The 288,358-nt window shown below is 43.4% G+C and overlaps 1 protein-coding gene and 2 long non-coding RNA genes across 12 annotated transcripts; 2 read left to right on the plus strand and 1 right to left on the minus strand.

Moving 5' to 3' along the window:
• Positions 1 to 22,806: 22,806 nt before the first annotated feature.
• ANKRD28 (ankyrin repeat domain 28) lies at positions 22,807 to 207,988 on the minus strand. 10 transcript variants are annotated; one of them, XM_008266039.4, is made up of 29 exons: positions 207,745 to 207,883; positions 152,076 to 152,148; positions 133,095 to 133,178; positions 104,391 to 104,469; positions 91,054 to 91,124; positions 84,946 to 85,146; positions 83,564 to 83,651; positions 78,992 to 79,134; positions 75,032 to 75,244; positions 69,861 to 69,939; positions 68,865 to 68,979; positions 67,184 to 67,266; positions 65,509 to 65,572; positions 63,328 to 63,396; positions 61,283 to 61,423; positions 53,463 to 53,574; positions 52,247 to 52,273; positions 51,807 to 51,881; positions 48,263 to 48,464; positions 44,727 to 44,814; positions 43,884 to 44,001; positions 43,137 to 43,356; positions 36,722 to 36,809; positions 36,550 to 36,633; positions 35,485 to 35,630; positions 34,826 to 34,908; positions 34,307 to 34,389; positions 32,064 to 32,155; positions 22,807 to 26,094 (listed from the first exon to the last, which is right to left on the minus strand). In XM_008266039.4, exons 2-29 carry the CDS (start codon positions 152,091 to 152,093, stop codon positions 25,808 to 25,810), a joined length of 3,153 nt encoding a protein of 1,050 aa, XP_008264261.2. In that variant the 5' UTR covers positions 152,094 to 152,148; positions 207,745 to 207,883; the 3' UTR covers positions 22,807 to 25,807. The 10 variants fall into 10 exon arrangements, 9 of the variants coding, with proteins under 9 accessions (XP_008264261.2, XP_008264260.2, XP_069928935.1 ...); XM_008266038.4 differs by lacking the exon at positions 152,076 to 152,148 and having other exon boundaries at positions 207,745 to 207,988; XM_070072834.1 differs by lacking the exons at positions 152,076 to 152,148; positions 207,745 to 207,883 and adding an exon at positions 135,784 to 135,975.
• On the plus strand, positions 57,315 to 62,158 carry LOC138849397 (uncharacterized). Its single transcript, XR_011388220.1, has 2 exons — positions 57,315 to 57,523; positions 61,770 to 62,158. It is a non-coding gene; the product is annotated as an uncharacterized lncRNA (long non-coding RNA).
• Positions 207,752 to 230,518, plus strand: LOC138849396 (uncharacterized). Its single transcript, XR_011388219.1, has 3 exons — positions 207,752 to 207,890; positions 227,062 to 227,163; positions 230,156 to 230,518. It is a non-coding gene; the product is annotated as an uncharacterized lncRNA (long non-coding RNA).
• Positions 230,519 to 288,358: the final 57,840 nt, after the last annotated feature.

The raw sequence follows: 288,358 nt of genomic DNA on the forward strand, positions 1-288,358 counted from the left end.
CGGGTAAAGCCGCCGTCTGCAGTGCGGACGCCGGTTCGCGTCCTGGCTGCTCCACTTCCCATCCAGCTCCCTGCTAATGCTTCTGGGAAAGCAGTGGAGGATGGTTCAAGTGCCTGAGCCCCTGCACCTGCGTGGGAGGCCCAGAGGAAGCTCCTGGCCCACCATTGAGGCCATCTGGGGAGGGAACCAGTAGATGGAATATCTTTCTGTCTCTTTTTCCTCTCTTCCTGTAACTCTTTCAAATAAGTTTTTTTTTTTTTTTTTAAATAATATATTCATTGCCCACATCAGGCCTGGCCAGAGGCGCTCTGATAGTGAGTGGCGGGGGGTAGCAGCCCCTGGGAAGCTGTCAGCCAAGCAAGTTCTTGGCTCCACCGGTACGGGCTCCACCAGCCTCTCTGGGGTCTGGGGACCCCAGTCCAGCGAGCAGCCAGCAAGGCCTCCTGAGGAGCACGAGCCCCTGCTGCAGTGCTGAGCGCCTCCCGGAGCAGACACACAGGCCTCGGCCCGCAGCTCCCACGCCAGAGCCTGAAGCAGCCAGGTGCTTCCACGCGGAGCAGGGGGCTGAGGCTGGGGAAGGCCGGCCCTCATCTGAGACCCAGCCGCATCTCGGCCACAGAGCTGGGGCCTGGGAGTCCCAGGCCAGACGCAGTGCCCAGCTAGAGCTTCCCCATCGCCAGCCGGAAGAACTGGCTTGTGCCCGTTACCCGTTCTGGGTGGCTTTCCCAGCTGCCAGGATTGCTCTGTTTCGTTGGCTCGAGGCAGATACTGGGAAAATGCCACGTGGAGCTGGAGAATTGCCGCCATCAGGTTTTGTGTGAACTTGAAAGTTCTTGGGAATACGCAACTTTTGCTGACTCAGCCAGTTTATTTGCTGTCACTTTAAGAATAATCCGTGTATGTAGTTCCAGTGTAAGAAACACGGGCAGCAGGATTCTCAGGAAATCTGGATAAAACACACAGGGTGGTATTTATGGTCAGGGGACCTGTCCACATCGAACCTCCCGTGGACTGGCCCTTCCACACCAGTCCAGTGACCAGCTTTATTATACCGCAAGTGTTTAAAATTTCAGGAAATGTCACCTGATTTGGGGAGACTGAAATCCCAGATGTTGTACCCTTCAAGCTCAAGACTTGGGGTGTAGTCTTGCCACATGAACCCCGAGTCTGTTGCCACAGGCTCCCGGTGGGTTGTTGGAAAGCACGCCAGCCCTCGGGGCAGAGACACCAGTCTGTGCTTTTCCACCCTAGGACTAGGTGCACCTGCACAGTGTGTGCATGGTCAGACATTTCCATTTTGTTCCAGGTGTTAGAATGTGATGGTTGAAATGCATGCCCTAATCTAGAAACACCAGTGCTCTAAAGTGATTCCTGAATAATCAAAGAAAGATAAAATTATGCCCAGTGTTTTTTTTTTTAAAAGATTTATTTATTTACTTGAAAGTCAGGGTTAGGCAGAGAGAGAGAGAGAGAGGTTGTCCATCCGCTGGTTCACTCCCCAGTTGGCCACAACGGCCAGAGCTGTGCCAATCCGAAGCCAGGAGCTTCTTCCAGGTCTCCCACGCCGGTGCAGGGGCTCAGGGACTTGAGCCATCTGCTGCTGCTTCCCAGCGAATTAGCGGGGAGCTGGATTGGAAGTAGAGAAGCTAGAACTTGAGCCAGTGCTTGGATCTGGATGCCAGAGTTGCAAGTGGTAGGATAACCTGCTGAGTAACAATCCTGTCTCTTAATTCTTTAAAAGTTTTGTATTCAAATATGGATAGCTTGCATCTTGCAAAAGACCAGGAGTAACAATTAAGCATTAGCTCTGTGAAAAATACTGTGCTTAGAACCGGCGTTGTGCTGTAGCCTGCAACACCGGCATCCCATATGGGCACCAGCTGCTCCACTTCCAATCCAGTTCCCTGCTAATGGCCTGGGAAAAGCAGTGGAGATGGCTCCAGGTGCTTGGGCCTGTGATACCCAGGTGAAGCTCCTGGCTTCAGTCTGGCCCAGCGCTGGCTGTTGCAGCCATCTGAGGAGTGAACTAGCAGATGGAAGACTCTCTCTCTCTCTCTTTGTGTGTGTAACTCCACCTTTCAAATAAATACATCTTTTTTAAAGATTTATGTGCTAGCAACTATAGAATGTGGAGGGCAAAGTCACCAAGGGAAGATAAGTACTGGGGCGGGCATTTGGTGCCGTGGTTAAGATGTGGCTTGCGGTATTGGAGTTCCTGGCTCAAGGCCCGGCTCTGCTTCTGATCTGGCTTCCTGCTAATATTGCACCCTGGGAGGTAGCAGATGATGGCTCAAGTACTTGGGTCCCTGCTACCTGTTACCAGAGAATGGCAGGGTACTTGTCTTCGCGCAAGAAAGAATTCAGGCGTGAGACAGAATAGTGGGAGGTAAAATAGCAGGTTTATTAGGGCAGGGACATCCGTAAGGACGGATGGGCACCTCTCCAGACAGGACCTGAGAGAGAGTGCGCAGTCGCTCGGACTGGGTGGGGAGGAGCAAGGTTACATGGTTGAGTAGAGGGGTTACATACACTGAGGCAGGCGGGCGACTCAGCAAAGAGGCAGAGGGCTGAGCGCGCAGTGCAGTTGAGGCCGGGGGTTTTTAAGGAGATGGGTCTCTGTCTTCACACATCTCCTCCTATCTGAGTTTTCCCCTGAAGGTATCAGGAGGAAGCCTGGCTGGCGCTGTCCTAACCCAGGGTCCGGAGCAGGTCCAGGAGCAGGGTATTTGAAATGCAGATACTGGGCTGCATCTGGGAGACTGTGGAAGATTGTCAGGAAGAAGGGGCAGGGACCCCCACCTGGCAGGTTATCGGGTAGAAGGGGGCAGGGCAGGATACGAATACCGGGCTGCCCCTGAAACATTGTCGGGATGACTTTGAGATGCAGCATATGCTGGCCATAGATGTCTTTTCTTTAGGCCTTTGTCACACACACATAAGCTCATATCTGGCTTCCTAGCTAACACTACCCACGTGGGAGACCTTGTTTGAGTTCCTGGCTTCTGGCTTGGGTCTGGCACAGCTCTGGCTGTTAGGGTCATTGGTGAGCCAGTGCAGCGAGACCGCCCACGCTGCAGACTTAGCGCGCTCAGCGACCGCAGCGGGTCAGAGCCGCTAAATGTCAGGCTGTGTTGGAGTGCTGTCCTCCAAACGGTCTTGGCATAGCTGTGGAACTAAAACATGTAGAAAAATAGAAGGCAGTGAGGCTGCACTCTGGCAGTGAGGGGGAAGGGAGGAGCGGGTGTGTGTGTGGGGGTGGGGGTGGGGTGCACCGCACAGCGGGCAGACCAGGCGTGCTCCCAGAGCTGTGAGTCAGGCACACCGCGTGGCCAGCGCTGAGGGCTCAGCCCACGCCCCCCGAGAAGAGAGCGCTTGTCAAGGGGAGAATCACATTTTTACAACCTGCAACAAATAGTCATTTAAGACAAAAAAGAAAAAAGACGAAGGTTCTTGGGAGTTATTTTGAGCTGGGCACGTTCTAATACATCTGCTTTGAAAAGGGGAAAAGTCCTGACTGCACAGGGGCCAGGAGGGAGCGGGCTTGGCACCGATGCCGTCCGAGGCTTTCAGAGGACAAAGGCGGCTCTGAGGCTTCTGAATGGTAGCGGGCATTTCAGCGGAGCTGCCGGGACGGGAGCCTGGGGCACCAAGTCCGAGTACTGGGCTGATTGAGTAGAAGGACAAAGATATGCCTAGGGTAAGGGGCAGCATTTGGGCATGCTGAAGGAATCTGAACATGATGACGCGTCTGAATCTCACTGTTCTGCAACGCAGACACCACAGTGGGGCCCTTGTACTCGATCGCTCCCTGATTCTGCTTCAGAGCTGTCCCAGGAGGGGCAGTGTATGTGGAGTGGGTAAAATAGGCCCACGCACAAAACAGATTTATTCTTGCAATGTTACATAACGCAGAAATAAACATGCCATCAAATAGTGAGGGCAGAGTGTGAAAGGGCTGAGCTGGGAGTCCGGACACCAAGCCCAGCTCCCTCCTATGGCTGTGTGGCCTCAGGCACCTGTGTCCCCTTACCTCTCCGGGCCTCAGGTCCTGTCCTCACGAAAGGGGCGGAGCTAGATGCTGTGGGTCCAGACACCCTGGGAGACTCATCCCTTCCCGGCTGCCTGCTCCGACAGTAAATGAGGAGGCGAGCGGTAGCCACGCGTGGCCGAGCAGCTCTGACAGAATGGTTTGTACAGCAAACAGAAACAGGCTCGGTTTGCAAGATGAGTCATCTCACTCCCGGCCCATTCATCTGCTTCATGTGTTTAGATTCTGATAATCAGTGTTGTGATGATCTGTTGCTAAGCGAAGGGAATACTCTGAAACCTGATGGCTAGTGACAGCCGTTTCATTTGTTCATGAACTTGGGGAGGGCTCAGCTGTGCAGCCTGCCTCTTCCCAGCCCGAGCGGCTGGAGCTGGAGACCCCACTTCCGGGCTGTTTCTCCACTCACGTCCCTGGCACGCTGCTGGGGCAGCTGGGGCTCCTCGGGGCCCGCCCAGTGGCCCGCCAGGGTGTGGGCTCCAGCACAGCTGAGGGTTCCCAGGGACATCTTTCGAGGAGATGCCAATTTCTTAAGGACTGGGGCCAGAGACCAGCTCAGCGGGCATTTCCGCTGTGTTCTTCGGGAGGGAAGTTGCTGCAATGGAGCCTCCCTACATTCAAGGGGAGGACACACACCCCACTTCCTGGGGGGGACAGGGTCTGAGTTTGCGGCGGTTTTAAATTTCCCTCCGTGTACGCTGCTACACTGATAGTGGTTTTTATTGAGCTCTTACTGTTCCGGGCACTGTAACTCATTTCATCTTTCCAGCCACCCTGAATCTTTCTCGTTCCTACTTTCAGTTGAGGAAATCGACACATTGAGGGGCTGAGCAGATGGCCTGAGGCCACTAGCTGTATGTGAGTCTTCTGGAAGTTGCACCCCTTTAATCCAGGGTCCCAAACACCGCAGACAGGCCACTGCACACGGCTCAGGCCCCCGTCATGGCTGGTAAGGCTCCTGCTCCCCTCTGCTCTCCCAGCCCTGTGGGGAAGCGACCTGGTGTCCCGTCCACAGCCAGAGCGCCCTGGGGACAGCTTCCTGAGCCCTCACCGCCGGGCGCCCACTCACCGCCGCCTCACCGGGACCCCGTGGTGCCTCCTTCCACGTTGGACAGCGGTGATGAGGCTTGGAGAGGCTGTGAGACTTGCCCAAACCCAGTTTGTTCCAGCTGCCTCCTAAGCCCCTGAGTCTGGTAACACAGCCCTGCTGCCACCCCCTACTGCATCTCCTCCACTCACACTCGGCCTGTGAGGTCCTATCCTGACACCTGCTTCTGGGAGAACTCGGACTAACAGAACAGATAGTTCACGCTGATTGCTTCTGTCCCCTCTGAGCAGCCTGCACGAGGGAACAGTGCTGTGGGCGCATCAGCTCCCCCAGCCTGGAACACAGTAGGGTGGCTCTCACTCGCTGATGGACCATCTCGGGTTCCGGCAGGGTCGGTTACTTGTCCACGTGTCACACACAGCCGGCAAGCGGCAGAGTTCAGATGCTACACTGCTCATTACCTCATTAAATCTTTCCCATAAAGCAAGAACCAGCCCCGCATGCCTCCATGCACTCGGCAGCTTCTCCTTCATCTCCTGCCTTGGCCCCATTTAGCAGGCGGAACACTGGGGCAGCTCAGAGTTTGCCTCCGGCCGTGGCTGTACCTCACTCCCGCGGGCCTGCCCCGGCCCCTGGGAGAACTCGCTTTCCCTCGCCCGATTCCGTGGCTGCAGATGGTTCTAGTCTTGCTCTCAGCGCTGCACCTCTGCTTCCCCCTGCCTCAGTCTGAATTCCCATAAAACATAAAAGCTGGTGCTTCCAGGGCCTGACACGGGAACACTAGGAAGCCACTCAGCACCATGTGTGTTTATTGCATTTATATCTGTGCACAGTGTGCTAGCACAGGAATTTAGAGTACAGCAAGAGAAAAAAAAATGTGTGCACATGATACATAACATCAGCCCATGAAATATGACTCAATAATTACAGTGGAGGGAAATACAAAAGCAGTTTTAGTGTGCGGCAGGCAGTGCCCCTCCCAGTCAGGGTACTCTGCTGCCCCGGAAATCCCTGTGCTCCGTCCGCGTCCTGCCCGCCAAGCCTCACAAGCACTGTGTTTCCGCTGTCTCTGGTTTTGCCCCTTAAAAAAGTTATTTATTTGAAAGGCACACACACACACAGAGAGAGAGAGAGAGAGAGAGAGGGAAATATCTTCCATTTGCTGGTTCTCTCCCCAAATGGCCCTAACAGCCCGGACTGGGCCAGGCTGAAGTCGGGAGCCCGGAACTCCACCTGGGTCTTACATGTGGGTGGCAGGGGCCCAAATACTTGGGCCACCTTCCAGAGCTTTCCCGGGTGCATCAGCAGGGAGCTGGATGGGAGGTGGAGCAGCCAGGACTTGGACTGGCACTCATATGGGATGCTGGTGTCTCACTACTAACCTGGCTTAACCTGAAGTGCCGGGCCCTGGTTTCTTTTTTTTTCTTTTCTTTTTTTTCTTTTTTTTTTTTTTTTGACAGGCAGAGTGGACAGTGAGAGAGAGAGACAGAGAGAAAGGTCTTCCTTTTACCGTTGGTTCACCTTCCAATGGCCACTGCGCTGATCCGATGGCAGGAGCCAGGAGCCAGGAGCTTCTCCTGGTCTCCCATGGGGTGCAGGGCCCAAACACCTGGGCCATCCTCCACTGCACTCCCTGGCCACAGCAGAGAGCTGGCCTGGAAGAGGGGCAACCGGGACAGAATCCGGCGCCCCGACTGGGACTAGAACCCGGTGTGCCGGCGCCGCTAGGCGGAGGATTAGCCTAGTGAGCCGCGGCGCCGGCCAGGCCCTGGTTTCTTAACACATACTTGTAGTCCGGATGCAGCACGGGTCATCCAATCGCCTCTGAAGGACATCTTGTTCCCTCTATGTCTTGGCAGTTACGAATGAAGTGACTATAAACATCCATGCACAGGTGTTTGTGTGGGCGTCAGTTCTCCATTCCTTTGGGTAAATACCAAGTGGTGCGATCGCAAGAGGGGGTTTGCGTTTGTTTTTGTATTCCCGCAGGCAGTGGACGGGTTCCCCTTCCCCCCTCCACCCCGGCGTCTGCTGTCGTCAGCCTTCTGGGTTCTCAGCATTCTCACAGGGGTGGGTGTCCTAGCACTCCTCCCTTTCCCTGACGGTGCAGGACAGGGAGCAGCTTCCTGGCTCATCCGCCATCTGCATGGTGGCAGTACCCCCTCATCTCCCCTACTGGGTGCCTGAAACCGTGGGGAGTACTGAGTTGTAGGTATAGTTTTAGTTATTTTTTCTATACATCTATGCCCCTGATGGTTTATAAGTTAGGTGCGGGCTCGTCCTGAGAGGCCCGCGCACTGTCGGGATGGTGGGGTGACGGCGTTGTTCAGTAAGAAGCACCGGGGACAAGTTTTGGTGAACATGTCCGTTTAGTCACAGTCAATCTCAAGCTTTTAAAGGGCAGGCAGAGGGGCCGAGGCTAGCTCAGGGCAGCACTAACTCCATAGGATAAAGCCGATATTGGCGCCGCTGTGCCTCTCCAGTCGACTTGAAGGTCACCTTGCCTAGTAGCCTTCCAGGTGGGCCTGATGGGCCTGGGCCACACCCAGGAGCTGTTTGCCTGATTGGCAATGACAGGGCCCTTCAACAGGGAGTGGGCGGGGAAATGTGCCTGGGGCTCCTGCGCCAGCCAGCAGCCAGGCCAGCCGCCAGGCCAGCCCACGATTCTCAAGTGAGCGCTTTCCCCTTCTCATTAAAGGAAGAGCCCCTTCTGGCTTCTCTGGCAAATCCCAGTGGCCAGGGTCACTGCTCCAGCGCTGAGGGGCCACTGAGTAAATAAGTGTCACTTGAACCAAGCACTGCTGTCGCTCCCCGTCTTCATGGGGGAACGACACAGGACCCTGCGCTGTTCTTTCGTCTGCTCGGCCCTCCCCGGGTTTGCTGCTGGTTCTTCCCGGGTTGGCTACTATCCCTTCCACCTCCGTGGAAGGGCAGTTCCCCCTGGCCGCATTCCCCACTTCCGCAGGGGAGCGGCACACCGCCGGCCGGCTTTCTCGGGGGCTGCACGGGTTCCCTCAGATGTTCCCCATAGATGTTCCTGGTGCATGCCGTTTCTCTCCTCCTATATAGTCCTCTTCCGCCAATCCCAACTCGGCTGAGTACGCTGCTCTCCAATCAGGAGCAAGTCCTACAGTTAATTGGTTGAACTGGAGGCAGCTGTGCGGAAGCTGTTTACTTCTCTCCCAGCGCCATATTGTGGGAGAGCAGATGCATAGAATAAGTCTTAATTCGAGTAACTTAGTCTAGTCCGGATTGCTCCCCACAGATCCCCCTTTCTTTTTATTTTTTAGCGTTGATACGCGCCTGTCTTCGGTGTCCCGCGGCACACTCTGCTCTACTTGCTAGAGTTGCCACAGGCTCTTACAAGTCCTATCAGGCAAACCGAATCCGGGTCCTCTCTTCGCCATGTTGTGAGGAGGTTTTTAGGCGCTGATGCGTGCCTGTGTTCGGTGCCCTGCAGCGCATGCTCTGCTCTGCTAGAACTGCCTGCAGGTGTTTACAAAACCTATCAGGCAAACCGAATCCAAGCCTTCTCATTGCCTTTTTGTGGGGAGGCCTTACTGATGTTAATTCGTGCCTGTCTTCGGTGACCTGCGGCTAGCCGCCCAGGTGCTCATCGCCTCACTAATCGGGCAGACCAAATCCAAGCCTTCTAATTGGCATGTTGAGGGGAGGCCTTATTTTTCTCTATTTCTCTATCTCCGGGCATTCCTACCTCTCCCATTTCACTTCTATCTTCCAGCATTCCCATTTCTCTTTTACTTCACTTCCAAACTTCTGTTTCTCTTATCCCTGCGGCTTTCCGGCACCTCGCCCCGCCGGCGGGTTCCCGGCTCTGCGCCGCTTCAGCCCGCGCGCCTCTCTGCGCGGCTTCCCGGCTTTGCGCGGTCCGCGGTCTCCACGCTTAACCCTTTCGCGTCTGAACCACGGCCTACGCCAGCATTCCCTATCTATTCACGCCCCGTGCTCTCTCTGCACGCGGCGGCTTCCGCGAGTAACACAGCGTAGCTTGCGTCTCCGCCACTAGGATTCAATCTAAGTTCCCCGGGCTAGCCTGGCGAATTCAACCCAGCGTACGTCTCCGCCCCACGATCTGGCTTCCCGTCCTTTGCTCCCCGGGCTAATCAGACGGATCCCAATCTGGCTTACGTCTCAGCTTCTGGTTTCAACTTTTCGCCCCCTATTCCCGGGCTAACTTGAGAACCCCAAAGTGGCTTTCGTTTCCGCCTCGGCCTGCCCCCCGCGGCTTCAATTTCCCTAACATTTTTCTCTACCCGGTATATTTCCCAAGCTTTCTTCCAACGATATTCCTCCCTCATTTCTCCTGGCCTCTCCCCACAGTCCGCGTCCGAGTCTGTTTGTTCTAGCTTTCACTTTCGACCTTAAAGATTTCTCCCAGCTTCCCCCCGTAGTCCGTATCTGAGTCTATGCCTAGGCTTAATAGCTTCTTCCGGCACCTTTTTCGTCCGGCTTTTCCCTAGGCTGTTTGCTAGTCTCTCTCTCCGGTATTTTCCACTTCTTCCCGTTTCTTCCCTCTTAGGTTTCCTATCCGTTCCAGGTATCCTATCCGAGCTAGGTTTCCTATCCGAGTCACGGCACCATTATGTCGCTCCCCCTCTTCGTGGAGGAGCAACACAGGACCCTGCGCTGTTCTTTCGTCTGCTCGGCCCTCCCCGGGTTTGCTGCTGGTTCTTCCCGGGTTGGCTACTATCCCTTCCACCTCCGTGGAAGGGCAGTTCCCCCTGGCCGCATTCCCCACTTCCGCAGGGGAGCGGCACACCGCCGGCCGGCTTTCTCGGGGGCTGCACGGGTTCCCTCAGATGTTCCCCATAGATGTTCCTGGTGCATGCCGTTTCTCTCCTCCTATATAGTCCTCTTCCGCCAATCCCAACTCGGCTGAGTACGCTGCTCTCCAATCAGGAGCAAGTCCTACAGTTAATTGGTTGAACTGGAGGCAGCTGTGCGGAAGCTGTTTACTTCTCTCCCAGCGCCATATTGTGGGAGAGCAGATGCATAGAATAAGTCTTAATTCGAGTAACTTAGTCTAGTCCGGATTGCTCCCCACACACTGCGTCCTGTAGTGACTGATGTAGGGACCTGGAGGGCCACCACGCGACTGACGGGTGGGCAGTGTGCACAGCATGGGCACGCTGGACGCAGGGCGGGTGCAGGGTGTGCGACGCCATCACACTGCTCAGGGCGCTGATGCGTGCTGGCTGGAACAGCTTTCATATTTTCAGCCCTCAGTTGGTAACGGAAACCACATGAAGCAAAACTGAGAAAACGGGGGAACTATTGTGTATCTTCTCCGGTGAGGCGTCTCTTAAGGTCTTGACTGGTCCATTTCTTAAAGCAGATTTGTGGGGGCCAGCGCTGTGTTGTAGCAGTAAAGCTGCAGTCTGCAGTGCTGGCATCCCATATGGGCACTGGTTCAAGACCGGGCTGCTCCCCTTGCCACCAAGCTCTCTGCTATGGCCTGAGAAAGCAGTGGAAGATGGCCCAAGCGCTTGGGCCCCTGCACTGGCAGCTTCAGATCGGCCCTTCTCTGGCCATTGCAGCCATCTGGGGAGTGAACCAGTGAATGGAAGGTCTTTCTGTGCCTTTGCCTTTCAAATAATTAATTAATTTTAAAAAACCAGATTTGTGTTCTGGAGTTTTAAAAGCACTTTGTGTATCTTGAATAGTATTGGATCACACCTTCAGTATGGGTTTGCTAAACCCCAGGCCGTCTAGATTTCCTCCTAAGAGTTTGATAGTTTTGCATTTTACGTTCAGGTTTCTGATCTACTTGGAGTTACCTTTGGAAGTTTCGTGTTTAACATTGCTGTGCAAGCAGATGTCATTTCCAGTATCATTTGTGTCAATGACTATTTGGCTCCTTTGTCAAAGACCAGTTGACTGCACTGTTGGTATTTTCTTGGCTCTCTGCTCTATCCACTGACCTATTTGTCATCTTTTTTTGGGGGAGGGGGTCAATAACACTATTACAGTAGCTTTACATTGTCTATTTTTAAAAAGGTTTATTTTATTTATTTGAAAGAGAGAAGGAGAGACAGAGAGGATCTTCCATCTGCTGGTTTGTCGCTCCCCCATTCCCGGAGGAACGACACTGGACCCTGCGCTGTTCTCTTTGCCTGGCCCTTCCCGGGTTTGCTGCCGGCCCCCCGGGTTTGCTGCCGGCCCCCTGCCTCCGCAGAGGGGCGGCACCCCCGCCGCTTTCCCTGCTTCCGCAGAGGAGCGGCACACCGCTGGCCGGCTCTCAGAGGTTCCTCAGATGTTCCTGGTGCATGTTGTCTCTCTCCTCCTTTATAGTCCTCTTCCACCAATCCGTGCTCTGCTACCCACACGCCAAGCACGCTGCTCTCCTCCAATCAGGAGCAGGATCAGCTCCTGCAGCTTGTTAGTTGAATTGGTGAGGCAGCTGCGTGGAAGTTGTTTGCTCTCTCTCAGCGCCATATTGTGGGAGATCAGATGCATAGAATTAGTCCTAGCAGTTCCAGTAATTTAGTCTAGTCTCAGTTGCTCCCCACACTGGTTCAGTCCCCAGATGGTCGAAACTGCTGGAGCTAAGAAATCTGAAGCCAGGAGCCAAAGACTTCTCCTGGGTTCCCCATGTGGGTGCAGGGGCTCAAGCACTTGGGCCATCATCCACTGCTTTCCCAGGCACAATAGCAGGGAGCTGGATTGGAAGCAGAGCAGCCAGGACTCAACTGGTGCCCATATGGGATGCCAGCACTGTAGGCTGGGACTTTAACCCACTGGACCACAGCACTGGCCCCTACGTTAAGCCTTGACATCAGGTGATTTCTATCCTCCATCTTGGTTCCCTCCCTTTAGTATTCTATTTTAACATTAGTATTCTATTTTAACATTTAAACATTTTAAACATGTATCTTTTTTTTTTTTTTTTTGTGATAGGCAGAGTGGACAGTGAGAGAGAGAGAGAGAGAGAGAAAGGTCTTCCTTTTCCATTGGTTCACCCCCCCCCCCCCCCAGTGGCCACTGCAGCCGGTGTGCTGCGCGGCCGGCTAATCTGAAGCCAGGAGCCAGGTGCTTCTCCTGGTTTCCCATGTGGGTGCAGGGCCCAAGGACCTGGGCCATCCTCCACTGCACTCCTGGGCCACAGCGAGAGCTGGCCTGGAAGAGGAGCAACCAGGACAGAATCCGGCACCCCGACCGGGACTAGAACCGGGTGTGCTGGCGCTGCAGGTTGAGGATTAGCCCGAAGGCTCCCCAAATGGTTGAAACAGCCAGGGAGGGCCAGGCCAAAGGAAGGAGCTGGAACTCCTCCTGGGCCTCCTGTGTGGTGCAGGGGCCCAAGTACTCAAACCATCCTCTGCTGCTTTCCCAGGCACGTTAGCAGAGAGCTGGAGCAGATGTAGCATGGACCAGAACCTGCTGCACCACAGTGCTGACCCCAGCTGCAGGATTTCTCCATGCCTTCTTCACTAAGCTGAGGGAGTACCTCTAAAGTTCCAGTTAACTGACTGTTTACCATACATTAGTGTTGGGTTTTGTCAAATGCTTTTTCTCCATTTAGATGTGATTATGTGACTGCTGTAGCATAGTACATTAAACAAATACTGAGCCATTTCTGCACATGGTGTATAACTCTGCATATATTGTTGGATTTGGTTTGCTTTTGTTGTACTGAGGATTACAGCATCTTTGTTCAAGAGAGATTGGTTTGTAGTTTTCTCGTAGTATCTTTGGTTTTAGTAGGGTAATGCCAGCCTCGTAAAATGAGTTAGGAACCCATCGTACGAGCTATCGCTGGAAGAGCTTGTCTAGAAGCTTCCATTTCTGGAAGATTATAGAGGACTGGTATAATTTCTTCTGTGTATGGTAGAATGGACCAGTGAATCCACATGGACTTGGTGCTGTTTTAGAAGGTTATTATTGATTCAGTTGTTATGTGTGCACGGATTTCAGATTTTTTTGTCAATTGTATCATTTTCTATATTTTAAGTTTTTAAAAAAATGCTTATTTTCTTCTACTTGAAGGGCAGAATGGTAGAGAATTCTATTCACTGGTTCACTCCTCAAATGCCTGCAGCAACGAGGGCTGGGCCAGGCTGAAGCCAGGAATCAAACTCCATTCAAGTCTCCCATGTGGGTGGAAGGGTCCTGGGCACTTGAGTCATTATCTTTGCCTCCCAGGATCCTTTAGCAGGAAGGTGGATTGGAAGCAGAGCAGCTGCTGTGGGATGCAGGTGTCCCGAGCAGTGGCTTAACCTGCTATGCTTCAGCACCTGCCCCTCCACGACCCGTGAAGGCCCATACACAGGGCTGTTCGGATACGGATGGCTCGTGTTTCGGCAGACCGTGCCATTCAGGGACCGGGCTCGTGTCCGTTTCCTGTTGATGGACTATGCGGAAAGCCCTCGCTTCTGACATTGCTTGGTTTTGTCCTTTGACTTTCTTAGTCTGGCTAACAGTTCATTGATTTTTATCCATCTTTTCAAAGGACCAGCTTGGATTTTGTTGCCTTTCTCTACAGAAATTATTTTCCGTTTCACTGGTTTATGTCTTTGATGATTTGTTTGCGACTCGCTTTGGCCTACATTTGCTCTTCTTTTTCTGATTCTCCTAATGCGGCAGTTTAGGTGCTTATGTTAGACTTCCTTCTTCTCTAACACATGCGTTCAGTGCCGTGGATTTCCCTCCAAGCTCTGCTTTGGGTGGCATCCCACACATCTTTTCATTTAGTTCAAAATGTTTTAAAAATTTCTCTTCACGTTTCTTCTCTGGCCTGTGTTGTGTTTGAAGTGCGGTAAGAGTCTTACTCGTTTCTGATTTAATCCCACACAGATACTGTTCGCTTCTCGTTAAAGCATTGTAAGGCCCGGAACATGGATGACCCGGGTGATTGGCCCAGGTGTGTTCTCCTGGAGTCGGTAGCTGTCCGTCATTCACGGGTGGCTCACGGCGCCGAGCTCAGCCACGTCCTCCCTGGTTTCCTGCCTTGCTAGTTTTCTCTACTTCGTGGTGTGTGTTGGGGGGTGGGGGTGGGGGTGGGGGGTGCTGAATTCTCCAAGTTCTGTCAGTTTTTGCCTCATGTATTGGGTGCTGCTGTTCAGCGCATTGGTAACATCGTCTTTGGGAGCCCTAGCCTTGTTTTCCTCCGGCTGGCTGCTCGGCTGCACCAGGCACGCAGACTCCATTCTCAAGGCTGCTGCGGAGCCGGAGAGTGAGTGAGGGCGCGACCAGGGGCCAAGGCGGCTGTCCCGCAGAGGTGCGGCGGCTTCTCTCCGACGCCGTCTCTTTCACTTCCGTGAAAGCGGACTCACTGCTTTTGTGCAGAAGCAAAGCTGGGGAGGCCCTTAGCCATCAGCTTCCTGACTGTAGTGTCCTGGGTCCCACTTCTCTTAGTCACGGAACTGCAGGCCTCACGGGCTCGCCGCTGCTCCCTGCTCAGCCTCGGGCAGACAGCGCTCGCCTGCGCCCGCCCCTATTCCTTGAGTTCTTGGCACTCAGGTCCTGTCGGATTTCGGCGTTCCTTCTGCTGCGAGGCTTACCCGTCAGAACCAGCGTGCTGGTGCTGCACCTTTGCCGTGGGAACAGGGCCAGCTGGCTGACAAGAAGCAGGGTTGAAGCAAAGACAGGACCGGCACCAGCTGAGCCTTCTGGTGGTTCCCACGAGATCTGGGCCAGGAGGACTCTCAGTGCCTGCTGCTGCTTTGGGCACCAGAAATAAATCAACTCACTGTTTCTAGCCACTGGGTGACACACATGCTTTAGGGCTCTGTGCCACTCCAACCCCAAGGCGGAAGCCATGGAGCCAGCAGGTATTCTAAAAGGGCTCCTTTCAGCAAGCCCGGCCCCCACCCCTATGCAAACGATCCTTGGGTTAGCTTACGGCATGTTTTGGGGTCTATGAGTATCCGCAGGTTTGCATTTGTGCGTTGCATGTGCCCTTTCTGGCCTCTACTAGTTTGTTAATTCCTCCTCCTCAGCACCTCAGGTCAGAAGTGCATTTGTCCCTCAGTGCGTGATATAGGTAAGGACTCTTATCCTCCAGGACCTGCCCCAAACACACAACTCAGCGACGATGCCGTTGCACTCACAAGTCCTTCTTTGCAGAGTATTTTTCTTGCTGGCCTCCCTGGCTAACATGTAAGTTTCTTAAGGGCAGGGAACTTTATTTGGTTCATTTTGCAACCCTAGTGCTCTCTGGTGTTGAAGACAATGCCTGCCACAAAGTGTGTACTCAGGAAGTGTTTGCGGAATGGCTAAACAGGCTTTAAAGGTGGAAATTTAATTCAGTTTAGAGAAGGGTGAAGAGAAGAAAAATGTTAAATTATATTTTTGAAATTAAAGGAAGTACTAATCTGTATTTCAATTCTAACTGAAACAGCAGACAGAGAATCCCAGGGTTGGGGTAGGCATTCAGTCCGGCAGTTACGATGCTCACGTCCCACACTGGAGACCTGAGTTCAACATTCAGCACTGGCTCCTGGCTCCCGCACCCTGCTCATGCGGACCCTGGGTGGCACTGGTGCTGGCTCAGGGATCTGGGTTCCTGCTACCTGTATGGCAGTGAAAAGGCAGATGGGATGACTGTCTCAGGTAAAAAAAAAAAAAAAAAAAGAGGAAAAAGAATCATAAGGGCACAGGAGTGAGAAAAACACAAGGAAATGAGAAATAACAAAAATAGAAGTTAAGCAGTGCAGGACGGGAGAGATGGAGAGCAGACATGGTCCGGGTGGAGAGCTTTAGACAAGGCTATATTGAATAGCAGTGGTGAGAGTGGGCATCCTTGTGTGGTTCTGGATCTCAGTAGGAATGCTTCCCTGTTCAATAGGATGCTGGCTGTGGGTTTGTCATAAATGTGTTGGTTGTTCTGAGGAATGTTCTTTCTATACCCAATTTGCTTAGAGTTTTCATCATGAAAGGGTGTTGTATTTTATCAAATGCTTTCTTTGCATCTATTGAGATAATCATATGGTTTTTGATCTTCAGTTTGTTAAAGTGATGTATCCTATTGATTGATTTGCGAAATCTGAACCATCCCTGCATACCAGGGATAAGTCCCACTTGGTCTGAGTGAATTACCTTTCTGATGTGTTAGATTTGATTGGCTAGTATTTTATTGAGTATTTTTTTTGTCTATGTTCATCAAGGAAATTGGTCTGTCCTCTTTCTCTGTTTGCATCTTTTTCAGGTTTAGGAATTAAGGTGTGCCCAGCTCTGTGGCACAGTGGGTTTATCCTCCACCTGTGGTGCCAGCATCCCATATGGGTGCTGGTTCTAGTTCCAGCTGCTCCTCTTCCGATCCAGCGCTCTGCTGTGGCCTGGGAAAGCAGTACAAGATGGCTCAAGCAGTTGGGCCCCTGCACCCATGTGGGAGACCCAGAAGTAGCTCCTGTCTCCTGGCTTTGGATCAGCCCAGCTCTGGCCTTTGTGGCTAATTGGGCAGTGAACCAGTAGATGGAAGACCTTTCTCTCTCTCTCTCTCTCTCTCTCTCTCTCACACACACACACTCTCTCTCTCTCACACTCTCTCACAGTCCTCAACTCTACCTCTCAAATAAATGAAATCTTTTAAGATGATGCTGGCTCCATAGAAGGAGTTTTGGGAGGACTCCCTCCCTTTCAGATGTTTTGAACAGCTTGAGAAGAAATGTAGTTAGTTCTTCTTTAAAAGTCTGGTAGGATTCAGCAGTGAAGCCTGTCACTCCCCCTCTTCATGGAGGAACGACACAGGACCCTGTGCTGTTCTTTCGTCTGCTCGGCCCTCCCCGGGTTTGCTGCTGGTTCTTCCCGGGTTGGCTACTATCCCTTCCACCTCCGTGGAAGGGCAGTTCCCCCTGGCCACATTCCCCACTTCCGCAGGGGAGCGGCACACCGCCGGCCGGCTTTCTCGGGGGCTGCACGGGTTCCCTTAGATGTTCCCCATAGATGTTCCCGGTGCATGCCGTCTCTCTCCTCCTTTATAGTCCTCCTCCGCCAATCCCAACTCGGCTGCCCACACGCCGAGTACGCTGCTCTCCAATCAGGAGCAAGTCCTACAGTTAATTGGTTGAACTGGAGGCAGCTGCGCGGAAGCTGTTTACTTCTGTCCCAGCACCATATTGTGGGAGAGCAGATGCATAGAATAAGTCTTAATTCCAGTAACTCAGTCCAGTCCGGATTGCTCCCCACAAAGCCATCCGGTCCTGGGCTTTTCTTTACTGGGAGGGTCTTTATTACTGATTTAATTTCCATCTTGGTTATTAGTCTGTTTAGATTTTCTGTGTCTTCATGGCTCAATGTAGGTAGGTTGTTTGTGATCCAGGAATCTGTCCATTTCTTCTAGGTTTCCCCGGTTGTTGGCATATTGCTCTTTGTAGTAATTTCTGATGTTTTGTTTTATTTCTGTGGTGTCTATAGTTACATTTCCGTTTTCATGTCTAATTTTATTGATCTGGGTCTTCTCTCTTTTTTTTTTTTTTTTTTTTTTTTTGGTTGGGCAAATCTTGTCAATTTTATTTTTTCAAAAAGCCAACTATTTGCTTTGCTGATCTTTTGTATAGTTTTTGGTTCAATTTTTAAAATTTCTTCTCTAATTTTAATTATTTATTTTCTTGTAGCCTATTAGTTGTGGGTTCAGTTTGCTGTTTTTCTGGATCCTTGAGATGCATTGATAGCTCATTTATTTGTTGTCTTTTAAAATTTCTTGATGTAGGTACCAATTGCTATAAACTTCCCTCTTAACACTGCTTTTGTTGTATCCCGTAAGTTTTGATATACTGTATTTTCTTCATTTGTTTCCAGAAAATTTTTTTTTCTTTTTTGATTTCTTCAGTGAGTCACTGTTCATTCAGGAGCATGTTGTTCAGACTTCAGATGTTTGCTTATGTTCTAGATTCCTGAGTTGTTGATTTCCAGCTTCATTCCATCGTAGTCAGAGAAGATGCATTGTATAATTTCATTTTTTTTTTTGAATTTGCTGAGACTTGCTTTATGGCCTAGCATGTAGTCAATCCTAGAGAAACTTCCATGTACTTGTGAGAAGAATGTGTATTCTTCAACTGTAGGATACAATGTTTTGTAGATATATTAGGTCCATTTAGTCTATAGTTTTGATTAACTCTTTTTTTTTTTTTTTTTGGACAGGTAGAGTGGACAGTGAGAGAGAGAGACAGACAGAGAGAAAGGTCTTCCTTTTGCCATTGGTTCACCCCTCGATGGCCGCTGCGGCCGGCACACCGCGCTGATCCGAAGCCAGGAGCCAGGTGCTTCTCCTGGTCTCCCATGCAGGTGCAGGGCCCAAGGACTTGGGCCATCCTCCACTGCACTCCCTGGCCACAGCAGAGGGCTGGCCTGGAAGAGGGGCAACCGGGACAGAATCCGGCGCCCCGACCGGGACTAGAACCCGGTGTGCCGGCGCCACAGGTGGAGGATTAGCCTATTGAGCTGCGGTGCCGGCCTTGATGAACTCTTTTGTTTCCTTGCTGAGTTTCTTTCTGGTTGATCTGTCCATTGCTGAAAGTGGGGTATTGAAGTCCCCTATTACCATTGTATTGGAGTCTATGTCTCCCTTTAGATCCATTAGCGTTGTGTTAAATATCCAGGTGCCCTGTAATTAGGTGCATATATGTTTATAATAGTCACATCTTCCTGTTGAACTGACCCCTAATCATTACATAGTGCTATTTTGTCTGATATTAGGATGGCTATACTGGCTCCTTTTTGGTTTCTGCTAGCATGGAATATATTTTTCCATCCTTTCACTTTCAGTCTGTGTGCAGCTTTTTTGGTGAGATGTTTCTTGTAGGCAGCAAATAGACAGGTTTTATTTTTTTAATCCATTCAGCCAGTCTCTTTTAACTGGAGAGTTGAGGCTATTTACATTCAAGGTGACTTGATAAATAATGACTTTGCCCTGTCATTTTCCCATAAATATTCCTATTTTTTTTACTTTGGATTTCCTTTGTACTTTTACTGGGAGATTTTCTGCCTTCACCTTTTGTAGTGAAGACTGTGTTTCTGTGTGCAGCACATCCTTAAGCATCTTTTGTAAGGTTGGACAAGTGGTGACAAATTCAATTTCTGTTATGGAAGGTCTTTATTTCACCTTCATTCATAAATTAGAGCTTTGCAGGGTACAGTTTTCTGGGTTGACAGTTTCTTTTCTCTTAAGACTTGGAATATATCTTGCCATTCTCTCCTAGCCTGTAGGGTTTCTGATCAGAAGTCTGCTGAGTCTAACTGGAGATCTCTGAACGTACTCTGGCATTTCTCTTGTGCACATTTTAGAATCCTTGTTTTATTGTAGAGTTTGACTAGAATGTATCGTGGTGAAGATCTTTTCTGGTCTTGTCTGCTAGGGGTTCTTTGTGCTTCCCGTACTTGGATGTCTTTCTCCAAATTAGGTAAGTTTTCTGTAATTATTTCACCAAAAAGGCCTTCTAATACATTCTCTCTTTCCATGCCTTCAGGAATTCCTAAGACTAGTATGTTGGGTTGTTTGATAGTATCCTATAGATCTCCAACAGTATTTTAGTTTTGTAACGTCTTGTTTTTGGTCTGACTGTAAAATTTCCAGAGATTTATCTTCTAACTTGGAAGGCTTTCCACTGCGTTCTTTATTTGTTCTATTGAACTCTTCATTTCCATGATTTCTTTTTAAGATCTCAATTTCATGGGAGAAATTTTCTTTCATGTCATATACAGATTTCATTAGTTTGTGGATTTGCTTCTGATTACTTCTAAGTAATCCTACAATCAATTTTTTGAATTCTATTTCTGGCATTTCTTCACTCGTCACCTTTACATTCTAGTATTGAGATGTTGTGTTCTTTTGGGGTGTCATGTTGTCTTCCTTATTTTTTCTTGAATTGCTGCATTTATTATTCAGCAGTTATAGAGAAACTTGTTTGTTTCTTTTTTGTTTTCTTGTGATGGCTTTTATCTTTGGATTATTCCTCTGTGGCTTAGTGGAATGTCTGCTTTTTCAGTGAATACCCAGAGGTGTGTGGTGGGTGTGGCCAGCGAGCTCTGTTCAGTGATCCAGGGTGAAGGGAGAGTCCAAGGTGACACACCCAGGTTAGACATGATAAATCCTTTTTTTTTTTTTTTTTTTTTAAATCAGAGGGGAGGTTATTTCTGCTCTTTTGGCATTGTCTCATGCTCACCTCTCCTTAAATGAAACCAGTGCCTCAGTGCTAGCCCCAGGGGGTACAGTATTCATCCACACAGCAGCAATGACCCTTACCAGGGAATCAGGGAGCCCCAAGCTTGTGGAGCCGGAAACAGTGACTGCCCAAAGTCCCAGCCACACCCTGTGCCCTCCCATGCAGCCAGTGTTTTCACAGTCCCAGTACACAAGCCTCCCACAGTCATAAGCACCCAGCCCCCTTTCAGTTACCCCAGCTACTCAGGTATCTCTGCTCAGATGGTTGCTGGGCACACGGACACAACCTGGTACAGCTCTATGCATGTCCAAAATGGTGCTCACCCTCTCTTGGCTTGTTACAGGATGCTGGAGCAAGGTGGTCAGGGAGAGAATAGTGCCCCCCTTTTTCCTCTAGTTTGGCAGGTACACTGTCCCCCACAAGGCTCCAATCTGGGCCCACGCCAGGCTCTTCCCGAAGCTTTCCAGTCAGTGGCTGGGGCTGTTGTAGACCCGTCTCACCTCTCTCCAAGGCTGGTGCTGAGGCTCTGGGCTGCTGGGGTCCTGAGTTGCGCGTGTCCACAGCCTCCATGTGGGTCCACAGTGTCCTTCTAATTTATGTGAAGTTCTTCTGCTGTTTTCTCCCTAACTATTCCCTGAGACTGCACCCTCTCCGCTTTTTTAAAAACTGTCTTCCCTTAGACTAGAGCAGTAAGTTCCCTCCTTATTCCACCACCTTGGATCTCTGCTACCTATTTTTACATTTGGACCACCCACACCCCACATCAGAAGGGTACCACAAAAAGGGAAGGAACAGGCAAAAAGGAAAGCCTCGGAAGCATTGCCCATGTTAACCGTAACAGGGACATTAGTTGGCATCATTTTAGGGGTAAGTAGAATTGTAGAAACTGAACCCAAGCTGTCCTCCCTGGCATGGCAAAGAAATACTGTCCCATCACACTGAGGTAGGGGATGCGGCCTGACTGCTATGGACAGGGAGGGCTGACAGACGTGACGCACCCGAACAGCGGATGGGCTTGCCTTCTGGGAGGAATTCTTTGTAACTTTAATTCTCCAACCCAGGTCCTAGGACAAACACAAGGGACAGCTGCAAGTCCAACTCATAACAGAGCCCCAGTTTGGAGAAGAGTCACCGACAAACCTGCAAAGTCACAAGACAGGATGATTGTTTGAAGTCCCTGAGGTGGGCGGTCAGACGAGAATAGCAGCTGAAGCCTGAGAAGCGTCATTCATTCAGGATCCATTTGTTACCTCTTCTTTACCACTCGAGGCCTAGAGTGAGGCAGCTCCTGGCACCCAGATTTTCAATAATCAGCCCTGTACTTTTTTTCCAAAAACAGTGACCTAGGAGAAGAAAACTGAAGGGAACTGGTGTGATTTAGTAGTGTCCACTTCAAAGCCACCCATGTTAGCCAGCACCAGAAACACATGACAGTAGGTCATGCTGAGCCGCCCGGTTTTGAATCTAGGGAACTGAATTACCAGCCAGGAGACCGTGGGCAAAGCCTACTGTCTCACTTGCTCTCTTTCCTCACCTGTTATGTGGTGCTATGAATAGTCCTAACCTCCTAAGACAGCTGTATGAGTAAAGAGAGGATATATTTCAAGCACTCACAACCCTGTGCAGTGTGTGAGAAACTGCTGTCGAGGCATCTGCTGTAGCTGTCTTGCAGAGAGACAGTTCTGACAAAGGCTACCAAAGCCCCTTTCACCTGCCTGTCCAATCACCTGTGGACATCTCTCGGTTCTCACTTCTGTTACGGAGTTCTCCGGACGTATTAAAATCAGCTGTGTGGTGTGTTTTCATGATCTTTTTATGCCAGGTGCTGATGTCCATTTCCTCTCCAACTGCTGGTTTTGTCTTTTTCACAGAAGATAACATTTGCTCAAGTCGTATTTGTCCCGCAGGGTCCAATCTGAGTGCCACCTTCTCCATGAAGTGTCCTGCCCCACCCTCACCACGCTCTTCTTGTTCTCTGTCTTAGCAACTCATCTTCACCTCATTACCCCCACTTAGACCTTTTCTTTCTTTCTTTTTTTTTTTTGACAGGCAGAGTGGACAGTGAGAGAGAGACACAGAGAGAAAGGTCTTCCTTTTGCCGTTGGTTCACCCTCCAATGGCCACCGCGGCCGGCGCACCACGCTGATCCGAAGCCAGGAGCCAGGTGCTTTTCCTGGTCTCCCATGGGGTGCAAGGCCCAAGCACCTGGGCCATCCTCCACTGCACTCCCTGGCTACAGCAGAGGGCTGGCCTGGAAGAGGGGCAACCGGGACAGAATCTGGCGCCCCGACCGGGACTAGAACCCGGTGTGCTGGCGCCGCAAGGCGGAGGATTAGCCTAGTGAGCAGCGGCGCCGGCCACTTAGACCTTTTCATAATGAAACCATAAGCGTCTTTTAATTTCTAGGCTTTCTACTCATTCCCATCCCCAAGTCTACAGCAGACAAGCAAAAAATAGTTACTGAGTGGCTGTATTTAGATACGTTCATTCAAAGTCTAAAAGAGCTTTATCAAAAAAGATACTTGTTTTAACTGAACACTAACCAGACATTTTAAGGGAAAAGTAGTTTGCATGTAAAGAAGAGAAACACTTAATTTCTTGCATTAAAAAACTTTATTTCATTTAAAAGATCCAATATAAGCCAAATTAAACCCCGAATTTACAGCTACATGTAGTGATCTCCTGAACTAAATGGCACTGTTTGAGCTGACGTCTTGTTAAGGAGGTCATCTGCTTGTCCCACCATTTCCCCCAAAGTAGTTTTAGAGCAGAAGCTGGTATTGTTATAATACACACCAGAAATTTCAGATGTCATCTTTCATGCAGAAGTTAAAGAAAGCAAACAGGCTCTTCTGTTCTGTGCGAGGAGGATAAAACACACTAGGGAGCAGGGCCTGACTGCTTCTGACATACAAGGTGTAACGATAAAGAGCTCACTGTGGCGCTGCAGCGGTTCAAGTACTCTGTGTACTCATTCCAGCAGTACTGCTTGGTGGTCAGCTACTACTCAGGAAGTACATTGCGACTTCCCCTCCTCAGGCGCAGACCAAAGGAAGTGGCCCATCGGGCTGGGGACAGACTGTCAGAGATGCAGGCACAGAGCACCGAGATCATTTTCCCAGTGGGCTGGCGACTGCAAGAACCACTTCACGCATCTCAGTAGCCGCATCGTTTACATAAAGTGATGCAGGATCTAAGTTCTGGGCTGGGTGAGGCTAAATTAAAAACAGCCTTGTTACTTTATAGCTACACCTTGGGTGTGATTAGATGTGGTTTATCTCAAAGTGTGTCCAAGGAGTCCTGGAAATCACTTCAGCAGAGGAGTCCAACAGCCTGTAAGAGAGAAGACACGGCAGAGGCACGAGATTCATCCTCGCGACATTGTCTCTGAGGACAGACCAGGGCCCGAGACAGGAGTCGGCGGGAGGGAGGCTTCCATGCCAGCCAAGGAAGACCTTTCTAACAGCTGCCCAGCAACTGAATGGACTGCGTGTTGAGGTAGTCGCTGCAGGTGTTCAAGGTGGAAAGGGCACCTTTGTAGGAGGGACTCCTGCATTTGTTAAGAGGTTACACTGGATGAACCTCAGGTCTCTTTCAATTCTGAGATTCTAGAAAATTCCCTCAGGGAATTCAGAGGAGAATTCCTAAAAGGAAAGAGAAAGCACACATACGTATACTTTTAGAATCCTCTTGAGTTTTTTTTTTTTTTTCAAAAGGTACAATAGAAAACGCAGTCCACTGTGTTTAAAATGCATATTTACCTTCCCACTACTCAGTTAGGAAGGTTCATTATGATTTCTTTATATTATAAAGAAAAGATGGAAGATTACATTTATAATTTTTGTAAATACTTTAGAAAAACTCCTTAAAATCTAGTAGTCTCAATGCCCTAGAAACTTTATAGATTTTTAGATAATATGCACAGATACAAATACATTATTCATTAAATACAACTCACATCTGTGTTTTATTATACTCTAAAATATACAGGAATCTTGATGTACTGAAAGAGTGCAAGTAAATACAGTATTCAAGCAGTCACTATTTCTATGTACATGCTCATTAATTCTTCAAAAACCCACAAAATTATCAAATAGATCAAAATACTGTTCTGTGTTTTCACACTTTATATTCAGAAAAACCAGCTGATAATTTACAATGTCATAAAGTTTCCAGTTTCACAATACAAAAAGGATAAAATGAAATTGGATATTTTTTGCTGCAATCTATGGAACTTTTACCCAGACCTGTTCAAGCCCCCCGACGTATGCAAAATCATTTTCGCTGGGAAAGTGAGTTTATAGTAACAGCAGAATCACATAAACTGTTATTTAAAAGCCTAAACACTGGCCTTTTCTCTTTGTTATTTGAAAGGTAGTCTTCCATTTGGCAGGCAGTTTCTTCTGTCTCCCAGTAGTGACAGGTTACTAGAACATGCTGCTTTAGAGCCGTGTAGGACCTGAACGCTTTAGTGTTTTAAATCTTGTCCAATACAGAAATGCCTTCCAAGAGACCCAGTGATGCTTACTTTATGAGTATAATGGATTTGGTTCCCTTCTGATTCTTTACTTTTTCAAAACTCAAAGATCAAAATAAATGACAGCAACAAAAATCCCCCAACCCACGGTGGAGGCACAGAAGTGACGCTGAGTGACAGAGGTGTATGCAAGGGTAAGGCTGACGCTTCCGTTCCCCAGGCCCATTTCGCTGCAACAGGGCGGAACAATCTTCTGACTTCATGGATTTTTTTCCCTAGGAAATTCTTTACATTTTTAAACAAAAATAGTTCAATTTTAAATGCAAACCATTCAAAACTGGGCGATAGCTCCTACCCCACCACATGTCTATGTCATGTGTATTTCCACCCTTACTACACCCAGTCAGCTGGTTTTCAATTCTAACATTATAAAAATTGGAATTTTAAAATTTTTATGTAAAAGAAAAACATGTAAAAATACATCTGCTTTCTTTCATGGTTTAATACAGTATTGGAAAGCTTTCTTTCAGATGTTTTATTTAAAAAAATCAACACTTAAAATCAAATCTCAGCTTCATTTTCTGAAATATTAAAGTTTAGATAATGTCTCATGTTTCCCCTACCCCAGTTTCCACAAAATGGCATTCTACTGAACCTTTGAATTATTTGGTCCTTTGGCAATTTGCTGTGCACACAATGCCCACTGTACCAAACTTTTATTGCCTTTAAATGTAGCTGTAATTTTATTGGTAAAATTTGAATCTAGTGTCTTTATCCCTCTTTTTCAACAGCGTTGGCTTGTGTGAGCAGGTTAGGGTACACAGTGTCCCAAATTACTCCGGGCACTGCAAAACCAAATTAAACACTTCCACAGAGCAATCTGACATCAACATGTTTTCCTCTGGTCAAGTCTATTTCAAGATTCTAGGAGTTCCTTTTGCAAAACTTGCCTTTAAAATTATTCTTCCTAATGTCATGCCATCTCTTACATTCACTCACTGTGCGATCGTTGTTCTCGCGTGGATTTGTATGTGAATGAGAAGGTGCCTTTTTCCTGAAAAAGCACAGTTTGAAGCGTTAGTGTCAGAACTTCCTCCCTGGACCTCAGGCTCAGCCTCTCAGTAGGTCTCGGAGTCAGAGTCATTGAGCTCGTCCACGTCAGTGTAGAGGTACTCCTGCTCCCCGCCGATGTTGTTGAAACTGCAGTAGGAGCTGGGTTCATTCCTCATGATGGGCAGAGCTTCAAAGCTGACAGTTTTTGAGGTGTTGGTGTAACGGTTAATGGCATTGAATGTCAGGGATGTTAAAGGGCTACTTGATGAGACAGGCATCATTGTGGCCAAAATGAGAGCCAGGCAATCGGCCACATCCTTATTGGGAGCACAGGCCAAGGCTGGGGTGTAACCTAGAATGAAAGATAAAATCAGAAATTAATGTCTTGCCATGTATTTTACTAAATATAAGGAAATAAGCCCCCAAGGCTCCAACTTCACACATTTTAAATTACTTGGCGTATAAACTGTCTGAACCAGGGTGCTTCGCAGTTTTGCAGGAAGGAGAAAACATCACAGAAATCTAGAGTGGACAGAGCCCTTGTGGCCTGGAATAACACAAGAGGAAACCAAAGCCCAGAGATGTGCAGTCTGTGCGAGATCCCTCCCAACACAGCCACAGCCGTCGGAATTCACACAAGATGCCGGGCTAGAATACAAAGAAAGAAATTAAAACGTCTTCCCTCAGCACGGGGAGCAGAGATTTACTGTCCATTCGCAGTCGTGCAGCCCTTGCACGCTGAGAAACCTGGATGTGCATGGATTCATGATGTATGCACTGAGTGGGTCCTCCAAGCTATGTTTTCAGTGAACGGCACGAGGGCTGGCAACTCAGTGTTTCTCTTGCAGTCAGTCCACTGAAGACAAACAGCAGAGAGACCAAGACAAATGCTGCTTCTCCGACTGTTCCTTTTAAAGCAGCAGAGGAATGACCTTAGGCACAGGGCCGCACAAAGCATCAACACAGCCAACTGAGGAGGAGACACTGAGCGCTCAGTTGGAAAGACGCAGCCGGAGTGGGAGAGGAGAGGGAAGACGCGCTGTGCGGGCTCAGGCCTGCCACTCCACACGGGCTTCAACTGTTCACATTTGCTATTTTCAAAATATTTACATGAAAGAAAGAGGGAGGAGGAGGAAGGATCTATCTGCTAGTTTGCTCCCCAAATGCCCTGTCTGTACCAGCTGGGGTCAAGAAAGGTCAAGGCCATTATTTTTTAAATATTTACTTATTTAGAAAGTAGAGTTAGAAGCAGAGGCAGCGATAGATCTTCTAACTGCTGGTTCACTCCCCAAATGGTCACACCAGCCAGAGTTGTGCCAATCTGAAGCCAGGAGCCAGGAGCTTCCTCCTGGTCTCCCACGCAGGTGCAGGGGCCCAAGGACTTGGGCCATCTTCTGCTGCTTTCCCGGGCCATAGCAGAGAGCTGGATCTGAGGCCTGTATGGGATGCCGGCACTGCAAGCGGAGACTTTACCCACTATGGCACAGAGCTGGCCCCAAAGCCATTATTTTTTTATTTTAAGCCACATGGAGCTAGTAAGTATTTAGCAACAAACTTTTTTTTTTTTTTAAACAGGCAGAGTGGACAGTGAGAGAGAGCAACAAACATCTTGAAAGTCTTAGTTTACAGCTACATTCAGACACTGCTTCCTCTATTACATTTCCTCGTTTTTTAACCGTCGCAGATATGAATATAAATTTTATTTGTTTGAAAGGCAGAGAAACAGAGATCCTCCATTTGCTGCTTTGCTCCCCAAATGCTCACAACCATCAGGGCAGGGCCAGGCCAAAGCCAGGAACCTGAAACTCAACCCAGGTCTCGTATGGGGTGGCAGGGACCCAGGTACTGGAGCCCTCACCTGCTGCCTTCTGGGGTGTGCATTAGCAGGAAGCTGGAATTGGAAGCCAAGCTGGGACACCTGGACAAAGCAAGCACATGCCCCAAGTGGTATCTTAACCAGTGCACCAAATGCCTGTCCTATATATATTTACAAAGCCGTGTTATGTAAACTGCTGTATGACTTACTTGCTAACCATCATGCAGGGTAAGAGAGAACATTCCTAGCCTAACAGATTCCACATGTCCCCACCCATCACTAGCCCTCTCCCTCGTGCACAGTGGCAGCCACTATCCTGCCTGGCCAAGAGCCGCCAGTTCCTTTTCTTTCTTTTTTTTTTTTTTTTGACAGAGTGGACAGTGAGAGAGAGACAGAGAGAAAGGTCTTCCTTTTGCCGTTGGTTCACCCTCCAATGGCCGCCGCTGCAGCCGGCGCACCGCGCTGATCAGATGGCAGGAGCCAGGATCCAGGTGCTTTTTCCTGGTCTCCCATGGGGTGCAGGGCCCAAGCACCTGGGCCATCCTCCACTGCACTCCCTGGCCACAGCAGAGAGCTGGCCTGGAAGAGGGGCAACCGGGACAGAATCCGGCGCCCCGACCGGGACTAGAACCCGGTGTGCCGGCGCCACAAGGTGGAGGATTAGCCTATTGAGCCACGGCGCCGGCCATGCCAGTTCCTTTTCATTGCTGTGTAGTATTCTCCTTCATGCTCAGAGCATGGCGTAGTTACATACTTCAACGAGTGGGCACGTGGCTGTCCCCAGCCTCCTGTATGTTTCCATCCGTGCTATATGAGCGCTCGTCAATGAAACAACACTTTTCTCCCCTTTATAAAGTTTTGTCAGTGGTCAAAAGGACCAGCTGGCATCCCTGGAAAAGGAGGCAGGAGTGACCAATGGATGTGCCTATTTTCAACCAAACTGGATTTACTCCGTGGCCCACACTTCCAGCTGGGGCCCTGCTGCTGGCAACAGACCACTCATCAGATGGCCACCAATGCCTCGGACGAGAATGGGGCTGAAGAGAGTCTTGGCAAAGTTTTCTGGTCAGAATAGGACCCCAAACAGGCTCCTCTCCTCTGCAGAGGGTTGGTGTGGTCAGTTGAGAGAGACTAGAGAAGTTACTCTCAAGGTCAAGGGTCTCCTACATCCCAGGCAAATGCAATGTCTTGTCTCCTCCAGAAAAATCAAAATATAACCAACTCCATTCTCAGAGGGATCACAGGCACACTATATACTACCAGCCGCTCTGTCTCGTCTAGTAAGACTGCAGAGTACAATTAATAACCAACACTGCTGTTCTGTCAGCAGAAGCAGGAACTGAGATCAGGATGGGCCGTAACTTGTCCACTGTGGGCCACAGTTACTATCAGAGACCTTACTTAGGTTTCATTATCCTTTCTATCCCTTGTAAGACACAATCAGATGTGTAAAGTCTTGAAAATGACCCACTGAGTTACACAGCAGCAGATTTAGTGCTACTGATTCCTCAATCTATGTCCAACCTGGTGTTTATTTTGGGGCTTCAGGCCTATATGCCCAGTTGCTGACTTGGAGTTTCCACTGGACTTTTCCTGGCTGAACCCAGCACCTTCTTCATACATTCTTATTTCAATCAGTGGCACTTTGGTCCCCAGAGCTTTCCTCTTTCACCTGCCACACCTCACCACTTCTTCACCCAGTCCCTGAGTCAGCCACCTTCAGATCTCTAAATACCATCCATGTCTTTTCCTCCCCAAGGCCTCCTGCTTAATCCTGGCTTCTACCTTCATCTGTGACTCTTGTATGTACGCATTTGAAAGCCAGTGAGAAACAGAATGAATGAACGAATGAATATGACCAATCAGTCTTCCATCTGTTGGTCTACTACCCAAATGGCTACAATGACCAGGGCTGGACTAAGCCGAAGCCAAGAGCTAAGAACTCCATCTGGGCTTCCTGCATGGGTGGAACAGAGCAGCTGGGATTCAAACAGGTGCTCCTGATATGGGATGGTGGCATCACAGGTGGTTGCTTAACTCACCATGCCACAATACAGCCTCCATCTTTATTTTTTTTAAAAGGTTTATTTAAAGACAGAGTTACAGAGAGAGAGGTCTTCCATCTGCTGGTTCACTCCCCAGATAGCTGCAATGGCCAGTGCTGCACCCATCTGAAGCCAGGAGCCAGGAGCTTCTTCTGGGTCTCCCATGTGGGTGCAGGGGTCCAAGGACTTGGGCCATCTTCCACTGCTTTCCCAGGCCACAGCAGAGAGCTGGATCGGAAGAGGGGCAGCCGGGACCAGAACCGATGCCCACATGGAATGCCGGCACTTCAAGCCAGGGCTTTAACCTGATGCACCACAGCGCTGGCTGCCTACTTCCAACTTCAATGTAAATTTTTTTATTCTAGTCTTGGATTCTTTCAGATAAACTGTTGTCTTACAGTGTGCAGACCCCTGTCACTGGATCTAATGGATTAGGGCCTATTCTGTGTTACTTGCACCCTCACCTCTGCCGGCCATGTTAAATCTCTTAACAGTCTATCGTGTTTGCTTAGAACGTCCCCTCCCCACTTTGGATGGAACATGCTAGGTGTACTCCAGTCAGGCTGTTTCCAGTGCATCGCAACAGCTTCCCGCACTGTTCCGCACTGCATCCTCAGGGCGTGGCACGGTGCTTGGCACAGTCACTCCTACAGCACACATGAAGAAACTAAGAAAGTTCATGGAAACACAGAATTAACAGAGGGGCTTAATTTGGTGCAAAAAATTTTGAAATCCATTCAGTTTTCCCAGGGTATGCATCTTCCATGGACTTTAGCCACTGAAACCCCACTGTGTCCAGGCAGCGGCTCAGCGCTTTGAATACATCCCAGAAGGCAACTGACAAGCATTCTCTGCTCTTGTAGGGCTCACATTCTAGTGGGGGAAACCCACAACATAAAAAGAAAAAAGGTTAAATTATACACAGTATGTGAGGAAACAAGCCCAATAGAAAATAAAAGAGGAAAACAGAGTAGGGCAGGTTAGCAAGGACTGAACACACGGTGGTAGGGCTATGTAGCAGACCACCACACAAAGACAGTGGTCGTCAGGATAGACTTCATTGAGAAGATGAAACTTGAGCTGATCTACAATAGCTGATGGATTTCGTCAAAGAATGCTTGGAAGGCAGAGTGTTCCAGGTGGAGGAAACAGCCAGAACAGATCAGAAGGCATGTACAATGCTGCTATCGAGGGGTGGCGTGGCAGAATGGAATGATGGGAGAGAAAAATTTGGAAATGCAAGCAGGAGGGTAATGAGTGGGTCTTACGACTGAGAAACCTGAGATTCAGAGGAATAAAACGTTCCCATGTGCTTTAAAAGGATCTACCAGGGTGGTAGCCATAGATAAAAAAGTCCACTGAGTGTCAAAGAGAAGGTGTCAAGGGCAACTCCTAAGCGTCTGCTGTGTGCAACAAGGATGGGGCTGTTCTTAACTGAGACCAAGACGGGCGCCAAGAACAAGACTGTGGAAGAGGGGTCAAAAGTTCAGTTTCTGGACATGTTAGCTTTGAACTGTTTATTAGATTACCATGTGGTATTGATGATTAGGCAGGTGGATATATGAAAACAGAGATGGAGAGAAATAAATCTGGGAATTCTTAGCGTAAACGCATCCATGCTATTTAAAACAAGGTTGCAATTACCTAGGGAATCAGTTCTGCCAAAAGTTGATCTGTCCAGTACAAGAGAACTAAGAATTGACTCTCGTTTTGTTCCTCTGAATCTGTTCTCTCAGTCGTTCTAAGACCCACTTCATTACCCTCCTGCTTGCATTTCCAAATTTTTCTCTTCCATCATCCCATCTGCCATGCCGCCCCTCGACAGCGGCGTTGTACATGCATGCGCATCGTGAGAACAGCGCTGCGGTGTGTTGGGAGCAAAGACCTGACTGCAGGAGACTGAGGAGAATGAGCGAATGAGAAGGGAGTCCTCAGGAGCAGGAAAACCCGTCCTGACTAGTAGTTGTACTGCAAGAGAGAACACAGAAATACGGCAGCAGTAGAGGGATTAATAAGATATATTTTAAGATGAGAGAACTAATGTTTATATGCCAAGGGAAACAATCCAGAAAGAAAATTAAAAAATGTCACTGCACAACACTAAAGAGAAGAATTATTAAAGTGATATTCTCAAGTTGGCAAAGGGAACAGAATTTATGCATGCATGGAAGAACTGGCATCACAGAGTACACACGTCAGGGCCTCGGTGAGTTTCTTTAAACACAATCTGTGGCTACGGAGATGAACAGACATGTGAGTGCAGAGTCCATCTGTTACATGCGCTCTTCCTGCGTCCTTGCCCTTGCTCCTTTGCCAGTAAGTACTATTCACTATTAACAGTCTCTCCCTACTTTGCCAAATAAAAACTAGACCAATTTTTTTTAACTTCTAATATGGATCTAAAGATAAAAGCGTCTAGTAAGATATAGGTTAAGGGAAAAGAACGTGGAGGCTACTTACCATTTTCATCTACTGCAAGCACACTTGCTCCTTTCCCCAAAAGTTCCTGAACCACCATCGTTAGCCCGTTTCGGGCAGCAACATGCAGAGGTCTGGGGGAAAAGTAATTACACATGTATGCGTATGTACAGACACACACCTCTGGCTGTCAAACAGCATGTTGCCAAGCTGTGAGTACCCACAGATACAAACCCAAGGCAGCCAGTCCCACAGCAGGGCCTCTGTGGGGCACAACCGCCACACGTCATTCATATGTACAAGCTTAGCCCTGGGTCCCATCACAGGCTCCCACTGTCATCAATCCTGCTGTTACTTCCCATAAAGACTCATTGTTTATAAAGATTTTTCCCAGTGAATTTTTTTTAAAGTTTACTTTTTTTTCCTTTTCTTTCTTTCTTTTTTTTTTTTTTTTGACAGGCAGAGTGGACAGCGAGAGAGAGAGAGACAGAGAGAAAGGTCTTCCTTTGCCGTTGGTTCACCCTCCAATGGCCACCACGGCCGGCGCACTGTGGCTGGCCCACCGCACTGATCCGATGGCAGGAGCCAGGTACTTATCCTGGTCTCCCATGGGGTGCAGGGCCCAAGGACTTGGGCCATCCTCCACTGCACTCCCTGGCCACAGCAGAGAGCTGGCCTGGTAAAGTTTACTTTTACGTGAAAGGCAGAGTTAAAGAGGGAGAGAGAGTGCTATTGGTCCGGTTCACTCCCCAAAATGCCCGCAACAGCCAGGGCTAAGCCAGGCTGAAGTCGGGAGCCAAGAACTCCATCCAAGTCTCCCACATGGGTGGCAGGGACCCAAGTACTGGGTTATCATCTGCCATCTTCCATGGTGTGCATTAGCAAGGTTGGAAGCAGAGGCAGGACTTGAATCTGGCTACTCTGATATGGAATGTGGGTGTCCCACGTAGCAGCTTAACCTGTTGTACTATAACCTCCCTGAAACTGCATTCTCAAATTGTTTTAAGAAATGGGGTCACCCAAAAAATATGGGAGAATACAGAATAAAAACTGTACACAGCACTAGTACAGATTTTAACAGGTTTTGAAAATAGCTTACAGGTGCCATGACTAATCTTTGGACCCTCAAAGAATGTGAGTGACCCTAGGCTGTGAATCAGTATTCTTAAGATTTTTCTCTTTCCCAAGTATGAAAGCAGAATAGCAAATGGAAACCGAGAGAGGACCATTGGAAACGCTGATCTAAGATCTGTCAACTTGGAGGCTGGCTGCTCTCATGACCCAGAGTCTTTCTGGAACCTACTTAGATTATAGGCACACATGAAGCTCCTGCCTCATCTATTGCCACTGTCAAATCATATTTTTATAGCCGACACAGAACAGTACTGTTTTCCTTTAGAAAATTATATGGGTGAAGGATTGAAAGAAAATGTAGTATTGTTAATGTTCTAATAGAGTTTCAGTTCAAAAGGTTTTTTTAGTAATAAGTCTTTTGAAAAACTTTTACTTATTTATTTTCATTTTATTTGAAAACCAGAGAGGCAGAGAGAGATACAGACAGAAGGAGATCTTCTATCTGCTGGTTTACTCCCCCAATGCCTGCAACAGCCAGGGCTGGGCCAGGCTGAGGTCAGAAGCCAGGACCTCTATATCAGTCTCTCATGTTGATGGCAAGGACTCAAATAGAGTCATCACCTGCTGCCTCACAGGGTACACACAGGCAGTAAGCTAGACGCAGAAGCAGAGCCAGGACTAGAACCCAGGCACTTTAAGATGAGACGTGAGCATCCCAAGTACATCTTAACGGCTTGCCAAATGCCCGTCCTGAGTAATAGGCCTTTTAGTTGTGATGACATTAGAAATTAGTTTTGTCAACTGTAAAAACTACTTGTGGCTGATGCTATGGCATAGTGCTGGCATCCTGTATGGGTGCCAGTTAAAAGTCCCGGCTGCTGTGCCTGGGAAGGCAGCGAAGACGGCCTAAGTGCCTGGGCCCCTGCACCCATGTGGGAGGCCTGAAGGAAGATCCAGGCTCCTAACTTTGGATTGGCCCAGCTCTGGCTGTTGTGGCCATCTGGGGAGTGAACAGCTGATGGGAGACCTCTCCCTCTCTCTTTTTCTCTGTAACTCTGCCTTTCAAATAAATCTTTTTAAAAAACCCAAAACCGTTCTTTATTTTTAACTGTTTTTGTAACTAATGGAGCCTAATCTAATGGTCACATGTCAAAAAAAAAAAAAATCCAGTCTTTTTTTTTGGAATTACAGGTCAACAAAGAAGTACTCACGTTTGCAAGGCTGCATTGGTTGCATTGATGAGGTTTCTATCTGTTATCTTTTCCAATATTAACAAGGCACTAGTTTCATGACCCTAAAATTGTGGCAAAATAACTCTTTAAGAAACTTGAGCACTATTAAAAATAAATTTATATACACCCAATAATTCCCAGCTGTAATTCAATATAATATGTACAAGACCATACATGCACAAATTTTCCTGGCTAATGCCTTAAAAATTTGCCTAACTATGTGTTAGGAGTAGGGGTAGGGAGAGAGGATGAGAAGAATTTAAGAGTGAAGCAAAGATGGTAAGTATGTTCAGGCTTGTAGTCTACAACTTACTTGGCTTACTGGAGAGTTTCATGTACCATGGTGCCTAATAAGTCAGTGTTCCTATACAAGAAACCTGATGCCAATTATCATGAGAGATTTGGTCCCTGGCTCTGTCTATAGTAGTGAAGAATAAAAACTTGTAACATCACTGCTGAGCTCCACAATGAACACATGTCCCTACGGTGCGTACATACCTTGCTGCAAGCCAAATGCAGGGCGGTGTTTTTACTGTTATCTTGTAAAGTCAGATCTGCACTAGCACTGCTGACCAGCATCTCTGGGAGGAAAAAGTACATCAATTCTAAGTTTATGGACATGTTTCTTAGATTACCAATAATCACTGCAGAGAAATGAAGATATAAAGCAAGAAAAATCCCTTTCACAAAAACTTAAGTGCAAGAAAAATATAGAACACTGTATTGTCTCATAGAGTACACAGAATAACTATATTGCTGTATAAGTCATGGATAACAACAGCAGTTAACATTTATTTTGAGTCTTTCCTCAATTTTAAATGCTACTTTGCATGCTCTGTATTTACAGTCATTGATTTTGCCCCAACACCAGCTCTACAGAGGAGGCACTGCTATTTTTCTCACTTTGTGAAAGCACAGAGGCGCACAGTTGCGCATCTGGAAGTGCTGTGACTTCCATCCAGGCGGTCAGGCTCCGGGCGTGTTCTTGACCACCACGCTACACTGCCTTGCTAACCTCTTCTGTCAGTAAGGGAAATGAAAACGTTGTGCTCCTAGATGAAAAGGAGGGGTGCGAGCAGACTGAAGTGATAAAACTAGCAGAAGTCCTGGGCCTGGACTCTAAGTCACACACAAGCAGTATGCATTGTTGTCTTTACCAACGGTATTTGTTTGTCCGTTTTCTGCAGCCATCATGAGAGGCGTTTTCCCAGAAGAGTCCACAGAGTTGACTTGAGCATTGTGGCTGAGCAGCAGCTGTAAACACTCAACATGGTCTGTGAAGGCGGCCGCATGCAGAGGAGTTCTAGGACACAGAGAAATCGAAACAGAACGATGTAATCCAAAAGTTGCATATGCTGAAAAAGATCTTAATTTACGACGTGCAATTTTCCATAGTTTACATATTATTCTACCAAGAAATTGCCTAGATACAAAAAGGCTTCATAGAGCTTACTCATTTCTGCCACAGAAATGTGTACTTTTGATAATATAGAAGGCTTTAAACTAGAACTAGTATTAAAGTAACATTACATCATTAAATTCTTTGATAATTAAATTCTAACCCCAAAACCTTTTACAACTGCTGCGGCCTCTTCCAGCCATTATTCCTATTTAGAAAAGTGCTAATTTTTTAACAGGGACTTCTGAGTAACAAACATACGTCTTAAAAATGCAGGGCTGGGGGGTCAGAATCTTTGCATTAAAAAATGTTTAATAAGACTGCCATAGGTAGATAGCAAAGTCCTTTATAATGCAAAAAGATTTTACAACAGCTTATGCTTGCAAATATAAAAACTGACTTTCAATTAATAATAGATTCTCAGGGCTGGCACTGTGGCTAAGCTTCTGCCTATCTCATATGGCCGGGGTTAATGTCCCGGCTACTCCTCTTCCGATTCAGCTTTCTGCTTATGGATGGGAAAGCAATGGAATGTGGGCCCTAGCACTTGGGCCCCTGTAGCCCTCCTTGGGAAACCTGGAAGAAGATCCTGGTTCCTGGGTTTTGATTGGCCATTGCAGCCATTTGGGGAGTGAACCAGTGGATGGAAGACCTTTCTCTCTGTCTCTCCCTCTTTGTCTATAACTTTGCCTCATAAATATATAAAATCTTTTTTTTAAAGAAAAACAAATAATGGATTCTCCATAAATTCTTACATCAAGTTAGAAGCTGAACATTTTTCCTATGGAAAGTACATCTGTTTCCTGCACAGCTGAATTCTCACCTTCCTCTGGAATCTGTAGCGTTCACAATGCTGGCGCCTAACGCATCAATCAACATCTCAGCAGCACCTTCGTTGTCGTTGATTCTGTGTAAGGCAACAGGGTGATCACTCACAGCAGTGGTCTGCTTCTTGAAACATTCAACCCAAACCTGACTCACTCGGCTTTACTTACACAGCACAGTGCAACGGACTGAAAGCATTTCCTTCTGTTTTCTGGAAAACTTCCTGTTCTAAGAGAAGTTCTACACATGTCTCATGACCTGGATAGGTAAAGAAGAACCAGGTATTAAAATCTAGAAAAGGTAGTGGCAAAAGTCTCAAATGCTCAGTAGTATTCAAAGGAAGATGGTTCAGGTCCCTCCCATCCCAATTCCTGTGATCAGGTCCACTCTCCAGGGTACACCGCTGTGGTTCCACTGCTGCAGGAACTTTCTAGGCAAATGCACCCACATACATAGAAACACACTCCCTTTTTTAAAAATGCAAACGAAATACTTGGTTCTGCCACTAGCTTTTTACTAAATTGTAGAATACCCTCCTCCGGAGAGCACACATAGAAATCTTACTCTGCCACAAAGTGTGAATGCTCATCACCAATGATTTAATTTATGAATGTCTGAGGTGGCTGTTAGTTTTAAAAAGGTCTCCATGGTACTATCAGTGGGAATGGAATGGAACAGAACATACTGGCACTTTATAGAAACAAAGATTTTTGTCAGACAGGTTCCTAGAAATCATATTACTGTGGTAAAGGGCAAGCATCCTGACAAAGCCACCAGGTCCACAGTCCCTGCTTTAAATGGCAAAACCCTCTTGTTCATTTGATTCAATAAAAACAGGCTGCACAGGAACAATTTTTTAATTTAATTTTATTTTTTTTGACAGGCAGAGTGGACAGTGAGAGAAAGGTCTTCCTTTTTCTGTTGGTTTACCTCCCAAGGGCTGCTGCGGCTGGCGCACTGCACTGATCCGAAGCCAGGAGCCAGGTGCTTCCTCCTGGTCTCCCATGGGGTGCAGGGCCCAAGCACTTGGGCCATCCTCCACTGCACTCCCGGGCCACAGCAGAGAGCTGGCCTTTGGAAGAGGGGCAACCGGGACAGAATCCGGTGCCCCGACAGGGACTAGAACCTGGTGTGCTGGCGCTGCAGGCGGAGGATTAGCCTAGTGAGCTGCGGCGCCGGCCAGGAACAATTTTCCTTTTTCTTTTTTTGACAGGCAGAGTGGACAGTGAGAGAGACAGAGAGAAAGGTCCTCCTTTGCTGTTGGTTCACCCTCCAATGGCCACCATGGCCAGCGCACCGCGCTGATCCGATGGCAGGAGCCAGGTACTTCTCCTGGTCTCCCATGGGGTGCAGGGCCCAGGGCCCAAGTCCCAAGTACTTGGGCCATCCTCCACTGCACTCCCTGGCCACAGCAGAGAGCTGGCCTGGAAGAGGGGCAACTGGGACAGAATCCGGCGCCCCGACCAGGACTAGAACCCGGTGTGCCGGCGCTGCAAGGCAGAGGATTAGCCTAGTGAGCCGCAGCGCCGGCCCTGGAACAATTTTCAAGTCCAGGGAGACAGCAGCAGTGACAGCTGCGGTAGCTGACACAGCATCTCCTTGCGGCCCCACACAGCCTTCTCTGAGGGCCTCAGCGATGCACTCAGAAGCCTGTAAGAGACACAGGACTTCCTGAACACCTTCCCACGGTCTGCTCCTGCTCATTCATTGCCCGTTATGCGTGTGGCCTACAACAGTAACCATCACAATGCAAAACGCAAAACTGAAATCCAAAAGAGGAAAAAAAAAAGCAACAAAAAGCCAACACCAAACAAAAACTTTTGCCTGAAGCTTTGGGGTAGAATAACTTCCCCACCCATCAACCAATGCGATGGGACCAGCAGCACCATGGCAATGCCCACTGAAACAGCAGGCCCACAGTTCTGAACAGCAATTTGGAAAACAAGAAACTCAAACCCGATTTTTTAACTCAATTTTCAAAGCCAGGGTTTTGGCAAAAATTCCCTTATTGCTGCAAGTGAAATACTGCTTCTTTTATTCCACTAGACATTTGGAATCTGCTTTGAGAATAAATTCAGTTCCTACACAGCCTCTTTATTTTCATGGCTTAAAATCTAACAAAGTGATATTAAGTTTTCTTTGCTAATTATTCCAACATGCTCCAACAACAGCTCAACTTAAACATTATAATTGTTTCACCAAGGAAAGAGAAGTAATTTTTAGGAAGCATCTCTCTTTTTTAAAAGGTTTTATTTATTTGAGAGGTAGCGTGACAGAGACAGAGACAGAAAGGTCTTCTATCCGCTGGTTCACTCCCCAAATGGCCGAAAGGGCAGGGCTGATCTGATCCAAAGTCAGGAGCAGGAAGCTTCTTCCAGGTCTCCCACACGGGTGCAGGGGCCCAAGCACTTGGGCCATCCTCCACTGCTTTCCCAGGTCAAAGTAGAGAGCTGGATCAAAAGCGGAGCAGCCAGGACACGAACCAGCGCCCATGTGGGATGCCGGTGCCACAAGAGGAGGCTTAGCCTAGCACACCACAGTTCTGGTCCCTTTAGGAAGCCTCTTAACTGTCAGTTTTTCTTCTAATCCAGTGGTTCTCCAGTGTAGCTATTACGCCCGTCAGAAGAAACCTGTCGACGTCTAGACATTTCTGCTGTCGCGGAAGGGGATGGAGGAATGCTACTGGCACCTGGTAGGCAGAAACCAGGGTTGCTGCTAAACGTCCTGCAGTGTACAGGACAGTGCCTCCTAAGACACACTCACGGGTCCAACAGGCCAGTTCTCTCTCTGAGTATTAACTCATTACACTGCTTTAATCCCATCTCTCTAAATGTTAACTCGTCACTGAGAGAGAAACAGCAATGGAAAGCTGATCAGTATTGATTTAAGAGCCTTTCCACTGAACATGAATTAGTGTTACCTAGGAAATCCTGGGTTATACTGAGAAGGTGTATTCCAGATGGAGCAGGCATCCCATATGTGCACCAGCTTGTGTCCTGACTGATCTGCTTCCAATCCAGCTCCCTGCTAATGGCATGCAAAAAGCAGCAGCAGATGATCCAAGTGTTTGGGCCCCTGCCACTCTCGTGGGAGACCTGGAGAGGCTCCTGGCTTCTACCTGGCCCAGTGCAGCCATCTGGGGAGTGAACCAGCAGATGAAGATTCTCTCTCTATCCCTCTAACTCTGAATTTCAAAATAAATAAATCATTTTTAAACTAGTCATTCAAGAGAATTACCATTTGTCAATAAAAAGTATTGTTTTAAAAAGTTTTCACAAAATTATTTGTACTAATATGCAACATTATTTAATAAATCAATAAATATTTTAACATTTCTCAGTTTCAGTTTCTATCACTATCAATATCAGTTTCTATCAATATCAATAGACAGATTCTGAGGCTACACAATATGAGAGCGACCACTTGAGTAGAAGTAGACTGAGTAAAAGGATTTCTTGGTTACCTACAGAAATCATTAGTGGCTGAAATCAAGCCAACAATCTCACCACACTGCATCACAGTTGATAATGGACAGAAAAGTAAGCCCTGTTCATGTTTTAGTGGGTGATTCCAAGGAAGCTTACAGAATCATAAAAATTTATCAGTTTTTAAAAGGAACAAATGAGATAGTAAGGACTCAATTTCTTGATTAAATGACTACATAAACTGAAATTTTTGAACTTTTAAGTTCAGCCTGTACAGCCCGTTCTTTTCTGAAATTTGGCCACCACTTCAAGAGAAAGGTTGTTTTCTGTTCTGTTGGAGTGCTTCCAAATTCTCTTCTCCAGCCATACTAGTAATTACTAATAACCAGTCACATTGAAACCATTTTACATATTCTACTTCAAGAACACCAAGTTACAAACAGACTTTTGGCTGTAAATATGGTATTAATTTTAGACTGCCTGTACAGTCTCTTACTGCATACGGACAACACATACTTAGCTCCTTCTAGCTCAATTCAGAAACACCACAATCTTGCTACACTCTGAACATCAGACACATCTGTTAGGATCTTTCAGTGGCAACCAGGCATGTTATTCCTGCAAAATGCTGCGTCCTGAACAAAAACATGCTTGAAGAGTCTACACTGGGCGATGACAGAGCAGGGAACCTGGTGAGAAATGTGAGAGCAACTCCAAGGAGCAGTGACCACGCATTTACAACTAAATGCTCCACCTGAGGAAGAATACCCTGCTGTGTGACTTCCACTGGGGTGTGTGTCGGGGTGTTTGTGTGTGTCTAGCCGTCAGAATTTGCTTCAGAACAATTTTATAGCAATGCCCATTTTAAACAAAATTCACATTTGTGGATGTTGTCCCACTATATTAGGTATTAGGAGTTTTCCTTACACTTGTAAATATCCAGTGACATTATAAACGCAAATCAAACTCCCAAGGCAAGAATACAGTATCTTCTAGGGCTTGGGGACTACTGTTTGGTCACTTCACTATACTCATTAAAGACCAGCATTACTGAGTTGAAAAAGGAAAAAAAAAGTCAATCCCGAATGTTTTAGAGTTTTCAAAACTGCTGGTTAAGGATCTGAGGCAATGAAAAGGAAACAGATTAACCTTCAGTTTTTTGACTGAGCAATATATTTAATTATTTGTATTGTGTATACTGTGAGCACTCAGAACTGCAGGATGACCAAGAGTAACCAAAAAACAATTTTGGGGGATAGCCCAGTACTTTCTCACCATATAAGAATGGATCTCTCAACTCTGGTATAGGATTAGCATAAACATTTAAATTTATCTATGAAACATTTATTAAAATAATTTAACTGTAATTTCCCAAGATTCACATTTCTCCTCTTTGATCATAATTCCACATTCTCTGTCCTAATGGTTTCCAGCAGAAGAACCGGGAAGTAGCTGATTACAGAAAGATGGCAGACCTCCACTTTCTGGTGAGGGAGGCAGCTGATCTTAGAACAGACAGACCTGGAACCAGCACTGTGGCCTACTGGGCTAAGCCTCCGCCTGTGGAGCCGGCATCCCATATGGGTGCAGGTTCTAGTTTCTGCTGCTCCACTTCTCAACCAGCTCTCTGCTATGGCCTGGGAAAGCAGAAGATGCCAAAATGCTTGGGCCCCAGCCCCCGTGTGGGAGACCTGGAAGAAGCTCTTGGCTTCATATCGGCCCAGTTCCAGCTGCTGTGGACATTCGGAGAGTGAACCAGCAGATGGAAGACCCTTCTCTGTCTCTCCCTCTCTCTCCAATTCTACCTCTCAAATAAATAAATAAAATCTTAAAAAAAAAACCACATTTTTTAAGCAAATAGTTATATAAAGAGGTAATTCATATTTCCTTCACACTTTTAGAGAAAGTTGTTAGAAATGCAAACTATGCTTTGTAGGTATGTTGCTACAACTAAAACTTATCTCAGTGCTGTACTAAGATAAAAAAAAGAAACAAAAGCACCTCTTTTCTCTGCTAAAGCCTTAAGTCCAAACAAACTTCAACAAGACTGATGCTTACAATGTATGTAATATATGAATGTTTTCTATGATGATCAAACCTAGGGTCCTGCAAGAAGGGAAAAACTAATATATTGCTTTATTCAATAAATTATTTTAATAGTGATATTTCATGTGCCAAACTCAATTTTATCATTTACACCTTAAAAATAGCTTTCTGTCCACTCTGCCTGTCAAAACAAAAACAAAAACAAAAAAAACAAAAAAACACTTCCTGCTTCCCTGAATGACCTGCTGAGAGCCTGTGACAGGTACAGGGTAACTGCGAGCCTCTGGCCAGGCAGCAAAGCTCACCATCCAAGTGTCCAAGATCTGCTTCAAAACACTGAGCATGCGTGTCAGTGGTGAGACTGCGATGTGCTCAGAACGCACACACTGACCGCAGTTCTGACGTGATGCAGTTCATTATTTCCTCTATTCTGATCACCTTTTTCTAATGGAACAGCATTCAGGGGCCAGCACCTGCAGTGCCAGCATCCCATATGAGCGCCAGTTTGAATCCTGGCTGCTCCACTTCCGATCCAGCTCTCTGCTATGGCCTGGGAAAGCAGCAGAGGATGGCTCAAGTCCTTGGACCCCTGTACCCACATGAGAGACTCAGAGCAAGCTCCTGGCTTCAGATTGGTGTCGCTCTGGCCGTTGCGGCCATCTGGGGAGTAAATCAGCAGATGGAAGACCTCCCCCCCACCCCCACCCCCACGCCTCTCTGTAACACTGCCTTTCAAATAAATAAAATCTTAAATTTTTTTTTTAAAAGAGCAGAAGACAAAAGAACATCGTCAATACAAGCATATTATACAAAAGGTATGAAAGTATTTTAAAAATCTCTTAGGAATGCATATCTTGGTTGAACTAAAAGGTCTGAGAAAACACTTCAAAAAATTTCATGGATTATCATGAAATATCTTTGACAACTAAAGCCTTGGTTTCAGCATGGCAAAGGACAGAAGTGAGTTACAGCTACAAGGGGGGCTTGTTCCTAGGCTTTCTACTCTTAAAGTTTCCCTTATTAACATATCATTTTCCCTAGTAGCAGAATGCATGACAGCTGTCTGCTCAGCACATTTACAGGAACCTGAGGCAGTTTCTGTGGTGTACTTAACCATTGTAGCAAGCCCAGTGAAGCGCGGTGTAGCCATGATTGTCTGCGAGGGCTGGGTTTGCGTCCATTGATGCTGCTGACTGCAGCAGGGCGCCAAGGACACCAATGTGTCCACAGGCCGCTGACAAGTGTATGGGAGTTCGACCTCTGCTATCCCGGAGCAAGCACTTAGCACCATGCTGAAGCAACGCATCTACACATTCTTCATGACCCGTAACCGCCTGAAAGAAAAATAACTTGTAAATAGCTGAATCCTTGCCAACTTCAGCTAATTTAAACATTTTAAAGTCTATATTACTCACATCTTTTCACCAATTAGGGTTGTTTATAATTTTCTCAGTAATCTAGTATTTTTATTGAAAGTGGCTTAACAATCCAGTTAAGCAGAACCACAAAAGTAGTATGAAAAATAGGGAGATATAATCCAGTAAAAATAATGAAGTTGAAAAGTTAAAATAAAGATATGTAAGGAAATAGCTGAGATAATGGGAAAAACTCAAATTGCTATTAATTCTACTCAAGGTTTTTAGGCTTTTATAATTTTCTTCCAGCATTACTGTTCTCTGGATTAAGTTATGCTTTGTAATTACTTAGACTCATATAAAACAAAGTTACTGGGGGAACAGATAATCCCTAAGATCCTGTAAGTAAAAAGCCAGTAAACATGACTTGGTAACAGTTTAATGAAGAAAAGTCCACAGCCTAGTTTTATATACTAAGAGGCTGGGAGACGAGGCATTCTGCTTACCCCTCTGTGCAGGGCCGTCCTTCCCCACTTGTCTTTGGCATCCACGTTGGCTCCCTTGTTCAGCAGTGAGTAGACACAGTCCGTGTGCCCGTTGAGAACAGACAGCATCAGAGGCGTCCTGGGCAAGAACAGCGACACGTTCAGCGCCACCACTTAGGACTGCACTCTGAACACAGTCAAACCACACGATGGCCTGGTTTCCCAGCACGCCGCTCTCCGGTGCAGCTTTGAATTACGCTTACATTTAAACACTGCATTTGGGGGCAGCACACATGCTCCCTTGCCCATTCAAGCTGACTCCCACAGATTTTATCCCTCCGGAGGACAAAAACCCAATGCCAAAAGACCCAAGAATCAGGGATATGGAGTGCTGTTCTTTCCCTGTCTGAAACCTGCCTCTGTATCTTGCAGATGAGTGCTCTGTGAAGGTGTCTGAGGGGACACTCAGGACTGAGGTGGTGAGGACCGATGGGCAGGTGCTGGGCGCAGCACCTAAGTTGCCACACGGGACCTTCCACATCCCACACTAGAATGCCTGGTTTGAGTACTAACTACTCCACTTCCATTCCAGCTTCCTGTTACACCTTGGGAGTTAGCAAATGATGTGGCTCAAGCACTTGGGTCCTTGCCACCCATATCAGAAACCAGTGAAAAAGACCCAGGCTTTGGTTTGTAGTAGTGGACATTAGAGGAATCAATCAAACAAAAAAGAATTCAGTTCTCTTAAAATGAAGATACTATGTTTGATGCTGCTCAGTAACATATATGACAGATTTACTCAAACAGGAGCATATGAAAACTAACAGTTATCCCAAAAGTAACTTAAAAGTTACTGAAACTTACTGTCCATTTCCATCTTGAATATCTACCGCATTCTGTGGTTCTGCATTTCCTATTAACAGCCGTAAGCATTCCGAATGACCATTTGTTGCTATAAAGTGAAATTTTGAAATTTTATTATACAATGATAAAAATAAAAAATGTACACCTACAGCACATTTTCTAGTATTTAATCTGGGGACTGAATTTAATATGAAATAATAAAAGCTACAGGTACAAAGGAAGTTCTACTGCCTCAGGACAGTCAGCACAGCTCTCTTCCACTGAAACTCCCACCCTCAGCATCTGTGAGCTAATGGAATGCTCATTTTATATAACTTTCTGGTGCTGTGATCAGGGCAAGCAGCCTGCTTGCAGTCAATGGGTGAAATCACGTTAGACCAACAACCCCGTTCTCTTTGCCTGTGATCAGTTAAGGTGAGCACATGGTCCAGACTTGACCACTGGGATTTTGAAGTCCACAAGGCTTCTGGGAAATACCTTTATGTTTGATAATGGAAACACCCCTCTTTCTTGATTTTGGATGGGACCCTGTAAAGAAGCAGTGACTATCCTGCAACACCAACACAAAAGGCAGGCATCTGAAGAGTGAACTAGCAGATGAGAGCTTGTTCTGTCTCTCAAATAAGTAAGTTAAACCCTTGCACGCCCACTTTTTTTTTTTTTTTTTTTAATAAAATAAAAAGAGTAAGAGAATTTGGCCCAGGAGGAATAAACCAAACCTGGAAATGCTTCTAACTCTGGCCATTTTTTAAAATTAAGATTTATTTATTTACTTGAAAGGCAGAGTTACAGAGAGAGAGGATGAGACAGAGAAAGAGAGAGAGAGATCTTCCATCTGCTGGTTCACTCCCCACATGGCTGCAAAGGCCAGGGCTGGGCCAGGCCAAAGCCAGGAAGTTTTTCCAGGTCTCCCATGTGGGTGCAAAGACCTGAAGTAATTGGGCCATCCTTTGCTTCTTTCCCAAGCATATTAGCTGGGAGCAGGATTAGAAGTGAAGCACCCAGGACATGAACCGGTTGCCCATGTGGGTACTGTCTACACCACAACACCAGCTGTTTTCATGTCCAACGCCTTAACCACTTGGCCATCACTGTCACACTCTCTGGCTGATTTATGTGAAAGACTAAACACCTATCACTGAAACCACTTTCAGTTACGTATTCTGTTACCGATAGCTCAAAGAATTTCATCTATGAAATCATGCTTATGTATTTCCAAATAACACAAAATGGGGAAGGATACAAGCAAAGTCATATCCCAAAGAAAACAGAAAGCTTTTAAAGTCAGTTAAATCTTTTGCTTAAGTGTGGTCTTACTCATATATACAATCAAGTTTGAAGTTTAAAAGCATATATAAGCCATATAATGAAACAGAGGTGAACACTGTACCAATATTCTTCTTAATCAGATGACAAAACTAGTGAAAGCAAGCTAGCTACCACAATTCGGAAGTATGTTCTGATACCTATTTTAAATTCTAATAGTAAGATTTGTAGCTCAAAACCATCACCCCTTTCCGACTCCATCTAATCTGAATGCTGTACTCTGCTCAGTAATAAACAGACCATAGCCGGCACCACAGCTCACTAGGCTAATCCTCTGCCTGCGGTGCCGGTACCCCGAGTTCTAGTCCCGGTTGGGGCGCCGTATTCTCTACCAGTTGCCCCTCTTCCAGTCCAGCTCTCTGCTGTGGCCTGGGAGTGCAGTGGAGGATGGCCCAAGTGCTTGGACCCTGCACCCGCATGGGAGACCAGGAGGAAGCACCTGGCTCCTGGCTTCAGATCGGCGCAGCGTGCCAGCCACGGCGGCCATTGGGGGGTGAACCAACAGAAAAGGAAGACCTTTCTCTCTGTCTTTAACTCTGCCTGTCTAATTTAAAAAAGAGAGAGAGAGAGAGAGAGACTATAACACCTGGGGATAGTTCAAGGAGATCTTATTTGGCCCATCATTTTTGAAAAGATTCATGTATACTCATTGCACAACAGCTACTGAAGAGTGTTTTTGTGTCAGAACACCAAGCATAGCATCACTCTGGGAGATAACTGGCTCACCTCCAGAAAAAAAAATCTGAGTTTTTTCATGACTTACGCTCTCTGGCCTCCAAATTTGAAAGAGATCTACAGAATGGAGGCTTGCATTCATTGAATAGGTAGGTGCTAACATTAACCTGTAAGTTTTTTTTTTTTTAGGTAGAACTTATGCTGGATTATATGGCATTGTTGAGCTATTTGTGAGGGACTGGTAAGTTTCTTAGTTCAACACTGAAATATTAATGCAAAACTCCATGAAAGCTTTAATTAGTTCTACAAATGACCTGTGGTTACAATATAATTTTTCTATTTGTTGGCTGACAGAACTTTACGCTTTTACAGAATAAGCTAACTACAAAGTGATAACATTTGACCTCTTAAATATAAATTTATTTGGGGTCTTAATCCATTATTAAAATATTTGCCTCTGATCCCTGTTTGAGTATTTGATAGTTCTGAAAGACTGCTCTGGGAGCCAGAGTGGGTGCTACCTATGGTCTTCAATGCAAACTTTACAAATAAAATAAACATGTATAGAAATAAAATCCAACCTTCAAATGATCTCAAGGATCATTCTGTAAAAGCAGACTAAGTGAAATCAATCTAATCATATAAAGATAGCCTACTGAAGATAAGAAAAACACTCAGCTAACTTTTCTTCAGTTGTACCTGTCGTGGTTATTTAAAATGGGGTGAGCATTTGGTGAAGGGGTTAAATCTGGTTGCATCCATACTGGAGTGCCTGGTTCGAGTCTTGGCTACTCTGCTTCCGATCCAGTTTCTTGCTAATGTGCACCCTGCGAAGTAGCAGATGATGGCTCAAGTACTTGGGTCCCCGACACTCCCATGGGACACCCAGATAGAGTTCTGGACTGTTGGCTTTGGCCTGGTCCAGCCTTGGCTGTTATAGACATTTGGGGAGAGAACCAGCAGATTCAAGATCTGTCTGCCTTTCAAATAAAATGCAAATAAATTTAAAAGATAAAAATGTAATTCCTGTAGAGAACTGTGCCTCTGCACTTTCTAGTGATAAACACCTGGTATCAAGTTGCTTTAATGACTTGGTTACAGATTTCTGTAGTCTTTACATTACCAGTAACGTCACAAAATTACAATATGAAGTAATTCTTACATAAAGCAGATGACCTACATATTTTGTCTGAAAAAATGGTTAATGCAGAACACTGGTACAAAGAGTCAGAATGTTTATCAATTGTTGAATAAAAGCCATGTTCCAATCCAAAATAACTTCCATCAAAAAAGAAGTAAAAAAATTACTGCTTTGATAAAGAATTTAAAGAATTGATATAAATACATCTTCTAAGACAGAAAATGACTTCTTAAAGTTGGTATATCTTGCTGGCTTTCCTCTAAAAATACAATCATTTTACCATTTGAAGTAAAAAACTTAAAGACAATTTACCAGGAGTATTGTATACTAGAAACTGAAAGAGAAAATATTAGATGGAAAGCAGTAAATAAATCCAGGCTAACATCTGGCATACCTGCTGCATGGATAGGTGTTCTCTTCAAAATGTAATCCTTCACTAAGATTGAGGCTCCCTGGTTAATGAGCACATCCACACATTCCACATGGCCCTTAAATGCTGCCAGATCTAAGGGTGTTCTTCCACTACTATTTCTCACATCAAGATCTAACAAAGATTGCACTAGCACCTCCAGTGCTTGATGGTGACCGTGATAGGCCTAGAAATAAATAAAAATATCAATTAAAAATACATACTTAGATTGACTTCCTATTATCTTTATATTTGACATAATACAAAACTTCTATTTTAAGAATTAAGAAAGTTAACTATACTTTTTCTAGTTATTAGTATAGTAGGCTACAGTTCTAGGGAGCAGGTATTCTGAAAAAAATGAAGTTCAAATGACAGATGATCTTTTCGTGAGTATACAATGCCTGCTTCATGGCAGATATTCAATGGATGTGTGACATGGGTTCATTTAAAACTCCGATGCAAAGTCTACTGATTCCAAAGCCCATATTCTTTAATCAGAGTTTGGTACTACACATTACCACTGATAAAATTTTTACTATTATTAAAAATCACAAGATAGCCAGACCAACTTGAGTCAGTGGATAAAGCGATGACCCCCACCTCATAATGTGCCGTAACTTCTTTTAACATAGAAACACTAAACTGAGCCTTGTTTGAACACCTGCCACACACCAAGCATTATCCTAGCTGTATAGGAGGGCAAGAAGATTTGAAAGTCTGTTAGACTGAATCCTCCCCCTTTCTTTTACAAAGTCAGATCAGGGTGTTTCCCCGGTAATTTATTTCAATTAAACAACATGTCACCTGAACATATGTTATTTACACTGGGCAGGATGCTGAGCAAGACATAAAACAATAATAAGGAACATAAAGCAATTTCTTGTGGAAAATGTCAAAAAATACATGAGCAAACGATGCTGCTTGAGGCCTTACTGGTTTTGTATGATGCTTTTGTGTAGGAAGTCTGAAAACCAACAACCTTGACTGCCCCAGAGATAAAACTGTCTGTAGGTCACAGAACTCTACTGCTGGAGGATCGCATCTAGTTTTGTTCCTTAATTTCAGGTCAATGAAATTATGCTCTGAAAGAATGAACTCTGAGGTTCCCACAGTGTATGCAGAAGACAGTATAAAAATGAGGATGACCAGGAAACATGATGATTTGTCACAGGGTTCTTCCTCCCAAGATTTTCTTATTCAGAACTGGGCAAAGGTGCTCATCCACCTACTATGAGCAAAATTAGGAATTAAGACTAGTTTGCTTGAGTCTGAGGTGTTTTCAATATGCCAAGTTGTCTTGATCTCGATAATTCTGAAAGAATCTGGAATGAAAAACTACTTTGAGGAACTTGGAATAGATACCAATTGCAAAAGTGTTACTATTATTGCATTTCACTGAATGTATTAAATTATAGAAGTACTTCCATTCAGTCTAAGAACAGTATTTGGCATTATTAGCAGTCACAGCAGCACCTATTCACAACAGCCCAAAGAGGGAAGCAACTCAAAGTGCTGTCCTTCAGTAGACTAATGCACATAGAAAATGTGCTGTCTGTGAGTGGATATAAAACAGCCTTAAACATGAAAGAGATCCTGACACATGCTACAACATGGATGGACTCTTCAGGACGTCACGCTAAGACTGTCACAAAAAGAGAAGCATGGCACGATTCACTTACATGAGATCTCTAGATTAATCAAATTAGAAGAACAGTGGTTGCCAGGGACTAGAAGGGGAAAGTGAGGAGTTGTTCACTGGGTACAGACTGAGTTTTGCAAGATGAAAAAGATACATAAATTGGTGGCACAATAATGTGAATGTACTTAACACTGAACTGTACAACTAGGAGTGGTTATAAAGGTGTATTTTACACTTTTTCTTTTTAATTTTACCTCCACCAAAAAAAAAAAAAATCACCTTTGGAAAAACATAAAAAGTAATGGAGAGGGGCCGGTGCTGTGGTGTAGCGGGTAAAGCCGCCATCTGCAGTCCAGCATCCCATATGGGTGCCGGTTTGAGTCCTGGCTGCTCCCCTTCAGATCCAGCTCTCTGTCTGCTGTGGCCTGGGAAAGCAGTGGAAGATGGCCCAAGTCCTTGGGCCCCTGCACCTGCGTGGGAGACCCAAAAGAAGCTCTTGGCTCCTGGATTTTGATCGGCACAGGTCTGGCCACTGCGGTCATATGGGATATGGGGAGTGAACCAGCAGATGGAAGACCTCCCCTCTCCTCCCTCTGCTGCTCTGTAACTCTTTCAAATAAATCTTAAAAAAAAAAAAAAAAAAAAAGCAATGGAGAGAATGGAGAGAAAAAAAGCCACTATTCACTCTGTTAATCTGTAAGCTCCAAATGTGAAAATTCCTATAGATGGCAGAACTTTTGGAGTTTTACCATGCTGCTATTTGCGGAATCTACCCAAGGGGGAAATACCCAACTGGGCAAGTGCTCAAGGAACGACAGTGCTATCACTACGGTGGCGAACGAGCAATGATGCAAGAGCAGCCTAGTCATTTGCTCACACTTCGTTTCTTGTTACTAATAGTAAAGTGGGTATTTTCTCCACAGCTGGCTTTGCCTTGTTCACACTCATTTCCCACTCAAATCTGTGAGAGATGGCAGTGCTCCAAGGAGTGAAAGGGTAAGGAAGCAGGAAGCCTCACCCTGACAGGACGTCCTAGTGGGGAGAAAGGGCGGGAAGAGCAGAAGATGCAATGTGCATGCATCAGTGTTAGCGCATTTGCAAGAATAGAACATGTGAAAAGAAACAATTAAATCGACCACTGAACTTATAATGATCCACATTAAATTAAGAATACACCTTTAGAGGCATTTTATTAAACTTACAACCAGAGGTCTTCGAGCAGTGTCAGTACCCTTATCTCCTAACTCTCAAATCTGTCTCCTACCCTGAAGTGCAACATGCTTTACTTAAATAAACAATAAGTTATTTCAATACAGAAAGAGCTAGACTGGGCTCTACCTGAGGGTTCCTCACGAATTCATTTCTGTATTAAATTTATACAACTGTCACTCTCTCCCCTAACCTTCTCTTGGTAGTTTACACTGAGGAAAAATTTAGAGATCTGAAAGTAGAAGGAACATTACAGAGCATGTGGGCAAGTCCTGAATGAGCAACTCAAGAACTAGTGAATATACAGCAGTTAGCACCTCATGATCATGAGGTAAGCAAGAAGCTGCAGAAACACTACAGAATGTGTGTGTATGCCATCTGCCTAGCCAGTCAGAGATCACCCACCAGGGTAAGGTATTTTATCATCATCACAGCATATTCTCTTCCTTAGGGGTCTAGGGAGGTGTGGGGAGAGGCGGTGGAAAAAGACATAGCAAAAAACAAAACACCATACAGAATTAATTCTCTATTCAGAGAAATGTTCTCGAAGTGTTCACAGCATGGTAACTACTATAAGGATCAACAGTTCAGGGTACTAGTTTGGGAGTTAACACAAATAGATATATTAGATAGTTTTAGTACAGCAATCATGAAGGTGGCTATGAAGGCAGTACTCACAGCCAAATGTAATGGGCTTATTGTTGCTCGGTTATCTGAATCATTTAGCATATCCGTCCCAGAGGTTTCCATTAACTGAAAAAGAAGAGGTATTTGAAATGTTAAAAATGACGCTTTTAAATATAATAAAGCAGTATTGCCTCCCCTCTCCCCAAATACTTTTTCAAGTGTAAACTGGTAGCTCTGTAAGCCCACTGATCAGGATCAAGAAAGTGTAGTAAGGACCAAAAACTAATGGCCTTCAGGAATGGCTATAAAAACCAGGAGTTTGGAGGAAATGCTGTGAAACCATCACCAAGTAAACACCTCCCCTCTCTCTGTATACGTGGTTTCTGTCACTATCTTTGCTCCCATGACTATGTAAGAATAGCTTAAGCGCTATTAACTCAAAGAAATAAATATAATATTCTGAAAGAGAGGAAGAATCAATGAATACTTACAACATCTAAAGGAGTTTCACTTGCAATCTGAAATAAAAGTTAAAAGAAAACATTCAGGTTAACAAGTATTCACACATAATGAAGTCTACTCACAGAGAGCTTTGTTAACTTCTAAATTTGTGTTTTTGTCTCCAAAAAACAAAACAAAACAAAAAAACACAAAAACCCAAGTCTTTTATTAAAATCAACAACTGCTATTTTTGTAGAGGATTCTAAATGGTGTATTAAATATGTTAACCTCCTTTTTCTATCTTCCACATCTATTCTTTAATTTTATTTCCCCTTGAAGGGATGCAGAATTTAACAGTGAATAACTTAGGTCTAAATAAAGGAACCTTTAACTTGAAGCATTTGTTACATACTTGAGCATCTTTTAACTTATCCCTTACTTTCCTTTTGGTCTGGCAAAGTGGGGTGAGGAGTAATACACATTTCAGAATGAAGCCATGCTTGAAATACAAACTTCCTTGCAAAAGTAGTTTTGTGACAGGCAGCTGGTAGAGCAGTGAAGTCACCACTGGGAGTGCCTGTAGCCCGCACTGGAGTGCCTGATTAGTGCCCTGGCTACTCTGCTTCAGATTCAGGTTTCTGCTAAAAGCGCATGCTTGGAGGTAGCAAGTAATGGCCCAAGTAATTGGGTCCCTGCCACCCACAAGGGAGATCCGAATGGAGTTCTGGGCTCTGGATTCGGCCTGGCCCAGCCCTGACTGTTGCAGGCATCTGGTAAGTGAACCAGTGGAAGGAAGACCTCTTTCCTGTCTCTCTGCCTTTCAAATAAAATGAAGCAAACAAACAAATGAGTTTTTAATTAGTGGGGGATTCGGAAATGAATGGGCCTCTCAGAATTCCCTAAATACATGCGGTGAAATCATCCTCTGACAGGGACTTTCATTTCTCACATGAGACATGGTTATCCATTAGAAATTCATAGAAAACATTCATTTACAGGAACAGAGATGCTACAAAGACATGGGGCAATATAAGGGAAGTGAGATCTAAGTAGCCCTTCCAGAGACTAGGTTTTTTCCTTTCTTTCTGAAAAGGAAAAGGGAATGAGGTATGCTATTGAGGCAGGTACGAATTTAGGAGACATATGAATTCTGAAAATGTCAGAAAGCAAAAACAGAATTTGTCCCTTGCTGCATTTATTCTTATTTTCATTACACTTAGACTATAAACTCATATGGTCTCTTCCACAGGAATTCAGGAATCTTACCAGCTGAAGACACAGACGGTGACCATAAGCAGCTGAGTAATGAACTGCATTGTATCCTTGCTTGTCCCGGATCCCTGGATTTGCATCATTTCTTAATAAATATTCCAGGCACCTATACACAGTAACAATACAATGAAAAATTCTGAAATCTGAACTATAACTAATGACAAAAAGAGACTGAATTAAAAACTGAACTTTTCTTATATCTGAATAATTTAAAAGCCATAAATTTAGCTATGCTACAAAAATCTATCATTTAGATGACAGTGACTGAAGCACAAGAAGGAGCCACGTGAATTGTTCCTAACAGCACCCCTTCATTCAAGGTGGGAACCTTCACGTTTCTCCAAAGGCTCAGGATTGCTGATTAAACTCACAGGGGTGGTGAGCAGGCACTGCTGGCAATATTACTGCTTCTCTATGAAGAACACACAGTAAATATAATTTCTCATCAGGGAGCTCAAGAAAATATGTTTAAAAAAAGTTCCCGACCGGCACTGTGGCTCACTAGGCTAACCCTCCGCCTGCGGCACCAGTACTCCGGGTTCTAGTCCCATTTGGGGCACTGGTTCTGTCCTGGTTGCTCCTCTTCCAGTCCAGCTCTCCGCTGTGGCCCGGAAGTGCAGTGGAGGATGGCCCAAGTGCTTAGGCCCTACACCCGCATGGGAGACCAGGAGGAAGCACCTGGCTCCTGGCTTCGGATCGGCACAGTGTGCCGGCCGTAGCAGCCATTTGGAGAGTGAACCAACAGAAGGAAGACCTTTCTCTCTATCTCTCTGTCTCTAACTTTGCCTATTAAAAAAAAAAAAAAAAAGTTCCCAAGAATCCAAGGTGAGAAGTCAGCAATCTTGAGGGACAGGACCAAGAGGTGTAGAAACATACACAGTGCAAGTGGTACAGATGGGGGCAAAGATCGTCTGTTAGAGAGACTTCACTCCTTTGAAAAAATATTTGTTTTTATGTATTTCAAAGGTAGACAGACTTAGACACAATGAATGACCACTTGTTTCATTTCTACGCTACTGAAATGTGAAGAAAGTAATTTTAAATGCTACCACAAGGATCACAGTTTGTTATAATAAATTTTATTATGGTGGTCAAAAAAAGGTACTACATTAGAAATAGAAAGATTTTCCTCTTTAGTTAGTTTGTTATCAATGGCCTTGTTTTTAGGTTTATGGTGAAATGGCCTCTGTTCACCTGGTAGATAAAAAGTGGGAGTTCACTAAATAATCTAAAGTCCATTCATGTTCAAATTCTTAGTCTGTAATTATGCAGTGATTTGTCTTATATTCTAATATGTCTACCTTAATATTAATGAAAGAATTCTACAACTAAATACTCCTTGCTAAAAATTTAAGTTTCCAGGACACGTTGCTTGGCTTAGTAGGTAAGCAGCAGTTGGGACACCTCCACATCAGAGTGCCTGGGTTCAAGTCCAGGCTCTGCTCCAGATTCCAACTTCTTGTTATTGTACATGCTGGGAGGCAGCAGGTAATGGCTCAATAATTGTGTCCTTGTCACCATGAGGGAGATCTGGACTGAGTTACCAGCTACTGGATTCAGCCTGGCCCAGCTCCAGCTACTGCAGGATTTGGGGAGTGAACCACTGAATAGGAACTCTGTTTCTCAAATAAAATAACAAAGATTCAAGTTTCTACAATTGCACTTAAGCTATATGAAATGAAATGAAAAGAATCTAAAGCAATGTTTTCTGTAACTCTAGCATATAAATTAAGGCCCATCTTTTAATATCTAGTCTTTAATGCTAAATTGCTAAAACTCTTTACATCTCTCAGGATTCACTTTCAGAATCTTTATTTAGTACAGCCTCAATGGCAGCAAATGGTCATCCTTCTAAATACAATTTTGGTATTTATGCATGCTAAAATTATTTGGAGTCAACATGGTAAATAAGGAAGGCCATTAAATTAGTATCTCGGGGATGGGAGCTGTGGCGTAGTGCGTAAAGCCTCTGCCTGTGGCGCCGGCATCCCCTGTGAGCACTGGTTCAAGTCCTGGCTGCTCTACTTCCAACCCAGCTCTCTGCTATGGCCTGGGAAAACAGTAGAAGATGGCCCAATTCCTTGGGCCCCTGCACCCACATGAGAGACCCAGATGAGGCTCTGGGCTCCTGGCTTCCGATCTGTCCAGCTCCAGCCACTGCAGCCATTTGGGGAGTGAATCAGTGTATGGAAGACCTTTCTCTCAGTCTCTCCCTTTCTCTGTCTGTAATTCTACCTCTCAAATAAAAAAACTTAAAAAAAAAAAAAAAGAATAAGTTGAATAACACTGGGGAAAAAACAAACAAACTCAGATCTAGCTCTAAAGTAACAAGACAGGCTTTTTCTGGGGGTTTCATAACCGAGTTATAAGTGTACTTCCAGAACAAGAAGTGTTTCAAGCACAGTGTAACTGTCCACACTTTCCTCGGTATCCACACCAGAGGACAGACCTCACTGGTTGTAGGAAAGGCCTGCAGGCCTGTTTGCAGGGCAGCCTCACTACTTCACAGGCATGGCATTTCATCCACAGGTATAAACGTCCTTCTAGAAAATCAAGTTCCCTAATGTGAATAACTAAAGCAGAAAGAGCTTCCCCTTATTGACACTTGAGTGCGGGCATATTCTACCAGTGGAACAAACTATTTTAAGATAACCCACTGATACATGAGTACTGAGGAAACAATTTATTTAAGGAAAGCAAAACAAGTAGGTTTAAGTTCCTGTTTACTTTCTAAAGTAGGAGAGGGTGTTCTACACATTATTTACAGTGGATACTGTCAAGCTGACAGCATTACATGGTTTGAAATTTAAATGTTCTAAGTGCAGTACTTCTTACATAATACTTAATTTTTACATTAACAAACAAAAATTAGGCGGACTTATATGAATAAAATTCCCTTTTGTGGCATGCTTTTTATATCTGGCTAGGCAATATGTATTTTAGTAATTACTTTGTGAGGTAAACTTGGTAAATAATATCTTTAACAAATGAAAAAAATTATTGATGCTCAATAAGTTTAAATGATTTGTCCCAAATCTTTTGGCTAGAATAATAGCCTGGGCAGGCTACTTTCCATCTATTATTCTTTTCATGATCCCACAAAGGTTCCCCACAGTGTTAATGAATAATAGTAATAAATTAATCTGAGTAATTGTAAAATAATGAGCTATAAAATTACCAGATGTTGAAAATCTGGACATAAATTTTAATTTGCAAATAACGAAGTAGGCTGATGAGACTGTATTTTCAGGTTTTCTGATTATAAATTAACACATGCTCATTTTGTAAAATCTAGGTAATTAAGAAATTAATCTTGTAATCTCTTTTCTCCCCTGAAATAAGTATGCAAAATATGGAATAACATTTATGGCTAAATTGTAAGTTATTATTATTTTTTTTTGACAGGCAGTTAGACAGTGAGAGAGAGAAAGAGAGAAAGGTCTTCCTTCTGTTGGTTCACCCCCAAATGGCCGCTACGGCTGGCGCACTGTGTTGATCTGAGGCCAGGAGCCAGGTTGCTTCCTCCTGGTCTCCCATGTGGGTGCAGAGCCCAAGGACTTGGGCCATCTTCCACTGCCTTTCTGGGCCACAGCAGAGAGCTGGACTGGAAGAGGAGCAACCGGGACAGAATCCGGTGCCACAACTGCGACTAGAACCGGGGTGCTGGCGCCGCAGGCGGAGGATTAGCCTAGTGAGCCATGGCGCTGGCTGTAAGTTATTCTTACTCATAGTTTTCTTCATTCAGTATATTAGACAAATTAAGTATCTTTATCCCAATTAAGCACATAAGTCAAAGTACATTTCAGACTATTTAAATTTCTCCTAACTCTTCTCCCCCACCCACAGGTCCCTACAACTGTAAGTTTCACTGCAGATTCGGACTGATTCAAATCCCTGTCCAAGAGGGACACTCAGCCCAGGAGAAGGAACGTGGCACTGTTGCTCCCAGGAGTCCTCCCTTCCTGTTAGAATTTACTACAGTGCTTTTACAAAAAAAGAAAAAGGATGTTAAGCACAATGCAGCTAACTCTTAAAAGATGACCATAATGTATCAGGTACTGTTCCAAGCAATTCATATATACTAAAGCCATTTAAACTGCACATGGCCATGGGAAACCCAGAAGAAGCTCCTGGCTTCGGATCAGTGCAGCTCAGGTCATTGTGGCCATCTGGGGAGTGAACCAGTGGATGGAAGACCTCTCTCTCTCTCTCTGCCTCTCTGTAGCTCTGCCTTGCAAATAAATAAATAACTCTTAAAAATTAGGTTTTTAAAAAAAGAATCTTTAAGAAATAAGCAAACATACATTATTAATTCTTGTCTAAAGTATTTCAGTCTTGCCTGGCAGAGGTAAACGGTGCCTTTTCACAGAACCTCTAGGGAGGCAGGTAATGGGAGTGGGTGCTTGCCTGGCAGTCAAGGCACCCATGTCCCACAGTGGAAGTCTAGGTACAATTCCTGGCTCCAGCTTCCCATTACTGCAGCTCTGAGCACCAGTGGTAAAGCCCCACATCGTTGGGTTCCTGACATTAAATGTGTGAGACTAGGGTTGAGGTCCTTGTCCAGGGCGTAGGCACCCCCTCATGAGGCCTCAGTGGGCACGAGAAGTGAATCAGTGGACATAAACCATCTGTCTCTCTCAAAAACAAAAACAAAATAAAAAGAAACAGAGGGCCAAGTTTTTTTTATGTTCACAATTCCATTTAGTTTTCTACACAACCTCTGATCGATAATCACTTGCCTGGGGGCAGGCATTTGGCACAGCAGTTAAGCTGCTGTTTGTGATGCCCACGTCCCATATAGGAATGTCTAAGTCTGAGTTCCAGTTCACTTTTTTTTTTTTTTTTTTTTAATTTTTTGACAGGCAGAGTGGACAGTGAGAGAGAGAGACAGAGAGAGAGGTCTTCCTTTGCCGTTGGTTCACCCTCCGATGGCCGCCGCGGCCGGCACACTGCGCTGATCCAATGGCAGGAGCCAGGTGCTTCTCCTGGTCTCCCATGGGGTGCAGGGCCCAAGCACTTGGGCCATCCTCCACTGCCTTCCCTGGCCACAGCAGAGAGCTGGCCTGGAAGAGGGGCAACCGGGACAGAATCCGGAGCCCCAACCGGGACTAGAACCCGGTGTGCCGGCACCACTAGGCAGAGGATTAGCCTAGTGAGCCGCAGCGCCGGCCTCCAGTTCACTTCTGAATCAGCTTCCTGCGAAGTTGAGCCACAGGAGGCAGCAAGTGATGGCTGAGAACCTGGGCCCCTGCAGTCCATGTGGGAGACCCAGATGGACTTCTAGGATCTTGTTTCAGCTAAGCTCAGCCCTGGCTATTGCAGACATTTGAAGAAATGAACCAGATGAAGGAAGACCTCTGTGTATCTCTCTTTTGTTTGTCTTTTCTCTAACTTTCTTGTCTTTCAAAAAAAAAAAAAAAAAAAAAAAAGAGGAGGAGGGCCAGCATTGCACCATAGCAGGTTAAGCACCTGCCTACATTGCTGGCATCCCATACAGGTGTCCCGGCTGTTCCACTTCTAATCCAGCTCCCTGCTAATGGCCTGGGAAGGCAGTGGAAAGATGGCCCAAGTGCTTGGGTCCCTGCCCAACGTGGGACACCCCAAAAGAACCTCCTGGTTCCAGATCGGCACAGCTCCTGCTGTTGCAGCCATTTGGAGAATGAATCAGTAGATGGAAGACCTCTCTGTGTCTCTCCCTTTTTCTGTCTATAACTCTTCCTCTCAAGTAAAATAAACAATTCTTGAAAAAAAAAAAAAAGAGGGAAAAAAAAAAGAAAATCCTTTAAGAAATGACTTGCTTTGGCTTAAACAGGTACAAAATGGAGGCCCCAAGATTTAAATTGGGTCTGAGTCCCAAAAATCATCTCCTTCCAGCACAACAGGCTGCCTAATGTAAATACCAAGACTTCAATGCTTAAGGAGTAAAAGTCTGTAGCCTGCTTGCTAAAAACAGTTTACACTGGGTGAGGACACTAATAATCTAATTCACTTTAGTACTAGCAGAAAGTAGAAAATGTAAATTGGCTTAAAAAGAAACCACAAATCCCCAGCACAATAGGCTGAACACTGTATTATTCCTTTCTTTTTTCTTTTTCCATTAGAATTCAGGTTTAATGTAAATGTCTAAGGGTAGGAGGACCCCAGAATAGCTGGGAGAATGGCTGGGGGTGACCTCTCATTAGATTCAGATCATGAATTGCACCTGGTTACCAGGCTGTGGGGGCAATGGTGAAGGGTCACAGATGGTGATGAAAATCACTTCAGGTATAACCTATTTTAAGAAAATTTATATATTAAATCCAGAAATTATAAAAGTAAAAAGTTAGAGAATAATATGCATATACTTAATCCAAGTTTATCAAAGTATTTTCTGATTTAAAGTCTTTATTACAAAAAAAATTTTTTTTTGACAGGCAGAGTGGACAGTGAGAGAGACAGAGAGAAAGGTCTTCCTTTACCGTTGGTTCACCCTCCAATGGTGAACCTCCAATGGCCGCCGCGGCCGGCGCACTGCGCTGATCCGATGGCAGGAGCCAGGTACTTATCCTGGTCTCCCATGGGGTAGGGCCCAAGGACTTGGGCCATCCTCCACTGCACTCCCGGGCTACAGCAGAGAGCTGGCCTGGAAGAGGGGCAACCGGGACAGAATCCGGCGCCCCGACCGGGACTAGAACCCGGTGTGCTGGCGCCACAAGGCGGAGGATTAGCCTCGTGAGCCTCGGTGCCGGCCTATTACAAAAATTTTAAAAGCTATTTGCTACTATCCAAAACATACTTTGAATAATTTAATTTCCACCCAAATATCTATATGTAACTTCTCTGGTACAAACAAAACCATATATAATGTGGTATACATGAAATTGTACAAAGTATTATAGTCCTGCAAATAGAAAGTATACTTTATAAGTACTTTCAAGATTAGATTTTTAGCCGCAAGTATGACATAACAAAAGGTCACTGAGAAAAGTGGCTTTGAAATCAAGTTAACTGGTTACAGAATTTATACTAAACATTAATATCATTGAAGTATGCCTTCTGAGGATAAAAGTATGTCATAAAAGCCAAAGAAACAATTCTATGTTAAATGCAACCTCCTTGAAGCATATTTTATATAATACCTTTCCCTAGAAGCCATTATTTTTCTCAATGACATTTTTATTTTTCACTGTCCTACACACATGAAAATATATGTACTGACGATTGCTTTTCTTTCTTCAATGAGTTTAATTTTTTACAAGAAAAAATATATATTAAAGTTATATATATAAATATATATATAAAGTTAAATATATATAAATATATATTATAATAGATCTGGTAACTGGGTGGATATTACAAAATAGTTTATGTATCACTCATTCTTTTATTCTCACTCATTCATTAGTAGCACTTACTTATTATTGAACTACCTTTCTAGATGCCAGTTTTCAAGGATTCCTAGCATTCTGCACACTGAAGGATACCTGAATCCCAGTCTCTCCCCAATCTTCCAATGACACTGTCCCTCCCTCTGCTCTCTCCCTTCTCACACGCTACACTCAAGGCTTCAGCCTCTGAGAGGACAGATGGGAAAACACTGAAGTGATATTAAGCTGTTCTTCTCAGAGGAAGCATAAGAATGGACCTTTATGCTTCTTCCACCAGATCAGTCAGTAAGGCAGGCTGCTCAGCAGAATGTAACAACTATGATTTAGGAATAATTAAGAAACCAGTTTATTTCTCAAACTGGAGATTCAGGGAAAAATAATAAACAACAATTGGAGAAGTGACTATACACTAGAAACAGTGTCCTTCCCTCTCACCACAGTACTTACTTGCCGTCCGTGTCTGACGTGGCTGCGTAGTGCAGGGGTGTGCAGCCTCTCTCATCAAGGTCATTCACACTCGCTCCTGATCCCACAAGAGCAAACAGGCACTGGTAATTGCAATTGGCAGCAGCGTAATGCAGTGGAGATCTTTTATGCCCAAATTAATAAAAGAAAGATAAAAGCCAGGGACATGCACTAGTAAACAAGAGCATAGACGACTCTACTCCACCCAGTTTCCAGTACACATGACCATAAGCCTCAGGCTGCCTCTATCAGACACTAAGTCTTTTGAAGGGCTGAACATAGAGCTAGAAAGACATAGCAAGATGGCAGAGGCTTTTAAAACAGGAAATAAGACTAACACAATACAACTATTTCACGGCTCCTAGACAAGACCAATCCCATCCCCTTAAACTGATTATAAATAACATTCATATTCTGCTCAAAAACTTGAAAATGTTCATTTTAACAAAGCTTCCCCATATTAATAAAGATGTTCCAGAGTACAGCAGTACTGTCATGTGTCCGAAGAGGAATAAAGGTAACAGGAAAAAAGAGAAGCATTAAAAATTTATCAATGGCATGACATGGCTGGAGTGTAGAATCCAATTTCTCAAGCAACAAATGCAGTTGTGAAGACTTCACTATCAAAAGAGCTGCTTTAATTTCTAAGTGTGAATGTTTGTAACTCATGTCTTCCTGGTTACTGACGTGAAACAGACTGTTACTAACTTTAGGAGAACTTGAGTTTGGATTACAAAACTATGATGATTCCATGACTTCATTAAGAAAAAATTACACTGAAAAATGAACAGCAAATTTAGTCCTAAGTCTTCATGGTATGTTTCCTAAAACATTTATACAGTAAAATGGTAACAAAACATTACTTTGTCTTACTGGGTAATACTAGCACTAAAGTGACCGTTTAAAACAAAAATGCACTGAGCTCTGAATTCTTTGAGGACTCCAAACTCAGAATCTGCTTTAGAAACCTTCACTGCTACTTGCAATATAGGAAGTTAGAAGTGGAACACAGTATCCAACACGAATGGGATTAAATTCTAAAAGTAAATTAGCTTTAAAAATACTGAATTCCAAAGGCAAACAAAGTGATTTTTGATTTTGTGGGCCATTAGTTCCATTAGTACGCTTATGAGAATGAAGATTTTGTTGCTGTTGTTGTTTTATTGATTTCTGACTTCCTATCATACATAATTCTTTCTGCTTCTCTTCTGCACTGGTCTCAGCACATGCAAGAAACACATTTACACACTTCCTTTCTGACATACACTCTTTCTTCCCTGTCACAAACTTTCATGTGTAGAATTAAACTGTCAACAAACACAGTTTTGTTTATATTGCCATATTTGTCTTTCAAATCAATTCAAACTGCCTTCAATTCTTTCCCGTATAGTTCTAATGTACTCTGTGAGTCAATTCTTATTTTAACTAACTTAATGAATGGTGGGAGTCAGCATTGGCTGACTACAAGGAAACTGTCATGGCACCAGCAGTGGTGTATGTGCATATATTTGAGTGTGAAATTTATATAGAAGAGAAAGGAAAATTATATTTATATAAAAGACAAAGGAAAAGGTTATGTTTGTAACCTCTTTCCTCCCTCTTATTAGTACTTTGTAACCAGATATGGGAGCAGACTCTCTCACAAAGGAATGACTCATAGATAGGAGGACTGTGCTACTACTGTATCCTATGCCCTGTGAGTTTCTTGAAGAACACAGGACCCATGGGGTTTATACTTCTGTGGTTGTAACTACAGGAAAAGATGTGATACCAAGAAGTACAGGACTATATAAGGGGGGCAAAGGCTGTGGCTGGGAGCCGGGGGCTGTGGAGAAGACCCACGTGAAGAAGACAGGGGATGAGAATGACTAGAAGTTGCTGACATTTGTTGGGACTCTCATTAAATCACAGCCACAGTGTAAAAGATGCTAACTCATTCAGTGCATTCTCAGAAGTCAGAAGATCAAACAAGTCATTAAGTAAATAAAATTAATTAAGCTCAACAGAGGAACTGTGTAATATCCTACCTCCCAAATTTGTCCTTTTTGTTGAAGTCTGCACCAGTGTTCAGCAGAAGGTTTAGGCACTCCAAATTCCTATTCAAGGAGAATATAATTTGAAAACTAGTCAGTGATTTTATAACGAAATTGGTAAGTTTAAATAAGTATAAAAGCATGTTATACTAAATGAGTGAATGTGAATGAAATGGTATCATTTATATTTTATGAAGAATGAAACATTAAAACTCATCTAGAATTTTAAAAGTTATGTAAAAGTATATGGAAGAATGAAATTAAGAAGCCAGCACTGTAGCGCAGCAGGTTGAGCTGCAGCTTTCCATATCATAGTGCCAGTTTGAGTCCAGGCTGTGCCACTTCCAATCCAGCTCCCCGCAATGGACCTGGGGAGGCAGCAGAAAGTGGCTCAACTACTTGGGGCCCTGTCACCCATGTGAAACATGATGGAATTCCTGGCTCCTGGCTGCAGTCTGGCTCACCCCTGGCTACTGTGGCTATTTGGGGAGGGAACCAGAGGATGGAAGATCTCTTTTTTTCTGTTGCTCTGCCTTTCAAATAAATAAATCTTAAGGGAAAAAATGACAATGTGCATTTTCCCTGAACTTCTTGAAGCGCCCATGTACATATTGGCACACTGATAAAATATAATCAATGAATCATGTTGTCATGTTTAAAAGGAAGATTATGCTTGTAAAAGAGATTCTAAGGAGGTTTAGGGAACAATGTACTTAAAGTGGTTGAAATGGAAGTTTTTAAAAAATATTAACTTAACTGGGTTTAAAAAAGCAAATCTGAAAACATGATAATGTCCCAAGTCAGCTTTTCCTTATCTTCTTCCAAACTATGATCGTTTACTCAGATGTTACCTTAGTTAAAACTGTAGGAGAGTACATTACACATATGGGTTCTCTTGTAATTTAATCTTTATAAACCTGAACATGAACTTTTTATATTACAATACAAACTTTAACTGCCCTGAGGTCAGACATTCAAGCCTGTTGTCCCTCTCTCTGTAGGCAAGTTATAGAAACTTTGGTTTAACTGGAGGGTAGGTCTTCTAGTGACTCTGGAAGAACATGGGAGCCAGAAACATGCTCACAATCCCTCCTTACAATTTGGATTGGTTTGTTGGTATTCTTAGTTTAGCAAAGTTGTCCTCTGAAATCACTGGCAATTTTTATTATTATTTTTTTTTTATAGGCAGAGTGGACAGTGAGAGAGAGACAGAGAGAAAGGTCTTCCTTTGCCGTTGGTTCACCCTCCAATGGCCGCCGCGGCCGGCGCACTGCGCTGATCCGATGGCAGGAGCCAGGTGCTTCTCCTGGTCTCCCATGGGGTGCAGGGCCCAAGCACTTACTTGGGCCATCCTCCACTGCACTCCCGGGCCACAGCAGAGAGCTGGCCTGGAAGAGGGGCAACCGGGACAGAATCCGGCGCCCCATCCAGGACTAGAACCCGGTGTGCTGGCGCCACAGGCGGTGGATTAGCCTAGTGAGCTGCGATGCCGGCCGACAATACGATTTTAAAAATACAGAGCACTATTACCACTGAGAATATTCCTAATATTTTCTCATTATACACACACACACACACACAAGTATATATGGAAAAATATGTCTGTGTGTGTATGTATACATGGAAATAATTTTTAAATTTTGAGAGACAAAAGACAGCTCCAGTCCTCTGGTTCACTCCCCCAAATGCCTGCAGTGGCTGAGACTGGAGGAGCCTGGAATTCAATCCAGGTCTCCATGTGGATGGCATCTCTGCTGCCTCGCTGGGTCTGCAATGGTAGAAAGTGCGAATCAGGAGCTGGAGCCAGGATCAGAACCCCAGTACTCCAATGTGGGATGTGGGTATCTTAATCACCAAGCTATAAACACTTGCTCCCTAAGATGTATTATATATTCTAATGTGAGAAATCAGTTTATAATTATTTTCATTTATCCAGCAATTACTTCTCTCATGGAAGGCAATACTTCCTTTGTAGTTTTATTCTCTCTCCTATTCATAACCTATGACATAGCTGGAAGATGCAAATAGCAATTTTTCTATCTTATACTTTCTTTTCTGAAACTATTCCTGTTAGAGTTTTCTACTTTGTGAACAGAAACTAATAAACAATAAAGAGGAAAACTGTCATGAACAGACACTTTATTCTTAAAGAAACAAAGAATGGTTAACACATACCCTCCAGCTGCAGCTGCATGCAGACAGGTCCTGCCAAAATCATCTGGAGTATCTATATCAAATCCTACAAAAATGAATATACCTCATCTGTATTACAGAACTATTACAGATGTATTGTTTTAAAGTATTATGCTAAGACTCACATCTTCTCCTCCAATACCAAACAAGACTATGAGTTCTAGATAGGAACAAAATGACTGATGAGAAAAATATATGAATAATGTGTAGTATTACAAAAATATTAGCAATAATGGATTGGGGTTTTGGGCCCAAACTAGAATGCTTGTTTAAAAGTCCAGAGAATACAATGAAATATTATTTGGCAATAAAAGTGAAGTACTGACACAGATACATGGGTGCCCCTTGGGAACACTATGCTACTTGAAAGAAACCAGTCAAAGACTACATTTTGGGTGATTCCATTTATATCAGGGATGGGGAATGCGTAAGGCCCACAAAATCATCTGGATGGCTCTGCCAAGCAACACAGGCAGGACTTGACATTCAATCAATCTGTACAGCAGGCTAATATTTAAGTTGCTAATTTTGTATGGCCTGTCTATGATGTTATAAATATCCAAATGGCCCTTGGCTGAAAAAAGGTTCCCCACTCCTGATTTATATGAACTGTTGAGTACAGGCAAATTTAGAAACAAAAAGTGGATTAACATTGTGTAGGGCTGGGGAAGGGGGGTAATAAAACCTAACTGCTAAAGGTGCTTCTTTGACAGGGAGTGGCAATGTTTTAAAACAGATTATAATGATGGTTATGTGCTCCCATAAATATATTAGAAATACTGACTTGTACACTTCAAATGGATGGTTGGTAGAGTATATGAATTATATTTTAATAGAAATGATAAAAAGTTATAGATATTCTGTTTTCTGTGATTCTTAAACTAAGAAGAGATTCTAATATTCCCTTTCATGGAAAATGAGCATGTGAATACTTGTGGACACACATACACTTGAAAAAATTAAAACAGAATTAACTCACTTAAAAAATATCATTAAGAAAAACTCAGATGTATCTGTCTCACTCCATAATGTGAATTTTCACTGAAATGTTCTAATTCTTCCAGTACATACGTGAGTGTAAACATACAATTTTTTCAACTTTCTTAACACTATGAGAAATAGAAAACCATTTAAAATCAATTAAGTCTTATTTTATCTTTAGTAATTCTATGCACTTAACAAGGATCATAATTTAGAATATGTAAAGATATTGATCCTATTCTTTTCAAATCAATTATGATTTTAAGCTACTAAGTAGACACTGCATCATTTCACAAACCACAAAGTTATGGTTAAATGGCTTTTAAATAGAAACCAAGACTAGTATGACATTCAAATCAAGATATTTTGCTTCCAGACATATCCAAGACAACTACCATCAATTAACAGGAGCTGTTCTTGAAGTATTCCACATTCCACTTCCCAATAGAGAAGATCACTAGAAAAAATAAAACATTTCCCAGAACCAAAGAGGAAACTGACTTTCAGGAGAACATAATGTTGTCTGAAACGTTAATGAGTGATCTATACCTGGACCCATCTTGTATATGTAATTCCAGGAAAGCAGGATAAAGAGAGTGTCTTAAAATTTTGAACGTTTTAGGGAGATGATTTAAAAAAAGAAAAAGAAAAAAAAATCTATAAAGGTTCAACTCACCTGAAGAAAGAAGTTTCCTGCAGCAATCTGAAAAACCACTTAAGGCTGCCAAATGGAGGGGGAACATTCCATGTATGCCGCGCCTGAAGTTGACATGACAGTACCTTCATTACTACACACACACACACACACGCGCGCGCGCGCACACACACACACATATGCAATTAAATAAATTACAGACTACGTAGTGAAAGGTAACTGAATCAAATCTCTAATACTTTGGAGAGCAATTTGGCCAAGCCCGGAACTGAAGGTGGGCATAACTTATTACGTAGCTATTTTTAACAAGCAGGTTTTAAACCTTAGCACTCCTGTCATTACGGACTTCATTGAAGGAGGCTCTCCTGTGCATACAGGACATTCCGCAGCATTACTCGGCTCTACACACAGGATATCAACAATGCCCTCCTTTATAAATTATGACAATCAAAAAAATGTCTGTACATTTGCTGATGGAACAAAACTCACTCCCATGAAACAACTCCCAACTGAAAAGCACTGCAATATGGCAACATATTCCAGAATGTTCACTGAAGTAATTCTGTAATAGTGAAAAATCAGAAGCAACTCCTGTTTGTAAATGGGAATTTATAGTGAAATCTTTATTCCATGAAATGAATGAGCCAGAGCTTGGAGAGGTGAGAAAAAAGTCCCAAATTTATACTTCCCTGGCTAAACCATTAAGTTAACATAAAAATATTTTTAGGGGCTGGTATTGTGGCATAGTGGGTAAAGCTGCCGCCTGTGACACTGGCATGCCGTAAAGACACCAGTTCATGTCCTGGCTGCTCCACTTCCCATTCAGCTTGCTCCTTGCTAATGGCTTGGGAAAAGCAGCAGAAGATGGTCTGAGTGCTTGGGCCCCTGCCACCTACCTGGGGAACCCAGCTGAAGCTCTTGGCTCCTAGCTTTAGCCATTTGTGGAGGGAACCAGGGGCTGGAAAACCTATTTCTGTGTGTTACTCTCTCATTCTGAATTTCAAATAAATAAATAAATCTTTTAAAAGAAAGCTTTCTGAAGTTGTAAAGATATGCACAGTAGCATATCATTTATTGAAAGTATGAAAGGTTTAAAATTTGTTAATGAATACATATAAACGTGATGTAAGTATAAAAATACACACAGGTATGACCAACACTGGTTTCAGTGGGCATTTACTTTGGACAGTATATACAGGAGGATCTATCTTTCAAACATTTACATGGAAAGTAAAACATGTAAAATAAATAAAATGGATTTGTTCTGGTCAAATTGGGGGGAAAGGATTCTTTGTAGTAGTAATCATGGCATCCCTGAGCTCCACATAGTATGGTTTGAAAACTATTATTTACAAATAGTATTTAGATGATGAGGAAAAGTGTGTGCTATGTACAACACTTTTTGTCTTTCAAGTACTCCTGGATTAAAAATAGATAACAAAAATTAAAAACTGCATACTGTTTACTCATGTGAGAGAAGTGGGGTAAAATATGTAAAAATATTTTATGTTGGCTTACCAAATAAAATCATATTTAAACATACTAATCTACCACAATGTCAATATGAAATGAAAAAGGTTCAAATATCAGTACAATATTGAGGACAAAATCCACATTTCCAGCTGCACTTTCTAGAAAAATGCAATCCACTTGCTCTTGTATTTCCCTGTGACAGCTATCGACACCTTGAAGTGCCACTTACTTTGCAGTGTCAGCACCACTTGTAATCAGAGTGTTGATGAGTAGCTCATGGCCATACCGTGCTGCTATGTGCAAAGGGGTGTTTCCATTCTTATCCTCACAGTCAATTACAGCCCCTGCAATAAGGATGTACTGTCAGACACTCAACTACATCATGATCAAGTCAAGCCCAGTATGCAGAAAGTTGCAAACAATGATGTTCAAGCACAAACTAATTCTAACTAGATTCCATTCAGATCATATTTACAGATTTATATTGAAAGCAATTCTGTGAACTGAGCCTAAGATTTTAACACATTTTAAATTGACAAAGGATTGTTGGGTCCAGTAAGTTTGAAAACCAATTTATGAAAACAATATTAGACAAACTTCTTTATAGCAAAAATCCGTGGAACGTTAATGTGCATACTTTGTACATCAATAAGACTGCACATAGTGCTTCGAAATTATTTAGTCATGAATTTATTCCTGGTTTCCCCTGCAAAACCATAGCCTCTATTAACTTGAGGACTACTAACAATTCCTGGGAACAGGGATAGGGAAATACTGATTTAAGTGTTTAACACAGCTAAAAGTTCTTTACATCTAAAAGTTAGTTTGTCTAGTACTAATTCAAACACAAAAGAAAGCAAGTTCAGAAAAGAAGCTAAAATTCTACAGATCATGCAAAAAATATTCAAAAGGGACAAATGATAAAATGCAATAGAGTACATGTGTTAATACGGAGTACCAACTGGCAGAAAGCTTTCTAAGAAGCAGCACTGGGAAAAAAGTCAACACTAACAGCAAGAGAAACAGTGCTTATAATTCAGGGGAAACAAAACGAAAATAAAAAATTACAAAAGATGCATACACATGGTATTTTATAATCTAATATTTGATTATCGTGAATGTGAAATCAAATATTAAAAATATACAGACTGCTATTCAGTACCATTTATTTTGTGGATGTTTTTACTACATTTAAGAAATAAAAACAAACAGAAATACTTTTTACCACTCTGGATAATGGTTTGTGATCTGGAGAATCTACCATGGAGGGCAGTCATGTGCAGTGGGGTTTTCCCATCTTTACTCTGAAATAATGGAACAAAATACTTTAAAAATTACTCCATTATACCCATAAGATAAATTATATAACCATTCATTTTATTTTGAATATCCTCCTTTATCTTTGCTTTCTATGATTTACTCAGGCATTTAGCTGGACTATGGTGGTAAAATATTCTGAAGTATTATAGCAAGTGTATTAAAAGGCACAAATACACACACAAAAAACTTATGCCCACAGTTTAAAAAAGCTCTGTGCGGTATGTAGGTTATAAACTTTGTATCAATCTATTTAATGTGTGGGGCAGCTGAAGTACAAGGAGACTCTATGATTCAACAAAGGTCATTAACCACGAATGCTACTGCTAAGAAGTACTTTCCAGTCTCAGACACACAATTTGTCACTGTTCCAGTGTTTTTGATCCCAAAAAACCTTCAATCTCCCTCCTTCCCAGTCATCCAAGGAAAATTGAGTATTAGAGTCAATTTTGGCCAGTATAATTCACTTAAAAACTATATGTATCTATTTATAGATATATTTATTTGTAATAAATATTACTAATTTATTTAATTACTTAAAATAAGTCAGACTGGTTGTGCATATGTATATTCCACCTAGAGATTCTAAAGGAGTGCTAAATATAAAGACAAACAACCCTCGAGACAGATGATGATTTTATTCTTTAAAATCTTTTGGTTAATCAAACCATGTTTGTGAACAACACAAAGAAAATGAAGTGTTTTGCAGCTCCTAATCCCCTGGTAATATTCAGCACCCCTTTTGTGACCACTGTTTAAATTTATACTAACAATGTACAATGCCAATCTCTTTAAGAAATCAGCATGTCATTAAAATGGAGTATTAGAGCAACACTGTAAATACCTAGTTAGGTATTTGATTCCATGTTTTCATGAGTATTTTGAGTAAACAAGCCATCCAACTGGCAGGGAATCTTAAAGAATTCCTAATCTGGAGGCAGTGTGAGGAAGGCAGGGTAGGAGGAAGAGAGGATGCGTGCACGCATGGGCTCCAGAGTCAGAGCAGCCTGAATATGGACTTCAGCTCTTACACTGAACACAAGCAAGACTGCCCACTGTCTTGAAGCCTACAATTCCTCAACTGAAAATCAGCATAATATTATTATACTTCATAGACAGAATAATCTTTTGAGAAAAGTCCCTATCACACACCAGAACCTTTATAACAGACTGTCATTTTATTTAACAAAAAGCACAAAAGCATTTTAGCAAAAAGATTCTGGTTTTGTCTTTTCAAAATGTTCCCCAAATGATGCACCTTCATTTTCAAGGTTTATCTTTTACCTAGAGTTATTTTTAAAGATATAACACACACACACAAAAAAGAAACTGGCTGAAAAAACATGAATTCACACAAAGAAGACATTTAGAAAATGTAACTTTAGTGAACATTTATATTAGTCATTGAATTTTCACATCACATGAAATAGATATCCATCATTTCTGTTTTATAAATGCGGAAACTTAGGCCCTGGTGTTCAATAATTTAACTAGATCATCTCATAGCTAACAAGGAGTGGAGTGCGTCATTATGACACCATACTTGGCGGCAAGTTAACATTTTTTACTGTCTACATAATGATCATATAAAGTACTCTAAGTTTACTAAAGAAAAAAAGTGATTGTGATTACTAACTGCAAAGTCTACCTGAAGACATGGTAAGAGGGAGGACATGTTCATTTCTCTCTGAATCGCAGAAACAACATAGAGATTTCTTTGAATCACCTCGAATTATTTCAGAATCAAATTAGGAGTTTTAAGCAAAATTAAAAAAAGATCTACTAAAATTCGAAGAGTTGGTTTCACAAATAGCCAAAAGCAGTACAATAAAAACATCACACCTTTCACATTATACTTTTTTAGATTTATTTATTTATTTAAAAGGCAGAACTACAGAGAGAGAGGAACAGACATACAGAGAGACCTTCCATCTGTTAGTTCCTCCGCAAATAGTCTCAACGGCCAGGGGTGGGTCAGGCCAAAGTGAGGAGCCTGAAACTCCATCCAGGTCTCCCTTGTGGATGGCAAGAGTCCAAGCACTTGGGCCATCATCTGCTACTTTTTTCCCAGACACATTAGCAGGGAGCTGGATCAGAGATGGAGCAGCTGAGACTCCAATTGGTGCTTATATGGGATGCCAGCATCACGGGCAGAGGCTTAAAGCTGCTGCACCACAATGCTGGCCCCTCACGTTACTTTTTTAGGTTTAAATTTTAAATCAAGTATTTTATTTAGCTGACTATAATTTGTTCTTAAAGAACACTGCTGGCAGGAAAAGGTGTGCATGTAAATGAAACAATCAAATACAGCAAGACTCATGTTAACCAAAGTTTAATAGACCAAGTCTATGCTGTCTTTTAATCTGCAATCATTTTACTTTTATAACCAACGTAAAACTTAGAAACTGAATTATCACAAACTTAAGTTCACAGCCCAATTTTTTGACATCTACAAACTTAATCAAGGGCAGAAGCAACAAAGCAGAGAATGGGGCAGGAGGAAAAGATGAAGCAAAGAAAAATAAAATGGTATTTTTAAGGACAATTCTATATTTGTTATACCACAGGATAAGTGTAAGTGTCAGGAATCTGGTCCACTAGCCAGTCTACAGCTCGATAAAATACCAATTTGAAAAATATGCATATAGGAAATACAGTTTTCAGTAATGAATAAGCATGTTGTTGGTTGAAAACTCGTATCTATCAACAATATTTGTGTAATCTTTGACTGGAAGAGACCCTAGAAGTTACCAAAATGGGAAACCTGTTTCAATGAACCTTGGTAATAAACCAATTAATTCAACAACTGCATATCAATGGGATGTCATAGATCCTTAGGTGAAATTAAGGTAACTTTAATGAAATTTACTTCCAAACCAATACCATAAGCTGTTGTCCTCAAATCTACTTAGACACATCTTAATCCCTTGGCCAAAAAATTGTCTTGTTATGTATGAAATCCACCAGTGTATTTTCTAAATCACTAAGGAGGTTATTTCAAATAGGACTTGAGCATTTTACTGTAAGGGAATCTCTCTTTAGTACTGATTCTCAATTCTAAATTTCAAAATAAAATACAGACTAAAACAATTATAGGTATTTGTGATAGAGATAGTAACACCAGTCAAGGGACTTATCATAAAATTATATTAAATATTCACACATCTAATGGAAGTATATAAAATAGAAAGCCCAACTTTTATCCTTTAAAGAGAGTAACATATAAAGAGAAAGATGCATAATAAAATGGGATTAGCTAATGATACAGATAAGCTTCTATTGTTTCCATAAGATTTAACACACAGATTTCAACTATTTTATAATAAACTGGTCTAAAAAATAGAAAATACCAAAAATTAGGCTGTGAACTTTGCTTCTGAGTAATGTCAAGATTACTTCAAAAATTTTAATATTGGGGGCCAGTGCTGTGGCACAGCAGGTAAAGCTACCGCCTGCAGTGCTGTATGGGCACCGGTTTGAATTCTGACTGCTCCACTTCCAATCCACCTCCCCGCTAATGTGCCTGGGAAAGCAGAAGATGGTCTAAGTCCCTGGGTCCCTGCACCAGCATGGCAGATCCTGAAAAAGCTCGTTGACCCTGTCTTCAGTTAGGCTCAGCTCCAGGCGTTGCATCCATTTGGGGAGTAAACTAGTAGATGGAATCTCTCTCTCTCTCTGTCTCTGCCTCCTTGTAACTCTGCCTTTTTTTTTTTTTTTTAATTTATTTATTTTATTTATTTTTTTGACAGGCAGAGTGGACAGTGAGAGAGACAGAGAGAAAGGTCTTCCTTTGCCGTTGGTTCACCCCCCAATGGCCACTGTGGCCAGCGCTGCTGCTCAATAGGTTAATCCTCCGCCTGTGGCGCTGGCACCCTGGGTTCTAGTCCCAGTTGGGGCACCGGATTCTGTCCCGGTTGCCCCTCTTCCAGGCCAGCTCTCTGCTGTGGCCAGGGAGTGCAGTGGAGGATGGCCCAAGTCCTTGAGCCCTGCACCCCATGGGAGACCTGGAGAAGCACCTGGCTCCTGGCTTTGGATTAGCACAGTGCGCTGGCCGCAGTGCGCCGGCTGTGGCGGCCATTGGAGGGTGAACCAACGGCTCACCAAAGGAAGACCTTTCTCTCTGTCTCTCTCTCTCACTGTCCACTCTGCTTGTCAAAAAAAAAAAAAAAAAAAAAAAAGTGATTGTGACCCTCCCTTAAAGAAAAACCAAGGAACAACCATTCATTCCTCACGTGTAACACCCTGCTACTACTGTTTTTTCTAGCATTAAGAAAAATTTCAACAGAAAAATTGAAAAATTTCATAACAGGAAAAATATCAAAACATTACAAAGTGGGGTCTTCCATCTGCTGTTTCACTCCCCATATGGCCGAAATGGCTGGAGCTGGACTAATCTGAAGCCAGGAGCCAGGTGCAGCAGCCCAAGACTTGGGCCATCTTCCACTGCTTTCCCAGGCCAAGCCATCAGCAGAGAGCTGGATCAGAAGTAGAGCCACTGGGAGATAAAATTGGCACCCATATGGGATGCCAGCACCATAGGCAGAGGTTTAACCTACTGTGCCACAACACCGACTCCTACAGCTAACATTTTACTAGGTATCAATCGTTTGGTACTTTTTAAAGTTAATCTTAGGCATCACCATGCATCACTTCTAAACATATCACTGGGTGTTTAATTTCCATCTAAGAGAAAATTCACTCACAATGAAGCATACAGATCTTAAACGTACCAGCTTATGAGCTCTGACAAATTCTCATCTATGTAATACAAAGTCCTACTGAAAAAATAAAACACTACCATTAGCTTATATCACCTTGTATCTGTTTCACTCCTCCCCTCTAGAGATTTAGAACTATAGATTTAGAACCCCCTTTAAGTGGAATTTATGTTCTAGAACCTTTCATCAATGGAAACAGTGTACATATTCTGCGTAAGGCTTTCACTCAGCATAATATTTTTAAGATTTATCCATGTTCTTGAGTTTGTCCTTTTTATTGCTGAATGGTATTCATTATTGATATTATTTTAAACAGTGCACTACTATATACTTAAATATGGATTCTAATTATGTTTCCTACCTTCATATTGACGTCGGCACCGTTGCCAACCAGAAGCTCTAAACACAGTGCTCCATGAGTTGATGCAGCAGCAAAGTGCAAGGGAGTAAACCCTTTTTCATTCTTTTGATTTACATTAGCACCACAATCTATGAGTTCATTCACTACAACATCTTGTCCATTATAACAGGCTACATGAAGAGGTGTATTTCCATAGGCATTTGGTTCATTCATCTATTGGAAGAAATGTAAAAGTTAAAATAGTGTTGCCATTTATTATTGTGCACTATTTTAGCAACCCTGTCACAATCATATTATTAGAAGATACAGAGATGAATAAATACACAGATGAGCCTTATGATTCTAAGGTTCTTCTAAAACAAGGAAACACTAACATGGATTTCTGGTGTTACAATGTACCTTCAGGGAATATAATTCATATATACAATGTCTATCTCAAGACAAAAGTGAATGGTTTTAAGAAAGACATTTTAGAAAATAGAAATTAAAATAATGTATTTTAAAAGTCACTTATTGGGGCTGGCACTGTGGTGCAGTGGGTTAACGCCCTGGCCTGCAGCGCTAGTTCGAGACACGGCTGCTCCACTTCCAATCCAGCTCTCTGCTGTGGCCTGGGAAAGCAGTAGAAGGTGGCCCATGTGGAGACCCGGAAGAGGCTCCTGATCCGGATTGCAGCTCTGGCCGTTGTGGCCATCTGGGGAGTGAACCATCGGATGAAGACTCTCTCTCTCTCTGCCTCTCCTTCTTTCTCTGTGTAACCATGACTTTCAAATAAATAAATAAATCTTTAAAAAAAAAAGTCATTTATTTGAGGGCAAGAGAGAGAGAGCTCCCACCCACTGGTTCACTCCTCAAATGCTTACAATAGCTGGGACGGGGCTGAGGCAGGGGCTGGAGCCAGAAGCAGGGAACTCAATCCAATAACACGCGTGGTGGGGACCTAACTACTTGAGCCATTAGGTAATGGCTTCCAGGGTCTGCATTGGCAGGAAGTTAAGAGTTAGGAGCTGGAGCTGGGAACTGAACCCAGTCACTCCAGTGTGGAACACAGTCACCTTAACTGCTGGGCTGAACACCTGCTCCATAAAACAAGTATTTTTAAACGCTTTCTAGGTAAGGAACACACCACCGAGTTAATTCTTAAGAATCATAAAAAATGAACATACAAACTGAAGATTCTGAGATATGTTCAGTAATATGCATATTTTCAGCTTTTTCACTTTGCAGTGACAAAAGACTGAAGTTAGTCATGAAGCAGAGATCAGTAGTTTAAAAAAATGAATAGCACATTCTTCTATTTATTTAATTCATTTTCATTACACACTTGAACTCTAAATATTTTCTAGCTTCCCATGATGACATTTTATCACAAGGTAAAAGAATGTGCTGAATGAGAAATAACTCACAACTCAAGTTTTTATTTCTTTTTCTAAGAATGAAAAGGAGAAATCTTAAAGTTCACATGATTTCCATAGTAAATAATTATGCTAAAGACCTTATTTATCTGAGAGCTAGAGTTAGAGAGAGAGAGAGACACTGACTTCTATCTGCTGATTCACTCCCCAGATGGCCCCAATGGCCAGAGCTGGACCAATCTGAAGCCAGGAGCCAGGAGCTCCCACACGGGTACAGGGGCCAAAGTACCTGGGCCTTCTTCTACTGCTTTCCCAGGCCATAACAGAGGGCTGGATTGGAGTTGGAGCAGCCAGGATTTGAACCAGAATCTATAAGGATGCTGGAGCTGCAGGCACAGGCTTAGCTTACCATGCCACGGTGCCAGCCCCTATAGTAAATAATTTGACTCTGCCCAAAGAGAGGTCTTGGTTTCAGGGAGGTAATCTGAAATACCCAGTAACAGTGTTGTTATGTAGTGCTGGGGGGTATGGAGGATAATCACACCAGCAATAAACAGATAATGGGATTTAAGGGTCATGAGGTATCAGTGGACTTGGAGATGGGCAATCCATAAATCATGCCTATGTATTGGGGCCCCCAAAACAACTCTGAAAATGAAGCTCAAGTGAGCATCCCTCGCTGGCAACACATGTCACACAGATACTGGGAAAGTAACCTGCTCTGCATGACTCCACAGCAGGGGTCGATGGAAACTCTGCATTCAGAATATCCTAGATTCTATCCCTACCTTTGTGCCTCTTTCTTTATTTGTACTGTTCTCCAATTATAATGAATTGCTTTTACTGAGTTCTGGGAGTCCTTCTAGAGGATTACTAGACCTACGGTGGTCTGGGGAACCTCTCAAATTTAGAACTGGTCTAAAGTGAGGGGGGCATTGGAGAGAGACTGTGCCCTCCTTTCTGAGGTCACTGGGAACAGAAATTAGAGGATATAAAAAAGTAATATAACTTTAATCTAAGTATCTAGATTGTTATCATCAGAAGCCAACAGAGACATGAATAACTTCTCTCTCTGAGCCTTTAGAGGAATGAACCTTGCTAATTCCTTGATTCAAGATTTCTGTAATCCACAAGTTTGAGATTAAACTGTTGTTATAGGCTTTCTAGTCTGGGAAATTTGTTATGGCATCCTAGGAAACTAAAAAACCATACAACTGGAGGTTACCTGTCACTAAAAGGAGCTATGGTCACTTACTTCAAAGAACACTCTGCCACCAGAATCTATCAAGTTACTTTACTGTCAGTACAGTAAGTGTGAACATTCCACAAAGATGGACTGAAAACAGTGATCAGAAAGAGGCTGCCTCACTTATGCACATCAGCAGTCTGCTGGGTTAAAATGAAAACTTGATCCATTCTGTACTCTAGGGGCCCTGAATGACAATACCTCTGAACTGTTAAAATTTTAGCAAATGCTTGTTATAGGTAAGGGGCTTCACAGGGTCGCAACATTAAGAGCCTATCTAGCTGGCACTGTATCACTGCAGGTTAAAGCCCTGGTCTGAAGTGCCGCATCCCATATGGGTGCCGGTTTGAGTCCTGGCTGTTCCTCTTCTGATCCAGCTCTCTGCTATGGTTTGGGAAAGCACTAGAGGATGGTCTAAGTCCTAGGGCTCCTGCACCTATGTGGGAGACCCAGAAGATGCTCCTGGCTTCAGATCGGTGCAGCTCCGGCCGTGTGAGCCATCTGGGGAGTGACCCAGCGGAAGGAAGCCCTCTCTCTGTAACTCTGTCTTCCGAATAAATAAAAATAAATCTTCAAAAAAAAAAAAAAAAAAAAAAAAGCCTATCCAACTCTACAGGTATGCCATGTATTCTTCCAACCAGGATTATCATCCAGTTTTTTTTTGTTTTGTTTTGGCAGCTTATCTCCTTCTAGCTAGCCTCTTCCTCCTTCTTTTCCTAATATATTGTTCTGAAGAACCACTGAGTTTGTCAGAATCCTATCTAAAGTAATAGAAAATACACAAATACACTAAGAGGAATAAAGTACGCATGTTTAATAAAGCCCTGCAAAATCTACAGGTATTCTTAGCTAGCTCGATTCAGGAATCATATATCCAGATAACGCAGCATCCCTGAAACCAAAAGAATTCCAGAGTAAGAATACTTACACTTGGTACATAAGAACCCCCTTGTTTTCCTGCCTGGCTCTTGCTGATATTCTGTAATGTGAACTGTTACAGTCATTTCAAGAGATATTAGACTAACTACTCAAGTAAGTCTAACAATAACCTAGCCACCTAATTCAAGTGTGTCTGGCATGCTGGTTCCCACAACCATAATGGAGTTACGGGGCTTTGAATGCAATGAGGAAGAAAATTTGTGGCGATCAGTCATGCATCTTTTGAATATACTTTACATCTTCACATTTTTCAATTAAGTATCTTGAGCATAAATCAGTGTAAGTATTATAAATATATGGTTAAAGGACAAAAACATTATTGTAAAAGATTATCTTTTATATCTGAATTATTTTCTGCCAATAATGCAGTAACAATATAAAACACTACATTATTTTCTATTGTTCACACTGTACACTCACATCAACTCCAAGATCTAGAAGGTACTTGACCACACTGATCATCCCACTGGAGGCTGCTGCGTGAAGAGGTGTGTACGACTTCTTATCCTTGCAAGTCACTTCAGCTCCATGTGCCACAAGTAGTTTCACCACATCGATGTGACCTGAAGTGTGTTCATGAGTAAATAAGAGATGAGCAGACGGAAAAGACTAAAAATAATTCTGAATATATTTAAAGAAAGATAGAAATGAAAATTAACTAAATGCAACACAGGTCACCAGTATATCATGTTATAAATTATGAGAGAACAGGAAAAAATAAGAATGCAGGATAATTTTGATAAATGTTAGAAGAGGTAACTAATAATTAAAAACAATATATTTATTTTATCCAGTAATAATCCTGCAATCTATCCTCTTCCTTTTACCTACATCTTTTTCCCCTCTGACATTGTTTTAATACAATCTTAAGTTCTGAAGTTAGTTTTTTATGGCTTTTATAAGGCATTAATTATATTCTTTGCCTTACTGGAATCTTCTACTTAAAATCTTGGAATTAAAAATGTTAAGTCTTTAGAACATGCAGCTGAAAAATCTTTTTCCTTATTATGTATACCAGATCTCATTAAGCAACTCAGTCTGCTACTCATCTTTCTAAGAACCAGGACAGGCTACAGTATACTGAACTGTGGACTGACAACTCTCAAATATCAATGGCTTAAAAATTAATCTTTTGTAACCGCTCAGTCACTCTGTAACAGGTTGGCAACAGGGGTATGCTCAGTCATTTACAGACTCAGGCTCCTGTGACTGGCATTAGCTTGAGTATGACTGGTCACCATGGAGTCACACACCATTAATTAAATGCTCTGACACAGAAGTGATGCTTTCAATATGGTACCAGAACTAGTCTTAGGTCCCACTCAACCACACAAGAAGCCTAGGAATGAGGCCATGTATCTGAATGATCAGAGAGAACCATTATTATTTTATAATACTTCACTTTTTATCAGGTTACACTATACAACATGCTCTCTCTCCCCATCCCTCACAATTCTTCCCACCTCTATGTCTTTGTTCATGAGATTTCTATCTTATAAACAAAGTTCTGCTTGGATGTCTACTCCTAATCATTGCTGCTGCTCCTTGCAGGCCCATGTCAGACCCCACTTCCCTACCAACCCAATCATCTCTTTCCTAGAAGACCCAAATATCAAAAGCATCGGATACACAGAAATCTCACCTAATAATCATACAATGCTTTGTGATTATTCCTAAAATGAAATTATTAACTAATACTTTTATGTACTGAAATTACATTATACACCTTTCAAAAGCAAAGGCTATGTTCACTTGGTATATTCCAGAGGGCAAACAGCAGTATTATATACAAAACAGGCACCCAATAAATATTTGTTACATTAAATAAATTGCTTATGATGCCAATCTTTTTTTTTTTTTAAACAGGCAGAGTGGACAGTGAGAGAGAGAGTGACACAGAAAGGTCTTCCTTTTCCGTTGGTTCACCCCCCAATGGCCGCTGCGGCCAGCATGCTGCGGCTGGCGCACTGCACTGATCCGAAGCCAGGAGCCAGGTGCATCTCCTGGTCTCCCATGTGGGTACAGGGCCCAAGCACTTGGGCCATCCTCCACTGCCTTCCCAGGCTACAGCAGAGAGCTGGACTGAAAGAGGAGCAACCGGGACAGAATCCGGCGCCCCAACCGGGACTAGAACCTGGTGTGCCTGCGCCGCAGGCAGAGGATTAGCCTAGTGAGCCACGGCGCCGGCCTATGATGCCAATCTTATAATCTCTTCATATACAATGGGCATATTAAGTTAATAAACCATAAAAATGAAGTTTTCAAACACAGGCCTGCATCCCATATCCAAATTAAGCCAGGATACTACATGATGCACAATCAGACAGATTTGGTTGCTTATATGTAAATTATCAATTGAAGTAGTATCCTTCAGCTTCCGCCCAATCCAAAAAATCATCATTTATGTTTTAAGGAAAAAACTCACAAAGATAAGTATCAAATCATAAGGTGCTAAATTAAACGTGAATATAGCCCCCGGCGGTGCTGTGACATGGTAGGTTTGCTTCCACCTGGAGTGCCGGCATCCCATGTGGGCTCCAGTTCGTGTCCTGGCTGTTCTTCTTCCTATCCAGCTCTCTCCTGTGGCCTGGGAAAGCAGTGGAAGGCACCCCACGTGGGAGATCTGGAAGAAGCCCTTGGCTCCGGGTTTTGGATCGGCCTGGCTCCAGCCATTTGGGGAGTGAATCAGCGGATGGAAGACCTTTCTCTGTCTCTCCATCTATAACTCTATCTCTCAAACAAATAACTAAAATCCCTCCTCCCCCCAAAAAAGAGTATTAAATGGCATAAGAGATCCCTTCTACATACTACTCTGATCTATGGCTCTAAAAAGTATTTGGGTTAACTGTAAGGTAGTGGCAACTAGGACTCTGAACATCCAGGAGGCTCACATGTAAATACAGCTCTTTACACTCCAAGAGCATATTATTCACCAATAGCCAAAAAGTTTTCTGGACATTTCAAACTAGAAGGCATAGCTACAAACATGGAGAAACTATTCAAAACCAAGACATCATACCAAGTAATGGAGACCATACTAAGTTTGGGTGCAAACAAGCAGATTCCAGCAAGTGTAAACATTTCCTAACATGATGAAAGCTCTATTTTAAGAGGACAATGGATAAGCAAATCTACAAAATCAAAATTGACAAATATTTGAGCACATTTCAGAAATATGGATCAATCCCTTTAATAGGCCATTAAAAACACAGAAGGCCTTTCATAGTAACTATGACAGAGACCCAAAAGGATTAGGTATCTTCAAAAAGTTCTTGAAAAATGTATCCTATGAAAAAACTCTGCATCTAAATAAACTTACCTTTTAATTTCATTTTCCCATGAATGTTCTGAAGTATCTTTGTATTAAAAGAAAGCAAAGAAAACTCTAGAGTGAAATAAATGTGTTATGTGTCTTCTTTGTCAATTCACAAAGTCATTCTACCAAGGGGACCAGACTTCATTTAATTCATCCCAGTCTACTTTTAGGATGGCATCTATCAGAGATGCATGATGTACAGGACTTACTGGTCAATGATGACATCCTCCCAAAAAATGTGAATTTGATAAACATAATCACTATCCTTCAGATATTTGGAATATTCCTTAAATTTTTCCTTTGTTTATAAATGCATAAGGAAAGAAAAATAAGTGATGTGTAGAATTTGTAGGGAAAGGAGGAAGGAAAAACATTCATTTCACAACCATTCAAATTATGTACTGCTTCAGAAAGAAATAATGAGTTGCTAATCAGGGTAACCTGCATCTATTCAGTACTTTCTACGTCAAAGTTATCACAGTAAAGTAACCTGTGGTAGAACTTAGTTGGATATTGTTAAAAGTACTGAGAACAACAGAAAAAATGAATGTGCATAGCAACCTCGTTGGCTGGATGAAGCACAGTGTAGGAAGAGGGTAATGGGGAAAAGACTGCTTCACCTAGGGATGGATGGGGTGTGGCTGAGAAGGTGGCACGAAACAGACTAAGACATGTATTAAGGCCCACGACTTTTCAATCACAATCAAGAGGCTTGACGGTGAATCAGTGACGACAACAACAATATGTCACTTCACATGTGGATTCTTTGTATCAAGAGGAGCCAAAAAGACCAGATGCAGAATTATAATCCTTGGCAGTAAGAGACAAAATCCTGAGCTTTATGGCTCTGTTTAAAACAACTTGTAAAATGAACGTCAATACCCATGAGCTCCTCCCAGAGCCACAAGCCCAGCCTCACAGAACTTTCAAGGTTTGTGGGCGGGCGGTCTTTCCCACACTTGGCCATATACTTCCATCTGCCTGGTCTCGGCACCCACAAGCCAGCATTTCTATTCTGCTGCTTTTGCCTTTTAAAATACCCTGAGGTAGGCTGATGTGAGTTTGTGGCTCTACAAGTTAATCTTAAGACCACTCTGCTGTGGTCAGAGTGCTGTAGGTTCTGAGTGGTCCATCTCAGACCTATCTTCCCCACGAGCTTAATTACTTTCAGAGTGCAGTTGTAAGATTTTTTTCTGGAACACATATCCAGGTTACAGTAGAAAAGCCTATATTTTAAAGCCTCAGTTTCTTTCTGTAAAATTAATGTTATAGACATCAAACAGGATCATGCACATTTAATTTGGTGTGTGGCCCACAGTAATGGATTCCTTAACATATTTCATTATTTCAACCTTAATATTCCCATGGAAACAAGGACGGGTATGAGAATGGGCTCTTAGGAAATATCAACCCTAAGTTTTGTGCCCTAGGCCTGTGTCTGGGATTTTTCCCTTTGAGGATAAACACAATTTCAAACAGCTTTTAGATGAACTGGATTCACCCACTCCTGTTGCAACAAGCCTCTCCAACTACAGTGCTGGTTCCAATTGGCCGGCAAATGCAGACACAGTGTAACTTTTCATTATACTAAAACAACAAACGTTACACAAATGGCAAAAACATGAAACCTTTCCTAATTACATAACATTCAAAAAGTAAATTTAAAAAACACATACCCATATATGCTGCCCAATGGATAGCACGTCTATCTTTCTTGTCAAAAGCATTAATATTGGCACCTCTAGACAAAAGTAATTTGACCATCTGAAATAAAAGTATACATAAATTTTAGCAAAATTAAGAAGTAGAATTATTCACTAATATCCCTGAGTAAATGACTACTCACCTCAATTTTTCTGGCACTGCATCTCTGCATTTATGGAAAGAAAGGAGCTAGACTAAATATTGAAGGCCATTTAACATAATAACAGAACAAAACATGAAAAACAGGTTCACTTTCACTGTGAGTGTTACTGAAGTCAGGTTTCAGTATCTTTTTAAAATGTCACATTTTATCTTGGTATTTTCTGAACAATTAAGTATGATTCCTGAAGTCTAAAGCTGGGATATCTAACAAGAGGTTTTCTTCCTATTACCAGCACAAAGTCTTATTAAAATACAAAGTGCATTCTCATGCCAGAAATGTCTTAAATCTAAGTACAAATGCAGTGTACCTAGCATCTGATTAAACCTGAAGGTCCCTGAAAAGACTACTTACCTCCTAATGTTCCAAGGACAATAATTATACCTAACCATATTTACAACAGTTTCTCCATGGGAAAGGCTACCCAACATTTCAAATAGAGACACATCTGTAACCTTAACTGCAGTGGAGGCAAGGATTCTTTCTGTTGCAAAATCAGAAGTATAGTGAAAAGAACACAGCAGACACTAGCTCCCCCAGCCAAGGAATCTTGGGAATATCACTTTATCTCTTTGACTTTCTGTGTTGCAATAAAAATGAAGGCCTGGAAAAGCTGGCCTGTAAACTATTCTACCTCTACTTCCTCTTCCCAAAGTCTCCCTCGTGCAGCAGAGCCCACTCCACTGCAACACCTAGCACAGGCAATGCTTGTTATGTACGGCAACTAAAAACTGTCTCAAACTGTTTTCTTTTGATGATTCTGCCACTGAAGAATGCTCTAAATGTTGACAATAAACTAAAAGAAACTAAGTTTTCTAAACTCTGCCTGCTTTGCATAGAACTGTCCTAGGAAATAATGAAATTGCCATTTTTCCTGATTATTTTTTCCCACAATGACGGAACAGACTTTTCATGTTGTATGATAGTTGGCAGTGTTCTCTGCTGTTACCTGAGGCTGACTATGAAATTCAAGTGCAAGGGCAGTATGTCCTAAATAAATTTCTAAATTTGAAAAAGTTATACCACACAAAAAAGTGACAGTCTGCTAAAGGCAAATTTCGATGACAATGAGCAATAGAGATATTTTTGTGTACTTTTACCATGGGCTAATGAGGGGCTAACAAAGGCAGATTCACTAAGTGCTAGAGGGGTAGAGGGCGGTAGAGAGTGTCACTTTAACTGAAGGCCACCTACCTCGCCATGCCCACTGAAAGCCGCGTGGTGCAGTGCAGTTCTCCCCGCCCGGTCAGACACGTTCACGTTACTCAGGAGGGGGACCAGAGCTTCAGCACACTTGACAGCTTTATTAGCAGCAGCTATGTGTAAAGGGGTTTGCCAATTTTTGTCTCGTGCATTAACATCTGCAGAATGCTTCAAAAGTACCTGAACTGCTTCCTAAAACATATGAAGAAAAAATTATAAAAAACAAATGAGCTAACAGATTCAGAAATTATATAATTTCCTAAAGAAATGAAATTTTGATAGAACTAACTATAAGCAAGTAGGAATTTACCCAAGAAAACAAACTATTCTGGATTTAAATAAAGTACTCAGAACCACACAAGATGAACCTAGATAAAACATTCCCTTTCCCTACCTTCTTATTTAAAGGTACTAAGAATTCCTATCAAAACGTGCAAAAAGTAATACTGCCAAGTATTCTTCAAAAACATTTTTATTTTGTTGTTCCAGATAGTGAGATACAACTCATTCATACTTGTAAAAGTTGTAAATTTATTACTTTGCAATTGAATAAATAAAACTTAAAAACATCCTATTTTCCAAAGTATTTGTAAAGTATACTTTACAAAAAAAGGAAAATGAAAAGCCAGTATGATCTAGTTCATCAAAAACAGAACAAAACAAAAATGTCATAAAAACAAGGTCTTTGCTTTGAGGCTCCCTGGAGAGAGGCCGATGTTAAGGCAATTTAAGAGTTTCCTGTCTAGAGGGATTTATCTCCCAGAAGCACATGGAAAAACTTCACAATACCACATTCATAAACTGGACTCATGGCAGGATCCCAAAGAATTCATTATACCAGCAACATTAAGCAATGTAACAAGCAGAACTAAATTTAGCAAAATTTTTCTCCTCACAGTGATAATCCTATCTTTGGTAGACAAATGATAAAGTATGTATTAAAATGAAAAGGACTAGAACCAGGGCAGATTCTTGATTTTATTATTCACAAAGTATACTATACAAGTCTTGTATTACTGCCCCTCAATGTTTTGGGGGGTGGGTAGATAACACCATTCTCTCTTACCCTCCTTCAAGGCACAAAATTAACATGCATGACAAGTCTAAGAAAATGTAAACAACAAATATACAAATTATCAATGAGGACTAAGCAAAATATAATCATCCATGGCTTTTCAAGATCTGAAATAAAATGTCATCAGAACTGTCTTAAATATGGGGAACAGAAGAAGTATTTAAAAGTGTTAGCAAAAGACTGCATAGAGGCCCATCATCTATAACCTGTGAAGGAAGTTAGCCAGCTCACCAAAGACACACTGAAGCCTCTGACTCCCTGGTCTCACTCTGGTCATTTACCCAACAGAAACTTAAAAAAAAAATCCACCCAAGAGTGCACAGAGCAGTTTTATTCATAACTACCAAAATCCAGAACTGCAAATGTCCAACAGAAAAATGGATTAACTGCATGTTTACAATGATAATACTACACAATTTAAAAAAAAATCAATAACGTGTGCAACCACATGGACAAATCTCAAAATTTTATGGCAAATACAGTAAGTCAAGATGTAAGAATATATATATATATATATATATATATATATATATATATATGAGATTCAGTTATCTGAAAGGTAGAGGCAGAGAGAGAGAGAAAGGTCTTCCATCCACTTGTTCACTCCCCAAGTGGCCACAACAGCCGGAGCTGGGCCACTCTGAAGCCAGGAGCTTCCTCTGGGTCTCCCACGTGGGTGCAGGTGCCCAAGGACTTGGGCCATCTTTTACTGCTTTCCCAGGCCACAGTAGAGAGCTGGATTGGAAGTGGAGCAGCTGGGATAGGAAGCAGTGTCCATATGAAATGCAGACGCTGCAGACTGGGGCTTTAACCCGCTGTGCCATAGCGCCGGCCCTAAGACTTTATATTATATGATTCCATTTTTTATAAAGTTCAAGAATGGGAAAATTACTCTATGGTAAGAGAAATCAGAACAGTGGCTGTCTCTGGGGACTGAAAAGGATGCTTTCTAGGATGGTGGAATCTTCTACATCCTCACTGAGATAAAGGTTACACAGGTATATACACCTATCAAAACTCAAACAGTGTATACTTACATTTTATTTTAAGTTATATTTTAGTTTAAAAGAGGAATGTAGAAAGAGTCCATAGCAGAATACTTAAAATTATGGAAGACCACCACAAATGCTATCAGAATCCCTTACCTCCACCTCTGTGACTCAAAGGATACAACTAACACTATATTGGGAAATGTTAGCAGGTATGTTGGTACTAGAAAATAATTAAAATTAAGATAAAGAATTCCTAATGGCATAAACTGGAAAAACAAAGTACATTAGAAATGCCAGTCTTGCCCTATTTATTCCCACTTTGAAATTCACAATACAAACATTCAAACTTTTGAAAAGTATAAGAAATGTTTATATTCCATTAGTAATAACACAAAAATCAAAATTTTTCTTTTGCTTCATTGAAAAGCAAGAATAAACCCAGTTCATGCTAGATAAGGGTGTATTAAATGGCAGCTATGGAAGCCTGTAAACTTAACAACTAAGACTCTGATAGAGTAGCATTAGTCTTTGAAAATTGAGAAAATATACTAAAGAAAATTTCAAAAGGCTACAGATAGTTAAAAAGAACAGAGAAATTTCTAGGACTACCAAGTAAAGAGAATGATGTCATATGCTAGTACAATTCTAGATTCCATTATCAGTATATTATAAGCTCACAGAAATAATGTGGAGATATCCAAGGGCATATATGGCTTCACTAACAGTATTACCAAAGAAATTTCTATTCCAATTTTCAGTTGTTAGGGAGTTTGTATAAGAAATGTTGATGGTGTGCCCAGATTTTTTTTAAGTGATTATACCCCATGACATCAATTTAAAAAAATTATGAATTTCAGGGTGATGATAAAAGGTTAGGCAATTATACTCAAAGGGCCTTTACTATTAACCTGAGCTCAATCTATGAGAGCTCTACAGCACCAGCTAGGAAGACAAAGAAAAAAGGACAACAATCTGCAAATAAACACAGTTTGGGTGGCCAACTGATATGTCACAATATAATTTAAAATGTATTAATTATTATTATTATTTTTATTTGAAAAGCAGAGAGAAGGAGAGAAGAGAAACATCAGAGGTGAAAATTTTACTCTCGGTGAAATCTATCTCAATTTTAGACATATTGCTAACTTTATTATGAAAACGAACTGCTAAAGACAGAGAGTATTCCCATTCCTTTGAACAGGGGGCTACAGACTGGCACTGTGGGTTTTTTTTTTTTTTTTTTTTTTTTTGGACAGGCAGTTAGAGAGAGAGAGAGGGACAGAAAGGTCTTCCTTTTCTGTTGGTTCACCTCCCAATGGCCGCTAAGGCCGGTGCGCTGCGCTGATCCAAAGCCAGGAGCCAGGTGCTTCCTCCTGGTCTCCCATGCGGGTGCAGGGCCCAAGCACTTGGGCCATCCTCCACTGCCTTCCCGGGCCACAGTAGAGAGCTGGACTGGAAGAGCGGCAACCGGGACAGAATCCGGTGCCCCAACTAGGACTAGAACCCAGGGTGCCGGTGCCGCAGGCGGAGGATTAGCCTAGTGAGCTGCAGCGCCAGCCCCGGCACTGCTTTTCCCAGGTGTGTGTGGTTGGTACCAGGGGAAGGCAGCTCCATCAACACTATAAAATGCATCTGATTAGGTTAAAAACTGTGTTCCCTCCAGGGGATCCAGCAGCCTTAAGTTCAATTCTTAAACACACACCTTGGTCCCCTACATGAAATAATCAAATAACCTTAGTACTTGGAAATCGATTTATTCAGGGACAGATATTTGGGCATCAGTTAAGACACCACTTGGGATGCCTGCACCCCATATTGGAGTGCTTGGGTTCCAGTCCCAACTCCATTCCCATTCCAGCTTTCTGTTAATGTGTGCCCTGGTAGGTGGCAGGTGACTGATCAACTACCTGAATCCCTTGCCACCCACGTAGGGGACCCAGTTTGGGTTCCAGGCTCCGGGCTTTGGCCTGGCCCATCCTTGGCTGTTGCAGGCATCTGAGAGTAAATTAGAGGATGGGAATCAATCTCTCTCTACCTTTCAAATTAAAAATAAAAATAATTTTTAAAAAACTTGTGGAATCTACCTCAAACTTGTGGAATGCTACCCTCAAAGAATGAAAGTCACAAACCAGAGTGGTAGGGACAGACTGAGGCAGCCAGTCCAAGAAGAGACATGTTGGAAAGCATATACACTGCTGGAGTTAGAGGGTCCCAGTATTTAGCCTGAGGCCGTCTTTAGCAACCTAGGTTTCATGAAGGATTTAAGCCCTAAAGCATTATTGTATGTGGTAAATGCTGTGTGTGTCCTTGGGAGAATTTAGAACACAGTCACTCCTTTATTTCTCTCATAGTCTCAAAAACATAAATCAAAGAATACCTAGAATCCTAAGTAGATTTTCTAGCAGTTCTGCTAATTATGACATTCTTTTTTTTAAAAAATTACTCGTGTTTACAGAAATAATAATTCCATGGAGTTTCCATATTTTATAGCTGTTTCCCATATCCTACAAAAGCAGTCAATACTACATAGTTCAGTAATTTTTAGAATGAAGAGTAGACTAAAACACAAAGTTTACCTTCTGATGATTTAAGCTCCACTGACTTTAATAGCCACATTCCCAAGAATCACACTGAAAACTACATAGTTATAACATTAATAGGTTCCAACAATGGTGATGTACATGTTAACTGCTTTTATTTAAAGAAACACCTTTATGGAGGATTAACCACAAAATCAGTAACGTATTACCACAGAATTTCAGATTTCATTGTACACTGACTAGTTAGTATTAGTTTTGGAACTTCCAGATTTGCCCAACACCATACCCTTAAATAGTTGCAGGTGGTAGCTGAAGCGGATTTCTCCAAGTCTAAGGCCTGTAAGTTCATCAACTGTAGCAAGCCAAGGACCCAGATGGGAGTGGGCTGTGTGCTCCAGTGTCTCTCACTCTCCCCAAACCGGCAGGCTGCGGCTAACAGGCTGCCTCTGTTACCTCACAAGGTCTGCAATCTTCCCCGGTCACTTTTCCACTTTACTGCTCCTCATTTACCAGCTCTTGTTTTGGGTTGCTCACATGGAGTAATATGAAGAAGAGAGTGGCAGGAGCTTCTCCAGTTTCTGCTGAGGCCCTGGTTACAGCTCCCTTTCCCTCTCCAAACTACCTGGTTTCATGATGGGGAGAAGCAAAACAAGCTACACTTAGGAGCTCTCGTTTCTCACAGTTTGAGCAACTCTGAAGAAATAATGGACTAATATTCACCTATATAATCACATAAACTTACATTTCAAATTACTTAAAATGTTTTGAAACAAGTACCAACTATAATAAGGTATATACTTTACATAGGTAGTAAATGACAGCAGAGAAGAAGGTACAAGCTTTTATCCCATCTCTACCATTGAACTACATAGTTTCTTCAAAATATTTATACTACAAAGATGTCATGAGGACGGAGGATATGAAAAAGCACTGAAAAATACAAAACACTTTGCAAGTAATGAATAGTCTCTAAAAATGTCAATTTTCTTGATGAGCAAACAATACATAGGGCTATAAGCAAAAAGGAACTATTCTTCCTTGAAAGATTCTTCAGATATTTTCAGACTGTATATTTACAATTAATAAAATGAAACATTTTTGACTAATTCTAGTGTTTTATGAAATGATATTTCAGTTTATCAGAATAGACTCACAAGACTATCTGCTGATCACAATCAGTGGAACGTTTGCGACAGGTTACTGTCAACCTCACAGAAGTATCCCGAGGAGGATTCTGTAAGATTAAAAAATAACTCCTCCTATAGGAGGGGCAGAAGCAAGATTTCCTACTCTGTTTCTTCAGGTCTCTAGGAGGCCTTACATACAAAAGGAGAAATGAAACAATTAACTTGATTTGTACAAATTCTAAGTAGCAGTCTAGATATTTCAGTTGTTACTGACTTCTTTTGCGAACAGAATATTTGAGTATAGACTCACAGGTGGCCTACTTAATGTTTTCACATACAACGTATGACTAAGAGATGTTTCATACCTCACTACAAGATGCAACTGCTCTGTGTAAAGGTGTCAACCATTTGCTGTCTTTGGCATTAACTCTAGCTCCTGCAACAAGAAGAAAAAAATAAATTGAAATAGTTTACATTAAGTATTTTTAATAAATCTCTTGAAATAATAGTTCTATATACAGTCCAAATTGGATGAATAACAACTGAAAGAGTATTTTTATACTTTCTGCTAATAAATTACTCTTACATCACAAAATTATCCTTTTAAATTGACGTAATTATCCAGTAAGGCATTATTTCTCTCTATTAAAGATAAACACTTTATATACAGGCTAGAAAAGCCACCTTTATACAGAGCATATCCAAGGCAAAAATCAGACCCCACTTTAAAATGTGCATTTAAAAACTCAATACGGAAATAAATGAACATAAGAATAATAAGATATTAAAATGCAGATTATTCCAAAGTCTTCATTATACTTCTTTATTAATGAATGTATCATGTCATAAAGTAATATAATAATATCAGAATGGTTCTCCAGCCATGATTAAAGACACATTAGCACTGCAGAGGTATTCTATAAATTGGATACAATGGCTATAGACCTGGGGGAAAATGAGAAAGAAATGAACCAACCCACATCTTTCTGGGTTTTACCTAAGGTTTAAAGAAGAATTTTTTTAAAAAAAATGAACTATGTATGATTCTTTAAAAATCATTAAGTCAACAGGTAAAAATTAACCTTAGCAGAATACAAACACATTTATTATGACAAAATGTGTTACATAATTTGAAAGGGGGATCCGTCTGAGACAAAATACACTAATTTAGTACCAAAGTTCCAACCAAATAAAAGTAGCAAATGGCAGGATCACTCTACTTCTAGGAAGAGAGGGAACAGCAATCGTTTTGGGGAATGTAGAGGATTTCACTGACAGGTCCTATCCTATCACGATCCTAGATTTATACTCCAGATCCTAACTAACTACTTATTTTGTAAATGATGAAACAGAGGTACAATAAACAGCCTAGCATTCACACCAACCATGGCAGAATCATGGCTAGAGGTTGTAACTCCTGATGCTTAGATTATGTCTATGTCTTCAGTTCAAAGGTTTTTTTTTTTTTTTTCCTGATCAAGGCTCCTTTATTGAATAGATGCAGTAGTATTTAAACATGACCAGTTGTTTACAAGAAGGAGCACAAAAGATTTACATATCAAAAAGGCTCTTAAGGTTACAAAGAGTTCCCAATAAGGTTCTTAATTATTGATTACAAGGGTACAATAAAACACTTAGGTGATAAATGCAGGTTACAGGTGTGACTGAATAATCAAGTGCAGCGACTTCTAGTTACAGCTCTAGCAATTACCAGCTGTCAGCCCCTAACTACTTGTTTGAACTCTCTAAACATGAATTTCTTCATCTATAAAACATAGCTTATAATATCTTGCTATAAAGGTAACCTGTGGGAGCCAGCAATGTGGCATAATGGGTTAAGACGCCATCAGTGATGCTGGTATCCCATATTGGTTCTGGTTCGAGTCCCCGCTGCTTGACTTTCAATCCTGTTCCCTGGTAATGTGCCTGGCAAAGCAGCAGAAGATGGTCCAAGTCCCTGAACTCACGCTTCTATGTATGAGAGCAGGAAAAAGTTCCTGGCCCCTTGGCTTTGGTCTGGCCCCACCATGGCTTTTGAGATCATTTGGGGGAGTGAACCAGTGGATGGAAGATCGATCTCTCTCTTATGTCCTCCTCCCACCCCAACTCTGCCTTTCAAATAAATAAAAAAAAAATCTTAGGGCCCAGCACTGTGGCATAGTAGGTTAAGCCTCTAGCTTTGGCATTGGCATCCCCTATGAGCGCTGGTTTGTGTCCCAGCTGCTTCTCCTATCCAGCTCTCTTCTTATGGCCTGGGAAAGCAGAAGATGGTTGAAGTCCTTGCACCTACGTGGGGGACCCCAAGGAATCTCCTAGCTCCTGACTTTGGATCGGCTCAGCTCTGGCTGTCGTGGCCATCTGGGGAGTGAACCAGTGGGTGGAAGACTTCTCTCTGTCTCTCCCTCTCTCTGTAACTCTGCCTCTCAAATAAATAAGATCTTTTAAAAAGATAACATATAATAACCATACCTAGCACACACAGCCTAGATATGTTATAGGTCAATGAATAAGCTTTGAATTTGGGAAAATAAAATTAAACTGGAAAGTTAGGAAATATCCACAAAAGTAGCAGTTGAAATTCTGGAAGTAATTGGGTTCTCTGTATGCACTAACATTGAGGACACTGAACAAATCAATGAGGGAGCTTAAAGGAATGCTCCGAGTTAGACTTCAGAAGTACAGGAAGCAGCAAAATAGAAAAGCAGTCAGAGAGTGGCATACTCATGTATTCAACATCTGAGTAACACTCTGCCAGGCCTTTGTGGAGTTTAATATGGTTAAAACACAGCCTCTCGGTCCACAGTAACTTCAATGTTTGAGTAGACAGTAAAAACATTTGAAATGTTTACCAACTGGAAGGTTAGAGTCCTGGTGACAGTAAAAGGCCAATACAGAAGCTAGAGTCTCTCACTCTCCCATTTATCTGCATAGGGTTCCGATAATCCCTGTGTTTATGTGCACTTCTGTATTTGTACAACAGAAGGGCAAGCCCTGGCAGTAAAGCAAGAAGGATATCAACAAAGACGCCCAGAAGAGTTAATATCCTGTATCAACAAAGGCAAAGAAGAAGGAAGCCTCATAAGGGGCCTTAAAATTTTTGATTAAAGGAATTAATTAACAAGAATACAGAATGTGGCTGTCATGAAAAACCACGGAAGTCCTCTATGTGCTGGTAAGGATCTGAGACATAGGGAAAAAAGTAGTAACTGTATCAACAACATGCTTTACGTTAATGCAACAAAAGGAAGAGATGAGTATTCCCACTGGCTTTACATCACAAGGAGACTCTAGGAGCTAACACATAAGTGCGAATGGGTGTCTGTTTCTGCTGGTAAGGAAGTGCACTAAAAACTATGAGACTGGGGAAAGAGGACGGCTTCCCCACATACTGTGTGCTTCAAAATCCATACACAGGTTGAGCATGACTAATCAGAGAATCAAAATCTGAAATGTTCCAAAACTCTCAACTCTGAGCTCTGATAGGACACTACAACTGATAAAATCCACACCTGACCTCATGTTAACTGATCACAGTTAAAATGCAGGCACACTAAAAATACTTGGTAAAACTCCCATTCGGCTTTGTACACAAGGCATGTATTGAATATAAAATAGTTTTGTATGTAGACTTGGATCCCACTCCAAGAGAGCTCATTATGTATATGCAAGCATTCAAAAATATGAAAAAAATCTGGAATCTGAATAATCTGGTCCTAAGCATTTCAGACACTGGGTGTGTATACATATTTTTTATCAAATAAAACTGAAATATTGCCCATTTAAGACATAAAATAATTTAACAGAATAAATGCAGTGATCATAGAAAATATTCCAAATATTCAGCCCCAAGTGCAAATGAAAAATTAAAGTAATTGGGAGTAAAGTGAGGATAGTTTTTTTCTTTCTTAAAGATCATTAGATAAGCAACTGCATGAAGAAAATCTGATTTTAATGGTGCATCTGGTATACCAAAATAAAAAAATTTCTGCTGGTTGCATCCTGTCATTTAGTTATAACAATTTTCTTCTCTTTACATGTAATAACAATATCAAAATTAATCCACCAAAATGCTTAAGTGATTGCAAAGACTACACTGATAGATGACTGAGAATATATCGCTACTTGTTACAAACAGAAAATTTGATTAAAAATTTTGGCTTTTTAAAAATTTTTTAAAAGATTTATGTATTTATTTATTTATTTGAAAGGTGGAGTTACAGAGCAGAGAGAGAGAGAGAAAGAGAGACAGAGAGAGAGAAAGAGGGCTCAGTCTTCCAACCTCTGGTTCACTCCCCAAATGGCCACAACAGCTGGAGCTGGGCTAATCTGAAGCCAGGAGCCAGGAGTTTCTTCCAGGTCTCCTATGTGGGCCATCTTCCATCACTTTCCCAGGCCATAGCAGAGAGCTGAATTGGAAGTGGGGCAGCCAAGACTTGAACTTGCACCCATGTGGGATGCTGGCACTGCAGGCTGCACCTTTGCCAGCCCTGGCTTTTTAAAATTTTAATTATGGGGCTGGCATTGTGGTTAAGCAGGTTAAGCTACCATCTGCAATGCTGGCATCCCTTATAGGTATGAGTTCAAGTCCCAGCTGCTCCACTTCTGATCCAGATCCCTACTAATGTGCCTGGGAAAGCAGCAGAAGATGGTCTGAGTGCCTGGGCCCCTGCCATCCACGTAGGAGATTAGGATGGAGTTCCAGGCTCCTGACTTTGGCCTGGCCCGGCCCGGCCCTAGCTGTTGTAGCCATCCGGAAATTGAACCAGTAGATACAAGATCTCTCTCTGTCTGTCTCCCTCTGTAACACTGCCTGTCAAATAAACAAATCTTATAAAAAATTTTTTAAAATTTATTTAATTTTATTTGAAGAAGAAGAGGGACAGGGAATGGGAGTGGGGTATCTTCCATCTGCTGTGTCACTATCAAATGCCTCTAACAGCCAGAGTGAAGTCAATGCCTGAAACTGTATCAGGGTCTCCCATGTGGGTACATGGAACCCAACTACTTCAGCTCTCTGAACCACCAGGAAGTGCATTAGCAGGAAGGTGGACAGGAAACGAAAAGGCACTAGAACTCAGCACCCCTGTGTGGGAGGTGGACCTTCCAAGTGGCAACTTAATCACTGTGTTAAATAACTGCCCCTGGCTTGTTGTTTTGATTCTAAAGACATTCATCTTCAGGAGGATCAGCACAATGGTGTTTCAGACCTAACTCATAATCTTTCCCAGAAGATTGTAACTGATTAACACAAATTAAATCATGAGTTTCTTTTCATAGCACCAATCAAATGTTTTAATTCCTTGGAAAATAAAGGTCAACTATATGAGAAATGGTTAGGCCATCTTTGAGGGTACCAATGAAACAAATATTTCTCCTGTCCACACTGGCTGATTAATGTGTAGGTCACATATTAACAGAAAAATATGACACAGCAATGGATATTCTAAGAACAGGAGCTGGCTGTGTTCCCGTAAAATGAGAAACAGCCCAAGGGCCATGAACATAGCGGTACTTCAGATGGTTTAGACTTCCAGGGCCCACTGCTGTATACTTTCGAAAGACAGAGACTTCTGCTCCACACACAGCACCCCGGTTAACTCTATATTCACATACACATCAAACTACAAAAGTCATTCTAGTACTGCAAGGAAGATTACTTCCTTTACTACTTTCTAGTCATTAAAACAGGAAAGAACATAAAAAAGCAGTCACATCCCAACTGCTGAAGTCAGGTTACTGATAGGCCACGGCGGTAGAGAATACTGCCAAGAAACTTGAGACAATCAAGATACCAATTTAAAGATGTCATGACTGCTGCAAAAACAATACTTGCAGTAAACCTCATATGTGCCATGAGTACATTTCATGAATTCCAAAACAGTTATATCCAACTGTACAATCAATATTTTCTTTATTAGACTTCTCTTCCCTCCATTAATTCGTGCACGTTGTCTAAATTTTCTTATAAGACAAATAAGTTGTCAGGGCCTACACTCACACACAAATAACTGAATTTGAACTCATCTTTTCAGGGTATACTGTGTTCTGATTTCTGGTATTAAATGCTGTAACTAACAAGCAAATACTAACTGCAAGATTAGCTAAATAGTTTGTATATATGATATCACAGCTAGGTTTTACAGAAAACTCCAGCTAACTTTCTCCTACCCACCTCTTCATTTAATAAATCACTCTTGAAATAATAGTTTTTTAAAAATAAAATGTTGAGATTTCCAGAATTAAGTGAATATTGAGCTTATCTGGAGAAAAGCAATGTAAGTAACTAGAAAACAAAAGCAAGGCCTCTTGATTTAATTAAGTTGGACTAGTTTGGGCTCTAGACAGTAATGGAGCTGAAGCAAGGGTTGGTCTTATGAAGAGACCTTGTGGGTGAGTGGCAGGAGCCAAAGAAAGACCTGTTTCCTAACAGTAATTCTTCTTTCCAAAAAAAAAAGGGGGGAGGGCGGGGGGAGCAGTGCTGTGGTGCAGTAGGCTAAGCCTCCACCTGCAGCACTGGCATCCCATATGGGTACCAGTTCATGTCCCAGCTGCTCCTCTTCTGATCCAGCTCTCTGCTTATGGCCTGGGAAAGCAGTGGAAGACAGCCTAAGTGCTTGGGTCCCCACGCCCATGTGGAAAACCAGGAAGAAGCACCTGGCTTCAGACTGACCCAGCTCCGGCCATTGTGGCCATTTGGGGAGCGAACCAGCAGATGGAAGACCTTTCTCTCTGTCTTTCCCTCTCTGTAACTTTACTTCTCAAAGAAATTAAGAAATAAATTTAAAAAGATGTATTTGAAAGGCAAAGTGAGAGATAGAGAGATTGATGAATCTTCCATCTCCTGGTTCACTCCCAAATGGCCACAACAGTTGGGGATGGGTCATGCCAAAGTCAGCAGCCAAAAACTGAAGGAACCAGAGCCATCATCCACTGTTTTTGCAGGCATGTTAGCAGAGAGCTGTATTGGAGGCAACTAACCTGGACCTCGAACTGGTTTGTATACACCCCACAAGTGATAGCTTTTTTTTAAAGATATTTATTTTTTGAAAGTTAGAGGTACAGTGGTGGGGGTGGGAGGGTGGGGCAGATCTTCCATCCGCTGATTTACTCCCCAAATGATCGCCATAGCTAAGACTGAGCCAAGCCAAAACCAGCAGCCAGGAACTCCATCCAGGTCTCCCACTGTGGGTGAAAGGTGCTCAAGCACTTGGGTCATCTTCTGCTGCTTTTCCCAGGCCATGAGCAGGGAGCTGGATGGGAAGGAGTAGCTGGGATGTGAACCAGTGCTTGTATGGGATTCCAGTGTTATAGGCAGTGGCTTTACCTACTACGCCACAACACCGACACCCCAAGTGGTAGCTTAATCCACTGTGTCACACTACTCACTGCCTAACAGTAATTAAGTAACCAGGAGATTCTTCACCTTGTTAATTGTAATCCTTGAATGTGTGCCTGGGACTGAGGGATGAGAATGGGTCCCAGGTTTAAACAATACAGGGTGCTCTTTACAAAGTGAAATCTACATCAGCAGCTTCTATCAGGAATTTTCCATTTGACTCCAACTCTCATCATGCAAAATAATGGCTCAGGAGCTTTCTTTCTAATGTAACCAGTCACCAAGTTCGGTCAATTCTTTGGTTTCTGAACAACTACCTGTAAAATAAGAAATTGTGCTAAATGATCCTTATGATCCATTTCCAGCGATAACAATATTCTCTTACTATGAAACATTCAGAAAATTATTTTACACTTACCAAATACCTTGTCAAATTGTCGGAATGTGTGCATTCTCCTAAAATTCATAAGTTGAAATCCTAACCTCACCAGTGATTGTATTAGGAGATGGGTCCTTAGGAGCTCTTTAGGTCATGGGCCTTCATAAATTGTTAGTATTTTACAAAAGAGGCCTTTGGTGGGCTTTCAGCCTGGTGGTTCCATACCCAGCTTCTGACTCCAGATTCCTGCTAATGCAGGCTTTGGAAGTGGCAATGATGGCTCAAGTAATAGGGTTCCTGCCACCCACACAGGAGACCTGGACACAGTTCCTAGGATATGTATTTGAGGAGTGAGCCAGGGGATGGGAGCTCTGCTTCTCAAAAAAACTAATAATAAAGCTGGGAGTGGGGGTAGAGGGAGAGACCAAGAGAACTCCCTCCCTCAACCATTCTGACATGTGAGGTTATAGTGGAAAGACTGCTCTCTATGAGCAAGGAAGTGGGCTCTCATCAGATACCAGACAGGAAGATAGGAATTCCCAGACTCCAGAACCACGAGAAAGGAATTTGTTTATAAGCCGCCCAGTTTATAGCATTCTGTTGTAGCAGAACAAAAGGACTAAGACTCCTTGCTATACTTTAACATTAACTATATGAGGAAGTATCCTTATAATCTATACTAGGGGTCTTCAAATTATGGCTGCCAGTTGCTTAATTTGTAAAGTTTAACTGTAATCAGCTATCCCTATTCATTTAAGTATAAACTATATAGCTTCTAGACTACAACAGAGCTGAGTCATTGCAGAATGGCCTGTAAATACTATATGGCCTTTTATTTCAACTTCTGATCTAGGCCAAGCACTTGTTGATAGGTACTATTAAAAGTTATTTTTATTTTCATTATTATAAATTGCTTCATTAATCCTTTACCAAACTTTTATTTGCAGAGAGAACTGTCTTCTTTTCTGTTATAAGTCAAAGAAGAGATGGTACAGACCCAGTGAGCTGGGGCGGGTGCCAAATGCTTCCATCTCTCTTCCCAAACTGGAAATAACACTTTGTTTTGGCTGCCTAACAAAAGCAGTGGCAAAAGTTTCAGATTCTGTTTTCAGGTTGGGAATGGGATGAACAAAAACCAACTGCACTTTCACTTTGCCACTCACAGTACTGAAAAAAAGAAGCTTCTGCATTACTCTCTGAGACAGTGTTGCGGACATCAGCTATTGTGCGCTTAATTGTGTCTCCCCAAACTCGCTCCCAAATTCCTATGCTGAAGCCTTTATCCTTGGAACCTCAGAAAGTGACCCTACATGGAGACAGTCTTCACAGACCTCACCAAATTAAAGTGAGAACATCAGGGTAGATCCTAACCTAATCTGACCGCTGTCCTTGTAAGAAGAGACTTGGACACACACATGTGAAAAGACCAAGGCAAGAGGTCTAGAACAGATCCTTTCTCCAAGGCCTTCCAAAGGAACCAGTCCCGCCAACACATTTATCTTGCACTTCCTGCCTCCAGAACTGTGAGTGATACAGGAAGTTTCTGGTGTTTAAGTCACTTAGTTTGTGGTATAGATAGTCATGGCTTGTTTAATGAAGAGGATATGTTCTAAGAAATGTGTTGTTATATGATTTGTCATTGTGTGAACACAGAGTGTAATTACAGAGACCTGGATCGCACAGCTTACTACACACCAGGGCTGTATGATGTGTATGTATATAGATACACATCTATGGCATAGCCAATTACTCCTAGAACCATGATGAACAAACTACAAGAGGTTAAGTTGAACACAAGAGAAAATAACACAATCAAGATACAGTAAGACACCTCGTGTGATGTATGAGGTTGCTGGCAGGATAACATAGTATACTATTTTATGGTAAACATTTTTAAAATAAATATAGTATAAATAAGAACAAAAAGTGGAACAATCAAGACACAAACCAGTGCCCACTTGGGATGATGGTGTTACAGGCAGCAGCTTTACCTGCTACGACACAATGCCAGTTCATTTACTTCTTTACTTGGATAACAGATCAGCTAGTTTTAATTCTAATTTATAACACAACTTCTTAAATTTATTATAAGCTTGGGGCTGACACTGTGGTGTAGCAGGTCAAGTTGCCACCTGTCGTGCCAGCATCCCATATGGGTGCTGGTTTGAGACCGGGCTGTTCCATTTCCAATCCAGCTCTCTGCTATGGCCTGGGAAAGCAGTGGAAGATGGCCCAAGTCCTTGGGCGCCTGCACCCATGTGGGAGACTCGGAAGAAGCTCCTGGTGCCTGGTTTCAGATCAGCGCAGCTCTGGCCGATGCGGACAATTGGGGAGTGAACCAGCAGATGGAAGACCTCTCTTTCTCTCTCTCTGTGTAACTCTGTGTCTCTCCTCTCTCTGTATAACTCTGACTTTCAAATAAATAAAAGAATCTTTAAAGAAATATAAGGCTGCTATGACATACCCAGAATCTAATTTGGGCCTCAGCAGCCATGGCTTCCAAATCAGGTTTAGGTAGACCCCGTAAAGCATCTCTACAGAACCTTATATTTACTGACGATAGTCAGTCCTACCCCTGCACTTGAGGTTTTGCTTTCTGTGGTTTTAATTACCTGAGGTAACTATGGTCCAAAAATATTAATGGAATATTCCAGAAGTGACATTTCCTAAGTACACCATTCTGAGTAGCCTGATGGAACTCTCACACTATCCCATTTGGCCACGAATCACACCTTTGTCCAGTGCTTGCATTCAAGAAAACCGTATTTCACTTAGAAATGGCCCCAAAGCACAAGAGCAGCAGTGCTGGAAATTCAAATACTCCAAAGAAAAGTCATTACGTGCTTCCTTTAGTGAAAAGGTGAACTTTCATGATTTAATAAGAAAAAAAATCATACACTGTGGTTGCTTAGTCTATAGTAAATTTTTATTGTTAACCTCTTACTCTAATTTATAAATCAGACTTCATCATGGGTGCATATGCTTAGGAGAAAAACAGTATATATAAGGTTTGGTATAATCTGAAGTTTCAGGCATTCCCTGATCATTGTACTGTCAGAATATTACTCTTCTGAAATTTATTCTGAATTAAAATTTGGATATGGTTAACCTTTACTAATTTGTAATTATGGAAATCTATTTCAGGACTTAGTTTATACTTGTTGACATCTCAGATGTGCAACATATGCTCTATTCTAATCAACTTTCAACATTAAGAGTTAATGGAGGGACCAGGGCTGTGGTGCAGTGGGTTAAAGCCCTGGCCTGAAGCACCGGCAGCCCATATGGGTGCCAGTTCTAGTCCCAGCTGCTCCTCTTCCGATCCAGCTCTCTGCTATGGGAAAGCAATGGAAGATGGCCCAAGTCCTGGGGCTCCTGCACCCTGTGGGAGACCAGGAGGAAGCCCCTGGCTCCTGGCTTCGGATCGGCTCAGCTCTGGCAGTTGCAGCTAACTGGGGAGTGAACCAGCAGATGGAAGACCTCTTTCACTCTCTCTGCCTCTCCTTCTCTCTCTGTGTAACTCTTTCAAATAAATTAAGCAAAATTTTTTTCAAAAAGAAAAAAAAGTCAATGGAAACTTTAAATCAATATATGAACAAATATCCACCAAACGAAGACTCTTTCTGGTTCAGATTTCAGAATCTCTTCTGCTTTCTTTCTCGATTATTTAAAGGGGTATTTTTATGGATGTCCATGGTAATGGTAGTTATCATCTACAGTGTCAACTTTAACTGTCAGGTACACACCCCTTTACTACCTATCCTTTTTCTTATGACAGCTATGCTATCTAATGAGCCTTTATTATTTGCTAAGCTTCTGGGGGGCCCTTCTCTGTACTTACATAAACCTTCACAACTGTTTCTTGGCTCTAGAATTTGTTAAATAAGAATACACTTGCTCCATTTATAGAGCATATAAAGTCTACTCTCCTCCGTGATTACAGGAATATGCTCTTTTCCATTTTTCCCTTACAAGCAAGTCTTTTGATCACTTCAGGATGTGACTAGATTTCAAAATTGGCAGAGGAGAATTTATAAGGAAGCACACCTTAAAGTCACAAAAAAGGCAATTTCTGACATCATGGAACTTGTCAGGACCAAAAATGTTGAGGAAAGAAAAGAGAAGGGTTTATAACAGCTACAACTTTGAGTACCATATGCCAGGTGCTTTTCCAGACATCCAGATTGCAACATTTCATTCATTTCTTTAGGTCTCTAAAATTTATATTTACTCCCACTTTTCAAATGAGGACACTGAGGCGCAGATACTGAGTAAATCCCCAACAATTACAGGGGTGTTACGAGGAAGAGCCAGGATTTGCATTCAAATCTGTGTTGCCAAAGTACCACCGCTCTTCACACTAACTGTTGCGATGCTCCTGGCAACCCAGAGCCTGGTTCCTTTCTTTACTTTCTCATTCGTGAGTAAAACTCAGGCTCTAGTTTACTAGAAACCTAGCCTTGAACTTCACTTCAACTCACATTATTCTAAATCCAAAGAAGTTTTTATTTTTCTTAAATGGGAACCTGAGTGGTAAGTCTGAGGAGAAACACAATCTAGAGAATTTCAGCAGCATCCACAGGAAAGCAATCATCTGCTTCCTTTCTCTTTTCACTTACCTGAGCCCTTCAACCCTACACAACTGTCCCATATCTCCATCTCACCTCTCCTCACTTCCACTAAAGAACAAGGACACTGAGACCAAAACGGAAACAAACTTCTGAAAAACAGAGAGCCAGAACCACAGATCCAATCAGCAAGCGCATCAGGCCCCTGCGTGCTGTACCTGCGTACTCAACAACCACAGACTGAATTTATCTCAACTAAAAAGAAATGGGATTTTTTTCCTTAAACTCCTTTCCTGTTCTTATCTCTAATAAATTTCCATTGAAACCTATTGAGCTAGCATTCATAGAGAATGGACATCTTTAAGCAAGTGCATTAGAGGTAAATTTATTCATAAAGAAGCAATATTAGCTGAGCCCATCTTTAACCATATTTCATTCCATCACATAATCAAACTCATGTTATAAAAATCAAATTTTAAAAACTTTTTATGAATTTGTAATGGAAAAACTTTATGTGAACTACTATTTAGTGGGAACTTCATGCAAAATTTTTCTCAGCCCTCCACGCAAAATTTCAAAGCAAGGACATTTTTTCAATGTTTGCAATACGACATTTTAGGCTCAAAACAACTAAATCAACTATATTCATCATTTCCCAATAAATATCATGGCAACAATATGGCTATGTAACAAAATATTTCCAAGCACTGACTTCCTATTTTAGGACTGCAGGTAGTTTGAACCGCAAGAAGAGCTATTTTTCTCTAAGAGATAGTTCAGCACAGCTACATATAATAAAGACTTGAACAGTTTAAAAGAAATAAAAAAGTAAAGTACAACTTTATTACGAAGGGTTTTACAGGTCCTCAAATGGAATTATGTAAAGCTATATAAGATAGGAATCTTGCTGGCACAGGCTTCAAAACATATCTACAACCAGACAACTGCCACCCGCCTCCACTGCTATACATGGTATGAGGCACTGCCGCCCTCCCGTGCAGAGCTGCAGCCATCTCTCAGTCACTGTGTGTTCAGGAAGGCCCACTCCAGGTACCCCATGTACAACTAAAGAGCACTTACCATACTTCCTTTATCTTGTCCTACCTTTACATTCTTCCATAGCATTCATCATCATTTAATATAGAATAAAATCTATTCATGTTTATTGGCTATTTTTTCTTATCTGAAAATAAACTCTGCAAGGCAGCCATTTTTGTTTTTTCATGTACTCTAATTGGCACTCAGAATAATCAGAACAGGGTACACGCACAATATTTATAGAATAAATGAATAAGTAAATTTCAGCTTTTCAACAAAGACCAAGAACCAGATCATGCACTAAATAGTCAATTATGTTTTGGAAACATTAATTATGACAAAAATATTTATAATGTGTTCTTATTAGAGAGGTCACCATACCAGATAAAATGAGCAGTTCAATGATTTCTGCATCTCCAAGATAGGCAGCAGCATGCAGTGGGGTTCTCTTTTCACTGTCCTGTAATAAGCAGGGAAGGCAGAACTTAAGCTTTAAAATAAGGTTAATTTTCACATTGTATAAATGAAGAAAAATCATTATTAACTACAAACACTACCTGCACAGCTTTACTCTAATCTTTGAATCTTATTAATTAAATAAAAGGTATTTCCCTGTAGGAAGAAGCAAAGTCTTAAAAAAAACCCTTTGTTTTTAAAATACTAGCATAAAGTACAGCAAAGAATAAACACAAAGCTCTAACATGACCAAGAAATAGCTTCTTATACTTTATGTGCATACAGATCCTGTTGCTGATACCCACTGACAAATCTCTTTTACTTGATATTCTTTTATTTTCACCAATGTATTTACACAGCTTAGAAATATTGATTGACCTTATTAAATAAAACAAATCTTAAGAAATCAAAAGATTCACTTATCAAAATATTTCCACAGGAAAACCCAGTCACAAAGAGAAAACATCTCTGGGGAATTAAAATTATCCTTTAAAGCTATCTTACGATTTTTCTTTAAGTTGTTGTCAGTATTAATTTCAACCTCAAAGAATACTGATTCTGTTTTAGTATAAAAAGTACATATTCCTCCAGGAGGAGAAGCTACATTTAATGCATTGCTTCATGGACCTCTTCCTTGAAAATAGTGCTCTCCAGTTAGGGAAGCAAGATCTTAGGGTAAGGCCACATTCAGGGATTTTTATTTTAGGATTTATTGATTTTGTTTGAAAGGCAGAGTTAGAGGAGAGAGGAGGGGAGGGGCGGTGAGGGGATGGGAGGAGAGGGGAGGGGAGGAGAGGAGAGGGAGAGAGAGTATTTCATCTTTGAATTCACTCCCCAAACGGCCACAACAGCCAGGGCTAGGTCAAGCCAAAGCCTGGAACTCCACCTGGGTCCCCCATGTGCATGGCAGGGGCCAGTACTTGAGTCATCTTCTGCTGCTTTCCAAGGTGCATTAGCAGAGAGTGGGACTGGAAGTGGAGCGGCCGGGACACGAACTGGCATCTCATGTGGCAGCCTAACCTAAGCCGCAATGCTGGCCCCATATTCAGGGATTTTTAATTGATGCTTTCCCGCTCCCTCCAAAACACACACACACAAATTTTAAAACAGTGTTGCTGAATTGGCTGCATTTGCCAAGATTCAGAAGAACTTATTTTGAAACTCAAATCCAGTATCTTTGATGAAGGTGAAAGGTTAGTAGTTTTCTGCTGTGTTCTCCCTTTTGTCCACAGGAATCAAGTTTTAGCTGGTCATTTAGCATGGAGAGAGAGAGTATATTCCTAGCCTCCCTTACAGCTGTGTTACTTAATGTGGTAGTAGAAGTTACTAGGTACAGCTTCCAGATCATCTTCAACACAAAAGACCACTACTCCAGAGCTGGGATAATCTTCTTCCATTTTGCAAGGCTGGAAGGCAGATAGAAACCTGAACCACAACTGACCATGCAGATGTGGGCCAGTATCTTAAGACTGTTAAACAACAAGATCCTAAATGATCCTCACCAGCTTGAAATACTGACTTTCAGACAATGAAGAGAAATAATTTATTTAAAATTGATATTTTCAATTGCCCTGTGTATTTTGATATTTTTATTTAGAAGTTTTGTTTGCTTTCTGATATTAGGTGTAAGTTACTCTGTGTTTTATATAATATCCTTTTACCCCTTATTAATATTTTACAGCAGTATTTTTTGTAATGTGAGGCTGCAAAATTTTTCCCTTTTGTTATTCTGTATGTGAAAGATTACAACATAAAGCTACTCTGCCATTTGAGTGCTCAGAACTGAACGTTTCTGTAGACCTTGTGGCATTTGTCTCTCTAGTGTGATACATAAAGGTGCAATTAACAGATTTATTATTCTAATTAAGTGTGCTTTCACACATCAGCAGTATAAAAGCTAATATATTATATGGTCTTGCAACAGTTTTAAGCCTCTGCATAATTAATAATAAAAATGCATGATTTCTTTTCTAATAGACTTCTAAAATTATAATTTTAGGGTTAACTTTGTACAGTTGACTTTTTGACATAGCAAGGCCAAATAACTTTCAGAATATTTTTTCTTCTGTGTAAATAAAAAGGACATTTTTCACATATAAGTGGGCTAACCAGTATTTTCAAAAGAATTTATCACCGTGCAACAAGCACTAGCTTGTCTTTAATTATGGCAAGTTCCTTATTGGTGTATGTGAAATTAGCAAAAACTGCAGTGTAACACAACTGAATGATTCTCCCCCACAAACACTCTATCACCCAGGTTAACTTAACAGTTCTATTAACATCGAGGTTGATAAAATACTATTGATAAAAAAGGATTACGAAAAACACCCAAAATTATTTGGCATGTCCATCTTACATGCTACATCTCCTACAAAAAAACTAAATATTTAAACAGTGGAGAATTGAAAAGTTAACCTTACTGCTGATGTATGTATGATCTAGTACACAGATGTCATTTTATTTTCAAAGCACTACAGTGAAATATATAAATAAAAAAAAATTTTAGTCCAGCGCCGCGGCTCACTTGGCTAATCCTCCACCTGCGGCACTGGCACCCTGGGTTCTAGTCCCGGTCAGGGCCCCAGATTCTGTCCCAGTTGCTCCTCTTCCAGTCCAGCTCTCTGCTGTGGCCCAGGAAGGCAGTGGAGGATGGCCCAAGTGCTTGGGCCCTGCACCCACATGGGAGACCAGGAAGAAGCACCTGGTTTTGGATCAGCGCAGTGCGCCCACCGTAGTGGCCATTTGGGAGGTGAACCAAAGGAAGAAAGACCTTTCTCTCACTGTTTAACTCTGCCTGTCAAAAAAAAATTTTTTTTGGCTGGTGCCGCGGCTCACTAGGCTAATCCTCTGCCTGCGGCGCTGGCACCCCGGGGTTCTAGTCTCTGTTGGGGCGCCGGTTCTGTCCCGGTTGCTCCTCTTCCAATCCAGCTCTCTGCTGTGGCCCAGGAGGGCAGTGGAGGATGACCCAGGTCCTTGGGCCCTGCACCCGCATGGGAGACCAGGAGGAAGGACCTGGCTCCTGGCTTCGGATCGGTGCTGCACACTGGCCGCAACGCACCGGCCGTAGCAGCCACTTGGGGGGTGAACCAATGGAAAAAGGAAGACCTTTCTTTCTGTCTCTCTCTAACTCTGCCTGTCAAAAAAAATTTTTTTTTAATTTTAGATACTTTATTTCAGGATCCTCTACCCATATTAGAATACAGTTACCATTTCCAAAATTTAAAAAAATATATATGACAAATTCAGGGCTGGTGTTGCAGTGCAGTGGGTTAAGCCGCCACTTGCAATGCCACTAGCATCCCCTATCAGAGAACCAGTTCCTATCCCAGCTGCACTGCTTCCCATCCTGCTTCTTGCTAATGCGCCTGGGAAGGCTGCAGATGATGGTTTATCTGCTACCCACGTGGGAGACTAGGATGCAGTTCCAGGCTCCTAGCTTTGGCCTGCCGCAGCCATCTGGAAAGTGAATCAGTGGAAGGAAGATCTCTCTAGCTCGCTCTCTGCCTTTCTGTCTCTCCCCTCCACCTACTCGGCCTCCCTCCTTCCCTCTCTGTTCTCCCCATCACTCAGCTTTTCAAATAAATAAATCACTTTTTAAAAATGAAAATTTTATTTCACTTTAAAATAATTTTTTGGTTTAGGAAAGTCAATTACTCTAAGAAAGAATGGTTGGGAACACTAAGAATATACTGGGAAAAAAACTATAAAATCAAAAACCCATGCTAGGCAAAAGAAGGGTTATATATCTATAGAGAATCTAAAAAAGGCTTAGCTATAGTATATAGAGATATTATAAAGATATATGTAACTTAAAATTGTGGTCTCTTTGTATATTTCTTCTTATAATTTTAATCATAACTCTAAATTATAATTAAATTATAAAGTATAACTATAAATTATAATTATAATTTAATTGTAATTATAAGTTATAATTTAATTTTAATTATAATTATGTTATTATAATTTAATTTTAATTTTAATTGTGATACTGTTTTTGTCCTTACAAAAAGTACTCAAAAGAGGGTGATATAGGGCTATGGATGTCAAACTACTTATTAGTAAGCTGATGGCTTCCGTCTCTCAAACCATGATTTAAAAAAAAAAAAGTGGTCTTGTGGAAATTAAAGATTTATTTATTTGAAAGGCAGAATCACAGAGAGGCAGAGGCAGAGAGAGAGAGAGAGAGAGGTCTTCCATCTGCTGGTTCACTCCCCAGATGGCTACAATAGCCAGAGCTGGGCCAATCTGAAGTCAGGATCCAGGAGCTTCTTCCAGGTCTCCAGCATGGGTGCAGGGACCAAGGACTTCGGCCACCTTCTACTGCTTTCCCAGGCCATAGCAGAGAGCTGGATCGGAAGTAGAGTAGCCGGGACTCGAACTGGCGCCCATATGGGATGCTGGTACTGCAGGCGGCGGCTTTACCTGCTACGCCACAGCGCAGGCCCCAAGAGAGCACTTTTTTTATTTTAATTTTAATATATACTGCCAAGTAATAGAATGCTCTACATCTTGCTAACACTAAAATATCTGGATTTATTCAAATATGGGTCCTATTTTAATCATTTGCTAAAAAGGACTCTGTGTCTAGACTTTTCAGTTTTACTCTTAACAGTTTTAAATATGATCAGATATAACCAAACTGAGGACTGTATCTAGTGAACATAGTTTATCATGTTCAGATAGCACAGGGACAAGGAAAATGAGTCATTTGTATATGAGAGATGTCTGTAATTCTGTGACTCAATACTTCGAACACTATTAATGTGTTAGATGACTCATATGATCATGCTTTTTCCTCTCTATAAATCAAGTTAAAAAAAAAGGGGGGAACTGGCTAATTTTAGAAGAAAATTTATGTGTCATATTTTATTTTACTACAGTTAAATGCTGGAAACTAGGCAATAAGATTCCCTTCAGAAAAATCTATAAAAATGAAAAAAATGAGTATTTCCTTATACACAGCAATACACTTCAAGGAATTTTTTTTAAAGATGAAGATAGGGCTGGCGCTGTGGCATAGTTGGCTAAGCCTCCACCTGCGGCACTAGCATCCCATATGGGCGCTGGCTGCTCCTCTCCTGATCTGGCTCCCTGCTATGGCCTGGTAAGCAGAAGAGGTTAGCCCAAGCGCTTGGGCCCCTGCACCCACATGGGTGACCCAGAGGAAGCTCTTGGCTCCTGGCTTCGGATCGGCCCAACTCTGGCTGTTGCAGCCATTTAGGGAGTGAACCCATGGATGGAGGACCTTTTTCTTAGTCTCTCCCTCTCTCTGTAACGCTCTCTCTCAAATAAATTTTTAAAAAAAATCTTAAAAAAAAAAAAGATGTAAATAGTTACTAAAATGTGCAGATACAATGAATAAGTATATTTATTGGATGATTACAGAAAGCAAAATGCTGGAAACAATTTAAATGCCCAGGAAAGAGTTACCTAAAGTTATGTAAGACAGGAGCTTTTAATCAACCTTTATTTAACTGACATATCTAAACCAATATTCTTGATTTTCTGAGTCAAATAATGAGGACTCTGGCACATCAAGTATTTTAAACCAGTAATGTACCGCTAATAAGCCCACACATCTTTGCTTTAATAATGGGGTTATGTTTACTAAGGGTAAAGTGTGTTTAGTACCACAACTGTTCATGTTAATTATATCTGTGATTCTAATGACATGATTCATTTAAATAGTGTTTATACTGATGAAATAGGAATGAAAAAAAGCAAGTTGTTTCTGTGATCACTGAATTGAATACCACAGACTCAGTAAAGGTAAGCTATCTCCCAAGAAGGTGCTACTGAATTGGCTGTAGCTGAGACACAAAAAACATTAAACACCTGCTTCCAGGAGAAGACATTTAGCCTAGTGATTAAGAAAACCCTTCACCTCTCCCATAGGTGCCACATGGGAGTGCCAGGGTTCAATTTCCAGCTCTGGCACCCAACTCCAGCCTGGGAAATTTGTGCCTAGAAAAGCAGGAGAGAATGATCCAAGTCCTTGGGACCCTGCACCCATGCGAGAGACCCATAAGCAGCTCCTGGATCCAGGTTCTACCCTGCCCTAACCCTGGTCATTGAGGCCATTTGTGGAGTAAAATAGCAGACTGAAGATCTCTGTCTCACTTTCTCTGTAACTCTACTTTTCAAATAAATAAATAAATCTTAAAAAAAATCAATGGAGGCAGAATTTTCTTGGTAATTTCTTTCTCTACTGTTCCTTATTTACATCTACTGGTCACTCTCTTGCTCCTATCACTTTTGGCTTTTTCTTTTATTCATATTGTTCTCAGACTAAAACTTCCCAGCTGAATATGTGTATCTCACTTTTCAATGTTCATTTTCTATTCTACATACCTCAGCTGACCCTGCCTAGTATTTACTGGACTCACTTTTCTCTACCTTTATAAAGTAAGTTGTATGACTGCCCAGCTATCCTTATGACCCTGCACCAAGAGAAGTTTTGTTTCATCTGCAACTGAGGTGATCTAACTACCTGATCTCTTGGATCCCTTTCCAGTGCCAACTATCCCACAAAATGAACAGTTCTCTCCCTGAGACAGGCATTTTAGAATTTATCATGTTTTAATTCAGACACTGCTGCATTATAAAACAACACTACTGGCCGGCACCACGGTTCAATAGGCTAATCCTCCGCCTGAGGCGCCGGCACACCGGGTTCTAGTCCCGGTCGGGGTGCCGGATTCTGTCCCGGTTGCCCCTCTTCCAGGCCAGCTCTCTGCTGTGGCCAGGGAGTGCAGTGGAGGATGGCCCAGGTGCTTGGGCCCTGCACCCCATGGGAGACCAGAAGCACCTGGCTCCTGCCTTTGGATCAGTGCAGTGCGCCGGCTGCAGCACGCCGACCGCCGTGGCCACTGGAGGGTGAACCAACGGCAAAAGGAAGACCTTTCTCTCTGTCTCTCTCTCTCTCACTGTCCACTCTGCCTGTAAAAAAAAAAAACAACAACAACACTACTGAAATGACAGATACACTGGGCACCCTATTCCAAGTACTGAATTTACTTCATCCTACAAATTTAGTAGTTACTGGATACTTCCAATTAAGACCCACCTGCTTTTCATACTAGAGAAATAAAACACCAGAATTATAATATACATCAGTAACAGGGCCTACAAGAATCACAACTAGGAATGATGTTAAGAAATTGGAAGAAATAGAGTTCCCTAGTTCCAGATTTCCTCACAGAAATCCAACTATCATCTATCCATAGAGAAGAATATCTTTGTAAATACCCTAGCACTGTGGAGAGAGGCTGAGATACCCTCTTGGATGAAAGAACTGAGAAAAGCCACGTTGGAAGGGTAAGAGGAATCATTTTCCTTTGACTGTGTCACCCCTCCCCCAAACCAGCACACTGCTCCACAGAGAATTTTCCTGGGAGCATGGTTTCTACAGTGAGAAAAGAAAACCAGAGGAGGACATTCAGCTTCTCCAGCCCCTGGGATGTTTCAGACAGTCCCAGAAAGCACTGAGAGTACTGAAAGGCCTCAATCATCTGGGGTCAGCTACACAGGGCCAGAAGCACGGACAGAGGTCCCAGTGAGCAGTAAAGGATCTTAGTTAGTGGCTCTGAGGTGCCTCACTACAGAAACCAACGTCACTCTGCAAGAAGAACAGTAGACAGGTCTGCCATGCTTGAGTCCCTAGCCAGCTTCATCAGCCTGGATGCTCCACTTTAGGGTTCCCTAGACCTGAAGCAAGTACATGACAGTGAGTATGTGCATAGGGCAGTATCCAGCCCCACCTGACCCTAGTAGCTTATAAGATCTCCAACCAGTCTCAAAGCTCTGTGAGAGACTTCCTCAGTACAGCAAACAACACTATGCCCACATTATCATTTTGGGGGTGGGGGTGGTGTGGTGAGGAAGCAAAGATTGCGATGCAGTAAACCCAGAGACCTTGCCTATCCCTCAGAGCCCAGCCTGGGACAGCAGTGCTATTCAGTCAGAGAATACACCTCTGTTAGAGGTGATCACAGATCCCAGCCATCATCTATCACGTCACTGCACCACAGCAGCTCCACTCAACCTCAGTTGGACAAGCCAACTACAGAAACTGACAGCAAATTCTGCTGGTCCACAGATGCTATCAGCTACCCCAGCAAGAAACTCATGCTGGATTGCTGAAGAGCTATCATCACCAAAGAACACCAACAAACCTGAAGATACGGTTATTTCCGTGCAAAATGCAGACAGCAACACAAGAACACAAGAATTATGAAGAATCAGGTCAATGTGACACCATCAAAAGGAACTAATAAAGCTTAAATGATGGACCCTGAAGAAACGGAGATCTATGAAATGACAAAGAATTAAGAATAATCTTGGGGCTGCCTCTATGGTATAGTGGGTAAAGCCTCCGCCTACAGTGTTGGCATCCCATATCGGTGCAGGTTCGAGTCCTGGCTGCTCCACTTCCAATCCAGCTCTCTGCTCTGGAAAAGCAGAAGATGGCCCAAGTCCTTGGGCCCCTGCACCTGTGTGGGAGACCCCGAGGAAGCTCCTGGATCCTGGCTTCGGATCAGTGCAGCTCCGGCTGTTGTGGCCACTTGGGGAGTGAACCAGTGGATGGAAGACCTCTCTCTCTCTCTCTGCCTCTCCTTCTCTCTCTGTGTAACTCTGACTTTCAAATAAACACATCTTTTAAAAAAACTCCTTATCCCATAATAAAAATAATAATCTTAAAGAAATTAAGAGCAACTTTTTTCTATATACACAAAATGTGGATAGAGTATTAAATAAAATTTGGGAAATGATTTATGATGAAAGTGAAAACTTGGACAAAGAAACAAGAACAATAAAAAAAGAAAATGTGCAAATAAAGGGTACAATAATTGAACTGAAAAAATTTGGCAGAAAGCTTTAAAGGCAGATTTAATCAAGCAGAAGAAAGAATCAGTGAGCTAGAGACAGGACATTTAAACTTACCCTCTGAGAGAAGCAAAAAGAAAAAAGAATGAAGAGGGCATATGAGAATATGGTTCACAATTCACAGAACTACTTGCATATAAGAGGTAGAAGAGAGAGAAAAAAGAAACCATACTTAAGAAAATAGTGGTTCTATGAGGCCACTGCTGTGGCGTAGTGGGTCAAGCCACTGCCTGTAGTGCCAGCATCCCATATGGACACTGGTTCGAGTTCCAGCTGCCCCACTTCCAATCCAGCTCTCTGCTATGGCCTGGGATAGCAGAAGAAGATGGTCCAAGTCCTTGGGCCCCTGCACCGGTGTGAGAGACCCAGAAGAAGTTCCTGGCTCCTGGCTCCAGATAGGCCTAGCTCCAGCCATTGCGGCCAACTGGGGAGGGAACCAGCAGATGGTTTCTCTCTCTGCCTCTCTGTGTAACTCTTTCAAATAAATAAATAAATAAATATTTTTTAAAGAAAGGAAAATAGTGGTTCTACTTTTCCAAATATGGGGAAATATGTCAACATTCAGGTATAGGAACCTCAGAATTTGCCAACAAAATTCAAATCAAAGAGTTCATCAAGGTACATTATAATCAAACTATCAAAAATCACAGGTGGGCAAGCATTTTCCAAGTGTTTTGAAAACTCTAGCTGAGACAACTTGCATCCCAAATAGGAGTTATCTGAGTCTGAGTCCCAGCTCTGTCTCCTAATTCCAGGTTCCTACTGATGAACACCCTGGGAGACAGCAGGTGATAGCTCAAGTGGTTGGGCTGCTGCCACCCATGGACATGGGAGACCCTAGACTGAGTCCCCACCATGAACTTTGGCACGGACCCAGTCTGGGCTGTTGTGGGCTTCCAGGAACAAACCACCAAGTGGGAGATCACTGTCTCTTGTCTCTTAAATAAAAATGTTGAGAGAAAAAGATCAAAGATAATAAACTGTTAAAGTAGCAAGAGATTAGAAACATATACAAAGGAATCCAGTTCTTTAAGCTTGGATAAAATGTCACTAATTTACTGTAAAGGTGGTATGTAAAGCAATTTTATAGTAAATATGAAGGTTAAAACACAAAACTATCAAAAATAACTGTAGCTTCAATAAATTACTAAGGGGAACAAATTACATAAAAACATTAACCTTTGCTATCCAAATCATAAAATGTAAATGAGGGGGAAAGTGCAGAACTTGTGAGTGTTATTGAAGTTGTTGTCACTTCAGAGTACTCTACTAGAAAAATGTTTTATGTAAGCCTCCTGGTAACTACAAAACAAATATCTCTAAGTTCGGGGGTGGCACTATGGTATAACAGGTAAAGTCACTGCCTGCATCACCAGCATCCCATATGGGTGCTGGTTCAGGTCCTGGCTGCTCCACTTTCAATGGCCTGTGAAGAGCAGTAGAAGATGGCCCAAGTGTTTAGGCCCCCGCCACACACATGGGAAACCTGGAAGAAACGCCTGGTTCCTAACTTTGGTCTACCCCAGTACATGCCATTTTGGCCATCTGAAGAGTGAACCAGAGGATGGGTGATATCTGTCTCTGTCTCTCACTCTCTTTCTAAATCTGTAACTCTTTCAAATAAATACATGAATCTTAAAAGAAAAACCCTAAGTAGTTACACAAGACCCAGAAAAGATTCAACGATTCAAAGCATACCACCAATTAAAAAAAAAAATCAAAAACCCATCAAACCATCAAACTTCCAAGGAAGACAGCAAGAGAAAAAAAAATATACAACAAAACAATCAGAAAACAGATTACAAAATATCTGTAGCCAGTCCTCACCTATCAATGATTACCTTGAATGCAAATGACTCAAACTTATCAACCAAAAAGATGAATTTGTAAAAAAGCAACAAAAAAGCCCAAAGATCCAGCTATGTGTTGTCCATAAAAGATGCACTTTATTAGTGAGGAAAAACAGACTGAAAATGAAGGGATAAAATCAAGATACTGATGGAAAAAAGCCAAAAGATGTCAAGTGTAACTGTAATTATATGAGACAAAGTAGATCATGTCAATAATTGTAAAGAGACAGAGTGGGTAATTATATAATGATAAAAATAACGATTCATCAAGAGCCTATAACAATTATAAATAAATATACAATTAACATTAGAGCATAAATATATAAAGTACATGATCTCAAGGGACAGATAACAATACAGTAATAGTAGGGACTTCAATACCTTAATTTCAACAATGAACAAATCACACAGAAAAATCAATAAGGACATACACACTGGACTTAAATTACACTTTAAACTAAATGACAGACATCCACATAATATTTTAACCAACAGTCAAATAATATACATTATTCTTAAGTGCATGCAGGAACATTCTCCAGATTAGGTCATATGTTAGGTCACACAGTAAGTCTCAAATGTAAAAAGACTGAAAACATATGCAGTACATTTCCACTGCATGGCCATGAAATGAAAAATCATAAATATGTGGAAATTAAGCAATATGCTTCAGAAAAATCAATGAGTCAATGAAGAAATCAAGAAGAAATGGACAACACCCAAGACAAATGAAAATGGAGGGGCCAGTGCTGTGGTGCAGTAGGTTAAGCCACTGTATGCAGCATCCCATATGGTTCCGTGTGCTCCACTTCTGACCCAGCTCCCTGCTACTGGCCTAGGAAAGCAGTAGAGAATGGCAAAAGTGCTTGGGTCTCTGCCCCCACATGCAAGACTCAGATGAGGTTCCTGGCTCCTGGCTTCAGAGTGGCCCAGTCTCAGTCATTATGATCATTTGGGGAGTGAACAAGTGGATGGAAGCTCATTCTTGCTCTCGCGCTCTCTCCCCTTCTTTTCCTCTCTTGCTATAATTCTTTCAAATAAATAACAAAATCTTTTAAAAAAATATGGAAACACAACATATCAACCTTATGGTGAGAAGTACTTGTATCAAAAAAAGAAGGTATCAAATAATCCAATGTTATAACCTGAAAAAGAAACAAACTAGGCTCAAAGTTAGCAGAAGGATTACAATAACAAAACTGAGTAGAAACAAACAAGAGATTATAGAGAAATAGAAAAAAATCTACAAAACTAAGAGTTGGCTTGTTAGGGAAAAAAAAGACAAATCCTTTAACTACACTAAGATAAAAAACACAAATACAAAAACTCAGAAAAGATAATACCACAGACTTTTTATACAAAGGAGACACAATCGATAAGAAACTACTATGATCAAATATATGACAACAAATTGATAACCAAGAAAAATGTGTAAGCTCAAGAACATACAACCTACCAAGACTGACTCAAGAAGAAACAGAAAACTTGAATAAAGCAATAAAGAGAAAGGAGTTCAGATTAGAACAGAAAATTTCACATCAAAGGAAAGCCCAGGATCTCACAGCTTCATTGCTGAAACTCTAGGAAACATCTAAAGAACTACTATCAATTATTCTCAAATTCATTGAAAACTTCAAGGGGTAGAAATATATCCAAACTCATTTCATGAAGCCAAAATTATCCAGGTACAAAATAAACAAAACTATAAGCCGGTATCTCTGAAGAACACAGATGCAAAAATCCTCAATAAAATAGCAGCAAACTGAATTCCACAGCACATTAAAAAGATCATTCATGATGTTCAACTGGGGTTTATTACAGAGATGCAAGGATGGTTCAAGATAAGCAAACCAATAAACACTATACTTCATATTAACAGAATTAACAGAAACACAAAAACCAGATGATTATTTCAACAGATGATGAAAGGGCACTTGACAAAAAACTCCGCATCCTTTCATTATAAAAATTCTAACAAATTAGACCTAAGAGTAATAAATACACCTCACCCCAATTAAGGCCTATATGAAAAACTCCATATTCAATGTCCATTATTTTCCCTTACCATGTTCACTGCAGCATTATTCCTAACAGCCAAGATAAGGAATCAGTCCAAGTGTCTGTGAACAGGTGATTGGATGAAGATAATGTGGCACATACACACAACGCACTACTCAGGCAGTACAACAGGAAAAAAAAAAATCCTGTCCTTTACTGAAACACGGATGATCCTGGAAGATATAAAGCTTGGGGAAATAAGCAAGGCACAGAGGATAAAAACTGTATGATCTCATTTATATGTGGGATCTAAAAAACTTGAATTCGTGAAGTAGCCAGTAGAAAAGTGGTGAACAGAGGATGGGGAAGGGAAGGGAGGTGGAAGAGGGAGAGAATAGAGTTTTGGTCAAAGGGTACAAAGTTTCAATCAGAAGGAGAACCGGGGGTAGAGCATTTGGCAGTTGTGCCTACATCCCTAACGGGAGTGCCTAGGTTAGAGTCTCAGCCTGCTTCTGATTCTAGCTTCCTGCTAAAGTGCAAACTGGGGGGAAGCAGTGATGGTACAAGTAGTTGGGTCCCTGCCACCCATGCAGGACACCCAGACTGAGTTCTCAGCTGCTGGCCATGCTGGGCTTAGCCCAGGTCACTGCAGGCATTTGACCAAGTGGATCAGTGGATGGGAGCTCCTTCTCTCTGCCATCAAATAAACAATCAGTGTAAAAAAAGGGCTAAGTTGGCCGGCGCCGTGGCTCAATAGGCTAATCCTCCACTTAGCGGCGCCGGCACACCAGGTTCTAGTCCCGGTTGGGGCGCCGGGTTCTGTCCCGGTTGCCCCTCTTCCAGGCCAGCTCTCTGCTGTGGCCCGGGAGCGCAGTGGAGGATGGCTCAAGTGCTTGGGCCCCGCACCCCATGGGAGACCAGGAGAAGCACCTGGCTCCTGCCTTCGGATCAGCGCGGTGTGCCGGCCGAAGAGCGCCAGCCTTGGCGGCCATTGGAGGGTGAACCAACGGCAAAAGGAAGACCTTTCTCTCTGTCTCTCTCTCACTATCCACTCTGCCTGTCAAAAAAAAAAAAAAAAAAAAAAAAAAAAAAAAAAGGCTAAGTTTGTGAGACCTACTGCACACCAGGATTATATAGTCAATAAAAACATACTATGCATTCCGAAATAGCTAAAAATGTAAATTTCAAAGATTTCACCACAAGAAAATGAATGAGCAAGACATTAATTTGATTTAATCAATCTACATTGTATGCATGGATGGTCACGTATAATCTCTCAATTCAAATTAAGTTTATAATAATTTTTAAAAGACTGAGGAAATAGATATTAAATCATCTGTCTGCAGAATTTTAAATTATCAAATGCAACAGACTTGTTTGTATCTCAAAAATACTATTAAACTATTACAGAAAATTGCCATTTCACAAAATAGGTAAGATCTAAGTCTGAAACCATTCAGTAGTTCGTTCTCAATAGTTACAGAAAGAAAGAGACCTTCCCCCTGCTGGTTCACACCCCAAATGGCTGCAATAGCTGAGGCTGGGCCAGGCCTAAGTCAGGAAACTGGAACTTCATCTAGTCTCTCAAGCATGTGGGCCATATTCTGCTGCTTTCCCAGGAACATTTGCAGGGAGCTGGACAGGAAGTGAAGCTGCCAAGCCTCAAACCCATGCTATTATGGGCTCTAAAATGCTGAATTATTTTACAGATTCAATGGAATTTCAATAAAAATGCCAATGGCATTCCTAACAGAAATAGAAAAAGTAATCCTAAAGTTCCCATGGAATCACAAATGATACTGATATCTAAAGTAATCTTGAGCAAAAAGATCAAAGCTGGAAGAATCACAGTACCTGATCTTAAGACACAGCTCAGAGCCACAATAAACAAGACACCACGGTAGTGGCGCAACAACACACAGATCAATGGGACAGAATGGAGAACACAGAGATAAATCCACTCATACAGAGCTGGCTGACTTCTGGCAAAGGCATCAAAAACAATGAATGGAGAAAGGACATCCTCCTTAATAAATGCTGAGGGAAAAACTGGTTATTCACATGCAGATGAATGAAACCATATCCTAATTTCTTATCATGTACAAAAATCAACTCCACATGGATCAAAAACCTAAATGTCAGACCTGAAACTGAGAAACAATTAGATGAAAATATAGTGGAAACATGTTAAGATATTACTATATGCAATGATTTTTCAAAGAAAGGACCATCAGTGCATAAACAAAAGCAAAAATGAATGCATGGAATTTTATCAAACCAGAACTTCATACAACAAAGAAATCAATCAATAGTGAAGAAATGGCCCATACAATTGGAGAAAATTTTCATAAATTACTGTGACAAAGATTATCCAGAATATATAAGCAGCTCAAAAACTTACCAACAAAATAATCTGATTAAAAATGCAGGCAAATGATCTGAATAGACAAAAAGAATATACGAATGGCCAACAAGTATTATGAAACATGGTCAACATCACTAATCATCAGGGAAATGGAAATTAAAAGCATAGTAACAGACCATCTCAACTCAGCCACAATGAGTGTTCTGCCCCCCAAAAGGCAAAAAATAGCAAATGCTGTCAGTTTGTAGAGAAAAATTTATTGTATACACTGTTAATGGGAATGCAAGTTAGTATAGTCACTGTGGAAAAAAGTATGGAGATTTCTCAAAAATCTAAAAACTATAATAACAATCCTGCTATCTTACTTCTGGTATATGTACCACAAGGAAAAAACAGCTTATCAAAGAGATACCTGCACCCCATTTACTGTAGTACTCCTCACAATAGCCAAGATTTGCAATCAACTTAAGTGTACACCAATGGATAGATGGACAAAGAACATGTGGTATAAATATCCAACAGAATACTGTTCAGCATTAAAAAGGATAAAATTCTATCATTTGTGGGAAAACAGATGCAACTGGAGAATATTATGTTAAGTGATACAAGCCAGTCACAAGAAGACAAATATTGTATATTCCCACTTATATGTAGAAGCTGAAACAGTTCATCTCAAAGAATGATAGAGTACAATAGTGATTACTACAGCCAGAAAGGGTAGGAGGGGAAGGGAGGACCATTGAAAGAGGTTGGATAATGGATATCAAAATACAGTTAAATAAATAGTGTTCTACAGCAGCTGAGTGACAATGGTTTAAAGTAACTTATTAAATATTTTATGAAGAACGAAGAAAGGAGATTAGAGGCTCTAAACATAAAGAAATGATACACAAATAAAGCGACAAAAATGCTGGGGCTGGAACTGTGGCACAGTAGGTAAAGCTACCACCTACAACGCCAGCATCCCATATAGCACCGGTTCACATCCTGACTGCTCCACTTCTGATCCAGCTCCCTCTAATGGCCTGGGAAAAGCAGCGGAAGATGGCCCAAGTGTTTAGGCCCTTGCTATCCACGTGGGAAACCTGCATGAAGCACTTGGCTCCAGCCTGGCCCAACCCTGACTGTTCTGGCCATCTGGGGCAAGAACCAGTGATGAAAGATTGATCTATCTCTCCCTCTAACTCTTTCAAATGAATCTTTTAAAAAAAAAAAAAAAAAAAAGAGGGAGACCGAGAGACAGAAATGCTATTTATCTTGATCTGATCACCACACAGAGTATATACTAAATTATCACACTGTACCCTAAGTTTATATAATTATGTGTCAGTTACAAAGTAAACTGAAGTGTGTGGGGGGAAGCATTACAGCACAGTGGTTTAAGCTGCCTCCTGGGACACCAGCACCCTATATGAGTGTTAATTTGGGAAAGCAGGAGAAGATGGTCCAGGTACTTGAGCCCCTTCCATCCACATGGGAGACTGGGATGGAGTTCCAGGCTCCTGGCTTTGACCTGGCACAGCCCAGGCTGCTATGGTCACTTGGGGAATGAACCAGTACAGGGAAAATAATTTCTATCTCTTATCTCTCCCACTCTCTATAACTCTGCCTTTCAAATAAATAATTTTTTAGAAAGTTTTAATTAAGAAAGGAAAGAATAATTAGGGAGTAGGCATTTGGCCTAGTGACTAAGATGCCTGGAGTGCATCCTCAGAGTGACTGGGTTCGATTCCTGGCTCCAGCTGCTGACTCCAGCTTCCTGTCCAGGCAACACTTTGGGAGGCAACAATGATGGCTCAAACAATTGGGCTCCTGCCACCGATGTGGGAAATCTGGACTGAGTTCCTGGCTTTAGCTCTGCCCCAGCTTTAGCCCTTAGAAACATTTAGTGAGTGACTCAGTGATAGGAGCACTGTCCATCTGTTTCTCCCTCCCCCTCTACGTCTCAAGCAAATAAAAAAGAAAAGAAAAAATTTAATTTAACTTAAAATAAAAGAAAGAAAACAATTTAGCTGTTTCAAGTAATGTTTCCCAAATTTTTTTTGACCAAGTATCATTTGGTGGAAGAACACCTATAATAACTCAAGGAACTTAGTATCTGAGGAACGCATTTTATGAATAACAACATAACAAATATCTCACTGCCCAGGATATTAGTAATCTAGAGTTAATCAGCTGAAAATGCTCACCCATCTATCTAAACTTAAAGTTGGGCAATTTAAAGTAATAAATGCTTACTTAGAAAATATCAACGTGTATCACTGAATTTTATTTATGTAAATGATACCACCCCCAATGGTTGACTTTTTGAAAATAAAATTCTCTAAACCACAAAAGAAAGAATATAACACAAAACAGGAACAAAAAAAATAGCAATAGATACAAAACAGTTACAAAAATGCTAAGTAGGAGCCTAAGCCTGGTGCACCAGAATGTCTTATGGGTGCGGTTCAAGTCCCAGCTGCTTCTCTTCCGATCCAGCTCTCTGCTATGGCCTGGGAAAGCAGTTGAAGAAGGCCCAAGTGCTTGGACCCCTGCGCCTGCGTAGGAGACCTGGAGGAAGCTCCTGGCTCCTGGTTTTGGATTGGCTCAGCTCCAGCCGTTGCAGCCATTTGGGGAGTGAACCAGCGGATGGAAGACCTCTCTCTCTTTCCTCTGTCTGTAACTCTACTTCTCAAATAAATAAATAAAATCTTAAAAAAATGCTAAGTAGCAATCCGACTATATTAGTTATCACTTTGTCAGGGTCTAAAAACACCAGTTTTAAAAAAAGATCAAAAAGACTGGGTAAGAAAGACACTAGATAGTGTCTGTAAAAAAAAAGAAAAAAACTAAAGAAAAAAGAAAACATTAAAGTAAATGACAGGAGAGAATTCTGGGAAGAATTTGAAAATAATTAGACTTGCGGAATCTGTCCAATTTAACTCTTCTGGAACTCTGTAGCTTATTGAAAGCTTGCAACTTCCAAGGGAAAGCTTAAGCAGGAAAACGGTAATTTACTTTGGTCAACTGAGGTTAACTTCAGTCAATCTCAGCTCTTCATACAATTAACAGCTACCCGCTCTCCATCCCTCAGTACAGGGTAGGCAGTTGTACACATATCACACAAATTCCACGCGTGTTCCAGAACAGCCTAGACATAGCTTTTTGGAACCTGCATGGGTAAAAAGGATACTATCTTCCAAATATCCAGGATTTCTGCAATTCTGATGATTGTTTCAAATTACAAAGGTACAAACAGAGCATTGGCAGCAATTATTACTGAAACTCCCTCCACTGCTACAAAGCCCTTTTGTGACTTCCAGTGTCCTTTTTGACCTCCTTTCATTTTTCTTTCTCCCTTCTGGGAACCAGACAACATTAAAGACTAAAATATTCAAAAGCAATCACAAATTCAAGGGAAATTATAAAGTCACCACACATGTTCAGGGAAAGGTGCAAACTCAGAAAGAGTTAGCAAAGTCCAAGTTTACCCTTAAGACTGCTCCTGAGCAAAGTGGCCACCTAACAAAAACAAAATCAAAACCAGAAAACTGCAAAGGATGCAAAGCTGTGGATGAGGGAGAACCTAATTTCCAGAATTAATCCATTATTAGCCTTAACTGCCCAAACAATTTATACCACTACCAACAACAAAAAAATCACACGTCATACAAAGAAACTAGTCCATAGACTACTTTTTAAAAGCAAGCATTTGGTCTAGTAGTTTAGATGCAGCTTACGACACTCACCTCCCATACTAGAGTGTCCGAGTTTCAGTCCTGACTCTGCTCCCAATTCTGGCTTCTTGTCAGCGTGCACCCTGGTAGGCAGCAGATGAAAGGTAGCTCACGCAGTTGGATCCCTGCTACCTCTGTGGGAAACTTACACTGAGTTCTGGCTTCTGGCTTTGGCCTGGCCTAGCCCTGGTTGTGGTGCACATTTAGAATTACAGTAAAACAGAGATCTCTCTCTCTCTCTCTCTCTCTCTCTCTCTCTCTCTGCCTCTCAAATAAATAATTTTAAATCAGTCTGTAAAATCATGCACAAAGAGTAAAGTTATAAATCATCCATGTAATACTACCACCTTATCTGACTGCCCATTATTGACCTTCACTGAAATCTCATGTATGTGGTTCCAGGTTACTGTCTAGTGTCTTGACTTCTACTTGGGGAATCCTGTCAGCATTTTTCTCAGGGCAGGTACTCCTAGCTCACTAGGAGCTCCTATGTTCTTCCTGCCCTTCTCTCATTTCCTCTTGGAACTTCCACTTGATAATGTCCCACTGATACATTAAGGTATTTTTTTAATATTTATTTTATTTATTTGAAAAAGTTACAGAGAGAGAGGTCTTCTATCCGCTGGTTCACTCCCCAGATGGCCACAATGGCTGGAGCTGTGCCAATCCGAAGCCCAGAGCCAGGAGCTTCTTTCGGGTCTCCAACGTGGGTGCAGGGGCCCAGGGACTTGGGCCATCTTCCACTGCTTTCCCAGGCCACAAAAGAGAACTGGATTGAAAGAGGAGCAGCCGGGACTAGAACTGGTGCCCACATGGGATACTGGCACTTCAGGCCAGGGCTTTAACCCGCTGTGCCACAGCACTAGCCCCAATTTTTTCTTTTCTTCAATCCTCTTTCTGTCCTGAAATTCTAGTTTCCTTTGTCTTATCTTTAGGGTCATTTTTCCTATATGCCTTTGAATTTCTCTAGTTAATTCTTCATATCAGTTATTCAAATTTCCAGCTTTAGAATATTTTTTCTCTCTAGATTTTCTTTTCTGTCTTTATATTTTCATTTTTTTCCCCAAATGCTATTTTCTTGACTTTCTCCATATCTTTTAGATTTAATCCATCTTTGTCTAGTAGATGTGTCATCAGGTCTTTTTCAGTGTAAAGTTTCTGTATTTTTTTTCTCTCCAACTACTTGGTTACCTATCATCTGCTGCCTACCAGGTACACACAAACAAGAAGCTAGAATTGGGAGCAGAGCCAGGATGCAACCCCCAGCACTCTCATGGGAAGTGTGTGCCCCAAGCAGCATCTCAACTACTAGGCCATGGGAAAGCAGAAGATGGCCCAAGTCCTGGGCCCCTGCACCCACATGGGAGACCCGGAAGAAGCTCCTGGCTCCGGGCTTCAGATTGGCACAGCTCCAGCCATTGCGGCCATCTGGGGAGTGAACCAGCAGATGGAAGACCTCTCTCTCTCTCTCTCTCTCTCTCTCTCCCCCTCTCCCTCTCCCTCTTCTTCTCCTTCTCTCTCTGTGAAACTCTACTCAGACTTTCAAGTAAATAAATAAATCTTTAAAAAAAAAAAAAACTACTAGGCCAAATATCTGCTATAAGAGACCAACATATTTTTTAAAAAAGCAGTTAGTCTAACGACTAGTATTATTGTAACTTTAGTTTACAACTTCACATTTTCTTTTCTATACAGGGTAAGGGGTAGCGTATTTAAAAATTTGAGTTTTTTTTTTTTATAAATCATGTATAAAGATTTAATTTCATGACAAAAAAAAAAAAAAAACAAAGGAATGGGAACAGAGATGTAAAGAAGCAAGTTTGTATGTTATTATAGTTGGCCTATATCCAAATTAAGAGTCAAACTTTAGGATATTAAATGTAATCCCCATGGTAACTACAAAAAGAATAAGGATTATGGGTATACAAAAGAGGAAATGAGAAAGGAATTTAAAATGTTTCACTACCAAAATAAATCAACTCAACACAAAGAAGACAATAATTCAAGAAATGAGAGAAAAAACATATGGAACACAAACTGGATAATGATAGAAGTCTCTACGTATCAGCCTTGAAAAAGAAAATTCTGACATATGTTACAGCATGCATAAACTTGAGTACATTATGCTATGTGAAATAAGCCAGTCAAACAGGCAAACAGTATGATTCCATTTATATCCAGTACTTAAAGTAGTCAGAATCACACAGAGCAGAACGGCAATTACTGGGAGCTGGGGGGAGAGAGGAATAGGGAGTTACTATTCAGTGGGCACAGAGTTTCCGTTCTGCAAGATGAAAGGCATTCTGACACCCCTGCGTGGTGATGGCTGTATAACCCTATGAACACACATACCACACCGCTGCACTGCATACTTAACAATGTTGACGATTACTGTCTGTCTTCAAGATTTTATACAAAGCAACATAAAGTGAAATGGTCTTCTCAATGGTGCTCAAACAAGCGGATATCCATATGCAAAATAAGTAAATCTAGATATAGACCTTACACCTTTCACAAAATTTAACCCAAAATGATCAGTCTTAAATGTAAAACACAAAACTATAAAACTCCGCCCATAAAACAGCATAGAGGAAATCTATTCAACATTAGTTTGCACAATGACGTTTTAATACACCAAAGGCATAATCCAAGAAAGAAACAAACAGTAAACTGGACTTCATTAATATTAAAAAGTTCTGGTTTGCAAAAGATACCACCTGAGAATGAAAAGACAAACCACAGACTGGGAGAAAATACTTGCAAAAATTTTATAAAGATAAAGGACTGTTAAAGCTCAACAGTAAGAACGTGAAGAGTCCCTGCTTGCTTTAAAAAATGGACGGGGCCAGTGCTGTGACGTATTAGGCTAAGCCTCTGCCTGCAGCGCTAGCATCCCATATGGGCATCAGTTCCAGCCCTGTTTGCTCCTCTTCTGATCCAGCTTTCTGCTTATGGCTTAGGAAAGCAGTGGAAGATGACCCAAGTGCTTGGGCTCCTGCACCAGAAAGAAGCTCCTGGCTTCAGATGGTACAGCTGTGGCCATTAGGGAAGTAGACCTGTGGATGGAATACCTCTCTCTCTGTTTCTCCTTCTCTGTAATTCTATTCTACTTCTCAAATAAATAAATAAATAAATCTTAAAAAAAAAAAAAAAAGACTAAATAGGGGCCAGCATCACGGTGTAGCAGGCTAAGTTGCTGCCTGTGACACAGTATCTCATATGGGCACTGATTTGAGTGCCAGCTGCTCCACTTTTGTTCCAGCTCCCTGCTAATGTGCCTGGGAAAGCAAAAGCAGACGGCACAAGTCCTTGGCCCCCGCATCCATGTGGGAGACCCAGATGAAGCTCCTGGCTTCGCCCTGGGGCAGACCTGACTATTGTGGCCATTTGGAGAATGAACTAGCAGATGGAAAATCTCTCTCTCTGTAATCGGTAACTCTGACTTTCAAATAAAACAAATGAATCTTAAAAAAAAAAGGCTAAATGCTGCCAAGGCAAGTAGAGAAATAAGGGGTCTGTTCATACCTGGGGAGAACACAAATTGGCAGTTACTTTGGCAGTTTCTTATAAAACAAAACACACTCCCTACCATATGATCCAGCAACTGCATTCCTTGCTTTAATCCAAAAGAGCTGAAAACTTATGTCGCCATAAAACCCTGCATATGGGTGTTTACAGTACTTTATTCATAACTGCCAAATATGAGGAGGCAACCAAAATGTCCTTCAGTAGGTGCATGGATAAATAAACAGTGGTATATCTAGATAAGAGTATTATTCAGTCCTAAAAAGAAATGAGCTATCAAGTCATTGTAAGAAACTTAGCTATGCATGACAAAATCTACACAGGCTACATACTCTATGATTCCTACTATATGACACTATGCAAAAGCAGAACTATCGAGACAGTAAAAATATCAGTGGCTATCAGGGCCAAGGCAGGAGGGAGAAATAAGTAAGTGAAAATCAGAGGATTTTTAAAGAGAAACTACTCTTTATGAAATTATAAAGGGGGATAATGTCGTTGCACATTGGAACAAATCCACCCACCGTACAACACCAAGAGTGAACCCTAATGAAAACTATGTTCTTTGAGCAATAATGATGTATCGATCAGTGTAGGTTCCTCAATTGTATTCCCACTCTGATGGTGAATAATAACAGAGTAGGCTGTACACAAGTTTCAGCACATGGGAAATCTCTGTACCCTGCTCTCAATTTTGCCAGGAACTTAAAACTCCTCTAAAAAATAAATTCTATTAAAAAGAAACTGTAAGACAAAATCATACACATTATATAATTCCATCTACATAAAATTCTAGAAACAAAGAATAGATACTTGATCTCTACAGAAAATGCCATTATTTACCTACCACTAATTTATATGTGTGTGTATATCACTACTATAACTGATTTAAACACAGAATCAAAGGAACATGTAGTCTGAGAAGCTGATAATACATTTAATAATTTACAATACACTCTAAAAATCTGCTTGTCCACTGAAGCAGAATCACATTTATGATTAACAATCAAGGTTAATAGCTGTAATAAAAGGGAACTGGTCAAATAAATTACAGTACAACTACATAATGAAATATTATGCAGCTGTAAAGAATGAGAAACTGTCAACAGACTAATGTGGACTGACTCCCAAAATATTTTGAGGATGAAAAAAGGAAAATTCAGAACACACATATAACATATTAAATAAATATATCTATATGAGTGGATTACAAAAGCATGTTTTCAGGGCCGGTGCTGTGGCATAGCAGGTAAAGCCACTGCCCGCAGTGCCAGCATCCCATATGGGCGCTGGTTCTAGTCCCGGCTGCTCCACTTCCCATTCAGCTCTCTGCTATGGCCTGGGAAAGCAGTGGAAGATGACCCAAGTCCTTGGGCCCCTGCACCCGCGTGGGAGACCTGGAAGAAGCTCCTGGCTTTGGAATGGCGCAGCTCTGGCTGTTGCGGCCAATTGGGGAGTGAACCAGTGGACTGAAGACCTCTCTCTCTCTGCCTTTCCTTCTCTCTGTAAATCTGACTTTCAAATAAATAAGTGAATCTTTTAAAAAGTCTTCATCAGTGGCCCGGGAGTGCAGTGGAGGATGGCCCAAGTACTTGGGCCCTGCACCCGCATGGGAGACCAGGAAAAGCACCTGGCTCCCAGCTTCGGATCAGCGCAGTGCACCGGCTGCAGCATGCTGGCCGCAGCGGCCATTGGAGAGTGAACCAACGGTAAAGGAAGACCTTTCTCTGTCTCTCTCTCTCTCACTGTCCACTCTGCCTGTCAAAAATAAAAAATAAAGTAAAAGTCTTCATCAATTTCTAGCTACAAAAACTGCTGGTTCTAATAGACAATACCTGCTTTCTTTCAAAACTATTCTAACAGTCATTTAGTCACAATGGCAAAAGATATGTATGACCTTGGGGACAAACTAAAATAAACACCAATGAGGAAAATTTTAAATTTTGCAGTTGAAATCGAAAACCACCGCTTCATTTGAGGAGAGGTGTCATTTTTGTAATGAGCTGCTAGTGTGGAATACTCTCCTGGGTGGAAGCTAAATTGGTTCTCCCACCATACCCACCTCCCTCCACTCCTTATCCCACACAAATCAATTTGAAGTTGGGTGGATATACTTGAGCTGGGGATGAACAGCTGTGGCTCCACCATTAATTACTGTGAGCAGCTACAAGAGAAGAGCACATATAAACACAGTGTTAGGCCAGAAAGCACACATAACCTCAAATAATGGATGAAGAGGCATTAAAAACTCGGAAACATCAATAGCTAGATAAACTGACGGCCAGCAGAAATGACATGTGGCCACAAGGAAAGATTTGTTGAACATTAACAGCATGTCTGGCTAATTTCTAGAAAAAGACTTAAAGATATTTTGAAGGATGGGTGTGGGTGGCATTCAGGAAAATTTACGGAAACTTAGGGTTTACTACTTTATCTTTTTTTTTTTTTTTTTTTTTAAAGATTTATTTGAAAGACAGAGTTACAGAGAGTAGTAGAGACAGAGAGAAAGGCCTTCCATCTGCTGGTTCACTCCCCAGATGGCTACAACAGCCGGAGCTGTGCCCATATGAAGCCAGGAACCAGGAGCTTCTTCTGGGTTTCCCAAATGGGTGCAAGGACTCGGGCCATCTTCCACTGCTTTCCCAGGCCATAGCAGAGAGCTACATTGGAAGAAGAGCAGCCGGGACTAGAACCAGCGCCCACACGGGATTCCAGCGCTTCAGGCCAGGGTTTTAACCCATTGCGCCTCAGTGCCAGCCCCTTCTACTTTACCACTAGCATGGGAAGGCAGTGGAGGACAGCCTAAATGCTTGAGACCCAGAAGAAGCTCCTGGTTCTGGATTAGCCCAGCTTCAGCCGTTGCGGCCACTTGGGGAATGAACCAGCAGATAGAAGACCTTCCTCTCTGTCTTTCCCTCTCTGTAACTCTATGTCTCAAATACATAAATAAAATCGTTTAAAAAATTAACTTTCCTATAAAAAAGTTAAGAGTGTTCCTCTGTGATAATGTTATTGATACTTTGGGTTAAATTATTTGGAGGCACAGGAGTTTAGTGTTGTAGTTAAGACACTGGTTACAACACTCCATACTATATCAGAGTGCCTAAGTTCAAGTCCTGGCTCTGACTACCAATTCCAGCTTCCCGCTAATGTGTACCCTGGGAGGCAGTGGTGATGGCTCCAGTGGTTGGGCCCCTGTCACCCACATGGAGTTCCAGCTTCTGGCTTTGACCTGGCCAGCCCCAACTGTTGCACACAATTGGGGAGTAAACCAGGAGATGGAATCTCTGTGTGGGTCTATTTTTCTGCCTTTAAATAAAAAAAATTTTTTCATTTTTTGGGTTCCACAATATGGCCATTAAGTTTTAGTAAGTCCTAAGGAAAGGTATTTCTTTATTATTTTGGCCACAGAAATACAGAAACATAAGTGAAGGTTTCTGTGCTAAAGCAGAAGGCCTGGCTTTGGCCTGATCCAATTGTGGTTATTGCAGGCATCTGGGTGTGAGCCAGCAGCAGATGCAAAGCTGTTTTTTTTTTTTTTTTTTAACTTTAAATAAAACAAATCTAAATTGGAAAAAATTAAAATTATACAATGACAAACACAATATAGTAGCAAACTGGAACTTAAACCTATTCTAAAATCTTAAAAAAAAAACTTAAAATTTTCATGAAAGCTGTTTCACAGTATTTGTTAATCTTAAATACTCATTTAAATAAATTTATTAAAAAATCAGTCATGCTGACATAAAGCTGAAAAATATTTTACTGACATAAAGCTTATAAATATTTTATAGCCTGTCACAAAATAGTGGATTTTAACACCCTGTTTCTTAAAACCCTATGATTCCTAACCATAGCGAACAAAAACAAAGAAAGAAAAAATTATCATCTTAAATTAGAAGACCACCAAATATTTCATAAATCTTAATATTATAACAATACTTTTAACAACTAAGAGTCACAACCATAAAAGCATCTGTCAAAACCCATACAGCACTGAGGACAACTGTGACAGTCACCCTCAGGAAATTTGATGAGTGAACTGATACTCAAAATATTGACCCTGAATAATTTTCTAAATTTTAGTACAATTTGGATATAACAGAAAAGCAATAAAATTTGTAGTGATGAAGAAATTAGTCATGGAAAGTAGGATTATAGTGCAAATTTTTCACCAAGATTTGTTGGTACTATTAAAATAAAACAAACAAAAACCTCCTAAAAGTTAAACAGAACAGAAAACCTATTTCCTTCCCTTTCATAAATCTATATACACCTAGAGCTATTTTTTGTTCTAGGAAAAGTAGACTCTCAGGGCACCCTAATTAGGTAAAGTGACCAAACGTTCCACTTAAAATAAATAAATTCTGAATCAGCTGCATGTTTCTAACTAAATATAAGTGTGAAGGCAATTCACTTAGAGAAAGTTTAAGGAAAAAAAAAAAAGATAGCATTTTGATCAATATCCAATATTAGAATTAATCAGTTCAGTCAGTGACTCAAATTTATTCAGATAACCCAAGTTTTTAAGATGAATTTAATGTTTTTCATATCTATCAAACATCAAGTGGTCACAGCAGTGCTACATGAAAAGGAAGGAGGAAAGATGGGGGTGAAGATGAGCTTTCAAGGAGTGCATTCTCAGAACTACTCATTTATGTCATCTGTTTCTCAGAACTACAATCACATTTATGTCATCTGTTTGGAGTTGCTACAGTAACTTCATGAATCATATTTTTCACCCCTCTATAACTCAGAGGTATGTTTGTTTCCAATGAAAATATAAGCATTAATGAATTAGATCTTGGTAGAATAAATTATGGGGCTAGCCTTGTGGCACAGCAGGTAAAGCCACTGCCTGTGATGCTGGCATCCCATACGGGTGCCTGTTTGAGTCCTGGCTGCTCCACTTCTGATCCAGTTCCCTGCTAATGTGCCAGGGAAAGCAGCACAGGATGGCCCAAGGCCTTGGGTCCCTGAACTCACAGAAGCTCCTGGCTCCTGGCTTCCAACTGGCCTACCTCCAGCCATTGCAGCCATTTGGAGAGTGAATCCATGGATGGAAGATATCTCTCCCCCACCCCCAACTGCCTTTCAAATATATAAATCAATCTTAAAAGAGCCATAAAAAGAAATTACGTATGTTCAGTCATAATGTAATAAATTAAAGAACTACTGGCTGCTGGAGAAACATAAAAAGAGAAAAGTATTCATATTACTACTTTTTCTAAAATTGGACTGCAGGTAAATCCTGAATATTCAATCTACTATATCTTGAAGTTTGGAAAATTTTCAAACAAAGTGTCTGTTATTGAAAGCCAATCAAAATATAATCAGGAATCTTTGATATGCACTTACTATGATTGTTTTTTTTTTAATTTATTTATTTATTTTTTTTTTATTTTTTTTTTTTTACAGGCAGAGCGGATAGTGAGAGAGAGACAGAGAGAAAGGTCTTCCTTTGCCATTGGTTCACCCTCCAATGGCTGCCACGGCTGGCGCGCTGCGGCTGGCGCACCGTGCTGATCTGATGGCAGGAGCCAGGTGCTTCTCCTGGTCTCCCATGGGGTGCAGGGCCCAAGCACTTGGGCCATCCTCCACTGCCTTCCTGGGCCACAGAAGAGAGCTGGCTTGGAAGAGGGGCAACCGGGACAGAATCCGGCGCCCTGACCGGGACTAAAACCCGGTGTGCCGGCGCCACTAGGTGGAGGATTAGCCTATTGAGCTGCGGCGCCGGCCAACTATGATTGTTTATAGAAAGCAAATATGATCTTATAAAATCAAGTTAGGTATATTATAAACTTTAAAAAGTATCTTTGATTTCAAGTTCACAAAAAAGAACCCTCATCTGAAAATCACACTGAAGTATTTCACAGCAAATGTTATGGTTTCTGCAGCTTACTTTCAAATGGGTTCAAGGAGAAAACATATATGTGTATATAATCTGTGTAAATATAAGAGGAAAAGCAAATGTGGCAAAGTGTTATTAAAGCCACAACTAAGTGAAAAGCATATGGGTGGTTCACAGTACTTTTTTCAACCTTCCAGGATTTGAATAATTTCAAAATAAAAAAGCTGGGAGAACGTGGCTTCTAGTACTCTTGCACTTTTAGTGATTATCCTGAATATGAGGCCAGTATTTTCCATTTTGCCTCAAGACCCTTCTGTACTCATTTAAAATAGTGGTTACGGAACTGTGTTATGCCTTTGAAAGAGAAATCACAATTCTAGGAAAGAGTTTTTAAAGTAGGTTTAAAGGTTGCCATCAATGAATTAATTGTTTTACCTGAAAGTTAACATCTTCTTTCTTAAATATTAGTGCTCGAACTTCATCAGGATCTCCATTAAATATAGCTTGCACCAGTGATGGCTAAAATATGAGAATAATAAAAACATTAGTCACACATCATGGATGATTCTGAAGATATTTCTGTATAACTTTAAATCTTGAACTTTTCTTCCCTGTAATATCAATTACCTTTTCACACTAACCAGAAGTTTTATGTAACTAAATCATACCAAAGTACAGGATTCGTCTTTGGAAATAAAGAGTGCTGAATTTTTTTTAAAAACAGAAATTTACTTTGACAAATTAGGCAATAACAATCATTTTATTTAAGTGGAAACTTTTCATTTATAAATATAAAAAGACCAACTCTTCTAAATATAAACCTGACATCTCAACATCTACTTGTGGAGCAAATCTTGTTAAACAAGCAATTCCCAGGCCACACTGAGGCCCGTGAAGAAGTCTATTTGAGGCATCAACATAACCTGCAGGGGCTAGCATTACATGTATAAAGATACAGATCCAAAGAGCAGACCTGATGGCTGATGACAATTACTACTACTCAAAGACCAAAAAATACCACACACTGGAGTAACACGGAAAGACAAACACATGCATGTTTAAACATTATAGCTTCCTAATCAATAATACTGCCTCTCTAATAAGGGATCACATTACACTAGTCAAATAAGGAGCCATTGACAATAGCATTACAAATAAAGTTATGGATGAGTCTGATTTTTATTTCATATGTCTTGCAGATAAATACATAAAATCCATTACGAAAAGGTCACGCCTTGGCACTGCCAGTAGTCAACCTTTGCTAAAATATGCAGAGTTCTTGATTCTTGTCACATCAGTTTCTAAAGCCACAAAATGAAAACAGAAACGTGGTTTCCATAACTACTAGATTATTTTTAAAACATCTTTTGAACAGCCTGAAATATTATTTAACCATTTAAGAAAGCAGAAAATCAGAAATGTGTGCATTTTATATGCAAAAATAATACTGTATCATAGTGCTACACATATTTCATTAATTTGGTTTTTTAATAAAGTTAGTGGGAACTTTTGTTTACTCTTTAAAAATAAAATTTACACTAGCCCAGGAGAATATAGTAAGCATATAAACTGTCGTATCTTACCAATATATTCCCAGGTGGAGGATGTAGACATTTACTTTCCTGTGGCAATTTAGAAATGAATGGAGGAGATTCATCTTCTACCTCCTCCAAAACAACAATACACACTCGACTCATTCGCTCTTTTAAAACTCTAAATTCCAAGCTATTTGATCAAAGTCCCAGCTGGAGGAACACAAGCAATTTTTCCTTCTCTTCTGTACAACACTTACAAACATTCTCTGAACAGCGCAGCTGGTTTTCTGAAGTTAGGAAGTACTATCAGAAAAACTGAAGTTTAAAATTATGACTACATGAGCCCGTAAATTCCTAAAAATAACAAAATTCTATTCTTTTTCTACTAGGTTACCTCACTCATTAAAAGATCAATATGTCAATAACTAAAACTGAGTCTAGTACAGGCTCACTTAAAAATATTTCCCCACTACCAAAACAGTCATATTGCTCTGTCTCTGAGATTACTTGCACAGAATGACCATTGTTTTGGTGACACAACAGCCCAAGATGCAGAATGAAATGAGAGACAACTGCCGTTACAGAGGCGATCACAGCAGACCCACTCTAGCCTGCAAGGTCATTTAGTTACCAGGAGCTGGACTGCTTACAAGTGAAAATGAAAAATTAAATCTCACTATTCTGTTTCCACTTTTAAATGGTCTTCATTTCTTCAGCTTCACTGGCTTAACACTATCCAGAAAACAAAACACAAAAAGCCAAACAAACCAAAAAACCAGACCTAGAGTTCAGCACAAATTCCAAAAATGAAGCTCAGAGGTTGACAATTCTTTCAGTATTTGGGAAAAGAAAAAACAACAACAACAACAACCACTCTGCATTAATAGCAAAGCTGCAGTACATTTACATGTGATGAGTCAGACCACAAGAGACAATAGGACCCTTGGTACTAGAATACTGCCTGATTAATCCAGATTTCCCATACAACAGGAGAAACACAGAGAGCTTTATTCCCATCGGCAGCATAAGAAAATCAGAGCATTTATTCCTTCTCCATCAGGCAGCTGTCTGTGGCTGCTCCAGCAAAAGGGCACCGGCACCAGACAAAAATGGTGTTGGAGGAGAATCCCAGCAGAACACGCAGGCTGCGAAGGAATTAGAGGGCATCCGAGCTTCAGGCTTTTCTTGACAAACCAAAACCACCACGTAGTTTATCTTCTAGTGTTTCCTCTGATCTCCACAGGAGCACAGCTTCCATTAAATAGTCTTCATTCAGAGGAAAAAACAGCAGACTGTGCATCTTCCTGGAGCCAACTACTTTATTCAATCATCCGCCTCTGTGCCAGTACAGTTTCTTTCCACCGCGAAAACTGCTAGTTATTTTTTCAGTAGATTTCAGATGCCTTCGTGTTCCTCAGATGATCTTGCAAAAACGCCACTGACATCCCCACCGAGTAGGTCCTGAAAAAATATCTGTTGAACCTCAGGATGGACCCCACGGAAGCATTCCAACTGAGCAACAGTCTGAAGAGCAAAGACTGCAGTCCCGCAGGACGAAATGCCTAGTAATGCTCACATGTTACACTTACCAGAGATCTGAGCTACTGCTCAGGATGTAACTTCCTCTAGCAGGAGAAAAAAATAGTACATTTGGACAGCCTTCACAATTAGAAGTTCATGCCAGTTCTGTGACTAATCCAGATCAAGCTGAAAAATTCTATAACTGAAAAATGAGTGCGCTTTTAACATTTTCCACTAAAAGCCACAAGGAAATCTGGTGCACTGCCTCTGCTGACTAACACTGGTTTTAGCAAGTAAACAATTCCAAACAGCTTAACTGCTTTCACATGTACAATACGGCAAATGTTTAACCCTATAATGACAACTACAATAAGAATGCAACTGCAGTGAACTCCTAAGAAATATTCTATAAGACTAAACAAAATCAATAAACAAAAGCTAAGGCTTTATTTTTTAACTATTTTAAACCTATATTTAATCTGTCTGATATATATTCTTTTACAGAATGCAATGAGTTTTAAAGCAAAAGAAACTTAAGATTTCCCAAGGATTTCTAAATTGCTGAATTTACACAATAATTGATTAATTAACTGTTAAATAGCTACATAAAACAACTCTTTAAAGTCCAAACTATCTGTATGTCAAAAGAGTACACAGTAACGCAAAGAAAACCTCTATGGGCCCTGTAAAATAATTTTCCCAATGCTACAACCAAGTACCAAAAACAACCATTTTGTAACTGACCCCCCACCTTTCTCTGTTTTACTCAATGACAGGGATATTTCCCAACAGAAATTTTTTTTTTTTTCAATTTGTTTTCTTCCACCAACTAGTATATCTATTAAACACATTGGTTTTGAAAATTTATGATATGCTAGGGCTGTACCCTCATTTAATTCTCTCAATAACCTTTCTATATCTAGTTCCACATTATAAAGGAAAAAGCAGACTCAGAAGGTAAATATTTTGTCCAAAGTCATAAAAATTAGCAAAGTTGTGCCTAATTCCAAACACATGCCCTTTCTAAGCTATTCAGCTATCATATGAACACACACACACTTGTTCACTCACTCTCTCCTTTCCTCCAACCCTTTCTTCTTTCTTCCTCAAGGTATTTTAACCCATGGTACTGGCTTGTAAAAGTGACATAAAATAAATCTGAGTGTAAGTAATAAAGGAATATGCTATTAATTGCAATATTCCAGAGCATGCTATTTTTAAGTGGATATTTCAGAGCTAATCTTACCTCACGTGTTTAAACCAGTTATCAAACCATGAAAAGGAAAAAAAAAAAAACATGATACAGATAATATAAGAATTACAAAATTTAAGAACAGAAACCGGCCGGCGCCGCGGCTCACTAGGCTAATCCTCCACCTAGTGGCGCCAGATTCTGTCCTGGTTGCCCCTCTTCCAGGCCAGCTCTCTGCTGTGGCCCGGGAAGGCAGTGGAGGATGGCCCAAGTGCTTGGGCCCTGCACCCCATGGGAGACCAGGAGAAGCACCTGGCTCCTGCCATCGGATCAGCGCGGTGCGCCAGCCACAGCGCGCCAGCCACAGCGCGCCAGCCGTGGCGACCATTGGAAGGTGAACCAATGGCAAAAGGAAGACCTTTCTCTCTGTCTCTCTCACTATCCACTCTGCCTGTCAAAAACAAAACAAAACAAAACAAAAAAAACCTTTGAATGCTATACAATATCAATCTTTGAAGGATATACCCTAACCCATCTGTGCCAAGATATTGAAATATGCTAAGAATTCACTATTTGTATTTTAAAATGAGACACTTTTCAGTCAAGTTAAAGATATGTAAATGCTTTAAGACACATGTTATCCATCTCCACATGCCTAAATTAAACCTTTTAGTAACAACATCTTATATATCCATTTTGAGTTTTTTCCACCGAAAGCAAAACTTTTTTATACACGCCATTTTAACTTGTTCCAAAGTATCTAGTGCATAAATTAACCTACTTAGACTTAAGCAGGTACATCCTGTTTCTTGTTCTAGATCAACTTCCTTACTTAGGTCTTTCCCAACCAGAAAGCAAGCTCCTTGAGGGCAGGGACTGTGTTATATATCATACATATTGTTTCCTTCCACTTTCCTCCACCTGTGAACAATTTCATTGAAATGAGTTCCATTATTTAACAATGGTAGAATTATTAAAAAACAAAAACTGAGGATGATATCATATACTTAAATCAGAAAACATTGGAGATAGGTGCATCAACAATGTGTTTTGAACCTCTAATACACGAGCAATAAAAATTCAAAAGTTGATAGGATATAAAACAATGATTCAGGATGATGGCTTCAGCTAAGAGCTCAGGGACAGTCTACTTGAAGTTCACTGATTCCTCCACTACTAGCTGTGTCCTGGGCCTAAACTTCTTTACACCAGAGATTTCTATTGAGGATAATACTGTAACAGCACAATGGCTTAAGAATATAGGCTTTATAGTCAAAATGCCTGGAGCGCTAGTCCAGGATACCCACTAACTGACCTTACCTTGTGACCTTGAACTAAGTTACTTAACCTCCCTATTTGATTCAACATCTATTAGATGACACAAAGAGAATCTACTACAAAATGTTGTGAAGTTTTATTAATACTATTATTATGAATACCTGAATGAAGCCTCATGTGAAGCCAGTGAGTTGATAAAAGGCTGTTGACCCCCAAAACAGAACTCCTTCCCCCCAAAACACTCACACCCTCACACACACAACCAAAACCAGTGAGGTAATCTAGACTAGTATCTGGAGACACTCCTTTCAAGTGCTAAATCCTCACACTTTTTAGAGTCCTCTTTCCCTCTTCATAGACTGCTACAAGCTTGTCTTGGACTCTTCACTTACTGTTACCGGAGAGTCGGGCAGCAAATGTAGGCAATAAAAAAAAACATAAGGTTTTTCCTTTCTTTCCAATTCAGTGTATTTTATGGTTTTGAGAAAGAAAAAGGGTAGAAAGTACTGGCCCATAAGGTAAAAGAAAGCTATCATAAAGATAGATGAAAAATAACTGATATACTATACTTCAAATATTCTTATTATTTAAATTAGCAGTATCAGAGTACTATTTTGTATCTTAACTACTACTGGGAAAGGCAGGCCTCTACCCTCAAGGAACTCATACTTTAAAGGAACGATAGGTAACTAAATATATTTTAGAAATTAGAAAAGGAGGAAGCACTTCTGATGAAAAATTACTGACAAAGATTGCGCAAACTGTAAGTTCAACGTTTTTCCCCCAGTTAGAGAAACAGCAAAGGGATGTGGTTTTTTTCTTTAGGTACTAATTTTTTAGGCCAAGTTAGATTAAGTTTCTAGTAAGTTAACAAAATCAACCCAGAAAGTTTCATAATCCTTCCATTCTTTATATAAAATGTATCCTTATCAAAGAGCTTAGAGCCACTATTCACAGAATCACATAACAGCAAAGATGGTTTAAACTTTCATCTTCCTGAAAACTAAAAGTTCTAAATTATTTCAAGTTCCTATAAATAATTTTGTTATACCAGAATTTCTTTTTCTGATTCAAATGGTTCCTTCTTTCTCCACTAAGATGCAATGTAAAGCTAAACTTATCTTTTATATATCTGGGAACTCCATATTGCTGACTTACAGAATAAAATACTTCACTCACAGTTATATTAAGTGGCTACTCTGTGCTAAGTACCAAGCTAGTATCTTAGTATTCAAAATCAAAAATGCTTGTGGTAAAAGATTGGTAAGGAAGTAGGTTCAAACCATGTTTCAGAAAACATTTCTGACAGATCAAGAATCCTGAACAAGCTTCTTCAACTAAGACTTACCTGAAAAGAGGTAAAACAAAAGTGTGAAGGGGAGTTAGGAAATAGCTGTTTTCTAGCCTAAGGTCAGAATCTATGTGATTAATAAGAGCCAATGCAAAAAATCCATTATACATTTTTTAAATGAACTCAAAATCCTAATAATCAGATATAATTCTCCATATATATTTATGATTCAGACCACTTAAAAAAATGTGTATCCACTCATACTTCCAAAATGGTTAATAACCAATGTCATTCGAAAATCTCAAGTGGTTTCACACTACTAGTATTTGTAATAGTTAACCCTTCCTTTATTAATTTTGCTATACATTGCATATTATTAACATCTATTAATATCACATGTGTTCTTGCAATGAACCTATATTTTACACTGAATTCTTCCCATCTTTCAGGGAACTATAATAACCAGCTTTTAGGTAGTTACAGAGCCTCTCAAATAAAGACTACATTTCTTAGCTTCCCTTGTCACTAGGATCCAAATGACAAACCTCTGACCAGCATTTTAAGCAGAGCTGTGTGGCTTCCAGAAAACTTTCTTAAAGGATAACTAGCATCTTCAGTCTGCTTACTAAGACACAGGTGACTGGCCATCTTCAACCAAACAAGAAGCAGAACCCAAGCTAGTGAAGCTAGAAGGCTAGAAGTCCTTGATGACTTTGTGGGCAGAACTGCCATAAAAGCCCTGGACTGCTCACTGTCCAACTTTTTATTATTATTATTTGAAAGGCACAGCTACAGAGAGGGAGAGAGGGAGAGTGAGGGGGCAGGGGGAGAGAAGCGGTCTTCCATCTGCTGGTTCACTCCCCAGATAGCTTCAACAGTAGAAGCTGAGCTAACCTGAAGCCAGGAGTCAGGAGCTGCTTCCAGGCCTCCTATGCGGGTGCAGGAGTCCAAGGACTTGGGCCATCTTCTACTGCTTTCCCAGGCCATAGCAGAGAGCTGGATCAGAAGTGGAGCAGCTGGAACTCAAATTGGTGCTCATATGGGATGCTGGCACTGCAAGACGTGGCTTTACCCGCTATGCCACAGCACTGGCCCTTCACTGTTCAACTTTTATGTTAGAAATAAAATGTTCTGTCATATCTAATTTACTGTGATTTTGCATTTATGGTACCTGCAGCTGACCTTAACTCTAAAGGATAATCTTATTCTTCCTATAATTATCTGAGTGAGCACATACCTTCCAACCCAGCCACACCATGTAGCTACTTAAATCTTCAATAATGAAATGGGTTAGAAACACTAGCTGCAACAAATGTGACAGAAACAGTAAATGACTAGCAGTCAGTTTGAGAAACAATTCATGACATTATCTTGAGTAAGGAGGGAAGAAGACATGGTTGTCACAGCATTCTCACAGAATCTCCAGTCACTTTTGGTAGGTACTAATATTTAATCTACGTATGGGGAACAGAGGCTCACTCAGTAACACCCTCATTCATCCATCATCCACCTGGTATTTGTTCATTGTACACTATGGGCTAGCTGATGAAACAGAATTATGAATAAATAATTAATCCTTTTTCTAATGGTGGTTACATACAAACTGTGATAAATTCTAGAAGAAAAAAATTGAGAGAGAGCAAGGAGTACAACAAAGGCCCCTCTGGTTGCAGCAAACAATCATCAGGGATATGCAGATGGAGAAACAGACAAAGTCAAGATATATAGGGCCTGATGAGCCAAGTTATAAAGCCTGCATTATTTATTAACTGATTTAAATATGACATAGTACCTTAAGAAAAACTAACCAATACAAGGTAAGGCTACAAAAATACTAAGTATGAATATACAATATAGACTATACTCAATAATTCCATCATGCAATAGTGTAACACATGAATTTATTAATTATAATCAGCAATATAAAGATACTTTCTAAATGTCCATTCTCTAAAAAAAAAAGATGCTTTTATAAACCAATATTTAAACTTCACTGTTATCTTTTCTTCTAATTTATTGGAAGAGTGCTTTCTACTGATCTGCCAGCTGGAACATTTAATATCAAAACTCATCTAACTTTTTTTAATTTTATTTCTTTGAGAGGTAGAGTTACAAATAGAGAGGAAGGTCTTCCATCCACTAGTTCTCTCCCAAATAGCCACAATGGCCAGAGCTGGGCAGATCTGAAGCCAAGAGCCAGAAGCTTCTTCTGGGTCTCCCATGTGGGGGCAGGGGCCCAAGCATTTGGGCCATCTTCCATTGTTTTCCCAGGCCATAGCAGGGAACTGGATTGGAAGAGGAGCAGCAGGGACATTAATCAGTACCCATGCAGGATGCTGGCACTGCAGGCAGAGGCTTAGCCTATGACGCCACAGTACCAGACCCTCATCTTATATTTTTGAGAAAATGGTCAAAATTTAAAAACTACCACAATGCATGACTAATTGTTCAGGTATAACTGAGAGTTTTTAATAGCAAAAATTTTAGAAGCCAAACCAAACTGGAAAAATTAATTTTAGCAATATTTTATGTAATCCAACCTATCCAAAATATTTCAATTTTCATTCAATATAAAAATTTAAACTGATACTTTACTTCTATGAAGTCTTCAAATTTGTTGTATATTTCATATTCATGGCATCTCTTAACAAAAATAAATTTTCATTGGACATTACTGATATGTATTTTGAGTTCATAAAATTTACATTTGAGGAAGTAAATACATAAATCTGTTCCTCGATTACATTACCTAGTCTTATTTGGCTAAGGACTATTGTATCATACAACATTGGTTTAGACCTAAAAAGACAATACTATCAAAGTTTAACTGTGCTAGATAGATCTCAAATACAAGCATGCCATCTACATTACTGTCTTAAGGAAGAGAACATGGTTTAGGTTTGTGTGGGTGTTTTTTTAAAGATTCACTCATTTATTTGAAAGGCAGAGTTAGAGATAGATGAAAGATAGATGAGAGACAGAGATAGAGGTAGAGATAGAGATATAGATAGAGACAGAGATAGAGGAGAGGAGGGGAGGGGAGGGGAGGGGAGGATCTTCTATCTACGGGTAAACTCCCCAAAATAACTGCAATGGCTGTGACTGGGCCAGGCTAAAGCCAGGAGCCTGAAATTCCATCTAGATCTCCCAAGTGAATGCAGGTGCCCAATTACTTGGGCCTTCTTCCACTGCTGTCCCAGGCACATTAGCAGCGAGCTGGAGGGGAATTGGAGCAACTGGGACGCATGGCACTCACATGGGATGCCAGCGCCATATACAGCAATTTAACCCACTGTGCCACAATGCTGGTCCCTGACTTAGGCTTTTTACAGTGGCCTAGAGTCAGTAATATGAATATAACTGTTCATTATTATACTATAAAACAATCTAACAATGTACTTGTACATTCACTTTATACATGAATACTGGCCATTTTAAGTACTCCCTTAATTGATTTTTCCTGATTCCATCCTAACTTGAATGACTGCTAGTTCTCTTTTTTCTGTGTCTCTCCTTTCAAACCAGATCTTCTTAAATTTTATCACAATATTACCCTTGGCGTGAGCAACGACATGTTTTCTCAAAATAAAGTGCATGCACTTCATAGGTACCATTTATTCACTATCCAGGGGCCTTATCACATACATGAGGGTTCCACTCAGATTTTGTAAGCTGAAGTGAACAGAAGTCAGGTACCTTTCTGCCAGCATATCACTTGTTTCTTATGTGCCTTATTTTATAGGAAACAAATAAAATGATTTTTCTAGTTGTTTTCAGTTCTAACATTTTATAAGTTTACGTTCTTTTTCTCTGTTGACAACAGTAGGCAGATTAATGAATGGGAGAATGAAAAGAAGTCGGTGTAATCACAGATTAGGTTTTCCTCAGGAACTCTGACTATGAAGAAAAGAATAAATTTGGCAACTGCTAGAGAGTTTTTAAAAAGCTCGAAGATCAAGACAAATATTTTTAAAGACTAAAGAACTTATTTTTCTAAAAGAAAAATGTGGGAATAATTGATAGAAGAGCACAAAGAGGAGGAAGAGGTCTAAGAGGTGAAAACTTTTAAGAAGAGGGGATCATCTTCCTTTGAAATGAAGGGCTAATGTGGGTAAATTAATAGAAGAGGAAGGATCGAGTTGAAAAGGAGTCCAAGTGAGTGGCTGAACAGTTGTGAGTAGCTGGACGTTAAAAGCAATAAATGCTCATGATTTCTAGGCTGGCTAACACACACAGAAGTGAAGGTAGTTTCTGCAGACAAGTTGTCGGGTACGTAGTAACTGACACACAGGTGTGCAGAGCCAAATGCAGGTGACTGCTGATGTGGAGTTTAAATAAAGTATGAAGTCCAAAATATCGTCTACAAGGAAGCAAAATGACCTGGATGAGTGAAACAAACAGAAAGGTGAGTGAGATTTGGCAGCTGTTAATAACAAGAAATAGAAGGGTCGCCTAACTAGATGGCATGTGCCTCAAAAGAAGACTTTGCCCACCCCCAACACACACACACACACACACACACACACGGAGGCATTCCCAAGATACTGCCTGTGAACAAAGGAATGCCAACACTTACAAAGATTTCTAGAGAAGCTTGTATTTTACAAAACCACTGAGTTTCAGTTAAGCCAAAAGTGGACCAATTTTCTGCAGAAATGTAGACTCAAGTGCTACAAATCTGAGACTTAAGGTCTAAATATTTACAGGATCATTTTCAGGTGTGAGTCTTGAGAAATTTCCTTTCAAAGGAATACAAGCCAAAAAGTTTGAGAAACCAAACAACACAGGTAAGTTTTCTGGAATATACTAACACACCAAAAGTAAGGGAAAAAAACTACCTGAGCAAATATTCTTAATAACTTTGATTTCCTCAAGAAGCAGTTTGAAATTAAGCAAAAGCATTCATCATTCAGAATGGACTGGAGGTCAGCTTGAATTAGAGTTTTTTGTTTCTTTTTTTATGTGATATCCTATTCAATCTGTCTCTTATCAGTATAATTTTTAATTAGGATTTATGTGATTTCCTGCATGTCTAGTGTTTGACTTCTGTTCTTTTAGGCCCAGGATAAACATTCTCTGAAATCTAATCATACTATTATTTGCATAATTAATTATCTTTCAGCAACTGTATCAAAGATACTTTAGCCTCCCTATTACAAATCAGAGTGTAAAATTATTTTAAATAGGCTATAATTTTTGCCCTTCTTTAAAAAGACCAAGAAAAGGTTATTTACAATTCATTCTGGTTTCTACACTGTGGTGACACTACGATGAATGTAGTATCAAGTTACAGCACTTTAAAAGCTGAAGAGAGAAAATTTTCTATTTCAAAATAAGTTGCCATGGCTACCCAATGTTTACCCTTAAAACCAATGATTACAGGAGTTGCCCAAGGAATTCCCACAAATACAGTAAGATCAGTAGCTGAAACACACACTGGTTATTTCATATACAAATTGGGACTGTATATATCACTTCCATGTCAAAGTACTTATTATCATTGGGAAATGCTAGGAAAGTGATTTATGTCTTTCTGAACCCCAGGAAGGGTGGAGACAAAAAGTACTCAACATGACTACTTTAAATGACTCAGTTTAGAGCATTTTTCTGACTTAATACAATTCATTTCAATTAAGAAGCTCATTACATCTTCATGAACCTTCCACAAAATGTCTACTTTTGAATGTAACAGGATATTAAATGTTTGCTCTTTAACATTAGGACTATCTGAAACTGAAAATATTTTCTAAAATAGCATATTACATTAAACTGCCTTAAACAATAAAGAGGTTTATCACCACAAACAGCAAGAATTGAACTAAGGTGGCTTTAAGGTGGCTGACTGATTCACTGTTCAGTATTATCCCATAGGACTAGGTTTTCAACCTTTCGCTCTTCAAACTCAACATGGATCTTGGGATAATTCCTTTACAGTCACAAGATACCTGTCCCACTTCATGGCATCACATCAAACACATATTGCTGCCCAGGAGAAAGGACAGTTTCTTTCTGGGGCTCTCTTTTTATTTCATTTTAAAAGATTTCATTTATTTGAGAGGCAGAGCAAGAGCGAGAGGGAGAGAGAGAGAGGTGTCTTCCATCAGCTGGTTCACTCCCCAAATGACCACAGTGGGTTAAGTCACTGCATGGGACACCTATATCCCACAGTGGCATGCTGGTTCAAGTTCCATCTACTCCATGTCTGATCCAGATCCCCACTAATGTACCTTGAAAACAGTGGATAACAGTTCAAGTACCTGAGTTCCTGCTGCCCAGGTGAAACACCAGGATGGACTTCCTGGATCCTGGCTTCACTGGGCCTGGCCTCAGCTGAGGAATAAACCGGCAGATGGAAGACAGATTCTCCCTCTCTCTCTCTGTCTCTCCTTTATCATCACTGTTTCTTTCAAATAAATCAATCTTTAATTAAAAAAAATGATAGCTATGCCAAAAAATTAGAGTATTATACTTTTCTGTTTGTATCAGTACCTCCCAGTTAAACAATATTTTCCCATCTATTCTCCCACTGGTTCCTCACAACAATGCTTTTTAAGGTAGGTAACGTGGGGAGATTCCTTTCTTAAATTAGTCCTCATGACTGTCTGCTCCTTCCTCTTGGGCAACAGAAAACCTTCGTGTCTCTTTACCAAGCTACCACACATTTTCTAAATTGTTTCAACACACTGTAATCTGCCTTCCTACTCCACAATCAACTAACCGTGCTCTAAGGTCTCAAACCGTAGCCTCTCATGAAACTCATTTTTCTCAACTATTCTAAAATACTGGATAGCAATAACCTTTATTAAACTCTTTTTGTTGCTTCCACAAAATTTCACCTTTTTTTTTTTTTTTTTTTTTTTTTGACAGGCAGAGTGGACAGTGAGAGAGAGAGAGACAGAGAGAAAGGTCTTCCTTTGCCGTTGGTTCACCCTCCAATGGCTGCCGCGGCCGGCGCACCGCGCTGATCCGATGGCAGGAGCCAGGCTCCAGGTGCTTTTCCTGGTCTCCCATGGGGTGCAGGGCCCAAGCACTTGGGCCATCCTCCACTGCACTCCCTGGCCACAGCGGAGGGCTGGCCTGGAAGAGGGGCAACCGGGACAGAATCCGGCGCCCCAACCGGGACTAGAACCCGGTGTGCCGGCGCCGCTAGGCGGAGGATTAGCCTAGTGAGCCGTGGCGCCGGCCCAAAATTTCACCTTTTTCTAAGTTATCTTTTTTGGCCTCCATTCACTTGGCTTTTCTTCTAAAACTCATACTTAAAAATACTGGTTTGCTTTTCAGCTGCTTTTCCTCCTTTTGGGCTACCATCTCCTTCTAGACAAATTCATGTCAAAATTCAACTTGTCACCTCCAGCACCCTCCCCTTTCCGAGTTCCCATATTGGTTAAGAGCAATGGCGTCACCACAGACATACAGTAGCCTTCCCTTATTGTATCTCCCACTTGAATCACCCATTTCTAACCAGTTCACCTAAAATCCGCAACTCTCTTTGCACACAGTGACCCATTCAGATACATTTCAGACCTTACCTGAACTGTCAAAACTATCTTTCAATGGGTCTTATACATCTTGACCCTCCTAGCTCTATCCATCCTTGTGGCAGACACGAGTTCTTCTGCAAGAATCCTCTCTTTAACAAGGAGCACCTTGAGTCCAGAGGCATACAAGAAACCCAGGTATGGTCATAGTACCACCTAGTGCTAGTCACACATGTATGTGAACAAGCGCATGATGGAAACCAGACACCCTCTTCCTTAGCACTTTACTTTACTGACAGGGCTATCTTTACTTTGGGACTGTAAAGCCAATGTAAGCTACACTGCCTGTAGGACAGAAAGAAAAAAAGAGCAAATTCTTAAGAGTAGGAGAGGGGGCTGGTGCTGTGGCTCATTTTGCTTAATTCTCCGCCTGTGGTGCCGGCATCCCATTTGGGTGCCAGGTTCTAGTCCCGGTTGCTCCTCTTCCAGTCCAGCTCTCTGCTGTGGCCCGGGAGGGCATTGGAGGATGGCCCAAGTGTTTGGGCCCCTGCACCCGCATGGGAAACCAGGAAGAAGCTCCTGGCTCCTGGCTTCGGATCGGTGTAGCACCGGCCGTAACAGCCATTTGGGGAGTGAACCAACGGAAGGAAGACCTTTCTCTCTCTCTCTCACTGTCTGTAACTCTACCTGTCAAATAAATAAAATTAAAAAAAAATAAAGAGAGAGAGAGTAGGAGAGGAAAGAGAATTCACTGTCACCGAGTTGTGAACCTAGCTTTGTCTGACCATCCATACAGCCTGGCCAATAAATTTCCTTCTGCCTCTCAGAGACAGGTTCAATTAGATCTCTGTGATTTGTCACCAGGAGCCCTTAATTCTAGTCATAGATAATATGATATTGGTTTGCTCATATTTGGTCAATTAGATGTTACTGAAGTGCGCTGAAGCCTGCCTCCACTCCCTGCCTGAAAGTCCACATGGATCTACGTAGCTGCTGCAGTTCAGACGCAGCAGGCAGCTGCACACGCTGTGCCTGTCCCTGTGTCTAGAACGCTCCTCCACGGCCTCTCATCATCAGATACACAGCAGGGTGGCACATGAAAGAAGATGGACGCCAAACCGTAAAGGCTCTAGTCTGCATTCTGACAGGGAGGTCACTAACAGATTTTCAGTCAAAAAGATACAATATAAGACTTGTTTATCAGAGGACACACTGTGGACACAGTGTCAAGGGTGACCTAAAAAATGAGGCAACACTAATGGCAGGGAAAGGCTAGTAAACGATGCGGTAATTGGCCAGAAGCCATGTGGGATGGTGAGGAGAGTAAACTGGGGCAACTTCTCTGGAGGAAAAACCTGCCAACAGTATCAACACCACCAGCACTTCTACTTGCAAGAATGTAGCTATAAGGAAATAACCTAAAACCTGGAGACTTTACCTATCAACATTTTCCTGAAGCATCATTTATTACAAAATATTAAAAACAATCTAAATGTTGAATAAAAGGAATTTTATGTTATATTTAAAAATCAAATTTTCAAAGAATTTTCAAACACCTGGGATAATACTTAAAAAAAGTTACCTGGAATACAATACTACATACAAAATAACATTAATTATGTTCAAGAGAAGGCTTTTATTTTGCTTTGAGAGATAGAGGAAACACACTGCTAAAAAGCAAACTGCAGAGTCAGAGTCATTAAACCCACCACTCCTGAGAGACCACAATTGTTAGGCCTTGCAGGCAAATGAAGGTTCTGAATTCATACCTATTGGGCTGTAGCAGCCTCTAAATCATACCTCAGAAGTCCTCAGAAAGCTAGTGAATACAAGAAAGGGTAATTTTAAGATGCCTATCTTTATCACTTTGCTTTTATAAAAATAATCCTTCAAACAAAAAAAGAAATAATGACAGACTGGATTGGAGAAAGTCTCAGAACAAGTTGTTTAGGGGCATTGATAGTCTGAAGTCTGCACTTACTTTTTGCTCTTTAAAAATAGTAAGAGAATACTATATCACATTATTATTTTTGCTGAACTGGGATCTCGATAATATCGCTACAATTCCAAGTAGACTCTGATTCACTCAAATAACAAAAAGTCATTTGGTGGTTTTAAAACAAAGAGTCAGATTTTGGGGAGCCGGTACTGTGGTGTACTGGGTAAAGCTGCCACTTGTGACACCAGTATCCCATGGGGCACCAGTTCAAGACCCAGCTGCTCCTCTTCCAATCCAGCTCCCTGTTAATGCACCTGGGAAAGCAGAAGATGGTCCAAGTTCTTGGGCCCCTGCACGCATGTGGGAGACCAGGAAGAAGCTCCTGGCTCCTGGCTTAGGCCCCCTGGCCACTGCAGCCACTTGGGGAGTGCACCAGTAAATGCAAGAGCTTTCTCTCTGAGTCTCTTAAAAAATCAAATTTTGAATACAGTATTTGTGAAATAAAAAGGTTTCAATGAAAGGAGTTTGAATAGCTACAGAATAAGAGAAAAAGACAAAATCATCATCAAGGAGTTTTTTTTTTTTTTTTTTTAGAACTGAGCCACCTGTATTTTTCTTACCATTACAGATTAAGAAACTGTGGTTTAATGTAGATGCTATTTATATTTTGGTACTATCTAAAAAAAATCAAAGCATTTTACATGTTTCTAAGGTGAGAATCAAAGATTGTATTAAAACTATATATGGGAATTTATCTTTAAAAATGTTTAATGTGCACATTGTATCACAAGTAATGGTTATGTCTTACTACTTTGAATTTATATAAACATATCACTACCTATATCATCTTAATTTTACTGCTCTTTATGGGTGAACTTTCAAATGGTTTTCTTACATAAATTTAAAAAGGGTTTGTGGTAACCAATGCAACAGCACCACCCAGTGGCAAAATATGATAATTACAACTTGCATGATGGCAAGCAGCCATGCAGAAACCACCATGAAAGGAAAAACAAACACGCTCTATGATAACGACGGTGTCTTCTATTCATTACATCTTCCCAACTAAATGTTATCCTTACCATCTTGAGTCTGGCATTTTCTTGTTTTTCTGCCTTTCCCACCTATTACTCAAATGCTTGACTGGAAACAGAATTACGATAAGAGCATTATAAAATTCATTCAAAGCTTTTATTGCACCTATGGCTACATGACAGTTTATAACCAGAAATAAAGTATATATGTATGTATGTATGTATTAGGGGACAAATTTCCAATGGGACTCTCTAGTCACCCATAACTATTCTATGTACTTACAAAACAAACAAACAAACAAAGTGGGCTTGGCAGATAATCTAGACCTGCCTAGAAAAAGGCTCAGAAACACAATCAGTTATTTCATTTGAATTCATAATTTCTAAAGGGATTATGAATCTTCAGGTCACAGGATTTTATTTACTTCAATTTATTTTAAATGTGTATTTATTGTACTTGAAGAGCAGTTCAGAGAGGGGAGAGAGGAGGGACAAACAGACAGAGAGGTCTTCTATCCACTAGCTCAAGCTGGGACTCCGGTGACACTGGGAATCCCAGGCAGCAGCTTACCCCACTTTGCCACAACACCTGTTCCTACTCCAAACTCCAGTTTATTTTAATTTTTACATATTTGAGACGCAGAGAATACTCCCTTCTACTGGTTCAATCCCCAAATGTCCATAACAGCAGGGGCTGCTGGGCCAAGCCAAAGCCATGACCCAGGAACTCAATTCAGGTCTCCCACGTGGGTGACAGTGACCCAATTTACTACTATATAAATCACCACTGTCTCCTTGGGTCTGTGCTAGCAAGAAACTGGAGTCAGGAGGCAGAACCAGGGCCAGGTATAGAATCCAGGCCCGCTGACACAGGACACCAGCATCTTTTTTTTTTTTTTTTTGACAGGCAGAGTGGACAGTGAGAGAGAGACAGAGAGAAAGGTCTTCCTTTTGCCGTTGGTTCACCCTCCAATGGCCGCTGCGGCCGGCGCGCTGCGGCCGGCGCACCGCGCTGATCCGATGGCAGGAGCCAGGAGCCAGGTGCTTTTCCTGGTCTCCCATGGGGTGCAGGGCCCAAGCACCTGGGCCATCCTCCACTGCACTCCCTGGCCACAGCAGAGGGCTGGCCTGGAAGAGGGGCAACAGGGACAGAATCCGGCACCCTGACCGGGACTAGAACCCAGTGTGCCGGCGCCGCTAGACGGAGGATTAGCCTAGTGAGCCGCGGCGCCGGCCTAGGACACCAGCATCTTAACTGCCAAGCTAAACACCGTCCCCTATTTAGTCCAATTTAATGTTCTCAATCTCCTTTCCTATCAAGAAACAGCCAAGTAAAATCTTTCCATTTCCTTCTAATGACCACCTCTTCTTTAAAAAAGAAAAAAAAAGTTTAATACAACTAAGAACTAATTATAACAAAAACCCAGCGAAAATTAATCTTTTGGTTTTGAAATAGTTTTTCATCAAGGTTATATCAAATAAGATATTGAACAAGAGGCACAGCAGATTTCAATTTGGTAAACAAGCCAATTACTGGACCACATTTTCTTTTATTCTATTAATATTTCAATGTGTTTCCATTTCAAATAAGAAGCCTGAACAAATAATATAGAAGTTTATATTGTCTTCACCATTGCCTTTGTCTAACACCTCTAGGGTTTATGAGATTTCTAAAAGTACTTTTATTAAAAACACAGGACTATTCCCAGGTGATTGTTCAATGTCTGAAAATGTTTAAAGTATGAACCCCAAACATTTACCATTTAAGAGAATGAGCTATGAGCAAAGTGACGCTTATAGCCGAACAAGAGGATAAAAATATCTGCTAATTTAATCATTTTCGGAGTGAGACTGCCCCTTTCAGCTATTTAATATTTTCTTCTGAAAGAGATAACACAGAGATCTTAAATCAGATTTTCAAGTTCCCTCCACTGAAAAATTAAGTTCCTATACTAAATCCACTAATCCAGGGCCCACTGCTATAAATAAAATGTCTTTAATAATGAGGTTTTGGCTAGCATTAAGTATTTACTCACATACAGTTATATATAAAAAGTTTAGGTTAAAAGAAGGCATAAATACCAACAAACCAACAAATTTCAAGAGCTGCCTCTATTACTGCAGAGAGACTACTAGAAAACAACCTACCATAATAGGAATTCCCATACTATTTTCCTCTGGTGGAAGCAGTAGTTGTATTGTTTCAATTCCAATCAAAGGCCTGTGGCAGAAAACAGATTATCAAAAGCAAGAACAGGCTGATCCTAGAAATGAAGGGCTATGTTTTATATAACTACTACCTTAACACTGAACTATTAAATAATATTCAAAGACTTATTTTGGATTTTAACTAGATTTTGGTTTTATCCTTCTATCAAGAAAGAAAATTACTAATCTGTATAATAAGACTTTTTTTTTTTTTTTTTTTTTGACAGTCAGAGTGGACAGTGAGAGAGAGACAGAGAGAAAGGTCTTCCTTTGCCGTTGGTTCACCCTCCAATGGCCGCCGCTGCAGCCGGCGCACCGCGCTGATCCGATGGCAGGAGCCAGGAGCCAGGTGCTTTTCCTGGTCTCCCATGGGGTGCAGGGCCCAAGCACCTGGGCCATCCTCCACTGCACTCCCTGGCCATAGCAGAGAGCTGGCCTGGAAGAGGGGCAACCGGGACAGAATCTGGCGCCCCGACCGGGACTAGAACCCGGTGTGCCGGCGCCGCAAGGTGGAGGATTAGCCTATTGAGCCACGGCGCCGGCTCAATAAGACATTTTTTAAAAAGACTTTATATATGAACTAATCCTTACTGGATTTCCAGAAGAGATCCAAAAAGCACAGCCTGTTTCCTGGAATTACCAGCAACAAGTCACCCTGATAAATCTGACACACAATCCCTATTTCAAATATATCACCTAGTAACATATCCCACAACTTCTTTCTAATCAATAATTATATATTTATTCATAGGAAAAATCTTAATATAGGATACTGCCTATATGGTATAAAATATTCATCTATATAATATAAAACATGTTCATTTAAGAAATACATAAACTTAAGAAATCACCATAATATCTCCCAAAGAGAAACACTGGTAACCATTTTCTGCAGCTATGCTTCTTGAAAAATTGGGATAACATATTTGTTTTAGTAACTTGCTTCTCTCCATCTCTCCCTACTAAACACTGCAAACTTTATCCATTCAGTAAATAACCCTAAACAACATGCTAAATGACTATATGAAAGTCCATTCAAAACCAATATGCATATTTAACCAATTTCCTGAGAATAAGCATTTTGACAGAAAAATTTTTCTAAGATAATATAGTCTCATATAGTAATTTCCCCAAAATAAAAATAAATATACCACTAGTCAACTTTTAAGAAATGGTTTATCCTCAAATATAAATTAGGCCAAAAATTATGGCACCATAATTCTTACATGAGACGACCTAGAATGAACACATGTCAGAATTAAATTCCCTACATAAAAGAATGCTGCCAACTGCAATTCTTGTTCATCTGAAAGAATCATCAGCTTCTGTTATAACAATTATTGCTTATGTCCTAAATATGCCTTTCTAAAATGTCAAAAGACAGAAACTGACTTTGAGACTGGCTTATCTCACTAAGTATAATGGCTTCCAGATGCATCCATCTTGCTGCGAAAGATGGGATTTTTTTTTTACAGCTGAGTAGTACTCCACAGTGTGTGTGTGTGTATACCATAGTTTTTTTATCCAGTCAACAGTAGATGGACATGTGTTTTTCCCTGATCTGAGGTAACTAATACAGTACCCGAAATGTAATGTATTGGAGTGAAATGGACATCTGGAGATTCGATCATTATTTACAGCCCTTGTTTCTTCTGTTGAGGAACAGTGTTTTTTTCCTTTGTATTATTTGTTGAACTCCTTTACTTAGTGTAGGGTTAACCTTACAATCATTAAGCAAACTGAAGGCAGATCTTTGTAAAAATTAAAGAGTGGGAATGGGAGAGGGAGGAAGAAGAAAGAAAGGCTGAAGCATGTGGGTTGCAGGGAAGGTGGGGGGGAATATCAGTATGTCCCTAAATCTGTATATATGAAACACATGAAACTTGTATAACTTAAAATTTAAAAAAAAAATGCAAAATGATAAAATCACTTAAAAAATAATCACGAAACTAGTTAAGAAAGAAAGGAGAGAGAGAGAGAGAGAGAGAAAGGGAAAGGAAAGAGAAGAGAAGGGAAGGGGAAGGGGAAGGGGAAGGGGAAGGGGAAGGGGAAGGGGAAGGGGAAGGGGAAGGGGAAGGGGAAGGGGAAGGGGAGGAAAGGAAGGGGGGCTGGCACTGTGGAGAAGCAGGTTAACGCCCTGGCCTGAAGCGCCGGCATCCCACCTGGGCACCAGTTCTAGTCCCGGCTGTTCCTCTTCTGATCCAACTCTCCACTGTGGCCTGGGAAAGCAGTGGAAGATGGCCCAAGTCCTTGGGGCCCTGCACCCACATGGGAGACCCGGAAGAAGCTCCTGGCTTCGGATCAGCCCAGCTCTGGCTGTTTGCGGCTAATTGGGGAGTGAACCATCGGATAGAAGACCTCTGTCTCTCTACTTCTCCTCTCTCTGTGTAACTTGACTTTCAAATAAATAAATAAACCTTTAAAAAAAGAGGAGGGAGGGAGGAAGAAACAAACTACCCTAGGGTCGGCCCTGTGGCACTGCAAGTAAAGCCACCGCCTGCAGTGCAGGCATCCCATATCAGCGCTGGTTTGAGTCCGCTGCTTCACTTCTGATCCAGGTCCGTGCTATGGCCTGGGAAAGCAGTAGAAGGTGCCAAGTCCTTGGGCTCCTACACCTCATGAGACCCAGAAGAAGCTCCTGACTCCTGGCTGCCAGTAGGCTCAGCTCCTGCCATTGTGGCCATCTGGGGAGTGAACCAGTGGATGGAAGACATCCCTTGCTCGCTTGCTCTCTCTCTCTGCCTCTGCCCCTCTGTAACTCCGCCTTTCAAATAAATTAATTAAAAAAATCTGTGGCTCCCTTATTAAAAAAAAGAAACTACCCTAGCCATTTTAGTGGGAGGCGTAGCTATAATTCTAAACACATTAAAATTTTTTTCTCCTTTTCTTGAAATTACTTATGAAACAATTAATTTCAACAAAAATACTAAAGAGACATTATTTTTACAATGTGTTCTACAGCATGTACCAAACATGATAATATAATTTGCCATCAGGTGGTAGCAAAAGCAAAAGAAATGAAATTTCCTCATTACTCCAAATCACCACATTATTCCCAGTACAAAGGTAAAGTCTTCCCTGAGTCATGTATTTTAAATAAAGCTCTTAGATGAATGAGGAGGGGAGCCAGTGTTGTGGTGCAGTAGTTTAAGACACTGCTTTGCTTGTTGACATCTGCATCCCATATTGGGGCACCAGTTTTAATCCTGGCTCCTCGGCTTCTAATCAGCTCCCTGCTAAAGGCCTGGGAAAAGTAGCAGAAGATGGCCTAAGTACTTGGGCCCCATTCACCCATGTGGAAGAGCTGGATGGAGTTTCTGGCTTTGGCCTGAACCAGCCCTAGCTATTGCAACTATTTGGGGTCTGAAACAACAGATATAAGATCTCTGTCTCTTCCTCTCTATCACTTCGCCTTTCAAATATATAAAATGCTTAAACACCACTCATGCACACACATACAAAGTTTTGTTAGTTATATTCTAATCTTGTTAAATTAACAGTCATGCTCAAAATGATATCATGAGCAAATTTCTGATGAAAAACAACAGCCTTCTGTTACTAAAGTGTTTACTAACACAATTTAATTGGCTCAACAACTATGGGATTTTTTGGAAGCATATCAAGCAATATCTAACTGCAATGACTTTTTATACTAAAATTTATGTCTTATGCAAATATTACATTTTCTCTAATCATATATAGGTAGCCCAGCCTCTTATACCCACAAGAAACACAGCAGTAAACCAAAGAAAGTTTCTGGTTTCATGAAGCTTATATAAAATCTCTTATATATTTCCTTTTTCTAGATATGTAATAGAGGGTTATAAAAGATCAGCTTACGAACCTAAAAAGCAGAAAGATTATAGCTTTAGTTCACTCACAATTTCCATGAAAAAACACTACCAGAGAACTAAAGAAATATCAGGTTTTTTCTATTATAAATGCATGCATCTTCTTCCTCTCGAAGCATATTATTTCAAAAGAAAAATACATATTTATTCAACCCACTAGATACTAAGTGACTAAAAAATTCACATTAAACTGAGTAGGAGAGAATCTTCTCACGCAAAAGTATCACAAGACCCTGAGACACATGAGACTAAGATAAGGAGAGAACTCATACTGAGAAATCTGTGCATATACTGGCAGATTTGTCACAGAGGTGAACACACCTGAGTATTGTAAAAGCCAGTGTTTCACAGTGAGCACCTCGTTCACACAATACCTGCCCTCGTGATTCTGCGCAACACACAACACAACACCATGACCAGCACTCAAGCATGAACACTTCCCATACTGATTATTTTGTCAACACAAGACTGTTTTGTCTCAACCAGATAAAATATTTTACAGGTTATAAACTAACACTGGCAATTTCACACAGACTAACCTAATACCAACTATTCACAACAGGAGGTTGGGAGTCTTAGGAAGGGGGGAGGAGTCAGATGATATTCCTGAACATAATGCATTAGGAATCACAAGATAAAGCCAATCAATGAGTGATATCAGAACAGAGCAGCAACCTGGAAAACAAAACAAAACAGGATTCCTTTCCTATGTGATCATTGCATTGAGATTTATATGTTTAGAGAAATATAAAAGTACCACTAATTTACTGACTTCTTTCTCCTTAACATGGCAAACTGGCAGGGATGTCTCCTCTTACCACTCCTATTCCATGTCATATTGGAAGACTTGGCACTGAAGTAGGGTTTTAAGCTAATTAATGGGGCCGGCCCTGTGACACAGTGGGTAAAGCCGCCACGTGCAGTGCTGGCATCCCATATGGGCGCCGGTGAGTCCCGGCTGCTCCACTTGCGGTCCAGCTCTCTGCTGGAAAAGCAGTAGAAGATGGCCCAAGTCCTTGGGGCCCTGCACCCACGTGGGAAGACCCGGAAGAAGCTCCTGTCTCCTGGCTTCAGATTGGTACAGCTCTGGCTGTTGCAGCCAACAGGGGAGTGAACTAGCAGATGGAAGACCTCTCCCTCTCTCTTTCTCTCTGCCTCTCCTTCTCTCTCTGTGTTACTTTCAAATAAACAGTTTTTTTTTTTTTTTTTAAGTAATTAAAGACACAAGATTTGGAAAGGAAGAAATAAAACTACTTGCATTATTAGACAATGATTGCCTCTTTAGAAAATTCTATCGAATCTATTTTTTTAAAAAAGTCCTAGAACTAATAAGTAAATTTAAGCAAAGCCAACATAATATTTCTACTAATGAACAACCTGAAATCAAAATAAAAACACAGTACCATTCATAACAGCACCAAAGAACCTAGAAGTACTAAGATACCAATTTAATAAAATATGTACAGAATCCTTATGATAAAGACTACAGAATATTGATGAAAAATATCAAAGAGGACTTAAGTAAACAAAGAGAAACCATGCTCATGGATGGGAAGATTTCATGTCACTTGTACTCACTTACAGATAAGAAAAAATTCCAGTGGCTTTTTTTGTAGAAATAGGCTGATTAAAAAATTCACATGGGGAAGCCAGCGCTGTGACATAGCAGGTAAAGCCGCCGCCGCCTGCAGTGCCAGCATCCAATATGGGTACCAGTTCGAGTCCCTGCTGCTCCACTTCTAATCCAGCTCTCTGCTCTGGCCTGGAACAGCAATGGAAGACAGCCCAAGTCCTTGGGCCCCTGCACGCACATGGGAGACTCAGAGAAAGCTCCTGGCTCCTGGCTTCGGATTGGCACAGCTCCGGCCATTGCAGCCATCTGGGGAGTGAACCAGAGGATGGAAGGCTGACCTCTCTCTCTCTCAGCCTCTGCCTTTCAAATAAATAAATAGATCTTTTTTTAAAAAATCACAGAGTGAAGGCAAAGAAATGAGAAGGAACAATTTTGAAATATAAAATAAAGTTGGAGGAATCACACTACTAAAAAGTTACAGTAATCAATACAGTGTATTACTAGAGAAAAGACTAACATAGAGATCCAACAGAATGGGATGGAAGAGACCAGAAACAGATTATTCATATATGTTCAACTGATTTTTGGAAGGGGTACAAAAGCAATTCAACAGGGAAAGAATATTCTTTCCAACAAGCAGTCCTGGGACAAACAGATAATCCATTTGGAAAACGGAGGTAATGTATATTTGCCAATATAGTCCCAAAATCTCTAAGTATAAATACAGCAATACTGTTTGGTTATAATATAGGACATCAGATGGTTTGAGGATGATGTGGGTGGAAGTGGAAGGGGTAATGCTTACAGTATACTTTTTGTTTTCCTTTTAAACCACAAACCATAAAATTGCCTGTTAAAATTAAATTTTAAAAGTTACACGGGTGGCTGGTGCTGTGGCACAGAGGGTTAATGCCCTAGCCTGAAGCACCGGCATCTCATATGGGTGCCTGTTTAAGACCCGGCTGTTCCACTTCCAAACCAGCTCTCTGCTGTGGCCTGGGAAAGCAGTAGAAGATGGCCCAAGTCCTTGGGCCCTTGCACCCGTGTAGACGACCCAGAAGAAGCTCCTGGCTCCTGTCTTCAGACAGGCGCAGCTCTGGCGGTTGTGGCCAATTGGGGAGTGAACCACCTGATTGAAGACCTCTCTCTCTCTGCCTCTCCTCTCTGTGTAACTCTGACTTTCAAGTAAATAAATAAATCTTTAAAAATACATAAATTAAAAACAGTAAGTTACACAGGTGAATCATATGTATATGGGTAAGAATTATTTAAAACAATGCTTCATTTAGCATATTACTGAAATGAATTAACAGGTTCATTTTACTCTGCCAATCTATTTTCCTTCAACACAAAGGCTGCCAGATGGGGGCCAGCATTGCAGTATAGTGAGTAAAGCCACCGCCTATGACACTGGCATCCCATATGGATGCTGTTTGTGTCCAGCTGCTCTATTTCCAATCCAGCTCACTGTTAACGGCCTGGAGGAAAGCAGCAGAAGATGGCCCAAGTGTTTGGGCTGCTGCCACTCACGTAGAAGACCTGGATGAAGCTCCTGCCTTCAGGCTGACCCAGCACTGGCCATTGTGGCCATCTGTGGAGTGAACTAGCAGAGAGAAGCACTAGAGCTCGCTTGCTTGCTCGCTCTCTCTCTCTTGTCTTTCTCTAACTCTTCCTTTCAAATATAATAAGTAAATCCTTTAAAAAATGAGTAGTTGAATCTAATCAGAGCTCTGATGTTACCAATTTACAGAAAAAAATATAGTACATAGAGTACTATGTTAAATAATCCATGGGGATGTAATCAGTCAGGCTAGAGAGTGGTACATTCTCCAGAACAAATGACATGAGTTCTTCAACAAATAATGTAAACTTTTGAAAGGGAGCAGAACTTGTTCCAGAAAGAAACTTTAGAAACTAATTCCATATTATGTTCAAACTGTTTAGTTCTAGTTTAAGCTTCAAAAGACCTCTGACACAAAGAAAATTAAATGTGAATTGAATTTGCTTTAAAATACTCTAAAAATGTGGGGAAATGGTAAAATGTTGACAACTGATGAAGCTGGATAATGAATTCTCAGGTGTTCACTAATGTTTTTCCCGTATGAATGAAAATCTAGGAATTACATTATATTAAAAATTAAAGAAAAATTCAATTATATAGACTTTAATAAATAGAGTAAATCAATTTAGATCAAAATCTATTATTTTCTTCATGGATAACTATTTCAGAAAGAGGAGTCCAAAAGAAAAAAGGAGACACAGAAGGAGAGGGGAAGAGAGAGATACAGATGGTGTGTGTGTGGGGGGGGCGGGGGGAGTTGAAGTCCTTAGGTCCAAACTTAGTAACTAAACATCACAGCATCACATGTATCAGGTAATGTAAGGAATTCAGGAAATCTGATAAATCTAAATCAGTATTTCTCAATGTCAACTCTGTCAACATATAAGGACATTCTTTCTCATGGGGTCCAGCCATACCCATTATAGGATGTTTAGCAGCAATCCTGGTCTCTATTCACAATACTGGAAGTACAACCTGTTCCCAAACTGTGATGACAAAAAAAGTCACCAGATATTGCAAAATAACCACTAAGGAGCAACATCACCCCCTGCTGAAAAACACTGATATAAATTAACAATTTTGTCAAATGGTACCCTTACTGTAAAAAGCAAAAGCAAGTAATTACAGTCCTGAAAATCTGGCAAAAAAAAATTTTAAAGCAGCATTAAACTAGCTAGGAACAGACAAGCTACTTGATCCATCTGAACAGAAATATGAATACTACTTGGACAAAGATTCAACCTTTTAAAAATGTAGTAAACACAGAGGTGGCCAATTGGCCTAGTGGCCAAGAAACTGGTTAGGACACCTGCATCTCAATCAGACTACCTGGGTTCAATACTTGCTACCCTACCCAGTAGCTTTTTTAATGACTAAAAATAATGAGCATTATATCTGTTTACATTCAACTAGTTCCAAACAGTGAAATGATATCACAAAATATGACAGAGGAGTTAACTTCATGTAAGATGGCCAAAACAGAACCCAACATTTTCCTGAGTCTTAAATTTAATCAAAACCTTATGGGGCCAGCGCTGTGGCACAGGGGGTTAATGGCCTGGCCTTGAGCACCGGCATCCCTTATGGGTGCCAGTTCTAGTCCCAGCTGCTCCTCTTCCAGCCCACTGCTATGGCCTGGGAAAGCAGCAGAAAATGGCCCAAGTTCTTGGGCCCTGGTACCCACGTGGGAAACACAGAAGAATCTCCTGGCTCCTGGCTACAGATCGGTACAGCTCCGGCCATTGCAGCCATCTGGGGAGTGAACCAGAGGATGGAAGACCTTTCTGTCTCTACCTCTCTCTGTAACTCTTTCAAATAAATGAAATAAATCTTAAAAAAAAAAAAAAAAACTTATGATAACCAGGAAAATAAAGAAGCTGCTGAGTTTCATTAAGAACTCTGGCTACCATCCCCAATTCTCCTATATAGCTGCAGCCATGATAGAAGCCCACAATGATGCAGGTTATTGGTACCAAACCAATATGGACACTGTCCTCAAATAATTGTGGCTGTGTGTTTTAAACTATACAATAGCCCCTTGAAAGACGGGCTCAAGAGACTTTTTTCCACCTGCCTTGGAGATTCCCAGGAGTGAAGTAGTATTTAAAAGCAAATATTTAACCACAGCCATTTTGCTAAAAGATATCAGTTGGGGAAGCAGTAGACAAGACCTAAAACCTAGGAAGAGACTAGGAAATGAGACACACAAAGGAATAAAGCTTTGGAAAGCTCCTTTCTATCTAAAAGACCACATGTATCCCCATGGCTGGACAAAGGCTCAGAAAAGACTCCAAAAGGCTCTACATTTTCCCTTCTGTGCAAGCAGGAAGTGAAGGCTAAGGAAGAGATGTAGGCAGCTTAGCAGATCACTCAGTGAACCAATAAAGAAAAATTCACAAACATTAAGACAGTTTTGTCTTGTTTTTGATCCCAGGCATTTAAGAAACCCTCTACCAAATCAAGACTGGCCATTAGGAGAATGGAATACAGAATTCAATGGTCTCACCATATAAAGAATACAGACTTTACAAAAATAGTTTAGTGCAGTCATTAAACAAACAGCTCATAAGCAGCAGCAACAGTCTCTGAAGAGGTAAAAAAATTGGATTTCCAGCTACATTATAATATTCAAAATGTTTCATTCCCAAAAGAGATTTGTGTCACGCATGTGATCACAAAACTACACCCTATCACAGGGGGGAAATTAATAGAAACTGTCCCTGAGGAAATTTAGACATTGAACTTACTACACAACAACTTTCAATCAAATGCCTAAAATATGCCCAAAGAACTAAAGGAAACCCTGGATGAAAAAGTAAAAGGAACTAGGATGTCCATTTTAAAAAATACAAAATCAGGGCTGGCACCGTGGCTCACTTGGTCAATCCTCTGCCTGCGGCACCGGCATCCCATATGGGCGCCAGGTTCTAGTCCCGGTTGCTCCTCTTCCAATCCAGCTCTCTGCTGTGGCCCGGGAGAGCAGTGGAGGATGGCCCAAGTGCTTGGGCGCCTGCACCCTGTGGGAGACCAGGAGGAAGCACCTGGCTCCTGGCTTCGGATCGGCGCAGCATACCAGCCGTAGTGGCCATTTAGGGGGTGAACCAACGGAAGGAAGACCTTTGTCTCTCTCTCTCACTGTCTAACTCTGCCTAATAAAAAAAATACAATCAGCAAGAAAACAATAAAAAAGATACATAAAGATGGAAACTATAAAAAGGAACCAAATTAGAAATTTTGGAGCTGAAAAGTACAATAAAATGAAACAAAAAATATTCAGTTTATTGAAAGGTGAACAAAGTTGAAAAACTAGCTTGACAGACCAAGAAAAAAAGAAATCTCCAATTACAAAAATGGGCAAACTGCTATCAATCTTACAGAGCAAAAAGGTTATTATTGTTGCTACAAAGTTATTATATTCTAAACAAAACAGACCACCTACATAAAATAGACAAATTCCTAGAAACATAAAACTATCAAAATTCATAATACAGAACTGAAAACCTAAAAAGATCTGTAAGAAAAAAAGAAGCTGGCCGGCGCCGCGGCTCACTAGGCTAATCCTCCGCCTAGCGGCGCCGGCACACCGGGTTCTAGTCCCGGTTGGGGCGCCGGATTCTGTCCCGGTTGCCCCTCTTCCAGGTCAGCTCTCTGCTGTGGCCAGGGAGTGCAGTGGAGGATGGCCCAGGTGCTTGGGCCCTGCACCCCATGGGAGACCAGGAAAAGCACCTGGCTCCTGGCTCCTGGCATCGGATCAGCGTGGTGCGCCGGCCGCGGCGGCCATTGGAGGGTGAAACAATGGCAAAAGGAAGACCTTTCTCTCTGTCTCTCTCTCTCACTGTCCACTCTGCCTGTCAAAAAAAATAAAAAAATAAAAAATAAATAAATAAAATAAAAAAAGAAAAAAGAAAAAAAGAAGCTGAATCAATAATGAAAACAAACAAAAAAAAGCCCTGGACTAGGAGGTTTCATTGATAAAATCTATCCAAAAATTAAAGAATTAACATCAATTATTCACAAAACAGAAAATGCGAAAATACATGATGACTTCCTTCAACAGTGCTGGGAAAACTATATATCTACACTTTTGCCTCCCAAAGATTCGGTTATTTTTTTCAAAAGTCAGAGTTAGAGAGATTTTCCATCCACTGGTTCACTCCCCAGATGGCCACAACAGCCAGCACTGAGTCAGGTCAAAGACCCAGAGCTTCATCTGGGTCTCCCACGTGGGTAGCAGGGTCCCAAACACTTGGACTATTGATGCTGCTTTCCCAGGCACAATAGCAGGGAGCCAGATGACAAGCAGGGCGGCAGTCAGGACACAAAGTAGAGCCCATATGGATGCCAGTGTTGCAGGCAGTGGCTTTACCCACTATGCATGCCACCAGCCCCTATATCCACATTTTTTGAGGTCAACATTACTATTACCAAAACTAGAAAAAGAAACTGTAGCAGCCAGCTTTTCACCACTACAACTGAATACCCAACACAGGCTACTTATGAAGGAAAGATGTATTTTGGCTCATGATTTTGAAGGTTTGCCACCCAAGACTGGAAGGTCCTAGGTGTCTGTGGGGGGTGGATAGCAGAATATGAGCTTCCATGGCAAGTCTGGAAACAGGGAACTGCCAGGCCCAACTCAGTTTCTATAACCAACCCTCCCCTGAGAACTATCTTCCAAAGAGACAACCCCATTGGCCTAAGGATGTCTACCACACCCACCTCCTAGACAACATAATTGGATGACTTTGGGATTTAAACATGTGCATGAATTGAGGAGCCAAATCTTGTAAATATTATAGACATCATGAGAAAAAAGTAAAAACTACAGCCAATTTCCCTCATGAAGACAGATATAAAATCCTCAACAAAATACCAGTAAGCCAAATTCAGCAGCATATGCATACTATACGCTATGACCAAATGAGATTTATCTCAGCAATACAAGAATGGTTCAACATTTAAAAAGAAATATCAATATAAAATATAGAACACTGACAGAATAAAAGGATGAAACAATGATAATCCTGATGCAGAGAAAAGGCATTTGACAAAATCCAATGTGCTTTTATGGTAAAATCATTCAAACTAGGAGTCAAAAGGAATTCCCTTATAGTAACAAAGGACACATAAAACCCACAACTATCACCACAGTTTATATTGAAAACTCAACACTTTTTTTTCATTTCTAGTCAACATTGTGCTATAAGCTCCATATCAACTAGGAAAAAAAAAAAAAAAAAAAGGAGCAAAATCCATTCAAACTGGAAACGAAGTAGTGAAATTAAAAACAAATCATCTGTACATGTCTGATCTTAAATACAGAGAATCTTACGAGAAAAAAAAACAGCTAATGAACAAATTCAGTAAAGTTACAATATAAGATCAATCCACAAAAATCAGTTGTCTTTCTTCACATTAGCAATGAACAAGGAAAAATTTTAAAATGAGTATTCAGAAGGAGAAATTATCTCATCTGGGGAAAAAATGAACTTTATATCACATACAAAAATAAAATGAAGATCACTCAACAAACTAAGTGGAAAAATAATCTACAAATTTCTGGAAGAAATACTCCTAAAAGGTAAGTATGATTATATTATAAAAGTTCTGAATGAGAAACTCCTTTTAAAAAATCAAAAACCTGGCCGGCACCACGGCTCAATAGGCTAATCCTCCACCTGTGGCACCGGCACCCCAGGTTCTAGTCCCGGTTGGGGCGCTGGATTCTGTCCCGGTTGCCCTTCTGCCAGTCCAGCTCTCTGCTGTGGCCCGGGAGTGCAGTGGAGGATGGCCCAGGTCCTTGGGCCCTGCACCCGCATGGGAGACCAGGAGAAACACCTGGCTCCTGGCTTCGGATCAGCGCGGTGCACCGGCCGCAGCAGCCACTGGAGGGTGAACCAACAGAAAAGGAAGACCTTTCTCTGTCTCTCTCACTGTCCATTGTGCCTGTCAAAAAGTAAATAAATAAATAAATAAATCAAAAACTTATGTGGTTGGCATGGTGGCACATCAGGTTAATAAGCTGCTGTGACACTAGCATGCTAGAAGAGCATGTTTGAGTCCAAGCTACTCTAACTTCCAATGCAGCATCCTGCTGATGTACCTGGAAAAGCAATGACCACATACTCGGGCCCAGCCACCCATGTGGGAGACCTGGATGGAGTTCCTGGCTTATGGCCACTTGGGGAATGCAGCAACAGATGGAAGCTAGCTAGCTCACTCTAGAAGAAAGGAAAGAGAGAGGGAGGGAGTGAAGGGAGGGGGAGGGGGAAGAGAAAAGGAAGGAAAGGAAGGAAGGAAGGAAATGCCCATTGAAAGAGAGAGAGAGAGAGAAAGAAGGAAACACTCATTTAAAAAAAAAAAAAAAGGGCAGGTTCTGTGGCATAGCAGATAAAGGTGCTGCCTACAGTGTCAGCATCCTATATGGGTGCTGGCTGTAGTCCTGGCTGCTCCACTTCTGACCCAGCTCCCTGCTAATGCACCTGGGAAAGCAGAAGATGGTCCAAACGCTCAGTTGGGCTCCTGCACCCATGTGGGAGACCCAGAAGCAGCTCCTGGCTTCTGGCTCAGCCTGGCCCGCCTCTGGCTACTGTAGCCATTTGGGAATGGAAGCTCAGTGGATGGAAGCTCTCTCTGTCTCTCCTTCACTCTGAATAACTTTGTCTTTCAAATAAATCAATTTTTAAAAAACAGGTAAAAACAGTCACATTTTAAGACATATATGCAGATATAGATAAACACTTATGACTACAATGTAGGGAGAAATTTTGGCAAGTCACAAAACAACCTAATCACTCAAAAATTTATGAAAATATATTCAATATCACTAGGAATCCGAGAAATGCAAATTATAACAAAACACCACATCACACATATCAGATTGCCAAAATTACAAAGTAAAACAATTACCAGCAAGTTTGAGTAAAGAGGGAACTTATACAACTGCTAGTTGTGATAAAATCATTACAACCACTCTGAGTAAAACAGTAATTACACAGTAAAGGTAAACAATGTGCATATTCCATGACCCTAGCAATTCTACTTCCACACAATCAGATATTTGTAATAGCTCAAAACTGGAAATGACCTAACTACTGCCTGTTAAGAGAATAAACTGTGGCTTATCTGTATGAGACATATCAAGTGTAAAAAAGTATCAACATGAATAAATTTTAAAAAGCAATGCTGCAAAAAACACAAGATATATCATTTAGTAAAGATTATAGAAAGCATAAAATAGTACAAATTATTATATTGCTTATGGATATATAAATTATTCAAAGTAGACACATATTATTATATTGCTTAAGGATATGTAAATAAATAAATAAATAAAGTGAGTAAGTAAAAAAACTTGAAAGATAGGAGGCAACTTTCAAGGTGTTTAGACTTAAGGAAAGTTGGGGGCCAGTGCTATAACACAGAGGGTTAAGCTGCTGCCTGTGACGCTGGTATCCCATACAGGTGCCAGTTCATGTCCGGCTGCTGCACTTCTGATCCAGGTACCTGCTAACACATTTGGGAAAGCAATAGAAGATGGTCCAAGTGCTTGGGCCCCTGCCACCCACTTGGGAGACCCAGATGAAGCTCCTGGCTTTGGCTTGGCCCAGCCATGGCCACTGCAGCTATTTGGGGAGTGAACCAACAGATGAAAGATCTCTCTTTGGTCTCTTCCACCTCTCCCTCTCTGTAACTCTGCCTTTCAAAATAGATAAATATTTCCAAAAAACAAACAAACAAAAAAAGATGGGGGCATGGGTCTATCTTATATGTAACTAAATTTTATTCTTTAAGAAACATAAAAAAAAAAAAGTACTGATATCTCTTACTCCCTATGATAGGTACTTAGATTTCTGCAGAACTGTTATATTTTATCCTGTGTGTCTGAACATTTGAATTTAATTAAAAACATATTTCAAGAAAGATCATTTTAACTGGCCCGAGTATAGAAGATGAACTGAAACAGAGACAAGAATGGAAAAGGGTGTACTGGTCACAGAACTATTAGCATAATTTAATGAGAAAAGACATAAACTAAGACCATGCAAGAAGGAAGGAGAGAGATCAATATTAGGAATAGAGTTCTTCATACAATTGTGCTAGCATGGTATGCCTGTGAGTCATTTCCTCTCTTTAAAATCTCCTACACAGCACATTTCTTAAAAGAAGGAATACAAATGACCAATAGATATATGAAAAAAAGCTAAAAAAAAAAAAAGGCACATTAAAACCACAAGATAATCACCTCATACCTGTTAGAATAGCTGTTATAAAAAAAGACAAAAGATAATTGTTGGCAAGAATGTGAAGGAAACCTTCGTACATTGTTGGTAGAAATGTAAATTAGTACAGCCATTATGAAAAACAATATGAAAGTTCCTCAAAAAATCAAAAATAGAATGGCTATGGGTCAGTAATTCCACCATAGGGTATATACCCAAGAAATGCAATCAGTACTATACCAGTGAGCTTTTTATCACTGGAACAAACACCTGGAACAAACTACTAAGGAAGAGAAGAAAGTTGGTTCTTGGTTTTGGAAGATTACATATAAGTCAACATCCAGTGAGACTCATGGTTTGGTCATTTGTGCAGCCCACTTCCTAGATACCATCATGGATTAAATTTGTTTTTCCACTCCCTCAGCACAATCTATGACCTCCAGATTTAACCATGAGTTCGGGAGTCATATCATATTCAAACCATAGCAAGTATATCAAAGACATATCTGTACCCCCATGTTCACTGAAGCATTATTCACAAAACCCAAGATAGACAATCAACTTAAGCACTCATCAACCGTTGGATAAAGATATTATGAGATACAAACTTCCAGATGTAATACAATCAGCCTGGGCCCAGCACAGCGGCGTAGCAGGTAAAGCTGCCACCTGCAATGCCGGCATCCTATATGGTCACTGGTTTGTGTCCCAGCTACTCCTCTTCTGATCCAGCTCCCAGCTAATGGCCTGGAAAAACACTGGAATATGCACCCATGAGGGAAACCTAGAAGCAACTCCTGGCTCCTGACTTCAGTCTGGACCACTCCTGGCTGTTGGGGCCATCTGGGGATTGAACCAGCAGGTGGCAGATACCTCTCTTTCTCTCTTTCCTCCCCCTCCCCAATCTTTCAAATAAAATAAAAAAATAAAATAAAATAAAATAAAAACACAGTTGGCCTTAAGAAAGAAGAAAACCCTGTCAATGTGGATAAATATGAAGGGCACTGTGTTAAGTAAAATAGGCACAGAAAAACAAATACTACACAATCTCATTTATATGTGGAATCTAAACAAGCTGAACTCAGAAAAGCTGAACTCACAAAACCAGACAGAATGATAGTTACCAGGGTTGGAGGGGAGGGAAAGAGAACTGAGGAAATAATAGCCAAAGAATACAAAATTTCAGTTAGAAGAATAAATTCAAGAGATCTGAAGTACATATGGTGACAACAGTTAAAAACAATGTATTGTGCACCTGGAAACTGCTGAGAGTATATTTAAGTGTTCTCACCTGAGAATGGACATGCAGTCTGAACAGCAAGTAAACTACTTTTGCTTTTAAATTTTTGAGATTTAAGGGTTATTTACTATAGTAAAATTTACCTCATACTGGCTAATATAGCATCCCCCCATACCTGTACCATTGCAAATCTGATGAATATGCCTTAAATATCATACACTCTTCATAAAAAGTTTAGGCTGCTTTGGTTGGTCTTCAATGAATTCAAGCTAACTTTTTTTTTTTTTAATTTTTTTTTTTTTTTTTTTTTTTGACAGGCAGAGTGGACAGTGAGAGAGAGAGACAGAGAGAAAGGTCTTCCTTTTGCCGTTGGTTCACCCTCCAGTGGCCGCCGCGGCCGGAGCGCTGCGGCCGGCGCACCGCGCTGATCCGATGGCAGGAGCCAGGAGCCAGGTGCTTTTCCTGGTCTCCCATGGGGTGCAGGGCCCAAGCACCTGGGCCATCCTCCACTGCACTCCCTGGCCACAGCAGAGGGCTGGCCTGGAAGAGGGGCAACCGGGACAGAATCCGGCGCCCCGACCGGGACTAGAACCCGGTGTGCCAGCGCCGCTAGGGGGAGGATTAGCATAGTGAGCCGCGGCGCCGGCCCGAATTCAAGCTAACTTTTTATGCTTACTTATTTTACTTGAAAGGGAAGGAGGGTGGGAGGGGAAGAGAGAGAAAGAGAGGTATCTTTCATCTGCTGATTCACTTCTCAAACGACCGCAAGAGCCAAGACCGAGAACTTCATCCTGGTCAAAGCCAAGAGCCCAGGGTTAACCAGTAGCAGAGAACTTCATCTGGGTCTCCTACAAGTGTGGCAGGAACCCGCGTACTCGGCTATCATCTGCTGCTACCAAAATGCATCAGCAGGAAACTGCATCAGAAGCAGAGAAGCCAGAACTTGAACCTATACTCTGATATGGCACATGGGAGTCCCAAGCAATGGTTTAACCAGATGTGCCACAACGCTCACCTCTCTACTTTCTAGCTGTTTCATCTCTCCTGAAAACAAACAACTCTTAAGGTAGTTTATTTCAAAAGTTCACCTGAAAGCCAAATCCAGCTATATAATCTGCTTTCTTCCCCTTTCTCAAAAACAGAGTAACCCTGTCTGTCTTGAATCTTCAGGCAACTTTTTCCTTAACTCTACAGGGACTACCAACAAATTTAAAATTTCAATTTGAAGTTCTTACAACACTAGATTATAACTCATTATTATTATTATAACTCAACACTAGAAATAACTCATTCATGTTAAGAATGGTTACTGGCCGGCACCGTGGCTCACTAGGCTAATCCTCTGCCTGCAGCGCCAGCACACCGGTTTCTAGTCCCGGTCGGGGCGCCAGATTCTGTCCCGGTTGCTCCTCTTCCAGGCCAGCTCTCTGCTGTGGCCCGGGAGTGCAGTGGAGGATGGCCCAAGTCCTTGGGCCCTGTACCCGCATGGGAGACCAGAAGCACCTGGCTCCTGCCTTCGGATCAGCGCGGTGTGCCAGTCGCAGCGCACCGGCTGTGGCGGCCACTGGAGGGTGAACCAACGGCAAAAGGAAGACCTTTCTCTCTCTCTCTCTCTCTCTCTCTCTCTCTCTCTCTCTCTCACTGTCCACTCTGTCAAAAACACACACACACACACAACCAGTTACTATCTTTAACTGAATTTCATTTCCCTCATTGTTAAACATTCTCACTATTCTGCTTTAATCGAAGGGGCTGACTAGAGAGAGATATTGGTGCTTTCACAGCTAAGATAATACTCAGTGGGATGTTCTCATTGTTCTGCTATTTACTCATTACTGAAAATATATTCCAAAAACATTTACCAGGGGCTTACTATATATTAGGCCACTGCTTGGAAAGGGAAATGATTTCCACCCTAAAGGAAATTAACAGTTTAAAATGTCAAGTGAGGGGCCTGCGCTGTGGCACAGCCCCAGCCTGCAGTGCTGGCATCCCATATGGGTTTCAGTTCAAGACCCGGCTGCTCCACTTCTAACTCAGCACACTGTAATGTGCCTGGGCAAGCAGTGGAGGATGGACCAAGTGCTTGGGCCCCTGGACCCACATGGGAGACCATTAAGAAATTCCTGGCTTGTGGGTTCAGCCTGGTTCAGTTCTGGGTTTATGGAGTGAATCAGCAGGTGAAAGATCTGTCTCTCCTCTCTGTGTTTCAAATACATAAATAAAATCTTAAAAAAAAAAAGTCAAAAAAAAAAAGTCAAGTGAACACTAGAGAGATGGGTAAGAGACACAACACAAAATGCCCTATTTAAATAGTATAATAAACATGTCTAAGAACATAAACTTTGAAATTAGACAGTCTTAGGTTTAGGTCCCAGTCTCAATTTCTTCATCCATTAATTAGCATTTAAAAAAAAAAAGGGAAGGGGGGGCGGCGCTGTGGTGCAGTGGTTAATGCCCTGGCCTGAAGCATCAGCATCCCATTTGGGCGCCGGTTCAAGTCCCGGCTGCTCCTCTTCCGATCCAGCTCTCTGCTATGGCCTGGGGAAGCAGTAGAAGGACTTGGGCCCCTGCACCCACATGGGAGACCCGGAAGAAGCTCCTGGCTCCTGGCTTTGGATTGGGGCAGCTCCAGCCATTGCAGCCATCTGGGGAGTGAACCAGCAGATAGAAGACCTCTCTCTCTGTATCTCTATCTTTCAAGTAAATAAAAATAAATAAATAAATATTAAATAAATATTAAAAGCCCACTCAAATAATTAAATCAGATGTCACTGGTAATGAATGTATAGCTATATTTAATGATACCATTTATCCGGAAGATAACAATAATCAAGAAAAATCTAAGCTTGACTATGCTCAATCAATTTTGTATTTGAGAAACATTATGTGCTTTGAATTCAGTAGTAAGAATAGATTAAAAGATTAGCCTATAAGTCCTTTGTTGGATAAGCAGCCTGCAAATACTTCATTCATTCTGCTGGATGTGTGTTTACTGATTGGTTCCTTTGACGTGCAGAAGCTTCTGCGTTTGATATAACACCATTTGTCTAGTTTTATTTTTGTTGCTTGTGTTTTGGCGTTCTTATCCAAGAAGTCATCATATACACCAATGTCTTGAAGTGTTTCCCCTACATTTTCTTCTAGCAAGTTCACAGTTTCATGTCTCAATATTAGGTCTTTGCTCCTTCTTGAGTTGGTTTTTGTACATGTTGAGAGGTAAGGATCTAATTTCATTCTTCTGCACATAGACATCCAGTTTTGGTAGCACCATTTTTTGAAGAGATCATCCTTTCCCCATCGTATGGTCTAGGCACTTCTGTCAAAAATCAGTTGGTTTTATGTATGTGGATTAAGTTCTGGGCTCTCTATTCTGTTCTAGTGATCTATCAGTTTTTGTGCCAGCACCATCTTGTTTTTTTAATCACTAACACAAAGCACACTCCGAAGTCAGGTATTGTTATGCCTCCAGTTTCTTTTCTTTCTTTTTTCTTTTTCTTTTTTTTTTTTGCTGCTTAGGATCACTTTGACTATTCCAGGTCTTTCGTAACTGCTTATGAATTTTAAGATGTTTTTCTAATTCTGTAAAGAATGCCACTGGTATTTTCAAAGGGACTGCACTGAATCTGTAGATTACTTTAGGCAGCATAGACATTTTATTTATTTATTTATTTATATAAATCTATGAACAAGGCATATTCTTGCATTTTCTTGTGTCCTTGATTATTTCTTTCATCAATGTTTTATAATTTTCACTGTAGAGAGCTTTCACTACTTTGGTTAAATTTATTCCTAAATATGTGATCTTTTTGGTGGCTATTGTGAATGGGATTTCTTTCTTGATTCTCTCTTGGCAAGCTCACTACTGGCATTAAAAAAGCTACTTTTTGTATATTCTGTAAACTGCAACTCCACTGAATTGGTTTATCAATTCTAACAGCTTCTGGGTGCTTAGATTGTTTTCCATGTACAACATCATGTCATCTGCAAACATAGATATTTTTTACTTTCTCCTTTCCAATTTTGATTCCCGTTATTTCTTTCTCCAGCAACTCAAAACATTCAACAATAAAAAAAAATACAGTTAAGAAATGGGTAACGGTCCTAAATACAGTTCTCAAAAAAACAAATACAAATGACCAAATACATGGAAAAGCACTCAACATCACTGGCCATCAGAGAAACACAAGTCAGAACCACACTGAGATGTCCCTTTCTCCCTGTCAGAATGGCTATTATCCAAAAGACATAGAGCAAGAAATACTGGGAAGGATGTGGAGAAAGGGGAACTCTTATATACTGTTGGTGGGAATGTAAATTAGTGCAGCCACTGTGGAAACCAGTATGGAGATCTGTTTAAAAACTAGAAATAGACTTGCTATATGATCCAGCAGTCCCTCTACAGGATATATACCCAAAAGACATGAACACACTGTATCAAAGAGACACCTGCACCACCATGTTTATAACAGCACTATTCACAATAGTCAAAATATGAAATCAGTCATGATATATACCATCCGATGAATGGATAAAGAAAATGTGATGTATATATAGTCAATGGAATATTATTCAGCTATAAAAAATTCTATCATTTGCATCAAAATGATTACAACTGGAGGACATCATGTTGAATAGAATATGCTCAATACAGAAAGACAAATACCTCATGTTCTCCTAAGTGGGAACTAAAATTTAAAAGAAATGTCTGCATTAATGCTTTTAAACCAAGTTTGACAAAACACTATACTTGCAAATATTTGTCAAATTGTTAATAATTAAATACTAGAGTCTTAATGATCTTATTTTAAAATTTATCTTATATGAGTGAACATCATTTTATTCCATTACTTTCTATAGCCCGTACCTATATTCCTATTGAACTGTTTATGTACTGAACTCTTAGTGGAACAAAAACCCTTTGACTATAATTTAATTAAATTCTCAAGAAATTTAAAAAATGTTAAGATTAAAAAATCAACTAAGTATAAAGTGGAAAACCAGCTAAAAGGCAGTTGCAGAGGCAAGCACTGGACTTACTGGTTAAGTCACCCGCATCCCACACTGGATTGCCCAGGTTTCAGTCTTGGCTCTGGTTCCTGACCCCAGCTTCCTGCTAATGCAGTTCCTAGGAGACAGTATGATGGCTCAAGCAATTGGGTCCCTAACATCCGTGTGGAAGACCTGGGTTGAGTTCCTGGCTCTGACTCCCTCTAACACATCGTCACTGCAGACATTTAGAAAGTGAGCCAGCAGATGGGATGTTTACCTGCCTCTGTGCTTCTCAGAAAAGGAAGCCAGGCAGGTAAGCAAAGCTTTAAAAAAAAAAAAAACAAAAAACTTGCAGTCATCAATGGTTCACATAAGGAGAAAGGATGACAGATGGGGAGGACTTCTAATATAGTAAGCAAGATCAAAAGAAAAGCATAAATTTACAACTTGTGGAACTGGGAAGATGACAGAATCATGTGCTAATAAAGTGGGAAACAAATGGGGCAAAGTGATTTTCAAGGAGGAACAGAAATTCAATTTAAGGCATGTGAAGCTTGAAGACCACACAGAACATAAGCTGGAAATATCTAGAAAGCATGGGGACATAGTTGAGAGTCAAGCTACACAAAAATTTGAAGCCATCATATACATATGTATATGTATATACATAATCACTGAAAATATGGCATGGGGGAAACATGCAGAGAGAAAAGAGGAGGACTTGAATTAAAAATCAAACTCAAAACATATTCCTCAGCTAAGTTCTGAGACCTTTTTTGAAAGGCAGATTGTCTGCATAAATACATCATACTAAACAAGGTAAAGCTTCAAGTTTCCCATGTTCCAAATACAATGCAAAGAGCAAGCTTCAAATCCTGTGAGGTTTGATTTAAGAATCAGTAATACAGGGCTTAGTGTCATGGCACAGCAGGTTGAGCCTCCGCTTAGGAAGCGCACATTCCATACCAGAATGCCTGAGTCTGAATCCTGGTGACTCAGTTTATGATCCAGCTTCCTGCCAATACATATCCTAGGGGCAGCAGATGACAGTTCAAGTACTTGGGTCTCTGCCACCTACATGGGAGATCAGATGGACTTCCTGGGTCTTAGCTTCAGCTTGACTTAGCCCTGGCTGCTGTGGGCATTTAGGGAGCGAACCAGAGCACAGAAGACACCCATATTTATTCATTCATTCTCTCTCTCACTGCCTTTCAAATAAATAAATAAACTTTAAAAAAAGTGACAAAAATCACTAAAAAAGGTTTTGTTCTAACTCTGATGATAACCACGGGACCTTACATAAGGTTCATCATCAGGCCTCAGTTTTCTAAGATTTAAAATAAACGACTTAAGTTTATTTATGATACATCATGTTTTAAATTACTTTACATCTTACATAACCATAATGTCAATAACAGGCATCTCTTACACAACTATTTTCAGCAACAAAAATGCAAGTTAAAATGCTAACAAATACCTTCTTAAAAGCAAACAGAAAACACAAAAGGTATGCACGCTGTCAAGGACCAGACGAAAATGTATGAGATTAAGCTTTTTTAGAGGCAGCAAAACAAATCAAACAACCTGTTATAAATCTAGAAACTGAGTCTATTGGACCATCTTTACCACTATGTACATAAAAACTCCAGTTATCCAGAGAATAACATGAAAAAAATCTCAAGACATATCTTCCATAATAAATCTTTGTATAAACAAATTTCAGAGTGAAAATCACCTAATAGCATCTATTTAATTTCTCCATCAGTTAAAACAGACAAGAAAAAATAAAGGGCATCTAAACTGGAAAAATAAAACATTTTTTGCATACAGTATAATCCTTTGTAGAAAATCCTAGATTCCACAACAAAACATGAAAATAAGCAAATTTAGGAAAGTTGCAGTATACAAAATCAACCCTCAAAAATCCAATGTGTTTCTATATTCTAACAATGAACAATCTTAAAAGTAAATTAAGAAAAAATTCCATTACAATAAATCAGATAGAATGAAATATTTGGGAATAGACTTAACCAAGGAGTGAAAAGATTTGCACACTGAAAACTATAAAATGTTGAAAGAAACTCCTTTGTTAAGTCTATTCCCAAATATTTCATTCTATCTGATTAACTGATTCACTCCCAGATGGCTGCAACCGCCAGGGCTGGGCCAGACCAAAGCCAGAAGCTTCTTCCAGGTCTCCCACATGGCTGGCAGGGGCCCAAGTACTTGGGCCATCCTTCAATACTTTTCTCAGGCCATCAGCAGGGAGCTAGATCAGAAGTGGAGCAGCCAGGACATGAAACTGGCACCCATACGAGATGTCAGCTGCACAGGCAGTGGCTTTACCAGCTCTGCCAGAATGCTGGCCCTGCTATTAAGTTTTTAACCTGACTCCTGACAAATTTTCCTCTGCAATTTCCTCTGGATCCTCTACAGATTTCTACCATACTGCACCTGTGCAAGGACTTCACAAAAGTTTCTCAAGCCTTACCTAAACACAAGTCAAATTTACACTATACAAAAATGTAATCAAGACTAAGCCTCTAAGGGCCAGTGCTGCGGCATAGCAGCTAAAGCCACCAACTGCAATTTAGGCATCCCACATGGGCGCTAGTTCGAGTCCCAGCTGCTCCACTTCTAATGCAGCTCTCTGCTATGGCGTAGAAAAGCAGTAGAAGATGGCCTAAGTCCTTAGGCCCCTACACCCACATGGGAAACCTGGAAGAAGCTCCTGGCTCCTGGCTTCAGATAGGCCCAGCTCCAGCCATTGTGGCCAACTGGGGAGTGAACCAGCGGATGGAAGACCTCTCTGTCTTTCCCTCTTTGCCTGTAACTCTGCCTCTCAAATAAATAAATATTAAAAAAAAAAAACAAAAACAAAAAAAAAACCAAGCCTCTAACTCAAGGTAATCCTGATTAACCTTAAACATATAAGAAAACATTTGTAGAGTCATTTTCAGTAAGTTTTCATAAATGTTGTCTGAAATTACCTCCATAGTACCTAACCAACAGCTTATTCAAACTCACAAAGCTGATTTTCAGGGTTTATAGACACAAAAAAACCTATTATTTCTATCCTGTTAAGCTGCAGTGCAGTGCATATCAGAGAGAAACAAAGAAACAGAAAGTCAGAGAGAGAGCGCCCACCTGCTGTTCACTCCCCGAATGTCCACAACAGCAAAGGCTGGCCCAGGCCCAAAGCTAGGAGCCTGGAACTCAATCCAGGTCTCTCACAGAGGTGGCAGGGACCCAGGGATTTGAGCCATCACCACTGTCTCACAGGGTACACATCAGCAGGAAGCTGGATAGGAAGCAGAGTAGCTGAGACTTAAACTAGGAACTCTGATGTGGAATGCAGACAACCAAAGCCTCTTAACTACTGTACCAAATGCCCACTCCTAAAAATGAAAAACTTAATCATTAGTAACAGATAATGAGGCGTCTTTAAAAGGTTCGTGGAAAATGTGCATTATCTTTTTTTAAAAAAATATTTTATTTATTGACTTGAGAGGTAGAGTCACAGAGAGGGAGTGGGAGAGACAGAGAGAGAGGTCTTCCTTCTGCTGGTTCACTCCCCAAATGGCCGCAACAGCTGGAACTGTGCCGATCCGAAGCCAGGAGCCAGGTCTTCCATGTGGATGCAGGGGCCCAAGGACTTGGACCACCTTCTACTGTTTTCCCAGACCACAGCAGAGAGCTGGATTGGAAGAGGAGTAGCCGGGTCTCGAACGGCGCCCATATGGGATGCTGGCGCTGCAGGTGGAGAATTAACCTACTGTGCCATGGTGCTGGCCCCGCATTATCTTCTAATTCAATTTCCCATGAACTCTTTGAAGTCTCCCTGTACTGACAGTTGTTTCCTAAATTGACAAGTTCACTTCGTTCCTTTTCAAGGAAATATTTGCCAAAAATCCAAGTCCAAATAACCAGTTTGTTGGTTGTTCTTTTAGTAAAATTGTATTCTATTAAAAAAGAAAAAAGTCTAGTCAAGCGAGCAAATCACAAGTACTTTTCCTGTCTGACATATACTATTTTATTATACCCATACCCAAGGGGCAAGTGTAACAAGTCATTGATACTTAAAAACAGTCTTAAGGTTCTTTCCCATCCTGAATGTGAGTGCTGAGCAGTGAAAAATGGAGGCTACTAAGTTTGGTGCCACTGCCTTGTTTCCTAATTAGAAAATCAGGAAAAGTATCATTACTTTTATGCCATCAGTACAATGTCAACCAAGTAAAAGAGGCATGTAATATTTTGATTATGATTATAATTAGTATTATTATGAAGATAATAATAATACCAGGGACTCCCAGGTACTCAAGAAGCACATTCTGAAAACTACTGGTCTACATGTATAACCAAGTCTCTAAAATACAAGATTTGGACATACTTACTGGTCCTAAATTCAACAATAGAACATCCTAAACTAGCCCCTAGGAGTCACTCAGATGACTAATTGTTTTCAAAGGACAACAAAAACAAAAATGAGCAAGCCCAAAGGATTAACTTTGGCCACAGGAAGACTGGGCCCTTGATCAGCTCCTAGAAAGTAAGCTCTAAGACCTGGGGCACATTCCTCGATAGTCTCTGTTTGCTTGGGGCCCTGGTCCACATGATTCATGATTTGCGGTGGGGCTTCAGGCCACACAGTTATCTGCTTGACCTCTAGAAGGGGCAGAGACTAAGATCAACCATGAGCAGAAGAGTGGGGTTCACACACTTAGTGACTGACACCTCCCCAAAAACAACCCAGGACACCAAGCTCAGGGGGGAGTCTCTGGCTGACAATACTACATGCACACTGCCATACACCAAGGATTCAGAACATCTGGCCCACGAGCTGTGTAAGGCCCACAAAAATCATTTACTTGACCCTGCCAAAGCAACTGCAGGTGGAACTCAGAATTCAATAAATCTGTATCAGGCTAATTTTTAAGCTGATTATTTTGTATGGTTCATGAATGATGATATAAAACATCCAAGTGGCCTTTGACAATAAAAAGGTTCCCCACCCCTGCCAGACATCATTGCTGAGAGGAGTAGACAACGTCCCTGTGAATCCACTGGGAGAGGTGCTACGGTTTGGATATGGTTTGTTCCCAGTGGTAAAAGCACCAGAGGTGTGGTCTCGAGTGTGATGACGTTGAGGTGGTAGAACCTTTCAGAGATGAGGCCTAATGAAAGGTAATTAGGTCACAGGGGCTACTCCCTCATGAATGAGTTACTGCCATCTGCAGAAGAGGGTCAGGTCTTGTGTGTCTACATAGTTCCTGTGAGTGCATGTTATTATTAAAGAGAAGCCAGGCCCTCTCTGGTCTCCTTTCCTTGCTAGCACACATAGCCCCCTCTGCACACCATCAGTTCCCTTTCTGATCTGTCACATTGTGATACAGCCAGGAAGCCCTAGCCAGGATGCTGGTGCCATACTGTTTGGACCTTCCAGACATCAGAATCATGAACCAAATAGACCTCTTTACTTTTTAAGGTACTTAGATTCAGGCATTTTGTTATAGCAGCACAAAACAGACTAAGGGTAACAGGAAGTCTGCACCTGGAACTCTTCTGGACTTTGCACTATTCACCTTTACCCACTGCCAGCTTTAATCTATACCCTTTTGATGTAATAAACCACAGCAGAAGTTGCTTTGCTTAGTTTTGTGACTCTTTTTAGCCAATTACTGAATTTGAAAGTGGCCTTGAGGACCTCCCAAACTACACAGTTGGTATCATACTGCTGAGTATATAAAACCCAATTCCAGGTTTTTATAGACAAAATACTCAGTTTTTCCCAGGGCCAAAAACTGGGGTGTGTGTGCATATATCCACACTGCACTGCCAAACTCCATATAACTGCTTAGTCTCTTCCCCAGCTGTAACAATCAAAAACATCTCCAGATATTGCTAAATATACATCCAACATTAAGAATCACTGTTTTTCAGAAAAATAATCTAGGAAGTCTTTGACCTTTTTAAAAACAAATAAATAAGCAAAAAATAAAAATAAAAATAAAAAAGGAATAAACTCACCCTTAGCTCTTCCTTCCCACCTTTCCTAAATTCAATTACTTGAAATTAGAAAGTGATTGTAAATTCTGCATTCTACCTGTGGTGAACAAATCTATTCTTTCTAGGTAACTCAGGTCACTAGTTTCAAGAGTGAGGGAAGTCTCTAACAATGATCAGAAAAGATACACCTTCTGTATCTAAATGCATACTGCTGCATACTACAAAAGGAAGATGGGCTTTGTTTCTGGAATGCACATCAAAATAAGTTAACTCAAGGTACTTTTTTTTAAGTGTCTTAGACATACCCAGTTGAAATTATTCATCCAGTAATTATTTTTCTACGATACGCAAAACACTGCTATAGGAATAAGATACGGTGTGGTGTCCCTGTCCTCTAAGACCCCATATTCTTGCAGAGGGAGACAGACCCTAATCATATAGTCAACCACACAGGATCACTTCAGAGAGCAATACAGGGAAATAAAACAAAAGGACACATTTCCTTGTATTTTCATCAAATCAGAAGATTTACCTTCAAAGTACTAGATGTGGTGGGGTGAAACTTATTTTGTACTGAGTATTTAGAAAACCTATGACATAATTACATGCCTAAATCAATTATCTTGTTATGTATCTAGTGCTGGATAAAACTGTGGCACCTTACTTTTTGGGAAATCGTAAGATGAAAACTAAACAGATAAATTCTCTCGTAGTTTCGATTCTAATTTGTGTCAGTTCAATGAAAACACTATGCTAAACTCTCAAAAACAGGAATGTTTAATGATTTTATGAATAAGGATAAAGAGCTCCTGTGGTCCCAAAGGCAAAGTGTGGGCAATAAATGAGTGTAGACTAGAAATGAAGGCTTCTCCTGCATAAGCCACTCAGAGAAAAAAATTATTCACGGACAAGCTGAGTATTATAGGAATCATGTACAACACAATCTGGCACAACTCCATGAGGGGACTTTTTTTCCCACTTTCATTTTACATTTTGGTGAAGAACTGGTAACAAAAGCTACGAGAAAAGAAATTTCTGGGGTCCAGCATTGTGACACAGCAGGATTAAGCACCTGCTTGCAACACTGGCATCCCATGAACACCAGTTCAAGTCCCAGCTGTTCCACTTCCAATCCAGCTCCCTGCTCAGGTGCCTGGGAAAGCAGTGGAAGATGGACCAAGTCTTTGGGTCCTTGGTACCAACGTGGGAGAGCCAGACGGAGTTCCAGGCTCCTGGTTTCAGCCTGGCCCAGACCTATCCATTGCAGCCATTTTGAGAGTGAACCAGTGGATGGAAAATATCTTTCTCTCTCGGTCTCCCCCCTCTCTATTACATAACTACCTTTCAAGTAAATAAATTAATATTAAAAACAACAACAACAAAATGTTCTGGTCTTCATTTTTTCCTAACAAGAGAAAAAAGCCTTTTATCTCCATTCTATGACTAAATAATAAAGTTGTAGATACCAAGGAAGAAAAAAAATCAAACACTTCTCCCTGTTATGTCAAAACTACCAAAGGGCATTAATTTGTACAGTCTTCCCTTAAGAATTAAAAGAAAGAAAGAAAGAAAGAAAGAAAGAAAGAGAGAGAGAGAGAGAGAGAGAGAGAGAAAGAAAGAAAGAAAGAAAGAGAGAGAGAGAGAAAAAGAAAAAGAAAAAGAAAAAGAAAAAGAAAAAGAAAAAGGAAAAGAGGAAGGGGAAGGGGAAGGGGAAGGGGAAGGAAAGGAGAAGAGAAGGAGAAGAGAAGGAGAAGGAGAAGGAGAAGAGAAGAGAGGTCAGTTGCCTGAGGATGTTCATCTCATCTTGCAACACACACCCATTCCATACACAAAAACAACCTGCTCATCCTGTAACAGGATTCTCAAACTGTTGTTTTACAAACTTCACAGAAAGCTCTCCTGGTCCCCAGTCTACCCAGTCTACAACTACAAAGTGCTCTAGTACAAATGTATAAATATGTTATGCTTCAAGGAAGTAGCTACTTGAAAATAAACAGCTTTTAATTGCTCAAAAGAATATAGACAGGAATTACAGACAAAAGGGCAGATTTACCTTCTTAGAGCCTATGGTTTGCCACTGCCATCTGAAAGACCTTATCTCAAAGTTAAATCTGATGAACGAAGTCTGTATAAAAATTTTCCAACTTCTGCCTTCAGAGTTTAAAAATAAGACTCAAGTCTCCCAGCTTGGATTACAAATACCCAAGAAACCAGCTCCTTCATACTCGGTCCCCAGTTCATCTCATTCCGCACCTTCTCAGTCCTCACTCAACTAACAACATGTGTAAGACTGTAAGGCATTGCTCCCCAGTTGAGAAGATCAGAGGGAACTGGTTAGCTCTAAAATGCATTCTTCAGGGGATACATGAAAGTCAAATACTAAGGGAAGTTCTTCAGGACAAAAAGAACTGTAACCCACATGAAAAATAAAAAGCAAAGCTAATTACGGGTAAAGATAAAACAACATAATAATAAAGAGAAAGTGACATTAAAAAACAAGACAGTATAAATATAATTTCCATTTTTTCCTTCTGTTGATTTAAAACAATTACAGAATTGTATTACTGGGTTTATCACATATAAAGATTTAATCATACAATAATAATAGCACCAAAAAAAAACAAGGAATGGAGCTACAATACAGCAAGAAAACAATACCAGATGGTTAACTAGAACCCACAGAAAGAAATTAAGTCTACTCAAAGCAGTAAATATGTAGGTTCATATCAAAACCATATTTTTCTTTCTTCTCATATTTAAAGGATATACACTGTACAAAGTAGTAACTGAAACACTGTATTGTTAACTTTATTTATTGCACACATAAACATAATATTATGACAAAAATAGCACAAAGGAGAAGAGAGGAAATGAGCTATACTGGAGCATTATTAGCATTAATCTGAAGTAGACTATGCTAAACTCACATGCATACTGTGATCCACAGAACAAACACTAAAAAAAACAAAATTTTTTTAAATCATAGAAACTAAGTAAAATAGAAAATTATTCAAAAAAAGTGATAAAAGATGAACATAAGACATGAGATACTTGAGAGAAACAGCAAATGAGATGTAATCCAACCATTTCAAAAGTAACATTAAATATAAAAAGATCAAATATTCCATTAAATAGACCAATTCTCAGATTGGATAAAAAAAACAATGCCCAATTATATGCTGACTGCAAGAGAAACATTATATTAAGACACAAACATGCTGAAAGGATGGAAAAAGACATATCACACAAAAATATTGAGAGCTGCAGGAGCTACACTAGTTATCTGGAAAAATAAATTTTAAAACTCTTACTAGAGACAAAAGTATGAACAGAAAGATATAGCAAATAAAAATATTTGCACTTAACTAAACAGCCCCAAAATAGGAAAGCAAAAAAAAATGACTAAAATGACAAGAGAAATAGACAATCTAACAATAATGGATAGCAACTGCAATATCCCACCCTCAATAATGTATAAAAAAGTAAACAGGAAATTAGCAAGGACACTAAAGATTTGAACACTATGAACAACTTGACCTAAGTGACATCTATAGAAAATTCTACCCAAAAGCAACTGAACACATATTCTCCTCAAACATGCATGGAACATGCTTCAGGATGCTTGCTAGGCCACAAAACAAGTCTCAATTTCAAAAAACCTAAACGATACAAAGAATGCTTCCAATCTCAATGTAAATTAGAAATCAACAACAAAAAGAAACTAGGGAAATCCAAAAATTTTTAGAAATTAAAAAAGACACTGCTAAATAATCCATGCATCAAAGAGGAAGTAATTTTAAAAAACACAGATCTATATCAAGTTAAATGAAAACAAAAACAAAACACCAAAACTTACAGGATACAAAGAATGAATAGTGTTTACAAGCAAATTCAGAGCCATAAACACCAATATTAACAAAAAGAGTCACGGGGCTGGTGCTGTGATACAAGGGGCTAAGCCTCTGTCTGCAGTGCCAGTATCCCATATGGGTGAAGGTTCAAGTCCCGTCTGCTCCACTTGCAATCCAGCTCCCTGCTAATATGCCTGGGAAAGCAGTGGAGGATGGTTCCAGTGCTTGGCACCCTGTACCAGAGGAGGAAACCTGAGTGAAACCCCTGGCTCCAGCTTGGCCCAACCCTGGCTCTTCCCGCCATTTGGGAAGCAAGCCAGTAGATGGAATATGTCCCTCTCTGTATCTCCCTTTCTGTAATTTTAACTTTCAAATAAATAAATATTTAAAAAATAAAGAATGTCTCACATAAATCACCACATAAGAGAACTAAACTCAAAGCAAGCAGAAGGTATGATGCATATTAGAGGAATCAATGCAACAGAAAAAAGGAAAAACAGAAAAATCAGGATCAAAAGTTGGTTCTTTGAAAAAAATAACAAAATTGGCAAACCTTTAGCTAGACTGACCAGGAAAAACAGAATGATAAAACAAATTACCAAAACCAGAAATGAGAGAGAAAGCATCACTACTGATCTTAGAAAAATTAAGGGATTATAAAGGAATATTATGTCAACAAACATAAACAAATTATATATTATAAAAAAAATTCCTGAAATGACACCAATTACTGAAACTGATTTAAGGGGAAACAAAACATGAATACCAAATAAATAAATTAAATTAATAATTAATATCTTCCTACAAAGAAAACCCTGGTCCACATAGTTTCACTGGTGAATTTTACTGAACTCACCTAGAATTTTAATGAGATTATTTCCTTATTTATTCTATGAGGCCAGCCATTTACAAGGGGCCAGCATGGTGGTATGGTGGCCTGAAGCTGTTACTCCCAAAGATGCCATCCCACAATGAAGCCACAGTTCAAGTCCTGGCTACTCCACTTCCTATCCAGTTTCTTGCTAATGTACCTGGGAAAGCACTGGATGATGGCCCACTTACTTGGTCCCTTGATGCCCAAGACCAGTTCCTAGCTCCTCGCTCATACTGGCCCATATCTTGCTGTTTCAGCTATTCAGGAAGTAAACCAGCAAATGGGAGATTTCTCTCCCTCCTTGTCTCTGCCATTTAATTAATTAATTAATCTTTCAAAAAACAAATTTCCACAAAATATCAGTATACCAAATCCAGAAACAGGCAAGAATGATACAGTTTGGCTATTCTCAGACCTTAAAGATAAACTTACCACATGATCCAACAATTCAACTCCTAGTAATATCCCCAAAAGAAATTAAAATGTATGTCCACACAAAAACTTTTATGTGAATATTAATGGCAGTATTATTCATAATTACTAAAAGCAAATTTTCATCAACTGGTGAATGATTAAACAATATGTGCTATTTCCACACAATGAAATGCTATTCAGCAGTGAAAAATTAACACATGCTACACAGCGCAAAAGAACCTCATAAACATTTATATTAAATGAAAAAAAAAGACAAAAAGGATCACACGGCTTACGATTCCTTTTATATGAAATGTCTAGAAAAGAAATCTATACACAGACCATTAATCAGTGGTTGCCTGAGGTTAGAGTTAGGACCAGGAATGACTGCAAAATGGGTGTAAGGTCTATTTTGGGAGCAGTGGAAATGTTTCAAGACCATACTGCGAAGGGTACTCAACTCTTCAAATTTACTAAAAATAACTGAATAGTATTCTTAAAATAAGTTGAATTTTATGGTTTGTAAATTATACTTTAACTATCAAAAAACTTAAGTGCTGGTCTAACCAATCACCATCTCCCTTAATCTAACTTGAAAGGTTTATTAGCTAGCTATTCAGAATGTAGAAAACAACTGAATTGGAACTGGTGAGAACTGAATTTCATGACATGGTGGTTAGGCACAAAGGAATGTGAAATCAATGAAAACTATATAAATTCAGCACATGTGAGAATCAATATAGCTCAGAGAGGTTATCTGAAGAGTGATCTGTCTCCAGGGACTAAAAAAAAGAATACATAACTACTAAACCACCCACTTCTTTTTAAATCTTGCATATATTTAAACTTGCCACATAATGGAGGGGAAGAGCAACACTCTGCTAATCAAAGAAATTCAGATGCAAATAACTGATTTGCTGTTGTATGCTAAAATAAGTAGCATCTTAAAAGTTTTTTTAGGAGTAACACATAAAGCCGCCACCTGCACTGTTGGCATCCCACATGGGCAAAGGTTCAAGTCCCCGCTGCTCCACTTCCAATCAAGCTCTGCTATGGCCTGGGAAAGCAACAGAATATGGCCCAAGTGCTTAGACCCACTCCTGGCTGCAGATCGGCCCAGCTCCGGCCATTACAGCCATCTGGGGAGTGAACTAGCAGATGGATGACTCTGCCTCTCTGTAACGCTGCCTCTCAAATAAATAAATCTTAAAAAAAAAAAAGTTGTATTTTAGGGGCCTGCACTGTGGCACAGCGACTAAAGCTGCTACCTCTGACCCTGGCATCCCATATGAGCACTGACTCAAGTCCTAGCTGCTCCACTTCCAATCCAGCTACCTGCTAATGGCCTGGTTAAGCAAAGGAAGATGTCGCAAGTGCTTGGGCCCCTGCTCTCACATGAGAGACCTGGAAGAAGCTCCTGGCTCCTGGCTCTGTCTGGCCCATCCCCAGCCATTGAAACCATTTGGGGAGTGAATCAGTGGGTGAAAGACACCTCTCTGCTTGTCTCTCTGTCTCTCCCTCTCTCCTTGTAACTGTACCTTTCAAATAAATAAATAAAATAAATCTTAAAAAAAAAAGTTGTATTTTAACATAAGTCACATGCAAACAGAAGTCTTGTTAAGGTTGAATTTCAAAATGAGTATTGCTAACATGGCTTTGCCCAACCTGAGTGTTACAATCTTAATAGCTAATGTCTATCCAGACATCAATATATAACAGTACACTGGGACAGAGGACCAAATGTAAAAGGAATGAAAAAGTTAAAAAGGAAGAGTTAAGTGTTTAGAATCCACATAAAGATAGGATTAGGAATGTAGAATAGCTTGAAAAAGAAAAATGCATACTTGGCCAGCGCCGCGGCTCACTAGGCTAATCCTCCGCCTGCAGCGCCGGCACCCCGGGTTCTAGTCCCGGTCGCCCCTCTTCCAGGCCAGCTCTCTGCTATGGCCCGGGAGTGCAGTGGAGGATGGCCCAAGTCCTTGGGCCCTGCACCCGCATGGGAGACCAGGAGAAGCACCTGGCTCCTGGCTTTGGATCAGCGCGATGCGCCGGCCGCAACGGGCCAACCGCAGCAGCCATTGGAGGGTGAACCAACAGCAAAAGGAAGACCTTTCTGTTTCTCTCTCTCTCTCACTGTCCACTCTGCCTGTCAAAAAAAGAAGAAAAAAAAAAAAGCATACTCATCCCTTTGAGTCAATAAGAAAAAATAGAGGCAAAAAGCAAACTGTAGAAATAGGTGACCTGCAATAAAGAAGAGGCTCAGTAAGAAAGCCTACAGGAGTAGACAGACTTCTCTATCACTGGTCCAACAAGGGTGAGGACTGAAAGAATGGGCAGGCTGCGAGAGACAGAAGACTGAGATGAAAGGGAGGAAATAAAGGTGTGAATAAATTAGGGCTCAACCAGTTGGAACGAAAACACTTAAAGGGAGGGTGGTTCAAGTAGAAAGGTAGAAATGAAAGCTCCAGGAAAGTCAGAAGTGAGGTGAAACTTGAAGAGAAAGGGGATGGCTGTTGAAGAGAATAAAATGAAGAACAAAGCTATGATGGGCTGCAAGATAGCGAGCTGGGAGATCACCAAATAACCCAGAGGGAAATGAGAATGAAGTAGGCGTAGGGTTACCATGCCTACCGCACCAGGCTACCCTCTTGAATCCGGGATGGGAACAAGGAAAGTGTCAGTCAACTGGTATTCAAATTAGACAGCTCACCCACAAAAAAATCTTTTTTTATAAGTTTAATTTATCTACTTATTTGAGAGGTACAGTTAGAGAAAGGGAGAGAGACAAAGGTCTTCCATCCATCCGCTGGTTCACTACCCAGATGGCTGCAACAGCCGGAGCTAGGCTGATCTGAAGCTAGGAGCCAGAAGCTTCTCCTGGTCACCCATGTGGGTGCAGGGGCCCAAGCACTTGGACCATCCTCTACTGCTTTCCCAGATCATCAGCAGAGAGCTGGATCAGAAGAAGAGCTACAGGGACACAAACCGGCACCTATATGGGATGCCGGAGCTGCAGGCAGAGGCTTAGCCCACTACACCACAGCACTGGTCCCTCCACAAAAAATCTTAGGAACCACATCAGTGTGGCAGAGACGTCTGGCCTACCAGTTAAGATACTGGTTAAGATGCCCACGTCCCACCTCAAGAGTACCTGGGTTCAATGCCTGTTTCTGCTTCCTGACTCTAGCTTCCCGCTACTGCACACCCTGCAAGGCAACAGCAATAGCTCAAGTAACTGAGTTACTGTCACTCACATGAGGGACCTGGACTGAGTTCCCCAACTCCTGGTTTAAGTTCCAGACAGTATAAGCATTTGTGGAGTGAACCAATGAATGGTACCTCCCTCTCTGTCTCTCAAATAAATAAGACTATCAGTAGTAAAAGCTATCTCACACTTGAGAACTCAACACTAATCCAAACAATCTGGTTCAAATCAGGAGGTCAAGGTCTCCAGAGATGCCAAACTGAACCCAGCTGACCAGGTGAAGCAGGTGCCAATACCTAAAGCTCAGGTTCCCTACAGGTAAAGTGGGAAAACTGACAATGAAAGAAGCTGTAGTCAAAGAAAAGAAATCCCAAAGGTTCCAAACAGTGGCTTTAAGACAGCCTGAGAACAAGACGAACACGTAAAGGGTTCTTTAGACTTTTTTAAAACATTCCACATGGGTGCAGAGGCCCAGGGACTTGGACCATCTTCCATGCTTTCTTAGGCAGATTAAAAGGGAGCTGGATTGGAAGTGGAGCAGCCAGGACTTGAACCAGCGCCCAGATAGGATGCTGGCACTGCAGGCTGTGGCTTAACCAGCTGCACCAATGTTGGGCCCCGTTCTTTCAACTTTATAAAGAAATCTGGAAGGCCTAGAAGGGACAATACTGCAGGTAAGGAGGAAAAAACATTGCTTCTTGGCCTTTTGGTTAAGATCAAGTGTAGGAGAAAAAAAAAACACAAACAGGTTGGTTAATGACATTTCAAAGGCAATATTTCTTTTTTTAATATTATTTCTATTATTTCTTCACTTTTATTGTTTTATCATTAGACATTAGCTTTTTATAAAGATTTATTTATTTGAAAGAGTTACACAGAGAGAGGAGAGGCAGAGAGAGAGAGAGAGGGAGAGAGAGGGAGGGACAACAAGGGAAAGAGAGGGAGGGAGAGGGAGGGAGAGGGAGGGAGAGGGAGGGAGAGGGAGAGAGAGGGAGAGAGAGGGAGAGAGAGGGAGGGAGGGAGGAAGAGAGGGTCTTCCATCCAATGGTTCACTCCCTGCAACGGCTGGAGCTGTGCCGGCCAAGAGCCAGAAGCCAGGAGCCTCTTCCAGGAGCCTCTTCCGGATTTCCCACGTGGGTGCAGGGGCCCAAGGACTTGGGCCATCTTCTAATGCTTTCCCAGGCCACAGCAGAGAGCTGGATTGGAAGAGGAGAAGCCTGGACTTGAACCGGCGCCCATATGTAATGCCGGCGCTTCAGGCCAGGGCTTTAACCTGATGCACCACAGCGCTGGCCCCAAAGGCAGTATTTCAATAAGCCAAACCATAGGACATTCTAGAACAATACATGAGGAAATGCAAAATAATATATCTATTGATCTACAACAATTAGGCAATTACTACATCCAAATTTAAGTGAATTGGGCCCTGCACCCCATGGGAGACCAGGAAAAGCACCTGGCTCCTGCCATTGGATCAGCGCGGTGCGCCGGCCACAGCGCGGCGGCCGCGGCGGCCATTGGAGGGTGAACCAATGGCAAAGGAAGACCTCTCTGTCTCTCTCTCACTATCCACTCTGCCTGTCAAAAAGTAAAAAAAAAAAAAAATTATGATGAAAGGTAAGATTAACAATAATGTTCTCTTTTTAATTTATAGTAAGTTTATTTAAATAGCAAGGGCATCCTCTGTTAAGTGAATGGATAAACTAATAATGAACATACACACAATCTGCCAGGCCATTTCTACAACCCATACATACCATGTTTCGGTTTCCTTTGCTTGACTAGCTTCTCAACTAAGAAATACTCCAACCAAGTACCGGATTCCCTCTCTTGGTCATGCTGTAACACCCAATGAGAATGTCTGAAAGGTGACAGCTTCTTTGCTTTACCCTAGTGAAGTCTACTGATCCCAGACACCTCCGTTTGAATCACTTAGGCTCTCACAGACATGATGTTTTCTAACTACTTGCCTATAACCTTAAGCCACTTATTACACCTACTTGACTAAGGTTAACACTTACTATTCAGCAGTTTCAACTCTACTGCTCACCCCAAAGCTGCAATTTGCTTACATATCTCTTTTTAAAAGCTAGATTTTGTTAACCCTCAAGCCAACTAACTCCAGAATTTCTCCAGGATGTAGTTATCAGCTGCCTGTTTATAGCTCTCCCAGGGCCACTGCTCATTTTGGGCAGAATCCAGTAGAATACTCTGGAACCACACACTTCCTAGTATATAATCTTTCACAAAATAGAGAATTCTCCTAAAACACTGGTAAAATAAGTGTTCGTATGTAACCCCATCTTTTCACCAGTAGGGACAGACTCTCTTGTATGCATAGAATATATCCCCAATATCAAGAACCAGCAGGTAGTAGACATATTTTTAATCTAATAATCAGGATGTTAAATATAACTATTTCCATTACATATAATTAGAGAAAACACAATAGTATACAAAGTCTGAAAATCAATAATTGAAGACTTACTTGTCAAATAAATGAATATAAGAATATAGTCAAACCAAATGCAGTGGTTCCCAAATTCTAAACTTCATACAATAACCGTACTAGGAAGCTGTACTGATTAAATAACAGCAGATGTTGTAATAGACAAATCCCCAAACTGTAGCATAACAGTAGTTTCATTTTTATTTCGTGCTTACACGAAGTCCAGAAATCCATGTTAATGATCAGCTAGGGTCATGAGGAGGCTGGAGACAACACAGGCTAACAGAGCTCCCTTTGACCCATAATTTCTAAAGCTGCTCTTGCAAACAATACTGAGCCTTACAGTTAGGGCAGTGAAGAGTATCATTTTAAGGTTTGTACAAGGGTATTCTAAAAAGTTCATGAAAAAATGGAATTAAAAGACATTTATTTTGGTGCATAATACCTTTGAAATCCATACAGTTTTTTCATAATATGAAATTTTTTGAAGATTTCTCATATCCCTCATATATGCACGAATTTCAAAATATTTTACATGAAAATAACTTACAACACAGTGCTCCCATTCGATGGTTCACTCCTCAAAGGCCCACAATTCTTAGGGCCTGACCCAGGAACTGGGAACTCAATCCAGGTCTCCCTCAGCCTGGCCAGAACCCAATGACTTCAAGACACCCTGGCTACCTCCCAGAACCTGCATTGGTGGGAAATGAATTCATGTACACAGATGTGAAATGGGAGCATCTTTACCACCAGGTCAAACGCCCACTCCAATAAACATAATTCCACTGTTCCATGAACTTTTTGAAGTACCCTATATTTGTCAGGGCTGAAATCAACAATCAACACTTCTGCTTCATTTCTCAATTATATGGCCATCTCCAAATAAAAAGGGGGCTAGTAAATATTAGTTTGAGCCCCAAAGAAAAGGAAGCAAGATTGGTAAAACCTCAGTGCTCACCACTGAGGTTTTAAAATACAGATTCTGCAGCATTATCCAAGGTGATCCTCATTCAGCAGGTCAAATGAGACTCTAAGAATCTGTATGTACTTAAGCTTGCCAAGTGAGTCTGATATTTGCCCAAGTTGGGCAATAGTGGCTTAGGAAGTAAAAAAGCTTGGGGCAAACAGGAAAAACATTTCTATGGACAATGTATTTATTGGATAAAAGGAAAACCAAAAAAGTAATAAAAACATTGAGCCTTCATGCTTTTACCTTCATAAGGTAACAGGTACAACTTGGGAAACTCTTTCCTCCTTTGGCCTGTGATGGCAGTCTCTAATGGCTTTCTTATTAATATTTGTAGCTTCTTCTCAGGCTTCCTTTATTCACTCATACTCTCCTTGGCCATGAGCTCTTCTCATTCCTTGAATGACCTCATTCACGTCAACTACCACCTAAAACACTAACATTTAACTGCCTTCTACAACCCTTTATTTAAATGTCCCACCAGGACATCAATATATCCAAAACTTCACCTGACCTTCAAACCAGCTCTTCTTCTAGCATGCACTATCCTCTTGGCACCCTAACTAAAAACCAGGGAGTCACTATTCATCCTTCTCCTACAGCCCGTCAATTTTATTTCAATACTTAAAAAAAATATATATATTTATTTGAAAGGCAGAGTTAGAGAGGCAGAGGCAGAGAGAGAGAAAAGTCTTCCACCCTCTGGTTCACTCCCCAGATGGTCACAGCAGCTGGAGCTGGGTCCTCCTCCATGTCTCCCACCTGAGTGCAGGGTCCTAAGTACTTGGGCCATCTTCCACTGCATTCCCAGGCACATCAGCAGCGGGCTGGATCAGAAGTGGAGTAGCCAGAACTTGAACCAGCACCCAAATGGGATGCTGGCACCTAAGGTGGCAGCCTTACCTAAGCCACAGCACTGGTCCCTTTCTTCAATACTTCTGGAATCCACCTTCACTGCCCATGTCTTCAGTAAAACCCCCTTCAAAGAGAACTTCCCACCAGTTCCCCTGCTCACAACTCAACAACATCAATCCATACCCTATCCACATACCTACATATCAAGAGTTCATCTAAAATACAAATCTGGCTTTGATTCCCTGCTCTGGATGTTTAAGTGGCTCATCACTGCCTTCCAAAGCAAAGTTCCAACTCCTCAGAACTCAGCACACAGGACCTTTAACATCTCTTCACACTGTAAGTACCCTGTGCTTTAACCTTATTTAATTTCTGACAGTTCACTGAACACATTTCTTATATCCTTTGCAAGTCTGGTATAGCATCTGACACACAAAAAAAATCAACTGACCAAATGAATATATGCAACAATCATGCTGAAAATGCAAAACTAGAACCACAAATTTTGGAATCTTTTAAAATATTTATTTATATGAAAGTCAGAGTTAAAAAGAGAAAAGGACAAAGAGATCTTCCATCTGCTGGTTCACTCCCCAGATGGCCACATAAGCCAGGAGCCAGGAGTATCTTCCAGGTGTTCCATGTGAGTGGCAAGGGTCTATGTACTTGGGTCATCTTCGGCTGCTCTTCCTAGGCCATTAGCAGGGAGCTGGATCAGAAGTGTAGCAGCGAGGACTTAAACTGCATGCATATGAGATACCCGTGTCCCAGGCAGCAACTTTACCAGCTACACCACAATGCCAGTCCCAGAATCATTATTAAAGAAACAACATTTGGAAGTCTCTAGAGTGGACAAGTTCTGACAATAATGTGATCTTAGATGAAAACAGGGATTTTTCCTTCCTAAGATTTCATTATACTCAAAATAGCTATACTGCCCAAAATGGGAACTAATATTTAATTTACATATTTAAGAAGCTACCGACCAACAAACCAGAAATAGAAGGGAACTTCCTCAACCTAATAAAAATTATCTACAAAAAAACAAAACAAAACAAAACAAAACAAAAAAAAACCCACATCTAACATTAATGAAAGATCATGAACAAAACAAGGATGTTCACTCTCACCACTTCTACTCAACACTATACTAGAGGTTCCGGTCAGAGCAGCAAAAAGAAATGAAAATATCCAGACCAGAAAGATGTAAAATTATTTCTATTCACATATAATATTTACAAGGAAAAGCCTCAGGACTCCACTAAAAAAACTCTAAGCACCAATAAACTAGAAGTTACAGGATACAATAAATAAATAAATCTTTTCAAAAAAAAAGTACAGAAATAAACTCACATTTCTAAACAACTGATTTCTGTTAAGGATGGCAAGATAATTCAATGGGGGAAGAATAGTCTTTGCTACATATAGTACTATGACAAGTAGTATCTACATGCAAAAAGAGAAAAAAAACGATATTAAACTCTTACCTTGCAGAATATATACAACTTCACTCAAAATGGATCACAAACTTAAACATAAGGGTTAAAACTATAAAAATCTTTACATACTTTCCTAGGGCTACCATAACAAATGACCACAAATCTGGTGACTTCAAACAACAGCAATTTATTCTCTCAGAGTAGTGGTGGGTAAAAGAAGTAAAGAAATCAAGGTGTCCATCTGGTGGTTGTACTGTTTACAGGCTTGGGACTGCACAATCCAATCCCTGCCCCCTCTCCCCCTCTGCATCTGTATCTCTCTGTGCTCTCCACTGCTTTCTCTTACAAAGACTGTCACCATTTGGACTGGGGGGACTGGGGGCCCACCTTAATCCAGGATAAACTCATCAAGATTCTTCCCCTAACTATATCTGTAAAAATTTTCCAAATAAGGCCACATGCACAGGTTCCAGCAGTTAGGACCGGGACGTTACTTTTAAGGGCTACTATTTGATATACTACACTTATAGAAAAAGCATAGGAGTAAGCTGTCATGACTCTGGATTAAGAAACAATTTCTTAGATGTAACAGCAAAACACAGGCAACCAAAGAAAAAAACAGATAAACCAGACGTCAGCAAATTAAAAACATTTGTGCTTCAAGGTAAAGCATCAAGTGGAAAGACAACTCATAGCATGGGAGAAAATTTTCACAAATCATCTCTAACAAGGGACTTGTATCTAGAATATACGAAGAACTCTCACAATTTACCAATCCTGATGTTGTAAAATAAGGAGGTATTTGGTCTTTCATCCCACTAACATACACTTCCTAAAATGTTTGGAGTCTGCAGAGTAGAGACTAGTGTCCTTTCTATGCTAATGAGATGACTGGGACTGGTAGCCCCTAGAAGGTTCCATAATGGGGGTTGGTCATGGCAAAGAACAAGCCATGATTAGAGGGCTGAGATGTTAAGCCCTATCTACAATCTGTAAGGAGGGGAGAGAGCTGAAGGCTGGCTCTTAATGACTTGTAATTTATTCAATTATGCCTACATAACAAAATTTCCATTAAAAACCCAAAAGGACTATGTTCAGTTGGCTTCTAAGGCTGAACACACAGGGGCTCTTGGCAGAGCGACACATCTATATACAGCATGGAAGGTCTGTGCCCTTTCACCCATACTTAACCCTGCACATCTCTTTCATCTGGCCGTCTGCAACATCCTTTATAACAAATGAATTATTTAAGTAAGATGTTTCCAAGTTCTGAGAGCCATCCTAGCAAATTAAGAAAAAGAGAAGGTAATGGGAACCCCAATGTATAGCTAGTTAGAAGCAGAGATAAAAACAACCTGACCTTTGCAACTGGAATCTAAGAGAGGACCTCTTGTGGGACTGAGCTGGCATCCTGTGGGATCTGACGCTTCCTCCAGGTAGATAGTGTCAAAACTGAATTGAATGAGAACACTCTGCCTTTGTTCACTGGAGAATTTGCCACAGAATTTGTTTACTAGATATGTGAGAAAAGATCAAAAGTGACACATCTGATCACAGAAGTATTCTGTGTTGTCAAAGGTATCATAGCAGAAACTGGGTTTCTTTTGTTTCTATACCCTTATAATAATTAAAAGACAAATAGCCCAATTAAAAAATAGGCAAAAGAACTAAATAAACATTTCCCCAAAGGAAGAGAGTGTTTGGCCTAGTGAGTAAAATGCTGAGTGGCACACTCACCTCTGATACAGGAATGTATGAGTCCCAGCTCCACTGCGGATTCTAGCTTCCCGCTAATGCATACCCTGAGGGGCAAAAGGTGATGACTCAAGTGGTTGGGTCTCTGCCACCCAAGGAGGGGAACCTAGAGATTAAGTTCCTAGCTACTGGCTTCTGCTTGGCCCAGTCTCACCTACTGCGGGCATTTGGGAAGTGAAACAGCAAATAGAAGCTCTGTCTCTCTGCCTTTCAAACAAACAAAAATTTAAAAAGAAGATATACAGGGTCTGGCAGTGTGGTACAGCAGGTTGGGCCACAGCTCACGACACAGGCATCCTATGTTGGAGTGCCAGTTTAAGTCCCAGCTGCTCCACTTCCAAAGCAGCTTCCTGCTGTTAAGCCTGGGAGAGAAGGAGAAGATGGCCAAGTGCTTGGATCCCTGCACTCAACAGACCAGGATGGAATTCCTAACTCCTGGTTTCAGCCTGGCCTGGCCTGGCTATTGTGGCAATCTGGGCAGTAAACCAGCAGATGGAAGATTACTCTCTCTCTCTCTCTCTCTGGCTCTGCCTTTAATATAGATGGATCTAAAAAACAAGGAAGGAAGGAGGGGAAGGAAAAAGGAGGAGGAGGAGGAAGAGAGAGACAGAAGGAAGCAGCAAACAGAAGGAAATAGGAAGAAGAAAGAAGAAATAAAAACAGCCAATAAACACATGAAAAGATGTTCAACATCATTACCTAAGGGGAGTTGGGTGAGGGTGAGAAAAGCAAGCCAAAACCACAACAAAATACTACTTCATATACACTGGAATGTCTATAACTTAAAGGACAAACAACAAATGGTATCAAGGATGTGGAGAAATTAGAATCCTGATGCACTGCTACTGGGAATGTAAAACGGTACTCATTTAAAAGACTAACTACAGTGCTACCAAATTACTTAACTCTTCTGTTCCTATGTATCCCACGGAAATGAAAATTTATGTCCACACAAAAACTTGCACTCAAATGTCCATGACGGCATCAAACATTAATAGTCACAATGTATAAACAACTCAAATGTCCATCAACTACGAGTGGATAAATATAAAATGGTATGTCCAAACAATGAACTATTATTCAGCAATAAAAAAAGAAATATGGATCCTACCGTAATAAGGATGAACTCTGAATACATGCTAATGGCAACAGATAAATCTGCAGAGACAGTAGTTGTCTAGCAGCAGGAGGATGGAGGTTTGGAGATGATGGTTTAGGGATTTGAGACTTCTTTCTCACATGACAAAATGTTCGAAAACTGCTGGTGGTGATTCTGCCCAACTCCAGGAATATACTAAAAAAGACTAAATTGTACAACTTAAATTTGTGAATAAGTTAGATCTCAATAAAGCTGTTTAAAAAAAAGCTATTGGGGCCAGCGCTGTGGCACAGTGGGTTAATGCCCTGGCTGAAGTGCTGGCATCCCATATGGGTGCTGGTTCAAGTCCCAGCTGCTCCACTTCCGATCCAGCTCTCTGCTATGGCCTGGGAAAGCAGTGGAAGATGGCCCAAGTCCTTGGACCCCTGCACCCACATGGGAGACCGGAAGAAGCTCCTGGCTGCTGGTTTTGGATCGGTGCAGCTCCGGCTGTTGAGGCCAACTGGGGAGTGAACCATTGGATGAAGACCTCTCTCTATCTCTGCCTCTCCTCTATGTAACTCTGACTTTCAAATAAATCTTTAAAAAAAAAACTATCAAACTTTTTAAAAAAAGATTTATCTTATGCTTTCCCAGGAGCATCAGCAGGGAGCTGGATTGGAAACTGAGTAGCTGGAACGTGAACCTGCATTCCAATATGGGATGCTGGTGTTGCAGGCAAAACTTAGTGCCATACCACCTGCCCTGCTATCAAACCTTTTTCACCCAGAAATTGATGCAGGAGAATAATTTACACCTGTAAGATACATAGCTTTTCTTTTTTTAGTACCTTTAATAACAGGAAATAAAAATAACACTCAACCACAATAACTCTTATTCTAGGTTTCTAGAACAAGAATTTTTCTACACAATTTCCCTTTTCAAGTATTTTTTTAAAGATTTATTTATTTGAAAGGTGGAGTTAGAGAGAGGCAGAGGCAGAGAGGTTTTCCATCTGCTGGTTCACGCCCCAAATGGCCACAATGATCCGAAGCCAGAAGCCAGGAGCTTTTTCTGGATCTCCCACTTGGGTGCAGAGGCCCAAGCACTTGGGCCATCTTCCACTGCTTTCCCAGGCCATAGCAGAGAGCTGGATCAGAAGATGAGCAGCAGGGACTCGAACTGGAGCCCAAATGGGATGCCAGTACTCTAGGCAGCGATTTTACCCACTATGCCACAGCGCTGCCCCCTCCTTTTCAAGTAAACTTTAACTATCTTGTGATGTAAATGTTTTTAATATTATCTGTGGCTTTAACTAATTCTTAAGAGTAAGAAAGATAAACCTTTAAATTTACAATAAATTTAAATGAGTAAATACCAATTAAGAACTTGAACTTAACTTACTAGGAAAAAGTGGCTTTCAGGGACAGCACTGTGGCACAGCAGGCTTAAACAGATTAAAGCCCTGGCCTGAAGTGCTGGCATCCCATATGGGCTCCGATTTGAGTCCTGGCTGCTCCTCTTCGGACCCAGCTCTCTTCTATGGCCTGGGAAAGCAGTATAACATGGCCCAAGTCCTTGGGCCCCTGCACCCACGTGGGTGACCCAGAAGAAACTTCTGCTCCTGGCTTTGGATCGGCACAGCTCTTGATTGATGTAGCCATCTGGGGAGTGAACCAGCAGATGGAAGACCTTTCTCTCTGTCTCTACCACTCTCTATAACTCTGTCTTTCAAATAAATAAAATAAATCTTTAAAAAAATAGCAGCTTTGTCACTACACTTATGGGAATAATAATTCTCTCCAGACTCTGCTTTGTAAGCCAATTAACACACAGAAGACTCTTGGTCATTTTTTTCTTTAAATCAGTATTATATTAAAGAGGATGGAAGAATCACCTAAAAGTTTATTTAAGCACTGGGGGTAGGGGAATGAAAGTAGAAATTAAAGCTAAAGTATTTGAGAATTCTAATTATTTCAGTTTTACATTTGAATACAATATCCCAGTAACCACCGAAAATACTGTTTTAATAACTAAAATTTCATTAATATTTGCTTCAAATTAGAAATATTACTGTATGACTGATCCGCTTTGACATGAACTGTCCACAGGATACGTTACCCAGAACAAAGGAGTTAATCTTGAACTATTCTCTCCAGCTATATTTTCCAGGATATCCCTATCCCAGGTAGAGTGCATTCACTGAATATAAATTTACATTATACTGGAGGCGGGGAATAAGACAAAATGCTGAAGATGTAAATCTGATTACTTGGATTATGTGCTTTTTTTTTTACTACTATAAGCAATGTTTAACTGCATTTTCTAAGATTTATTTATTTACCTAAAAGAGTTACTTTGAAAGAGGGAGATTTTCCATTCCGTGGTTCATTCCCCAGATGGCTGCAATGGTCAGCACTGGGCCAGGCAGGAGCAAGGAGCCAGGAGCTTCTTCCAGGTCTCCCACGAGTGCTTGGGCCATCTTCTGCTGCTTTCCCAGGCCATTAGCAGGGAGATGGACCAGAAGTGGAGCATCCAGGTCAGGAATTGGCACCCATATGGGATCTCAGTGTCCCAGGCTGTGCCACAATGTTGGCCCCTATTTCCATAATGTTTAATTTATCCTAGTGGGACTACATACAAAACTGTCAATTACCATATGAATATAAGGCATTCTCATACGCACACGTACAAAGTGGCCGCAAAACATTTGTTAAGAAAATGCAATCAAAATTATTCTGGCAAAAAATTTTTGAAATCCATGCATATAATGGGGTCTTCAAAAGATGTATGAAAAATGTATATTGCCGGCCGGCGCCACGGCTCAACAGGCTAATCCTCCGCCTAGCGGCGCCCGCACACCAGGTTCTAGTCCCGGTCGGGGCGCCGGATTCTGTCCTGGTTGCCCCTCTTCCAGGCCAGCTCTCTGCTGTGGCCAGGGAGTGCAGTGGAGGATGGCCCAAGTCCTTGGGCCCTGCACCCCATGGGAGACCAGGAGAAGTACCTGGCTCCTGGCTTCGGATCAGCGCGGTGCGCCGGCCGCGGCGGCCATTGGAGGGTGAACCAACGGCAAAGGAAGACTTTTCTCTCTGTCTCTCTCTCACTGTCCACTCTGTCAAAAAAAAAAAAAAAAAAGTGTATATTGCAAAAAGTATGCATGGGTCTCAAAATTTTTAACACCTAAATAAATTTATCTTTTAGGTCCATTTTCTAACAACTTTTCAAAATACCCTCATAAGTAGACCATCAATTTAGGAATTTTTCAAGACGCACTCATTCAAACGTCAGCTTAGTATTTAACGTTCTGTTTGTATTAAAATATTTTAAATATGTTTTGATAGTAGCTAACTAGTTGGTCTTAAGTGTCTCTTCCCACTTGTAATCTACTCTTTTTAAACCTGTAGTGTAGTGGCTGTAACTTTCAGGTGTCATGGACTTCGCTGAGGCTCTAATAAAGTTATGAAGCCCCTTGAGAAAAGTGATACACACACACACACACACACACACACACACCTTTCCTGCTGAAACACATACAGATCCTCCCTCCCTCTCTCTCTCTCTGTATATATATATATAGACAGGCAGAGTTCGTGAGAGAGAGAGAGACAGAGAGAGAAAGGTCTTCCTTCAGTTGGTTCACCCCCCAAATGGCCGCTACAGCCGGCGCTGTGCTGATCTGAAGCCAGGAGCCAGGTGCTTCCTCCTGGTCTCCCATGCGGGTGCAAGGCCCAAGCACTTGGGCCATCCTCCACTGCCTTCCTGGGCCACAGCAGAGAGCTGGACTGGAAGAGGAACAACCAGTACAGAATCCAGCGCCCCAACCGAGACTAGAAGCCAGGGTGCCAGCGCCGCAGGCGAAGGATTAGCCAAGTGAGCCACAGCGCTGGCCCAGATCCTATATTTTAAGAAAGCCAAGCTATGACTGCCCATCACCCACCAATGAGGTCTAAATTTCTTGGTCTATAGGTTGATTTTCCCTTACTAGAAATGCTTGGGACCAGAAATGTTTTTGATTTCCTAGTTCTTCAAATTTGGGGATACTGGCATAGATATTACTGGTTGAACATCATAATCTGAAAATCTAAAACCCAAAATGCTCGCAAATCAAGAATTTTGAATTTTTGGAATTAGGGATGCTGAACCAATATTATAGTAATGTAGTCAGTGTTAAGCTAGCTAATCTATCTCCTATCTTTTCCAAATACATACATTAAACTGGAAATCTCCTCACTACCCCACATAAATATACTACTCTCTTTCCTGGCTTGCCTTCATAGTTCCCATTTATTTCTTTCATGCACAACTGCTTGCTTTTGATATCAACAAAACCTTCTTCTTATCCTTAAAATATCTTCTTATCCTTAAAATATCTTAAAATACTTTTCCTTTGCCAGGAAGGTCTCCCTCTACCTACAATCAGACCATCTGATCATTTCTGAATTCCAAAATATATTATCTGCACCTCTTACTACTTTGTCTCATAAAAAGTATCTTAAAGGGGCAGCACTGTGGTGCGACAGGTTAAACCACAGCCTGCAGTGCCAGCATCACATAGGGGCACCAGTTCCAGTCCAGGCTACTCCATTTCCAATCCAGCCCCCTCTGATGCTCCTGGGAAAGCAGAAGATGGCCCAATGTGAGAGACTCAGAAGATGCTCCTGGCATTGCATGGCTCTGGCTGTTGTGGCCATTTGGAGGGTGAACCAGCAAATGGAAGATTTTTGTCTCTTCTGTCTGCAACACTACCTTTCAAATAAATAAATACATCTTTAAAAAAAAAGTATCCTAAGAAGTCAAAAAACTTAGGATTCAATATTTATGAACTGTTGGTTATATTTTCAAATAATATGAAGATACTACTGCAAAAAGTTTGTGAAAAAATGGAAAAGACGTTTATTTGGGTGCAAAAATTTTGAAACACATGCACAGTTTTTCTTAACATGCATTTTCCATGAACTTGCTGAAGACCCTCTGTAGACCTCACATGTTTTCCTTCAACTTCTGTTAACCTTTTCAAGTGAAGTATCTCATACACTCTGCATTTATCTTTTCTACTCTTCTAATCAATAAAATCCTTAAAAGCAGAGAGAGTAGCCACTTCAACCTCATGTCTTCCAAACACAAAGCAGGGCAATACCTGATATAGAGTACTTGCATATCAGTGTTCTTCAGACATTTCATGTATTTTATAACCCCAACTATATTTCTCAAATCTCATTTTTTCCTTCTGAAAAGTCAAATGCTCCACTCCTAGTACCTGATCAAGTGAGAACTTTTTACTATACAAAGTAGTGGTTAAGTTATTCTCATCCATCCAACATGAACTTGATGATATATCCCAACCTTGTCCAAAAACAGAAAACCACCTTCAATACAACAAGAAACCTAACAACTATTAACCCAGAATACAGTATGCATAGTTGCTACACAAAAATAATCCAAATGAAGGAGCTATTACCCTTTAGTACCACTGCAAACGAAGTTTAATTCTACTTATAAAACAAATTCCAGAAATACTATCCCAGAATATATGTACATATATATGCACTACAGGAGGCAGTGAAACAGCATTAAGTATAGAAACTTTTTAAACAGAATTCTTAAGTATGCAAAAAAAGCTTAAAACCAGCATGCAATAAAAAGTTTAAAACCAAGTATGCCATGGGGCCAACACTGTGGCACAGCAGGTTAAAGCCCTGCCCTGAAGTGTCAGCATCCTATATGGGCGCTGGTTTTAGTCTCGGCTCCTCCTCTTCCGAACCAGCTCTCTGCTATGGCCTAGGAAAGCAGTAGAAGGTGGCCCAAGTCCTTGGGCCCCTGCACCCGCATGGGAGACCTGGAGGAAGCTCCTGGCTCCTGAATTTGGATCGGCACAGCTCCGGCCATTGTAGCCATCTGAGGAGTGAACCAGCAGATGGAAAACCTCTCTGTCTCTGCCTCTCTCTGTATCTCTTTCGAATAAATAAATCTTAAAAAAAAAAAAAAAAAAAAAGTATGCCACAAAAGCTTAAGATCAACAGATTCATGCCCACATCCCATATCAGAGTGCCAGAGTTCAAGTCCCCGCTATTCCACTTCTCTTCTGATCCAGCTTCCTGCTAATGCCTGCTGGGAGGGCCTCTCCCACCCACATGGGGAACCTGCATGGAATTCTAGGCTCCTGGCTTCAGCCTGGCCCAGCCCTGGCTGTTGTGGGCATTTGGGGAGCAAACAAGATTGGAAGATATTTTTCCCTCCCTCGCTTCCTCTCCCTCTCTGTTGCTCTTTCAGGTAGATAAAAATAAACAAACACCTAAAAAATTATGCTAAGTGAATGAAAAGACAAAAAACCAACATACTGTACGATCCCAATTGTATGAAATATCCAAAAGAGACAACTTCATGGAGACAGAAAGTAGACTGATGGTCGCTAGGGGCGGGAGGGAGGGGGGAATGGAAGAGTCATCACTAATGGGTACAGGGTTTCTTTTTGGATTTCTGTTCCAGAATTAGTGATGATAACTGCAACTTGGTCAATTTACTAAAATCCACTGGACTGTACATTTTCAAAGGGTAAATTTTATCTCTAAGTTTTTGGCCACTCTGGCTACTTTATCTCAAAGAAAACAGAAAACTTTTTAGTAAGGATCTTATTTTGCAGTTTGTTTCCTCAAAATGATCTAAACTGGCAGTTACAAACTAGGTCCTTTTCTTCTTAAGAGAAGCAGAGAGACACACACAGTGAGAGAGAGCTCCCAACCCCCAGTTCATTACTCAAATGCCTGCAACAGTCTCTGAAGCCAGGAAACGGGAATCCAATCAAACTCTCACGTGGGTGCAGGAACACTTCTGACTTGAACCATCACTGCTGCCTCCCAGGATCTGCATTAGCAGGAAAGTGGAGTCAGGTGCTGGAACCTGCTAGCAAACTCAGGTACTCCAATGTGGAACTCAGGCATACTGACCAGCACCTTAAGCTCTCAAATACCTACACTCAAGGCCCTTTTTAAAACCACAGCATTGGGCCCTGTGCTATGGTGCAATGGGATAAGCAGGTGCTTGTGACGTGGTTCTGAGTCCTGGTTACTGTGCTTCCAATCCAGCTTCCTACTAATTCACCTGGGAAGACAGCACAAGATCGCTCAAGCGCTTGGGTCCCTGCCACCCATGTGGGACACCAGGATGGAATTACTGGCACCTGGCTTTGATCCGGCCAAGACCTAGCTACTGTAGCCATTTTGGGGGGTAACTGTAGATAGAATCTCTCTCCCACACCTGTGTCATTCTGTCTTTAAAATAAGCAAACAAATTTTTAAACAAACAGAAACATACACAGCATTGGGGCCAGTATTATGGCACACTGGTTAAGCTGCCACTTGGAATGTCAGCAATCCATATACCAGCATCCCATACTGGAAGCTACTTCTGAGTCCCAGCTACTCCACTTCCAATCCAGCTTCCTGCTAATGTGCCTGGGAAGGCAGCAGAAGATGGCTCAAGTGCTGGGAGACCCAGAAGCAGTTGCTGGCTCTTAGTTTTGGTCTGGCTCAGCATCAGCCATTTAGGGGAGTGAACCAATGAATGGAAGATCGAGCGATCGAGCAATCGATCTCTCTCTAATGCTGCCTTTCAAATAAATAAATAACTCTTTAAAAAAAAAAGTTTTAAAATTTCTAGGCCCACTTGCACAGCAACAGTGACCTGGAGCTGAGCAGCAACTGACTTATTGGCTGTCTGAGCCAAGATCTCTAACACGTCCTATGGTCTTCTAATAATGAAGAGTCAGTTGCTATATACCTTGTGACCACTAATCTAAAAAAGACCTCCTACCTTTCTTACTAGGATACACTGTTGATGAATTAAACTGTAATTACAAGTAATCATGACTGTAACACTTGTTGAAAAAATAAAAAAGAACTTTTCACTCCCCACTGGCCAGAGCAATGCCAATCTAAAGCCAGGAGCTTCTTCTGGGTCTCCCACATGGGCTCAGGGGCCCAATGACCCAGGCCATCTTCCACTGCCTTCCCAGGCCACAGCAGAGAGCTGGATTGGAAGTTGAGCAGCCAGGACTTGAACTGGCGCCCATATTGGATACAGGCACTCCAGGCAGCAGCTCTACCCACTATGCCACAGCACCGGCCCCAGCAGGCTAGTTTTTAAGTTGATAAATTTGCAGGACCCACAAATGATATTATAAATATCCCTATTGCCCTTGGTAGAAAAAAGGTTCTGCACCCCTGATGTATAAAGTAGAACAGTTCAGAAACAAACAAAAAAGCTATCTATGCCTACAGAAATTATCTTCATTTTATTTATAATTAAAACTTATTTTCATCTACATCTACTCATAATTAGGTGTTGGCAATAAAAAGAGGGAAAGCTGTCTATTCAGATTACTGATCGGATATAAGAATAAATTGATTTATTTGTTCACCGATTTTGTATTTAAAGCATTCAGAACCCTCCCGATACTTAAATGCATAAGGAAAACCAATCTCTACCCATTCGTAGAGTCTATGTAGTAAACTGTATTTTGCAAATGTAGAAGAAAACAAAATGCAAAGTGAATATGGAAACAGAAAAGTGGATTCTATTTCCCACCAAGTGTATATAAGGCTTTTGAGCTAACAGTTATCCCAAATACCTTCCATGTCTGGTATTTTGTGCACTTATCCAGATTTTATCCTCCTTGCCTTCAAATAAAGTAACTCATCTGGCTGAACCGCATGCTTTTTCTGTAGTTGGTAAGGGTTAAGAAATTTCCACTCCATTTCATTATTACTATTATTTTTTTTTTTATTTGACAGGTAGAGTTATTGACAGTGAGAGAGAGAGAGAGAGACACAGAGAGAAAGGTCTTCCTTCCATTGGTTCACTCCCCAAATGGCCACTACGGCCGGCGCTGTGCCGATCCGAAGCCAGGAGCCAGGTGCTCTCCCATGGTCTCCCATGCGGGTGCAGGGGCCCGAGCACTGCCCTCCCGGGCCACAGCAGGGAGCTGGTCTGGAAGAGGAGCAACCAGGACAGAATCTGGCACCCATATGGGATGCTGGTGCCGTAGATGGAGGATTAACCAAGTGAGCCACAGCACTGGCCCATTCTTACCATTATTTCTAACAGCTAGCAAAGCATCAACATATTAGATGACTTTTAAGACAGCTATTCCCATTAAAGCCAATTCATTTCTCAGTCTTCCAAGACAGCTCAGTTGCACCATTTATTTAGTAGTTTAGCAGTAAACCTCAATGTTTTCTCTCTGTACCATACCACTTCATTAACTTGTCTACATACTTGCAAGTTTAGAGGTGACATTTTAAAGATCAATGCCGGGGCCAGCACTGTGGCAAAGCGGGTTAAAACCTTGGCCTGCAGCACTGGCATCCCATATGGGTGCCGGTTCGAGTCCTGGCTGCTCCACTTTCGATCCAGCTCCCTGCTAACGTGTCTGGGAAAGCAGCAGTGGAGGATAGCCCAAGTAGTTCGGCCCCTGCACCCACATAGGAGACCCGCTAGAAGCTCCTGGTTCCTGGCTCTGGATCAGCTAAGCTTCAGCCATTGTGGCCATTTGGGGAGTGAATCAGCAGATGGAAGACCTCTCTCTGTAACTCTGTCTTTCAAATAAGCAAAATAAACCTCAAAGGAAAAAAAAGCCAATGCCATCACTGAGTGCTAATAAAAATCATATAAAATGACACAGCATCACAACTCCTTTATAACTGCAATTATAAACACACAAATGCAAAAGTTCGATAAGGTTTTATGTCCAACTGAAAACAATCTTGTATCTGTTTAAGCCTGATGGTGAATAAAACAGGATGCTCAAACTCCTAACACAGACAACAGCCTAAATCACATAACTCCCTTTTTCCAAAGTGTAGGACCAGAAACAAAAAACAACAATCGCTCATTACCTTTACCATCATTTATGGAAGCATGAAGCATCACTAACTCAGCAAAGGTTACTGGAAAACCTTTGAGTTTCACACCATCAAAGCAAAGCATGCGTTAACTGCATAGGAAGTAGTAGGATATGGTTTATGGTGTACCCTTTACCTGTTATTGGTGTAACAGCATTGTCCGACAGAACTTTCCAAAAGGACGCATGTCCTAACAGGGCCCTGTTCTGTACAGAAGTCAGGAACAACACGTGGCTACTGAATATTTGCAATTGGCTAGCAAAACTAAGGAACTGAATTTACCTCATTTTAATTAATTTAAATTGTCCATATTGAATGTAATTTCATAAACCTAAGGTTTTTTTTTCCCAAAGGATCACGCCTTCATGTTAACACCATCTAAAACTCTCCTTACACCAAATGCTAAACAAGGTTAGTCAATAGCCTGAACATGAAATTCACTTGGGAAATGGGAATTACTGATACTACTCAGATTTAGAAGTTAAGGTGCAGTATCTACCGACATAATATCAAAAGTGCATCTCGAGTCTCTGCCCATCATTTCTTCCAAAGGGGTACTCTGGGCAATTTTCCAAGGCATGAAAGTTACTTTCCCTTCAGATCGGTTCACTATTTTCTGTTCAGGAAATGAAATGGCAACAAATAATTTCTTTGCATTCTAAGTGTACCGGCGCTCGGGGAAAAATGTCACGCGTGAATTTTCCAATTCCTGACCAGGGAGATGCGAGTGTCGGGGGAGCGCCTGCATCTCCTGAGAGCCCCAATGCCCACCCTTCCACCGTTTCAAGCCACCGATCGCTCAGCCACAGCTGCAATTTCGGTCCTGGATACAAAGTGTTTTTCCAGCGCCAGGAGGTAACGCGTCTTTGGCACTTCAGGTATTCTTTCGCCAGCTCTCCCTAAGTCAAGAGAAGTAACCAAGATGGTGCACGAGACGTCAGAAGGAAACAGCGCTGGGAACTCGCACACTGGGTCTCCGGACAGAAATCAAGCGCCTTCCAGCCGGAGGCAGGGTGCCTCGCACCACCCGGGGGAGCAGAGCGGCCAAGGTCGCGCCCCTAGGTCGCCAGCGCCAGCACCCGCCCGCCCGCAGGCTGCTGGAGGCCACCTGTTAGGCCCAAGCCTCACCTGGCAGGCAGGACAGAGGCGGCGCCGGCCCGGCAGCCCGCGGAGCCCGGCGGAGGCGCCGACCCCGCCCCTGTCGCCGCGGCCGCGAAGACCCCCGCGGCACGTGGGCTGCACCGCGCCCAGGCTGCTCTGACAGGCGGGGCGCCGCGGCCCCCAGCCCGCCGCGGACGCGCGGGCCCACGGCGCCGGCCCGCCCTCGGTCCCCTCCTCCCGGCGGCGCGGCCCCGCCCGGCCGCTCAGCACCTACCTGGTCGCGGAGTTTCAGGAACGCCATGGCGGCCTCCGCCGCCGCCGCCGCCGCCCGGCCCCACCGCTCTCGCCCCAGTGGCCGGCGGGTCGGCGGCCGGCGGCCGTGAGGAGAGCGCGAGCAGGGGGCGGCGCCGCCGCCGCGAGGTGAGGAGCCCGGCCGGTCCCGCCTCCTCCGCGAAGGTCTCCCCGCCCTCTTCCTTCCTTTCTTTCTCTGGGCCTCGGCCGCCTCCGCACTCAGCCCCCCGCCGCAGCCGCCTCACGCCCCCTTCCCGAAATACCCTAGCAGCCCCCGCGGCCGCGCCGCTCCAGCCCGCGGCAGCCGCGGCACCAAACTCCACTCCACGGTATTACACCACCGCCCGCCACGATTGGCAGCCGTGCGGGGGAGAGGCCAGAGTAAGCCGGGCGCCCATTGGCTACGCCGCAGCGCTCGCCAGAGGCCCCGCCCCGTCGAGGCCCCGCCCCCGCGGGGGAGGAGGGAGGAGGAGGAGGCGCGCACGGTGGGCGCGGGGCTGTGCGCGGTTCCGCGCGCTGGGCGGGGGCCGGAGCCGGAGCGGGGTTGGGGCCTGCGATGGGCCGCAGAAAGGGTGGCCAGGTGTCCCTGCTGCCGCGCTCACTTGGGGGGACGCGGGCGGGAGATGGAGCCAGGCGGCGGCTAACGGCCCCGGACACGCACGTGGAGGGAGTGCGGTCGTCCCCTCCGCGAGGTTCCGGAGCTGGGCGCCCGGGGCCGCTGCTTGAAAGGGAGACGGGTGAACCTGACCCGCGCGCGGGGCGAGCTGAGCACGCACCCTGGGCTTGGGGGGCAGGATGCAGCCGCCAGGGAGTGGGGTGGGAGGGGGGGGTCCCCGGGGCTGCTGCCCGCCCAGGAGGGAGAGCGGGTGCGGCCTCGGGACCGAGGGCGTCGTCTCTGCGGTCGTGCGGGTTGCGGGCGCCCGCGCCTTTCTCTGTCGGAAGCCGGGTTGAGTAGGGGGTCGCCTCGTAGCTTCCGGCCGGGCCGGCTTATCTTTCCCGTTAGCGTCCTAAGGTGTTTTTTGGTTTTTCTTGCCTCGCGCTGGATAGAAATTGATAATTGAAAAGTGCAGGATTGCCAACACACGGCAGGCGCGGGCCGAGCGGTCGCCTCCCCCGCGACGCCTCCGGCGAGCTCCGCCGCCGCTCCGGGCTCGCGGGAGGAGGCTGCGGGGCGGCGGCCCGGCCCCCGCGTCACGAGAGGTGCGGGCTGTGAGAACGCCGCTGCGTGGCGTCAGGCCCGCCCTTTTTTTCCCTACATCATTTGTGTGTCTTGGGACGGACTTTGTTTAGAGGATCGATCTCCGTCTGGAGAGACACGGGGACCCATGCCAGGTTGACCACGCTGCACTAACCGCCCCTCACGCCACACACACACACACACAAAAACCCGGCTCTGTAGCCCACACGAAAATGAGGATGCAACATGAAGGACGGCAGTGAAAGCTCGCCACAGGCCTTTGCCACAGCCGTAGCCTGATTCCCTCATAAAAGTGCACTCTTCGCCTCTTCGCCGTAGAAGTGCTATTTGCCCCCTTAAGATGGAGGCGTTCTCCTCTCAGCCGCTGAGGCCAGCAAGGCTCTTGCTCTGTGCCCGAGACTGGACTTGCTCTGTGCCCACTGCAACAGTTAACACAGGCACACTGTTTCTCGCCCAGCCTCTCCTTATCGGTTCAGCCAGGGTGAATGAGTTGATCATAGTATTAGAGTACTTTGTGACCTGTGTAAATAATCAGCCGGGTGCTCCAGCCAGTGGAGTTCTATCTTAGTCAAGGGGTGTGAGAATCGACCCTCCTTCCAACGGAAGCCTGGGAAGCCCTGGGAGTAGTGGCCTGGAATCCATATGACCTCCACCACCTCTCCACCCCCACAGGAATCCCTCCTCTGGGTTAAGTTCTAGAATTTAAGGCTTGATCAGGAACTTGGCAAAGATTAACTTTGGGGGAGAGTGCGCATGCTTTTAGAGAGGACGGGTTTAGATTTTGGGCTGACTATTCATTTTGGTAGGTTTTGTGATTGAACTAGTGACACGTTTCAGGGTTCTTGTGAAAATTTCTGATGAACAACAATGAGTGGAAATGGTTTACAGTGCACGGTCTCTGCGTGGCAGTGGACTGTGAGCTGTCCCCAGAGAGGGTGCTTCAGATCCAGCTGTTCCTCACCTTTCACCCAGAATGCCATTTAACCTCTCTGGGCCCCAGTTTCACAATTTGTAAAACACTAAGCTTAGTATTGCCTGGCCTGCGTTCAGATAAAATACTACTATTACTGCAGCTTCATTTCTGTAGCTGGTGAAAGGGTAACAATGTTTATTCTGAAAAATAGGAATTATAAGTATATAATTCAGCAGTGAAATGAAGGTAAGATTATTGTTCAAATTCTGGTAATTTTTCTATAACCTTTATTATAAGATTATTCCTGCTTGCAAAGTATTCCAACGGGAAAAGTCCCATATCATCAAAATCAATGGCACCAGGAACTTAAATAGTGTCAGTAATGTCTTTCCCCACTCTCCCTCCCTCCTCTTTTCTTCAGGTGATTTTCATTCTGCCTTCCCACAACCAGCAGCCCCACTCACACATGCTAAGGACTCTGCAGCCGGAAACTAAAAAAGGAGCCAATGTTCCTGACAAGTCTCAAGTAATGACTGGCTTGGCTAGACTCGTGTGCCCATGCCCCAGCCGGGCGCTATTGTGAGGCGCTGGATCTGGTGACCGCTTCCCTCAGAAGTCATGTCTGAAATGACAGGAGGGAACATGTCACACAGCTGTGTCCACCAGGGAAACTGCTGGGAGCAAGGCAGCCACACCAGATTTTATTTCTGTACCATTATGTGTTGAGTACTTGCTCAGCACCTTATATGCTTTAAGTTTTTCATTAACCTGCATTCTGGGAAACTGGGCCAAAGAAATTAAGTGCACCTGGAGTGACCCAGCTGATCGTGGCAGGGCCTGATTGCGTGAGGGCCTTAAAAGCCAGGTCCGTGGTGGGAAATGGATGACTGGTTAAAAGGCTTTTGAGCCAGGTGATCCCTGTCTCATAAAAGATTTTTACGAAAGGCCTGATGTACATAGGACATGCGTGTAACAGACTACTAAAGCAGCAAAGGTCAGCTCAGAAACCTCAGACTGGAAGATCCAATGTATGCCTAACAGCTTCTGGAAGGATGAAAGTAGACAACAAGAGAGTGGCACGTCTGTGGAGACAATGGCCAAGAATAAGAAAAACATGAGTCATCAGATCAAAGCAAGACACTGACAGAAAAAATTCAGAAAATTGAGTCTTTAGGGGCCTGGCTCTGGTAGGTAAAGCTGCTGCCTGAGGCTCTGGCATCCCGTGTGGGCATCTGTTCAAGTCCCGGCTACTTCACTTCTGATGGAGCTTCTTGCTAATGTGCCTGAGAAAGCAATGGAAGATGGTCCAGCTACTTGGGGCCCTGCACCCATGTGGGAGACCCAGAAGAAGCTCCTGGCTCCTGGCTTTGGATCATCCCAGCTCTGACGGTTGTGGCCATTTGGGGAGTGAACCAGTGGATGGAAGACTTTTCTCTCTGTCTCTCCCTCTCTTTCTCTCTCTGTAACTCTGCTTTCAATCAAATAAATAAATTTAAAAAAATTGGAGACCTTTACCTAATAATGAAATTACATGCCAAACATAAAAAGAAAATAGTAAAGGCTATCACTGAGGAAAGTCAAATTACCCTAAAAACAGTTATTTCATCAACAAATTTATCAGCAACCACAGCGGTTGATGGAAAATATCCTCAAAGCATTGAGAGACCATAATTGAGAAACTAGAATTGTATACCTAGCTAAACCATCTCTCAGGAAAAAAAGACAAAGTAAACACATTTTCAAAATTTAGGACCCACCATTCTTATTGAAAAAAAAAATACTAAAAAACATACTCCAGTATGAAGAAAGTTGAACTCAAAAAAAGTGAGATAGGAAAAAAAAGGATAAACAAGTTAGCAAATACCTTGGAAAATTTAAATCAAAAGGTAACTTGGTTAATCTAAGTCAGTAGTTCTTTGCAAGTATAGTCATTTTTAAGTTTAAAAAAAGATGAAATTAAAAATACTAGCCCTTAAAAATGTGGTAGATGATGGAGCTGGTGCTGTAAAGGAGGGTAAAGCCACCACCTGCAGTGCCGGCATCCCATATGGGCACCGGTTCTAGTCCTGGCTGCTCCGCTTCTGATCCAGCTCCCTGCTATGGCCTGGGAAAGCAGTAGAAGATGGGCCCCTGCACCCACATGGGAGACCTGGAAAGAGCTCCTGATTCCTGGCTTTGGTTTAACACAGCTCAAGCTATTGCAGCCATTTGGGGAGTGAACCAGTGAATGAAAGACCTCTGTCTTTCTGTCTCTACCTCTCCTATAACACTGTCTTTCAAATAAATAAATTCTTTTTAAAATGTGGTAGATGATGGTAGTAGGGAGTACTGAGTTATGTATTCTAGCCTTTTATTCGTAAGGAATGAAATATTCCTTAACTGTAGACTTTAACGAGTCTTATGTTGGCTGTGCTGTGGCACAGCAGGTAAAGCCACTGCCTGCGGCACTGGCATCCTATATGGGTGCAGGTTCCTGTCCCAGCTGTTCCACTTCCCATCCAGCTCCCTGCTAATGGTGTGGGAAAGCAGCAGAGGATGACTGAACTGCTTGGGCCCTTGCAACCAAGTGGGAGACCAGGAAGAAGCTCCTGGCTCTGGGCTGACACTGCCCTGGCTGTTGCAGCCAATTGGGGAGTGAACGAGCGGATGGAAAATTCTCTCTCTCTCTCTCTCTCTCTCTCTCTCTCTCATTCTCTGTCTCTCTCTAACTCTGCCTTCCAGATAAATAATAATAAATCTTAAAATAACTAACAGGTTCTATGTAAAATTTTCTTAAAATAGTAGCAACTCCCAGAGTCATTGGCAAGCTAGAAAAACATCCTTTGGATAAAACCTCCAAAAAAGAGCCCTAAACCACGCAACACAGCTGGCATGAAAAACTGCTGCTACTCCCTTCAAGCACCAAATGCCAGGAGGTCACCTTTTCTCCATTTGCTCCTGCTGTCAGCATCGGTGCTAATTCTGTGTCAGGAACATAACCTTGCAAAGAGAAAAGTGGAATCTGTGCAGAGTGTATTCTAACATTCCTATTTCCATGGATATTTCTAGTTAGCAGAACTTATTTCATAGGCCTCCTTCCTAGCTGCAAGAGAGGCACAAAAAAAAAAAAAAAAAAAGTTCTGAACTCAATACCAGGAGGTGGGACCTATAACCAGGGAGTTACCCCAAATATTAAAAAAGGCTACTTAAAAGATCAAGGCATCCTTAAATATGGCAGGGTCCATTACTAATATATATGCTTGAATGTAAAGATATTCTCCAAAATAAGAGAAATGGAATGTGTAACTTCCAAATCTATGAAGAAAGAAATAGCCTAGATAAAGTGGATTAAAAGGAAGAAAATCAACAGCATGGTAAATAGGTAATGCAGATAAGATTATAGAAAAGTTCAAGTATATTATTAAACACAATGCGTATGAGTGAAAAACAACACAGCCTGGATTTAAAAAGAAAACAGCTATATATTATTTGCAAGATACAGGTTAAAACACATTGTCAAAAAAAATTGGGGGAAAGGAATAAAAAAGAACTATACATGAAGAAAATATAAACCAAAAGATTGTTTATATAAGAACATTAGTATCAGGCATAAAAATCTAAGGTGAGGAGGATAGATTGGGATAAACAGGTAATATAATCATTAAATAAAAAGACCTACCCGCCAAGAATATATACAGTCATGAACATGTGTGCTTGTAGCTATATAAAGCAAAATTAGTTGGAATTACCTAGAAAAGTGGGAAAATACACCATTGACAAGAGACAAAAGGTTGAGTCTCATAAAATCAATAAGCTTAGTATTATTTGAGACGATCTGTGCACACACGTATTTAATCAGATGTAAAAAACTGTCCACACCACTTCTCCAGCACACCAAGTTCAGCCATTTTACAGATGATTTTTACCAAACTTGCAAGAGAAAATGCCTTTCTTTCTATCTTTTTTCATCTACTTCTTTCCCAGGCTATAGCAGAGAGCTGCATCAGAAGTGGCACAGCCAGGACTCGAACCGGAAAATGCCTTTCTTTTGCTTTGCTTCACAAAATACGTAGATGGCTAAAACCAAGTTGTATAAGCACAGACTCTTAATGCAGCAGATCTTCCAACTCAACCCTCTGACATCCATTTTTTTGACAAGTATAGTTATTTCAACAATAGGGTCATCCAGAGCCATTTCATGTATTCAAAAGCTCTTCTGAGAGGATCTCTGCTGCACTTTTGCTCTGTGGATGAAATACATGGAAAATGCATCTGATAGACTGCATAAAATAAAAAAAAAAATGTTCACATAGTATGATACAGATTCCATTTAAAAAAAGTGAGCCGGCGCCGCGGCTCACTAGGCTGGTCCTCCGCCTGGCGGCGCCGGCACACCGGGTTCTAGTCCCGGCTGGGGCGCCGGATTCTGTCCCGGTTGCCCCTCTTCCAGGCCGGCTCTCTGCTGTGGCCAGGGAGTGCAGTGGAGGATGGCCCGGGTGCTTGGGCCCTGCACCCCATGGGAGACCAGGAAAAGCACCTGGCTCCTGGCTCCTGCCATCGGATCAGCGCGGTGCGCCGGCCGCAGCGCGCCGGCCGCGGCGGCCATTGGGGGGTGAGCCAACGGCAAAGGAAGACCTTTCTCTCTGTCTCTCTCTCTCACTGTCCACTCTGCCTGTCAAAAAAAAAAAAAAAAAAAAAAAAAAGTGAGCAAACATTTATGAATAGAAAAAACTTAAAAATCCAGTAGAAAGTACATTATAATATTAAATGAAGGTATGTTTAAATGACAGAAGAAAGAGTAGTTTCTTCTGGTTTTCTGTAGTTTGCATATTTTGTTTACTGAAAGATCACTTAAGTAGTTTCTAAATATATGGGCATTTTATATGAACTTAAAATTTTTTGATTTTTTGATTTTTTTAAGATTTTATTTATTTATTTATTTGAGAGGTAGAGTTACAGAGAGGGAGAAACAGAGAGAAAAGTCTTCTGTCTGTTGTGTTGGTTTACTCCTCAAATGGCCACAAAGGCCAAAGCTGCACCGATCTGAAGCCAGGAGCCAGGAGCTTCTTCCAGGTCTCCCATGTGGGTGCAGGGGCCCAAGCACTTGGGTCATCTTCTGCTGCTTTCCCAGGCCACAGCAGAGAGCTGGATCAGAAGAGGAGCAGCTAGGACTAGAACCGGCACCCATATGGGATGCGGGCGCCGCAGGCAGAGGATTAACCTACTGCACCACAGTGCCGTCCCCTGAACTTAAAATTTTTTAATGGTTCCATTACTTCATTGAATAATAAAAATATGACACATATAGAAAACAACCATTAAAATATCAAAAGAAAGTCTAATGATGTTAGTAAGTACATAAAATCTGGGTGAACTAAATACTTCTACTTAACAGGCAGGTATTATCAAACTGAGTAAAACAGCAGGACCCTTCTTCAAATTGTCAATAAGAGACATTCCTGAGGGTTAAAGACATAAGTAGGTTGAAAGGGACAGATGGAAAAGATACAATATGCATAGTAACCATAAAAGATCTGGAGTGGGGGCCGGTGCTGTGGCCTAGTAGGTTAAGTCCCCACCTGCAGCTCTGGCTCTAGTCCCAGCTGCTCCCCTTCCTATCCACCTCCCTGCTAATGGCCTGGGAAAGCAACAGAGGATGTCCCAAGTCTTTGGGCCCCTGCCACCCATGTGAGAGACTCAGAAGAAGCTCCTGGCTCTTGACTTTGGCCTGGCCCAGCCCAGGCCATTGCAGCCATTTGGGGAGGGAACCAGCAGATGGAAGACTTCTGTCTCTCCCTCTCTATGTCTGTAATTCTGCCTCTCAAATAAATAAATAAGATCTTTAAAAAATATGCAGAGTAGCTAAACTGTTATCAGACAAAATAAACTTAGGGCAAGGAACATTAGACATTTTGACAAGAGGTCACTACATTTAGATGATATAACCATTATAAATGTTCCTTTATAATATATTTATAATTTATAAATTATAAATCCAAAATGGATGAAGCAAAAACTGACAGAAATAGATAATTCACAATAATAGAGATAGCATAGGGAAACAATGTCATTAACAGTATCATTAAAAAAAAAAGTATCCTACACAAAAATCAACTGCAAGTGAATCAGAGATGTAAACATAGACTGTGAATCCACTGGAGGAAAACATCGGGGCAGCTCTCTAAGACACTGGCCTGGCCAACAGTTTTATGGATGTGACCCACAAACACTGGTCATAGAAGCAAAATTAGAAAAGTGGGGTTATATCGAATTAAGAACCTTCTGCACAGCAAAGAGAAGAATAAAAAAAATGAAGAGACAACCAATGGAATGGGAGAAAATATGTGTAAAGAATGCAACTGATACAGGATTAATCTCCAGAATTGTGAAAGAAACTTAAGAAACACAGCAACAAAACAGTCTAGTCAATGAGTAGAGAAAGAATCTGAATAGATTTCAAAAGAAATACAAGTAGCCAAAAACCACATGAAAAAATGCTCAGTATCAATACAAATAAAAGCCACAATGAGGTCTAATCTCACTCCAGTAAGAATGGCTATTGGCCGGCGCCATGGCTCAATAGGCTAATCCTCTGCCTTGTGGTGCCGGCACACCGGGTTCTAATCCCCGTCTGGGCACCGGATTCTGTGCCGGTTGCCCCTCTTCCAGGCCAGCTCTCTGCTGTGGCCAGGGAGTGCAGTGGAGGATGGCCCAAGTGCTTGGGCCCTGCACCCCATGGGGGACCAGGAGAAGTACCTGGCTCCTGCCTTTGAATCAGTGCGGTGCGCCGGCCGCGGCGGCCATTGGAGGGTGAACCAACAGCAAAAGGAAGACCTTTCTCTCTCTCTCTCTCTCTCAAAAAAAATTGAAAAAAAAAAAATGGCTATTATCAGTGACCAGCACTGTTGTGTAGTAGGCTAAGCCTCTGCCTGTGGCACCGCTTCGTGTCTTGCCTGCTCCTCTTCCAGTCCAGCTCTCTGCTTATGGCCTGGGAAAGCAATGGAAGATGGCCCAAGTCCTTGGGTCCCTAACCCACTTAAGAGACCTGGAGGAAACTCCTAGCATGAGATTGGCCCAGCTCCAGCCATTGCAGCCATTTGGGGAGTGAATTAGTAGATGGAAAACCTTTCCCTCTGTCTCTGCCTCTCAAATAAATAAATACAATCTTTTTTTAAAAGGGCTATTATCAAACAGCCAAAAAACAAAAGCTAGCAAAGGTGTGAAGAAAAGGAACCCCAATACACTGTTGGTGGGAATGCAAATTAGCACAGTCATTATAGGAAACATTATGGAGATTCCTTAGCAAACTAAAAATGGGTCTTCCATGTGACCCAGCTTCTCCACTTCTGGGAATATCTCCAAAGGAAATGAAGTCAGCATATGAAAGACAACTGCACTCCCATGATTGTTGCAGCTTATAGTGGCAAAGCTATGCAATCAACCTGGATGTCCATCAACTGATGGCTGGAGAAAGAATGTGTGATACATATAATGGAATGTTAGCCACAAAAAGAGTGAAATCTTGCCATTTTCAGCAAAATGGAATTGGAGCTCATTGTGCTAAGTGAAATAAGCCTGGCACAGAAAGACAAGTACATGTTTCTCTCATATGTGGAAGTTAATATATGTGGTATAGAAAATGTGTGGATGCTATATTATTTGGTATGTAGATATTTATAAAAGTTGTCTTCACTGAATTATACCCCTTATATAATAATATAGCCATCTTTCCTCACCTTTAGGATCTTGGTCATGAATCCCACATTATGTGATATTAATATATCTACCCAGGGCTGGCGCTGTGGCGCAGCAGGTTAAAGCCCTGGCCTGAAGCCGGCATCCCATATGGGTGCCGGTTCAAGACCCAGCTGCTCCACTTCCAATCCAGCTCTCTGCTATGGCCTGGGAAAGCAGTAAAAGGTGGCCCAAGTCCTTGGACCCCTGCATCCATGTGGGAGACCCAGAAGAGGCTCCTGGCTCTTGGTTTCAGATCGGCACAGCTCCAGCCGTTGCGGCCAATTGGGGAATGAAACAGCAGATGGAAGACCTCTTTCTCTCTCTCTCTTGTCTCTCTCTCTCTCTCTCTCTCTCTCTCTCTCTCTGGCTCTCTTTCTGTGTAACTCTGACTTTCAAATAAATACATAAATTTTTTTTTAAAAATATATCCACCTTGCTTTCAAGAAAAGTAGTACATATATGTATGCTTACATATATCTAAATTTGAAGAAAATATGGCAAAATGTTTAAAGAAAATTTATATGTTGCTCATTAAGCTCCTTTATACTTTTTTTTATTATTTGAAATATAGTTACATGAAAAGAAAAAATACAATATCAAAAAGAGTTAAATAAATACTTACGAATAAATTCAACCAAGTGTTTAAAAGACCTGTATTCTAAAAACTATCAAACATTGATGAAAGAAATCAAAGACCAAATAAATGGGACGATATCACTTTCTCATGATCAGAAAAATTAATGTTAAAATGGCCATACTACCCAAAGCAATACACACATTCAATGCAATTCCCAAATTTCAATGAAGTTATTTCAGAGATAAGAAAAGCAACCATAAAATTTGTAGGAAACCACAAATAGCCTCACCATAGCCAAAAGTAATTCTGACGAAGAAAAAAAAGTTGGAGGCATCATTCATTCAGATTTTAAATTATATTACAAAGCCATAGCAACCAAACAATGTAGTACTGGCACAGAGCCGGATACCTAGACCAAAGAAACAGAAAGCCCAGAGACCAACTCAAACATGTATGATCATATAAATAATTTTAAAATTATTTATTTTATTTGAGAGGCAGAAAGAGACAAATAGAAAGATCTTATCCACTGGATTTACTCCCTGAACGCCTGCATTAGCTCCTGGTTAGGGTGAAGCCAGAAACTGGGAAAGCAGTAAAGGTCTCTCACATGAGTGGCAGGAGCCCAGCTATTTGGACCATTGCTGCTGCCTCCCCAGGAGTACATTAACAGGAAGCTGGAATCAGGAAAGGAGCTAGGACTCAAACTCCGATATTCAAATGTGGGTTGTGGACATCCTAACCTGGCATCCTAACAACTAGGCCAAATTGCTACCTTTGGTTAACCAACTTTGTTTTAAATGTTTATTTTAATTATTTGAAAGGCAAAGATACAGAGAGAGAGAGGAAGAGATAGAGATATCTTCATCCCCTGGTTCACTCCCCCAGTGGCCACAATGGCCAGGGCTGGGCCAGGTGGAAACCAGGGGCTGGGAGCTTCATCCAGGTCTCCCACATGGATGCAGGAGCCACCTTCTGATGCTTTTGTAGGCCATTAGCAGGGAGCTGGATTGGAAGCAGAGCAGCCAGGACTTGTACTGCTGCCCATATAGGATGCAGGCGTTCCAGGAGACAGCTTAACCCGTTATACCCCCACGCTAACCCCAGGTTCACAAATTTTTTATGGCAGCACCAAAAAGACACAAAGGGGACAGGTAAGCCTGTTTAATAAACAGTGCTGGCCAGCGCCGCGGCTCACTAGGCTAATCCTCTGCCTGCGGCGCCAGCACCCGGGTTCTGGTCCCAGTCAGGGTGCTGGATTCTGTCCCGGTTGCTCCTCTTCCAGGCCAGCTCTCTGCTGTGGCCCAGGAAGGCAGTGGAGGATGGCCCAAGTGCTTGGGCCCTGCATCCCATGGGAGACCAGGAGAGGCACCTGGCTCCTGGCTTCGGATCAGCGTGGTGCGCTGGCCGCAGCACGCCAGCTGTGGCAGCCACTGCGGGGTGAACCAATGGAAAAGGAAGATCTTTCTCTCTGTCTCTCTCTCTCACTGTCCACTCTGCCTGTCAAAAAAAAAAAAAAAAAAAAAAAACACACACACACACACAAACAAACAAACAAACAAAAACCAGTGCTGTGAAAACTAATTTCCACATGGAAAGCAAAGAAATTGGACCATTCTCTCACATGATATACAAAAATCAACTCAGAATGGATAAAAGATCTGACCATGAAACCTGAAACCATTAGACTCCTGGAAAATAAACATAGGAGAAATGATCCATGACATTGGCCTTTGAAGCGACTTTTTGGATATCACAGCGAAAGCTCAAACTACAAAAGCAAAAACAGATAAATCTGAGTGTATCCAACTAAAAGGCTTCTGCACAGCAATGGAGACAATCAATGGAATGAACAAGCTAACCTACACATTGGGAAAAATGTTTCCATTCCATATATCTGATAATGGGCTGATATTAAAAAATAGAGAGAACTCATACAACTCAATAGCAAGAAAATATATAGCCCAATGAAAAATGGACAAAGGACATGAAAGATGTTCCTCTAAAGACAACCTAAGAATGTCCAAAAGATATATGGAGAAATGCTCAACATCACTATCATCAGGGAAATGCAAGTGAAAAGTGCTCTTGAGATACCACTGCATATCAACTACCGATGGCTATGACCGAGAAGACAAGAGATGACAAGTGCTAGCAAGAGTGTGGAGAAGAGTGAACCCTTGCACGCTGTTGATGGAGCACAGATTGGGGCAGCCTTCATGGAAAACACTATGGAAGTCCTCAAGCAAATTTAAAAATAGAACTGCTCCATGGCCCAGCAATCCGTTTTGTGAGTATAGACCCAAAGGAAATGAAATTATCACATCAGAAAGATATCTGCATTCCCAGGTTTACTGCGGCATTATTCACAATGACCATGACAATGATCAAAGCAAACTGAATGCCTGGTGATAGATGAAGGGATAAACAGGTGTGTGTGTGTGTGTGTGTGTGTGTGTGTGTGTGTGATGTTGTATTACTCAGCCTTAAAAAAGAAAAGAAATCCTGCCATCTGCAGCAACATGCATGAGCATGGAAGATATTATGCTAAGAGAAATAAGCCAGATATAGAAAGAAAAATTATTGGATTGTCCCACTTAATTTGAAGGGTCTTACGGAATTAAGGATAACACAATTCTTTTATGACCTTGTATGTGGAATAATAATAGTAATAAAAAGCCTGCTGAAGGAATAAAACAGTGACTCCCAAAGCAGAGCTGGGGAACTGGTGGAGAAAATGGAAGATGAAGTCAAAGAATTCGAGAGATTTAATGTACAACAGGAGGACTTGAAGTAAGAATAGTGCATTGTATTTGGAAGTTTTTGCTAAATGGGAGGCTTGTAGCTGCTGTTGCTACAAAAAAGTGGGTAGGGGTGTGGTAACTATGTGAGATGATGGATATGTTAATTTGTTTCACTATAGTAACCATTTTACTATCTATATGTGTCTCAAAACATTATGTTGTACATCTTAAAAGTACACAGTAAATTTTTTAAAAGGAGATTTCAATACCCACTTTCAAATATTGATAGAACAATTACAAAAACACTAACAGTTAGTGTGGCTTAACTGGTATTTATAGAACACTCCACCAAAAGACTGGAGAGTGTACATTCTATTCAGGTGCTCCTGGACCATTCTACAGGATAGAGCACAATATAGAGGCCAAAAAAGTATCAATAAAATAAAAAAATCTTGAAAATATACAAAACATGTTCTCTAGTCACCATGGCCTTAAATCAGCGACCAATAATAGAAGCAAATTTGATAAAACACTGTCTTTGGAAATGAAACAATACACTTCTTTTTAAAAAAGATTTATTTTATTTATTTGGAAGGCAGAGAGAGAGAGAGAGAGAGATCTTTTATCTGCTGGTTTACTCCCCAAATGGCCACAACAGCCAGGGTTTGGCCAGGCCAAAGCCAGGAGCCAAGAACTGCATCTAGGTCTCCCACCTTGGTGGCAGGAGTCCAAACACTTAGACCATCTTCTGCTGCTTTCCCAGGCACATTAGCAGGGAGCTGGTTTAGAAGTGGAGCAGCCGGGATTCAAATCAGTGCCCTTATGAGATGCTGGTGCAGCAGGTAGTGGCTTAACCTATTATGCCACAATGCCAGCCCCATAACAATATACTTCTATGTAATCAACAAGTCAAAGACATAATAAGGGAAATTAAATAATTTGTGCTGAATGAAAACAAAACCACAACATATCAAAATTTAGGGGATGTATCTAAAGCAATGCTTAGAGAAAAATGTGTAACTTTAGATGTTGTTGTCAGAAATCAAGAACCTAAACTTTCCCCTTAAATCAAGAACCTAAATTATCTTAAATCAAGACCTAAATGTTCACCTTAAGCAAATGGAAAACAAAGTGCAAGGTTAACCCAAAGCAAGCAAAAGGAATGAAAATAATAATAAATATAGCCGAAAAAAATTATGTCTTAAAAGTTTATCTTCCCATGCAGGACCTCTGTCCTCAAAGAGTTGTACTATGAAAATTAACAGTAAAACTTGTTCTCAAATATTTATTTCATTTCAGTGTATTAAGTGGAGGACATTCCCATGTCTCATAACTTTTATTTATGCCTTAGTGTCAAACTCCATTGCTTGTTTTCTTAGGTGCTTCCCTAATTAATGATTAAACTCATTCTCAAGGACTTACTTTCTTTTAATGTATTAAGTGGACGATATTCTGATGTCTCATAAGTTATAGTTATGTCTAAGTGCTCCCAAAAGATGTATCATTCTTGGGTGTGTCTTTAAAGTTAATTAAGTTTCTAAAAAAAGTGAAATTAACTTCAAGATGCAATGACTTTGAACAGTTCTTATCTCAAATGTTGAGGAACAGTTGTTTCTCTTTTTTTTTTTTTTTTTTGTGCAAATTGTTGAACTTTTTACTTAGTATAGAGTTGGTCTTCTGTGTATAAAGTTAACTGAAAATGGATCTTAGTGGAGAATGGGACTGGGAATGGGAGAGGGAGGAGGAGGAGGGGTGGGAGTGTGGGTGGGAGGGCAGGTATGGTGGGAAGAATCACTATATTCCTAAAGTTGTACTTACAAAATGCATGAGGTTTGTATTCTTTAAATAAAATGTTTCTTTGGGGGAAAAAAGTTTATTCTTTGAAAAGACCAACAAAATTGACAAATCCTTAACTAGACTGACCAAGAAAATAAACAAAACAGCACTAACTACCAAAATCAGGAATGAACGAAGGGTATTATTGCCAACCCTACAGAAATCAAAAGTATTATAAGCAGGAGCAAGTATTTGATGTAGTGGTTAAGTTGCCACTTGAGATACACACATCCCATTTCAGAGAGCTTGAGTTCCAGCTACTCCACTTCCAATTCAGCTTCCTGCTAGTACACTCCCTGGCAGACAATAGATCATGGCTCAAGTACTTGGGGCCCTGCCACCCATGTAGGAGATCTGAATGGAGTTCTAGGCTCCAACCCTGGCTGTTGCAGCCATCTGTGGAGTGAATCAGTGGGTGGAAGGTCAATCTCTCTGTTTCTCCCTTTCTCTGACACACTGCCTTTCAGATAAATCAATCTCTCTCTCTCTCTCTTTTTAAGTAAAGCCTGTGAAGAATTCTGAAGGGTTTGAGATTTACCCTACTTGCAAGCTAACAACTTACCTGCCCCAGTTTCACGGATCCTCACCAAATATGAGACTCCTGGGTAAGAGACAAAAATCTAATTTCTCATAACACCAGCTCCCCAAACCCCAGTTCCCACAGAGTCAGGCAAAGAAGGCCAGTGATACCTGCACATACAGTGGGTTGTCTTACAATAGGGAATTCTGTGGTTAGGGAGTCCGAATATTTTATATTGGACCTTTGTTCTAATCCAGAGAGAGACACTGTATTATACTGGACAATAAGCATTCCTGCTGTTTGTTCCAGAGGGAGACAATATATGCCAAGGACGTTCACTATTCAGACATGCTCAGTGATATAATCTGCAAATAAAGAAATGGAGCATTATCTCTCAACAGAGAGGTTAGCATGGACCCTCATCTGCTGTGAAGAATATAGACTGTTAGAAAAGATGCTGGCAGCTCCCTTTGCTTAATGTTTCTCCAGTGAGTTACTAGGTGAAAGTAAGCAGTAGGCATTGAGAGTGTGAGATTTAAAGAGAGCTGAAATTGTCCAGAAGAGTAGGAGGGTGTTGATTGAGACAATGGCGAACTATGAGGCCCTGATCATAATTTTAAATGATCAGCGAAGCAAAAAGCTAAACAACAGGACAAACACATGAGACATGAACAACACCAGCCAAAGGACAGACGTCTGAACTCTACTTCCAACCCTGCCAATCAGTTAGCTGTGATCCTGGGTAAATGAGGTAAACCCGTCAGGCTTCAGTTTCTACATTTGTACGTAGCCTAGAGAATTCCTAAGATGTGTCAAGGCCTAGCATTCTATAATCCTCCAGTAGAAAATAATACCAGTTTCATAAGGAAGTTGGGAAGAATAGACACATTTTACAGAAAGAAACAGGTATCGTGAAGAACCACACAATTCGTCCAGCATCAGTCTGTGACGTCAAGTTCAATCTCTCTGTTAGACCACACAGGGTGCAGAGCCGAGGCCCTAATCTGTGTGTGTTTGACAAAGCTGTGTTTGCTTTTCTGTAATCTCTGTTTGGTTCTGGCCAGGTCATGATCGCTTATGTCAAAGGAACACAGAGAACACCTTCAGAACCTATAACTGGAACAGTGGTGTTTAAAATAACCTTGAAAGAATACATATTTTTTTAAAAAACAAGATTGATTTATTTATTTGAAAGGCAGAGTTACACACAGAGAGAGAAGGAGAGGGAGAGAGAGAGGGAGAGGGAGAGAGAGAGGTCTTCCATCCACTGGTTCACTCCCCAATTGGCCAGAACAGCTGGAGCTGTGCCGATCTGAAGGCAGGAGCCAGGAGCCTCCTCTAGGTCTCCCATGTGGGTGCAGGGATCCAAGGACTTGGGCCATCTTCCACTGCTTTCCCAGGCCATAGCAGAGAGCCGGATCAGAAGTGGAGCAGCCAGGATACGAACCAGCACCGTATGGGATGCTGGCACTGCAGGTGGCAGCTTTACCAGTGTGATAAGTGGGCCCAGTGGCCCTTGAGGTATTAAAACAATGTTAGGGGGTGGAGATGAAGGCTTAGAGGGATGTTTGGGTGAAGGGGTCATTAACAGTTTTCCCTTTCTAACAACTTTTCCCTTTGTAACTGTGATTTTGAACTTATGCTTTTGAACACATACCACCACATTCAGTCATACAATTAACGCATAGTTGCTGAAATCCAACTGCAGGACCAGAGGAGTTGTGAATAGCAAGATAGCCAAGGTCTCTCTGCTCTTTCCCTTTGTTTTTTGTTTGCTTAAAGATTTATTTTGTTTATTTGAAAGACAGAGTTACAGAGAGAGAACTATCTTCCATCCCCTGGTTCACTCCCCAGATGACCACAGGGCCAGGCTGAAGCCAAGAGCCTGGAACTCCATCCAGGTCCTCCATGTGAGCGCAGGGTTGCAAACAGTTGGTCCATCTTATGTTGCTTTCCCAGGCATGTTAGCAGGAAGCTAGATTGGAAGTGGAGCAACCAGGACTCAAATCATCACTCAAATGAGATACCAGTGTTGCAAGCAGCGGCTTAACCTGCATCACAAGGCTGGCCCCAGCTTCCCTTGGCCAATGGATACTGAATGGGAAAGATAGTCACAAACAAGAACATGACCAGGTCAGAGCATGGCCAGTGCTATGAAAAACATACAACAGAGTAACAAGGTATCTCTACTGTGTAAAGGCTAGGCCTTGTCTGTTAGATTGACATGAGCTTTACTAGGGTTGCCAGGAAAGGTATCTGTAACGTGCCAACTGAGCTGAGAACTAAAGTGAGTTCTCCGCCAAAGAGCTTAGGAAGGAGCATTCTGGGGAGAGCAATGTTAGGTTCCGAGGGCATAACAAGTATTGCATGTCTAAGAAGCACAAAGAAGCTAGGGTGCTGGAGAGGTGCATGGGAGGAACAGCATGTCACGAGGTGACATGATTCAGGCTCAACCATGGGAGGCCTCCTCAGCCAAGGCTGCCAGTTGAATTGTAATTGAATCCCTGCAGTATGCCATGGGAGGGTTTTCATCGGGAATGTGATAGGGCCTTACTTTTATTTTAAAAATGTGACACTGGTAGTGATGTGGGGAATAGACCGTGGGCAGCATGAGAGGAAGTGAGAGACCAAAGGAAGAAGTCCTGGAAAGTGATTGAGACATATTCTGAAGATGGAACAAGAGGATAGCTGGAGGGTTGGTTGTAGGTTTGAGAAAAAGAGAGAGGTCAAGTGTTTTGACCCAAGTAACTCGTGGTAGTGGTGCCGTTGGATGATTGTGAAACTGGACGAGGAACAGAGCTTTCTCCAGGGGAAATCAGGAGTTTGGTTTTGGTCATGTGTGTGGGGAGCAACTCGGACTAGACTAAGTTACTGGAATTAAGAATTATTCTATGCATCTGCTCTCCCACAATATGGCGCTGGGAGAGGAGTAAACAACCTCTATGCAGCTGCCTCTCGCCAACTTGACTGATGAGCTGCAGGAGCTGTTCCTGCTCCTGATTGGAGGAGAGCAGTGTGCTTGGCGTGTGGGTAGCAGAGTTGGGATTGGTGGAAGAGGACTATAAAGGAGGAGAGAGACAACACGCACCAGGAACATCCGGATAACATCTGAGCAGCCCCCGAGAGAGCCGGCCGGCAGTGTGCCGCTCCCCCGCGGAAGTAGGGAAAATGGCAGGGGGAACCGCCCCTCCATGGAGGTGGAGGGGTCGGCAGCCAACCCGGGAAGGACCAGCAGCAAACCCGGGAAGGGCCGAGCAGACAAAAGAACAGCGCAGGGTCTAGTGTCATTCCTCCACAAAGAGGGGGAGCGACAATGTGGAGCTTGCCACGCTTCTTAGACCTCCAAGATGGCTGTTAGATGAGTGTGGCAAATGTTGGAGCTGCAGCTCTCCTGGTGTGAGTCAATGGCATTGAGATGCTGTGTGGAGCCCAAGACCAAGCGAGATCGCAAAGGGAGAGCATGCAGATACGAGCACCAAGGACCAAGCCTTCAGCATCCACCATAGGACCCCAGTGTTTGCCTTTGAGTGATATATAATTTTAAGCAGAATTGCATTACCTACCACACAGAGCAGTCAGTTTTAAAACCTGGCTTTGTCGGCGTCTCTCAGCAGGTGGTGAGGAACTCTAATGATACAGCAGCCTCTGGGTCTTGGCGTATACACAAGGAAGGGGTCCTGCTTTCCTCCCTGCCTGATCTCCTGTCTGAAGTCTTCCCCGGCCTCCCCTCCCCACCCAGGCCACATGATCACCTCACACCTCCTAACTGATCTCACTTTCAGTTTTGTTCTTGCAGGATCTAGGCACCATGTTTCAGAAACTTGGGATCCTGGATGATGTGAGACTACGTGGAGAGAGATAGAAGTCAACCCAGCGCCCAGGCTAGCAGCCACTGCAGGTGGGGTTCAAACATGGATTCCCCAGCCCCAGCCAAGCACATGGCATAGAGATGAGCAGCCCTGAGGAGTCTCACAAACTGTGTACTTGGGAGAAATAACAAATGGTTATTGTTTCAGGCCATAGCTTTTGGGAATAATTTGTTATCTAGTTGTAGGTAATAACTGAAGTAGATCTGCTTCAGGATCCCTTTTACAAGAAAACTTCTAGAAATACATTGCATTTAAGAGCAGAGATTCAAGGTGGATGTTGGGTGCAATGGTCAAGAAGCCACTTGGGATGCCCATGTCCCATATCAGATTGTCCGGGTTCATGTCCCAGCTCCACTTCCAATTCCAGCTTTCTGCTAATGTGTACCCTAGGAGGCAGCAGATGATAGCTCAAGTACTTGGGTTCCTGCTACTCTTGGATGGAGTTCTGGGCTCCTGGCTTCAGCCTGATTCAGCTGTATTGAAGGATTTGGGGGAGTGAATCAGCAGATAAATAGATAGATAGATAGATTTCTCTCTCTCTCTCTCTTTTTAAAGATTTATTTATTTATTTATTTGAGGGGTAGAGTTACAGAAAGAGAGGGAGACGGAGAGACAGAGAAAGGTCTTCCACAGCTGGTTCACTTCTCAGTTGGCCACAACAGCCAGAGCTAAGCTGATCCAAAGGTAGGAGTCAGGAGCTTCTTCTGGGTCTCCCTTGTGGGTATAGGGACCCAAGGACATGGGCCATCTTCTACTGCTTTCCCAGGCCATAGCAGAGAGCTGGATTGGAAGAGGAGCAGCAGGGATACGGACCCACACCCAAATGGGTGGAGACTTAGCCTATTACCCAGATAGATCTCTTTGTCTTTGTCTCACTGTCCCTCTGCCTTTCCAATCAAACTAAGTAAAATTAAATAGATAAATAAAAGCAGAGCTTCTGCAATTTCTATCAAAAGTGTAGATGCAATTGTCATGTGTCCCAGAAATCTCCCTTAGAGGAATCTATCCTAAAGATACTTGGGCAAAAATACAAAAAGATAGATTGGATATGCATTGTAGCACTGTTTGTAGATAGCAACAAACTTTGAACAACTCAAATATATATCAATAGAAGATGGGTTGAATAAACGACATAATATGCACATGATGAAGTACTATGCAGATGGGAAAAAGGAACACAGAATTCTTCCCTAAACTGTCATGGAGTGGTCACCAGAATATAAGATTCAATTTTAAAATGCAAGACAGAGAGAAATATGTATGGTAGGCTATAGCCTGTTTTTTTTTTTTAATGAAAGTATAAACTATAAAATGTTAAAGGAAATGTACCCAGCAATACCACTACTGGATAATGCCCAAGAGACCTGAACTGTTTGTATCAAAGAGATGCCCGCCCCCCACGGTATGTAAAACAGCACTGTTCACTGGAATCAAGCAAGGTGCCCACTATCAGATGAATGGACAAAGGCAATGTGGTGTCTATTCACAATGAATACTATTCAGATGTAGAAGAGAACGAAATCGTGTCGTTTGCAGCGAAATGGATGGAACTGTTGGACATCACGTTGAGTGAAACAAGCCAGACACAGGAGGACAAATACTTCATGTTCTTCCTCATATGTGGGAGCTGGAATTAAAAAAAAAAAAAAAACTCAATCTGAACACAGGATGTTGGTTCCTAGAGGCTGCCAGGGTGGGAGGAATAACAGGAGTTTAGATAAAACAAAATATGGAAGCTGGGTGTGGCTCATTAACTGTGAGAAAGACACTGGTAAGAGATGTTCACAGAGGAAGGGGGCAGAGGAGTGAGTACATGGGAACTCTGCATTACTATCTCACAATTTTTTGTTTTGCAAATTTGAAACTATTCTTCATTGAAATGTTTTTAGAAAAAGAAATTCTTACCTATGCTGGGGAGAGGGAGTAGGGTAAATGACAGCACAGGAGTTGGAGCACAATCTGTGTCCTTCAGACTGCAGGAAACTAGAAAAGCCACACAATGTCTCTGTAAATACAGCCTTTAAAAAAGACAGAGAAAGGGTGCAATGAGAACCTAGTGATTAAAAACAGGGACTTAGGGGCCGTGGCTGTGACGTAGTGGGTAAAACTGCTGCTTGCAGTGCCGGCATCCCGTATGAGCACCAGTTAGAGTCCTGGCTGCTCCACTTCTGAGCCAGCTCTCTGCTATGGCCTGGGAAAGCAGAAGAAGATGGCCCAAGTCCTTGGGCCTCTGCACCTGCTCCTGGCTCCTGGCTTCTGATCAGTGCAGCTCCAGCCATCTGGGGAGTGAACCAGCAGATAGAAAACCTCTCTTTATCTCTCTCTCTCTCTCTGTAACTCTGCCTTTCAAATAAAATAAATAAATTTTTTAAAAAATTGGGGAGGACTTCAGGGACATAGCAACCAGTTGCAATTTGTGAACCTATATGTTCTAATTTGAATAAATAAAGTGGACGAGTTTATGAGACAATGGAGAAACTGAAACACCGGCTGTATATTTCGTCACTCTAAGGGATTATTATTCGGGTATGATAATGACAACATGGTTATATTTTAAGTGCACATATATTAGAAATACTCCCAGAAGTTTTTATGGATGTAAATCTTACACTGGAAGTTGCTTCACAATAAGTAGATGGATTGGAAAAGCAGATGCAGTTACTGAGGAAACAAGATTGGCCAGTAAGTTGGCTCGTGAAGTCTCATTCTAACTGTCCTGCTTGTTTTTGTGTATATCTGAAGTTTCCAAAACAAGCAGTTAAAATAAAAAGGGATGACCTCTGAGACCCAGCGTTATAAAGGCATTGAATCCATTTATTCCATAAAGTCATTCCTTAGACCCAGTACTGCAAGTAAAAATGTCTGTATTCAGTGGAAGTCACATCTGTTAAACCAGACTGTGTGTGATTGACAGAGATTGGAAGGTTACAATCAGCCCTAAGAAAACCGAGTATTTTCATTGCTTTACTTTGTTTTGGATTTTTAATCATCTCCCTTGCCATTGCTGTCTCCTTCACTTAGGAAAAGCTTTAATATGTGAGGGCCAGCACTGTGGCGTAGCGGGTACAGCCACCACCTGCAGTGCCGGCATCCCATCTGGGCGCCCGATGGAGACTCGGCTGCTCCACTTCCGATTCAGCTCTCTGCTATGGCCTGGGAAAGCAGTGGAAGATGGCCTAAGTCCTTGGACCCCTGCACTGGCGTGGGAGACCCGGAGGAGGCTCCTGGATCCTGGCTTTGGATCGGCACAGCTCCGGCCATTTCAGCCATCTGGGGAGTGAACCAGTGGATGGAAGACCTCTCTCTCTCTCTCTGCTTTCCTTCTCTCTGTGTGTAAATGTGACTTTCAAGTAAAATAAATAAATCTTAAAAAAAAAGTTTTAATATGTGAATAGTCTCCCCTTCTCTTCCAGACATGTGTCATTCATTCACTCACTGAGACTCCATTTTAGAGCTGCTGGTGTTAGGGCGAGCCTTTAAAAGGGTCTGCAGCCCTGCCCCACAAAGTATCCCCACAAGTGCCCACGCTCACTGCACCACTGCTGTGGGTGGGATAGGGTTCCAGTGTGTCTCCAAAGGTTCATGTGCTGCAAGCCATGATTCCCTTCCCGCTTCTCTGCCATGTGGTGACACAGCCAGGGGGCCTGCTCCAGGTTGCCAGCTCGGCTCTGGGACCTCTAGAACTGTGAACTGAATGGACTGCTTTCCTTGAGAGAGTCCCTAGCCTTTGGTATTTTGTTACAGCAGCACAAATCTGACCAATACAACCATGAAGTAATAGAGGGCTGTAATCAAGGTCTTGGGTAGGAGAGAGGATGGACCAGTTTCTCTACCTTCAGCAGGAGGTGGAGAGAGAAGGCTTGGAAGAGGAGGTGTTGGGGCCTGCTGCGATGTGGGTCGGGGGAAAGAGCGCTAACAGATGTGGGTTTGGTGTATTTTGGAGGAAAGGTGGAACTTGATTTTTTTTAAAGATTTATTTATTTATTTATTTATTTGAAAGGCAGAATTAGAGAGGGAGAAGCGGAGGCAGAAATAGAGATCTTCCATCTACTGGTTCATTCCCCAGATGGCCACAACAGCTAGGGCTAGGGCTAGCCAGGAGCCAAGGGCTTCATCCGGGTCTCCCACATGGGTGAAGGGGTCCAAGTACTTGGGCTGTTTTACGCTGCCTTCCCAGGCACATTAGCAGGGAGCTGGATCAGAAGGGGAACATCAAATTGGCACCCACTTGGGATGCTGGCTCTGCAGGTGGTGGCTTAACCCATTATGGCACAGAGCCAGCCTGGAATCTGATACTTTTTAGTTTACAAGATCCTTTCATTTTCAAATACCTGAGTTTCCCCTTTCTGCACCAAAATTAATGACATATATCCATAACTTGCAAGCTGTGGACCCAGATCAGCAGTGTCACTCTCACCTGGGCGCTGGTTAATGCAAACACTTGAGCTCCAGCCCAGACATGCAAATTTGCATTTCTGAAGGTGGGACAGCGATGCAGGTATTTTTTATATTTGTTTTAAGAGAGAGAGGGAGACAGGGACCCATCTTCCATTTGCTGTTTCACTCCCTTAAATACCTACAACAGCAAGGGCTGGGCCAGACCAAAGCCAAGTATGTAGAACTCTATCCAGGTCTTCTACATGGGTTGTAGGGACCCAAGTCCTTGAGTCATCACCTGTGCATCTCCCAGGGTGCGCATAAGCAGGAAGTCGGATTGGAAGTGGAGTAGCTGGGACTTGAACCAGACACCGTGATGTGGGATGTGGTGTCCCAAGCAGTGACTTAACTACTGCACTGAACACTTGCCCCAGAACTGTTTATTTTTTGTAAAGATTTATTTATTTACTTGAGAGTCAGAGTTATACAGAGAGAGAAGAGGCAAAGAGAGGGACGGGTATCTTCCATCTGCTGGTTCACTCCCCAGTTGGCCGCAACGGGCAGACCTGCGCTGATCTGAAGCCAGGAGCCTGGAGCTTTTTCCGGGTCTCCCACATGGGCGCAGGGGCCCAAGGACTTGAGCCATCTTCTACTGCTTTCCCAGGCCATAGTAGAGAGCTGGATCAGAAGAGGAGCAGCCGGGACTAGAACTGGCACTCATATGGGATGCCAGCACTGCAGGCGGTGGCTTTCCTGCTATGCCACAGTGCCATCCCCAGCCCAGAACTGTTTTAATAAGTTTGAGAATATGGTTTATAGAATATTAGTAAGGGTTCCCTAAATTCATATTTAATAAAGGACAAAGAAAATTTCCCTTGTATGCAAAAAAATTTTTTTTGACAGGCAGAGTGGACAGTGAGAGAGAGACAGAGAGAAAGGTCTTCCTTTACCGTTGGTTTACCCTCCAATGGCCGTTGCGGCTGGTGCACCGCGCTGATCCAAAGCCAGGAGCCAAGCACTTCTCCTGGTCTCCCATGCAGGTGCAGGGCCCAAGGACTTGGGCCATCCTCCACTGCACTCCCGGGCCACAGCAGAGAGCTGGCCTGGAAGAGAGGCAACCGGGACAGAATCTGGTGCCCCAACCGGGACTAGAACCCGGTGTGCCGGCGCTGCAAGCGGAGGATTAGCCTATTGCATAAAAGGGGCTCCGACCCCTTTTATGCAAATTTTTTAAATGGCTGATTACAGAGGAAATTTTGAGAGAATTTAAAGTAGAAAAAAAGTTCAACCTGGCCAAGAGCCCGATAGAGCAGTGGTGGTGGAGAGACCTGTGCTCCACAGAGAGAAGCACACACACCATGCTGAGCAGCTGCCCTCCCTTGCAGACAACAGCCATTGCCATTGCCAATCCCGATGCTGTTTCCCATTGAGCCTGGACGTAGCTGCAGAGTCTTTCCTAGCACAGCCCTTGGGAAGCTACTGCCACTTGACCCCTAAGACCCTATTGATCTGCTGGCCTGGATGCTGGTGACCTCACAAAACCTCTCTTCCTCAATGCCCAGCTGGTTTTTCCACAGGGGAAACCTGTCCTCAGCCAGCAGGGTAGGGGAGTCCTAATCCCAAAAAGTTCCTGGTGAAAGTAAATGGCATTTTAGGAAGCAGAGATCCAGAAGGAGAGAATTCATGCAACTCATTTTTTTACCTTTTCAGAGGCAAGCTCCAAATGTTTATATACAGGTTTCTTAAAATTTTACTATGCAGCCGGCACCGCGGCTCACTAGGCTAATCCTCCGCCTAGCGGCGTCGGCACACCGGGTTCTAGTCCCGGTTGGGGCGCCGGATTCTGTCCCGGTTGCCCCTCTTCCAGGCCAGCTCTCTGCTGTGGCCAGGGAGTGCAGTGGAGGATGGCCCAAGTGCTTGGGCCCTGCACCCGCATGGGAGACCAGGAGAAGCACCTGGCTCCTGGCTCCTGCCATCGGATCAGCGCGGTGCGCCGGCCGCAGCGCGCTGGCCGCGGCGGCCATTGGAGGGTGAACCAAGGGCAAAGGAAGACCTTTCTCTCTGTCTCTCTCTCTCACTGTCCACTCTGCCTGTCAAAAAAAAAAAAAAAAAAAAACTTACTATGCTTGACTTGGAACTAGCAGAAAGTTTTTATATTGAGTTAACCATAGTAATAGTAGTAACAATTCTTATATCAGAAGTATTTTGGCTGTAAATATGTAGAATAGAAATCCCGCCGCCCCCCCCCCCCCCCACAGTAGGACAGTGGCTGCAACAAGAGGGTTTGTTTGTTTTTCTTTCACGTAAAGGAATTCCAGAGAAGGTAAGCCGAGCCTGAGTTGGAGACGCCAAGGCTGCTGAGGACATTAGCGTGTGGCTTCCTTTCCTGGGTCAGCTCACGGGTCAGGGTGGCTGTTGGAACACTGTGGCATCAGGAAGACAGGCAGAGGAAGGGCAAATGGACTTCTCCAGCTGTCTGACCTCTGTGTGAGGAGTTGCAGCAGGCCGAGAAATGCCTCCCCCAGAGATGTCCATTTGGATTTCTGGATCTTGCGAATATGTTCTCTTCCATGGCAAAAGGGGGCTGTGTGGGTTGAGTAAGTCAGAGAGCCCGAGGTGGGGAGATTGTCTTGCACTATCTAGGTGAGCCCAGTGTGAACTCAAAGGTACCTGGAAGAGTCACAGAAGATATATAGACATAGACAGCAGTTGTTGTGATGTGAGGCCATGAGCAAGGAATCCAGAGAGCCTCTAGAAGCTGCAGAAAGTAAGGAAATTCTTCGGGCCTCCAGAAGGAACACTGTCCTGACAACCTGGTTTAGACTTCCATGATGGTTAATTTTTGGTGTCAACTTGACTGGCTTCTTTTTCAAAATTAATTAATTTTAGCTATTTGAGAGGCAGAAAGAGACCCAGAGTAAGCTCCCATGCCCTGATTCACTCCTCAAAGGCACACAACAGCTGGGGCTGGGCCAGGCTGAAGCCAGGAGTCAGGAACTCAATCAATATCTCCTACATGGGTAGCAGGCACTGAGCTCTTTGAATCATCACTGCCGCCTCCCAGGGTGCATATTAGCAGGAAGCTGAAGTCGGGAACGGAGCAAGGACTTGAACCCAAGCACTCTGTTACGGGATGTGGAGATCCCCAGCAGAGGGTTAACCAACATGCTAAATGCCTGCCCCTTGACTGGGTCCTTAGTCCAACCACCTATCTCGATCGTTTCCAGAAGAGGTTGGCATTTCAATCAGTGGGCTGAGTAAAACTCCACTGCCCCTCAATGTGGGTGGCCAAGATCCCTCCTGTTGATGGACAGAAAGGTGGAGAAGAGCATATTCTCTCTTTTCCGGAGCTAGGGTACCCTTCTTACCCAATCCTTGCACATCAGAACCCCAGGCTCTCTGGCCTCTGCATTCCGGGGCACGCAGTCCCAGGTCCCCAGGCTTTGGACTTTCGGCTGAGAGTGAGACTGTTGGCTCCCCTGGCTTCCTGGCTCCTCAGCTTGCAGATGGCACGTGGTGGGTATGCTGACGCAGCCGACCATTTAAGAACCTTCAAGTATGCAGCTAAAAGGCAAATTTGTCAACATGCGTGAGTGGTTGTATTCAAAACAATGATGTCCGGCCGGCGCTGTGGCTCAATAGGCTAATCCTCCGCCTTGCGGCACCGGCACACCAGGTTCTAGTCCCGGTTGCCCCTCTTCCAGGCCAGCTCTCTGCTGTGGCCAGGGAGTGCAGTGGAGGATGGCCCAAGTGCTTGGGCCCTGCACCCGCGTGGGAGACCAGGAGAAGCACCTGGCTCCTGGCTTCGGATCAGCGCGGTGCGTCGGCCACAGCGGCCATTGGAGGGTGAACCAACGGCAAAGGAAGACCTTTCTCTCTGTCTCTCTCTCTCACTGTCCACTTGCCTTAAAAACAAAAACAAACAAACAAAAACAATGATGTCCAAGAGGAAGTGACACTGGCAAAAACTTCACATGAAAAGTATTTTCAAGGATATTTCATGATGTTGAAACTGCAAAGGAGGGGCTGGTGCTGTGGCTCTGCAGGTTAAGCCACTGCCTGCAGTCTGCCATCCCATACAGGTGCTAGTTCAAGACCCGGCTGCTCCACTTCCAATCCAGCTCCCTGCTAATGTGCCTGGAAAAGCAGTAGAGGAGGGCCCAAATCCTTGGGTCTCTGCACCCATGGAGGAGACCTGGGTGAAACTCCTGGCACAGCCCTGGTTATTGTGGTCATTTGGAAAGTGAACAAGCAGATGGAAGATATTTCTCTCTCTCTCTCTCTCTCTCTCTCTCTCTCTCTCCCCCCCTCCTCTTGTGACTCTGCCTTTCAAATAAATAAGTACATCTTTTAAAAAAATAGAAACTCCAAGGGATAAGATTTAGAAACTGATCGAAACCTAGAAAGATACAGTTTTCCAAGGCATAGAAAAGATGTTCTGAAGGTAAACACTGCTCAAATTGCTCTTGATAAGATTTTTACAAGCAGATAAAATAATTATTGTTTATAACTTTATAAACCACAATATAATATATAAATATTAGTTTCATTATTTTTTAAAATATAATCATTTATTTGAAAGGTGGAGAGACAAAGAGACAGAAGATTCCCATCTGCTGGTTCACTCTCCAAATGTCTGCACTAGCTGGAGCTGGGATGGGCCAAAGCCAGCAGCTAGGCATGCAATAATGGGTCTCCCGTGTGGATGGCAGGGGCCCATCACCTGCTGCCCACAGGGTGCGCATTTTCAGAACCTGGACTTGGGAGTAGAGCAAGGACTTGAGCCCAGGTGCTCCAGTATGGGATGTGGGCACCCCAAGCAGTGGCTTACCTTCTGGGCCAAAGGATGCCCCATAGCTTTACTATTTTTAAAGGATCCCTATACTTTATAACTGACAATAAGACAGTTCTTAAAGTTTTGGCAAACACTGTAATGGAACATTCAAAATTTTTCTTCTTATTATTTAATGTTTATTTAAAAGGCAGAGAGACAGAAGCAGGGAAATAATGAGAGAGAGAGATATCTTTCATCTACTCATTTACTCCCCAAATGCCTGCAACATCCATGGCTGGGCCAGGCCTAAGCCAGGAAGTGGGAACTCAAACCAGGTCTCCTGTGGGTGGCAGAGACCCAAGTACTTAGCCAACACCAACCTGCTGCTGGAAGTTGGAAAAGGAAGTGGAATTGGGACTCAATCCCAAGCATTCACTGTGTCAAACGCCCACCCCCTGTTGATTAAGATTGCTTTGCACGGTTTCAGCTTCCCGGTTCAGTTTTATTCTGTACTACCATGCAAAATACCTGGTTGTGGGTAAAAGAAGAAGAAACCCAAAGTTACATAACTGGACTACTGTTCTAGCAATGTGTCCTTTAGAGTATAATTGAAAAATGAAAAAAAAAAACACAATATTATAGACACATTTGCCAATGCAAACCAGTAACTCACATAGCTATTTCAATGGTGTGTGATGTCTTTGAGCCAGAGATTACCTGGATGTTCATTTGTCTTGAGAGTGGGAGAACAGGGATGAATCACCACGTATGAGGGTGTTTTTAAATGTTCATGGAAGATGGCATTGAAAGATAACTTTAGAGGCAAGTGTTTGCTTAGAAGTTAAGATGTTAGTTATGATACCTGCATCCTGTATTGCAGTGCTTGGCTTTGCATTCCAGCTCTGCTCCCAGTTCCAGCTCCCTGTGAACAGTCACCCTGGGAGGCAATGTGTTTGGCTGAAGTAGTTGAGTTCCTGTTCCCCTCATGGGAGAGACCTGAGTTGAATTCCTAGTTCTTGGCTTTAGCTGGACTCAGCAGAAATTTGGGGAGTCGAAGGGGAGCTCTTTCTGTCTTTGTTTCTGTCTTTCTCTCTCTTGCTCCCTCTCTTTGTCTATCTCTGCTTCTCAAATGAAAAAAATTTAAAGCTAAGTTTATTTTGGTGCAAATGTTAAAAACATGCCTGTAATAGTTTTCTGATAATATGCATTTTCCTAATCTTTTTGAAGACCCCTCATATGCATGAACTTTAAAAAAGTTTTGCACCAAAATAAACTTACCTATTAATGCCAGTTTCCATGAACTTTATGAAGTGCCCGGCACTCACAGTGTCATCCTCAGAAAACATGGCTGCCAGCATCAAATCATCTTAAACGTTTGCTCCCTTGAGGCACGGGCCTACACCAATGCGAAGGCCACTGCCCATAGGTTCCTTGGAACTCCAGCCGCTCTCGCTGGTGTTTCTCTTGGCTTGGCCTTGAACTTGCATATGGTCCTAGCTCTATTTCAGGCTGGCAGCAAATCGTGACAACTGTCCCAGGTATCACATCCAATCGCAGACTGGGACTGTCTCTTCCAGAGCCTTCTCAGGAGGAACAAGACACCTCCAGTCAGGAATCTCCCTTGCATCCCAGGGGCCACCGTGGTACCACATGGCCACAGCAGCAGTCAGGGTTCAGGATGGAGAGCCTTGGCCACTCTATGCACTCTGGACCTGGAGGACTTCACCTGGAATGAGCAGCCTCCACACGGCTGCTGGGAGCAGAGCTCAGAAACTCCATCCTGGCAGATCAGAGGAGCTGACCCTGAAACACCTGGGCCTGGAACACCTGGGTGGAGTTCCTCACGCGGGCCAGGAGACTGCTGGGAAATCCCCTCTGAGCATCTACAGGAGAATAATGCCCTCTCTCTCCACATCCAGCCTCCATTCCTACATGAGACTAAGACCATGACTCCAGGCGGTGTGGGTCACACACTCAGAAGGAGCAGCGGTGACGTCACTGTGGCAGCAGACGGTTCAACACACCCACCCTTGACCTGGACCTGGCAAAGGGAGCAGGCACTGGGATAGGCTCCGACTCCTGGAGGATTTCCCTTTGACCCCAGGAGTAAGGTGCAGCCATCCCACCTGTGTCACATGGCAAAGGGTTGAAACCCACCAACCTCCTCCCAAATCAGGGCTTGAGTAGCAAGGAAAATGAAGAGAAAGTTGTTGGTTAGGCAACCAGCAGGGCTAACCACACACCGTATTGCACCAGAGCCACGGATTTCTTGAGAAACAAACATATTTGTTACCAAAGTAGCTAACTATGTATCTCAAAGAAATACTGTGTACCACTTACCACGCATACCTGTCTTCACTCACAAGGTCCGATCTCTTGCAAGCCGTTCAAGTGTCAGGCTGCATGGTAACGTGACAGTCAGCTGCTTGATCATTTGTGACGTCACTGTACTCACTCAGGCGTTAAAGCTCCTTCTAGAAAATTCCTCCCTTCCTGGAGATCACAGGCTGGATTTAAATGGTCCGATGCCTGTATTTGTGCCGTACCAGCACCCAGAAGAGCCTAGATGAAAGGGACTTGCATGGCTTGAGTTTCCAGGGTTGGCTGCCCCTGCCCCTGCAGCTCGTCTTCCTGATGGCCATGTGTCGTCATATGACATCCCTTCATTCCCTTCCTTTCCTCAGGGGTAGCAAGGGAGAATGGAAGCCGATGGGGGTGCATCCCACGTGTGGGCTGAGGAAAGAGGCCAATGTCAAGGATGCTAATGCCTGATTTTCTCACCAGAGCTGTTTAGAGTAAAACCCCTTTTATAAGAAAGCCCTGAGGATGAGCCTTTTTTTTTCTTTTTTTTTTTTTTCGGGGATATCAGAAAAGCCACGGGTGCCCGCGCCAGGGAATGCTCCTGTTCCAGAAGGGCTCCACTGCTCCGCGATTCCTCCCACACGCCTCCTCGAATATGCACGCTGCACATGTATTTATAACTCCGCGGTAAAGAAAGGGAGCTTCATTAACAGACATAGCTGTCATAATCCAAGCAACTGCGCTCCTCAGAGCAAGCAGGGGCTACAGGCACCCGTCAAATCAGGTGCTGGTGCAGGGGCATTAGGAGACACTGGATGGGGATGAGCAGGGCAGGAGGAAGGGCCAGAGCTGACCATGACCCCCTCCTGGGCTCTGGACAGCACGTTGGGAGGCTTCCTCCAGGGAGTGGCTATGTCCTCATCACCCATTTTCTTTCTTTTTTTTTTTTTTTTTTTTTTTGATAGGCAGAGTTAGTGAGAGAGACAGAGAGAAAGGTCTTCCTTTCCGTTGGTTCACCCCCTAAATGGCGGCTACGGCCGGCACACTGCGCCAATCCGAAGCCAGGAGCCAAGTGCACCATGCGGGTGCAGGGCCCAAGCACTTGGGCCATCTTCCACTGCCTTCCCGGGCAGAATCCGGCGCCCCAACCGGGACTAGAACCCGGAGTCCCGGTGCCGCAGGCAGAGGATTAGCCAAGTGAGCCGTGGCGCCAGCCTCTCAGCACCCATTTTCACATCCACCCTTCCTAGTAGCAGCTGTCAACAAACATTTGTTGAGGGAAGGAGCAAATGAAATCTTGACCTTGGCAAGGGACAGTGGCTGTCGAGTTGTTCTCTCTCTGTGTGTGTGTGTGCGTGTGTGCACATCTTCTCCCCTTCCTCCTTAAACACTTATTCTAAATCAGTGGAGCCACAGCTGTGCACCTGCAGTCACTTGCCATCACTGGAGCCAAGCCCAGCTGTAAACCAGTGGCGCTCAGCCTTGCTTGCAGGTGAGGAATGTTTGAAAATGCCGGCTCCCAGGCTCCACCTCGGCCCAGTTCAGGGCAGAAACTCCGGAGCTGAGGCCCGGATACCTGAATCGCAAGGTTGAGAAGCTCTAAGCCAGGGCTCTAAACTAGCTTGGGAACTGCTCTGGCTGGGGAATTGGGAGATCTGGAAGGGACCCCTCAGCACAAGAGTGCCAGTGCTGCTTTCTCTGAGGTCCAAAGTGCAGAGGCGTCAGGAAGCAAGGAATTCTGGGAGTGAGTTTGTGCACCCATCTGGAATTTGGTGGGGGAGGATGTGTCGCGATACCAACACGTTCAAGGCTGGGGACCTTGACACAGGCATCCTCTGCCTGCTGCCCGGCAGCCTCCTCCTGCGACTGGGGCGCAGAGAGGAAGGTGGCATTGTCTGGGTGTGTGTAGACCTCAGGGAGTGGGGGGAGGAGCTGAGCCAGGACTGGGGGAAGGGGAGCCAGCCATGACTCAGGGGAAATTCTGAGCTGTGGATGGTGTATGTCGGTGGGAGGCGAGAAAGGCAAACAGAGAGCTGCAAGCCGAGCCAGGAAGCTGCCTGGGGGATAATCAGAACCTGGCTATAAATAACGGATGGCATCACAAACGTGTTGGGGGCAGTTATTTTCTAAAGTGGTGTAGACTGAATGCGTGCTCTCCCCCACCCCGAACTGCTCCAGAAGTCTGAGTGCAAACACAGCAGCACCTGTTGGGCGATGGTGCCTTTACATAAATAATGTTCCCAGATAACTGAAGGCTACCCTTGTAGATTCCAACCCCCCCCCCCCCATCCAACAACGTTTTAGCTGTGTTAACTGTTTGCAAATGGGTGATGTTCCCCTCACAGGTGGCAAACACAAAGTCTGGTCACCCATTAGCCTTTGGAGGCCCAGGATTTGCTAAAAGGACCTGACTTTGCTTCCCAGCCACACGTCTCACTCCCCTGCAGTCCCAGCTCCAGGCTTGTCTGGCTGCAGGTGACAGGCCCTGATGCACAGGCTGGGTGGCAGTGACTTCCCAATGTGAAAAACAACCCAGCCGGGCTGCTGTGCACTCAGCTACGTCCTGGGGAGACATGGTCCCTGCAAACCTGATGTTAATGGGGAGTGACTGAAGCACATGGGTTATGTGTTTGGTGTTCTTGAAGTTCACTTTGGTTTTTTTTTTTTTTTTTTTTTTTTTTTGACAGGCAGAGTGGACAGTGAGAGAGAGAGAGACAGAGAGAGAAAGGTCTTCCTTTGCCGTTGGTTCACCCTCCAATGGCCGCCGCTGCAGCCGGCGCACCGCGCTGATCCTGGCAGGAGCCAGGAGCCAGGTGCTTTTCCTGGTCTCCCATGGGGTGCAGGGCCCAAGCACCTGGGCCATCCTCCACTGCACTCCCTGGCCATAGCAGAGAGCTGGCCTGGAAGAGGGGCAACCGGGACAGAATCCGGCGCCCCAACCGGGACTAGAACCCGGTGTGCCGGCGCCACAAGGTGGAGGATTAGCCTATTGAGCCACGGCGCCGGCTATCACTTTGGTTTTTAAATATTGTCAAGAGACCCCTAAGACCATTCCTATTCCATGGCCTGAGAATACACTGAGGAGAAAGAGCTCAGGAAGCTAACCTAAAATAATCGGTTTGTAGCTTCAGTTTCATTGCTTCTTTGTGCATACTCCCACTGTGCCTTGGTAACCTGGACATCACAGTATTGACATAGCTGCAGTGCCCAATTAAAGTGAAATAAAGCACCATGCCGTGTACTGAGTAATCAGCTTTTTTGAGCCTCGTATCATTATAAACCTGTAAGAAAAAAGCTATAGACTGGCATATAGCTGCCTCTTTTAATACTAGTAGCCCATACTGGAACGTCGGTTTGAGTCCTGGCTGTTCCACTTTGGATCCATCTCCCTGCTAATGTGCCTGGGAAAGTAACAGAGGACAGCCCAGATTCTTGGGAAAACAATGGAGGATGGCCCAAGTTCTTGGGCCCCTGCCAAGAGACCACAAGAGAGACTTTGGCTCCTGGCTTTGGCTTGGTCCAGCCCTGGCCATTGCACCCATTTGGGAGGCAAACCAGATGATGCTGTATCTCCCTCTGCCTTTCAAATAAATCTTTTAAAAAAACTGCATTGTTGAAAATTTACATAAAACTCTGTACACCTGACTCAGTTGCAAACACCTGCCTCCTCTCTACTGCCCCCCCCACCCCCACTTTAATGATTTGGAATTGCAGGTGAAATCAAGCCCAGTGATGGGTTAAATCCTGTACTTGGTTCGTTGCTGAGCTAGTGAAGGGAGCCGGGATGCTGTCAGAAGCTCTCATATCTACAGGTGACAGGGAGAGAAAGGAAGCAGCTAAGTCACTCCCTCGCCCGAGAGACATCCCTGGGAAGACAGCCCAGCAAGCCTCATTAGGTCCTGTTTTAAAGGCATCATTACTATCACCTGGAATGACAAATGAGGTTCACAATTACTACCTTGTATCATTAAGGGACGTCTCCAGTTGTGGCCACCTGGATTTTTTCCAAGGTAGGGAAGTGTGTGCTGCATTGCAGAAAGTTTTACATCAAAGAATGGTTAGCGGGGCTGCCACCGTGGCACAGTAGGTTAATCCTCTGCCTGCAGTGCCAGCATCCCTTATGGGTGCCGGTTCTAGTCCTGGCTGCTCTTCTTCCAATCCAGCTCTCTGCTGTGGCCTGGGAAAGCAGTAGAAGATGGCCCAAGTCCTTGGGCCCCTGTACCCTGTGGGAGACCTGGAAGAAGCTCTGGCTCCTGACTTCAGATCAGCGCAGCTCTGGCCGTTGCGGCCATTTGGGGAGTGAACCAATGGAAGGAAGGCCTTTCTCTTAGTCTCTTCCTTTCACTGTCTGTAACTCTACCTCTTAAATAAATTTTTAAAAATCTTTTTTTTAAAAAAGTGTCTAGGGTGTGGACGTTTAAAATGGCAAATTTTGAATTATCTGGGAAAATCACTTATGCAGGCTGCCTCAATTCTGGTCAACAAGACAGAAAAGTAAAACGGAGAGGAGACCAAGCTTTTAGTGCCGGGTGTGTTACTGATTAGCTGCGTGAGCCAGGAGCTTGGCTTCCTTCTCTTGAAACTGGAACAGCCTAGATAATTAATAATTATATAATTAATATATAATGATTAATGATATGGTAGTCACTTGTTACCTGTGGCTAAAGTTAATTTTTAAAAAGCTTGATTTATTTATTTGAAAGTCGGAGTTATACAGGGAGAGAAGGAGAGAGAGAGAGAGGTCTTCCATCTGATGGTTCACTCTCCAATTGGCTGTAATGGCTGGAGCTGCGCCGATCCAAAGCCAGGAGCCAGGAGCTTCTTCTGGGTCTCCCATTCGGGTGCAGGGGCCCAAGCACTTGGGCCATTTTCTGCTGCTTTTCCAGGCCATAGCAGAGAGCTGGATTGGAAGTGGAGTAGCCGGGACTCGAACCGGCGCTTATTTGGGATGCCTGTACTGCAGGCGATGGCTTTACCTGCTACGCCAAAGTGCCAGCCCCTTAAAATTAATTTAAAATAAACAAGACGAAAAATTCGGTCCCTGAGATGCATTTCAGGTGCTCCATAGCTCACACGTGGAGCGTGCCTACATTGTTGAAGAGTTCAGATAAAAACACTTCCGTTGTCAAAGAATCAGTGTTTGGCAGGGATCTGGATCCCAAAGACAAAATGCTCTGCATCCTTTGTGCCGCCCCCTATGGATTGATAGCAGCAGCAGCACATACACCTCTGGGCGGTCTGCCCTGGCTGTGAGCAGCCTAGCCCTTGCTGAGAATGGCCCTGCATCTACAGGGGTGGGCACCGGGCAGCTCTTTGCAGTGCTTGATACTCGCTGGACACTTCCTGTTGGCTGGGCGCTGACTGGGCCAGGCGTCGCCACCTGACCTCAGCATCAACTGTCTGAGGCTGGCCCTCGGAACTTGGTACTGATGCAGATGCCATATCTGTAGGTGGCTGTAGCTGGGAGGTATCAACATGGGTGCTAAGAGCGGCAACATGACACCAAACAGACCAGTATGCAGAACGGGCAGGGGCGAGTCCCGATGGCTTTGCGGCCCCAGGTTCCTGAGCCTCCTGCCTTCTTGTGCTTGCCTTTCTCGGGGCATCCTTGTACGCCCATTTCCTCCTTATTTGCTCAGACTGGCTCAAGGTGATTTGTATTTACTTGAGACTGAAGAGACCTCTTCAGATCAGTAGTAATTTCCTACAGCTGAGAATCCCGAAGCTCTATCCAGACTCAGCAGAAGATAGTGATTGATTGATGATGTCTGTTGTGGCACAGGTTGGGGGAGTTGCAGTGTCTGCTGAATCCTTACCATCTCTGATGAGTTCATCTCTGAAATGATCTTCACTCTCAAATTCCGTTTGTTTCTCTGATGAGTTTTTTTTTTTCTGATAATGCTGGACAATTAACATCTTGTTCATTCCTTAAGGTTTACTGTTAGCTTTTTCTGTTGGTGAAATACAGTGTGACACTTTAAGACCTTGTCTCCAAGGACCTAAGCACCAAAGTCTTCAGGTTTTGCATAAAATATGGGCTATTAATAAAAAAAAACTGCCAGCAAAATGTGGCCTTTGGTAATGCCAACCAAATTCCCTAAAGCTGGTATCCCATGGGGCTGTTTCAAAAAAATTGTCACGAAGCTAAAAATAAGTCTTAATTGCTATCAAATTTATCAAGGCAGTGAAGTGCAACTAACTTCTTTTTAGCTAAAGAAATTTTAACCAGGATTTGCTTGTTTAATAATTATAATGTGTTATGTTTGGCAAAGGGAGCTTTGGCCTTTCCCCATATGACATTTATGATCAAATATACAAAAACTGAGGCAGGAAGTTAACAGTAAAAGAGATGATCAGTGTTGAGGACAGAGGCTGCTGTGAGCACACTGAGGCTGGGCAAAGCCGACAAGATGAACCAGGAGACAGGCAAGTGTGTGTTGTGCAACGTACTCAGATCCGAGAGATCAGATGGCAAAGCAGCGAATCCAAACCATTCAGGGTAGGCACAGAAAGACCTTGCTTTCCTGAGACCACCCTGGTATGAAAGGAAGAATGAGGAGGACCTGAGGCTTCTATTGATCTTCCTCCCCCATAACCATTGTGGTCGACAGGCCCTAGTTTGGTTCCATTTTGATATCCTGCATAATCCCCTCCCTTTGAACATGGATAGGACCAAAGGCTTGCTTTTAGCTGGTGGAATGTAGCAGAGGGGGTGGGGTGTTACTTCCATGATGACGTTATTGTATTTGTGTGGCACTCTGTCTTTTTTTTTTAATATTTTTATTTATTTGACAGGTAGAGTTACAGACAGTGAGAGGAAGAGACAGAGAAAAAGGTCTTCCTTCCATTGGTTCACTCTCCAAATGGCCAATCTGAAGCCAGGAGCCAGGTGCTTCTTCCTAGACTCCCGTGCGGGTGCAGGGCCCAAGCATTTGGGCCATCCTCCACTGCCTTCCCGGGCCACAGCAGAGAGCTGGACTGGAAGAGGAGCAACCGGGACTAGAACCCACTGCCCATATGGGATGCCGGTGCTGCAGGCGGAGGATTAACCAAGTGAGCCACGGCATCAGCCCCATGGCACTCTGTTTTGATAGCACACGCTACAGAGACGGTCTTTCCACTGGTGCCTCGACAAAGTCAGCTGCCGTGTCATGAGAGGATCCCCCGAGGGGACAGCCTCTATTTGCTGTCCCCGCTGCCGTCCAGCAAAACAGGACCTCAGGCCTCTAAGTCAAGGAGATGAATTCTGCCTGGCGACAGAGCTTGCCCCAGCTGAGTCTCTGATAGGACAACAGACTGAGCCAACTCTCGGATGGCAGTCCTGAGCTCCTGGCCAGGGGGCGTGGCCAAACAGCCTGGACTTCCCACCTAACTTGTTACACAGCAATGGCAAGCTGACACACTCATTTTGACTCTTATCTACACCACTAGTTTCCAAGCCTTTCCTTCAGCTGTGGAGACCTGTATTTAAACAAGACATGATGGCCCAGTAGACAAGTGTAAAGCAAATAAAAGTAGAGCTCACCCATTTATAGCTGGATAAAGGGAACAGATCCCCTGTTGACTGGGTTCTCCCCAGCTTGTGGTGGCCCAGGAGGAAACCCTGTAGCAAACAGACAGCAAACATTAGATGAACTGCAGGCTGCTCCAGACAGACCCTTTAGGCTGCAGGGAAAAAAAATTAGCCAGGGGACCTTGTTTGATGTCCAGCAGTGGACACTGTCAATGCCCTGACCAGAATTCTCATTTCTCGTCGGGGCTTCTGGGCCATTCTCCCCAGCTCCTGGGTGCCTTTGCCTTCGGTTGTCTGTACCTGGAACTGTTCTGAGACCCCTGCCTGGGCGTGGGGAACGCTTTCCCTCCGATACAGAGTTGAAAGTGTCCACTTCACGCTCAGGCTGAGGAATCTGTTGCTCAAGACTGACTTGGGGTGGAGACAGAGAAGATGGGAACCAACACCCGTGACCTTGATCTGGGATCACCTCTGGCCTGTAACTTGTACTCCAGAATTTTCTACCTGGATCAGGCTGAAGCTACCCTATCCTTTTCCAAGACTGCCACTCAAATCACACCCATTCCACTTGTCCTGATTTCCCCACTGCCTACCAGAGTCCCCTGGGAATATTTCTTTTTTTTTTTTAACACTTTTTTTTTTTTTTCATTTGAAAGAGTTACAGAAAGAGGTAGAAACACATGGAGAGGTCTTCTATCTGCTGGTTCACTCCCAGTTAGCTGCAATGGCTGGAGCTGAGTCTATCCAAAGTCAGGAGCCAAGAGCTTCTTATGGGTCTCCCATGTGGGTGCAGGGGCCCATGCACTTGGGCCATCTTCTACTGCTTTCCCAAGGCCATAGCAGAGAGCTGGATCAGAAGTGGAACAGCTGGGACTCAAACTGGTGCCCATATGGGATGCCTGTACTTCAGGCCAGGGCTTTAACCGACTGCACCACATCACTGGCACTGGGATACTTCTTTATAATTGCTTTTCACATCAATCATCATTTCAATGTCTGTTCCAAGGACCCCATCTTGAGACACAGAGCTTTCTTGAGAAGATACCCAGGAAATGGAGACATCTCAGCCCTGCCGGGACTGTGTCTCCCAGGCCCACCCTGGCTACACCTTAGCCTGGGTTCCCATGCTCTCCCGACCCTGGCCTTCATCTACCCCAAAGGAGAATCTGATGAGCCCAGTTCCATCGCGCACCAGGGAAGACTCCTAATGGGTGGAATTCACTGCAGGCAGCAGCTGGTGTCTACTTCATCACCTTTGGCCCCTTAATTGTCTTTAGCTCAGCCCCTAGCTCCTGTTCTTATTGCGTAGAGCCAGGCTATCCCTATCCAGGTGGGGTCCTTCAGATCGTGTGGCAGGAGCCACAGGAGCTTTGGGAACAAAGTACAAATTGGAGCCACTTTCCTCAGAAGGGAGGGGTAGCTGAGGCAGGGAACTACTTATTGGCTCCCTGGAGTCCTCCCGGGGACACCTGGCTTTCATATGTCCAAAGGAGTGTGGCAGTAAGAACTCACTGAGGTGGCATGTGGAAACAGAGATGGTGAGAACAAGGCATCGGCACGCTGCATTGCAGGCGTCCGTCACGCACCTGCCGCAGTGGGGAAGAGCAGCGGCTGATATAAAACCGGATCTGTTCTATGGGGACACAGCATTAATATCAAATACTGGGGCTATGGGGCCGGCGCCATGGCTCACTTGGTTAATCCTCCACCTGCAGTGCCAGCATCACCAGTTCTAGTCCTGGTTGTTCCTCTTCCAGTCCAGCTCTCTGCTGTGGCCCAAGAAAGCAGTGGAGGATGGCCCGAGTGCTTGAGCCCCTGCACCCGCATGGGAGACCAGGAGGAAGCACCTGGCTCCTGGCTTCAGATTGGTGCAGTTCTGGCCATAGCGGCAACTTGGAGGGGTGAACCAATGGAAGGAAGACCTTTCTCTCTGTCACTTCTTCTCACTGTCTATAACTCTACCTGTCAAATAAAGTAAATAAATAAATAAAAATATTGGGGCTGGCGCTGTGGTGTAGCAGGTAAAGCTGCTGTCTGCTGTGCCAGCATCCCATATGGGCGCCAATTCGAGCCTGGCTGTTCTACTTCTGATCCAGCTCTCTGCTGTGGCCTGGGAAAGCAGCAGAAGATGGCCCAAGTGCTTGTACCCCTGCACCTACATGAGACACCTGGAAGAAGTTCCTCGCTCCTGGCTTTGGATCAGCCCAGCTCCGGTCGTTGTGGCCATTTGGGGAGTGAACCAGCGGATGGAAGACTGTAACTCTGTCTTTCAAATAAATAAATAAAATCTTAAAAAAAAAGACCCCAAATATCATATGAATATAAATGGGCTACTTGGTATGCTAAAGTGATATTTACCAAAGGTGATGCTAACTCAAGAGCATGAGTTAACGTTTTTAAAGATTTACATTTATTTCAGCCGGTGCCGTGGCTCAATAGGCTAATCCTCTGCCTGCGGCGCTGGCACACCGGGTTCTAGTCCCGGTCGGGGTGCCGGATTCTGTCCCAGTTGGCCCTCTTCCAGGCCAACCCTCTGCTATGGCCCGGGAGTGCAGTGGAGGATGGCCCAAGTCTTTGGGCCCTGCACCCACATGAGAGACCAGGAGAAGCACCTTGCTCCTGGCTTCCGATCAGCACGGTGCGCCGGCCGCAGCGCACCAGCCGCGGTGGCCATTGGAGGGTAACCAACAGCAAAGGAAGACCTTTCTCTCTGTCTCTCTCTCTATCACTGAACACTCTGCCTGTCAAAAAAATTTAAAAAAAAAGATTTACATTTATTTCAAAGGCAGAGTAACAGGGAGAGAGGTCTACCATCCACCGATGGCCAGCACTGTGCCAGGCTAAAGCCAGGAGCCAGGAACTCCATACAGGATAGCAGCCGCCCAAGGATTGGAGTCATCTTCTGCTGCCTTCCCAGAAACATAAGCAGGGAGCGGGCTTGGATGCAGAGTAGTCAGTACTCCCAAGGCAGCAACTTAACCCGCTATGTCACGATGCTGGCCCCAAGAACATGAGTCCATGTGTTCATCAAGTTTTAAAGGGCAGGCAAAAGCCTTCAGCAAGGTATACAGAACTTTGCTCTCAGGACCCTAATGTTTCATTTCACCTACTGCCGCATGAGAAATTACACCAAGGCTCCATGGCTCGAAGTAACACGCACTATACTCATTTTCTCATGGTTCTGTAACGTGGGCAGAATCAGTGGGGAAGGCTCAGCTGTGCTCCGTGTGATGTCAAGTGAGGTAACTCAACAGCCGCTGGAGGGAGGATCCACTCCAAGACGGCCCCCGTCCCGTGCCCAGCAGGCTGGTGCTGACTGCAGAGTGGGAGCTCCGGCGGGGCTGGTGGCCAGGGATCCGGATCCGGATCCTACATCTGGCTGGCTAAACACGGAAGTGGAGGCTGCCGGGCGATCATAGGCTTAGGTCCAGAACTGACTCAGTTTACTTCAGTAGGTTAAAGCTGGTAGCATGTCTGGCTTAGAGCCATGGCGAACAGACAGTAAGGGGGTGAGTTTGGGGGGGCATGATGGATGGAGGGGCCACCAAGATCCCATGCTACCACACTGGACAAGGCTGCAGATCTCTTCAATCTAACCAGAAGAGAATGCTAACGGTGACCCTTGGATAAACACTCAGTGTTCATTCTTGGTGACTCTGGATGGCTAGGGAACCTTAAGATGCCCGGCAGCTCGCTGGGGTGCAGGGTGCTGGAGGCACCTGGAGGCTCCTAGAAGCTGCTATGTCTTTTTCATTATTCACCTGCTCAGGCTGAAATTCTTGACCAGTGTTGCCAACAGAAGGATAACACGAAGCTTATTGAATTTAAAAATCTCTTCTAGCAACAATTTTCAAAGTGATTCATTTAAAAAAGCGATTAATTTAAATAACAGAATATTAAGTTTCAGCCTTCTGTGTCACACTGTCTGGATGCCAAAGAACAGTGAGCGTAAGGAAGAGCAAAGAGAAGCTCCAAAGGGAGACACTAAACCCTAATGCTGGGGCCCAGAGGGAAGCCAGTCTTTGTTCTCCATGCATTCCCTTAAGGGCTATTTTGTTGAATATCTCTGCTGGGCCAGGCACTGTGCGAGGCTGTGAGGGCAAATTCCAAGGAGCGCTTCCAAGACCATTTTGAGCAGTGGCCGGAGGACTAAAATAAATGTTGCTGTAGGGTCTTAGGTATCCAGAGGAGGGGGCAGGCCAAGAGAGGAGGGGCGTGGAGGAGGGTGTAGGTTAGCAGAGAGAGCTGGGAATTACGGCAACAAGCCACAGCCCGCCGCCAGGGACTCCACGGAAAAAGCTGAGGTCAGAATCTGGGGTTGTGGCCAAGTAGCAGGGGCTAAGGAAGCAAGTTAAGGTCAGCCTGCAGAAGCCTGGGCGGGCTAGGGGAGGGTGCAGGCAGTCACGGGCAGGGCCAGGTGCCGGGTAAATGAACACACGGGAATCATGCTATTTAGCACCTAGTATTTGTCAGGTGCTTTGAATTCCTGTAACCCTCACAAGAACCTTGCAAGATGGGTCTGATAGATGAAGATGGGCTTCTCCCACGTTGAAGAGCTGAGGCGTCTGTCACCTGGGAATCGCCATCCCGCGCAGACCCAGGAGCAGCAGGTCTGGGGTGAGAGGTGGCCCAAGGTTGCAGAGGGTTTTTTTTGTTTGTTTTTGTTTGTTTGTTTGCAAGCACCCAGGTGATGCTGCTAGCGCTGGCCACAGACTGGGAGGAGTAGGAGGCTCGAGCCCCGACCTCATCCATGCCTTTCTTGGGAAGGAAAAGGCAGAGAGTAGAGGGCAGGAAAGCCAAAGCAGTTCAGTTTGAGTCTGTCTGATCTTCCAAAGTCCTGGTCTTGGACCCCGTGTGGTGGCTGTCTTGGGTGTTTTGAGAGAGGGCAGGTGTGCCGCAAGGAGAGTGGCTCTGCTGAAGGGAGTGGCCCTCTCCAGCCGCCTAGGAAGCAGCACACAGCTGGCCCAGCGTGTTTTATAGTCCTTGTTCACTTTGGTTTCCTGATCAATGACCTTGGCTAAGCATAAATATAGTGATAGAAATCACTCTCCAGAAGTTACTTTGAAATTGTAAGTTGTTAGCTCGAGGTCAAATCCGTTGCTCATAGTTCTCATGACCCTTTTGGTTTTTTTCCAAATGGCCTGTTCTTTATCTAAGAGCTTCCTGTGGCCTTGATATTACATTTCTTCCTCTATCTCATTGTGGATATTGCAGATAAGGGTGACTGTAAAATTGTTTAGGGGCCTCTGCTAGGTTTTTAATTACAATAATTATTAGGTTTTTTTAAAGCTTTGCGTTCATAAGACAATTTACAGTTTCTAGAATACTTACACTGATATTTTCTTCCTTTTAATCCCCACACAATCCAGGAGGTCAGTGTTATCCAAGTTCCTAGAGGAGAAAATGGAGACACAGAAAGTTGAAGTACATTGCCCAAGGTCATGGGCTACATGAGTGGTGGAGATAATACTTGTTGAGTATTTGCTGGTACCAAGCTGTGTGCCAGGAGCTTTACATGGAACAAGCCACTCAACCCTTGCCCCAACTCCATCATTATTCCCATTTTACCGATGAGATTACTGAGGCCCAGAGAGATGACCTAGTTATTCTAAGTCACAGGGCTAGTGAGGATAGAATCATGGGGTATCTGAGGCACTCTGTTCTGGCATCATTTTGCACCCAACATCGATACAGTGTTGGAGCCATAGCAGAAGCAAAGGTTTTTGTGGGGATTTTTCATCCGTGCCCTGGACTAAGGGTTCCTTTGTCAGCCACAGCCATGACTGTGCAAAGCCTGGGATTGGCATTCTCATACAGGAGGAAGAGGCTCCTAACGTAGGTGGATGATAAGCAAGCCCTCTTAAAAAAGATTTATTTATTTATTTATTTGAAAGTAAGAGTTACACACAGAGACAAGGAGAGGCAGAGAGAGAGAGATAGAGAGAGAGAGAGGTCTTCCAGTCTTCCATCCGATGGTTCACTCCCCAATTTGCTGCAATGGCCGGAGCTGCGCTAATCTGACCAGGAGCCAGGAGCTTCCTCCAGGTCTCCCACATGGGTGCAGGGGCCCAAGGACTTGGGCCATCTTCTACTGCTTTCCCAGGCCAAAGCAAAAAGCTGGATGGGAAGTGGAGCAGCTGGGACTTGAACCAGCACCCATATAGGATGCCGCCACAGTGCCGGCCCCATGTAAGGCCTCTTAAAACCATCTGCTGCCTGCACCATAGCTGGTGAGCCTCTGGTGTTTCCACTTCATTGCAGGCCTAACTCCCAGACAGCCCCACCGCAGCCTGCCCCTTATTACATCTTGCCACCTTTCCTGCCTCTCCCAGTTCATGTGTATCATTTTGGCGGCTGCATTATAGAACCAAGCTCACTCCAGATGGGACCAAGGAACAGCTTGAAATAGAGGAAGTGCTGCAGACATGTGATCCAGGTCAAGGGAACGAGTGGGAAGTCGGGTTACCCAGGGCCTAGCAGCAATGGGCAAGCTGTTACCACCCTTGGGCTTAACAGAAGAGACTGGAGCTTGCACGGTGGAGCATGAGGAGCTAGGGCTGTGCAGGGTCGCAGCCAAGGCCTGCGATGTGGTGCAAAGAGGAAGAGTGAGGGGAAGGAGAAACCCTGAATTCCCTCTCCTCCCACTTCCCAGTCTCCTGCCCGTGCTGAGTCTCTCAGTGCTGAGTGCAGTCAGGAGGCAGCTGGCCAGCCGGCCTGGCTGACGCAGTGTGCTGGGGTCAGCTTCCCCGAGTGAGCGGACAAGAGGGCAGAGAAATGCAGAGCATGTACGGAGGAGGACGGGGCAGGCAGAGAGCAGCCAGCGCACGGTCCTGGTGGCTCCTTCTCTCCTCCCCAGCACTTCTAGGCTGACCCTTCTCTCTGACCCACTTCAGGTCCGTGCATGGAGCTGTCATTTCCAGTCCTGTGCAAGCACTGTCCTTCCAGCCCTTGCCTCTGGGCTTTCTGACCTAACGGCCTCCCACCTCCCCAGCAAGGCATCCATGCTGTGAGGGAAACGGGAGAGTGACCAGCAGGAAGGGTCCTGGTGTGCTCACACACCAATCCTCTGGACTCTTAGGCCAGCTTCTGAGATGGCATTGTTTCCAGGGTGATGCTGAGTGTGAACCACGCCTAGGTGATGGAGGACCTGAAGTTACACTGAGAGAGGCAGTGGTGAAGCTGACGGACCCTGCCCGACAGAAGTCCACTAGGGCCACATCATGGGCGTCCATGTGGCTCTAGACATCATGAAGCCACTGATGTTTTGAGAACAGACTCTCGAGGTAAAGTGCTTGGATTCAAACCTGCACATCACCACTCACGGGCTGCATGGCCTTGGGTGTTATCCGAGCACTGAGAGCCTCATTTTCCTCATCTGTAAAATGGGGGTAATAGTAGTCCCTATCTCGTAAGGCTGCTATGAGGGTGGTGGGTGGGGCCACAAAGCGGACTTTCGAACCCCCTCTGGTGTACAGTATCACCAATAGAAACAGAATTTAAAGTCCTTGCAGGGCTAGCACCCAAGCAAATGAGAGTGAAGATTTTTGCCAAAAATTGGTGAGACGCATATTAAAATGGAAGGAAATGCAGGTAGGCTGTGGGAATGCAAATAACAGGAAATAGAATGAATCAGATTGGGGGAGGTGGAGCCATTTGCATGCGTTTTTTTTGCGTTTCACCATGAATCGGTTCGCGGTGGTGAACCCTTGATATGATTGAATGGGTGCCTATCTGGGGACAGCCTCATGTGGCTCTCCCAGGAAGAATCTGGCGTGATACTGCCCCACCAAAATCCCATCTTTCTCAAAGGAGAATTCAATTGGTTTGGTGTTTGCCTAACTATATTTGAGCTTTTTTTTTTTTTTAAATCCAGCTTTTAAAATCCTATTTTCCCGATTGGAAATAGAGAAATCTTAAAATCCCATTTTCTCTATTGGAAAACCAAGAAGCAATATTGTGATGAGATTGTTCTGAAGAACAAACACAACATGTCTCACACATGACAATCATTATTGCCATCTGCCATTTCACCTTTCAAGATTTCGGCAGAGTTATGAAAAAATACACTGGACATTTGAACTTCTTTGAGGAACTAGATTCCAGTTTGGGGTAATTAAACTATTAGAGAACCAATCTGAAGCCAGGAGCCAGGAGCTTCCTCTGGGTCTCCTGCATGGGTGCAGGGGCCCAAGTGCTTGGCCCATCTTCCACTGCTTTCCCAGGCCACAGCAGAGAGCTGGATCTGAAGAGGAGCAGCTGGGACTAGAACCAGTGCCCAGATGAGATGACAGAGCCGCAGGCAGAGGATTAACCTACTGTGCCACAGCGCCGTTCCCCTAGAAATCCATTTTTTATAGGTTGGATTCATTTATTAGTATTGTAGATGAAAGAATATAGTATCACTATGAAATCTTCTTTTAAAAAACCTGCATCTTAATCTTATCAAGACTCTAGATCCAGCTACCAAGATAGAGAAAATATAGAGGATATAAGAACATGTTAAACACCACCATGGGGGTGATATCAACAAAATCTAGACTGTGGGTGCTATGGAGTGAAGTATATTTCCCCCCAAATCATACAGAAGCTTCTTAACTTATGATGGGGTCTCATCCCCCAGTAAAGCCTTCATAAGTTGAAAATACTGGAAATGTCCTAAGTGGATGCATCTAACACGCTAGCCTACTGAGCATGCTAACCAGCCACACAGGACACCGTGCAGTGCAGTGGTTCTCTTTGTGGTCCCAGAGCCTGCTGGGAGCTGCATTCACTCCGCACTGCTGCCCAGCACTGTGAGATGGCATGGCGCCGTGTATCACTAGCCTGGGAAAAAGCAAAATGAAAATATGAAGTATGGTTTCTGCTGAATCTCTGACTTCTGTACCATCAAGAAATCAAACAATCCCAGGTTGAATTGTTGTAAGCCCAGGACTGTCTGTATATTGAGGCCCTAACTCTGAATGTGACTCCAAGGCTCTTGGGCCTTGGAGGAGAATAATTAAGTTTAATTGAGGGCAGAGCCCTAATCTGACAGGATCACCCCTCCCCTCGCCACAGGAAAGGCCCTGGAAGGACACAGTAAGCAGGTTGCCTTCTGCAAGGAAGGGGGCGAGGTCTCAGCAGAAACCAACCTTGCTGGCATCTTGATCTTGGACTTCCAAGCCTCTGGAACTGTGAGAAAATCACCTTCACTGTTTAGGTCACACAGCTGGCGGCATTCTGTTCTGGCAAGCCCAAGCATCCCAAGAAGACCAGTACTCAACAATAGGAAACTCTACAGGACAAGCGTCTGGTTTCTTCAAAAAATATGTGACGATAAGGAGAGAGAGAGAGAGAGAGAGAGAGAGAGAGAGAGAGAGTCTACAGAGATCTAGAAGATATACCCACCAATCACAACGTGTGGACCTGATTCAAATAAACTAGAAACAAGAAAACAAGACAGAGAGAGACAGAGATAACTACACAGTTCTTGACATTTATGACAACTGCAAATCTGAACACTGTGTATGTTGCTATGGCACTCCATATGAACAATATCGGTCTGGAGTACCATAACAACATCTACACTGTTCCGATTTACAGTTGTCTTATAAATTACAGGTGATCAAGTTATTATATATTGTTAAAATGTATTCATTCATTTTAGTTTTTGCAGATGAACTGACAAGATGTCTAGGACTGGTTTAAAATCATATTGTGGGGTAGCAGGTGACAGAGTAAATGAAACAAGATGGCCTAGGAGTTGACTGTTGTTGCAGCTGCCAATGGGTGCGCACGGGTTCTAGTCTACTCTTCTATTCTACTATTGTTTTTACTCTTGTATATGCTTTAAATAGTGCATGAAAAAAGGTTTCATATGAGATTCAGCAGTATCTACACATAAAGTCTATTATGGTGTCTTGGCAGCAACTGGATTTCATAAGCAAGGAAGGTCTAGGCAGGAGGATTCCGGTGGAGCTATGAAAACTTCCGTGCGTGCATGTGCCAGAGTCTTGGCGCTGACACATTCAGTACATGCTTGCAGAGCGCTCACTGTGAGTGAGACATACTCCTGGGTGCTCCCAGCAAAGTGGGCCCAGGGCCTGATCCCCAGGGCTTACGTTCAAGTGGGGTTCACTGAGTGAAAGCAAGTACGATGACCGACATTTCAAGTATTTTTGAGCTATGACAAATGCTGTAACCAAGATATGGGCCGAGGCAGGCTTGTTTAGTTGAGGGCTTCATTTAAATGGAGATTGACAGCTGAGATGAGAAAACGGAGCCAGTCCTGAGCCCAGTATGGAGAGAGCATTGCGGGACAGGATGAGCATGGGCAAAGACCCTGCCTTTGGAAGCGTTTGGTTTGTTGGGGGAACGGAAACAAGCCAGCCAGGATAGGTGTGGTAAGTGGAGGAAGCATGAGATAAAGTACTTGAGATGAGGTGAGCGATCTGGGCAGGAGTTCACTTGTGTAAAATCTTTTAGGCTATTGCAAAGAATCTGGATTTTATCCCGGGAGCTGTAGAATGCAGTAGAGATTCCAAGCAAGGATCTTGGCTTTTGTCACAGGAGTAGCCTAGACGTTTGGGGAAGAGTGGCAGGGTGCAGAGAGCTTTATGTGTGTGTATTTTTTAAAATTTTTTAAGCAATTTTTATTCATTTTAACAGATTCATTAGGGTTTGTAGCTACAGTTCTGAGAACATAATGATATTCCTTCCCTCCCCCTTTAGGGTGAAGAGAACTTTGAAGGAGCAAGGAGAGAGGCTGGCCTTCAGTCTAGCGCCCCTGGGGTTATCTTGGGGACTCTAGGGACAGCAGTAGGGTCTGCCAAGCTGCACCCTGGGTCAACAACCTAAGAGATGGTGTCTTTCTGGCTTTCCCCGGGCCCAGTGAGCTGGTTGTTAAGAGGAGGATAGCTCTGTTATCCGTTGCTATCTAACAAGCCTGCCCGAACCTTAGTGACTTTAAAGCAATTTCTCAGGGATCTGCACTTTTGGCTGTGTTGCCTATCTGGGGCCTTGGACAGCTCAGGCCGCCTGGCATCTCACTGTCTTCGTGTAGTCTCAGGGCCTCTCCCTGAGGCTTCTCCCCAAAGTCTTTCTGCGGGGTGGCCTCGGGATCGCTGGATCTCTCGGAACTCCAGGGCTCTAGAAGCAGGTGCCCCAGGAGCACAGAGGGGAAGTTAACTTCAAGGTCATTCTGCTCTACCTCCAGCAGTTAATGCAGTTGGTACCTCCACATTCAATGTGCCACACGAGGCCAGCTGGAATTCTCTCTGGGAGGGGACTACCTAAGGACATGGTCATCACCCAGCTCCAGGGGCTGGCTAACAAGCACTCATATGTTTGTGCACGTTGAGTGTGGGGGAGGGGTGCTCTGGGGCTTCCAAAGGGACTTGCTCAGGGAACCCTAGAAGACTGCCATCTGGTTAACTCTTGCAGTTCCATTTTCCACAGTGGTGCGTCTGAGAGGAGCCGAAGGACTTGGGGAAGCAAAGGGGTCTCCGAAGCTTCCGTGGAAGCTGTGGGAAGAGCTGAGAGGGCTGAGTGGAGAGCGTTCTGAAGGGAACAAAGATGTCTGGAGAGAACTGGAGTTACTGTGTCAAACGCTGGCGAAAGCAAGCAAAACCGTGAGATCAGGAAGGGCAGGATCTCACGCATGCGTGTCTGATACCAGACCATTGCAAAAGACTCTGCCACAACCACAGTCTGCACCAAGCCCGGGGCAACTGTAGCCAGAATATTGTCTGCAACGACGCCTGTCCAACAGCTGCCCGTCCAGCCTTGGACTGATGCCACCCCTGTTATGTATTATTGATCTTGATGGCCAAGAATAATTCTTCAAAACAACTTACGTAACCCTTTCCATTTCACCTTTAAAAACTTTTGCCTGCACCTTGTATATACCCACGGGAATTCCCACTACCGTATGCATGCCCAGATAAACCCATTGTCTCTGGGCAGCCTCTTTGTCTTTGTTATTTTTTTTTCTTTAAGCAAATTTATTTTTTGAAAAGCAGAGCAATAGAGAGAGAAGGAGATACACACACACACACACACACACGGGCAGAGACAGAGACAGAGACAGAGTGATCTTCCATCTTCTGGTTCACTCCCCACCAAAGGGCCCCAGCAGCCAGGTCTGGTGACCAGGCAGGAGCAAAGAACCAGGAACTCCATCCTGGTCTTCCACATGGGTGGCAGGGGCCAAGGTCCTGGGCCATCTTCTACTGCCTTCCCAGGTGCATTAGCAGGAGGCTGGATTGGAAATGGAGCAGCTGGGACTCGAACCAGCACTCCAGTATAGTATGCTGGTGTCAAAAGCAGAGTTACACGGCTGTGCCCCAACACCAGTTCCTCAACTTTCTTACTTGGGTTGACAACCTAATGAGGAATTGGGAGTTTTTGCTATTTGATATATGAAGTCAGTCTCCTTTTCTCCCCTCCAAAAATTATCTTCAGTCAATGACTTCTGAAGGAAACATCAAATGCCACGTTCATTTTCAAGTAGGGTTTGAGAGGAGAACAGACATTGCCTACCGGAGCCTGGCCACACTTGCCAATCCAGAGAACAAAAGAAAAGCTAAGTCAGTGATGGATGAATTAATGAACCTTGAAATTCCTGTAATCCCCCACTAGCTAATCATCGTCCCCGGAATCACCTCCAGCCAAGATTCTGGAACTGGCCTGTTCCATTTCGGATCTCTTTCTGTCCCTACTTGCCCTGGTTCCCTCCCCTACCACTCACAGGTTGTTCATTCATCGTTTAATTCTTTGTCGTGGGGCGAGGGCCACATCGGGCGGGGACAGCGCCCCGTGGATGCCACAGGGGCTTCTAAGGAAAGGTGGAACTCACAGCCAGCAAGGGAGGTGGGACTGGATTTCATATTCCACAAGACAAGAAGAAGCAGTTGATGCAGAGGTAGGAATGGAAAGAACTCTGTGACCGTTCAGGGTTGGGCTCTCAAGGGGGCCCAGGGGAGGGTGGAGCTTCAGAGGCATCTGACGTCTAAGCCAACTCTAAGGGTGACATTTTCACAGGAAGAGATCAAGACTCGGGGTTTAGAGACTGGGTCTGGGGGTGATCCCTGGCCTGCCCTATTCTGCGAGCTGCTGACCTGGCCCAGGCCTCTGGGGCTGCTTCCTCCATGCTTCCCTGGCCCAGGAGGCAGCAGCAATGATCGGCCAGCTCCACCCTGGCCAGCCAGCAAGGAAGGGAACGGGTGGTGTTGGGAAGGGCAGTAGAATGGACAATACTACTACTGAGATGTGGGGAGGGAAACTGAGGCCCAGAGGACGCACGCCACTGCTGTGGTCCCTCCTGCGGCCTCAGTGAGTAAGTACATTAATATATACAGCCGTTCCTTGTGCCACCTGGACTAAGAGCCTGGCACTTGGCAGTTCACTCTGTGGTAGCCTTGTAGGATCTATGTTGGCGATTCTCAAAGTGTGATTCTTGGACTCAGAGCACTGGCTGGAGCTGGGAGCTTACTGGAGGTGCAAACACCTGGGGTCTCACCCCAGAGCTACTGGATCAGAGCATACGGAGGGAGACACCACCTATCTAAGTCTGAACAAGCCCTCTGCCCTCCAGGAGGGTCTGATACAGGTTAGAGTTGAGAAGCACTGTTTAGAGAGATTTGAAGCTGGTCTCTTCTAGGCTAGCAAGAACTCAGATGCTTTCTGTCTTTTGCAGACATGTCTTTATCCTATCCCCTTCTCTCTCAGTCTCTCTCTCTCTCTCTCTCTCTCTCTCTCTCACACACACACACACACACACACACACTCCACCACCACCACCACCACCATTATCAACAAAAGAAGAAGAAAAGAAAGGAAGAGAAAAGAATCCACTCCCCATGAACTTATTACCCATGAGCAGGGTAAAATAAATCAATAATGGCAGGCTGTTTTCCTTTCTGAAAAAAAATTTTTTTTTGCCTGTAAGGAAATTATTGAATGATTTTAAAAAACAGACGTCTTTTAGACTAGGAAGAGAGCAAAGAAAAATGTAAAAAAAAAAAAAAAAAAAAAGGTGAGTTGTGGTTTTATTTGAAACTGCTGCTCCTCCCAGACAAACTCACACACTTTTCTTCTTTGTCAGTCTCCATTGCCATCACCGGTAAGTCCCGGGGGCGCCAGTAGGTTTCCTTTTGGGGTGCAGGACCCTGTGAAATCCTGTTTTCTCATTCACTGACAGTGCATCAGAATGCATGCAGCCGGCGAGATTGGCGGGGTCTTCTGTCCAGTGTGCGTCTCTACCTGGCAGATGAGCCTAGGTAGGCTCATGTGTGTTATGTCCATGCAGGGTCCGCCCCCACGTGTCTGCTGTGCTCAGCTGTGCTGGTTTTGTACAGGATCTGGTTGGGACTGTATTGTTATTCTCACAGAACTCAAAATCTAGTGCGACGCATCCAGCACACATGAAATAAATGACTTCACCTTCAGATTAGGGCTTTTGAGATAAAAAATATTTTTTATTTTTATTTTTTAAAATTCATATTACCAGCCACACACACATATATATATTTAAAGATGTATTTTATTTATTTAAAAGAGTTACAGAGAAGTAGAGACACAGAGAGAGAAGTCTTCTATCTGCTGGCTCACTCCCCAGATAACTGTAATGGCCAGGGCTGGGCCAGGCTGAAGCCAGGAGCCAGGAGCTTCCTCCAGGTCTCCCATGCAGGTACAGGGGCCCAAGCACTTGGGCCATCCTCTGCTGCTTTCCCAGGCCATAGCAGAGAGCTGGATCAGAAGTGGAGCAGCCAGGACTTGAACTGGCACCCACATGGGATGGCGGCACCACAGACAGGGACTTTAACTCGCTGTGCCACAGCGCCAGCTCCCAAAAAGCGTTTTTCATATACGGTTTTATCTGGTCCTCACACCAGTCCCTAGAGGCAGGCCAAGGTGGCCATTGCAAGGTAAATCCTGCTCTTGATCGCAGAAGAGCTTGTGAGGAACTGGAAGGAAGATTCCCTGACTCACGATCGTTCACTGGGTGGCCAAAGAGGCGGTTGTAGCCTCAGGAAGGAAAGAGAGCATTGTGACTATAACTAAGAGAGCTTACATCCAAACAGTTACGTGAGACACGATCAGAAAGGGGAAAAAAGCATGTTTGTAAAATGTGCACCTTTAACTGAGCCCACTAATAGACTAAGCAGATTAGTGGATATGCTGGTAAAATATACAGACGAATGTCCACATCTCACTAAAACCTTCTGGCTGCTGGCCCAGTCTCTTGTATTTCCAGTATCTTTGTTTGGACCAATGAAACTCTATGCTTTCCTAGAGCCAGTGGGGATTATTCCAAAACCCATCCGTGCCAGTTGTGCTCTCTTGTAATCATGCAGTTAAATAAAATATACTGTTAACCAACAAAATGATGATCAAAAATGGATATTAAGTTTTTGTTTTATGAAACTTAAAAGACTGACAGAGTGGGTTTTTTAAAAAGATTTATTTATTTAGTTATTTGAAAAGCAGAGTAAGAGAGAGAGAGAGAGAGAGAGAAAGAAAGAGAAGGAGAGAGATATCTTTCATTTTCTGGTTCACCCCCCAAACAGTTGCAACCACCAGGATTGGGTTAGGCCAAAGCCAGGAGCCTGGAGTTCTATCTTGGTCTCTCACATGGGCGGCAGCGACCCTAGTACTTGGGCCATCCTCTGTCACTTTCCCGGGAGCATTAGCAGGAAGCTGGATCAGAAGCGGAGCAGCCAGGACTTGAACCAGCACTTGAACTGGATGCTGCCGGTGTTGCAGGCAGCGGCTTCTCCCGCATCACAATGTCAGAGGATCCCTTGACAGAACTGTTTTCATTCAAATAAAGTTGCTATTGAATTATACATGAATGAGATAACAGTGACTGTGAGAACTGTAAAAATCCAGAAAGATCCTCCTCTCAAGTGGAATCTTCCTATTCTCGCTCCAACATAAAGATATTTAAGTTGGACATTGTAGGTGACCCATAAAGGATACGTTTCAGGCAAAAGAAATGAAATAGAGTTTAAAGAAAAGGCCTAAGCCCTATAGAAAAATTTTGGTAATTAAGGTATGTTTTAAATACAGTCTTTTTTAAACAATTACCTATTTTTTTCCCAAATAATTTTTTTCTATGGACAGGGCCGGCGCTCTGGCTCACTTGGTTAACCCTCCGCCTGCGGTGCCGGCATCCCATATGGGCGCCAGGTCCTAGTGCTCCTCTTCCAGTCCAGCTCTCTGCTGTGGCCCAGGAGGGCAGTGGAGGATGGCCCAAGTGCTTGGGCCCTGCACCGGCATGGGAGACCAGGAGAAGCACCTGGCTCCTGGCTTTGGATCAGCGCGATGCACTGGCTGCAGCGGCCATTTGGGGAGTGAACCAACGGAAGAAAGACCTTTCTCTCTGTCTCTCTCTCTGTGTCTATAACTCTACCCGTCAATAAGTTAAAAAAAAAAAAAGCTATGAGCAAACTACATCTCTCAGTTTTGTTAGATGAGAGCCCCTATACTTGTACATCTGCATAGAGCCCTGCCAAAAAGTCGTCCAGGATACAGGAGAATAAAATGTCAGTGTTGTTCTGCAGGCTGTCCATTAGAGAGAGGAGCAGGCTCAGGTAACTCCCCCTTGGAGATCTCTCCAGGGGGGAGGGGATGGTTCACTGTGGATTGATGTCACTGGCCTTTGGGATTGCTCAGCATTCCATGGTTCTGATCGCCTCTTCACCAAGAAATCCTCAGTCCAACCTCTGGCCACCCATGTGCATTTCCTCCTAGAAGAGAATGTGCTTAGAGGCTTTGAATCCTGGTTCCTGGCGCTGTTAACATCTTTCACTGAAAATTAGTGAGCTATTATAGTAATATTTAATTTATGGGAAACAATACCTCCTGCTTCTTCCAATGTATCCAGGGGAAACATACCTCTAAGAGGATGGAAGTCATCCAACAGTGTTAATGTAACTGCCAATTTTTCAACATTGGCTACAGACTCAAAATGTTGCAACATCCCGTGTGGCCCAAATGAAAGCACCAGTTTGCCTCCCGTGGTCTAGAATCCACACTGAAGGAGTGATTTTGGAAGAAGACAAGTAAACCAATGTAGTGTTGATGAGCCTCATGCTTTGTGTGGCCCCTGAAATGCAGGTGGCACCGCAGGCAGCTGCCCCAAAGGAGAATTAAAGCACTTGTGTGATACTTCCCTAGCCAACCCAATGAAAATGACCATTGGTTGTTCATTATGGGCCAGGGTACTGTGCTAAACAATTGAAATGCATTTCAGCCATACAGAAAATCTAGGAAGAAACTGAGGCTCAGAGATGTGAGGTCACACAACTAGTAAGAGAGACCAAGATTGGAATCTAGTGTTGGTTTGGCTCCAAAATCCAAGCCATGGACCACTTAAGAGTCTCTCAGTTGTAATAAGCATTTCTGGATGACTGTTGTGTGCTCAACATTCTAAGTACTTCATATACAAAGATGCATTCACATCCTTGTACATAGCTGTATTTCCCTGTGTGTAGAGAAGTCCCATAGCACTCTGTACACCCTCCGCTGCCGCTGCTTCCTTATTTGTTGGTTAGAAGGAGGATGGGGATGTCAGGTTGTGATCTTAGCCCATGCATTTTTTTAAAGATTTATTTATTTATTTATTTATTTATTTATTTATTTGAAAAGCAGAGTTACAGAGAGGCAAAGGCAGGGAGAGAAAGAGAGAGAAGTCTTCCATCTGCTGGTTCACTCCCCAGATGATCACAACGGCCAGAGCCATGCCGATCCAAAGTCAGGAGCCAGGAGCTTCTTCCAGGTCTCCCACATGGGTTCAGGGGTCCAAGGACTTGGGCCATCTTCTACTGCTATCCCAGGCCATAGCAGAGAGCTGGATCAGAAGTGGAGCAGCCAGGACTAGAACTGGCACCCTTACGGGATGCCGCCACTGCAGGCAATGGCTTTACCCACCAAGCTTTACCTACCAAGCATCAATTCCAGCCCATGTATTTTTTTTTTTTTTTGACAGGCAGAGTGGACAGTGAGAGAGAGAGACAGAGAGAAAGGTCTTCCTTTTGCTGTTGGTTCACCCTCCAATGGCCCCCATGGCCAGCGCACCGTGCTGATCCAATGGCAGGAGCCAGGTGCTTCTCCTGGTCTCCCATGGGGTGCAGGGCCCAAGCACTTGGGCCATCCTCCACTGCACTCCCTGGCCACAGCAGAGAGCTGGCCTGGAAGAGGGGCAACCGAGACAGAATGCGGTGCCCCAACCGGGACTAGAACCCAGTGTGCCGGCGCTGCAAGGCAGAGGATTAGCCTAGTGAGCCGCGGCGCCGGCCCAACCCATGTATTTTTTTAAGTTACCTAATTTTACAAAGATGGTGTGATAGAAGACAAAGAAGCAGTCTTTGTAGTAAGACTTCTTGGTTCACATCTTGGCTTTGCCAATTTACTGCTCCAGTAAAGTGTGTTATTTCTTTGAGCTGCAGATTGCTAGATTGCTCCTCTATAATAATCAGGATAATGGTATTTGCCTTGCAGAGTTCATGGAGAAACAAGAAATGATATTTTTAAGGCCTAGCACTTCTTGGTACATTATTATAGGAATTCAGTGAAAATTTTAAGTGGGGGCTGGCATTGTGGTACAGTGGGTTAAATCAGCACTTGTGATATTGGCATCCCATACTGGAGTGCCAGTTCAAGTCTCAGCGGCTCAGCTTCTGATCCAGTTCTCTGCTAACATGCCTGGGAAAACAGCAGAAGATGGCCCAAGTTCTTGGGGTCCTGTCATCCACGTGGGAGATCCAGATGGGGTTCAGGCTCCTGGCTCCAGCGAGCCCACCCTTAGCTTTTGTACCCATTTGAGGAGTGAACCAGTGGGTGGAAGATCTCTCTCTCTTTGTTTCTCCCTCTTTCTATCACTCTGCCTTTCAAATACATAAATAGACATTAAAAAATTTTGAACCAGGCTCACCAGAAGCCCATGAGAAATAGTCAACACGGTGGTTGACACCTGCATTGTAATTATTTATTGACACTTGGCTGATTGATTCATTTAACTAATATTGTTTCTTTTTTTTTTTTAAAGATTTATTTTATTATTTGAAAGAGTTACAGAGAGAGGTAGAGACAGAGAGAGAGGTCTTCTATCCGCTGGTTCACTCCCCAGATGGCCACTACGGCTGGAGTTGCGCCAATCCGAAGATAAGAGCCAGGAGCTTCTTCTGGGTCTCCCATGCGGGCTCAGGGGCCCAAGGACTTGGACCATCCACCACTGCTTTGCCAGGCTATAGCAGAGAGCTGGGTTGGAAGAGGAGCCGCCGGGACTCGAACCGGCACGCACACGGGATGCTGGCACCCAGGCCAGGGCTTTAACGCGCTGTGCCACAGCACCGGCCCCTCAGCTAGTATTGTTTCATCACTCACCCTATGCAGGCACAAAGCTAGGTGGTACATAAAATAGTGTCATCTAGATACATAGGTTTTTCCCTCAAAGAGTTTACATTCAATTTTGGGAAGACAGAAAGTAAATAATGAGCAGGCAAAAGCATAAAACTATGAAAGGCAATCCAGGATATGCTATGAGATGGAAAAGCAGATGGGGTGAGGTGGATCCAACTAAAGTAGGTATTGGGGAACCCTCTCTGAAGGAGGTGATGTTTGCCCACACTTGAAAGGTGGGAGAGACGAGATGTGTCTCCTAGGAAGAAGGAAGCTTGGTTGGCTGGTGACTTGAGAGGTGGTCTTGGTGGCCAGAGGGTGAGGGTCTTGGGCAGGAAGGGGGTGGGAGGCAGGCAAAGGACTACATCTTGCAGTGGTTTGCAGGTTATGGTGAGGGGCTGGGTTTTATTCTGAGTGCCATGGTAATCCATTGGCAAGGATCAACCGGTGCATGGCACGATCAAAATGGTATTTTTTTTTTTTTTTTTTTTTTTGGCAGGCAGAGTGGACAGTGAGAGAGAGAGAGAGAGACAGAGAGAAAGGTCTTCCTTTGCCGTTGGTTCACCCTCCAATGGCCGCCGCGGCCAGCGCGTTGCGGCCCGCGCACCGCGCTGATCCGATGGCAGGAGCCAGGAGCCAGGTGCTTCTCCTGGTCTCCCATGGGGTGCAGGGCCCAAGCACTTGGGCCATCCTCTACTGCACTCCCAGGCCACAGCAGAGAGCTGGCCTGGAAGAGGGGCAACCGGGACAGAATTCGGCGCCCGACCGGGACTAGAACCCGGTGTGCCGGCGCCGCTAGGCGGAGGATTAGCCTAGTGAGCTGCGGCGCCGGCCCAAAATGGTATTTTAACAAGATCATTTTGGTGGTTATGTGGAAAATGGATGGGAACAGGGCAGGGATGCAACAGGCTACCGGGCAGGAGGGGCTCTTGGTTAGAGTGTGGGGGAGGAGGATCGCTGGTGCCTCCGGCTAGAGCGTGCCGGCAGAGGTGGGGAGGCGGGGTCCACTCCTGGGTGCGTTTTGAGACTGTGCACAAAAGCCAAGGGCAGGAACTGACCCAGGTTTAATTTGGGGTTATCTGGGTGGTGAGGGGCCTACCTCGTGGCTGTTTATGAAATTGTTGGTAGACATGGGACTGATCAGTGTCTGTTGTCATAGAAGTTTCCAGTAGAATGTAATTTCTGGGGAGGCGGGCTTACTTCCTCATTACTAGTTGTGCATCTCCGAGCTTCCATATCTTCCTCTGTGAGTTGGAGATCAGTCCTTGATAAAGCTGAAATGGAACCATGCGTCCGTTTCCTGTCAATTCCAAGGGCTTGCTCTTCCTCTCTCAAACCAGAGGGCACCTCTGCTGGGGAGCAAACAGTATTTGAATACCGAAGCGTCTGCCTTCCCTGGCCTTTGTCAAGCCTAAGACATTTCCTCACATGCACCACCGCCCTCTGTAGCCCACCTCCTTGTCCTGGCGGAGGACCCACGTGTTTGCTGACCATGGAGGCCTTACAGGTTAATGCAAAACCTAGAGGCTCAAAACAACATTTTGGAGCTGGCCTTGTGGCATAGCATGTAAAGCCACTGCCTGCAGTGCCGGCATCCCATATGGACGCTGGTTCGAGTCCCGGCTGCTCCACTTCGATCCAGCTCTCTGCTTTGGCCTGGGAAAGCAGCAGAAGATGGTCCAAGTCCTTGGGCCCCTGCACTTGTGTGGGAGACCTGGAGGAAGCTCCTGGCTCCTGGCTTTGGATTGGCACAGCTCCGGCCATTGCGGCCATCTGGGGAGTGAACCAGCCGATAGAAGACCTCTCTCTCTGCCTCTGCTTCTGCCTCTTTGTAATTCTGCCTATCAAATAAATAAATAAATCTTAAAAAAATATTTGTTTAAAGCATCTTCTTGGTTGTGATGGCTTTAAAACACACCCACAAATCCTTCAGCAGTCCTCCCTTCAAAAAGAAAAGCCTACTTCCCTTCTGTCACACTGTGGACTCTACCAAGTGGATGTGGTAGAGGCAATAGTGACTTCCAGGACTTGGCTCCAAGGCATCATTGCCTCCCTAGGCTGCTCCCTCTGATGTCATTCACACTCGAGTGGCTGATGTGTCACAGGGATGTCCACGGGGCCCGGAAGAGAGGCTCCTCATCAGCCACGTGAGTGAGTGACCCGTGGGGGCGGCAGCTCCTTCCGTCCCAGGCAGCGCCTGCCCAGTCTCAGCTGTGCCTCATAAGCAACCTTGAGTCTGAACCAACCCGCTAAGCTGCTTCCAAACGTCTGACCCTCGGAAACTGTAAAAAAAATAATAAGATTGATTTATTTATTTGAAAGGCAGAATTACACAGAGAGAGGAGAGGCAGAGAGAGAGAGAGAGAGAGAGAGAGAGAGAGAGAGAGAGAGAAGTCTTCCATCCACTGGTTCACTACCCAGTTGGCTGCAATGGCCAGAGCTGCACCGATCCAAGGCAGAAGCCAGGAGCTTCTTCTAGGTCTCCCATGTAGGTGCAGGAGCCCAAGGACTTGGGCCATCTTCTACTGCTTTCCCAGGCCAGCGCAGAGAGCTGGATTGGAAGAGGAGGATCAGACTGGAACCAGTGCTCCTAAGGGATGCTAGTGCCGCAGGCAGCAGCTTTACCCACTATGCTACGGTGCTGGCCCCAGGAGCTCATATATTATTATTAATATCTTAAAAATTGTATGTAATTTTGTAAGTATGAAACAAGAAAGCATGATGGAAGTCAGAGATGAGCAGATGACTGTACTGAATGGTTGTTTATCTAATTACTCAGACATGATATCTTTAGGAAATGACAGCCAAATATTCTCTTGTATTTCCTTTATTGACTTTTCTCATCACTTTTGCTTTCCCCTGCCAAAAATGAAAACAGGAAAAAACCCTCAAATAAGTAATCACCTAAAATGAGGGTAGAGCCAGTCATTTTGAAAGCAAACCAAATAGAAAAACCATGATATTGAGTTTTCATATCCAAGTGTATGCCGTACCGTGTGACATTATGGTGATAATCTCGTTAAAACTTCAGCTAGGCAGAGATAAACATCGGAATCAGGGTCTTGAAGCATTTGCTGCTTTTTAAGCCTAATGGTAAATTATTTTGCTCAGAATAATTCGGTGATTGGCTACACAGCATGGAGTTGTTGCACGCATCAATCCATTCTTCATCCATCATCCGTCCTTTGTGTCTCCTCCATCCATCATCCATCCATCATGATCCATCACCCATACTTCATCTTTCCTCTTTCCTCTGCCCATTCGCCATCTATCCACCCATCTTCCCTCCATGCAACCATCCGTGCATCACCTATTGGTTGTCTTTCGTTCACCATGTGTTGAGTTCTTGCTTGGTGTCGAGGTTGAGAAGGTGCTGGCAATGACAAGAAGAGAAGGCATTGCTAGCAAACGGCAGGATGGCAGCGTGAGGCTGGAGCCAGGCCTCCCGCAGAGCCGGGGGCGTGAGGTCATGGATGCTTTGCTCTGCCCACTGGGAGGTCAGAGAGAGCTTCCTCACGGACAAGACGACACTGTGTCTTGTGTCTAAAAAGAGAGGAAAAGCTTTCAGATATGTTAACTTCAAACCTTTCTTTTTTCGTGTGTGTGTGTGTGTGAACTTCTAAAGGCAATCTGAAAAGCTATGTATGACTCACAGATTTTTTTGTTGCTATCAAAATTTTTTATCAGAAGTTTAAGTAGTTGTGGAGAGTGAAATTCTCTGTTTATTAAAAATATTGCCACTTGAAAACAAGTCTGATATAATTTTTAAAGGTTTCTAACGGTTTCTAAAGTTTTCTAAAGGTTTCTAACCTATACTCATAGTCTATAGTAATTTGATATAGAGTCATCCTTGTGAAAAATATGGGATCATGCTGTTTTAAAAATATTGACATGCTAGGGCCAGCACTGTGGTACAGTGGGTTAAAGCCCTGGCCTGCAGTGCCGACATCCCATATGGGCACCAGTTCGAGTACCGGCTGCTCCTCTTCTGATCCAACTCTCTGTTGTGGCCTGGGAAAGCAGTAGAAGATGGCCCAAATCCTTGGGCCCCTGTACCCACTGGGAGACCCGGAAGAAGCTCCTGGCTCCTGGCTTTAGATTAGCTCAGCTCTGGCCATTGTGGTCATTTGGAGAGTGAACCAGCAGAATGGAAGACCTCTCTCTCTCTGGCTCTACCTTTCTCTGTAACTCTTTCAAATAAAATAATTCTTTAAAAAGAATATTCACACTCTAAAACAAGACTTTAACATGATTTTTAAAAATGCTTCCAATACAGTTTATGGACTAAATGATTTGATACTGTTACTGAGCCACAGTAAGTCTGTCTGCCTGTGCTCACTGGGGAGCCAACCGCTGAAGCCATGAGAGCTTTACAGGGGCTAAGGCAAGGCTCCGATGTGACTCCCTGGTCGGAGGAGACTTCTATGGATCAGGAAGGAGGAAGCTGGGATGTGGAAATGCTGGCCAGGCCAGGCCTGTTTGCAGGGCCTTGGAATCGGGCCAGCATAGCAATTGTGTTCTAAGTAGCTCTCCTAAGCAAGCCGGAACTTAAAAAAAAAAAAAAAAAAAAAAGTTAAAGCATAAGACGAGGGAACATTCAGAAAAAGAGTGAGGAAAGAAAAGAGGTTTTTGAGTTGCAAGAGGGAAACCCAGCTAAGGACCAGTCCGACTCCATGTCAATATGATCGTTCCTTTAGAAATAAAAAAAAAACTCTTCTCAAATTTTATCTGGTTCTTTCTTCTCCTTGGATTCATAATTCCATTTTTATTCCTTTATTTCACAGAATCTTATCTTTGTGAAATGTACTTTGTGTCATTTCTCTAAAGAGTGCATGAAAACTCAGAGCTGATAAGACTGTAAATGTAAAAACATCTCTTTCCATTCAGTGATTATCATGATTATTGTTATACAATTGGTTCAAACAACATAGCTATTTGTTTTGATGATTTTTTGCAAGTTGCTTTCTTAATGGTGTGCATTGGGCTTTTGCTTTGCTTTGCTTTATTTTTAGCTAGTAATATCTACAGTTGGCTATGGCTGCTAGAATAAAGTAGGATTTGGCAACAATATTCGCCTAATTTTTTTATTGATGCAAATGCTAAGGAGCTTTATTCATATCTGAGCAGTGGGATTGGAAGTTTTGCTATAGAAATACCATTCAATTCTTTTAGAGTTAACGAGCAAATTGTTAGTGATTTTTTCCCCTTAAAATTATGAATATGCTGCTACAAAGGATAATTTGTGTCTCTGACAACCTTGTTGAGGACAATGTATTGATGCCCTTCTACCGGTGAAAATGTTTGTGATTAGTTATTAATGTGAGTCACTTTTTCATCAATAAAATCAATGTTTCAAATTGTTTCTTTGCTTAGAAATTAAGGGGGGTGTTGGGGTTTTTATACCGAGGCAATGCACCATTGAAAGATTTGGGATGGCAGCTGGCGCTGTGGCCCAGTGGGTTTAGCTGTTATTTGCAGTGCCAGGATCCCATGTGGGCGCCGGTTCGAGTCCTGGCTACTCCACTTCTGACCTCTGCCTTCCATTCTGCAGGTAGCCACCTGGAGACGCTGTGCTGGACTCTCCATCTTGGCAAACAATGTGAAGATGGCTTTCTGGAAGACCATGTGGTCTCGGAGGGCCTGGGTGAGGGGCAGCTGTCACTTCCCTCTCACTGCTGCTTAGAGTTGGGTAAGAGATCCTTTTTCCTCCTGAGGGTCACTTGAGCCTGGGATGTTGAATTACTGGATGTTAAGATTGTAAACGCTGTGACCTTGCCATAAGAAGAGCTATACATAGAATAGTGGTTTTTTTTTTTTTTTTTTTTTTTTTTTTTTTTTTTTAAGGGAAATAAAAGCCTATTGAAATGCAGGGTCAAGAGCCACTGATTCTAACAAGAAAACGGCCGATTGTCTTTTGGAAATGTCTTTGCCTTTCCTAGTATTTTCGCTGTGTTGACAGTTGTGCCATCCAAACTTGGCCCCGCCCTCCGCCCTCCCTCGTGGCTCTGCAGTCACTTTGTGTGTGTGTGTGAGTGCAGGGTGGGGGTAGGGTTCCAGCTCTGTAAACAGAGGGTGGGGGTGGGGGCTCCAGATCTGTAACCACAGGTGAAGCCTCTCTCTGCGGAGCAAATGCCCACCTGTCCGTGGAGTTTGGAAGCGGAGGAGCAGTCCGTGGGAGGAAGCCTTTTCCCGACGTTATTCTCACTCTGCCTTGCAGTGGGAAAGCCCGCAGTGTGGACAGAGCTCAGAGTTCACACCCTGCCTCATTACCCCACCCTCTAGACTTCTGTGTCTCTACCTCCAAAACGGCCCACCCAGGCCAATGTCCGTGGGAGAAGGAAGTGAGACTTGGCGTGTGCCTAGAGAAATGCCGCTCTGGGACAGGAACCTGTCTCCTCTTCTCCACACAGCTGGACCGTGCTGCTTAAAAGGATCGCTTCATAAAGTTATGGCATCTGAGGCTGGGCCAGCTTCTTGCAAGCCACGCTATGTGCTGCTGAAGGAACAGGGGGGACAAGAATCTGCACTAGTGCACCCTTTCGGATTTCACAGCTGCACCTATGCGCTGACAATTCCAGAAGACAGTGGCAGAGAAGGGACACATTTCTCTGTGGCTGGTCAAGCACAGGTCAGTGCTACGGCTTGGGGAGCTGAGGAGGCAGCACGGGAACAGACAAGGACAGAGTTGGCACAGCTGAGCTGAGAAGCGCAGCACCAAGAGGCTCCGCCCCCGCACGGGATCTGCTGCTTAAACAGCAACATCATGTGTTAGTGTCGTGATCCTCAAAGTGCCATTCCTGACCGCCGGCGGCGGCAGCAGCAGCAGCGTCACCTGGGAACTTGTTGGAAGTGCAAGTTCTCTCGCCTCACCCCAGCCCTGCTGAGTCAGAAGCCCTGGGAGCAGGGCCAGCGGTCAGCGGCTACCGATGCACGCTAGTGTTTGGGAACTGCTGGTTTACAACGCAGCAGCTTGCAACCAGCGTCTCCAATGCAGAAGAAAGTGAAATCGTGTCTCTTTGCATCACTTGCCTTCCTGACAACCTCGAACATCCCCAGACATTCTAGGCTGCTGGTTCTTGCAGAGATACACGCAAGGCCAGTCTCCTGGTGCAGCCTCCTCACTGCCTTGGGTGATTGGTTAATTATGAAGCAGGGGAAGGAGTCTGCAAATTAAGCAAATGGATCTGTTTTCACGGCTGTTCTCTAGAAATACCCTCCTTCTAGAGTCAGAATGCATGTATAGCGAATCACTGTGTCCTGTTTGCACACCTTCATAATTTCATCTCCAGAAGCCATCACAACGAAGTCCTGTGTTGTCTGGAATGTGGTGACATCTGTGATGATGTCGTGATGTCCCACAGGCTGAGATCCTGTGCTCCTTGGGGGTGTGTGTGTGTGTGTGTGTGTGTGGACTCTCGGTCCTACCTTCTGCTTATCCTGGATTTCCCACTTGATGGTTCAAAGTCAAAGAGAAAAGCCAGAACTTAACAACCTGTGCCACAGTCTGCCTCTTACTCATGTTCTCTGACATCATTGCTTGCTTGGGTGTCTGCTTCCATCTCCCAGAGGCATCTGATTAGCTGCACTTCCCCAAGGAGGCATGCAAAGGGCGCTCATGGTGGGACTGAGACTGAAAGCAACAAGGCTGAGGGGCCTGTGGAGGGCTGCGCGTGGAACCGTGCGCGCACCTGCAGCTGCTCTCTCTTGCTCGCTCTGTGTATCAGGTGGGTGTTCATCACTTGCTTTAATTCCACGTGGCTCCGTCGAGAGATGATGGCAATGACTGGCGGTATGCAGCCCCCGGCTCTGCGGAAGTCAGGCTCTGTGGATGTAGTGGAAGCAAGGGAGCGTCACAGCCAGAAGCTCCTTAACGAGGACGTTGCGAATGTGTTCAACATTCAACTCCAAGTTTGAATAATTCATGAAAAAAAAATCTGTTGAACTAGAAGTGATGGGGCTGGTGGAAGGAAAGCAGAGGTGTGGACAGTGTTAGCACCGGGCAGCAACAGCCTCACGGTTCATGAAGAGAGGAAAGGCCAGTCCGGCCCACGGTGAATCAGAGAACCCAGGTCCTCCCCAGCCAGCCCCCTCAAGGTGTCACGGTCACAGGGTCGCCCAGCTCCAGTGACACAACTTGTCCCCAGGGACACAGAGGGTGGTCAGGCCCAAGGCCCCTCTCTCCTGCTTGGCTGGAGGAGGCACAAGGAGTTCCCACTTCCATTTCCTGTTCCATCGTCAGTGATGTACCTGCTTCCATTTCCTGTCCCTTCGTCAATGCCGTAGCCCATTGGTTTTCCGATCTGGCTGCACATTAAAGCCTGGAGGGAGCTTGGAAACACCCTGATGCCCAGGAACCACCCCCTCCACCCCCAGACCTACTAAGGCCACGGAGGGGCGGGGTGTTCCGACCTGCAGCCGAGTTGGAGAACCCTCGAGCCTAGCTCTTTGCCTCTTGTTGCTCCTCGGTTCCCTTCCTCTCCCGGAGGCCAGAATCCCTCTCTTGCCCCTTGGATTTCCCTTCTGCTAAGCCTCAGCTTTCAACGCTGCAATCACACAGTTTGCACGCAGGGTGCTGCGCTTCTCAGCCCCAGAGCCAGCCTTGCCCTTCCCATCTCCTGCGAGTCTCTCTCAGTGCAGCTGGGTCCCTCCGTCCCTCCTTCTGGCTTCCCAAGGGCTCCAAGCCCCCCACCCACCACCGAAGACCACCCCCTCCCGGGAGGAGCCACCCTCTGCAGCCCTCCCTGCACCTTCTCTCAGAGCCCTGCCCTGCTCGTTGGCTGCGACCCCTGACAGGTGTGGAGTTTGATAAGAGGCACGGACTGGGGGCCCGAGTCGGCTAGGAAGCCTTGGGGCGGCCACGCCTGTGATTATTGGTCCCAGAGGGAATAATTCTTGCAGTAGCTCCCTTTTGCTTCTTGCGGGCTGAGCGTGTGGGTGTGCAGCGAGCATTTGCTAGGGAACGTCGGCAAAAAATAAAACTTTTCAAGCTTCAGTTCTGCAGACAGATTGAGAGGCCTCCCAGCAGTTCAGAATTGCTGGATCCGGCTCCATCCACCCACTTACCCCCCCCCCCCCCAGGAAGTGGGAAGTCGGTGGTTCGGTGTGTTTTGATTTGGTAACAGTGGCTTCGCTGATGGGGGTTTAAATAATGAGCGTGATGACTGAGGATCAACCACTCAACAAGTAATTATTGAGCGCCCAGTGCATGCAAAGCACTGTGGTAGGCACGGATAAAATCCATCTCTGCTGCCAAAGGCACTTCTCAGGCAGTTGGGGTGGGGGGAGGAATAAGGATAGGAAGGAGTCACACAAGGGGGGAGGGAGGGGGTGGCGGGATGACAGCTGTGTGTGTAACTTCCCAGGGTTTAACATCCTGAGCTGTTTGCACAGGCCCCTGTCACCAGCTCTAGTTCAGCCCTCTTAGTGTTGGAATCCTGCCATTTTGACCCCCAAGACACTCGGGCCCCTCAGAGAGCTGTGCAAGCACTGCCCCGAGACAGCTGCAGCCTCCCCCTCCATCTGGCTGCCCCTCCCTCCGTCTTGTCGCTTTCCCGCACCCACTCCGTCTCCCTTGCTCTCAGTCACACGTCACTGTTTTCACAGATACAGAAAGAAATCAGCCAAGCTTTCAGCCTTTTGTCAACATAATAATGAATATCATCGGCAGAAATAACCAGTGCAAAAACAGGATTAGCGATGGCTAAAACTGCATCAAAGAAAACAAAATGGTTATTGATGACAATTACCCAAAGCACCCAATTTTCTAAGGCAAAAATCTAGACATCCGATTCCGACCCAGAAAAATTGGATTTGGTAAGAATGATAGCCACAAAGTAAAACTCACAGAGGCAGGTGGAATGCGGACATAGGCAAAGACCTGATAACAACCCAAATTTTGTTGTAAAATTTAAACAGAAAGATAATCGATGCTGTATTAACCCATTTTTCATTCCTATAATGAAATACCTGTGGCAGGCCAAATTTATAAAGAGATTTATGTAGCTCGCGGTTTTGGAGTCTGGAAGCCCAATTGGTTTGCCATCTGATGCTGGTGGGAGCGCCAGCGGTCACCTCACCAGGCGGAAAGCCAGCGAGCTTTCTCTTTTTATGACAGCCCTCTCTGGAGAAGTAACTTCCGGTCCCGTTAGAACTACCTTCATCCCTTCCAGTGACCCAAGGACCGGCCATAGGGCCCCACCTTTTAAAGGGCCACACCACCTCCCAGCACTGCCACCTTGGGAACCAAGCTTCTCATACGTGAGTCCTTGAGGGAGAATCAAATCCAAACCACAACAGATGCCAATCACAGTAACTTTGATTCACCCTAAGTAACAACGGTAAAAACCAGAAGCAAACCACGCTGCATGGAAAACTGATCAGAGAATTTCACAACTTAATGACAGTTGTTCTAGGAACTGTTTTCTGATGGGAATCCATCAGTGTTGCCCTAATTCCAATGACACTGTTTATAGTCAGATTTGCATGGAGGTTAAATAATAGTGAAAAATAGTATGACCCTAGCAGAGGCTACACATTGAGAGGGAGCAGGGCAAAGCTAACCCACATCTCCAGGGCCAGGCTTGGGACTCTGTACTTCTAAAAATATTTCCCCTTCTGAACCTTAATTTAAACGAACTCACTATTGACAGATGTTTAGGGGACAGCTAGAAAAATGTGAACATGGACAGGGTGCCACAGAGTGTTAAGCGACTATTTCTATCAGGTACAGCAGTGGGGGGGGGGGTGGTCATATTTTGCAAAGGTTCTGTTATGGACTGGAGTGTGATGCCTGCAAAATCATCTGTTGAAGCTGTGACCATTGCGTGACTTTGTTTGGAGGAGGGCCTTTATGGGGGTCACTGGGGTCAAATGAGGTCACAAAGGCAGGGCCCCCATCCAACAGGTCTCCAGGACGGGAGGCACTGGGAGCCGGTGTGAGTAGGGGCGCAGTCATCTGAAACCAGGGGACCTCGGGAGAAGCCATCCTTGCTGGCACCTTGATCTGGACTTCTAGTTTCCAGAACTGTGAGAAAGTAAGTTTCTGTTGCTTAGCCAACCTGACTGGGGTATTGTGGGGAGCAACTCGGACTAGACTAAGTTACTGGAATTAAGACTTATTCTATGCATCTGCTCTCCCACAATATGGCGCTGGGAGAGGAGTAAACAACTTTTACACAGCTGCCTCCAGTTCGACCAGTAACCTGCAGGAGCTGATCCTGCTCCTGATTGGAGGAGAGCAGTGTACTCGGCGTGTGGGTAGCAGAGTTGGGATTGGTGGAAGAGGACTATAAAGGAGGAGAGAGACAACATGCACCAGGAACATCTAAGGGGAACACCTGAGCAGCCCCCGAGAGAGCCGGCCGGCGGTGTGCCACTCCCCCGAGGAAGTGGGGAAAGTGGCCAGGGGGGCCCACCCCTCCACGGAGGTGGAAGGGTCGGTAGCCAACCCGGGAAGGACCAGCAGCAAACCGGGGAGGGCCGAGCAGACAGACCAGGAGGAGGGACAGTGAGAGAGAGAGACAGAGAGAAAGGTCTTCCTTTGCCATTGGTTCACCCTCCAATGGCTGCCGCAGCCGGTGCACCACACTGATCCGATGGCAGGAGCCAGGTGCTTATCCTGGTCTCCCATGGGGTGCAGGGCCCAAGCACCTGGGCCATCCTCCACTGCACTCCCGGGCCACAGCAGAGAGCTGGCTTGGAAGAGGGGCAACTGGGACAGAATCCAGCGCCCTGACCGGGACTAGAACCCGGTGTGCCGGCGCCGTAAGGCGGAGGATTAGCCTACTGAGCCACGGCACCGGCCGGAAGCAGGACCTTTCTCTCTGTCTCTCTCTCTCACTGTCTATAACTCTACCTGTCAAATTAAAAAAAAAAAAAAAGAAATATTCTTATCGCCGTATAATTATTGTACATCCTCTTCAGTCTGGTAAGCTGATAGATGTACGCACGCTTTTCTCACAATGTGTAATGAGAAAATTAGGCGAATGAGCATTTCCATCTCCTTAAACATTTATCATTTCTTTGCTTTGGCCCTTGGAACTCCTCTCTTGTCGTTCTGTGTGCAGTTCAGAGGAGACTGTTGTGAAACATGATCAGTGGACCACACTGCCGCTGGGCGGCTGTGACCTGGGGCCCGAATCTGCCCTCCCTCCCTCCCTGCTTCCCGGCTTCCTGCTCTCTGGGGACCCCTGCTCTGCTCCTGACTTCCTAAACCTGCCAGGGAGAACGTGCGCGTTTGTCTGTCTGTGCCTGGCTTCTTTTACTCCACAGATGGTCCTCCAGTTCCACCCAGTAAACGTTGTCTGTGGACACTCACACAGGTTTACGAAGTGGACTTTTAAAATGTTAACACTGGGGCTGGCGCTGAGGCGTAGCAGGTAAAGCCGCAGCCTGCAGCACCAGCATCCCATTTGGACACCGGTTCAAGTCCCGGCTGCTCCACTTCTGATCCAGCTCTCTACTATGGCCTGGGAAAGCAGTAGAAGATGGCCCAGGTCCTTGGGCCCCTGCACCCACGTGGGAGACCCGGAAGAAGCACCTGGCTCCTGGCTTCGGACTGGCTTAGTTCTGGCGGTTGTAGCCATTTGGGGAATGAATTAGCGGATGGAAGACTTCTCATTCTCTTTCTCTCTCTGCCTCTCTGTAACTCTGCCTTTCAAATAAATAAAGGTAAATCTTTTTTAAAAAAAATAAAATGTTAAACATTAAAACATTTTTTAAAAGATTTATGTTTATTTATTTGAAAGTCAGAGTTACACAGAGAGAGAGGAGAGGCAGAGAGAGAGGTCTGGGAGACCTGGATGGAGTTCTGGGCTCCTGGCTTTGGCCTGGCCCAGCCCTGACTCTGTGGGCATTTGGCGAGTGAACCAACAGTTTGGAAATCTCCTTTCTCTTTCTTTCCCTTTCAAACAAAAGGGCAAGACATAAAAAAGAAAGCCCGTCTGTCAGAGATCCATCACCACAAGGGTCCTTGCAAGGGGGGAGCCAAGGTAAGCTGAGCAGGAGCAGCAGAAATCCCCGCGGCAGGGAAGCCAGAGGCTTTGTTGCTGCTGGCTTTCCCGATGAAGGAAGGAGCCCCAGCCAAGGAATGCGGAGAATGCGGCTCTGGGCCCTGGAAAAGCCGAGGCAGTAGATTCTTCCCCAGGAGTGTGCAGAGGGAGCTGATTTCAGCTTGCTGACCCTGAGCTTGAACTTCCGACAGCGGAGAATAAACGTGTGTTGTTTTAAGCCACCAAGTGTGTGATGGGTTCTTTTTCCACCGGAGTCACAGGAAGCTGATACAGCAGGGAAAGGCTTCTGCGTAAGCGAGTAGCACATTTAGAAATCGGGAAAGTGGCCATGCATTTGAGGATTCCCCTGAGAAATGTAATGGCCCTGCGTTAGGTAGTAGGAGCCAGGGGAGGATGGGGTGGGGGAGGCGTGGAGGCTGCTGGCCAGCCCAGGGCACTGCAGGCCAGGGACAAGGTTGGTGGCTTCCTGTTGGTATAGGGGAGTGCATTGGTGCCTGTGGCCCAGGAAGTGCTTCTGGGAGATGACGCTCACTCACAGCTGTCTAGACTGCCTCTTTGCTAAGACAGCTGCCTGGTTCAAGTCCTGGCTGCTTGCAGGCAAAAAGGGACACAAAAAGTTGCAGGTGAAGGGCCGGCGCTGTGGTGTAGCGGGTAAAGCTGCCACCCGCAGCGTTGGCAACCCATATGGTCGCTGGTTCGAGTCCCAGCTGCTCCACTTCCCATCCAGCTCTGCTGTGGCCTGGGAAAGCAGTGAAAGATGGCCCAAGTGCTTGGGCCCCTGCGCTCACATGGGAGACCTGGAAGAAGCTCCTGGCTCTTCACTTCGGATCAGTATAGCTCCAGCTGTTGAGGCCATCTGGGGAGTAAACCAGTGGATGGAAGACCTCTCTCTCTGCCTCTGCCTCTCTGCCACCCTACCTTTCAAATAAATAAATAATTTTTTAAACAAAGAGTCTGAAGCAGGTATTGAACCCCTGCACTCTAATATGGGATGCGGGTATCTAACTGCTGGATTGAACACCCACCCTTGGAGAGTGCATTTTCAGTGTTCTTACCACCACATGATAAGCATGAGAAATCACGTGTATGTTAATTAGCTTCAGGTAGCCAGGCTACAATGTGTATACACTTCTTTTTCTTTCTTTTTTATTTTGACAGGCAGAGTTAGACAGTGAGAGAGAGAGAGAGAGAGAGAGAGAGAGAAAGGTCTTCCTTCCGTTGGTTCACCCTCCAAAATGGCCACCACAGCCAGCACTGCGCTGATCCCAAGCCAGGAGCCAGGTGCTTCTCCTGGTCTCCCATGGGGTGCAGGGCCCAAGCACTTGGGCCATCCTCCACTGCACTCCCTGGCCACAGCAAAGAGCTGGACTGGAAGAGGGGCAACCGGGACAGAATCCAGCACCCCAAGCGGGACTAGAACCTGTGGTACTGGCACCGCAGGCGGAGGATTAGCCTAGTGAGCCGCGGTGCTGGCCTAATGTGTATATATTTCAAACATCATATAGTACACCATAAATTTATACAAATGTATATACTTTTGATTTGTCAATTAAAAAATAAATTAACCCAAAGCATGAGGCCAGTGTTGGGTGCGGTGGATGAGACACCGCTTGGGATGCATCCTGTGGGCATGTGGGCATCCTGCGTCGGAGTCCCCGGGTTGGAGTTTCAGCCCTGCTATCAATTCTAGCCACCTGCTAACGCACACCCTGGGAGTCAGGGGTCACAGCCCTGTAGCTGCAGCCCTGCCACCCACCTGGGAGACCCAGATTGAATTCCTGACTCCCAGCTTCAACCTGGCCCAGCCTTGGCTGTTTTAGGCCTTTGGGGAGTGAACCAGCAGATGTGAGCATGCTCTCTCTCTCTCTCTTTCAAATATACAAAAATAATATTAAAATGGGGGCTGGCGCTGTGGTGTAGTAGGTTAAGCCTCCACCCATATGAGTGGTGGTACAAGTCCTGGCTGTTCCACTTCAGATCCAGCTCTCTGCTATGGCCTGGGAAAGCAGTGGAGGATGGCCCAAGTCCTTGGGCCCCTACACCTGTGTGGGAGACCAGGAAGAAGCTCTTGGCTCCTGGTTTTGGATCAGCTCAGCTACAGCTGTTGCAGCCATTTGGGGAGTGAACAAGTGGATGGAAGACCTCTCTGTCTCTCTCTCTGTCTCTCTCTCTCACTCTGCCTCTGCCTCTCCCTCTGTAAGTCTGCCTCTCAAATAAATAAATACATCTAAAACATTTTTAAAAAGAATCCTTCCTCATCATGGTCTCAGTCTTTGGATTTTGTTCCTCATGTCTATCGTCTGGTCTTATGGAACAAGACTGCTTACCAAAAATATGTTCTCTGTTTCCTTGTGAATACTCAGTTCCGGCTCGCCGCAGATTTGGTGAACGGCTCTCAGAGCTAGAAGGCTGTCAAAGCGGGAAGTGTTCCTCCAGCTTCTCTTTGGACGCCTTTGGCCTGGAGGAGCTCCTGATGTGGCCGGGCTGTGTGATCTCCATCTGAGCAGAGGCCTGGAGCCACCGCCCGCGTTCGCTGGATTCTAACTCTGAGTCGGGATTGCCAGCGCCAAACAACGTGCTTTGAGGACTTGGTTTCGGAATCAAACTGAAATTGATTCAAACTCACAGCTCTGCTGCTTAAAGGGACCTCAGACTATTTCTCACAACCATCACATGGAATAAAAGGAGAATTTACCTCCTAAGGTTGTTGACAACAAGAGAGATTGTGTTTCAAGCAGGATCCCTGGCACATGATAAATGCCTAATGAATGGTGGTGCTGTGGATTTTAGATGCCACTTGAATATGTTCCTTCAAAATGCATGCGTGTGATAGGTGCCCTCTTTGCGGGGAGAGGGGCAGAAGCCAAGTCCTGTCTCCGTCTTTGAATGAGATGTGTGTGGACTCATTCAGGATGCAAGGAGGAGACCATCCAAGTGTCCCCCGGGGGCTTATTTCTGTCTACTTAGGAGGAGGGAGACTTGGCTTTCTGTTTGCCAAATGGCAAGCCCCCATCATGAGAGAGGATGGATTTTCTGAGCATTCTATTAACTCCTGTCTTTGCAGAGCACTGTGTACCCCTGCAGGGGGTGGATTGCGTCATGCAGGAGTCACATGGGAGCTACAGAGGGACCCAGAGAGGAAGCAGGTTGGAGTCAGAGCTTTCAAAGGGAGTGAGCCCACTCTTTTCCACATTTGCCATATATGTTGCTTTTTTTTTCCTTTTCAAATTTTCTAAAGCTTGCCAGTCTATACCCACATTGCCAATCCACACGCTGGTTTCATAACCAGCTCCGCTGCTGACCCAGTTAAATCGTAATGAGTGGATTTTCACAAATCTAAACTTTTTCTCTCGGAAACACCCAGTGGAAAAGGCTGCTGGGTGGTGAGTGGGGACAGCACTGGGCACTTGCTGTCCACACCCCAGCAAAGCACGGTGGGAGGGAAAGAGAGCTTCGCCTAATCTGCTGGTTGTCTGGCCCACCTGGCACTCACACAGGTGAAAGCTAGAAGCTGAGAGAAGAAAACGCTGCCTTCCAGAAGGTGGAGTGATTTTCCCCACAGGACAAAGGTTTTCGTGGAAAAGACAGTATAATCAGGACTGTGATGGGAAATGTTTTAACAACCGACTCTGGGGAGCCCCTGACGAATGGAAATTTGCTCATTTTATTGTGTAAAAATACTCTTGCCAGAGCCAGTTTCCAGCAAGCAGCACAATGCCACTGAGTGTACGGCGTGGAGTTGCTTGTAGCGTGCCATCATCCTGATACAGAAGATGTAAATAAACTCAGGAGCATAGACTCTTGTAAAATGAAGCAACATAATTGGGGAAGCAGTGCATTTTGAGTGTGTCTTAAGTTTGCTTTCAACACAATTTTCAGATGTAAGCTTATGTCATTAGATTAACCCTGGCCGTGTTTAATAGATAACCCTCGGAATTCCTCAACATTCAACAACTCGTTCACGTGAGCCAATACAAGGGCTCCAGGTCACCACCGATCCTTGTGGAACTTGAAGACAGAAGACCATGTCTTCTTAGGGTTGGGGAGGGGGGTAGAGGGTAGGGATGGGAGGCATTTCAATGCCTCTCTGTCCCAGGCTCCCTTCCTAGCCTGTGAAATCCCACTCACTCACTCATCACTTACACATCCATTTATCCAGCAAACATTTATTGGGCACCTGCTGTGCACTGGAAATACTGCAAAGAACTGGAGGAGTGAGAGATAAGGGAGCGAGGATTACAGGGGTGTGAACAAATCTGGGAGGGCATGAGGAACTGGTGAGGTGACCTGGAGGAAGACGGGAGCCCTGGGAGCTTCGGGCCTCTCAGCCCTGCAGCTGCTTCCCTGGGGACTTGCCCTCTGAGGTCGTCCCACAGAGCTCCCTCTCCTGCTCCGGGCTTCCAGAACACGACTGTTGCTGGAACAGCCTCCTGCTTGCAGACTGCCCCTTCTGTCTCTCTGCTCCTACTTCCTCGTCTGCATGCGCTCCAAGCATTCCAGTGTCACTGAGTCCAGCCCTGGTCCCCTTCTCTTTCTTGCCTTCTGCTTCCCGTGGTCATTTCTCCGATGTCATGGCGGGGATGATCTAATCACTGCCGCTCTGACCCCTGCCCTGCATTCCAGACTCATCTAGCCAATTGCCCTCTTGAAAAACCTCCTGGATGGCTAGTGACATCTGTCCTTCACATGCGCAAAGCTAAGCCCTCAACTGTCCACTGAACTTGTTCCTCTTCCATCCTCCCCATCTCAGGAAATGGCAACTGAATCCTTGTACTTGTTCAGGGACTCGAGAGCCATAAATCATTCTTGATTCTTCTCTTTCTAGAATGTCCCAAATCCAACCTGTGGATTGAGAGCCACCACCTCTCACCCGGGCTACTGCTGTGCCATGGCCTCCTATAAATCTCTCATCCACACTGTCCACCCTCCCCCCAACACACACCTATAGCCAGTTCTCAATATAGAGGCCAAAGTAATCCAGTTGCAAGATCAGTTAGATCATTTCATTCACCTCCTAGGATTTTTTTTTTTTTTTGCATTTTTGTTACAGTGTGTCGTACATGGCAAATACATTTTGTTGACTATTATGGCCGCATTGAGATCTGTAAATTTAAATTTACAGATTGTTCATTCCACTGTGTGATTTCTAATATCAGATTCCATTGGTTCCTAAAGGCAAATGGCATGGCAGCTGTGGTCCCCGAGGGCGCTGAGTAGGTCTCCAGCTACAGAGCATGGGAGGTGCTGGGTTGCAACACAATGTCCTCAGAAGAGCGATGTTTCATAACGGAGGCCATTGTCACTGTTTTATTTAGACAGTGAAGCCCTTCCAATTCAACAAAATTTAAAAGAGAATCTCCCTATCTCCTTTTCTCCTAGGAAACATTTCTTGGCTATCTGAGCCCATCCCAGTACTCATATTTTTTTTTTAAATTGAGGTATAACTTACATATAGTGAAGTTTATCCTTTTTAGTGTGTTATTCTGTGATTTCTGAAAAATGCCTACAGCCCGGGAACCATGATCACAACTTGATAAAAGCTTCTTCATTTTTTTTTTTTTTAGTAAAATTGGGATTACTGGGTCTACCCATGCAATAGAGAGGTCTACATTTCACAATATTCTTTTTTTTAAGATTTTTTATTTATTATTTGGAGAGGTAGAGTCACAGTGAGAGGAAGAGACAAAGAGAGAGGTCTTCCATCTGCTGGTTCACTCCCCAAATGGCTGCAATGGCTGGAGCTGGGCCGATCTGTAGCCAGGAGCCAGGAGCCTCCTCCAGGTCTCCCACACAGGTGCAGGGGCTCAAGCACGTGTGCCATCGTCTACTGCTTTCCCAGGCTACAGCAGAGAGCTGGATTGGAAGAGGAGCAGCCAGGACTCGAATCGGTACCCACATGGGATGCCTGCATATATGCAGAACAGTTTCTCCCAAGTCTATGAGCTGATTCCTTTTATGTGTCCACTTGACTGGGTTAAGGGATGCTCAGTAGCTGGCAAAACATTCCTGGGCGTGTCCGTGATGGTGTTTCTGGAAGAGAATAGCACTGGCATTGGTGACTCGGAAAGAAGATGGCTGTCCCTGATGCGGGTGGGTATCATCGAATCTGTCCGTCAGGGGCTGGGATTGAGCAGAAAAGCCAAGGAACAGCAGTGAATTTGCTCTTCTGTCTGAGCTGAAAATTCCATCCATTCTTGTCCTTGGATATCAGTGCTCTCGGTTTTCCGACACGGAGACAGAAGTTCTTTCAACCTCCAAGTCCTATAAATCTCCATATGTGTGTATAAATATATACAAATATATATTATGTATTATTCTATCATCGCTATATAATTATATATAATGAATATTCATCTCCTATTGATTCTGTGTCTCTGGAGAACCCTGATGCACCTGACACTGATGTCAAAGCTCGAACCACTGTGCACCTTGGAGGATCTTCTGTGCGTTTCAGTCAGCGGGAGTAGTGATTTCTTAATTAGCAAAGTCATTGTTTGCTCCTGGTGGCTTTATTCAGAATAACCTTACAAGTACTTAAAAATAGTTTGCTGGCCTTCCTTCTTAAGAAACATCAACATTTCCTTTGTTTGCACATTTTGATTTGCCTTATAAGCATTTTTCCCACCGAGAGTGTGGAAGTCCAGCCTGCCTGAACATTATGGTTACCTTGGAGTAGGTGAGGTCTTGCAGGGCTTTATGGGTCTCTGTGCCATGCCTAGATTAGGCCCAGGATTTCATCTAAGCTAACACGCTCCCTGCAACTTTTTATTTTTGTGTTTCCTTAAGTAACATAGTTCTTCAGGAATGCAGGAAGTACGGTATCTGTCGGGATTGGTTCCAAGACCTCCTGTGGGTACCAAAATCCGTGGATGCGTGAGTCCTTTGTATAAAATGGTATAGCGTGTGCATAAAACTTGCATACTTGTTCAGTATATACACACTTACATTTCTGCCTATTTTTCATCCATAGTTGGTTGAAATCACTGATGCTGAATCCCTGGACACAGAACTCATGGATGTGAACATGGACTTTCTTTTTTTTTTTTTTTTTTTTTTTTTTTAACAGGCAGAGTGGACAGTGAGAGAGAGAGACAGAGAGAAAGGTCTTCCTTTGCGGTTGGTTCACCCTCCAATGGCCGCCGCGGCTGGCGCACTGCGGCCGGCGCACCGCACTGATCTGATGGCAGGAGCCAGGTACTTATCCTGGTCTCCCATGGGGTGCAGGGCCCAAGGACTTGGACCATCCTCCACTGCACTCCCTGGCCACAGCAGAGAGCTGGCCTGGAAGAGGGGCAACCGGGACAGAATCTGGCGCCCCCACCGGGACTAGAACCTGGTGTGCCGGTACCTCAAGGCGGAGGATTAACCTAGTGAGCTGCGGCGCCGGCCGTGAACATGGATTTTTTAACAATAACAATTGGAAACAACATTTTTAACCTTCCTAGCAGAATTGAAACCTGTGCACCCTTAACTTATCTTTTACTAGCATAGTTATAAATTTTTGTTACATTTTAAATTTTTCAAAACATACATTTTAAAATGTATTGTTATTATTTAATAATAAATATTATATTTATTATAATTATTGTGATGATGATGCAGCCACAGTTCTAAACTCTGGCTGCAAATAATCATAAAAAAGCTTTGACAACAAACAAACAAAAATGATTCCAGGGCCTACCTGGGGCAATAAAAAAATCCAAGAGAGCAGGACCCAGGACTCAGAAACTTTCCTGCTTCCCCAGGGTGCGTGTTCTACTGTGCCATCTGGATTGAGAGCCACTGTTCTATCACACACAGGACGTCCTGGTTAGCTTTTAGAAGCAGGAGTGGGCAACGCTGGCGGCATCCCACTGCAGGGGAAGAACCCAGACTGCAGGTTAGAAGACCTCTATTAGTTTCAGCATTGACGCCCGTGGGCCAGCCGTGCAACCTTGGTCTCTTTGGGCATTGGTTTCAGGGCCAGGGCAGGGGCAAGGCCATGGAGGTATGCAAGTGCAGAGTTTCAGCAGACACGCTCAAGGCTCTCCTGAGAGTAAATAGGTGCCTCCTTACATTTTGTGCCCGATTTGCCTAATTCTGGTCCCAGGTCTGCTCAGGACCTTCAACTGTAAAAGGAGGAGTGGCCGGCACTGCGGCGCAGCAGGTTAACGCCCTGGCCTTAAGTGCCGGCATCCCATATGGGTGCTGGTTCGAGACCCAGCTGCTCCACTTCCCATCCAGCTCTCTGCTATGGCCTGGGAAGGCAGTAGAAGATGGCCCAAGTGCTTGGGCCCCTGCACCCATGTGGGAGATCTGGAAGAAGCTCCTGGCTTCTGGCTTTGGATCGGTGCAGCTCCGGCCATTGTGGCCAGCTGGGGAGTGAACCAGCAGATGGAAGACTTTCTCTCTCTCTCTCTCTCTCTCTCTCTCTCTCCCCTCTCTCTGTGTAACTCTGACTTTAAAATAAATAAATACATCTTTTTAAAAAACTGAGAAGTCAAACTTGATTGTTTCCATCGTTCCTGGTGCTAACATTTTGTGTCCCTCATCTAACACTTAAGCCAATGTAGAGCTACTCAGAGTAAGACGTATATAATTATTCAACTGAGTTTGGTTCATAACCAAGCTGTAAAGTTCACACCAAAAGAATTCTCTTTTTCTGCAAGAGGAGAATGCCTTTTCTTTGCCCTGCACTTTAAGAAGGCGTGGGAACAAGACTCAAGGAGGCAGGGGCTTAATTGTATCAGTGGTCTCAGCCCGGACCACCTGTGTATTTCCATGCCTGCTTTTGCCTTACAATGGAAAATTCGGTTGCACAGTCCCCAAATTCCCAAAATGTCTGTGCTGGTACAGGAGGGTGGTGTTAAGGTGCAAGATTAGCTATGCCTCTGGGGTGATATGTATTTTATTTTAGATTTCAAATAATTTGAAAGGAGGGGTTTGGTCATCGGCATGCTGAATGAACTCCTACTGGCTGATGAGAGCCGACTGTTCAGTTTTTGAGAATTCGGTGAGCTGTTTATAAAGCATAGCATCATTAGAGATTAAATTAGTTAGGGACGGTGCTGTGGCATAATGGGTGAAGCTGCTGCCTGCAGTGCAGGCATCCCACACGGGTGCTGGTTTGAGACCCGGCTGCTCCACTTCCAATCCAGCTCTCTGCTGTGGCCTGGGAAAGTGGTGGAGGATGGCTCATGTCCTTGGGCCCCTGCACCCACATGGGAGACCTGGAAGAAGCTCCTGGCTCCTGGCTTCGGATCGGTGCAACTCCGGCTGTGGCAGCGAGCTGGGGAGTGGACCAGCAGATGGAGGACCTCTCTCTCTCTTTCTCTCTCTCTCTCTCTCTCTCTGCCTCTCTCTCTGTGTAACTCTGAATTTTAAATAAATAAATAAAATTTTAAAAAAGTGGATCCTATTTTTAAAAAAGATTAAATTAGATACATTTACAATTAAGCACATAGGTAACAGATACTAAAAATTTTTCACTTTCTAATTATTTTGTTATCATCATATTCTGTTTTTGAAAAACCATTCATGTATTTGAAAGGTAGAGTTACAGAGAGAGGGAGACAGACACAGAGAGAGCGCTCATCCACCTGCTGGCTCACTCCCCGAAGGGCCACAATGGCCAGGCCTTGGCCGGGCTGAAGCCAGGACTCTGAAGCTCCATCCAGGTCTCCCACGTGGGTGGCAGGGGCCCAAGCATTGGGACCTTCTTCTGCTGCTTTCCTAAGTGCGTGGAGCTACCAAACTCAAACTGTTGCTCATATGAGATGCCAATGTCACAGGCGGTGGCTTAACTGACTGTGCCACAACACCAGCCCCATCATATTCTTTTTTAAAAAAAAATTATTTGAAAGGCAGAGTGAGAGCGTGCGTATGAG

The sequence above is a fragment of the Oryctolagus cuniculus genome, chromosome 4 (genome assembly GCF_964237555.1).
Source record: "Oryctolagus cuniculus chromosome 4, mOryCun1.1, whole genome shotgun sequence".
NCBI classification, from domain to species: Eukaryota; Metazoa; Chordata; class Mammalia; order Lagomorpha; family Leporidae; genus Oryctolagus; species Oryctolagus cuniculus.

Bases quoted from the DNA above. Each gene is read 5' to 3' on its own strand.
- ANKRD28 (XM_008266036.4), bottom strand. From the start codon at position 134,356: ATGAGTCGAGTGTGTATTGTTGTTTTGGAGGAGGTAGAAGATGAATCT. The intron at 67,267-68,864 runs GTAAGTGGCACT...TGTCAACTTCAG, and splicing joins AGTGGTGCTGACACTGCAAA to GCGCGGCATACATGGAATGT. The intron at 36,810-43,136 runs GTTAAGTACACC...TTACCTATCCAG, and splicing joins TCACTGGGCTTGCTACAATG to GTCATGAGACATGTGTAGAA.